The sequence below is a fragment of the Schistocerca piceifrons genome, chromosome 5 (assembly GCF_021461385.2).
Source record: "Schistocerca piceifrons isolate TAMUIC-IGC-003096 chromosome 5, iqSchPice1.1, whole genome shotgun sequence".
NCBI lineage: Eukaryota > Metazoa > Arthropoda > Insecta > Orthoptera > Acrididae > Schistocerca > Schistocerca piceifrons.
This window is the reverse complement of record NC_060142.1, coordinates 432,709,737-432,998,094: the sequence shown is the minus strand read 5'-3', so window position 1 is coordinate 432,998,094 and position 288,358 is coordinate 432,709,737. Positions and strand designations below refer to the sequence as shown.

Genomic DNA, 288,358 nt, shown 5'->3' with positions numbered 1-288,358 from the left:
TCTAGTCGTTCGATGGTGAACGTTTTGTCTGCCTGCCCAACACATCTTCCGTCATACTAGTATTACTGTTAGTGGTATATAACTGCTTTTTACGTAAGTTTTGAGAATTTATTTTTTCTGAGTTGTCAGTTTAATGAAGTGAAATCAAATCTGGCATTTTGAAAATGTTTGTTCTCTTAAGAGAAAAGCAACATATTCGAACAGAAAATGAACTGTAAGATTTACTAAATTTATTAATATGGTTTTGTGAAGTCCAAAATACAGTACAATATTTCAGAATGACCACAGACGTTTTTTAAATAAAAAACTTAAGCACACAAGGGTTCATAATCATTATTGGAGCCACCAACAAAATTTTTATAGTCCGAAATATTGTAAAATGTTTGATAAGTATGGCAAGAATTTCTTGAAAATAAAAACAGAAGCGCACGTGGACTAGCAGTTACCATAAGCGGCATTCAAATGTAAATGACAAATGTAAAGAAAATAGGTAAATTGTTCAGTATTTCAAAAGCAATCGCCGTAATTGTTAACAAATTTACAGTCTGAGACAAGACGGTCATTGCCTTCTTGAAAAGGTGTTTTCGTTTGCCTGTGGGACCATGATTGTGTCCACTTCTTCGTGCGAAACAACAAATGTCTTTTTTCAGTGCTCCAAAGGTATGGAAATCGCACGGTAAAGATCGGATCTGTGTGGAGGATGGTAACGGCTTTCCAGTGGAACCTCTGTAGCGTAGACGAAGGAGCCTCCAAGTGCATGTAAAAAAGTCGACAGTGGTTTGAGATTGTGATATCCTAAGTAATATTAGCTCCCCATAGATGGAATCTTCAGTTAGAAACCAATGGCTGTTGCTGTAAGCTTACGAGGCGACTAAATGTGTCCATAGTAGACCAATAGTGCTAGGTAATAAGAAGCACCTACCCACAAACGTGAAGTACCTCTATTCGCAATTGTTACGGTGACGAAATATTGTGGCAAGTGCTTCACGAGACGGGAATAGTGCAGTGGAGTCATCCCGATCCATGATTTCGCGACGGCCACGTCATTTCACGAATACTGTTTAGAGGTCAGTGGCGTCCCAGATATGCTCAACGGAATTGTCATCTTGTGACATGGGGGAGGAGCGCACATGAACACCCATTTGTTCGTGCAGTGCTACTCAAATCACATTGGAAGCTTGTTTATGTCATTTCAATTTACGTGAGGTTTTGGGTGGTACTTGCAGAATCTTTAACCCGGAGAATTTTCTTTCTTTATAATGGCTACACTATTTAATCCTACCTTGGAGCATGGGTTGTTGCACGATATTTAATGTTTCTTTCATTTTCAAGTGTACACCATAGTGTTGTCACAGTAGCCAAAAAAGTACGTCGATCACTCAATCATACATCAGCTTCTGGGGCACGATGAACAGCTGGAACGATGCACAGTATCTGTCACAGTCGTCGATCTACGAGCAACTTCTGTTAATGACTGTCTGCAATTTTATGCAATTATTATTAAATGCTTCGTCCAATACTATATGGAAGTCAGGTGGTATTGTACGTCAACGTGAATCAATCCGGTAATGGATTCTGATCGTATGTAACTGGATTCTACACCTTAAGTTAACGAGAAACATATATCCACAGAAGGAAGAAAATAACTGTGAAAAACTGTGGAAGTAAGACAACTTCATGTGAACCATCGAACATTGTTCACTTTAAAACTTGTGTGAGTGACGATAGGCAGAAATAAAGAAAACTTGTAGAGGTGGATGTTCACTTCCTTCTTTCCTCTCATCTCTATTTTTACGTGGTCCTCTTAGCAGATGCGGACATTATACACCCTAGTTATGTCATTGTATGTTCGTTGTGAATATAATTGCCGCGCTACGCGTTACTGATCATGAGATATCAGTCCGTTTATCGAGTAAACGTGTTACATTTTAGATTTCTTTTTATTTTTTGTGTATATGACATTTCCGCCACTACTGATTCCTCCGAAACAAGAGTGGAAAAACAAAAGATTCGATTAGTAACTGAAGGTCAGAAGGTGAGGTACAACAGCGCTATTCAATCCTACATTGGACTTTCGAGGTATGTAACCAATACCCTTATGTGTTGGCAACATGTTTTTACCACAACACTTTACCAGTGTAGGTTATTGCTGAAGTGAGTGTGTTTGTTACTTTCTTCACGCTGAACAATCCATACGCAGTTAGATCAAAAGGGAAATATCACCGTACAGATGCTTTTAGAATCTACTAAAAAACTTGATTAACAAGCAATTTTGCCAGTTTACCGCCTCGTACAGTTGTGATCCGTCACAGAACAGATAAAGTCAATTTACAGTTCATTTTCAGGCGTATTTTATGACATTTGCCTTGAATTCGGTTCACACTACCGTCACCAATGGTGGATATGAATCTGTGCATGGCATTCTGTGGTCTAAGGCCAGTCACATACGTTTGTCAACTCCAAGCACCCTTTGATAGTGAAGAGCAGTAAGTGATTTCTGGGAGTTCGTTTTTCAGACTTTGCCTCAGATAAGCGTATGGCACTGTATGTTCGTGGTAACATGTGAAAAACCGAGGAGCTTCCAGTACCAACCATAAGGGACCCAAAAAACTGAGGATGGCTTTTACATAAGCCGAAACCCCTCATAACAAACAAATGTTATTGCGTTCTCGACTGTTGATTGAACCAAAGAGGTGCGACTTCGTGGAGTGAGAAAATATTTCTGGAACACCCCATTGCAGCTATGAAAGTTATTTTAAACGTGAGAAAACATACGTGCTGATTCATAAAATATGAGAGGCTTTCAATAAGTTAGGCCAGAGATTTTTTTTCCTTTAAGTGGGTTGGTTTTATTCAGGATTCCAATACATCAAATTTTTCCCCACTGGTCTGGCTACAGAACCCTATTTTCCGAGATTGTCTCCGTTCTGTTCGATTTCTTATATCACCTTACTGGGAGGGCCTGTATGCCCTCATGGCACCAGTCTACTGGTCGACATCAGACCCAATGTTTTGCTGCAGGAATAACTTGCCCATCATCTAAGGTTAGCTTCTCGTGGAGTGTATCCGTCAGTGGGTCAAACAGAGGAAATTTTTTATCCTACAGATATCTAAAGAGAGATAACGTAAGTCAGTGCAATTGTGGCGAATGAAGTTTCAATTCTAAAATACTGCATCATGTTTAATAGCGAACGAAAGAATATTGATGATGACGAACGAACTGACCAACGTTAAATTGTAAAACGAACTTAAATCAGGTACTCGTTCTCGAAGCAGCATCGGCAACATGTGTGCGGGCTCTGTTTTTACAAGCAAGAGCGCAGTAATTACACAACAGCGAGTGTCCCTGTGCCTAGAGTATTGGTGTTCGAATGCCATCTGCTTCCAGCAATCAGGCGAATTAGATTCGCTCACAAGCCAAGTCTCTTAGATTACTTAATATACTGTTGTTCGAATGTCAACGATCTATCTAATGTAATTGTTCGATATACTGGATAGGAGTTGAGAGGCACTTAGATTAAATCGAAGGTCACATGTAGCAATTTATTATTTAGATGAAATGCAGTAAACCCCTTTTCATTTGGGTTAGGCAGAAGTCTTTCATTTTAGATGTAGCCACTCAGTTTCGACAAATCAATTGACAGAAGATTTGCAGGCTAAATAGATTGAAGGCCACAACTGATCCCTGACATAGGCCATTACTTAGAATTTCCATCTGCTGGTCCATTCGGGAACACCTTAAAGGGCTTGTCAGTACACACGATTTTCAATAGAAACGCTAGCTTTCTACATAGGATGATTTCAGTTAATTTAGACATCTATCCCTCACTCCACAAAGAGTCATATGCTCCCGTAAGATCCACAAAATCTGCATCTGATATGACACATCGATGAAATCGGACCTGTACTGCCACTGTGAATGTTAAGAGCTGATCGCAGCATCTCCGATGCGTCCTAAAGCCACCTTGTTCGACAGGCATGACTTCATCAGTGGTATTTTGAATGCGATTTGGAATAAACTTTTCAAGTAGCTTATAGGTCATGATGAGTAGTGGCATTGGTCAGCATTGAGAAGCATAGGTTTTGTCTTTGACTGGTTTCACCATGGCATTTGACTTAGTTTGTTAGAAAAGTTTTGGCAATTTTCAGTTCTCAGAATCTCATTGGAGATTTCAATGGGCCACAGTTTTGTTTTAGGTCGGCTGGTTTTAAGAAACTCTGGATTTATGTGACCGAACAGATTATATAAATTATTGCAAATGTTCACATCATAACACGCAACCCAATGAACCACTGTTATTGTACACTGTTTGCATTCGAATCTCAACTTTTGTAGTATTTTATGTCATATGTATGTGTGAAACCCTGTTCCGTTGTAAGCGAGGTACTGATGATCCTGATCAAATCAGGTTAAATAAATAAAGTATATTATTTCCATGACCTCTGGTTTAATCTAGCGCTCTTACTGGTTATATACGACGATACCATGTGTACATGTCGAAGGATTTTAATGATTGCCATGTGCTAAAGTACAGTCATCTGCAGTACACCGCTGGATGGATGCTTTATCGCAGAAACCTGGAGTATTATGAAAATAAAACCTTTCTATATTCAATGAAGAGTGTAATCTTCTAAAAAATACCTAAAACTTGAGTCGACGTATAGAAACAGGTAAAATTACGAAGTACTCGCCTTGACCCAGTATGTATATATTTCATTTCTCTTCCTCAGTCTCCTCCTTCCCCCTCTCTGGGTCCAACTCCACCACTCCATCTCCTCCACCTCCTCCACCACGCCACTCTTTGTCCATCTACTCCTCTCTCTGTCTATCTGAACTGTAAGAAATCTATCACTGATCTTCTCAAACAATTAAGTTCCGCTTATTTTCTCTTTGTATAGTTGCAATCTTGGAAAGAAACGAAACATTTTGCATACTTCCACTCAGAAATTCCTTATGGAGTAATTTCTTGGAGTAACTCATCATTTAGAAGCAAAGTATTGATTGCACAGAAGCAGGCACTAGGATTAATATATTGTCTTCACACACGGCCATCATGTAGGCACCTCTTCAAGGAGCTAGGCATTTTCACTACTCTATTATAATACATATGTTTGCTAACGCTATTTGAGATTAATAATCGATTATAATTGATCAATGATGTACACACCTACAACACTAGAAGGAAAAATGACCTTTATTACCAATTGTTAAGTTTCTCAGTGGCTCAGAGAGAAGTTCAATATGCAGTAACAAAGTTTTTGCTCATTTGCCCAATAATATAAAATGTATAATAGTTTGCGAAGCAGCTTTAAAATCTTATCTACAATCACTACCCCTGGACTACTAGTTCTATTCCACTAACAAACTTCTATTTAAAGGCTAGTAAAGAAAATAAATAAGCAAAATAAAGAGTATGTAGTTGCACAGGTAGGACTAAAAATAATATGTTCATTAACGTTAACATAAATCATGTATACGTATCCTGTAAACTGACACGTTCCATATCGTTTTGATAAAAGAATCGTAAAATTTTATATGGAAAATGTAACTAATTAATCAATCCTGCCTCCTCTCTCTGATCCTTCCTCTCTCTCCCCATCCGATCCTTCCTTCTCTCTACGCAACTGGTCTTTCCTTCTCTCTGTCCCACAGCTCCTTCTCCTTCTCCGTCCATCTCTTCCAACCGCCGCCTCCAATTCTCTGTCCACCTCTTTTCAAACCTCTACCTTTCCAAATGGAACTTCCCCCTCTATTGTCTCTCTCTCCCTCATTCTCTCTCTTTCCATCTTCTCTTTCTTTCCTTTCTATTTCCATCCGATCTACCCCCCTCTTCCCGTCCATCTCATCTGGTTCGCTTCCTCTGCCCATTTTCTCCTCCCCCTAAGAAGGCTTTACAGCCTTCTAAAAGTAAGTTCTCTCATTATCCTGAACAAAAGTAGAGAAATAAATGTCCTTTACTAGTAGCAAAATGTATAGAACCTAAATATAGCCTTTGAAGGAGGTCGTAATTACGTGAAAGTCGTTATGTTCACATAAGTCTATTCTAAAGCATCGTGTCTCCTTGCGGTGTCCTTCAACATGTAACGCAAAATATTTTCTCATGGCTGGACGCCGTTCCTCGGCCTTTTCTTAAGTCCGGGCGGAGGCATCCCGGGCCGCTGTCGGCAGCCAGAGCGGCCGGCGCTCACCTTGCCACCTGCTTCCTTGGGCCGCGCTGCATTATTCATGGGGCACGAGCTGCCCGCTCGCCTAATTCTGCCGGCCACTGGGGGCTCTCCATCCGCCAAGAGCCCTCTCTCTGCCCGCCGACCAGCCGCTGCTACGGGGATTCCGCAGCGGGAAATTATGCGGCCCGATGTCCAGTATAGCCTCAGCAACTTCCAGGCTCCTTACAGCTTTGCATTTTCAATTAAAAATTACGGGGGGGAAAAAAGAGTGACTAATCCATAACTCCATTCCGTGGACATTCTAATTCCAGTGGAAGCCAAGAACATACGCTATGCTTTATGCAAAAGATGACGCTGTCTTAAAATTTAGATAACGAATTTGTTCATTATCTTACAAAAGTGGTCGACAACGCGAAGCTAACCAACAGCACGCGGTGAACGAAACCGTTAAGTAGTCCTGACGCGCGGCAGAAGTACTGAAAGACATTGTATATAATTTTCATTCATGCCATTGCATTTCAAAACAACCACACAAAAACAGGTGTCTGTATCACAGTCTAACACATTCAGTCACGACACTTCTATCGCTTCTGTGATGCAGTGCGACAGCAGTGCTCCAAGCCGCCAGAAACCTACAATTTTGAATACGATATCGGATGAGTGCGAATAGTAACATTTGTATTGAATTGTAACACAGATTTTGGACGTAATAAGCAGTCTAGCAGTGGCAAAAAGGGCATTCCTGCTAAAGAGAGGTTTTACTAGCATAAAACATAGATCCTAATTTGAGGAAGAAGTTTCAGAGAATGTACGTTTCGAGAACAGAATTGTACGGTAGTGAAACGTGGGCTATTGGCAAAACGGGAAAAGGGGGCTCGAAGTGTTTGAGACGTGGCGCTGCAGAAGAATGTTAAAAATTAGGTGGACTGATGAGGTAAGGAATGAGGAGGTTCTACGCAGAAACGGCGAGGAGACACTGACAACAGGAGACAGGATGGTAGAACATCAGCTAAGACATCAAGGAATAACTTCGATGGTATTACAAGGAGCTGTAGAGGGTAAAAAAAACTGTAGAGGGAGACAGATAATGGGTTACCGCCAGCAAATAACTGAGGAGTAGGTTGCTAGAACTACTCCAAGGTGAAGAGGTTGTCATAGAGAGGAATTCGTCGCTGATCGCTTCAAACCTATCGGGAGACTGATATTTCAAAAAACTTAGAATTTAGAAAGAGGGCATATATGGTACTATATAAATCGACAACAATTAAATTTTTTTTACATTTTTCTGTCTTCAGTTTTCTGAGGACTCTGGGAGGTATGAAACGGTAAATTATAGGACAGTTTACTTACAACTGACTTATAACGCACAGATGTTTAGAAGGTAATTTTTTCTTCACCATTGACCCGGGCAAATCGGTGAACGTGAAACGCAGGAAACGTACGGAATGCAGGAATAGTCGCTACAGCTGAGCCATCAACCAAAGAATCTTCAATGCATTCGCTTTCGAAGCTTACACTTTCAAATATATTTGTCTATCAGAAAGTAGAGTCAAGTTTAAGAACCTAGGAATACTTCATACAATATTGTTATATGTCAAGGAGTACATAATAACAACGGACAATAACTAAAATATATGAATCTCGTGCGTGAAATATGTGGTCGTAATCTTTTGCTTGTAGCAGAGTAAGCTGCATTTATATGCGTATTCGAAACGTTTTCTTCATGAATGGGTTGTACTTCTTGTCACTGAATCAATGGGATTCGGATATTTTTAAATTTATTTCACGATCATTCACGTCTATTGATGATTCATCAATTTTTGTAATGCAAAAATGTAAGAACTAGTTCGTTAATGAAGTCGAAAATAATTAAGAACAAACATTAATATGATGGCTAGATTTCTCGCGCTAGGAGCGCTAGTGTCGTTTGACCTGCCATACAACAGCAATTTTCGCAGCAATGACTGTTGTAACTGTATAACTTAGGCTGTGGTCCATATTTAGAAGTGAGCGTTTCCAGTGTCACAAATTGAGCGGCGATTACATTACGATCACAGGGTAGTGCGGCGGCATCAGTTTTGTCGAAGCTTACACAACGACACGAGTACAAAATTTAGTGTGTCTCTAACTTTGCTCAGTGTTTGTTTTGTGTACGACTTCAAACACAAAAGTAAAGAGAGGTGGGGTGGGGGGCTGGGGGGTGGGGGAGGAGGGGAGGGGGAAATACAGAGTGGTGAGAGATCCGCCGTTGCAGGAAAGCTGAAGCGCAGCAGAAATAATTAGCGAAAAAGTTAACACATTAAACACAAGTTTTACTTAACTTGTGCGTCTCCAAGTGTATGAAGACTCATTACAAATAATTCAGTAAGAAACAAGAGCTCAGCTGATTTAATAGCAAAAAGGATGACTAGGTGGCGTCTGCTTGGTATTACATAGCAAAGAGGATCGAAGTTTTAGTGGGCTGTCTCGCTGCCATGGCGCCGAATGGCGTCTATAAACACCAGGGTCGCTGGAGGCGTGGCTCAATGGGTGTGCTCCATTGAGTCCACTGGACCATGCACGACCACTATCGGCATCTGACGAAAACTTGCAATTCCGTTGGTAGTATGGGTAAATCATACCACTGTTTGTTTTGCAGTAATGGGTATTATCCTAAATATCAATGTGTACCCCCTCAAATGAGTTTTGAACAGGAGGATTAAATACAAGCAAATAATGTCAGTTTAACGTTACATTTGCCTGCACCCATTTTCTTGAGATGGAGAAAATTTACAGTCTTCCATCCCCACATTTGCTGCTTTTTATTTAGTAAATCCTGAGTCTAAAACAAATAAGTATGGAGTCTTAGATATGCTCATTTTCATTTTCTTGGATATGAGAGGAACTTTCAGCCTGGCATTCCTGACACTGCTGTTTTCTATTCAGTAATTAGTGAATCTGGAACTGTGATAAAGCGGCTGGACAATTCTGGTTCCTCTGAACGCTGTCCAGATGACAAGACCAACATCGATCCTGTCATTCTTCTGCTCAATCGCGATGTTCTTTCAAACCATTTTTAGTGCTTTTTTGCATGTCCAAATCATGTGTGAAAATTCTGTGGGTGCTAAACATGTTCAAATTTACTTCTCATCTCATCACTCGCATCTAGAAAAGGCCATCTGCCTCTATTAGAAGCTTTAGTCTTCTCACATTATTAATCGTTCTTGTGGTTGAAAAGCTTCTCAAACAATCTTCGCCTACCATCTCTCACTGGCCTTCTAAAAACGACTTACCTCTACCATCTCTCACTGGCCTTCTAAAAACTACTTACCTATCTCGAAATTTCTGAAGCGCATAGAGAATGTTCTCCATAAGCCTTCTGTAGCTCTGTAAAAAGCATGGTTGAGGTTCTGCAAAGCTTCACATAAAATATGATGGCCTAGCATTGCTGATCCTTTTTCTGATCCATGTACATGTAAGATGTGACAAACACTGTCTCATTTCAGATGCTGTCAACACTCATGTATCAGCTGCATAAAATTAATACTGCTGTTGATTCAAGGGCATGAGTAAATACACATGCTCATTAATTTCATAATGTAATGAGTATACATACAACGAATAGCAACTTGTTGGATGGGATTGTAATTTTATACATGTTTCTACTAGGTTCAGTACAATGTTTTCAATTGATTTTAAGCCAACTTCCCAATGAAGTAGAGACTTGAAACAATGAACATTGCTCACATCTGGATGAGGTGCCACATTAACTTGCTTTCTTGTTATGATGTTCAGTAGTGGTGGGGGTGGTGATAAAAAAGTTGGGTAGTGCCTGACATCTCAGCTGACCTGCACGATTGACATGTTGTGAACATGATATCGGAATGCCTTGCAGATGTTATACTAGCAGATGGGCAGGGCTTAGCAGAAAGAGGGTGGAAGAGGAGATGCAAAGAGAGCGAAGGAAGAGGAGGAGGAGGAATGTGTTCAGTATTTGTGACATAACTATTCACAGGATAAGCTGTTGATAAGATGCTATTATACGTGAATGTAAAAGTTAAATAAAATATATAGCGTCATAAAATGTTTAAAATTCATTGTGAAATTTGAAACACATAACTAATAATCATTGACCTGCTCTTTGGGAGTGTAATGTATCAAGATTTAGGGACCAATGTCGACTGCAACCTTTTCTTCAGCATTTCATCCATATTTTACAGTGCAGTACTGTCACAATTATATGCCTACAGGACATACATCGCCTGTGTTATATCTGGTTCTTAATGTAGTGTATTTAAGTAGAGACAACGGCAATCTGGAAGCTATTCATCATCCAAGTGTTAGCTTGGTTTTTACTTTCACACAGTGTGCTTGGCCCTAATTGAACAGCTCTGTAAGGAGGGTCAATATGGAGTTACGTAAGCTGCTTCATGCAGCTACGTTCTCAGGCATTGGTCTCCTCCTGTGGATATTATTGGTAACTGAGTCTCCATTAGGCATGGCATGCATTTGACTAGGAAGGGAAAGGGTGGAAAGTGATGTTAGTATATAGCATCAGACTATGGGGGATTCTCTGGGATGATAGCATAATCTTTATAGAGGTGAGGGGGCACTGAAACTCACATAAGTTCCTCATTTTTAGCGTAAGATCCAATGATACAACACTGAATGAAATTAGCTTAATGAGAAGCTCACTATCACAAGATTCTCATAAAAGTACAGTGAAAAGTGATGTTAGAAAATAGCATCAAACTACAGGGAATTAAGGAAAACAAAGTAAATGCATTTCTACGTTGTGTAAAAGATTTAGGAATTGAGGGCAGAATAGTTGTGGTATGCCTGTCTGAACATCATATAGTCACAGATAAGGAAAAGGTAAATGCAAATGAATATAAGCTTCCAGCACATGTAAGTAGAGACACTATGAACAGAGGATAAGTTTCCATATATGTTGAAATCTACCATTGTGTGACAAATTTGGAAACTAAATAATTTTGTGTACAGCAACATGAAAAGAATGTTCCTGTGAGTTTATACTAAGTAATGGTACTTTTATAACAGAAACTGTGTATAGGTCCTCACTGGGAAATTTTCAGCCATTTCTGAAGAAAACTTGGATTCTTTGTTGTACTATCTGTCAGGCAGAGAGAAGTAAATTACTGTTTGTGAAACTTCAATACAGATTTTCTGAAACAGTCTGATAGAAAGAATGGCCATGAAGTATTACTTGGTTCTTTCAATTTAACATCAGTTACTGATTTTAATACTCAAGTGGTAGACAAACCAGCATGCCGACAGATAATGTTTATATCGAGCGAGATAAATTTTATCAAATAAAAAGTTTCCTGTTAATATGGCATTTGAGATAATGACGCTTAGCTAGTCACAGGTTATAACATAGCTCCATACAGTAATGCAAAACAATCCACCAAAATACTGCATTCAATTAATGATTTAACAATTGCAACAGTTAGACTGGGATGCGGTGTACAGGGAATCTGATGCTAATTAAACATTTAGCCTAATTCATGATACCTTTGTAAGCATATCTGGAAACTGTTTCCTTAAGAAAACAGTGAAACGTAACTGTCAGAAATCATCTGAAAGGCTGTGACATACTAAAGGGATAAAAATATCTTGTAAAAAAAAAGGGAAATGTATTGTATAGCTAGAAGCAGCAATGATCCAGAAACAGTCTATCATTATAAAAATTACAGCACTGTTTTAAGAAAAGTTATTAAAATGGCCAGAAGTATGTACATTATGCCTGAGATTATCACCTTTGATAATAAAATTAAAACAGTTTGGAATTTTGTTAAAAGGGAAAGGGAGAAACTCAGAGCACACGAAAATTATGTGTCTACTAGACTCAATGGGATGTTTGTTAACAAAACGTCAGAAGTAGAAAACATTTATATCATCACACTTACATGTGTAATAGAGAAAATGGGACTCAGCTGTTCGATAGAAAAAGCAAGGCTGTACATGGAGGAGGCAATACCTGTAAAAAAACTTAGGAAAATAATAAATTCACTAAAAAGTAAAATTTCACATTGAACTGATGGTATTTCCAGCAGAGTACTTGTTCTGAAGAAGTAGGTAGGGTTCTCATGCATGTATATACTAGCTCACAGAAGTAGGGCATTTCTCTATATAGGCTGAATGTGCAATGTTAAACCACTGTATGAAAAGAAGGATAGGTCTGACAACTACAACCCAATCTCACATCTGACAGCTTTATCCAAAATTCTAGAAAAAGTAATGTATCCAAGAGTAGCTTACACATAACTGTAAAAATTATGTACTAACAAATATCAAATAGATTTTCAGAAAGATTTTTCAACAGAAAATTATGTATTTTCTTTAACTGATCAAATATCAAAAGTTCTGAAAAACCAAACATTGCCCATTGGGATTTTTTGTCCTCTCTCAAACGATTGGAATGTGTGCATCTTCAAATTCATCTGGATAAGCTTAGTACTGTGGTATGAATGGGACAGTGCACAGATTGTTAAATCATCTTTAAACAGAAGAGTGCAGAGGGCTGAAATTAACAGTAGAGATAGTCTGCAAAAATCAGCAGTAATCTAACTGCAGAGGAATCAAGAACTGTGTCCCACAAGGTTCAGTCTTGGGTCCCTTAGTATTAATAATATATATTAACGACTTAACTAATGTATATTAATGACTTAATATATATAAATGACTACTACCAAAAATGACATCTGCTTCTCCTAGTCAACTTTAAGTAAAAGAAAATGAGCTAATTTTGTTAAAATGTAATGCAACTCACTTTGAGTCTGAAGCGATAGAAATGCTCATGGACTGCAAAAATTAAAAAGGAAAACAAGAATAAATTACTACAAAACCACAAGCTCGTCTGCTCACATTGGACAGTTCCTCTGGATAACTAATAAATTTTCCCACCAACAGATCTGGTAATTTAGAGGTAAGATCACATCCATTTATTATTACGTAAATTGGTGCGACAACAAACCGAAAGTTTCTATGTTTAGTAAGCCAGGAAAAATATATCCTGATAAATTTCGAAAAACACTTACACTATAATTTATATTTGTAACATAGTTTCTGGGGCTGAATTTACACATACACGACAATACAAACGCGTCACAGTACAATGATTCTTACCAGTATAGCCTTGAAGTACTATAACCTACAAAAACGATAAATAACATTTGAGAGCAATGCATGAAAGGGTCTTGTACTAATAATGATAATTCAGAGCCAGTCTAGTACACGCAAAGTTACAAACAGATCAAGTTAGTAAAATCACAGATACTCAAAAGTCTTTACAAACTACAGAAATATTCATGTTATAGTAATTATTACGAATCACGTTAATTCTGTTAATTTTAATGGCACTGACTACTCTCAGATTTTAGGACTGGAGGTCTTGAGTAAATTATTTTAATTGCTGAGCTAGTATAATGAGCAATAATTTGTTCGACAGCGTTCTTGGGTTCATGAAGTACTATTGTATGGTGATAGATGGGAACACGTTAAACACCCAGTGACTTGCCGAACATACTCGTTTTGAATGTCCAGATGTTAGGGTGTGCGGAGGCACAACGCTACTTGGATATACTGTCCACAAAATATTTAAATACGGCACTCGCACCGGTAAACGATATTCTGTCATTGCGCTTCATCTACATGTGCGTCTTTTCGGCGGTGATTTCTGTCCTGACTTCATTCTTATGAATGAAAATGCCGACCGCATCGATATGTGGAAGCTGGAGAATCCCTGGGAACGAGAGGAGATTCGCCACAGTGCTGAACCCTTCCCTCCCCACACCCCCACCACCGTCCCCCCTCACAGACTTACAATTAGGTGACAAAAGTAACGGGATAACTCCTCATATGGTGCCAGATATCCTTTACCCCACCATAGTGCTGCAACGTCACATACCATGGAGTCAATAAGTCGCTGGAATTCCTGTAGAGAAATATTAATCCCTGCTGATTCTATAGCCATTCATTAATGTGATGGTGTTGCCAGTGCAGGGACTTGTGCACGAACTGGCATCTCGATTTTGTCCCGTAAATGCTCTGTGGGATTCATTTCGAGCATTGTCCCGAACGTTCTTCTAACCAATCGCGAGCGGTTTTGGCTAGGTGACATGGCGCATTGTCATCCATAAACATTCCATCGTTGTTTCTGAAAATGAAGGCCATAAAGGGTCGAACACAATCATTCCGTCCAACAATAGGTCCAGTGTAATGACCCGACACCCTAAACACCGCACCCTTATGGGGACACCACTGGCTTGCACATGATCTTGTTGGAAACTTGGGTACTGGGTTCGTAGGGTCTCCGCCACACTCGAACCCTATCATCAGTTGTTACCAACTGAAATCGAGACTCACGTGATTGGACCACCGTTTTAGAGTCGTCTAGCATCCAACCGATATGGTTACGAGAGCAGGAGAGTCGCTGCAGTTGATGTCGTGCTTTTAGCAAAGACATTCGCGTCGGTCGTCTGCTGCCATAGTCCATTAACGCAACATTTTGCCGAACTGTCCTAACAGATATGTTCAGCGTACGTCCAGCATTGACTGCTCTCTGTGATTATTTCACGCAGCGTTGTTTGTTAGCAGTGACAAATCTACGCAAACGCCGCTGCTCTCGAACTTTAAGGGAAGGCCATCCGATACTTCGTTGTCCGTGGTGAGAGGTAATGCTTGAAATTTGGTGTTCTCAGCACACTTTTGCCTCTGTAGATCTCGGAATACTGAATTCCCCAAGAAATTGCGAAATTAAATGTCCCATGCGTCTAGCTCCAACAACTACTCAGCATTCAAAGTTGTTGATTACTGTCGCGCAGTCGTAATCAAAAAATGTGTGTGAAGTCTTATGAGACTTAACTGCTAAGGTCATCAGTCCCTAAGCTTACTCACTACTTAACCTAAATTGGACACACACACACCCATGCCCGAGTGAAGACTCGAACCTCCACTGCGGCAGCCGCACAGTCCATGACTGCAGCACCTAAGACCGCTCGGCTGATCCCGCGCGTCGTAGTCGTAATCGTTCGGAAACCTTTTCACATAAATCAGCTGAGTAAAAATGACACCGCTACCGGTGGCACTCCCCTTTTTACACGTTGTGTGCGCGATACTAACGTACTCTGTATATGCGCATATCGCTATTCTATGATCTTTGTCACCTCCGTGTAAATCCCATCGCCCACGTATTGGGTGCGCTGGGAATACACATTGCAGCAGGTCCACGCGTACGCGACAACCATACACCAGTTTTCGACCGCGCTGGTGGAGTAATCTAATGTTGCTGTCTGTGGTGAGCACTCACCATATTAAGAACCGTTTCTCGCCTTTTATAATGTCCAGGGGACCATCATAAATCGCTGTCATTTCTGTGTAATTGTTGTCTTCGCATAGTAGTATCATTTCTATTCGACGTATTGCGTATTTCCTTCAGTTACTTTCTGTATTAAATTGTAGCAGCTCTTTCTGTGTATGATAAAAGTTTCTTCGACTTACATTACTTAGCTGTGACACATCATCCCGAAGCTAATTTCACCCCTTAGTTTTGCGCACCACTGTATAAAGAATTTGACAGCCGATGTAGGATATTTAAAACAGTTATTCATACGACTGCGTGCTAACAAGTAATGCCTCCGATGCCGGCCAGTGTGGCCGAGCGGTTCTAGGCGTTTCAGTCTGGAAACGCGCGACCACTACGGTCGCAGGTTCGAATCCTGCCTCGGGCATGGATATGTGTGATGTCCTTAGGTTAGTTAGGTTTAAGTAGCTCTAAGTTCTAGGGGACTGATGCCCGCAGATGTTAAGTTCCATAGTGCTCAGAGCCATTTGAACCAATGCCTCCGATTTTTTTTATTTTAAAACGCTTAAATCTTTTAAAATAAAACAAACATTTTTAATATTATACACCTTTATTCATTATGTCCACTTATTCATTTCTCAACACTTTCACCCCGGCGAGGAACACGTTTCTCCCAACGAGAGACCAGTTTGTTGATATGGTCTCTGTAGAAAGCTTGACTATGTTGACAGAGCAGCAGCCTCAGCACTGCTTGCACCACATCATCACTATCAAAGTGAAGCCCTCTAAGACGTTCTTTAAGTGTTAGAAACAGATGAAAACTGGAGTGGCTGAAGTCGTGAGCGTACAGTGGATGATCAATGGCAATGAACCAAGAGTGTCGGATTGTTGCAGGTGTGGCGGTGGTTGAGTTTGGTCTGGCATTTACGTGCTGAATAAGAGGGTGCTGGAGTTGTTGACGAGCTTCTCGGATTGAAAAATCGGTTATAGCACGCTTTTCTCACGCACCGACACAGTTACGTCACACGCCGCCGTTTAAAACACATTACAGTTCTGAATATTCTAGTGTCAGAGGGATGGAAATATGTAGACATGAAGAATAATGGTGTAGATTGTTAATAACGCCTGAGTTATGTTATGTTATGTTATGTTATGTTAACCAGGGACCTAGAAACGACAGAGAGGCTCCGTCCCGACCGCTGCCGCAGTGGTCCGCAACCCCACGATGACTATCGCAGTCCACTTCACCCTTCCGCCGCCCCAATAACCCAAGGTTATTGCGCAGTTCGGCCCCCGGTGGACTCCCCAGAGAAAGTCTCACACCAGGCGAGTGTAACCCCTATATTTGCGTGGTGGAGTAATGGTGGTGTAGCTGAGGCGGAATAAGGGGAACCAGCCCGCATTCGCCAAGGCAGAGGGAAAACCGCCTAAAAACCATCCACAGACCGGCCGGCTCACTGGACCTCGACTCAAATCCGCCGGGCGGACTCTGCCGGGGACCGGCGCTCCTTCCCGCCCGGAAAGCCGTGCATTAGACCACACGGCCATGATAACGTTTACTTATGTAAAAAAAGTTTTAGGAATTTTCAAGTAAAAATTTCAGAGACATTACTTTTCAGCACGCCCTCGTAAATTACGCCTATGATACTGTGGCACACTTGAAGAAAGTAACTAAATACATTTTTTTCAACACCCCACTTCATTTTTTCGATCTGTTAATTAAAACTTGTTGACCACGCCTGTGACTTGGTTAGAGATTAAGCTGCCCTAAGCGGAACGAGATCGTGTTTGCGGAACGTAGGAGAGATCGCTGCTGCCACCGACAGCCGAGCGTGACATTTGACTAAGCCGCCGTTCCACCCACGAGCGGCGAGCGGCGTTTGCGGACAGTGGCGCCAGACGTGGGAGCGGAGGGATGAGGAGAGAGCGGGTGTGTGGAGAGGAGAGGAGAGGAGAGGGGCCGTGACGCGCCGCCCACTCGCGCGCGGCGTTGCCGACCTCGGCAGGCGACGCCCGGCGTCGGCTCAGTCGGTCAGTCCGCCGGCGTCTGGCGCCGCAGCAGCGCCGCGCGACGCCACGCGACGCCGCGCAGAGCGACGCCCGCCTGTTGGCCATCGCGGCCGCCCTGCCGCCGTGATGTGTGCGCGGGCGCCCGTGTCTCTGTCTGCCCCGCGGCTCCCCGTTTCGTTTGTGAGGGTGGGGGAGGGCTTCCCCAGGAGCAACTGTTGCGGAGTCTCCCATTCGTCAGCAGCGATTGCAGTGAATCACGACTTTGTTCCTCTGATCTAGTGTAGCGGAATCTGCGGCAGTCTCCAGTCAATGGTAAAGAGCCACTTGTTAATAATGTAATTTTCGCATTTGGTGTCTTAATGCATAAGGGCAGAAATTTTAAAATTAATCTAACTTGAGATGTACAGAATCGACATAAACTGCATGTTAGTTCTTAATTTGTGTGATCGTATTGCCCATAGTTGCTTTACAATTTCTGGGGTACTTTTGTTCTGTACTTACAACTGCAAGTAAAAATGCGTTTTCCTCACCAGAGGCGCTAGTGTTTGTAAATAGCTATTTTTTACGTAAGTAAGAACCAACAATTTGTTTTTCGATATAGAAACTACTTGTTGCTGTTGTTGTGGTCTTCAGTCCTGAGACTGGTTTGATGCAGCTCTCCATCCTACTCTATCCTGTGCAACACTCTTCCTCTTCCTGTACCTACTGCAACCTACATCCTTCTGAATCTGCTTAGTGTATTCATCTCTTGGTCTCCCTCTACGATTTTTATCCTCCACACTGCCCTCCAATGCTAAATATGTGATCCCTTGATGCCTCAGAACATGTCCTACTACCCGGTTCCTTCTTTTTGTCAAGTTGTGCCACAAACTCCTCTTCTCCCCAATTCTATTCAATACCTCCTCATTAGTTATGTGATCTACCCACCTAATCTTCAGCATTCTTCGGTAGCACCACATTTCGAAAGCTTCTATTCTCTTCTTGTCCAAACTATTTATCGTCCAAGTTTCACTTCCATACATGGCCACACTCCATACAAATCCTTTCAGAAACGACTTCCTGACACTTAAATATATACTCGATGTTAACAAATTTCTCTTCTTTAGAAACGCTCTCCTTGCCATTGCCAGTCTACATTTTATATCCTCTCTACTTCGACCATCACCAGTTTTCTTGCTCCCCAAATAGCAAAATTCCTTTACTACTTTAAGTGTCTCATTTCCTAAGCTAATTCCCTCAGCATCACCCGACTTCATTCGACTACATTCCATTATCCTCGTTTTGCTTTTGTTGATGTTCATCTTATATCTTCCTTTCAAGACACTGCCCATTCCGTTCAACTGCTCTTCCAAGTCCTTAGCTGTCTCTGATAGAATTGCAATTTTATCGGCGAATCTCAACGTTTTTATTTCTTCTCCATGGATTTTAATACCCACTCCGAATTTTTCTTTTGTTTCCTGTACTGCTTACTCAATATATAGATTGAATAACATCGGGGAGAGCCTATAACCCTGTCTCACTCCCTTCCCAACCACTGCTTCCATTTCATGCCCCACGACCCTTATAACTGCCATCTGGCTACTGTACAAATTGTAAATAGCCTTTCGCTCCCTGTATTTTACCCGTGCCACCTTTACAATTTGAAAGAGAGTATTCCAGTCAACATCGTCAAAAGCTTTCTCTAAGTCTATAAATTCTAGAAACTTAGGTTTACCTTTCCTTACTCTTTCTTCTAAGATAAGTCGTAAGGTCAGTATTGCCTCACGTGTTCCAATATTTCTATGGAATCCAAACTGATCTTCCTCGAGGTCGGCTTCTACCAGTTTTTCCATTCGTCTGTAAAGAATTCGTGTTAGTATTTTTGAGCTGTGACTTATTAAACTGATAGTTCGGTAATTTTCACATCTGTCAACACCTGCTTTCTTTGTTATTGGAATTATAGAGTGTAGCCGGCCGAAGTGGCCGTGCGGTTCTAGGCGCTGCAGTCTGGAACCGCGAGACCGCTACGGTCGCAGGTTAGAATCCTGCATCGGGCATGGATGTGTGTGATGGTCTTAGGTTAGTTAGGTTTAACTAGTTCTACGTTCTATGGGACTAATGACCTCAGAAGTTGAGTCCCATAGTGCTCAGAGCCATTTGAACCATTTTTTATAGAAACTAATTAAACAGTAAATATCCTTAATTACAGACCACTCATGAAGCGTCCCTTCAATAAAGGGAGACACATCTGGTGAGAAAAGCACTCATTTTCGTGTGTTTGTAATAACAGAACAAAAGTACCCCATGCTGGTTACTCGTTTCTCATTTACACGTGTATTCATACAGGGTTATGATTTTAGCGTTCATTACAGTGGTCACCTGGTTTAAAATGTCTAGTGTGGTGAGGTTTGTGTCACCATATTAGAGTCTTTATTTGGAAATAAAGCAACAACTTTTGTTTCAAATACCGGTGAAAGCGTTATTAAAAAACCTTGGCAACGTACATGACTCACAAAAAGTTTTCATTTTTCCGTAATAGCATTACTTTTCTTTAAGTTCAGAAAACATTTTCCATCCTCATTCATAATGCTCACATGGTCAAATGTAAGAGATATGAGCAGTATCCTCATATTTTCCTAATTTTATTTGTAATTCATAGTTTACTTACATGTAGTACTTGGAGCAAACAGTGTTCATTTAGCGTCTTCTTCATTGTTCTGCGTGTTTGGCACCAATGTTTATTTTTCCTGTGTTTGGATCTAAAGCGTATCAGGCTCAAACTTCGTGATGATTTTTTAGGGGTAGTTCCGGTGGAATTTGTGGCACATTTCCTCTTTGGTCTCAGCTGAAGCTTCAGTTGAAAATTCCTTGCGCCAGAGAAGTTTTATGAGTTGTTAACGATTCAGAATTACTAACTGAGCAAGTGAGCCATAAATAATCAACCCATATACAAAATATAACAGAATTATACTACGATTTCAGCTTATCATGTTTGTGAAAACGGAGAGACTCCATTATCGTGGCGGGATTTAAAAAGCTCTACCGAAGCAACAAGCGTCTGTCTTCCTCCACAAACGAAGATAAACTGATGTTAAGTACATTATCGCCATCTACAGCTATTAAAGTATGTTACTGAAGAGTTCAAGTAAAAACTATGCACCATATCATGACAATGTTGGGTAACACATCAAGTATGGTGTGTGTAACCGCAGCACAGCAGCGAAGGGTTAATGTCTCGTCATCGTAGCATTAGTATAAACAGTACTTTAGCTTGAAGTGCTTTCCTGAAACCGCGGAGATCTTTAGTAGAATGGTCCCGCTGAGACTTAAATTCTGATCCTCTGGCAGGAATTCAATCGCTGTGCCACTTCTTTCAGTTGCTGCTCTTACGAGTAATTTAGTTGATAGACCTGGTATAATGGATCTCAATCGTCTACATTGCTGACGAAATAGTCGAAGGTATAAAAAAAGTCGAAAGTTTAATCACATAACTACATGTTCTCAAATGTGTGTTAATTATCTTAAGAACATGTAATAAGATGTATATATTCCATTGTAATTTAACTCATACCTATCTTCTAAACCACGCTGCTTGGTTATATAAGCTACACACAACCAAAATTTAACCGTCTATACATTGTGGATGATCCAACGAAAACATGAAAAATATGTGTTATTTCACGTAAGTCATCTCTGGGTAGTTTTTCTGTTAGGTAAATCAGAAACAGCAGTTTGAAGTGTTTCCCCCAGCTCCCCCCCTTGCACACCGATCTGGATTTCAAATCTGCCGGTACTTTGCCTCCCTATAAATACCGCAAAATGTCATTTGCAGAAGATAGTCGGCAACCAAAGGAAAGATGGAAAGGTCAGTTACAATTTACGTAACATTGGAATAAGCAAGAATCTCTAAACCAAAACTGAAAATTTTGATGATGGCACTGAATTATAATTTCGGTTACTCGAAACTTTTCCAATGGATGATACAGAATGCGACTTAAAATAAGCTGAAATAAGTTTCTCATCTTAATACTGTCCAAACTAATAACGATGACGCTATATTAACATAGTTGATGATTTCTCGACCCAGTTGTGAAAAAAAGTACGCCAAGTTACGAACCCAGACTTCCACTGCTTCATGCAAAGCGACGATTAAAGTTGTAGTTTACAAAATTTCCTTATGGTGCTTGTTTTAAGAATGAGTAGGTCTTTTGAATAATTATTTCTTTAATTTATGATGGTGAACGTGTGCTTGAGTACAAAATCGAACTCGTACAACGATGACCTGTAAATGCGGTGTTTTCTACGACTGAGTAAGTGCTGATTTTCTCTCTTTTTTCCGGAATAACTGTTACAAAATTTACTTTTGATGAGAGTTTTGACCAATTTCAATATGTTTAAGCATTTGACTTCGATAGTAAGTGATTACTTAGGAACTGCGTCCATAACGTCCATAAAATTATTCAGTGAAGTCTTTTTTCTTTATTCGACAGCATTTGGTGAATTAGATTCATCCACACCCACATCTACATCATACTCCGCAAGCCACCTAATGTACTGCGGCGGAGGGTACTTTCGGTACCACTATCTGATCCCATCAACCCTATTCCACTGGCGAACAGTGTGTGGGAAGAATGGTTGTCGGTAACTCTCTGTATTGGCTCTAATAAATGGGCAAGTAATAAGTGGTCTGACTCTTCGTGAAATGTGCTGCCCCGAAATTTCAGTAGTAAATCTCTCCGTGGCGCACAACGTCTCTCTTGTAACGTCTGCCACTGGAGTTTGTTTAGCATATCCGTAACGCTCTCTCGCCAGTTAAACTATCCCGCGGCGAAATGCGCCGCTCTTCGTTGGATCTTCTCTATCTCCTCTATCAGTCTTACCTGATAGGGATCCCAAATAGATGAACAATACTCAAGCATCGAACGAACAAGCGCCTTATAAGCCACTTCTTTCGTGTATGAGTTACATTTCCTTAACTTTTTTCTGATGAATCTGAGTCTGGTGTCTGCTTTTCCCACTATCTGTTTTATATGGTCATTTCACTTAAGGTCGCTATGTATATTGACGCCTAGATATATTACAGCAGACGCTGTCTCCAGCTGTTTGTCATCAATAGTGTAGCTGTACAGCAGTAGATTTTTTTTCCTATGGATACGCAATATGTTACATTTATTTATGTTGAGACTCAACTGCCAGAATCTGCACCATTCATCAATTCTCTGCAGGTCGTTCTGCAAATTCTATCTTCTGGCGTTGCTACTTTGGTATAAACGACTACATCATCTGCTAATAGCCTTAAAGAGCATCCGACACTTTCTACTACATCATTTATATGTAGTGTGAACAGCAACGGTCCTATCACAAATCCCTGTGGTTCTCCGGATATTACCTTTACCTCTGTCGATTTAGTTCCGTTAAGACGTGTTGAGTTCTGTCTGCAAGAAAGCCTTGAATCCAATCGCAAAGGCTGCTCCGATACTCCGTAAGCTCGTATTTTTTTCATTAAACGGCAATGTACTACTATAGATAAACTGCAATTTTCCTGAGTCGAAATGGGACATGGTAAAATAAAGCCGAAAATCGGTCTAAATAAGTTGCACCACCTGTTGGATACCGCCACATGAGCGCGAAATGTAGATTTAGATAACACTCGAAAATCGTAATTTACTCTAGATCGTGACCAACTTCACCTGGCACAATATATTTTAGGTATTACACGTACACTGAATTGCCAAAGAAAGTGGTATAGGCAAGCGAATTCAAATACTGGTATATGTAAAAGGGCAGAATAAGGCGCTGCGGTCGGCAACGCCTGTATAAGGCAAGTGTTTGGTGCAGTTGTTAGATTGGTTATTGCTGCTACACTAGCACGTTATGAAGATTTACGTGAGTTTCATCGTGGTGTTTACAGTCGGCGCATAAGCGATGGGACACAACATCTCCGAGGTAGCGATGAAGTGGGGATTTTCCCAAACGACCATTTCACGATTTTACCGTGAATGTCAGAAATCCGGAAAATCATCGAATCTCCAACATGGCTACGGCCGGAGAAAGACCCTGCAAAAGTGGACCATCGATGACTGAAGAGAATCGTTCACCGTGACAGAAGTGACAAGTGTCAGGATGCGAACCATTCAACGAAACATCACGGACATGAGCTTTCGGAGGCGAAGGTTCTCTCGTGTAAATTTGATAACTGCACGTAAGAAAGCTGTACGCCTGTGGTGAACACCAGCAGTAGACTGTTGCCTCGTCGGGCGAGTCTCGTTTCAAAATGTGGCGAGCGGATGGGCGTGAACGGGTATGGAGCCAACCTTATGAATCCATGAATGTCAGCAGGAAACTGTTTGAGCTCGAACATGCTCTGTAATGGTGTGGGGCGTGTGCAGTTAAATTGATGTGGGATCCCTGATACATCTAGACACGACTCTGACAGGTGTCACGTACGTAAGCGTCCTGTCTGATTACCCGCATCCATTCATGTCCATTGTACATTACGATAGACTTGGGCAATTCCAGCTGGGCAATGCGAACCCCCACACGTGCAGATTTGCTACAGAGTGCTTCCAGGAAGACTCTTCTGAGTCTAAATACTTCCGCTGGCCACCAAAATCCCCAGACATGAACATTATTGATCATATCTGGGATGTTTTGCAACGTGTCCACCCGCGCACTGCAAAAAAAGTTTGTAATTTTACACGTCCGTATCATAAGGTAATCTGTGTTCTTCATAAATCTTCCCGTACACAATGGTTTTACGTTTTATAGTGATTAATTTACTGTGTATATATACAGTAGCTTTAAATAAAAGCAAAATTTGTGCACGTGTCACATAAAAGACCTTTAACGAGTTCGTGTTATCATGTTATCGTCTGACTCGTGTTGTCATAAATTCGAATCTCCTTGTTTGATTTACTTTCTGCTAGCCACAACAAGCTGTCTGCTCTCCAACCATCATCATCGTCGTCGCTACCGTTATCAGTTTTCGGCTAAGTTCCGCTTCCATTTCTGGCGGTCAGTCATTTCCGCCTTAATGTTGCTATATGTGCTCTGGTCCAGCATGTAATCCTGTCAGCCAGGATCTTATGAAATCTTCCCCCTAAGCCTTTTGTATCCTCCCACATACTCTTTAAACCTGTTTTATAAGCCGTTCTTTGTTTCTAACACACGTCTAATTTAGTTTCTTTCAATTCCTTCCATCAAACTTGGTAGCTGTCTTCTGTTCTCACAGTACTTTTCATCTTGTCCATCCAACTTATTCTTTCCATCCTCCGCCACGTCCATGTATCGAAAGCCTCTATCCTTTTTCTATCTTTCTTTCCCATGTCCAGCCGGCCGGTGTGACCGAGCGGTTCTAGGCGCTTCACTCTGGAACCGCTACGGTCGCAGGTTCGAAACTCGCCTCGGGCATGGATGTGTGTGATGTCCTTAGATTAGTTAGGTTTAAGTAGTTCTAAGTTCTAGGGGACTGATGACCTGAGATGTTAAGACCCATAATGCTCAGAGCCATTTGAACCATTTTTCCCATGTCCACATTTCAGTTCCGTAAAGGACACTCCATACAAATCACTTTTCCAGCCATTTCATCAAATCTTTGCCAATATCCCTCTAGAAAACTCTTATTTTCCTACAAAATCTCTTTCGTTATTTATATCAAAGTTTAAATCTCTTTGTTGGTCTCCCAGTTGCTTTCTATCTTATTTTCTAGATATTTCTTACTGTTCACGCGTCGTATTGTTTCCACATTCTGCACTTCCCTCAGCCTTTTGTTCTTTCTTAGTTCCATTACGTTTCCTTTTTTTGTATTAAGTTTCGTACAGCAGCTCTTTCTTTTAGCTTCAGTGACATCCACAATTTCCTGAAACAGGTTTTCATACATTGCTAGAACAACCACGTCTCTGCAAATCTCCAACACCTTTTTCTTGTTCCTGCAGTTTTTATGCCTTTTTAACCACGGGTCAGTGCTCAATTACGTTCTCGAAGTACGTACCTGAAAAGCTTGGGAGATAGACAGCAGCTTGTCGTACGCCTTCAAGTTAATTCAGTGGAGTTGGTATTTTCTTCTCTCACTATCACTTACGCTCTTTGGTTAAAATATAATCATATAGATTAGTAATATAACACCTTGAGAGGAAAACGTTGAAATACCAAGCACTGCGAAATCTATTAATTGAAATAAGTGTTGGCATATTGCTACTCGTCATTTCTACGTCAACATAGGACTACGAAAGTCTCAACTGTTTTGTAAAGTAAGTGTTATTTTGGATACGGTGAATCGCGAGAAAAATGTGGATTGATTTGGTTCATCTGAGGCTTGGTGATAACCTCCGGATAAGGAGTGGCTATTGCAAAAAGTAATGGACGCACTGGGTCTTAAAAGGATTGGCTTCTTCGTAATTACAATGGTTTCGCTCAAACACCGTTAGGTGTCAGTTTCTGGCCGAAAACAAAATGATAGGAGATTCATATCTAGGCTGTTCATTGTATCGTGCCCTTATGAAATTTCATTGTATCCTACAGTAAATTGCGACATTAAAGAAAGAGTTTTCAGGACGTAGAGTGAGCGAAACATTAATCACTAGAAACAGTGTTCGATATAGATTTTTACCGATTTAAAAACAGTATAGTGTCTCCAATTAAAATTATAATGAAAATATGGTAATTTCGTATATGTCTAAGGAATAAGAAAACAGTAATTCATAATTTTCGTTACTTTCTGACTTTTGCTACTAAGGATGTGCTCATCGTCATCTGAGTATATAACATAAACATTGTCGTTAACGCTTCAACAAAGCAAAGTAGTTTCAGGCAATGAAGATTATGCTTTGTCTTCTACCATTTAAATACTCGCTCATCAAGGAATTTTCCCTTTGAGTGAAATGTGGGCTTATCTTTAATTATGTGTAGGTTCTCCAATATCTGCAAATTGTGAGTTCAGTTTGTCACCAATTTCTCAAAAGCCTTCTTTTTATAAGCGTTTTTGTTCAGCCCATACCTACGTCTCAGCGTTAAGGCAAAAACAATTCATGGTTTATATCCCTCAGATATGTATCTGCAATGGGAAAGGTGGCCGCAGTTTCATTGGCCGGCGAATTGGCTGTTTCTGAAGCAACATCGTCCGGAGGAAAAGATTCCTCTCTTTCGTCTTGGAACAGTTGTGTGTCAGGCAAGACCCATACTTTACTCAGCTCCTGACTTTATTTTTACTACATTAAATGTGTTAACTTCTCAAAAGCACATGATAATCGTACAACTCTATCTGTGCGCAGCCAATGACACAAATAAGTAACACAAACAATTTTTCAAAGTATGAAGACAGTTATACACAAATAAGATTACAAATATACCTTGAATTTATAGAACCCAAATTCCAAGTATTTCAAAACAAGATACAGAGATATTTTTAAGTTAGTTTTGGAATTATTTTCGCATAAGGCGTCTTGTACAAATGGAGAAAACATTTTCTTATATAAGGAAAATGCAAATAAATACAATATTCCGTAGAAACCACATAAATTAAATGATCGGTCTGCGGGCATAAAATTTACATGCAGTTCTTTCACTGTTTGCAGTGCATCAAATACGTTTCTTTACATCCATTAATTCCTTTCGTGGAATTTTGCCGCTTAACTATCTATCAGTCAACTTTCACTTTGCAGAATGCCCGAATGTCCTCTGTCCGCACTGTTATTTGCGTTCCTGATCTGATTCAATCAATTACTTTCGTAGAGAAAATATTACCACATTTATCTCACTATATTACGAATTATTACAAATTACAATGTTCTTTCATTATTAAGTGAAAAGTCTCTCCTGTTCACAAAAAATATCATATTGCTAAGAAATATTTCTTCGTTTTACCCGCGTTTAATTTCGCTACTTATTCCGTGACTTGTAATTATTGTTAACCGTTAGTTACACACTTTTACAAGATATGGACCAATTTACACATCGCGGAACTACCCTGTTTCGTGTGTCCCTTCTTAGATTCATTTTTGGTTTCTATGAACATCATCTGTCACTATGAACTATGTTTCTGCCCATGTCTTGTTCTTTGCACAATCCTGTCAATTTTCCCCAGTCATGTACTACTGAGCTGTTTACAACAATTGAGTGAGGCTTTTACCACCTTTGCTTCGCACTATTAACATCACATTGGCGTCCCCTGATACGGCACGCGAAATTTATGTGATACATCTTTCGACCCCTGTCTATCGTGGCTTTTATGTATTTCACAGCAATGGTACGCTCTTTCGTGTTAGGACTCCTCTTATTACCCACACGGATATGTAGGCTTTCATATCAACCCTTCTTCGGTATATATTCTTGTGTCTGTAACAACACATTATGATTGCTTAAAAGTTTCTCGTAGATTTTCGCTATGACGACTGGAATATCCAAAATATTTACGTCAGAAAATAAGTAACCTTTAATGAGGCTTCCTTCGAGTCGGTTGTTTACTTCAGTATAAAATAAACCTCCAACAACAATGTCATTACTCTTTCAAAGCTACACCCTTATTTATTCTCTCACTCCAATGCTTTTAATGCAACACATCACTCACATTACAATGATACCATCGTTAGCTTTATTACCTTTCTCCCGTATGGACTCAATATGTTAGTATTACGTTTCTAAGTTAAGTCACTGTCTATCAAACAGTATCACTGCCAGGAAGAACACGGCGTCAGTCAAGTACAGCAAATATAGGTACATGTCAGTATATCCGTAGGCGACACACAACTGAATCATTGCGTCTTGTTATAACAATATTCAATCCCATTTTCAAATTCAGGCTCATGCTGATCGAGCTTGATGACACATCAGATAATCAGCTTGCACGTTATGCGTATTAGGTGATGAAAACAAAAATATCATTCGTTTTCATTCTTGGATTGTGACCTTGCAGATGAAACGATTTTAAACACAATTTTACTATCTTAAATTTTCCGTTTACAGCCTCTAATTATTTTTACAGCTGTATTGCGTCATAAGCAGTTGCTTCCTCTTGTAAACGTAAGGTCCAGGATGTTCTGAGTTAATGATTTGTGGCCATTGGTTATTACGGAGAAACAGATGTCAAATTTCGTCTTGAGTGGAACAGTGTAATCGAGTGGCAGGAGACAGTCTCCAATGACAGAAAATAATTAAAGGTAGCACTATGATTCAACTGTCATTTTACGAGTGAAGATTAAGGATGGATGCAAAGGCTTGAAGCCCTCCTCTTCGAGGACCCATTTCCGTAAAACTGGGAGAACCAATTTTCTCACGTACACTGCTGGGAATATGATTAGATCAGGAAGTTATCTATCAAAGACCACTGAACTATATACAAACTTCCTTATTGATTGCAAAGGACGTGATGGGACTCGGATTTTGCTGTAGTGTTCTTGTTTAGAGGTTACTGATGAGGTTACTGATCTGAAGATCGAATGTACCACGTTGTTCATTATTGTCTATAGTACAGTGGAAGAAGATTTGCTGGAATGATACGAGATGCTGCGTGATAGAACATTCATCTGAAAGGCTTTGGATGTAATGGAAACATGATGATACGTCTTAGGCAATGTGTTCTGTAGTGATATTGAGGTTACGTGGGTGTTGTAAGAGTGTAGGAGGATGGTTATTTTCTTATTTCAAGTCGGATCATTTGTTGTGGTCCATTGTGATCTTAACACAGGAACTGAAGGATAAAAATAAAGTTACGACATCATCACGCCTCTCATACCACGGGAAAAGTGTAGAATCTTCCGGCACCAAGTGTGGTCTAGTAGTAATTAGCCACATTTCTCCATCCAACTATTGAGGCATAGCCTTCCCACCCTTTTCGTATATTGCTTATGGCAAATACTGTGTTCGTTCCTATTAAAAGTTCGATTTCTTACAATTTTTCAATTCACTCTTATGCTCAGTCTCTGACGCCCTCGTTCTTACCCTGCCATAGAACCCTAATCTTCTTTCATTCAGTTTTCGTTTACCATGACAATGTAATACTTCAACTGGACGAAATGTGTGTATGTCAATTGTTTATTAACAAATATTCTTTAACACCATAGGAGTATTCATCTGAAAATGGCTAACGGCCGAAATCAGCTCGCAGCGATGTAAATGATAGTGATTATATAACAGCCAGAGTGGAATGGGGAATTGCCTTGCCATAGATATTTGATTTCGGCCTTTTCAGTGATATACTCCAGTTGAAAACGCTTTACGCTTTTGTACTTCATCACAAGTTAGCAAATGATGCCCATCATTTCGAGTGTCTACTTAATTACAAATTAATGCTTCGGCCATGGATACACTGCAATTAAATGTAAGTGCTCGGAAAAGCTACCAGGTCTCATAGTTAGTTGCAGCGTTGCCACTATTTAATTCTGTGATACTCAGAAATAACTTATATTTTGCGTAAAAAGTCCTTACATTCCTTATTTTTAAGGTACTCTGTAACGTATGCTGCATATGGCCTCTCCGAAAATATTAGTTTAAAAGCGTATCAAGACCGCTTTGGCGTTTAGTTTCTTGCATTCAAGTCTCTCTTTTCATTACGTCATCTACCACTTCATTACCATGAACTTTTACGCGTAATTATATCCTTCGCAAGGATTTCATTTAATAAAGCAGCTGCACTAGACACAATTTACACGAAAGCTAACATTTTAAATGTAGAGGATGGCTGGCATTTTTGGATCTTTGTGTGAGCATACAGATTTAAACGCTGATGTATAATCACTCAGTATGTGTACTTCCTGAAACTCGTTTGTCTGATCATTAAGTTGGTGCAGTGCAACATTTATGACATAGTGGTTTATCTCAAACAATAAGGTTCCTTATATACCCCTACATCTGCAATTCCAAGGAATTCCATTAAACTTGCATTTCTATAAATGTCTAATGACTACCAGTTTCTACTTTTATCTATGACGATAATTCCTAAAACATTGAAACTAACATCTTCTCTTCAGAAAATATCCGTTAAATTAAGTGCAGTAACGAGTTCAGTGTGTTAAGTGACGACAGCGGCAGTATTACGTTCCCTTTTTCAGCAGCTGGTCGCTAATTGTATCTTAAAATATTCTTACTTTGGAAAAATATAGTGTGACTTACCAAATGCGACCAACTGCGACCAACATCTAGCGTTGTTTTCTCTGTATAACTGGCATTGTCTTCGGGTCGACTTGTGTACCGTAGTGTCCAGTGTGTCTAATCTCTGTTCGTTGCTGGGCAACGTTCTCTGGCAGTCAACAATCAATAGTTTCCTAACCAACGTTAAGCTCACTTCAGGTTTTTGGCTCCTTTAAACAAATTACTTCAGATCTACAATTTCTCAGAAACTGAATGTCTGATCTTATTCGGCTGAAATGTATATGAGGCAAATCGATAACGTCGAACAGGGCAGAGACTTCTAAACTGCTTGGCAGCTGATGGAAAATGGAGAAAACGATAAACGCCAATCTAAAAATGATTAAAATGTGAAAAAATTTACACTGTTGAGAAAAGTTCTCAAATCTGAACATCTGTGCCTAAAACATTTCATTGTTTTATATTTTCTGCCGTTTCGATGAAATGTCAATAAACAATACCTGTGGCCGAGCGGTTATAGGCGCTTCGGTCTGGAACCGCGCTGCTGCTACGGTCTCAGGTTCGAATCCTGCCTCGGGCATGGATGTGTGTGATGTTATTATGTTAGTTAGGTTTACGTAGTTCTATGTTTAGGAGACTGATGACCTCAGAAGTTAAGTCCGATAGTGTTCAGAGCCATTTGAACCATTTTTAGACTCCACCTTCTTTAGGTAAGTGTCGTGACTCGGCTTGACGCTTTAGCCGAAACGGTGTAAAATCCTGATATTTGTTTTAGGGGAACAGTGTTCCATTTTTGAGAGCTGTTTGTTACGCTATTAGCTTTTCCCCATATTCCTATTTATAATACTGAAGTTGAGCTCATTTTTTTCCAGTTGCAGCAGTTTCCATGCAACGTACGTTCACCATTCACCTAGTCCTTATCGGTGTGTCTAAAGCGCTTTTTACTCGATAAGGAACGGACGTACCGTTTCCGTGAGAAAGTCTCTGTATGATACGTCTCCGTCGCCAGTAATTCGTGATGTCGTCTGATTATTCTTTCGTATTGTAAAATAGATAGTCAGTTGGTATTACGTGGTCCATCACTGGTAACGCGAAAAGAGATCACGCAGCGCATTTCAGTGCTAAGGATGCCCGTCGCAAAGCAGTCCCGTCGAAATACGTAGGAATTTAAGATTCACACTTAACTCAAAGTAAACAGCATAACTCAAATTTATTTTGGCTACACAGTATGTTTAATTACACATAAAAAAGAGTCGTATTCAATGTATATCTGTCTCTTTAACTACTTGACAGTTTTAAATACAAGACTTGTAGCTCATTTGATGTGCTCTAGCAATGTAGATCTATAAAGCAAGGGTACTGAGAAGCTACATGTACGAAATGGGCACACCGCTGCCCTGACTTGAGTAGTTGCGAAAGAGACGAAAAACTACGAGGGTGAGTCAAATGAAAACCTTAAATTTGTAGTAACAAATCGAAATTTCGCGCAATTATCCTGTAAGTTGGTAAGCGTGCTACAAACAGCGTGGAGATTGGCTTTTAGATGGCAGCATATCGCTGATGTACACATACCGTCGCAGTATCAGTATAAAGATGGCCACCCCACTTGAGACTTGCACCAGGGAAGAACAGCGTTCTGTTATTCGGTTTTTGCGTAGTGAAGGTGTGAAACCTATAGAAATTCATCGACGAATAAAGGTTCAGCACGGTGATGCATATTTGTCACAGCAGCGAGTCTACGAATGGAGTAGGAAGTTCGCAAATGGTGTGATTTCAGTGGAAGATGCTCCTCGTCCAGGTCAGGCACAACGAGTTGTGACTCAACAGAACATTACAGCAGTTGAAGCCATAGTGAAGGAAAACAGCCGAGTGACAATGAATGACATTGCAACATGTTTTCAGATTAGTCATGAGTCAGCACACCAAATTGTGCATGATGTGCTCCAGTTTCACAAAATGTCTGCAAGATGGGTGCCACGGCAGCTGACTCCTGAAATGAGAGAACGACGTGTTGATGCTTGTGAAAAACTTCTTCGGTGCTTTGAACGAGAAGGTGATGGCCTTCTTGCAAGATGGCCTTCTTGCAAGATGGCCTTCTGGGGGTGAAACCTGGGTCCACTTCCACCAACCAGAAACGAGTGTTTTCCTCATCCACCATACTCAACCGACCTTGCCCCAAGTGATTTCCATATGTTTGGACCACTCAAAGACGCAAAGGGAGGAAAGAAGTTCCGTTCTGACGAAGAGGTACGCCACACGGTGCATGAGTGGTTGCGTGGACTACCAAAAGAATTTTCTTCTAAAGGAATTTATTCATTTTGTAAGCGCTGGAGGACTTGCATTGAGCGTGGGGAAGGTGTGTTACAGCTTTATACCACTTCTGCACAATAAATAGTATTTAAAAAATATTGAAGGTGTTCATTTGACTCACCATCGTACTGCCCTCCCCCCCCCCCCCCTCTCGAGAGCGGCGGAGAAACATTGTTACCGAAATAACACGTTATGTCATGCTTCACTGGTGGAACTCATCAAGGTTTGATTATAGGCTTCATCACAAACGAAAGGCTATGACAGCGCGTGACAGGAACCCAATTGTATTGGATAGCTGACTATCTGGGGCAAGCAGATGCGTGTTTATGGGCCAGTGTTCCCTGCTGGATAGGGGGATCCGAGATAGACCAAACAATTCTGTACTCTGCACTCTTTCTAAGAACGAACCTCTACGCGTCGTCCGTATCTATCTAATAATAAAACTCTGAAACTGTCATGTCTGTCTGTGGAAGCGAATCTCCAAAATTACTGGACAAATTTTCATCGTCTTATCACAGGTAACTTGAGCAGAGCTTGGGACAACGTATATGCGTCATTTAATCAAAATAGGAAAATAACGATTCCGTGATCTGAATTTTTTTCTAAAGCCATCGTATGAGTCTCTATTTGAGCACGCTAACTTCAAAAACTACCAGAAGAATTTTCACGGGACTTTCACTGGGCAACGTATAGGCTCTATTTCATCAAACGGATCACGAAAGAAATTTAAAGTTTCATCTCTCTTGAAGAATATTACGCGACATAAGGAAACGCATTTATTTTATGAAACAGTTGTGACCTGTCTGGCGTGTTAACTGTACAATATTTATGAAAATGGTTTCATTGGATGATATATTCTGTCTAGTACGACCAAGCGTAATTAATACAAACGTTACACAAACCTCAAGTGCTTAATTCATATTTCCACACTAATATTATTAATTTTGGGAGTACTCTGTCTTTTAGGTTTTCACCAGTTAACTGCTGGACCGATCTCGCTAAAATCTGCTATGGGGTTAGCTTAATCACTGAGTAAGAACATGCCTAGTTTTGAAATTAAAAATAAATAAATCCATAAAAAGTAAATAAAATAAATAAGAAGAATCGACCCCTGAAAGTGTGAGGTAGGAGAAGGGTCACATTTTTTCCATCAGCGAACATAATCTACATTACAAAATTATTAAATGAATTGTATAAGGCCCACGTTTTATGATGTACAGCTGCTTCAGTAGCACAGATGCGCGCTCCTGACCACATAACTCCCCCTGCCCCCCCCCCCCCCCCACCACCACTCTGCATGCGCAGTTTCGTATCGACGCTGTATATGCCACCTGGTCATGCAGTGCATTGGGGCTGCAGAGATGCAAGGAGGGCAGGGTATAGGGTGTGCGAGAGGGCTCGTCACGAGAATAGCTAAGCTTACCGCAACAGGCTCAAGGTGTGAGGGCAGTTGGCATTACGACATTATTGCTAGTACAGCAGCTTATTTACTCAGCATCACTCATCATAACAAAACTACTGGTACTTGGGCATAGCCGTGTGTAAAATCTAGTCTATACTAGCTAGCTGTTGACTGGTGATTGGTAACCTATTTCAGTGAGTACCTAATGTAGTTTACGAAGACGTGCGGGCACTGGCACGTAGAACTAGTGCTGTCGAAGAACAAGCACGTTTCCGACTCTACTGTGAGATCATCAAGCTGTATGTGTAGCGTTATTATACAGGGTGCTACGAAAAGGAACGGCCAAACTTTCAGGAAACATTCCTCACACATAAAGAAAGAAAATATGTTATGTGGACATGTGTCCGAAAACGCTTACTTTCCAAGTTAGAGCTCATTTTACTACTTCTCTTCTAATCACATTAATCATGGAATGGAAACACGCAGGAACAGAACGTACCAGCGTGACTTCAAACACTTTGTTACAGGAAATGTTCAAAATGTCCTCCGTTAGCGAGGATACATGCTTCCACCCTCCGTCGCATGGAATCCCTGATGCGCTAATGCAGCCCTGGAGACTGGTGTATTGTATCACAGCCGTCCACAATACGAGCACGAAGAGTCTCTACATTTAGTACCGGGGTTGCGTAGACAAGAGCTTTCAAATGCCCCCATAAATGAAAGTCAAGAGGGTTGAGGTCAGGAGAGCGTGAGGCCATGGAATTGGTCCGCCTCTACCAATCCATCACTCACCGAATCTGTTGTTGAGAAGCGTACGTACACTTCGACTGAAATGTTCAGGAGCTCCATCGTGCATGAACCACATGTTGTGTCGTACTTGTAAAGGCACATGTTCTAGCAGCACAGGTAGAGTATCCCGTATGAAATCATGATAACGTGCTCCATTGAGCGTAGGTGGAAGAACATGGGGCCCAATCAAGACATCACCAACAATGCCTGCCGAAACGTTCACAGAAAATCTGTGTTGATGACGTGGTTGCACAACTGCGTGCGGATTCTCGTCAGCCCACACATGTTGATTGTGAAAATTTATAATTTGATCACGTTGGAATGAAGCCTCATCCGCAAAGAGAACAATTGCACTGAAATGAGGATTGACACATTGTTGGATGAACCATTCGCAGAAGTGTACCCGTGGAGGCCAATCAGCTGCTGATAGTGCCTGCACATGCTGTACATGGTACAGAAACAACTGGTTCTCCCGTAGCACTCTCCATATAGTGACGTGGTCAACGTTACCTTGTACAGCAGCAACTTCTCCGACGCTGACATTAGGGTTATCGTCAACTGCACGAAGAATTGCCTCGTCCATTGCATGTGTCCTCGTCGTTTTAGGTCTTCCCCAGTCGCGAGTCATAGGCTCGAATGTTCCGTCCTCCCTAAGACGCTGATCAATTGCTTCGAACGTCTTCCTGTCGGGACACCTTCGTTCTGGAAATCTGTCTCGATACAAACGTAGCGCGCCACGGCTATTGCCCCGTGCTAATCTATACATCAAACGGCCATCTGCCAACTCCGCATTTGTAAACATTGCACTGACTGCAAAACCACATTCGTGATGAACACTAACCTGTTGATGCTACGTACTGATGTGCTTGATGCCAGTACTGTAGAGCAATGAGTCGCATGTCAATACAAGCACCGAAGTCAACATTACCTTCCTTTAATTGGGCCAACTGGCGGTGAATCGAGAAAGTACAGTACATACTGACGAAAGTAAAATGGGCTCTAAAATGGAAATTATACGTTTCCGGACACATGTCCACATAACATCTTTTGTTTATTTGTGTGTGGGGGATGTTTCCTGAAAGTTTGGCAGTACCTTTTTGTAACACCCTGTATAAGAAATTTTCCCTAGGATTCCCAGATGCTGATAATCCAAAGAAGTCGACGTTTTTTCGAATACAACAGCAGATTCAATCACCCATTTCTAAAAGCTCCTCTATTTGAGGACATCATCTTCTATTAAGCTATTTCTTCACCACAAGGATGGGTGTGTACACAATTGGACTGAAGATCACTATGGTGATCACTATTCTCTCCCTCAAATCTCAATGGTTGTGCCTAAATAAGTACGACGACAGCATTTCTTGTGTTCGGTGCCCATGTTGCAGCCCTCTGATATTTTGAATGTTACTCCAAACAACATCTCTGAAGACTTTTTTATAAGCAGTTGTGTCAATGGCTTCTCCGTGTGTTTCAAGCACCAGATACTCGGAATAGTAGTCATAATATTGTGACTGAATGTTGTATACCGTATAGGTTTCAGTGTCTAACTGACAGAGTAGTCGATGTAAAAGCTGTAGGAACTTACCTAACTTGCTAGCTATAACTTTACAAATTCGGGAGAGCACAAAATGAAAACCAGAGAGTAATATGGAATTGACTTCTCCGGTATACCACTCCTTCGTGTACACCACGTCTTCCAGTCCCATTTCTGATGTACATATCAAATCACCTAATATTGTAAGACTTTTAGTTTGTGGCTGTTTCTGGGCATCGAAACGGGTTCTTTGGAAACTTATGGTTAAGTCACGGGGGAGGGGGGGGGGAGGCGATCGTTTTGCACCGACCGATAAACTGAGGTATGTATTAGAATAAACGACTCTCCCTTTCATTAATGACATTCGAAAGCTTTTAAAAACACGAGTACAGGGACGCAGAATTTTCTTGTGCTGACGTTGTAACTTTTTGCAAAAATAAGTGAGAAATGTGCTAAAGCTGAAAGACAAGGCGGTTGGAGCCGGCAGCTGAGGACTATACACCAACGACTGTGAAAATATGGCCCGGTTCCACAGTTGTGTGAAGCCTTACCACTATTTATTTCCACGGAGATATTAAATTTAATATGAATATCTACACGCATCTGAAATGATGCATTCCTCACTGAAATTGACGATTACGCTGATTTACTCAACACAGTCACATAAGAAGTAAAATTTTTCCTAGCCCTTCCGTGCCCAGTCAGATTGCATTACTGCCGGAAACAAAAGAATATTTAGCCAAAATGTCCACGAGATACGAAGACGAATGGCCGTTTTCAATAACAAAGCCATCCAGTCCCAATGTGACGACATATTTCCTCGAGTGATCAGCCACGGACAAAGCACTTATAGTGCATTTGAAATCGCTTGAAAAGTGAAGGTGGCCATTACATACTCTTTATACGACGAGAATTGTACCTCACTGACAGGATGAGAATGAAGTCGGCATTTTCTGCAACTCCACACGATCAAGTTCGTATCTGAGTATACTAGGGATAGCGACTACATGTGACGAAAGCGATAAAAGAAATAAGTTGTATCTACATCTGTGGAACTTGGGCCTAGCCGCCGCACACCCGGTGTTAATCTCACACGCAGTAAAAGCACGTGCACAGTTTTACACATGAGTGACTCCATTCACACATAGTGAGAACCACGCACGCCGCCCCAGTGATCAAACTGCAGCTGCAGGATAAAGCCGCCTGTGCGGCCGGCCAGCGGGCAGTGAGTTTGTTTACCATGGCTGGCCATGTGTCCCGTCGATGTGCACCAGCGAGGCTGCAGCATGAACATGCCCTCTAAGGCCGACTCCACACGGCACCACTTCGCACTGCTGCTCAGTGATTGGCAAGTAGCGCTTCCGCCGAGGTTGCTGGCCCTGCTACCGAGCGTAAAGTAGCTCCTTGGCGGCGCTGCAAACGCACGCTAGTGGTTCTGGAATCTCTGATTCCTGTGTAGAGATTGTCAGCTTTCTAGTGGACATGGACACAGTAGCTGATTCGATTTTGTTTAGGCTCCTCGTTCGGAAAAAGAATGAATATCGAAATACAAAAGGAGTCTGGGTCGCCAAATGATTTTAGAAAGACTTAGTAGTTGACTTTTCACCGATTATTTGACACTTTGCAACAAGATCATGTTAATTTTTTTTCTTTCTTTGGTGTGTCGAAGCACTCACTTCAAGAACTTCTTGGAATCTGCAACATGTTTCGAAGAAAAAACAATGCAGTGGGGCAGGCCATTCAACTAGAACAGAGAATGGTTGTGTGACTGGTTTAACTAAAAGAATCAGTATTTAAATTTTGACCTTTTCAATACTCGTTAGAGGCACAAAACACTACACTGACATCCATAAAGAAACTATACTTAAGAAAATAGAACAGTCCAAACATCGTTAGATAAATCATTACACTTCCGGCGGGGTCAGGAATTTTCACCTCCCTCAAGATGACTGGGTGTTTGTGCTGTCTACATCCTTTGATCATCATTCATGTAAGTGGCGAGATTGGACTGAGCAAAGGTTGGGAATTTGTAAGGGCACTTATAACCGCTCAATTGAGCGCCCCACAAACTAAACTTCATCATCATCACCATCATCATCATCTTAAATCATTGCATAGATACATCACTAGCTACTGAGATCAGTGCGCCAGGACCCTGAAGTAAACCGTTACTTGAGTCGTCTTCATGTTGCACGTGAAGTCGATTCCTGTCATTGTCCTGACCCCTTCCTCAGTAGACACATAAATGCTGCAGATGCATGAGTGGTTTCACATGCAGCGACAGCCACTAAACAGTTGTTACTCTCTCAGTCTCTGTGCTCTGCTCCATCACGAATAGTAAACCGAAAAAGTGGCTCCACACATGACTGTGCGAGAAACGTAATGGTCAATTCAGCTTGTGCAACAGCCACATCATTATTTCAAGCGCGTGAGGCGCTCGGCTGCTTTCAGAAGGGTCATTGCTCAGTTAGTTGTTAGTACAGTATTTGCTGTGAAGCGGAAGAGGTTGGTTCTGAAATGTCGTAGGTGATGGCATTGGACACAGGAAAACGTAGACTAAACATCAACCGAGAAGACTATGTTAGTGAAACTGAAAAGTGGTGTGCTATTTGGGACCTGAATCTCTACGATTAAAGCGATAAGGTTCAAATGGCTCCGAGCACTATGGGTCTCAACATCCGAGGTCATCAGTCCCCTAGAACTGAGAACTACTTAAACCTAACCAACATAAGGACATCACACGCATCCATGCCCGAGGCAGGATTCGAACCTGCGACCGTAGCGGTCGCGCGGTTCCAGACTGCAGCGCCTAGAACCGCTCTGCCACTCCAGCCGGCAGAGCAATAAGATCGCAGAGAACATTGCGTGGGAGTCCATGAGATGGAGATTCGAAATTATTTTCATTGGCATGTCCACAGCAGAGAAAAACTCAACACCTTAGTTAAGTAATGTTAAGTTCTACCAAATACCAGCAATGCAAGAAATACTGTAGTGGCTAAAATACTTTAAATTACAATTACCTGCAAAGTTGTGTTTCAAAGAAACATCTCAGCTGGATGTTAATACTGATTTCCGGCCTGATGTACATTTAAATCGCAGAACTGCCCCTTCATTCATGAAGTAATCAGTAAACAAGAACAACATAATGAAAATAATATTTTTTCTTTGTTGTTGCACAGTGGTAGAAGCTCCATAAATGAATCGAAGAATGGAGCCAGCACAGGAAAACGCACAGTGTGTTGTTTGGTTTATTGAAAGGTCGTGAAGACATCCAAGTTCAGGGACACTTCAAACGTGATATGGAAAACCACCACACTCTCTACCATCCATTAGAAAATTGTACGTGAACTTCATGATGAAACGAGAGTGGAATTGAAGTACTATGTAGGCAGGCCTAGTAGCGAAGATACGGAGAGGAATAGACAGATTTTCCACCGTTCACTACAGAGGTTTTTACATGAGTTATCAAAAGACGACAGTGTAGGATACTCTGAAAAATCCTTCATCTGTTTCCATACAAACTGCAGTTGCTAAAACAACTCAAACCTTATCAGCCAACGGTTTGTGATTTGAAAGGAAGAATAATGGCAGCTACTGAGATAGTTGATTTCCTCAGAACAGTTTTGGACTGGTTTGAGTATCGACTAGATACTTACGTGCGTCAAGGGAAGCGCATGTAGAGCTCAATTAGAAAAACCAGAATAAAACTTTTTGAGTTGGTGCGTCAAAGAAACTCGGTTTTTTCTCTGTCAAGTTAAACGACAGTGACGTTGTAACGTACCTTTTTCGACATCAGGTATATGCATCCTGTCTACGCAAAGTAGATGCTACATAATGGGGAGAGTCAGCTTTTTCATCAAATCCTGCAGCACTTTCTTGTAATACTCCTGCAACTAAAACTGAAAAGCACTTTGATTTCCATGTCGATCGCAGAGCTCCATAAAATTCTCGCACGATCCCAGCTATAGTTGATAACCCAGTGTGATAGTTGGTTTATAGGTTGCTCATGGCGCACACTGAGCCATGCTACCTGAAACGAGATTCCCATGGATACACAGCATATTACATACGTTTCTTTGTAGAAAGGTATAATGTGACAGTGGACGGGACATTTTATGTTGTTTTTACCTGAACGACCTACCAACAGAAATGAAAATGGCTCTGTAATTCATAGAAGAGGGAAACAGGCAATCAGAAAGAAGAAGTTGCATGATTCTCTGCACTAACATACCGCATATATTTTATGAATAATAAAGATGTTTGATAGTGCTGCAACACCAAAAGAAGACTGTCCTTCAGTAGGCGACAAGGAGGTGTATATGGAAGGAGGCATGGAAAAAACAACATACAATGAGAAATCACGAAACGGTACGGAAAAGACAAGAAGAAATAAAGCAGATGGAGATGAGGAGCTGCTAAGTATCCTTAAGGCCAAGTATCACCAGGAGGAGAAACATGCCTGTGATGGTGATAATCTATTTTTGCTATCAGTACGTCACATATCAAAGACATTCCCAGACAATATGACGCGGCCTGTAAAGTGCCAGGTACCTGGGCTACTGTCTTCTACCAATTCCAATTGTGCCATCTGTAGCCTCTACCTCCGCAATTTTACAGACATCTCTACCTAGGCCTCAACCAATGACCTGCCTTCAGTGATCACCTTTCCAGTTACACCACCAACAAACGACGCTCAGTGCTTAATCGGAACTTGCGTTGCAGTACCAAGAAAGTGAGTGGAATTGACTTGGTCTACAATATCAAGAGAACTCAATTAACCATCTACTTCAGCTACCTGACTCAATGAACTCAGTAGCTAGTGATATAACTAAAGATTCGACTGTACTATTTTCTTAATCATCATTTCTAAGTCCCTGTCAGTGAAGAACTTTTTTTGCACTTAACAAATACTGAAAAATATCAAGTTTGAAATTGACTCCGAAAACTCTACAGAGTGGCCCACATAAAACCGTCCCGAACCGGAATGCGAACGCGCGTGACTAGCATTACTAGCTTGTCAGTTTCTTTGCCATCTTCCAACAGTAGTAGCATGCGAGTAGTTCATACGAAAAGTGGTCGTTATAAACCGTGTACTTCATTATCATGCCTTACTCCATTGAAGACCATGTGTTCATTGTTGAAGAATATGTGCGGTCTGAATCCATTATAGTTGTTCGTGAAACATTTCGTGACCCTGCAAAATCAAAGATTCACGATCGTGTGAGAAAGTGGCGTTCGACAGGCAGTGTTGTTAATAGAAAGAGGAATAAGACACCGACTGTACATATAACTGAAGTTGTGGCAAACGTGACGGCACACATCGAAATAAGTCCCTACAAGTCAACACGGAGGTTATCACAGCAATGTGGAATATCTCGCAGGTCATGTCAACGCATCCTTCATGGCTTAAAAATGAAACCTTACCGTGTGAGTGTTGTTCAGCAACCAAAAGAAACGGACAAGGATAATGAAGCTTGGTTTAATTTTTTTTTTTTTTAATTCGTGGTAGGATCTTATGGGACCAAACTGATAAACTGATGAGGTCATCGGTCTCTAAGCTTACACACTATTTAATCTAACTTACGCTAAGGACGACACACACACCCATGTCCGAGGGAGGACTCGAACCTCCGACGGGGGCAGCTGCGCGGACCGTGCAAGACGCAATTAGACCGCGACGCTACCCCGCGCGGCGGTTTCATCCGTCGGGTTACGTTAATTCATAAAACACAAGACAATGGGCTACAGAGAATCCCCATGGCATAATTCAAAAACCCGTTACACGATTTAAAAATTTGTGTATGGTGTGCTGTATCTGTAACAGAATTATCGGGCCATTGTTCTTCAACGAAACTGTCAACACTTATATTTACTTGCAACTCTATAATGATTTTTCGGCTCTGTTATCTCCAAACGAAAAATGTTGTGCATATTTCCAGCAAGATGGGGCAACTTCTCACACGTCGGATTTGTCCTTATCTCGTATACATACTGATTTTTCAGAAGAGAGGCCCAATAGTAAGGGCTTGTCGCCACCACGCTCTCCCGACTTGTCGCCATTGTCACCATGTGACTTTTGCCTCTGGGGATTTCTAAAGGCTAGAGTCTACCGCAACAATTCAAGAACAATTCACACATTAATAAACAAAATATGTGAAGAAATTTCAAACAATCCTCTAAGAGTACTAAAAAGTGTTTTTCTTAACGTGCTTCGACGTGCACAAATTTGCTAGGATGTTGGCGGAGAAGATTTTGAACACAGACTTTATATTCCTTTCTAAAATATGCATATTAAACTAATAAAAGTAAATCTGTTACTTAAACAGTTAACAACAAAGTTAATAATGAAACTGTACAATAAAAATGTAAGAAAGCGATTATGTACGTTGATTTTCTTCATTCATATTCCTTTCAGCGCAGGGGCCGGTCTTCTGTGCGCCACTCAGTATTTGTGAATCATTTTAACATAAAAGAGATATTTTACTATCATATGGAAAAGGCCATCACGGATTCGCCGCTTCGTACCTTTATTTTACGAAGCTGACTCATTAATCATCAATAAGAGACCCCTTTTCCATATTATCATATCACAGATACCATTTGTATAAAGCATCGTCAGAGATAATAGCTGTGGCCACTGCGGTAGTCCATTATCTCTGCCAGTCATAAAACTGACTATCGTAAACAAATATACTTTCCGAAGTGACGAACATATTTGTCAGTATCGCCTTGCATTGTGTTTTACCTATTGGTACTACGGCCTAATGTGTTTACAGCAACTCAAAACGTTTGTTGAATTAAAGTTATGAGTTATGTAGCCCTATTGACAGTCTCTGATCTCCGCCCATCGTAGAAGCCCAGACAAACATACTTAATTTTAAGCCGTATTTTTGGACACATAAAAGGACATACCAAAAAATTTCATTGTTTCATGTTGTTCTCCTCTTTCCCATAACTACCCTTATCCCAGTGACTACACGTACTCAAACTACAGTCATTATTAGAATTGTTAAAGTGAGAAAGTCTCGCGTGGGTACCCTAGTCATCATATAACATGTGAATGAGCACACGGTTGCATCTTCCTAAAACGAGTAGACGGACCCAGAACCTTTCGTATTTATTTTCCCCTGAGTAAGAATCATAGCTAGAATGAAACCAGTTTCTCTGTCTGTCTCCAGTGAAATACTGACAGACTCTACACAAGATGAGCAAGAGATTTCAGAGCCACAAATGCGCGTTTACAGCGTCACTAACGCGCCCCTGGAACGCCACTTAGCCCGGTACAAGTGCCATCAACTTTAACGGATGCACTGCTTGCGAACCACTGAGCAGTGCTGCAAAGTGGCACCTTGCGAAACGGGCACGACTGGCTGTCTCTGAGGGGGCCCTACACGCAAGCTGACGACCACCAACGTTACGTGTAAAGCTTATGTTCAGGTCCAAATGGTTCAAATGGCTCTGAGCACTATGGGACTTAACATCTATGGTCATCAGTCCCCTAGAACTTAGAAGTACTTAAACCTAACTAACCTAAGGAGAGCACACAACACCCAGCCATCACCAGGCAGAGAAAATCCCTGACCCCGCCGGGAATCGAACCCGGGAACCCGGGCGTGGGAAGCGAGAACGCTACCGCACGACCACGAGATGCGGGCTTATGTTCAGCAACTTACTATATTGTTAACATTTATAACTAAAAGCTCAATAATGTGAAAGCATACAGGGTGGTCCACTGATCATGCCCGGGCCAAATATCTCACGAAATAAGCGTCAAACGATAGAACTACAAAGGACGAAACTTGTCTAGCTTGAAGGGGGAAACCAGATGGCGCTATGGTTGGCCAGCCGGATGGCACTGCCATAGGTCAAACACATATCAACTGCGTTTTTTAAAATAGGGACCCCCATTTTTTATTACATATTCGTGTAGTACGTAAAGAAATACGAATGCTTTTAAAAAATGGCTCCGAGCACTATGGGACTTAACATCTTAGGTCATCAGTCCCCTAGAACTTAGAACTACTTAAACCTAATTAACCTAAGGACATCACACACATCCATGCCCGAGGCAGGATTCGAACCTACGGCCGTAGCAGTCCCACGGTTCCGTACTGCAGCGCCTAGAACCGTACCGCCACCGCGGCCGGCTATGAATGTTTTAGTTGGACCACTTTATTTCGCTATGTGATAGATGGCACTGTAATAGTCACAAACACATGGCTCACAATTTTAGACAAACAGTTGGTAACAGGAAGGTTTTTAAAATTAAATGGCTCTGAGCATTGTGGGACTTAACTTCTGAGGTCATCAGTCCCCTAGAACTTAGAACTACTTACACCTAACTAACCTAAGGACATCACACACATCCATGGCCGAGGCAGGATTCGAACCTGCGACCGTAGCGGTCATGCGGTTCCAGACTGTAGCGCCTACAACCACTCGGCCACTCCTGCCGGCTTTAAATTAAAATACAGAACGTAAGTACGTTTGAGCATTTTATTTCGGTTGTTCCAATGTGATACATGTAACTTTGTGACCTTATCATTTCTGAGAACGCATGCTGCAACAGTGTAATTACCTGCAGATACCACATTAAAGCCATAAATGCTCAATATGATGTCCGTAAGACTCAATGCATTTGGAAATACGTGTAACGACATTCCTCTCAACAGCGAGTAGTTCGCCTTCCGTAATGTTCGCACATGCTATGACAATGCGTTGACGCATGTTGTCAGCCGTTGTCTGTGGATCACGATATCAAATATCCTTCAACTTTCCGCACAGAAAGAAATTCAGAGACGTCAGATCCGGCGAACGTGCGGGCCATAGTATGGTGCTTCGACGACCAATCCACCTGTCATAAAATATGCTATTCAATACCGTTTCAACCGCACACGAGCTATGTGCTTGACATCCATCATGTTGGAAGTACATCGCCATTCTGTCATGCAGTGAAACATCTTGTAGTAACATCGGTAGAGCATTACGTAGGAAATCAGCATACACTGCACCATTCAGATTGCCATCGATAAAATGGGGGCCAACTATCCCTCCTCCCATAATGCTGCACTATACGTTAGCCCGCCAAGATCGCCGATGTTCCACTGGTCGCAGCCATCGTGGATTTTCCGTTGCCCAATAGTGCATGTTATGCCCGTTTACGTCACCGCTGTTGGTGAGTGACGCTTCGTTGCTAAATAGAACGCGTGAAAAAAATCTGTCATTGTTCCGTAATTTCTCTTGTGCCCAGTAGCAGAACTGTACAGGACGTCAAAGTTGTCGCCATGCAATTCCTGGTGCCTAGAAATATGGTACGGGTGCAATCGATGTTGATGTAGCATTCTCAACACCGACGGTTTTGAGATTCCCAATTCTCGCGCTATTTGTCTGCTACTAATGTGCAGATTAGCTGCGACAGCTTTTAAAATACCTGCTCGGGCATCAACATTTGTTGCAGATCGTGGTTGACATTTCACATGTGGCTGAACACTTCCTGTTTCCTTCAATAACGTAACTATCCGGAGAACGGCCCGGGCACTTGGATGATGTCGTCCAGGATACCGAGCAGCACACATTGCACACGCCCGTTGGGCATTTTGATCACAATAGCCTTACACCAACACGATATCGAACTTTTCCGCAATTGGTAAACGGTCTGTTTTGACATGGGTAATGTATCACGAAGCAAATACCGTCAGCATTGGCGGAATGTTACGTGATACCACGTACTTATACGTTTGTGACTATTACAGCTCGATCTACCACAAAGCGGAAGAAGTGGTCCAACTAAAACATTCATATTTCTTTACGTACTACACGAATATGTAACAAAAATGGGGGTTCCTATCTAAAAAAAAAAAAGCAGTTGATATCAGTTTGACCTATGGCGGCGAGAACTAGAGGGGCCAACCATAGCGCCATATGGTTTCCCCCTTCAAGGTAGACGAGTTTCGTTCTTTGTAGTTTTTCCGTTTGATTCCTATTTCGTGAGATATTTGGCCCAGTACTATCAATGGACCACCCTTTATATATTTTATTTCCCTTAAAAGTGTGTAATCATAATTATGAAAGCAAAATCGTATGGCGCGATTGGCTGGGAGGCGTAGTAAAATGAAGCACGAAACGGGGAGAGCTGGGGACAGACACACAACTGTTGAACATCTGTGCCCGTCCAAGATGGGGAGATTCCTGCACTTATGCGTGGCGGCCCGTACGCACTAAAGGAGGAATGTGTGACTTTGTACAACTGCATTTGTCATCCTGACTCTTCGTGCAACAGTCGTGTGCACCTTGTGCGGAGTTCTAAACGCAAATATTTAGGAACCACCATGGAGGTGAGAGTGATGTCTGCAGTACAGTCGTTTGCAAAGCACAGGCAGATGTCAAAGAGAGTAGAATATTCGTCATAAAAAAAAATCTCAAGTATTGAAAGGAATGCATTCTTAAATACACTCTAAGGAAAAAAAGATTCGGTACGAAGGAGTTACGAAAACTGGTTACAAATGGTTATTCAAACAATTACCGACGGCAAACGGAAAACTGTAAACATCGGCGCCAGTGGATGATTTTTTGACGCTGCAGTCCAATTTCATCGCACAGCTGGCAGAGATAGTAAACAAGCGACGTACCAGGGTATAAGTCTTCGTGAATTTCATTCTATGTACTCAGTTGGACAGCAATTATGCCTAGCTGACAGGTGCGTGAACAATATACACAGATGTGAGCATTTGATAGAGAACGTGAAGTTGGGTTCACAGGAGCCGGTGGGAGTATCCGGTGAATCGCCCTTGAAGATCAGCGATGCCACTATTCGACGATGCTGGATGGAATGGGGTAAGAGTGGCCTAAAACAGCGTCAAAAAAGAAGTGCTGGCCGCCCGTTGTGGCCGAGAGGTTCTATGCGCTTCAGTCTGGAATCGCGTGACCGCTACGGTCGCAGGTTCAAATCCTGCCTCGGGCATGGATGCATGTCATGTCCTTAGGTTAGTTGGGTTTAAGTAGTTCTAAGTTCTAGGGGACTGATGACCTTAGATGTTATGTCCCATAGTGCTTACAGCCACTTAACCCAATTTGAAGTGCTGGACGTAGAGAGACGACAGAACGTGAAGACCGGGTAATCGTTAGTGCCCCGGATTAATCATTAACATCAATCCGACGTACAGGTGGTGCTTCTTTGTCCACAAGGACCATTAACAGGTAGCTCAAAGGAAGGGGGCTCAACTCATCACGTCGTTTGCGCCGACTACCATTGACCGAAGTACACCAGCAGGCTCGTTTGTTCTCGTGCAGGGCACATTTGGCCTGGAATCTCATCGACTGGAATAGAGTTGTCGTCAGTGATGAGTCTCGCTTCGAACTGAGTCCCAATGACTTGCAAGCATGTGTCTGGAAACGCCACAGACAGAGGTAGGATACGTCGACGAAATTTTACGGCCCGTTTCGTTGCCCTTCATGGCAATCCATCGTGGGCTTACATTTCAGCAAGATAATCCCCGCCCGCACTGTGTGAGGGTTTCTACTGCTTGTCTTCTGGACTGAGAAACACTACCTAGACCAGAAAGGTCGGTGGATGCCTCCCCAGCTAAGAACGTTTGCAACATTTTGCGCAGCCCCTCAATCCAGCTCGGGATTTTGACGATCTAACGTACCAATTGGACGGAAATTGGCAACATATCCCACAGAAAGAAATCCAGCATCTCCGTCAATCAATACCAAGCCGAATGGCTGCATAAAGGCCAGAAGTGAACCAACGCGATACTGACTTGCTCATTTTGTGAAGCTGTTTCCAGTTGTTCAGAAATCTTAATCATTTGTTTTCCTACTTGTGTAAATTACAACTACCGATTTTAGTGTCATTCGAATTATTTACTTCTGTTGCGTCTTTTTATTCCCCTTAGAGTATATTGTCGGCTTTGTCAACTACCAGTCTAAGGGTTGGTCTGCATTCAAGCAGAAGCTACAACTAGGAAGAAGAGTTGAAGTAAAACATCTTTGTGTTAGCAATCGTGATTGGTAGCAGAAGAATTTATTTATAAACAAATCTATAGCATTCACAGTCACAGGCTTTCAAAATCATTTATAATGGAACAAATAGAAACCTTTTTGTGTATCGAGTGCACTTCGCAGAAGCCCAGAACGCAATGTTTCGCACGGTACAACAACAGAGCAGCTGTGCAGTCGGTTTGGTTGGTGATACACCCAGATTTTCGTTTGTAGACTCGTTGATTAACAAGACAGGGACACCCCTAAAGACGTGAAATTGACCGTGAGTCACTTTCCTCGTCCCTCAATAGACATTTGGCACTATAATGCCTAATAGAACAACGACGGCAAAACACAAGAACCTGTACAGGTTGTTATACGTGATCTGAATCACACAACGAATTACGTGCTGTGCGTGCATACTAGATTCCTACAGCGGAACTCGGTGCTGTGTCACTATCTGTTGGCCAACACTCTTAATTCCGGCTAGTCAGTGACCTTTGTGAACAGGAATCACTGACTGAAGACTGATTGATTTCCGATGTCGATCAGTTTATGGGGATGGGAATCTTTTCATACAGGAGACACAAGTTGTTCGTCGAACAGACGGTCTGCTGAGAAAAAGACTTAATTAGCTGTATCGATTGCAAGAACTTCATCTATCTTTGTGTTGTCTAATTTTAAAGTAATTACTGCCATTTTTCGATCAGCAGCGATACGAATTAAGAAACAGTGCACTTAATTACACATAATAATCTGTGTACAACTGTTGACAAGCAAGGTCTCCACATACAAAACGATACGTTTAGGAAATACCTTCTATATCTAATTCTCCACCCCCCCCCTCACCCCCCAATGCCTCTTAGCTCAAAGTGTGTATGTTTGTGAGGGTTTCCTATGCCACTGAAACACTAAAATCTAGCAGTGACTACGTGAAGGTATTGCCATGCAGAAAGACAACGTATTACAAAAGCCTACAAAATTGAGTGTCTTAGGCTCTACAAGATCATGCAATTTGCAAAGGACAAAGAGCAAGTTGGAATAGTTTACTAATACACAGTTATGATGAATAACATGTACGATAGTATGTGTCTAATGTGGAGGAGAAGTCAGAGACAGAAGCTGTCTCAGTCTTCCGCCTCTGCTTGGAATGCGGGAATGGCAGGCGGGTGCTGCACTGCTGATGCAACCTGCTGTGCTAGTCGCTCCAGAGCTACCCCTGTCAATCTTGTAGCTGTGCGCATTGTTCATCCTGTTACTACAGCTACAGCTGCCACGGTTTAATGTATTCTGGATCCATGGTGGCACCGAATGGTGTAGGCAGAGTGCAGCTGTCGATTCTCATCTACGCCCTAAGTAAATTCCTCGTCGCCACTAATGCATTCGTCACTGATATCGACGAAGACGCTAGTTTACTCAGCTCAGTCATAACGAGTCAGAGTCGAGTAAATCCCTAAACAAAACAAGATCGATTAAATATAATGTTCGAAGCGTCGCAATAAAAGTCATTATATGAAACAACCAAGTCCCCGTAGATTGTAATCCAGTAAGTATTCAAGTCTGCATGCACAGGTTTGTCCAGTCAGTGAGGTGATTTCACGAGTAGATTGAAGATCCAGAGAGAGTGTGCATAGTCGATGCTGGTCTCTATGTACTGGCTACATGCCATAGTTGGGGACACCACTTGGCCTCTTGTAAGTGCCTCACAGCACCGGTCGCACTGAATGTCAGCGATTATGATGTATTGATAATTATGTTGTACTGACATCGGTGCCAGGGTCGTAGCTGGAGTTGTCGATAGGCCGGCATTAAGGGAAAACGCAAAGATAGCGTCTGTGAGACGCAGCCCACGACCAATCTACTGGCCTCACTGTAGGTGCCATCTTTATTGTCTACAGCAGTATGAGGGGGAGGGTGAGTCATCTGCCCAGCGGTCTTTTATCCCTGAGAAAGATCGGCAATACCCAATTTGACAGCGGACTGAGTAGACCTGGGGCCATCATCCAGGAACTGGAATGAGGATAAATCGCCACCGTTACCAGAGGACTGAATATGATACTTCCAGGACTGGAATGTGGTGTTCTTCCTGCTGGACTAGAAGATAAAATAGTTTACTTAAGCCCTTTATGGTATGCTAGAACTTAGTATCTAATTTACAACAGTCGCAGCTGTTCCTGTACATGTGTCATATAAAACAGGACCAAGAGAAAATTTGCCTTACCGTAGTAAAACTGGCTTATCTCCTTGCTACACACAATGGAGTCTCGGGGGATATTATGCCGCAGAAGCTGACTCAAGCATAATTGTCTTCAATTTCTACTTGTTTGTAGGATAATTTTGCAAAAATTTTCGTCGGCAACATTAACGAGTCTTCTATAACAGTATTCGTCTTTTCGAGAGCTTTCGATGAATGAATATCATTAAATGTAAACAGACGCACTGAGATTAATTGTCGGCTTCTGTAACCGAGTGGTCAGCGAAACTGAGTCATGCGGAGGACCTGGGTTCGATTTCCGTTACTCTCACAGATTTTACCTTAGTGGGAGGATTGGTACGGAGTGCATTCAGCCTAGTGAGGCCACCTGAGGAGCTACTCGACCGCTTAGTAGAAGCTCGGAGGTCAAGAAGAAACTGCGTCTCCATCCGCCTACTACCGTTTGCCAGAAACCTCGGTTAGATATCTTGAAACTTTTAGAAAATAGAAAGGGTACAAGTTTTGTACTCGTATCATTCGCTCTGTCTAAATAAGCTAAGATGTAATATTAATTTTCACAGTCAAACGAAGGGTGGGAAATGGACAAATGGACTATCAAATCAGACAAGTATGAAGTCTAGTTTGCAAAAAAAAAAAAAAAAGATTTAAGTGCTCGAAAGAAATCAGGATAATTAAGAAAGTAACCGAAATATTACACGTACCGTTTCCATCAGCTATGTAAATGAAGTGTCAAAAATGTCAAATCACAGCATAAATTGAAACTTCTCTGCTTCCTCTTCATCTTTAAGATTTTAATAACAACAGAACACAAACATATGCATAAATATATATTTCATTCCACAGTGTCTGGTCAAAAAACCATACAAATTACGAAAATGGTTGTTTTATGTGTTTATGTATGTTCCACGTTTACTCCTAAATCATTGAACCAGTTTCAACCAAACTTGGTACCCATTTCATTCACTGTCTGGAAAGGATCACTAAAATGTAAGAATCACCCACCTATCAAAGGGGTGGATGTGCAGATGAAATATCAATGCAGCCCACTACGCGAGAAAATATAGATTTTACTTAGCCAATATTTGAGAACAAGAGGACTTCGTGAGTTGCATCAAACCTTACACATAATTTCGAATCTATAGGAAAGTGGTGTAATGCAAAAAGTATATCGGTTACTACATTTTCCATGTGCATGCAGTAAAACTGCCAAATGAAGCAAAACGTTCTACTTTATTATTTCTTTTTTATTAACTGTGTTCGTGACACGTTTTGCAGACAATATTCACAGATACCACTGAATGGACCAGAAAAATTTCATCACCTTACGACTCTTAGTTCAGGAGATTTGACGTCATAACTACCGAGGTGCGTCAAATGAAACTGCAGTTCGAAATTCGTTAGACGTACAGTTTGGATATATTTACAAATAAGTGTGAAATATGTTAAATATTTGTTAAATATATCTTACATGTGCGCTTGCGGGCAAACCCATGGGTGGAAAGCTCATCTTAAACGCCTTGAACGATTTTAGTCACAAATGGTTTAAATGGCTCTAAGCACATGTCTTCAGTCCCCCAGAACTTAGAACTACTTAAAACTAATAACCTAAGGACATCACACACATCCATGCGCGAGGCAGGATTCGAACCTGCGACCGTAGCAGTGGCGTGGTTCTGGACTCAAGCGCCTACAACCGCTCGGCCACCGCAGCCGGCGATTTTAGTCATTTTGTACACATACCCGGAAAGAAATACTATTGGCGTAAGAACCACTAGGCCCTACAAGGGTGAGTGTGATAACGCGGAAAGGGTCTCGAGGATGAGGAGATGGACAGAGATCAAGGGGGAAGGAGGAGACAGGTACACACAGAAAGAGGAGAAGATGGATAGAGGTACAGGAGGCAGAAATTGACAGGGAGAGGGGAGAGGAGCAGATGGACAGAGATAGTATAGAAGAGGAGATTGTCAGAGACATGGGGAGGAAGAAGAAAGGTAGAGAGTTAGCAAAAGAGAAGATAAACGGACATAGGGGAGGAGGATATGTACAGAAAAAAGGAAAGAGGGTGGGGGGGCGTGATTGACAGATAGAGGGGAGAAGAAAAGGTAAACAGAGGAAACAAAGGAGAGGAAATGAATAGGGAAGAAGGGTAGGGAGATGGACAGAGAGGCGGTGAGGAGGATGTGGACAGAGAGAGCGGGAGCAAGAGATTGACAAAGAGAGGGGGAGCAGGAGGAGATGGAACTAATGAGGGAGGAGGAGATGGGAAGAGGCATAATACAGTAGATGAACAAGAGGAGCAATATATCAGCAGATAAAGGGAGGAGGAGTAGGACAGACAGAGCGCAGGTGGCGATGGACAAAGAGTGGGGGTCGGAGGAGGTGGATGGCAGGATAGTGGGCATGGACAGATAAACAGGGAAGGAGGAGTGGGCTTTTAGAAGTTAGGAATAAATGCATATCCGGGCAACGATAGGTAGTCAGCTGGTTGAATTTTTAAAAAAATGGAAACAGAACCATCATATGTTTTGTGTGCTAATTTGGCTGAAAGTATGAGGTGATGTAGATTGGAGAAACATTTGATGCACTTTTGAATGATGCTCGAAATCAACGAAAGATGTGCTGTGAAGAATATGAAGTTCACTGTTTAACTTAGACTATCACAGTTCTAGAGAGTACTGGAAGACATCTGTCTGTTTGAATTTTACTCAGTTTAAGTTCTACGAGTCTTGTGTTCGCTCCACTCAAAACATTTGACCCAAAAAATAAACTGTTTAAGAGAATTGGCAAGAGAGTGATGAAGGTGATGATATGTGTAGTCAGCACGCGTTTGAAACTGTTGCGAAACAGAGTGCTGCGCGAGCATGAGGCAGCTGAGAGGCCGCTGTGCTGAGTGTTTTCCGCTGCGCCGTAACGCTGCCGGTCTCGCCCAGATGGGCAGGATGTGCGCTCCGCACCGCGCCGCCTGCTCGCTGTGACACTCATTCTGGCGGCCATGAATAATGCACGCACGCTGCTGCCGCCGCCGCGGGGCGCCTCGCCTGCCGTCTACTCTGCCCCTTCACAAAGCCTCCTGCCCCGGTACCTGCACCCTGCTCGCCAGTATTACCACCGTCGTAGTTAACATACCACTCTCTTGTATTTCTCTTGTTCCGTGTACGACAGTGAGCTGACAGGGTAAGTACCGACGACACGATAGTCGGTGGCGTTTCCCACTACGCTACAGAGCTTTGAACCTCCCCATTCAAAGCTCTTGTGCCACAAAAGTGTGTCGATGACCATTCCGAGGTAGTTTAAATCAGGGTCGGCCACGGTGTGACAACCTGTATCTGTGCGCAATGTGCTGGACGTGTACGGGCCGAAGCTCAGTATGCCTCGGCTTTGCACGGTCCTTCTCCGAAGTACTCGGCACGGCGTGACATTTCATGCGCCGGTCACAGTGGCTGACCGGTTCAGGGGCTACAGTCTGGAATCGCGCGACCGCTACGGTCGCAGGTTCGAATCCTGCCTCGGGCATGAATGTGTGTGATGTCCTTAGGTTAGTTAGGTTTAAGTAGTTCTAAGTTCTAGGGGACTGATGACCTCAGAAGTTAAGTCCCATAGTGCTCAGAGCCATTTGAACATTTCATGCAGTAGTGCGGTGCGGCACTGTTTCTTGTTGTAGTGTTTCGGCTTCGGGAACTTTCACGACAGGTCAGTTGATTACACTCAAAAATCATTTTATTGGCACAATCAATTTATGTTCACAAATATAAGTTCTGCTATCCGTTAGCAGTTCAAAACAAATAAGAAACGTCCTTCTTGAAAACAAAGATCTGACTTCTTTGACAACGTAAAGTTCTTGGAAAACAAGATAGGAAAATCTATCTTCTCAAAAGTTCTCTTGCAAACAGAATAGACTATCTTCTTAGACATCAACAGTAGGCAGAAAATTAAAGTCCTTTCTCTCGAGCAGTACAAGAATTTCCAGTATCAGATTCCACGGTAGGAGCAACGGATCGCGATGCGCGGTTGTCCCTGGTGGTAAGGGGGATACCGAGTCCGGGTGGCGGCGTTATGCTGGCGGAGACGGAACTGGCTACTGCTCGCCGGCCTGCGTGACGGATGACTACCAGAAAGCTGTAGGTCTAGCAATGTGGGCTCGGAATCGCTGAGGAAAACCGTAAGTCCGATGCAGTGAAAGGTCCGCAGATGTGGCACCCTTTAAGGCTCTTGCGCGCGCTCTCTGAACTAGCCTGTTTCCTGTAGGTCAGGCGGAGTTCGGATGACTTCGGCAAGAGCCCCTGCGGTGCTGGAGCGATGACCCGCACAGCAGTCCTACGTTGCGGGTTGACGGAGTTGCGGGTGATCCCCCACCCCCAAAGCATATGATGTATTTTTCGAAGTGCCGCCTCTTTGGTTTAAGGAGAGTGGTTGTTGCAGTCACACACACACACTCCAAACAAGACGATGCAAATATTAGTGGGAATTACATTACTTTTAGAACAGAACGATGAAAATTCACAGTTTCTATTACGCAGTGACATATCACCGGGAACCACAAGTACGCCAAACCATGTTATGTTCAATTTCTTCCACACTATCGACGTTTTGACTCCTCTGCTGTGATTTTCTTCAGAGTCTTCTGGTGTTCAGCTAACGATGAACAACTCATGACCCTTAAGAAGATCCCAGCAGAGATCGTGTAGAAGAACAGACAAATTGGAAATTTGTGGTAAGGACTATGAGAGCAAGCTGCTGAGGTCATCGGTCCCTAGGCTTTCACATAAATTAAACTAACATAAACTAACTTACGCTACGGACAACACGTATACCCATGCCCGACGGAGTCGAACCACCGACGGAGGGGGGGGGGGGGGGGGGGAGGAGGAGCTGCGCGCGAATCATGGAATCATGACAAGTCGCATCAGGCCGCACGCCTACCCCGTGCAGAACAGAAAATCCCAGGTAATTTTACCATATTTCTAAATTTCCCAGTCACAATTATTTGACTGCCTGCCAAAAGCCTGAATAACCATGTTTCGGAGGGAGGAGTGCTGCAAATAGTGCAGGGAGAGAGTTGAGGAAGTTCTGGAGGACACCAACAGGGGTAGGGATCCATTTCGACATCAGTGCGTTGCTACCTATGCTAGATTTCTCAGACGAAGATCCTGGGCACGAATGATGCGGTCGAGGTGCTCACACAGGTTCTCGACTGTGTTTAAGCTAGGAGAGTTTGGTAGTCAGAGGATAACTATAAACTGTTCCTGCTGGTAGATGCCATCGTGGCGAGGAAAAACAAACTAGATGTGGAGATGGAAGTAATCTCCAAATATAGATGCACAATTTGCCATTGCGCCTTCCAGAATGAGTAAATCACCCAGAAAACACCGCAAAACATTCTCCAGACCATCCTCCTGGTTCGAACCTTCCAACGATTGTTTCAAGAAGTTTTCTTCTAGAGTTTCACGCTGTGTGCGACAACGAAGATCTGTTGGATGAAGCAATAAATGTGATCAATCTGAAAAGACCACCTTCCGCCACTCACTGGACGTCCAGCTGTGGTATTGGCGTGCAATTCGAGCAGTCAGTATGGCTGCCTGAACCAGGCCCCTGCTGTGGCGGTCAATATGCGGCCACCTCCACTGAACGGTCGTTGAAGAGACCCTCTTTGTAGCTCTTTGGTTCGCCTGGGTGGTCAGTTGCTCTACAGATGCACGTCTATTTATATGCACACATCTGTGCAGCCATCGTTCATCGCTGCCATCTAGGACCCGTGGTGCACCACAGTTCCCTCGGCACCGGCTTTGGGTAGCACCACTTTGCCGTCCACTGTATACTTTAACCACGACAGCACGGAAACACCTCGCAAAAATATCTGTTTCGGAAATGCTTCCACCCTTGGCCAGAAAGCCGATGATCATGCTGCCCTTTTGGACGTCGGGTAAATCGCTCCATTTACACATTACGAATACGACTACACTGTATTCCGCGTCCCCCACAACACGTTTTAGCCTGCCGTCCGTTAGTGCTTATTGCATGTTGACGTCGAATAAATGGGGTGGTCATTTTAATGGGACTCAGCTGTTTATATGATTTTAAATTTCTGTTTATACAGTTGTTTTATTTTTTCAGGATGTGGTCCCGCTCCTATAGACCCCCCTGTGTCTTGATGGAGAATCACCTGGAAAGCTCCTTGTTCACCATATATGAGCATCTCTTTCTTTCTTTCTTTTATTAATTTCAATTTTGGCAGCCACTTAGCAAGTTCGCTTTCTACATATACATCTACATCTACATGGATATTCTGTCTGCAAATCATATTTAAGTGCCTGGCAAAGGGTTCATCGAACCACCTTCACAGTTCTTCATTATTCCAATCTCGTATAGCGCGCGGAAAGAATGAACACCTATATCTTTCTGTACGAGCTCTGATTTCCCTTATTTTGCCGTAGTGATCGTTCCTCCCTATGGAGGTCGGTGTCAACAAAACATTTTCGCATTCGGAGGAGAAAGTAGGTGATTGGAATTTCGTGAGAAGATTCCGTCGCAACGAAAACGTCTTTCTTTTAATGATGGCCAGCCCAAATCCTGTATCATTTCTGTGACACTTTCTCCCATATTTCGTGGTAATACAAAACATGCTGCCTTTCTTTGAACTTTTTGGACCTACTCCGTCAGTCCTATCTGGTAAGCATCCCACACCGCGCAGCTGTATTCTAATAGAGGACGGACAAGAGTAGTGTAGGCAGTCTCCTTAGTAGGTCTGTTACATTTTCTAAATGTCCTACTAATAAAATGCAATCTTTGGTTAGCCTTTCCCACAACATTTTCAATGTGTTCCTTCCAATTTAAGTTGTTCGTAGTTGAAATACCTAGGTATTTAGTTGAATTTACGGCTTTTAGATTAGACTGATTTATTGTGTAACCGAAGCTTAACGAGTTCCTTTTAGCACTCATGTGGAAGAGCTCACACTTTCCATTATTCAGGGTCAACTGCCACTTTTCGCACCATTCAGATATCTTTTCTAAATCGTTTTGCCTTTTGTATCTGGCTTACATCATACACACATCTAGATCTTTTCTGTCACTATTTTAGCAACCTAGCGAGCACCGACACATAGTAACACCACATTTCAGAAACATACCTACCCCAAGGAGAGTTTCTGACCTTGATTTCAGCTTTACGGGAGGTGCGTTGGCCTACTATTTTTGCTTCATTGTTTGTTCTCTCACAGGGCATTACCCCTTTGCGGGACAATCAGTTGCCATGTCGCTCTCGTAGGATCTAGCGCGGAGCTCACGTGGGCGTGTTGTTGTTTCAGATGGAGTAGCAAGGATGTCGCTGCTGTACCGGTTCGCGAAGCTGCACGACCGCGCCAACACGCACGTGTTCACGTTCGTCGTGACGAGGTCTGTGACGCGCGATCTGGAGCGCGACGTGACGAGCAAGCAGTTCGCGTGCGGCTACCAGCGCTGGGCCATCACCTTCTCGCGCACCGACAAGGTGCTCGGCGTCTACCTGGTGTGGCGCAACCCGGCGGAGGGCATGCGCGTCTACGTCGACTTCACCTTCACGCTGCTCAACCGCGAGCACTTCAGCGTCAACGAGGCCTTCTCCGGAAAACAGGTGAGTTCTCTCTTCAAAGCCGAGTTCACTTTGCCAATCGTAAGTTAAGCCGCGTTCCCACCGGCCACGCGACGCTGCGTCGATCCGCGCAAAGCCAAGGAAGGAGATTCGGCGTAGCGCGGCGCGGCCGGTATGGGTGTCGAACCGTGCCGTTCTGCACAGCTCTGCGCGACAACGAACACGTTAGGCGCTGTAAGGTACATCGAAGGAAATGGCTCCCCCTTGCACGCTCAGTTTGGACGACCTTCCTTACTTTCTATTTTTATTGACGAGTGCGGTCGCACACTGGAACACTGCTGCAAACCTACAAACACACTGCTCCATTCTGCACAGTTCTGTTCTAGTGTGCCCCATTCTGACCTCGCCTGTGACGTTCTCCGCTGCCCTGCACCTCGCGTCTGTGCACGGCATGGCGCTGCGCGTCTCAGGGTGTTTGATGTGGATGCGACTTAATGTAAACAAACGCCTGCTCAGTGACTGATCGACCGGCGAAGTGCATGTACATCCAGTATTGAGGATAAATTGTGGAAGTTCAAGAGTGTTGTAAAATACGAATCAGACTGTTTTGTGCCCAGCGAAGCTGAGAAGATTCGAGTAGACCCAACTTCGGAAGCAAAAGAACTGCAGATTTAAACGCAGCCACAGCCATGTAGACCAAATGAACCAGCCGGTATTATTATACGGAGAGCTATGCGTGAGGTTTGCAATGAATTCGAAAGTAAAATTCGGTCTTTAGATTTTAAGACACTTTCCTTTTTTGTTAAAGCAGTAAACGGATGAAACACATCTGTCCATACATTCTGTGACAGAACAGAGGGTAGCAGACAGAACGTCGATGTATTAAATTAATTTTCCTAAATTGTTTTACTGTGGAAAATCGTGGTTCGTCCTTTAAGTCATCGCAAGAATGTTAAAATGGTAGATATCTAAATGTTACCGTGGGACAGTAAATCAACAGAAATCTCTTAATAGAGGAAACGTTACTGGACGTGATGGCACATATAGTGGGTGGTCAAAAAGTCAGTATAAATTTGAATACTGAATAAATCACAGAATAATGTAGATAGAGAGGTGCAAATTGACACACATGCTTGGAATGACATGGGGTTCTACTAGAACCAAAAACATACAAAAGTTCAAAAAATGTCCGACATTCATCTGATCAGGATAGCAATAATTTACATAACAAAATAGGGCAAAGCAAAGATGATGTTATTTACAGGACATGCTCAATATGTCCACCATCATTCCTCAACAATAGCTGTAGTCGAGGAATAATGTTGTGAACAGCACTGTAAATCATGTCCGGAGTTATGATGTGGCATTGGCGTCGGATGTTGTCTTTCAGCATCCCTAGAGATGTCGATCGATCAAGATACACTCGTGATTTCAGGTAACCCCAAAGCCAATAATCACACGGACTGAGGTCTGGGGACCTGGGAGACCAAGCATGACGAAAGTGGCGGCTAAGCACACGATCATCACCAAAGGACTCGCGCAAGAGATCTTCCACGCGTCTAGCAATATGAGGTGGAGCGCCATCCTGCATTTTGGTTCTAATAAAACCCCATGTCATTCCAAGCACGTGTGTCAATTTTTACCTCTCTATCTACATTATTCCGTGGTTTATTAAGTTTTCAAATTTATACTGAGTTTTTGATCACCCGGTATATGCGATTGTATATAGAATATAGGAAAGAATTTGCTCCTTCAGTAGTAGTAGCAATGTCTTGTAGGTTACTAAAGGATAGAAGCGTTAGCAGTGACTGAAAAAATACTCAGGCCATTCCCATTTACTATAAGGGTCATGGGGCACTAATGTATTGCCCTATATCTCTGTAGTCGGTCTGTCGAGGAATTTTGGAACACGTTTCATGTTCGCGTTTTATGACATTCCTGGAGCTCGAAAATCTTCCGTGTAGGACACAATGGTTGTGTGACACACATCTCGCTACATTTGTCCACGAGACCCAAAATGCAGCAGATACCGGTGTCAAGGTTGATGTCGTGTTCCTTGACCTCCAGAAGGCGTTCGATGCAGTTCTGCATTGTCACATAATGAGGAAATTACGAGACTGCGGAATATGAGACCAGCTGCGTCATTTGGCTGAAAAGTTTCTAGCAAACAGCACACAGTCGTTCTTATCAGAGAAAAATCTTAAGACGAAACGGAAATTCGGGTCAACCGCAACACTCTTATAGGGCTAAATCTGTCCTCATTATACACTCTGGGACACTTAAAATTGCTCACCGAAGGGAAGAAAGGTACAAACGCGAAACTTGGCGAATAGGTACAGTGAGATTCGTTATCCAAGTGATCCTAGTTTGACGCCTAAGCGCACGTTCACAGGTCCTACAGTGAGGCTGCAATAGGGCAGTGGCCCCATTTAAACTGCGCGTAGTGGACCAATCATACTTGTAACGATCACATCACATCACGACTCGAGGAGGACGCTAGGGGGCGCAGAATGGCAGGTAGGCGTGCTAGACAACATTTCTCACCATTGGGCGAGTCTGAGAGAAGCCTAATCACAGGCCTGAAAATCACAGGCTGGTGGACGCGACGTGTGGATCGCCAGGCCGATCGTTTGGAGTATTTAGACGGTATTGGGACCAGTAGACAGGATATAACACCCACATGTGACCTACCGGGTCTGGAGCGACGAGCAAGACGACGAGACAGGATGATCGCATGATCGTGCGACAAGCGGTCAAGGATCCTACAGTCACTCGCTCCAGCCGGCCGCGGTGGTCTAGCGGTTCTGGCGCTGCAGTCCGGAACCGCGGGACTGCTACGTTCGCAGGTTCGAATCCTGCCTCGGGCATGGGTGTGTGTGATGTCCTTAGGTTAGTTAGGTTTAAGTAGTTCTAGGGGACTTATGACCTAAGATGTTGAGTCCCATGGTGCTCAGAGAGAGCCTCACTCGCTCCACAATACAAGCAGCTGGTCTACAAACCATTTCCTGTTGCCTTGCAGATGCGAATTTGCAATCCAGGCGCCCTTGTCGACACTGCCGTTAACACCGGGACATAGGCGACTCCATCTATAGTGGACTGCCACAAATTAGCAAAAATTGGTCTTTCGTGATGAATCCTGATTCGTTTCAGTGATGGATGATATGCACATACCATTGTGGAAACACCTCTGGGAACGGTACAGTTCCAGGACAGCCGGCGCAATAGTCTGATGGGCCATAGCCTACGATAGCCAGTACGTAGAACCTTAACGGGTCATGTGGTACTTTTCCTACATGGTCTACTTGAGGAATTTTTCGGGCAAGATAACTGTCTTCCTCATACAGCTTGAGTTGCTCAAGACTTCCTACGTTCCGTCTCTTCCATTGCCGGCCTACTTCGTGGACTTCTCCACTATAGAGCATTTATGGGACCAGCTGAGACGCCAGATGCCATCGTGTCACCCTGTACATGATCTGGAGGTGTCTGTTCAACATTGGTGGGCCACCCTGCCTCAGAACAGCATCAGACGTCTAATCAGTTCGATTCTGGACCATGTTGGGGTATGTATTACAGCAAGTGGTGGTCCAGCACGTTATTCGTGTTGCACCGTGTTTGTCAACTTGTACTCACTGTGTTTCTTTACATGTCTTGATTTTGACATCAATTTAACCTGTTACCTACATCATTTCGATCCGATGCTCTCCTGCTAGTGCGTTATTTTCACTCTTCCTGAGCGTATAGAAATGACCTAACAGATAACGATGGACAGAATTTGTGATTGCTGTAATGAATGGCAGCTAACTCTAAATATAGAGAAATGTAAATTAATGCAGATGAGTAGGAAAAAGAATCCCGTAATGTTTGAATACTCCATTAGTAGTGTAGCGCTTGATACAGTCACGTCAATTAAATATTTGGGCGTAACATTGCAGAGCGATATGAAGTGGGACAAGCATGTAATGGCAGTTGTGGGGAAGACGGATAGTCGTCTTCGGTTCATTGGTAGAATTTTGGGAAGATGTGGTTCATCTGTAAAGGAGACCGCTTATAAAACACTAATACGACGTATTCTTCAGTACTGCTCGAGCGTTTGGGATCCCTTTCAGGTCGGATTGAGGGTGGACACAGAAGCAATTCAGAGGCGGGCTGCTAGATTTGTTACTGTTAGGTTTGATTATCACGCGAGTGTTACGGAAATGCTTCAGAAACTCGGGTGGGAGTCTCTAGAGGAAAGGAGGCGTTCTTTTCGTGAATCGCTACTGAGGAAATTTAGAGAACCAGCATTTGAGGCTCACTGCAGTGCTATTTTACTGCCACCAACCCATACTTCGCGGAAATACCAAAAAGATAAGAATTAGGGCTCGTACAGAGGCATATAGGCAGTCATTTTTCCCTCGTTCTGTTTGGGAGTGGAACAGGGAGAGAAGATGCTAGTTGTGGTGAGAGGTACCCTCCGCCACGCACCGTATGGTGCATTGCGGAGTATGTATGTAGATGTAGATGAAGTTCCATGAGCCTTTCCGTAGATGAGGCTGTTGTATACGGATAAGTCGCAACACTATAAAATCGTAGTGAAACGCAGGAAGACCTACAGCGAATGACCACTTAGAGAAGTGATTGGCAGTTGATCCTCACCATGAACAGATGTAATGAATTGTGCAGAAATAGGTGGGAAGACTCATTACTCCATGATTACTAAATTACGTGGTAGTATGTGTGTGGAGGGATGAATGTGGAATGACGACATATTAGTTGGAGGTGGTGCAGAATTCAGATTCGTGAAAGAATCTAGAGGGAACGTAGTACACCCACCTAGAACTTAGAACTAATTAAACCTAACTAACCTAAGGACATCACACACATCCATGCCTGAGGCAGGATTCGAACCTGCGACCGTAACAGCAGCGCGGTTCCGGACTAAAGTGCCTAGAACCGCTCGGTCACAGCGGCCGGCAATTGTTAGAAAAGAAAATGAAAGGCTTAGAGTAAGTAGTTCATACGGAAGCATCGGAAATCGTTCCTCCCCGCACCTCTGCGACTGCGACAGGGAAAGGGAAAAGTCACTGTTCTACAAAAAGTACCCTTCACCAGATATAGTAAGGTGCCTTCTGGAAGATGTACATATTGGGACGCCACTGGTAACGGGTGAAACACGTTTATACCATTTTCATTTTTGCTTGTACCGTACAATGAGGCATCCTACAGCATAAAAGGATTTGCTGTTTATGCCATTTGCTCTGTTAAATTTTTTACTCGTGTAATTCGTGTTTGAAATCTCACCGGACAGTCCCTTTCTCTGTCCTGCCAGTGGTTTTCATATGGTCTTGTGGTTCGTAGCGGCTGTGCAAATGATTGAAGCTGCCTCGTCATATGTAGTGAAACATAGGCCCGGAAAACCGTAAAAAGCATCAACAAACAGAATGTATATACGGTTTCCGAAAAGTTCTAGCAGTACGCCAAATTTCAGAAATAACATCTGAGTTTACCGTTGTTTCTGTGTCGAGTGTAACAGGCGCGCGAAAAAAGAAACAGAACACAATAAACTGTCTACTTTTGAAACGTCGAGATTACGCTTTTTATATTAAACGTGCCTCAAGCGAATGAAAAATTCTGTGTTTACCACAAGTTTTCCTGCTGCTCGTTCTCTCTCTCTCCGCTCTCCGCTTGATCCCTTGTGCAACGCATTACGGCGTTTCATCGTGTAACGCTCAGTGCTCGCTGCTTCGCTCACGTGGACTGTATGGTGTGCACATATTTTGTTCTCCTTCTATCGAATTTTTATATTGTCCATAAATTCCAACATATTCTAAACTTCGCATGCTAGTTAATAGGAACATGGTCTTTGCCGAACGTACTTCTGAGCAAAAAGTAATTCTGACAACTAGCGTCTGAGGTGTTTCTTAATACTGCGTTTTGAGCTTTTGTGGTAATACTACCATAGAAACTCTTATCCCCTAACACATATTTCTTTAAAACTAAATATATTTTTCATAAATTTAGTTTCAAAAATGTTTTAATTTAACGAAACATTTTCTTAAAATTTTTCGTCTCCTATTCGACCCTCGCAGGGATCTGAGTTTCCAGGAAACACTGACACTTGTGTTTTTTTTATTTCTAACCGAGAAACAAAATACAAATTCTCAGAGATGTAGCTATTTCGATAAAAGCTTTCATTCCCTACATTATCCCTTAGAGGTTGACTTCCCAGAAACAATGAAACATGTAATTTTTATGTAATTTTTATGATTAGAAGTCAAACACCAGTTCTCTTAGATGTAGCTTTAAAATTGCTTTATTAGTACTTTAATAATCATTTATTTACGACAAAATTTCACCCAGTATTTTACCCACATGGTTACTGAACTTTGAAAGATCTTGAAGCACATATTGTTTTATTTCTGATCGACAAACCAAATACCATTTTTCAGAGTTTTAATTGCAAAATTGCTTTAATAGCGATATATTTTCATAAAACCTTTTATTATCTATTTCACGACTCAGGGGGTTAATTTTGAAAAATACCTTCTTAAACGATACCTACCTAACATCAACACTATCTCCAAATTTCAAGTTTCTGTTCTTAGGCGTTTGGACTGTGCGAGCTAACATCCTACAAACGTTCGGACTCACATCCGGTTCCTCTTCGACGAAATGTTTTGGCCCAAACTCGTCTATTGGTTGAACCGTACTTGTCGCGTTACACGCCTTAAATTTGACACTTGTGACCCTTTGGTTGAATTGCCTGGCTGATGGCAAGTTTGAGAAATACTAACATAACACACTACAACAGTAATAATAATATCGAGAACTAAATTAACAACCCATAAATGATGTAGGCCACACAGTTGCGATTTGGTTAGAACAGTGTTTATTCATAAAGCAAACTAATAGCAAAAGTGGTCGTATTTAGAGTTACTGTTACACTCGGGTGCATATCCATTTGATACAGTTCGATCATTCACAGTCTCATCGTAAATTACAAGTTCGATACTCCACCTCGTTAACTATGCGAAAAGTTAGAGTTCATACCAGGCGCGCAGATGCTCACTGCTCAGGGACTAAGTCCAGAGATACCACACAACGTGAAAGTTTCTAGTAAGTTTCACTTCCTAGCTACCTAAGGCCGACTGTCCGCTTTCGCGTCTCAATCCGAACTGTACCCTTTGGTGTCTCTAGACGAACTGTCCGCTTTCGCGTCTGCACCAGCACACACTCTGTCCGTCCCAGGTCGCGTTTCCTGAGTGTCCAATATCCTCGCTCAGCTGACTACGGCAGTTACTCCATTTCCTGAAGCCGTCCATCTAATTGGCTACAGCTTATTCTACGCTATTTTACATTTTAACATATTTAAATAATCAAAGATTGACTACTTTCACGTTCTAAATAAAGTTACAATAATATACATTGTAAAATAAATGGTTCAAATGGCTGTGAGCACTATGGGATTTAACATCTGAGGTCATCAGTCCCCTAGAACTTAGAACTACTTAAATCTAACTAACCAAACGACATTGCACACATCCATGCCGGAGGCAAACTTTTAATGTCACGGCCAGTAGCATTGCACCACTGTGCTTTCTGATAAATAAATACAGAACAAAAGTGAGTATTATGCACTATACTTTACAACAAATATTCTATTACCTAATGATTCAATGAGGTGTCTTGCTGTCTTCGTTCAATGTGTTTTGTGTGGAGGAAATGATGATCTGTTGCTGAACTGAAAGTAGTGATAATTTAAATTTACTATATATTTTACACAAATAAAGTTACAGAGTTATATTTACAACATTTGTCGTTTTAATGATGTGATTCTGTGTGAAATGTCGATCGTTAAGATCGACCAAAGCGTTCAGATTTTAGGATTCAGGTCTTCGTTACAAAACTTGTCGATTTCACTTTAACAGTAAATCCTAAACAATTAATGATATGATCAATATTCAGGTTTTATTGGGATCGCCGTTAAAATTTATGAAGGATGGTAGTATAAATAACTGCGGCTTAATTCCTTGTACTACTACAGAAGTAAATAGTTTCAATAAGTATTTCCCTTTATGGCCGATTTAGGTCCGCCATATTTAACACTGCTATGTATCCATGTCCACAAAAGCCTTCTACGGGGTTTCCCTATGACGTAGGTGCTCGTCTGTCTCACTCGCACACTGCAGTGCTTAGCCCTCAATAGACAATAGACGCCTGTCAGTTTCCCCATCTCGTGGTGAATCTGCACCCTTCGTTGCATCCGGTCCTGGACGAGAGGGTTCGTTTCACTATTCCTGAAGGCGGACTCTTTCGGCCATATACTTAAATGAGATCGATGTGCTCGTTAGCTCACAACTGGGTGACTATGAGTCCGTCAGTCAGGACACTGCCTTTAATATATAGAGACTGTTTCATTGCCTTCCTTAACTATACTAAATGATATCTGAAGCTGTATTGTTCGTTGGCTGTTCAACGTTTTCGTGTATGGGGCGCTTGACGTTATGTTATTCTGCTGATTGGATACGGGTACGTTAATGTCACAGCTGTAGTGTAGTCCTCGCCTGGCGCAGTTCCAAGCTAGTAGCAGCTGCTCGTAGTAACTGCATCAGCAATTATTTCACTGCACACACACCGGGTTATATCGCAGTGATGTAGTTGACTGGAAGTTAAACGCTACGGACATAGGCAGAAGAAAGCAAACGTTGTTTATTTCGTTTATGAATACACTAATAAAAGAAACTGTTGGTTTTGGAATCACCCTCTTAGAGAAATGAATTTCCATGAAACACTGACACATGTAACTTCCTGGCAGATTAAAACTGTGTTCCGGTCCGAGACTCGAACTCGGGACTTTTGCCTTTCGTGGGCAAGTGCTCTTGGCTGCGAAAGGCAAAGGTCTCGAGTTCGAGTCTCGGTCCAGTACACAGTTTTAATCTGGCAGGAAGTTTCATATCAGATCACACTCCACTGCAGAGTGAAAATCTCATTCAGGACTGACAAATGTATTTTTAATTTTTGGTACTAAAGCAATTCTATAACCGAAACTAGTTCGCGGCTACTGAGAGTAGTGGCTGTGGCCTGTTCATCGATTCAAATGGAGTTCGGAAGGCCTCTGTTGAGAATGTTTAATAAGCCAGGTTTTGTACCTCTGTCTTTAAAACCAATGAAGATAACACTCTAAGTTACAGGTTATTTATGTTAACTGAAGAATAATTATGAAATGAAATGCAAAGGAACGAAAGATACAGGTTTATTAAAAATATACATTTTTACACGAAATATTTGTGTATGCAAACACCTAACTTCAAACCCTTCAGATAATTGCTTTGATTGTACATCTGTAGTTGTAGTACTTTATAATAACGCAAATAAAGCAGATTGTAAAGTTTCATATAGCTATGACGTTTCTCAAATACAGGAACATTAACTGTAGGAAACATCATTCTCAGAAAATCGAGTTTAAAGCAGAAACTATTAAAACTGTGTGTTTTAAATGAAAGCTTAGAAGCACCGAGCTAGACAGTCAAGAATGTCTTTCTTGTCTCCCTCATTCTGTAAAAGCGTCTTACTTAGGCCTGGCCGTTCTTATCTAATGTTGAGATCGGCTGCACACTGTGATCTGGCAAATCTAAATTTAAAAATTGGTCTCTCATTACAGTAAGCCAGCCAGTGTTTATGCTGACGTATAATGGCACTATTATACTTCTCTTGTTTCTATCAGTGAATGATAACACAGCATCACTGATTCTCCATTTCAGAACATTTACCCCACAAATATTTACTTGGGAGTTCGTGATCAAATCGTATTATTGAACGTGTCTCGGGATTCTGAGTGCACACATTTAGACCCATTCGGTTAGGGACGAGGTGAGCTAGTTGCCTTGATGGTTTCCATAATAATTTCGCGAATAGAATACTTGCGTGTTAAACACGATCCTGAAACTTCAGTCTTTCGGAATGTACACCATGACTGAAGCCCGGGTGGGCAAAGTGAATGTATTGGTTTATTGTCATGTTAGAGCTTCCGAAGATACGTGGTCCATGCTGCATTCTTCCTGCATCGTTCTGATATTGCTAATGGCCATTCCATAATACAGCTCACATTCACTTATTGCGTTAGTAGCTAATCGACCCCTCAGTGCCCTGCCGTCTGACGCTTCTTCAGTTTTATGAAAGTGGCAAACATCTTGTAAACAACAGAGTAGCCAACACTGAGCGCAGCTTCTCCTCTACAGAAAGGTGGAAACCACACCCTTCGCTCGTGTAGTTGCGGCAGGGGAGTGAAATATCCATATACAAAGAGACGTATGTTCATAAGTATGAGGGGAGTTCAATAAGTAACGCGATAGTACGTTGGATTTATTCAGGATTCCAGTACACCAAATTATTCCCCACTCTTTTGGTTAAGAATCCCCATTTTTCAATGCGACGGTCTCAGTCCTCCTTACTGGGAGGGCCTGTATACTCACATGGTACCACTCTACTGATCGATGAAGGAATCAACGTCTTGCTGGATCAGTAACTTTCCCATTATCCATGGACTATTTCCGGCGAAGTGCATCCTTCACTGGGCGAGACATGTGGAAGTCGGAATGTACGAAATCCTGGATGTATGGTGGATGAGGTAGAACAGTCCAGTGAAGTTTTCTGAGCTGCTGTCTGCTGTGTAGACTTATATGAGGCCTTGCGTTGTCGTGGAGAAGACGAAGTTCCGTTGCCTGTTTGTGGCAACAAACAAGCTGGAGTCGTTTCTTCAATTTCCTAGGGCAGCAGAATACACTTCAGAGTTTATCACAGAACCACAAGGGAGGACATCAAACAGAATACCCCTTTAGAGTCCCAAAAAACCGTCGCGATGATTTTACCGACAGAAGGACTTTTTCTTTAGAGCACAAGCGTGTGGCGCCACTCCATGAATTGCTGCTTTGGTTTCCATTCGAACTGATACACTCATGTTTCATCGCCTGTGAAGGATGTTTGACAAGAAATAGTCAATGTTAGCCTCGTAACACGCAGGAAATTCCGCACATATGCGTTCTTCGATGCTCTTTATGGTCTTCTGTTAGGCGGCGACAGACCCGGCGGGCATACACCTTTTAGCACTCAAACTGGTGGACGAGTGTATCCTCAGTGCCAAAATAGATGTCCATTTAAGAAGAGAGGTGTTTGACTATTATTCATCGATCACTCTGAATGAGGGTGTCCGCACGTTCCACCACTGTAGGAGTCACAGCTGTGTGCGGCCGGCTGGCAGGTGAGAGATCGGACAGGTTTGTCCGACCTTGTTGCGACGATGACAGACATCGCATCCAACGACTCGCCGAGCTTTTGTTCCATACCAGCTCTCTGTAGACATTCTGCAAGTGCGTATCAACATCTTAGACGCTTAACGTTTCCGTCAAACGAAACTCCCCTACAGCTTTCTCCTAGGAACGTATCTCCGCTACAGAAGCCATTTTGAACTCTACATATAGCGCCGCGCCACTACCTATCCCGACATCATGAAACAGTTGGGACTGAAGCGTGAATATTCCACGAGGTCACTGAACAAATTACGGATTTTTTCAAACTGAATTGGTTGCGAAAAAATATTACGTTACTTATTGAGCGCCACTCGTGTGTATACTCAAGCTTAAAATATTTCTTCACCTGTTCAATAAACAGTTCCACAGCAGGACCGCCTGCATGCCTGGCAGACTGACGACAGCTTTTGATAGAGTTGTGAACACGTCTACACCGTTTGGTTCTCCCGCAACGGCTGCTGCTTCGCAGCGATTGGCGAGATGGCTTCGACGCATCACTTGTTCGCCAGCGCAATTCTGTCGGTGCCTCCTCACAGTGATATCGGAGCTTAACTACCGTAGTGTGCGTGCCTCTGTTGTTTCACGTATGCTGCTAAATCGAACGAGGAAATGATGCTGCGAGCTCACGTCAGTAAATAACTCGTGTGCATTGAACATAAGGCGATTTGCGAGCTGCGAGGTTGTGACGAAAGGTACTGAAATAATAGCAAGCGACTCTACTCCACAGGGTACGATTTACGCTCCACGGTGTGACGGTACAAACCCCCGTTACTAGATGAATAGGTCTAGTATGTAAGGATTGCTTTGTAGAGAGCGAGCACGTGACATGGTGCGCCATTCACGGAGGCGCGTGTCGCGCCCGCGCGAGATTTGCATCGTGTGGGCGGCATGGCTCTGCTGCCGGGCGGCCACGTGGCCCGCAGCTTGGGGCATTGTTTGGTTTTTCGCGTATTACGGGAAAACTATGTAACTTACAGTGAAGAGCGATGCGGCAGTGGGTTGTGGCCAGCAATATGCACCTTCTGGAAGATCGATCTTTATTTTAAGTCACGAGACGCAAAAATTATAGTAACTTGAAAATTGCTTCATATCACGAATACTGAAAAAATTAATAAAAATAGTAAATAACAACTTACAGAGATGAGCGAGCGCTCATTAAAACGTCTCGTCATAGACCATCGAGCGCCGTAGTCATATGTTAAGATTCATAAATTATTAGGCTGTTAAAGAGCAGTAAACGAAGTTTGATGAGAAATTGTTTATAAAATTCAATAGAAAATTCATGATGTAAAGAACGGCACTATTTTAAACAAGTTAAGTTATACTATACATTTAACTTGCAATAGTTTTCATTGTGATACCGTATATTTTCCCGGCGTATCAAATACTGATGATTTTCACGGGTTTGCAGCCGTGTTCCATCGTCCTGACGACAACACGATATTTCGGCGGACCATCTGGCCGCCATCGTCAGGTGAGATTGAGTGCACAATCATGCCGGAACTGAAGAGACATCATTTTTTTTCTTTATTGTTGAAGAGACCTCTGATTCGGCGGCTCCTTTATATCACGGGTACTGGCCGTTGCGCGTGCGCCAGCAACGGAAGAGCTGCCCTCTGTGAGGCGAAGAATTGCAGCAGCGTCAGCGGTGAAAACTGTCAAAAGCGAGGAATCGCAAAATTAAAATGCAGCCGGTCGGAAACCAGACTGTTGTTGTTTTATCTGTGATAAAATAGGATTCCACGTCTTACTTAAAGGAAAACCTTTATCTCAATTAATAATATCATCAGACAGGCGTATTTCAATTGATTCTTTCAATACGAAATCCCAGTAACGGGAAGTCGAGGCAATAATTTGCGTCTCTTTGAAGGACATTTTGTGCCCTTCATTAAGACAGTGTTCAGCAACGGCTGATTTTTCCGGCTGGAGCAAACGTGTATGCCGTTGATGTTCCACACATCGATCTTGAACTGTACGAATGGTCTGTCCAATGTAGGCCTTTCCGCAGTGATAGGGAATGAAGGTTTTCCTTTAAGTAAGACGTGGAATCCTATTTTATCACAGATAAAACAACAACGGTCTGGTTTCCGACCGGCTGCATTTTAGTTTTGCGATTCCTCGCTTTTGACATTTCTCACCGCTGGCGCTGCTGCAATTCTTCGCCTCACAGAGGGCAGCTCTTCCGCTGCTGGCGCACACGCAACGGCCAGTACCCGTGGTATAAAGGAGCCGCCGAATCTGAGGTCTCTTCAGTTTCGACGTGATTGTGCCCTCAATCTCACCTGTAGATGTCGGCCAGATGGTCCGCCGAAATATCGTGTTGTCGTCAGGACGATGGAACCCGGTTGCAAACCCGTGAAAATCATCAATAGTTTTCATTCTTTGCAAATTATTATCAACATTTATCTCCCATAATCAATTAATTATTACATATATGAAGATTTGAGCAGAGCAATGTGTGGATCGCTATAGATTACGTCTAAAAACAGTGCTATATGCAGTTCTATGTTAAAACTTTGTAGCACAGATGTAAACATACAAATTTGCGCTAAGTAACGAAATTTTGCAAAAACTAAAACTTGATTTACTGGCGACAGAATAATACTAGAAATTAATGTAACGTAGTAAATAATAATGTACTTTTTAGCGCGGTTCCGGTGGTGTATTTATTTCTATTGAGAGATTCATGTGACAAAATTTGTAACCTTAATGATGAGATTGGTACTTGCATAACCAAGGGGGATAGGCATCCGAGCCTATATAAGCGAGCGGCCATCTTGGCCAGGGGTCATTAGTTGGCGGAGTTGGCCAATGGGTGGCGAGCGAGCCCCACGTGTGGGTGGCCCATGTGGTCCTTTTAGTTGGAATTTTTCGCGCCAATTGATTTCGACAAAGCGTATTGTTTAATAGTGCAAGTGTGCAAGCACATATTTGGTGAACTGGAAGTGCTACGATTATTTGTGTGAGTACGAATTACGAGGTACACATCGGCGTAAGTAAACATGTGCCGATCTGTGATTTCGCGCCAAAACTGTTAGAACATCGAGGACAATGGGTCTTGTGGTTCTGTTCGAATTGATTGAGTAATTTTCGATTATAGCAGCCTATATCTCTACTATTGGGGGCTCGGAGTCAAATTATTATTAAAGTAAAACTGTAAACATTCTCACCAGTGCTAATTTCATTGTGTGAAAGAAAAGGACGACGCCAATAAATAGTGATTGAACTGTGTAGTGAAAAATGATTTTGCTGTAATAATGGCCTAATTTTTGTTCCCTAGCATAAACTGTATCCATGTCTGTGTGAATATTAAGTCAAAAAATATAACTAATGCGCGGACGTGGAACAGTGTACTAATGCACCAAGTGTGGAAATCATCCCCTGTGACTTAGGTGAAAGCAAAAATTTGCACTAACATTTTTTAATGAACATTTGTATATGCACATTCGTGTGAGCTCTTCAACCGCACTTATTTTCCGCCACGTCGCAACGAGAAGAAGACTCCAATGGTGGAACAACGAGCAGATAATAATATATTGCGTAATGTTGGACACGGAATCAAACTTCACTATGAACAGAGTATAGGCGGTATCCGTCTTTACTGGCACTCTCTTATAGTCTGTAGGATGATGTCACTAGACATACTGAAGGAACACCTGTGTGAAATCTGTATCTATTTGTATAAGTGAGGCACACATACAAAGGTCACACAAAAAAATCCTGAAGCAAAGGGTAAGATAATACTACACTTTTATGGGTATTGCGGGAACGAGGATAACAGCTAAGATTATTAATAACTTAAATAGAGTGTATTTCAGTGACATCGGTGTTTTGCCTGCTGAACAGCAGATTTAGATGTGGTTAATAAATTAATATAACTTTTTTAATGTGACCAGTAAATACAGAGTAAGATTTTATTTAAATCTTGGAGTCTTCTGTCGTTTCTACGATGGACTAATGGCTCGCTCAGTTGAGTCCAAAATCGGAAACAACTGAAAACCGCATTGCCAAGATAAGATATATTCCTCGCTGATGTTGCACGGGTTTGTCTAGATGCAACTCTCAGTTTTCGCTAGTCTTGGAGACGTTGATTTACAGTAAGTGCTTGCTAAAACATTTCCAATGTTGAAACAATAATATTTACCAAGTATTCTTTTGGGTAGATTGAGATTTACAAATAATGAAACGAGTTTGTGACAATTTGGTAAGGATGAGAGTTAGCTAAATTCATTACGTGAAATTTTCGTACGGCCAGTATGGGCAGACTTCGCTGCAAATGACTGCCAATTTGGAGAGGGTGGAACTAGTAAATTCCTTTCTTTCAGCCTTGAAGACATTTCTGAAGTATTCTCCAGGAGAGTTCAATCTCTGACAAAATTGTTTAGCTCAACGTCTGTGAAAAGTCGAGATTTGTCTTGCACACCTCCCAACCAGAATTTTCAGAAGTCTCATCTGATTTACAACTTGATTCGGAACGTATTATCTGAAGGCACTTAGGAGGGATATGTACAGAATCACCAGATCCATGTGGTACAGTTCTTCTGGCAGACTCCATGCCAAGATAAATAATTCCTTTTTTAAATATTTTCACTCTGGCGTCTTTGCAAATGCGGAAGTAATAGTCTTGGATGTTGTGGTATCCTGCACTACTAAAGCTCTGCAGCGAGAAGCGGCGCGCTCCATTACGCGCGGCCGTGAAACGCATCGTTGGCCGCACTTCTCCTTACGCTGCCGCTGCTAGCATCGCTGGGCGCCTTCGAGCGCGCGCGCTTCAAACCACAGCGATTGGCCATCCGCAACAAACAGCGACTGGCCGCCCAGAATATACAGCAACCCCAGCTGCCGACTCCAGTAACCATGCAGCCTTACTTAACGCCGCTGCTGACGTTAACAAGTCAGTTCTCATCGTGCTATGTTCTACGCCACAACTCGGAAGTGATTCGCTGCAGTGGACTGTTTCGTCTCTTGGACTGGTGTAGCGACTGCTCGAGGTTGATGTGGCTGCGATGTGGACTTTTAATATGGTTGCTATACTGGAACTTGGACTTTAACGTTCTCTAGGCTTAGTAAGTCAAGGGACTTACTACTTCCGCCGGAAATCCTCATTTCACTTGCACTTCCTGGACATTGATAAAAGCACGATCAATTTATATAATTTTCATAAAGTATTCATCTACAAACATAACGCTTGGTGACAGAATATTTTTTATTAATTGTTGAGGGCACTAGCCGCCAGGGTGGCCGACCGGTTCTAGGCGCTATAGTCTGCAACCGCGCGACCGCTAATCCTGCCTGGATATGTGTGATGTCCTTAGGTTAGTTAGGTTTAAGTAGTTCTATGTTTTTGTGGACTGATGACCTCAGAAGTTAAGTCCCGTAGTGCTCAGAGCCATTTGAACCGTTGAAGGCCCCACCATTGGAACTTAAAAACCTATGGACTTTAATTTTGCCTTTGACCATTTTCGTATTTTCCCAACGCGAACACTACACACTCTATCAGGGGCCAATGATTTATCTTGATACCCCAGTTTCACTTCAAAATAATCGAAATACACATATTTGACATATGAGGTTATGTTCCGCCTTTGTGCGACAACCATACAAAGTCCACAATTACGACAAACTACATCTGCTTTGTTCAGGTAGTTTCTCCTTTGCATGGTTACAGCTCAACAAATAAACCGAAACAATATAATCCACTGAAACATTTCTCTAGATACTCTTGCTCAGCACTGGTTGAATCACTTGTACCTGCTTCGCGACACTACTGCGATGAAGAGTGGTAACATCTGCTGGTATGTCCTACATAACACTTACCTGTAAAGGCACCAATAACGAAAAATTTGCTTCTAATTGACTGTTTACTTTCAAATGAATATTTGTACTTCTGTTTCACTAGAAATATTGCATATTAATGTTATTTTCGTTACAGATACTAGAATTGTAATAAACTTAATGTGATAAGACAAGAACACTGATATTGTTGAATTCAGCCGAACAAATTTAATATGACACATGTGTCATAACCAAAAAAAGGAAAATCAGTGTTGACCTATGTAACGGAAACAAGACTCAAGAAAAATCAGGACCCTTTCATAAGATTTGTAGACCTAGAAAAAGCGTTCGAAAATGTAAAAGTGCAGTGTGTTCGAAATTCTCAGATATATTCCAGTAGGTTATATAGAAAGATGGATGATATACAATATGTACAAAAATCATAAAGGAACAGTAATAATGGAGACGAAGATGGAAGTGCTCAGATTAAGAAGAGTGTAAGATAAGGAATGTAGTCTTACGTTAACACTTGTTCAGTATAGACAAAGAATAAGCAACGACAGAATTGTCAGGTTGTGGGATTATATTTTAGCGCGATATTGCTGATGACATAGCTGTCCCCAATGAAAATGAAGATAGGTTACAGATTGGGTCGAATGGAATGAGCAGTCTAATGAATACAGAATATGGATTGAGAGTAAACCGAAGAAAGACGATACTAACGAGGAATAGCAGCATTAGAGCTACCATAAAAACTGGGGTCCACGAAGTAAACGAAGTTAAGGACTTCTGCTGGCTTGGAAACAAAATAACACGTGGTGGACAAAGTAAAGAGGACTCCAAGCACTGGCCAAGAAGATCTTCCTGGCCAAGAGAAGACTGCTAGTATCCAACATCGGCTTTATCCTGAGGAAAAAGTTATGTGAATTTACGTTTGGAGCGCAGCATTGTATGGTAGTGAGACGTGGACTGTAGAAAAACTGAAGCTGTAGTCGTACATCGAGAACCAGGGGCTCAAGGATGCAACACTTTTGTCTGTATAACTAATGATTTTGGTAAGAAGGCGTCAGTCTTCGTGCAGCCGTGCGAGCAACAGCATTGGACCGCTCACACAGAAGATGCCACGATATTACAGGAGGACAAGGCGTTCGCGACCAGGACTTCAACCCTGGTTTCTAATTTTAGTCTTAATAACTTAATCTATCCACCTCGTGCACTGCGCATATACCTCTGGACTAATTCCTGCTTGAAAGAGGACTTTTTTCCGTAACCACTCAAGTTTTGTTTCGTTATCGAGTTAACTCATTGGAGTTTACCTGCCTGGTGGAGTTTCTCATGATTCTTTCTTCATTCGTTAACCTGTTGTGTGCTCTGTTGGGGTTGATACTCATTTGTGTAATTATATAGTTTAGCGGTCACCGTTGAAAATTGTAATTTGTGTCCTGCAACTGTCTGGGCACCATTTCGGTCTAATTGTCTAGCATTATCCTTGTGGCGACTTCAGCAAGCAATCATTTTCTTATCATTATTCTATTTTAATTATGTAAATGCATTCTAAATTGTTTTATAATCTCAACGGTGATGTGTCCTGACCAGTTTTACACATTTTTTTAAAAATAAATACTAAGTAGCGTGTTAGCTTCAAGGAGGCAATCCTGGGCGACTCATTTAGCTTCAGTCTAATCTGCAAACCCACAGACCACCTAACAAGCAACAGGTCGTGTTCACAGCACACCCAGCTTCTGGAAAGTACAACTAGTTTAATTTCTTACCCACTATTTTTGCGTCTACTTTGTAGTGAAAATATCTGTACAGCAGTGCAATCTCGAAATGCACAATGTGTCTTATTTTACAAATATATTTGTTATATTCACCCTCAGTACCTGCTGTTCACAGCAGTAATTCCCACATTTCTCTTTGCTCTCAAGCTTGGGTATAGCACTGCTCGATTCTGTTAATAGTGATATACAGAAGTACGGACAGATTAATGCATGTGCACTTTGTAAGTGGGTTCATTAAATGCGAAAGAAGGCTGTTCATCGCAGTGATGACAAACACAACAAAGTACTCTTGTTTCTCTCTGAGGGCTGTGACATAGTTTTTAGAGTTGTATACTTTCATAATTGAATATTGTAGTCTTCATCACTGTAGTCACTTAATTTTACGCAGTGAAAAGTAATCGAGGTAACAAACTGCAACAATCGTAATTACGTTAATATTCTGTAACATGCCATGGGAAACCGCTGATGTCTCATATCAAAATAATCAGAAAATATTCCTGAACAACCACTGAAATTCTTTTAGTTGAGTTAGGGTGCTCACAAGGGATTACAAAGACAAGACGGAAAGGCCCCTCAGCGCGGCATCTATCCGAAAGATGACCTCTGGCTGATTTTTTCAGTTTCGGTTACCCTCGACGTCCTTTCAATCACATATTAGTAAACCCTTTCAGCACTATCCAACTACAGTTTAGTTTTTATGGTTCAGTCCTACGACAAGCGCGATCACCTGATAACACGGTGTTGAACATCTATTGAACATCATCTTTTGTGATCAAACGGAAAGCACAGTTCATGAGACTCCAGTCGACAACAGTATCGACCTGAGTTCTTCGACTGACAAATTTGCTGAAGATGCGCAACTTCATTATCTCTCAAGTTTAAAAGTATCACTGCTATAGTCATCATAAGGGTGTAGACGTTTTTGTGCTGCGTGCTGTTAACAGGAGTTATATATCAAAGCATAGTTTCTCTCTTCGACAGTAGTGAATAATTGTTTCATGGATTTTATACCGCTTGAAATATGTAAACGTAAACTTGAGGTTACATACAGATCTAACGAGACAGGAAGCCCAACGAGACATTTATCCACAGATTACATATCGTTACACGTCCTCTGGCGACAACTAGAATAAATTATCTACGACACATCGCAAAGGAAAACAAGGAACTGTGAGATAGATTACAAATTACTTTGAGACCCAAACCGTCGTTGGAAGCGAAGGTGGTCTGTACATCATATTAATGTAACTGAGAGTAACATATTAATGTAACTGAGTCATACGACAGTATGACGGTCAGCAGTGGAACCTTGATGCAAATACTGCTTCTTCATATGATGATAATCTGATCACAACATACATTGAATGATTGTGTTTTTGTGAATTCCTAAGAGAACAAACTGCTGAGGTCTTCGGTCCCTAGACTTACACACTACTGAAACTAACTTACGCTAAGAACAACACATGCACAAATGCCCGAGGGAGGATTAGAGCCTCCGGCGCGAGAGGCGACGCAATTCCGTGACATGGCCCCTTAAACCGCGCGGCCACTCGGCGAGGCACAACATACACTGAAACAACATCTCTGATGGAGAATGAAAGTTGCATTCTATCACGTCAGAGGGTTCGTGTTTCTTGTTACCCCTCTGTGTAAGCATTGACTCCACGCATATAGTACACAGAGGTTATCGCACTCCTCTCACATGTTCACAGGCAATAAAGCAACACAGTGCAAGTTGCTAGAAATCAACTTGAGCTGATTAATCACTGAGGGTTCGTTGGCAGAGGTTGATCAATGTAGTGCTCGCTACGATAGTCAGATAGAGCGTTCGGACATGTGTGAGATTCAACTGCGGCGGCGATTTCGCGGTGCTCTGTTCGGCCGAGATAACAGTTTTCTTTGGGCTCCGAGCCACCTCGCCACAAGCCACACAGGAGATAACGAGTTGTGAATGGCGAGAGGGGGCGATTTCTCTCCGTCACCGCGGAATTTATCGCCCAGCGCGTAGCCACAAGGGTCCGGCGCGGGGTGCGGCCAGCGGGGGCGCTATCTGCAGAGAGAACAAAGGGTGCAAGGTGTGCGGTACGGTGAAAGTAAGAGGCCGCTCCGGGGCATATGGTCGCCGTGAACCCGTTTTAATTTTAGTTAAACTGATTTTGTTTGACATTCATCGCACGTAGATCATTTTACGAGGGACGTTCAGTAAGTATTGTATACATTTTTTCTTCTCGGCCTGTCTCTGTGGAAAAACTTCAGAATTTCTTGTGGGACACCGTGGAATATCCCCGCTCCAACCCATATCGTTCCATAAAGTGCTAAGTAGCCTTCAAAATGGCGTCAGTGAGTAAGGTGCTTTCCAAGAATAGAGATGTGATTGGGCTGCTTCATGCGGGAAACCAGGTACCGAATATATTCATAAACCTTTACAGAATGTCTGGCAGTGAACGAAAGCAAGACGGGTCGCTGGACGAGACGCCTGTCACCATCGCAATAAGGTTGCGCAAACCTCCCCTGTGTCCCACGTGGCCGGCAACTGTGGCCGAGCGGTTCTAGGCGCATCAGTCTGGAACCGCGCTGCTGCTACGGTCGCAGGTTCGAATCCTGTCTGGGGCATGGATGTGTGTGACGTCCTTAGGTTAGTTAGGTTTAAGTAGTTCTAAGTCTAGGCGACTGATGACCTCAGATGTTAAGTCCCATAGTCCTTAGAGCCATTTGAACCATTTGAATCTCCCACGTGCTGGCTGACCTCACACAGCTGCAATGTTGGAACGTGCGGGCACTCTCGTTCTATGTTATCGACGGATCACCGTCTATTTCCTCACTGCAAAACTGAATATCAGTGTTGGTAGTGCTGACACATTGGTCCTCTAGTCGGAGTGCTCCAAGTTATGTACCTGCTAGGTTCCACGCAGCCTAACGGGACACCATACAGAACAAGGAAGGACCATCTACAACGAATTGCTTGCACGTTAAGACGCTGATTGTGAGCTTACAGATGCAGTGAGGCGTTGGCTCCGACGTCGAGCAGCTGACTGCACTATGTTGGCATGCAGGCCCATCTAGTAACGTGGGGCAAGCCCGTCGCATTGAACAGAGATTGCTGAAAAGTGGGGTGTTGTAGTCAAAAGTATGGGGAATAATATGGTGTATTGAAATCCTGAGTAAAACCAACCTGCTTTCAGAAAAGGTCACGGTAACGTACTACAAACAATTGTTTTGTGGACAAGAAGCACACATGATAAAAAAACTGGTCATTTCCAGGAAACGCCATGCTTATACCGCGTAATACCATCTCTAGCTTTGACAATGAGAGAAATTCGGCCAAAAAATGAGGCCCACAGGTATCTTCACGTGATACTTATCCAGCTAGAGTCACTCATAGCTTTATATAGTTGAGCTAGCAAACTGTTCAATGTTGATTGTTACGTTCCATTCGTTTGGGCAAATGGCTCCAGACGTTTCTTCTGGTACTGAGATACGGCGGTGTAGTTGGCAAATTGGGATGCGACACGGTTTCCAAATGTTCTTAATACCGGGAACATATGTGTGTAAATCTGTAAATACGGTGTCCACAGTACAAGGAATTTCCACAGCATATTAATCACAAAGATGTAAAAAAATGGTCATACTTGTTCACCAAGAATGTTGAAGTAAACATCCTGATATATGTCAACAGTGACATAAATGAGTTGACCTTAGTTATGTTCGGGAAAACGCCCCAAGACATCTGCTGACACCATATAGCCAACTGGCACATACATACCTGTTAATCGCCATGAGTGAAATGCGGTAGGGAGCTGGTGTTGAGTGGAAGGTACTAAGCAATAATGAATTTATTGACGTTTCTAAAAGCAATAATTATTTTATTTTTAAAAAGAAAAATCCAAGAACAATATTAACAAATTGCCTCCAGAACTGAAAAGACTCAGTTTCAATAACACAACTGATAGAAAACACCTCAAAACGGCCAGAGTATAAAATCACTTCCTTTTAGTCAAGAGTATTAAGTGAAGTAAAAATGCATTTACATAATAAACAGCAAAACATATGATCAAATGAACACGTCATAACTATAAACCATCGGCTATCTAAACGCCATTGCCTTCGAAGCAGCCAAAATGACTGACAAATGTGGTTCAAATTTATGATGATTGAGGCGGTGGTAGAGGGAACGCCAGAAAAAATGGTTCAAAGGGCTCTCAGCACTATGAGACAACATCTGAGGTCAACAGTCGCCTAGAACTTAGAACTACTTAAACATAACTAACCTAAGGACATCACACACATCCATGTCCGAGGCAGGACTCGAACCTGCGACCTTAGCGGTCGCGCGGTTCCAGATTGAAGCGGCTAGAGCCGCTCGACCACTGCTGCCGGCCAACTCCAGTAGCAATAATTCCTTCTTCTCTACTAACATAGGACGGTGGTTGCCGCTACCACAGTAATAGAAAACTTCATTAAAAATTTCACTCATCGTTCACAGTCATCTTTAACTAGACCAAGTTAATAAGAGATACAATCACCTAACCTGTAACACAGAGACAACTCGTTAGTTATTTAGTAAAAATTAATCATAATACAAATGCAGCGAAATACGAATGTTATGCAGGGAACTTTGACTTGACTCCTGAGGCAAAAAATTTTCCCCTTTCTTTAAGCAGACAGCTCGAGCTCGTGATACTAGCCAACATGTAACTATAGACATGCCTCAGAAATAAGGTAGATAGATAAACAATATTCACTGACTATAAAGTACAATTTATAAATGAGAAGAATTACATCTGCATTCTATACCCTTAGATTCTGAAATCAGTTTGGAATTGTGACATACACAAGTCCACACACATTAACAGAACTGAACTCAAGTAGTACCAGGCAAAACTTTCATAAATAACACATTTATATACATAACAACGCGCAACCAGTATACGGAGTCAAAATAGCCACCACGCGAGATCAAGTGACGTGCACACTAATCGGATGCCCACTATGTCACCGTGATGTCTCGTAAATTACAGCGCCCATTAACAAACGCTTGCTTAGAAAGCGCCGAGAGAAGGATGTAACGAAGATAACTCGTAGTCGGAAACCAACGAGTATCATCCAGCAGGCGCCACCGCGTCCAGTAATTGCAAAGGTAAGACCGGACTCCAACCCGGTACCACAATGGACACAAACTGCTTGCAACTTCAGTAGCAGAGGATACGCAATGTTCACGGCTGCGACCAACATTCGGCCCCGTCAAAGCCGCAGTGAGCAAGGCACCACTCTTGCTAAAGGGACACGGCAGACGCTTGGCCACTTCAACACGCCGCCTCACTTGCGCTCCTCGCCGCCCGTGCCACAATCCTGTTTACTGCAGGTAGGCGCAGCCCTTAACTACCTTCTCCTCCGACCTGCCCTCTAGTTAAGTCCCTATGCGGCCAAACGACTGTCATATCAACACTCCGAAGCGACCAGCGTGTTACTTTAATGTGGCGACTGATATCTTGTTGCGCAAGATTTACAGTAGTTACAACTAAAATTTAATTTAAGACAGTCATCAGAAGGATGCAATGTGGAAAGAAGTTGGAATACTGAGGAATAATGGGTTGCGTTTCAAGATTAGACTGCGATAATGAATACACAGCTGGCGGTTGTGTAGAAGAAAATTAAACAGCTCTAGGAAGGCAGTCACGGGATATGGTCAATTTTTTAATTTCTATTTATTCTCATAAATAAACAGAAAAATAAAAAAAACGTTTTGTTTTCTGCAGGTGACAAGCTGAATATTGCGTAGTATATTTAAAACTAGCAGCACAAATCACCAATAACTTCATCTGAGGTTCGTAAGCCAATGCATATATCCACTTTATTTCCAAATTTACTACAAAATCGAAACCTTTAGACATACCGTAAAGGAGAACGTGTAATGCCCTCAGTTTATATATACACTTCTGGAAATGGAAAAAAGAACACATTGACACCGGTGTGTCAGACCCACCATACTTGCTCCGGACACTGCGAGAGGGCTGTACAAGCAATGATCACACGCACGGCACAGCGGACACACCAGGAACCGCGGTGTTGGCCGTCGAATGGCGCTAGCTGCGCAGCATTTGTGCACCGCCGCCGTCAGTGTCAGCCAGTTTGCCGTGGCATACGGAGCTCCATCGCAGTCTTTAACACTGGTAGCATGCCGCGACAGCGTGGACGTGAACCGTATGTGCAGTTGACGGACTTTGAGCGAGGGCGTATAGTGGGCATGCGGGAGGCCGGGTGGACGTACCGCCGAATTGCTCAACACGTGGGGCGTGAGGTCTCCACAGTACATCGATGTTGTCGCCAGTGGTCGGCGGAAGGTGCAAGTGCCCGTCGACTTGGGACCGGACCGCAGCGACGCACGGATGCACGCCAAGACCGTAGGATCCTACGCAGTGCCGTAGGGGACCACACCGCCACTTCCCAGCAAATTAGGGACACTGGGGTATAGGCGAGGACCATTCGCAACCGTCTCCATGAAGCTGGGCTACAGTCCCGCACACCGTTAGGCCGTCTTCCGCTCACGCCCAAACATCGTGCAGCCCGCCTCCAGTGGTGTCGCGACAGGCGTGAATGGAGGGACGAATGGAGACGTGTCGTCTTCAGCGATGAGAGTCGCTTCTGCCTTGATGCCAATGATGGTCGTATGCGTGTTTGGCGTCGTGCAGGTGAGCGCCACAATCAGGACTGCATACGACCGAGGCACACAGGGCCAACACCCCGCATCATGGTGTGGGGAGCGATCTCCTGCACTGGCCGTACACCACTGGTGATCGTCGAGGGGTCACTGAATAGTGCACTGTACATCCAAACCGTCATCGAACCCATCGTTCTACCATTCCTAGACCGGCAAGGGAACTTGCTGTTCCAACAGGACAATGCACGTCCGCATATATCCCGTGCCACCCAACGTGCTCTAGAAGGTGTAAGTCAACTACCCTGGCCAGCAAGATCTCCGGATCTGTCCCCCATTGAGCATGTTTGGGACTGGATGAAGCGTCGTCTCACGCGGTCTGCACGTCCAGCACGAACGCTGGTCCAACTGAGGCGCCAGGTTGAAATGGCATGGCAAGCCGTTCCACAGGACTACATCCAGCATCTCTACGATCGTCTCCATGGGAGAATAGCAGCCTGCATTGCTGCGAAAGGTGGATATACACTGTACTAGAGCCGACATTGTGCATGCTCTGTTGCCTGTGTCTATGTGCCTGTGGTTCTGTCAGTGTGATCATGTGATGTATCTGACGCCAGGAATGTGTCAATAAAGTTTCCCCTTCCTGGGACAATGAATTCACGGTGTTCTTATTTCAATTTCCAGGAGTGTATATATATATATATATATATATATATATATATATATATATATATGGGCTCTCTACCGTATGCAATCTAGTGTAATATATTTGACATTTAATAATCGCTCGCTCCCTTTACAAATGTAAATATTTTGTGCCAAAAGTTCATGTAAGCACAACAAGAGAGTAACATGTGACAATAATTTTGCAGAAAAAAATTAATAACTCACTGAAAATAGCGCAAAAAGTGCTGAAACATGTCTCGGTGGAAACAAAACTACGAAATAGTGTTTTGCACAAGAAGGATATCTCTTCAGTTTCTCTATTCACAATGTTCACAGTACAACTACTATAGATAACGAAAAGTGAAAACGAAAGCGAGTAACCTCAAGTGAACGAGCTTGTCAGTTTGCCGTATAACACTGCTCCCCGTCAAATCAGCGAAATTAAGCGCTGACAGGCTTGGCTAGCACTTGGATGGGTGACCATCCGGTCTACAGAGCGCTTTGGCAAGCGTGGTGCACTCAGCCCTTGTGAGGCAAACTGAGGAGCTACTTGACTGAGAAGAAGTGGCTCCGTTCTTGTAAACTGATATCCGACCGGGAGAGCAAAGTCCTGACCACATGCCCCTTCATATCAGCATCCAGTGACGGCTGTGCGCCGAGGATGACGGGGTGGCCGGTGGGCACCGTTACGTCTTCATGGCCTGTTCGGGCAGAGTTTAGTTTTTACTGAATAGCAGGGTCACCCTTGTTCTTAATTTATGGTGTCCTCGTTGCAGTCAGTGAACTGCATTATTATTTATAAATCTGCTTTAAACCCCTAGTTACAGACATGAGAATAAAACTCACTAGCCTATTCATGTAGTATTGTGACCCTAAGCTAAGTCGGTGTTTGCCAGCACAGCATCATTGACGAGCAGGCTGTGCAGCTCAAGAGGGTTTGTCTGTGGAAAATGTTTTTATTCCTGACGATAGTATAAATGGGCCATGACAAGCATGCAGGACATGATAAATAAAAAATGTAAATGTCGTGTGACTAGGGCCTCTCGTTGGGTAGACCGTTCGCCAGGTTTTTCGATTTGACACGACTTCGGCGACTTGCACGTCGATGTGGATGAAATAATTATGTTTGGAACACCACAACATCCAGTCCCTGAACGGAGAAAATCGCCGACCAAGCCGGGAATCGAACCGGGTTAATAGGATTGACGGCCTGCCTCGCTGACCACTGAGCTACCATGGGCGGCCAGAATGATTGTCAATGTAATTGCAGTTGTCTTACTTCCCCAAATGGCTTGGAGTTGACCTATCATATTCGCATGATGTTTTTTGTCATTTACGTAGGAAGGCCATTCCACAACGAAACTACAACTAAGCTCATTTTTCACGTTGAGAATAACCTTACGTGTTTATTATTAGTGGAATGGTAGAGAGGATGAGTGAGATAGTGGGGGGAAGGGGGGACGTAAGAGTTGTGTAGTTCATCGGTAAAGTGGTCACCGTTTAACGAGGAAGCTGTATTTCCTTTTGGTCTGAATGTACCAGAAGACGAGATTCTTACCTCCTCTGTCACCTCATGTTAGTAAGTTTACCCCTTCTCCAGACACATCGGTAATGGGGGTCAGAATTATTATTTCCAGTACTGAAAGCACTCGGTTTCTTTACGGACTGGCGATGGGAAACGTTTGGGATACGTCGCTGCTCAGAATGGAAACAAAAATGCCTCACGAGATCTCTTAAATGGCGTGAATGAAATCACTGCTTTCCTTGGGTCGTTTTCTTTCCACTTTTCGCAGACAAAGAAAGCAGTTTCCAATGTTCCCAGTGCGACTTGTTAAAGGACGATGCTTTTTTTTTACAATCTTTGACACTGCTGACACCCTCCTCCCTCCCCTTAAAATTCAACCTTTCTCAGACATCACAGGATTGCAGCCCCTTGGAACGTTATCTCACCCCCTTTGGAGTGTACGACCGTAATTTCTCCTCTGATGTACCGGATGGAAACACTAGCGACAATATAAAACCATTCGGCGAAATTTGAAAATAAGCAGAGGCAGGAAAGTGTGTTTATGTTTTTTCATCTTTTATGTGCCCTCCTGTAGCGTGTGCACAAGAAGTTGCGCCATTGACACATATGAGAATGAAATGGAAGACAGTCCCTGTTCAACAACACCCTCAAAATCACCCGGGTACCTTTTTGGGCGCTTTAAAAATGTTGCAGTAGAGAGAGACCCATCCATAAATTGCTATGAGCCAGTAGTACAAGCAGTCCTTTCGATATTAAAGCCTACTGGCTGCGTGCGGAACCTGAAGGGTATCGAAAGGATTGGCTGGCCACCCTGCCAGTGGGTATAAATCAGCGGAATCCATAGACACGCCACAGAAAGGGTGAAAGAAAGAGGGATGAAAAAGCATAAACAGCCTGTTGTGCTCTGTAACTCATACACATTTTGTCGAATTGTTTTGATGGACCCACGTGCTTCCATCCTGTATACCAGGTCAAAAATTGCGGTCTCATTACTCTCCAAAGGGATGAGAGCGATTTCAGTATGGTTGCAACCCGTGATGTCCTTAGAGAAGGGTCTAATTGTCCGGGGGATGGCAGCCGAATCAAAGGTTGTCCACAAAGTCATTCTGTTGCGTATCGAACTGGAAATGGTCGTTTTCACTGCGAACTATGTGAAACAGAACGCCCCAAGTGCAGTGCTTCATTCATTCACACCATTTGCGAGACCATCAGACGCCTTTTTGTGTCTGTTCCGAGTTGCGATGTGTCCGAAACGTTTTCCTTGGTCACTTATAATAAAACCACGTTATTTCAACACTGGACGTTACATTTCTGATTTAGATCCCAGAAGTGTCAGGAGAAGGTGTCAGACATGGGCAAGAAGAGGTGTGGCTACCTTCCTATAGAGTAACACGTCCAATGTGGCGTTGTGAAGAATTTTTGTTGAAATGTGGTGTCAGTGTGACATCATTAATACACCTTACATGAACGCTTGAACCCTGGCCTATTTTTTCCACGTGTCGGCACTTGCTGTTTGAAGCGTCACCGAACCCGAGAATGACGTCACAGGGTGCCACGCCTTTGCACCATGACAGAGGAAGAATGTAGGAACCTTCGAGCCAAATTTCCAGCTTCTGCGTCGCAGTGGGAGAAAATGACAGGATTTCAAAAACGTGACGCTTTTCATTTTGTTGTACAGTACAGACAGTCCTAGAAAACTCCACAGATCTAAAGATGAAAAACGTATTGCAATTCAGAATTGCACACAAGCTAATGTACGCACTTTTCTGGTTCTGTTAAAATAATTTTTAGTCTCTGGCAACACTCAATTTTATTGACGGATTTGTGGGACCATAATGTCGCTGAAGTACCGTAACGTTACTCGAGTGTAACACAGGATTGCATGAAGCTACAGACCACCTTTAGGTCAGTATTGTGTAATATCTAACTAATTCGTTACGGTTTGAGTGCACTCACCTTACGAATGCTTTGTCTCATTAAAAGGAACTTCTGTTGTAAGGCTGTTATGAAAACAGATTCACATTGCTCGGATAGCTTTTCAATACCTCGTCCGTACAGGCGTACCAACTCTCATTAAGTATGTCGTTAACCGCCGGCCGAGGTGGCCGAGCGCTTCTAGGCGCTACAGTCTGGAACCGCGCGACCGCTACGGTCGCAGGTTCGAATCCTGCCTCGGGCATGGATGTGTGTGATGTTCTTAGGTTGGTTAGGTTTAAGTAGTTCTCAGTTCTAGGGGACTGATGAACTCAGAAGTCCCACAGTGCTCAGAGCCATATGAACCATTTTCTGTCGTTAACCTAAGTCTGGAGCGCTTTTTCAGTTGGGCAGAGATTTTCTTGGTGGTTTTTCGATAGGGGGCGCAAAAGGTAAATATTTGGCAGTGTATGATCAGAAGAATAAGAGTGCTCCCGCTTCCTAGCCGCATCCTAGACAGCTTCTTTTGTAAAATCAGCTGAGTGCCTGCGGGCATTACCATACAGTATCATCATTTGCTGTAGACGTTTTGGTTATACAGCGAACGCAAAGCGTCTTTGCTATTGAAAGTAAACGTAAGATGTGCTGCGTAGCATCTGGGATGCAGTTTGTAGAGCACAGCACCTTTATTGTGCCACGAGACGAATAACAATATCTACTGAGAAGTTAAACGACTCTTGGCTTAAGATATATTTTTGTTAGCATTCAACTAGAAGGGCATGATAAAAAGTAACGACACCGACCTTTTTATTTTGTTCTCAATATTGGTTGAGATATTACATGTCATGCATATTACACGGCCGACTACCTCACTACGCTGACACAAGGTGCAGCAATGTGCCCCTAGAGGGCAACGAATTCAAGCGTGTCACATGACGGTGGGTGATGTAATTACGTCGTAGCGTGAAAAACAAAGTGCTGTAATAGAATTGCTAATCACAGAAATCGTGCCTGCAAGTGAAATCCATAGAAGAATAGAAACTATGTACAGTGATGATTGTATCGACATCAGTAATGTGCGACTTTTGCTCGTAAAGGAGGAAACGGTAGAGCGAATCTCAGCGTGTTTGACAGAGCGTGAAGTGTTTTCAAAAATCAAAGCACACCTTTTAGGTGACAGCAATGAGGCGGTGCACGCAGAGGAGAAGTTGTGGCTCCGTCAACAAAGTCAAACATTTTGCAGTGAGGGCATCTACAAACTGGTCTCTCCTTCGGAGAAATGTGTTCGTCACCATGGTGACTATGTTGACAAATAAATACGTAGGCATAAAGAATAAAGATGCAACTGTTAATAAAGTTTGTTTCATTTAAACAGCTTTAAGAGTTTTTACACAAAGGATTCAGAGACACTACTTTTAAGCACCCCTTCGTATGAGTTTCTTCGTATGACGTTGATATAAAGGCCCCATATATCGTCACCGTTAAAGATTTTCGATGGTCTACTCGTTGAGATGTTCGAGCAAAAATGCATAAGTGCAGCACCACTGCGCCTGACTCTGAATTCTGGTGTATGGTGGTCAAAATCCTTGTCTGTTAACCTAATTTAGCATTACAGTGATTTCCTTACGTAGCTTACAGCCAGTACTGTGAGGCAAGGTGGAATGGTATCAGCCGAAGGTCTCACCTGTGGCACTGCCAATTGAAGAATAAATTGCTCCACAGTTGTTCGGAATCCTCTTGGAGCCCGATATTATCCACCGATTATTGACTGGGGAGACGTCAGTTTAGATTATAGGCAGACGTCGCAGCATATGAAGAAACACTGTATCGGTTAAATCTTTATTTTGCATTCATATCGTTACTGGAAAATAAGATATATGAAGAATCAATACGAGTTTTTCAGTGGTCGTTTTCAGAAATTCGTTTGGTCTTTCACAGTTTGATGTTGTACATATTTTTTATCGTTCAGACTTTTGCGTGGTTCGTTTTCTTGACTATGACAGAAAGATAGTGAAAGCGTATGGAAATGGAATAAATGGACAGTACCGAGTGCCCTATATTTCCGTTCCGTACCCAGACTTTTCGTTTTATGCATTCGTATGTGTCTACATTAGCCCCCAGTATGCTATTATACGATTATTATTAAATTTTTTATTACAATACAAGTTTTCTATTAATTATATGCCGCTGCAAAAGCTGACACTCCATTGTCAACATCAGTATTTATTGATACTGATGCATGGTAATATACAACAAGAGCAGGCTTGAGTTTCCCACTCTTAGTTTAGAAATTACAAAATTCGTTTCTCTCTTTTGTGCTGACACTACACTCACTATAATCTAAAAAAATAGCCACTGCCACCTGAACAGGAAATTGCACTTTCGTTCGGGTACAGGTGGACCTATTGTTTCAGCACTGGGCGCACTGCCCAGTAGGTGTTATATTAATTGTGTATATATAAGGAAATTGTCATTAATGGCATCCAATCTCGCTCTTATATGTCTTACATTTAAATTAAACAACGGAACAACCAGGATGGAATGTAACAATATTATGAAAAGGAAAGTTGCCACTTCCCATATAGCAGAGATGCTGAGTCGCAGGTAGGCACAACGAAAAGACTCGCAAAGCTTTCAGCCAATAACGCCTTCGTCAGAAATAGACGGCAGACACACACACACACACACACACACACACACACACACACACACACACACACACAAACGCAAGCGCAACACACACACATGACTGCAGTCTCAGGCAACTGAAGCCACTAGCCGCTGGCTTCAGTTGCCTAAGAGATAAAAGAGAGAACGAGTCACGATCCACCATTATTTGCCTACTACATAATATACCGCAATATACTCAGGAAAGTAATTGAAACGTAAATGAGTATTTATGTCCTGATGGGTATGAATAATGCAGATAATAAGAAAAACGTATGGGTTATTGTCAAACAGAAGACGGGACAGCTAGTCAATGAACAAGATACCATAGCAGTTGAACTGAATGACAATGTTGTGTCTCATAATGCATGAGTTGCGAATAGTTTTAACAATCGCTTTCTAAATATAGCAGCAAACATAGCACTATACAAAGATAGTTTCAATAAAAATTTGAGCAGCTAGAAGTAGCACCAACATCCTTCAGTGAAATTAATAGAATTCTAAAAATTAAAAAAAATGTTCGTATTTTGTTGATGGAATTTGAAGTAGAATTCTGAGAAGCAGTTCTAACTTAATATGTCACAACCATATACATCATGTAATGTATCGCTGGCATATGGAATTTTAAAGGTAGATTAAAATAAGCAGTTCTTAAACCTGTTCATGAGAAATCTGACAAGGAAGACTAAAATAATTATCATCCAATTTCCTTAATAACATATTTTTTCAAAGTATTCGAATCACAGTCTCGATTCCAGAAGAATGCCTTGTTGACAATCTCTCATCGAATAATACAAGACATACATAAAAAGGATTTGCAGTTGGTATTCTTCGTGACCTGTTCAAGGCGTTTGATTGTGAAGATCAAGTTACACTCTTAGAAAAAATCGTTGTTTGGAATTAACGGGTTTGCACACAACTCATTTGAATCATGCTTTACAAATAGAATGCAGAAAGTTGTGCTGTACAATTCGAGCATTGCTGGAAGGGTAGATAGTTTTAGTGGCTGAGGTGAGTCCCACATGTTTCAACTTCCATTCACTTCTTTTCTTTAATGACATTCCAATTAACATTCAACAAGCAGAAGTAGTAATTCTTGTAGATGATACTGGTATTATAATAAATACAATTAGATTGAAAATCACAAAGTGAATGTTAATGATGTTTTTCAAAGTATTAGTAAGCGATTCTCTGAAAGTGAACTCTCCCTAAGTTTTGAGAATATTAGCTATATTCAGTTCTGCAAAATAAATATTCATACCAACAATTAATGTGACACATGAACAGAGTTAATAAGTTAGAATGCTTCAAATTCTTGGGTATACATGTTGATGAAAACTCATACTAGGAAAAGCATATTACTGAGATTATCTTAATGCTAGCCTTGAAAACAAAGAATCAGCCCCCTGATATATTTTGCATATTTCCACTCAGCAATGTCTTACGAAATGATTTTATGTTGTCACTCACAACTTAGAAAGAAAGTACTGATTGCACTAAATTGAGCCGTAAGAGTAATATGTAGTGTTCACCTGTGGTCGTCATGCAGGTATCGCTTCGATCAGGTAGCCATTTAAACCGCACCATCACAGTTAATACAAGATGCTACCAAAATATCCAAGAATTTCATTGTACTAGTCAAACCAGAAGTACTACGATATTCCGCCGCTAGAGGTCTCGAGGTACAAAGTTGCGGCACAAAGCTGCATCGTCTTCGTTACATTGGGTTTCGGATTATAGTGGTGAGTGTCAGGACGGATTTCAGTGATTCAGCGAACTGTGAAATGGATAACGTGACAGACAGAGGATTTTCATCAAATTCTATTTCACGTTGAAGAAAACTGCGGGTGAAACCCTCCGCATGCTGACAGAGGCATTTGGTGTGAGTGCACCGAGTCAAGCATGAACATCTGTGTGGTTCAAGCGCTTCAAGGAAGACAGAGGCACTGTGGAAGATGACAAACATTTTGGTCGACCGTCAACATGCACTGACCCGGAAATGATCGTGGAATTGCATGATGTCATGAAGACCGAAGTCAGACCATTTACGGTACTTGCAACAGACTTGGGCTGTCATACGGTACATGTCAACGAATTCTAGCGGTTGAACTGAACACTAGACGAATTGTCCCTCGCTTTCTTAACATCGACCAGCGGAACTTCAGTATTCAGACGTGCACCGAGCTGCAACTAAGAGTTCGAGAGTGTCCAAAACCCTTATCCAGAGACATAATAAGCGATGAATCTTGGTTCTAGGCTTATGACCGTGAAACGGAGAAGTAATTCAAAGAATAGTGCATAAGATGTTTAAATCCATGTGGTCAGACTGACAACAGTCAGTTTCACAGCGAGAGTTCGAGACGACTGAGGAAAATATATATATATATATATATATATATATATATATATATAAGAAGCCGTACCCCACATTCCCTATTCACCAGAACTTGCCCAGTGCGATTTCTACCAGTTCCAGAAAATGAAAATCGCGTTTATAGGGCGACGTTTATACTCGACTGAAGACATCCAACAGGTATCGGAACGGGTCCTGAACATCCTTCACCCTGTGAATATCCAGGAGTGTTTCCAAAAATGAGAATACCGCTAGGATCATTGCATACATGTCCAAGGTGACTACTTGAAAGATGACGGAGAACATTAGGTTGTAAGTACAGTTTACGGACTTTCCAGTGAAATTCTCGGATATTCTGGGTAGCACCCCATACATTCACTAACACAATTCATCATGAGGAAGCCATTACAGTAAAAACAAGACCTTTATTACCCATTATTAAACCTGTTAATGACTCAGAAAGGGGTTTTATATGCAGCAAGTTTTGGTCATTTGCCAATAATGTAAGGTAGCAAAGGGTGTTTTCAATAAAACCTAAAATCATTGCTCCTGGACAACTTCTGTCCCACAGATGCTGTGGAACAGCGCGACCGCTACGGTAGCAGGTTCGAATCCTGCCTATGGATTGGCTCGAAGGCTTCTTAAGTAATAGAACCCAGCACGTTGTCCTCGATGGTGAGTGTTCATCGCCGGCCGAGGTGGCCGTGCGGTTCTAGGCACTTCACACCGGAACAGCGTGACTGCTACGGCCGCAGGTTCGAATCATGCCTCGGGCATGGATGTGTGTGATGTCCTTAGTTTAGTTAGGGTTAAGTAGTTCTAAGATCTAGGGGACTGATGACCTCAGCAGCTAAGTCCCATAGTGGTCAGAGCCATTTGAACCATTTGAAAGAGCCACAATGTAATTTACACCCTCTTTAGCATGAGACAACAGCGATGACGATGGACACTGTTTCCACTGGTTTATTGGTCAAAATCGCATGTAAAGCTATCTTGTTTGACACTGTCATGGGTTTGCCTTTCTGACAAACAACGCAGGTGCTTAGGAACTGATACGCTCATCGATGCATATTTGGAAGGTAACATGCAGAGCAATCAGGTGCATGTACCATACCATATGGTCCTGGTATGCAGTTGAAATACACACACACACCACACTTGTCTGTCTGGCGTATACTGATGGAACAGAACATTATCATGTATTTTATAGGACTGAGCTATTTTATGACTTGGATTTTGTGGTACTAGTTGCTTGACTTCCCACCACTCGGTTCAGCATCTTGCAAAACTCCCACATCCCTGAATATCTCCAGGTAATAACGGTAATGCAAAGGGTCTTTCATTAGTAGTACTTTAAAAATCGGACACCTGATCAATTAAACTGAATACTTGGGCAGTCTTTGCGGAAGCCGGGGTAATACATCTGTGATCACATTATCCTTACCTTTGGTGTGAACTGTTCCATAATTATATACATGCAAAGAGAGAGCCAACCGAGGGAATCTCAGATGAAGTAGTTTAAAACTTAGCAGAAACTTATGGATTGATGGTCACAGAAGACTTTTATATGCTTGCCATGTACATAAAAATTAAACTACAAAGGACCATACAATGGCTGAGGCCTCTAACTCTGTTGTTGAATCTGATCTTTCACTTCCAGTAAGCGCTCTGTTAGGTAAACTACTCACTCTCACATAGGCTTACCCATCTTTTCTATTTTCTGAAGTAGATAGAGACCTAATCCTGAAAAATATTCATCAAATGCAATGTAGAAATCCTGCATGTAAACGTGGTGAAACTTTCCTGAAGTGCCTAAAGCACGTTTCATTTTGTTAAAGTCATCCTTAGCAGCTCAGGACTGTTCAACAACCAGGTAGAGACAAACTGTCTAAAAACTAAGCCAGCTGTAGAAATGTTTTTAATTGTTTTTTCGTTGAAGGAAGAGAGAAATTTTCAATTACTGTCGCCTTCCTCTCAGCAAGATGATGTCTCCTAGAAACGTAACCTCATCCTTTGCAGATTTCTAATCCTCGAAGTTGGAACTGATCTCATTATTTGAGAATTTTTCAAACAATGTAATAAGTTCTTCCCAAGCGGATAATAGAAAGTTGTCCTCATACGTTGTAATTTTGTCCAATATTTCCAAGCCAAAGACGGTGTCTAGAGCTGTAATGAAGGCCCTGGAGATCACATTTAGCCCAAAAGGCCATATCTTAAACTGGTTTTGGCTCCCTCCGAAAATAACGAGGTGTACTGGCGTGAATCCTCCATTAAGCTCACCTGCCAATAGGAATACTGCAGATCGACTGTGGACAGAAGGTCTATCCCATAGAATTCATCAATTTGTTCCTCTAGTACATCTTGTCCAGTCCTCACTGGAGCTATAATTTTATTGATAGATCTTACATCTGGAACAAGTGTGAACCACCTTCGGACTATGATACAGCTAAAGTGGGCTTCTGCATAGTAAGAAGGGTGTCTCTATAACACCCCATTGCCATATCTTTTAGATATCTCTCTTCACAGCCTCCGTACTAGCCCATTGGATGGAATAGGTCATATGGCAATATGTTTAATCGGTACCACCTTCATATGATATGTATAAACATTACTTAGTAAAGGATTTCTGGAGAAAACATGGATGCAATAAGCTAGCTAACTCGAATTTCTGTTGCTGGGATAAGCACTCAGGTTCATCGGTTTCCTCATTCATGTAGGCTGGGTCACACATTGCATCTTCACTATTTGATGGAGCAGGCACAGTACTCGAATAGTCAAGATGATCATGCGTCCACAATACCCACGATTGAAGGATTTTGACTCTAAATACTTGACACAGAGTCTGCTAAGACGTGCCTTGGTTCTAACTAAATTTAAAACAACGTTTCTGCCATATATCACCAAATGGTACTTTTCCCTCAGAAGGTAGATTTTTTTTTCTCCTGCCTTGTAGGAAATACATGCATACATAGCAATAAATCCACACATAAACTCTCCATGACAGGAAATGTGCAAATGACAGCTCTGTCCTCACACAGTACATTACTCTGTGGCTGCTTGTCAACCATCTGACCTCTGCCACCAGTAGTGACACATATCGAACAGTTCTGAACCGGCAGAATGGGTACCTTCAGAGCATCAGTAACACTCTTAAAAAGTTACCTGTAATGACATTTATGATAGCACTTGTACCCAATATGACGGTGTTCGGAGTTACACCGAAAACAGCGCTGAATGCTGCATGTACAATTCCTTTTGGAGATCCTACATATAATTCATGTTCATCACTAGCTCTTTCCTGTGATATCCTCATAGAATCTCTAAATATTACATTTTTCCGGGGAAATGGCATCCTGTGACTGTAGCATCTAGTTTGTCACTTGATTCAGTGATGTGAGGTGTTCCTTCATCACCTCAACCACTAGAACATCGTCATTTTCTGGTGCTGGTCAGTTTGCGGAAGGTCCCGCACTGATTACTCATCTATTACTGTAATAGTTTTGTGGTGGGCAGATTCATGTTACCATAATTCGTGTGCCGTTGGTGGTTATGGTTTGGTCCATTTGGTTCGCATGATACCCTGGGTAGAAACAGTTGCTAGTATTCCTCTGTAGCCTGTAGAAACGCTGCGAGTTCTGTATGTTTAAACGACTGTTTTGATTCACGTAGGCGGCGGTGCCATGTCGTTACCACAACAGTCATTGCGGTGCCCGTGTTTATTGGCATACGACATGGAATTAATAGGCTGCACGCCACCCTTGCTGTTGCTACATTTAACGACATCCTGGACTGAGTCGATCAAATCCACGACTGACAAGAAATACACCAGGTTTTTGTCGGGTATAATAATCAATTTCTCACAAATGTTGAAAGGCAATGTAGCGTCCAAATTTGGCAATATATCTTCAGTGGCAATGGGATCATCCTAATAGCGAATTTTACTAGTATCTCTCTGTAAACACTTCCTTAGGCAAACTTGTTTGCGATTGCATACTTGTCTGTTAAAGCCTCTTTTCTATAACGGCCCTGCACACATCCTGATCAATAGTTGGCCAGGAATGCAATCTCAAACAGATCGTATGTCGCGTTATTCGCTGCAGTTTCAGTTGTCCATAGAACTTCCTTGCCATTTGAATATACAGTGACGAACTGAGTTATCTGCCTTTCATTCCAGAACTCTAGCAGGACACCTTTAAATGCTTTTATAAAAAATTCGACATGTGGAGACTTGTTTTTTCGAGCAAACACCTGGAATTGACGATGCTTCAAAATGCTCTCTCCCAAAAGTAAAACAGTTCTGTAGTATATTCTGTGTGTGGGCTAACTTATCCTCACTCATCACGATACGTTTGGTAATCTACTAAATTTCATGAGTACGGTCAGGAACTTGTGATCCGTCATGTAGCAGTCCTTTTACAGCAGTGACTTCGTGGTGCAGCTGAGTGACTTGAGCAGAAATTCTGTCGTGCCAGTTGGGACTATCAGACTGCAGCACATGCCTTACGTATTCTAATTCACTCCAAAAAGATTCACCTGTCCTATTTCAAACGGCAGAGCGGGGTTTGCGTTGCGCATGCGTCGCCCATGGTTTGCGGGGGCATATTCAACAATTGGCGCCGACCGAGCAGGCACGGATCAAGAAGTCGATGCTGGAGAGAGGGTTGTTTCTTATATTCTCCGCTGCCCCCCCCCCCCCCAAATATAATTTAGGTTTTCCCTCTCACTTACAATATAATGCAGTTGCCGATGATTTAATAGTAGTAACAATAATCTACTTAACACGTTTTAATATAATGATAACTACTGAGGGCTGTTATTTTTTCAAGCTCTGATCGGTCGCGAAATTGAAAAGACAGTGAAAATCGGATTAAGCTTGATGTTGATGTGTTGTGCAGTGTTTCTGGAAGTCCGTCGATCGAGTCACGTCGCACTTTTTAGTTCTGACCACGCCTACAGCAATAGAAACGCCGCCAAGTAAGGTCATTCGGTTTCTTCATGACGGGGGGTTCCGCCTTATTTCATGCAGCCCACATAATGTAACTGGCATGCGTGTTCTTCCAAATGGCAGTATTTGGCAGCACACTGCAGATGGAATAGAGACAACTTGAAGCGTTTTCGCTGGGAATTGTTTGATCACCCACCACAAGGCCTCACAGGTTTCTTTCGGATTTTCGCCTCTTTGCATATATGAACCGCTCGCAACGAGGACAGCACTGTGGCAGAGACAACGAGCAGCAAATCAGCGTAGACAATTGGTGGAAAGCGCAGGCAATGTCCTTCTGTGACGAGAGAATTGTAAAGTGGATACCACGCTACGACAAATGTTTATGACTAAGCTACGACATTGTACTGAAGTAGCTGAAAATATAACTAAACGTTACACATAAAGCTTTTTGTTTTGTCGGTGTGGTTTCCATTTCACACTGATCGGACCTTTAAAAAAATAGCTCTCATACTCATTTTAGCGCTTATTCCATCGCTTCAGCGTGAATTTAATACATAGTTTTAGCCTAACTTCTAAGGATCACATTTTATACATTTAAAATCAAAGTAGGCACTTACCACTGTCAGTATTTCGCATATCTCTGACACTCTGAACACAGATCTGCAGATTACAACTAAGTGAAGGCGTAAATGAGAACAATGCTGTATGTTGTTTGCGCCTATCGTCAAGAAAGTCAGCTTTTCTGTTCTTTTTAAGATCCCGTAATTCCATCGGAAAAATGGAATCCTTGTAGGATCGGTTTGTTGTCTGTCTGTTTTTCCGTCTGTCCGACTTTTAAGACCACGTTTCTTAGGAACGGGTTGACATATCAAGCTGAAATTTATATACGGACTAAGGTCTATGGTTTCTCGGCGGTGCGGAACATTTAAGCTTGTAAGTCAATCCAGTCAAAAGATACTGTCATGTATGTCACATATTTTGATACCCCCAAATTCACTCATCAAAATCGTTAGGGTGATTCTCGTTGACCTAAAATCACAAAATTAAGGTTTAAAAGTGCAAGTAAAGGGCAAAATCAAAAAACTGTTATCACTTTTTTTGTCATTTGTTGTCCCTCTAACTGTCTGCCCGTCCATCATTTAAGACCACTTTTCGTCAGGAGCGGGTAGAAGTAACAAGTCTAAATTTATGTCAAGTGCTAAAGTCTAAGGTCCCTTGGCGGTATAAATAATTTGTGCTTGTAAGCTGATGCAGTGAAAAGATGCTGTCCTATATGTCACATGTTTTCACACTCGCAAACCTATAGATGAAATACTCGTAATTTTACATAGCACGTGCCTGGAAACCGAGAAGCCGCAGGACCGAATCTCGACCGAACTACGGCTTCGTTTCTCTTTGTTTTAACCTAGATTTCACCCGTCGACAATGTGAGGAGTAGCCAGAAGCAACACTGTAGGTCGCCGTTCGCCAGTTGGATAACTGGGATAGATTAGGGATACGCAAGTCACAGAGGTGGCATCCTATAGAATGACTTACCACACGAAATTTATTAATACTATGATCTATACACATGATTAGATTTGAACCGAACGTGAGCCTTCTCGCACTTGACCAGATTTTTATTACCGAAGGGGCAATCGTTTTATGTCTTAGTGAACTTCCTTTGGTTTGCCGATTCTGCATCTAGAATAAAGAATCAAGTTTAATTTGTTGTTGGCATCAAGTATGGCCGGCTTGTGAACGGGCACCTGGCTGGAACGCTCTTTGCCGTCGATTAGTCCACAGGCCCATCGGCGTGCACTAGTGCAGAAACGATAAACTGAAAAGTTACCCATCTTAAACATAGCTTGCATTTATCTAGAAGTTCTTTCCAGTTTTATACTGTTTTAAACTACTTCACTTTCCGAAAGTTATCCAAGTATCTTGGCGGTCAGTGAAATGAAATGGAAAGAAGATAAGGATTTATGGTCAGAGGACTATCGGGTAACATCAACAACAGCGGAAAATTGTACAACAGGAGTAGGATTCGCTTTGAATGGGAAGGTAAGATAGAGAGCGAGTTACTGTGAACGATTCAGTTTATACGACTGTTCTCATGAGAATCGGCAGAATACCGACACCAACAACAATCGTTCTGGTATGGATCCCGATGTCGCAATCCATAAACAAAGAGGAGACTGAACGAGTAGTTCAGTTTGTAAGGGGGATAAAAATCTATAATCAAGCGAAACTGGGATGATGTTATAGGGAAAGGAGTAGAAGAAAGGTTTACAGAAGAATAAGTGCTTGGTAGTGCAAATTAGAAGAAACACTGAGTTCAACAATATATTTCAGCTGTTAATAGCGAATACTCGGTTCAAGAATCACATGAGGAGGAGATATACCTGGAAAAGGCCGGGAGATACGAGAAGATACCAGTTACATTACATAATGGTAAGGTAGAAATCCAGAAACCAGACATTGGATTTTAAGGCGTACTCAATAGCAGATATAGACTCAGATCACACCTTAGTAATGATGAAGAGTAGACTAAAGTTTAAGAAACTGCGAAGGAAGAATCAGCGAGCAAAGAAGTACGATACAGAAGTACTAAGGAATGAGGTTCTATGAGCCTATAGACACTGCAATGAAGATAGCTCACAGTTCAGTTGAAGAGGAACGGACATTTCTAAACAGGACAATCAAAGAAGTTGTAAGTATAAACATTGGTACAAGGAAGGTAACTGCGACGAAATCATGAGTAACAGAAAAAATACTTCATCTGATCGACGACAGTAGGAAGTATAAAAATGTTCAGGAAAATTCTGCTATACAGAAATACAATCCACTTAGGAATGAAATAAATAGGCAGAGCAGAGAAACTGAGGTGAAATGGCTGCATGAAAAGAATGAAGAAATCTAAAAAGAAATGACGGTCGGAGGCAGTCACTCAGCATATAGAAAAATCAAAACAGCCTTCGAAATTAAAAGCAAGGAAGGTAAAACTAGAAAGCAATGGGAATTCCATAGTTAAGCGCAGAGGAGAGAGCGAAAATGTGGAAAGAGTGTATTGAATGCCTCTTTGATAGGACTTGTCTGATAATGTAATGGAAGAAGAAACAGGAGTCGACGGGGAAGTGATAGCGAATCCACTACTAAACCAGAATTTAAAAGAACATTGGACGACTTAAGATAAAATGAGGCAGAAGGGATGGATAACATTCCATCGGAATTTCTAAAAATTGAGGAAATGGCAACAAAACGACCATTAACGTTGTTTTGTAGAATGTATGAGATTGGAATATACCCTCATATTTATGAGACAACATCGTTCACACAATTCCGAACATATCAAGAGCCGACAAGTTGTATAGTTATCAAATGGTTCAAACGGCTCTGAGCACTATGGGACTTAACTGTTGAGGTCATCAGTCCCCTAGAACTTAAAACTACTTAAACCTAACTAACCTAAGGACATCACACACATCCATGCCCGAGGCGGTTCCAGACTGAAGCGCCTAGAACCGCTCGGTCACACTGTCCGGCCGCATAATTACCGCAAAATCTGCTTAAAGACCATTCATCGAAACTGCTGGCAAGAAAAATATACGTAAGAATGCGAAAGGAAATTGAGCATCTGTTAGATGATGATCAGTTTGACGTTAAGAAAGGTAAAGGCTACAGAGAGCTAGTTCTGACACTGCTGTTGGTAATGGAAGCAAGACTGAAAAAAAAAATCAAGGTACGTTCACAGAATTTGTAGACTTGAAAAATGCGTTCGACAACGTGAAATGTGTTAGATGTTCGAAATTCTGAGAACAGTAGGGGTGAGACACGAGTGAAAGACGGGTAATACACAACATGTACAAGAACGAAAAGGAAATAATAAAATTGGAAATCCAAGATCAAAGTGCTCGGACTACAAATGGCGTAAGGCACGGATGTAGTCTTTCACCCCCACTTTTAAATTAGTATGTCGAAGAAGCAATGATGGAAATAAAAAAAAAAGTTCAAGACGGGAATTAAAATTCAAACTGAAAGGATATTAATGATACGTTTTGCTGATGAAATTGCTATCCTCAGTGAAAATAAAGAAGAATTACATTATATTTCCAATGGAGTGAACAGTGTAATGAATACAAAATATAGATTGAGAGTAAATCGAAGAAATACGAAAGTAATGAGAAGTAGGAGAAATGAGAATGGCAAGAAAATTAACATCACATATGGGGATGACTAAGTAGTCAAAGCTAAGAAATTGCGCTACCTGGGCTACAAAATAACCCATGATGTGCTGAGCAAGGAGGACATAAATAGCAAACTAGTACTAACTGAAAAGGGTATTCCTGGCTAAGAGAAGTTTACTAGTATCAATATAGGCCTTAATCTGTGGAAGAACTTTCTTAAAAGGCTGGCATTGTATGGTAATGAAACACGGACCCTGGGAAAACCGGAACAGAAGAGAATGGAAGCATTTCAGATTTGGCACTACAGACGAATGTTGAAAATTACGGGGACAGATGAGGCAAGGAATGAGCAGCTAAATCGACAGCCAATGCGTAATGGAAATATTTTAGATCTGGTAGCCACGAACAGACCAGAGCTCATCGACGGTTTCAGTGATGAGACAGGGATTAGTGATCTTGATGTTGTCATTACGACTATGGTTACGAAAGCCAAAAAGTCGGTGAAGAAGGCTAGGAGAGTATTCTTACTAGAAAGAGCACATAAGCAGTTGTTAGCATCCCACTTAGTAAATTAATCGACTTCATTTACTTCCGGTACGATGGACGTAGAAGAATTATGGGCAAATTTTAAACACATTGTAAATCACGCATTGGACACGTATGTGCCGGAAAAGTGGGTTACGGACGGAAAATACCTACCGTGGTTTAACAGCGCAATTCGGAGAATGCTCAGAAAGCAAAGGCAGTTGCACTCGCAGTGCAAGAAAGATCGCGAGAATGAGGACAGTCAAAAATTAGTAGAGATTCGTGCTGCTGTATAAAGAGCGATGCGCGAAGCATTCAGCCACTACCACCGTCATACCTTAGCAAAAGATCTTGCTGAAAACCAAAGAAATTCTGGTCTTACGTAAAATCGGTAAGCTGGTCGAAGGCTGCCATCCAGTCACTGACTGATCAGTGTGGTCTGACAACGGAAGACAGCAAAACGAAAGCTGAAATTTTAAATTTAGCATTTGAGAAATCTTTCACGCAGGAGGATCATACAAGCATACTGCCGTTTGAGTCTCGTACAGATTCTCGTATGCACGACATAGTGATAGACATCCCTGGGGTTGTTAAGCAGATGAGTGGGTTGAAAATTAATAAATCACCAGGTCCTGATGGGATTCCAATTCGGTTTTACAGAGAGTACTCTACTGCATTCCAATTCGGTTTTACAGAGAGTACTCTACTACATTGGCTTCTTACTTAGCTTGCATTTATCGCGAATCTCTTGCCCAACGTAAAGTCCCGGGCGACTGGAAAGAAGTGCAGGTGACGCCTGTATGTAAGAATGGTAGAAGGACGGATCCTCAAAATTACAGACCAATATCCTTTGTTGCAGGATTCTCGAACATATTCTCAGTTCGAATATAATGAATTTCCTTGAGACAGAGAAGTTGCTGTCCACGCATCAACAGGGCTTTAGAAAGCGTCGCTCCTGCGAAACGCAACTCGCCCTTTTTTTACATGATATGTTGCGAACCATGGATGAAGGGTAACAGACGGATGCCATGTACTTTGACTTCCGGAAAGCGTTTGACTCGGTGACCCACTGCAGACTCCTAACTAAGGTACGAGCATGTGGGATTGGTTCCCAAGTATGTGATTGGCTCGAAGACTTCTTAAGTAATAGAACCCAGTACGTTGTCCTCGATGGTGAGTGTTCATCGCCGGCCGAGATGTCCGTGCAGTTCTAGGCACTTAAGACCGAAACAGCGTGACTGCTACGGTCGCAGGTTCGAATCCTGCCTCGGGCATGGATGTGTGTGATGTCCTTAGGTTAGTTAGGTTTAAGTAGTTGTAAGTTCTAGGGGACTGATGATTTCAGATGTTGAGTCCCATAGTGCTCAGAGCCATTTGAGTGTTCATCGGAGGTGAGGGTATCATCTGGAGTGCTCTGGCGAAGTGTGGTAGGTCCGCTGTTGTTTACTTTCTACATAAATGATCTTTTGGATTGGGTGGATAGCAATGTGCGGCTGTTTGCTGATGATGCTGTGGTGTAGGGGAAGGTGTCGTCGTTGAGTGACTGTAGGAGGATACAATATGATTTGGACAAGATTTGTCAGTGGTGTAAAGAATGGCAGCTAACTCTAAATATAGATAAATGTAAATTAACGCAGATGAATAGGAAAAAGAATCCCGTAATGTTTGAATACTCCATTAGTAGTGTAGCGCTTGACACGGTCACGTCGATTATATATTTGGGCGTAACACTGCAGAGCGATATGAAGTGGGACAAGCATGTAATGGCAGTTGTGAGGAAGGCGGATAGTCGTCTTCGGTTCATTGGTAGAATTTTGGGAAGATGTGGTTCATCTGTAAAGGAGACCGCTTATAAAACACTAATACGACTCATTCTTGAGTACTGCTCGAGCGTTTGTGATCCCTATCAGGTCGGATTGAGGGAGGACATAGAAGCAATTCAGAGGCGGGCTGCTAGATTTGTTACTGGTAGGTTTGATCATCACGCGAGTGTTACGGAAATGCTTCAGGAACTCGGGTGGGAGTCTCTAGAGGAAAGGAGGCGTTCTGTTCGTGAATCGCTACTGAGGAACTTTAGAGAACCAGCATTTCAGGCTGACTGCAGTAAAATTTTCTGTCGCCAACTTACGTTTCGCGGGAAGACCGCAAAGATAAGATAAGAGAGATTAGGACTCGTACAGAGGCATATAGGCAGTCATTTTTCCCTCGCTCCGTTTGGGAGTGGAACAGGGAGAGAAGATGCTAGTTGTGGTAAGAGGTACCCTCCGCCACGCACCGTATGGTGGATTGCGGAATATGTATGTTGATGTAGATGTAGATGTAGAAAGAAGATATAGGAAAAATATTGAAACAGATATACTTTAAAGCATAGACGTTTTTAGCAAAATGTTCTCTGGAGAGAGACGTGGCAGTCACCTCCCTCGCCTCCTTCTCGGATCTACACCTATATGAGTAGTCGACTGGGACAACAGAGTCACTCATGTGAAATGGGCTCAAGTCTAAGAGTGATCTCCTGTGTCGTCGGAATAACAGTTTCAAAAGTCAGCGCAGGGTTCACATTGTTCATGCGCCGCCGATGGCGTGCGGGGGCATAATTTGACGACGGAGCAGGAGCGCCAGAGGGAGCCTTTTTGCGGAGCGGGAACGTGCGCTGCCTCCGGAGGGCGTGTTTAGGAAGTTGTGTCCCGGCCGCCTCGCTGGAGGACGCGACGCTTTTATAATTGGCTCAATTTGCTTGCGCAGGCCTAGCCACGCCTTATGCGTCAAGTGGGCGCCGCCTGGGGCTCGTTTAATGGAGGCCGGGAATGAAAGCGCGAGCATTTCACAGTTTTTAATAGGTCTTAATTGTTAGAGACGCGGGGGAGGTGTTCTTGGAACGCGCGAAGGAGGTAGGATGCGATTTCAGCCAACGAGGACGGGTTAAACGAAGGGAGAAATTAGTATTAAGCGCTGTGGAAAATTTTGTTACGCTGTTTAAAATCACGTTTCTCTGCGGCTGTATGTTGAAACGAACCTTTTTTTTTCCTTGACTAGCCCATGAGACCCAATTTGTCAGTTAATGAAGTATTGAATGATTTTTTTTTTTTTCGATAGTGGCCACTACCTCTCATTGTAAATATTTTTAATATTTACAGTGCATGTGAGTTATTGGAAACTCTTAGCTTTCATATTCTCCACCTTTGACTTTTATCTGTGAAAGCTTGTCTTTTTGTCTGTAAGGAGGGTAGGACGCCAAACGGGGCGTCTTGGAGCAGGAGAGACACCACAGGACATTTAAATTTCCACTGTCTATACTTTTACGAATAAATTCATAAAACTTTGTCAGCATGACCAGGAAGGATTTAGGACTCACAATCATAGCAGTGGAAGGTCAAAAAATAACAAAATATTTTTGTTTACATTTGAAAGTTCATCATTTTTTCACTTCTGTCGACTGCGTTTGTTGCTATGGGTACGTTTCTTCATAAGTAAGAGAGATTCTTCGATGAATTTCGCACAGTATACAAACCATATTTACAGGTGTATGAAACTCTAGAAATTATTTAATTTATGAAAAAATGAATGTGCTGCTCCATTTTAAACTTTATGTTTAGAGAAAAACTCAAACATTATAGTTAATTATCTCAATTTTTAACCACAGATTTTAATATATTTCGAAAACTCTAGAGTTTCACACACCTGTAAGAGTGGTTTGTATGCAGTGCAAAATTAATCGAAGAATCTCCCTTACTTATGAAGAAAATTGTACCTATAGCAACAAATGCAGCCAATGGTAAGTGAAAAAAAGGTGAAATGCGAATGTAAAAAAATATATTATTTTCTTATATTTTTGAACTTCTACCACTATAAGTGTAAATCCTGAATCCTTTCTGGTCATTCTGACAAAGTTTTATGGATTTATTTTTAAAAGTTTAGACAGTGGAAGTTAAAAATTCCTGTGGTGTCTCTCCTGCTCCAAGTCGTCCCGTTCGACGTCCTACCCCCTTAATAGTCATGATGGTAGGAGAACTAACTAGAAGTAAGTCTTCCTGTGACTTACGACTTCGTACACAATTCTAAGGAGAGGTAGGCTACAGAGTGCTGGAGCAACTATTATTGTAGGAAATGTGGACAGGAGTAGAAACGATTAGTGAACTAGATAGCACAACAAATAGAAGATTTACTTGACTTGTATTTCTCCAACGAATGAAGGCTCATTACAACTAACGCAGCGAGAAATAGAGTCGAGCTCTTTATGTGAAAAAGGAAGACAGCGGCGAATAGGCAGCGTCTGCATACCGTCACGTAGGAAAAAGACTTCAAGTGAAGCAGGCTGACTGGCGGCCGCCAGCTCTTATACACTACTGGCCATTAAAATTGCTACGCCACTAAGATGACGTGCTACAGACGCGAAATTTAAGCGACAGGAGAAGATGCTGTGATATGCAAATGATTTGCTTTTCAGAGCATTCAAACAAGGTTGGCGCCGGTGGCGGCACCTACAACGTGCTGACATGAGGAAGTTTCCAACCGATTTCCCATACACAAGCAGCAGCTGATCGGCGTTGCCAGGTGAAACGTTGTCGTGATGCCTCGTGAAAGGAGGAGAAATGCGTACTATCACGTTTCTGACTTTGATAAAGGTCGGATTGTAGCCTATCGCGATTGCCGTTTATCGTATGGCGACATTGCTGCTCGCGTTGGTCGAGATCCAATGACTGTTAGCAGAATTTGGAATCGGTGGGTTCAGGAGAGTAATACGGAACGCCTTGCTGGATCCCAACGGCCTCGTATCACTAGCAGTCGAGACGACAGGCATCTTATCCGCATGGCTGTAACGGTTCGTGATGCCACGTCTTGATCCCTGAGTCAACAGATGGGGACGTTTGCAAGACAACAACCATCTGCATGAAAAGTTCGACGTCGTTTGCAGCAGCATGTACTATCATCTCGGAGACCATGGCTGCGGTTACCCTTGACGCTGCATCACAGACAGGAGCGCCTGCGATGGTGTACTCAACGACGAACCTGGGTGCACGAATGGCAAAACGTCATTTTTTCGGACGAATCCGGGTTCTGTTTACAGCATCATGATGGTCGCATCCGTGTTTGGCGACATCGCGGTGAATGCACATTGGAAGCGTGTATTCGTCAGCCATATTGGGGTATCACCCGGCGTGATGGTATGGGATGCTATTGGTTACACGTCTCTGTCACCTCTTGTTCGCATTGATGGCACTTTGAACAGTGGACATTACATTTCAGATGTGTTACGCCCCGTGGCTCTACTTTTCATTCGATCCCTGCGAAACCCTACATTTCACCAGGATAATGCGCGACCGCATGTTGAAGGTCCTGTATGGGCCTTTCTGGATACAGAAAATGTTCGACTGCTGGCCTGGCCAGCACATTCTCCAGATCTCTCACCAATTGAAAACGTCTAGTCAATGGTGGTCGAGCAACTGGCTGGTCCCAATACGCCAGTCACTACTCTTGATGAACTGTGGTATCGCGTTGAAGCTGCATGGGCGGCTGTACCTGTACACGCCATCCAAGTTGTGTTTGATTCAATGCCCAGGCGTATCAAGTCCGTTATAACGGCCAGAGGTTGTTGTTCTGGGTACTGATTTCACACGATCTATGCATCCAAATTGCGTGAAATTGTAATCGCATGTCAGTTCTTGTATAATACACTCCTGGAAATTGAAATAAGAACACCGTGAATTCATTGTCCCAGGAAGGGGAAACTTTATTGACACATTCCTGGTGTCAGATACATCACATGATCACACTGACAGAACCACAGGCACATAGACACAGGCAACAGAGCATGCACAATGTCGGCATTAGTACAGTGTATATCCACCTTCCGCAGCAATGCAGGCTGCTATTCTCCCATGGAGACGATCTTAGAGATGCTGGATGTAGTCCTGTGGAACGGCTTGCCATGCCATTTCCACCTGGCGCCTCAGTTGGACCAGCGTTCGTGCTGGACGTGCAGACCGCGTGAGACGACGCTTCATCCAGTCCCAAACATGCTCAATGGGGGGCAGATCCGGAGATCTTGCTGGCCAGGGTAGTTGACTTACACCTTCTAGAGCACGTTGGGTGGCACGGGATACATGCGGACGTGCATTGTCCTGTTGGAACAGCAAGTTCCCTTGCCGGTCTAGGAATGGTAGAACGATGGGTTCGATGACGGTTTGGATGTACGGTGCACTATTCAGTGTCCCCTCGACGATCACCAGTGGTGTACGGCCAGTGTAGGAGATCGCTCCCCACACCATGATGCCAGGTGTTGGTCCTGTGTGCCTCGGTCGTATGCAGTCCTGATTGTGGCGCTCACCTGCACGGCACCAAACACGCATACGACCATCATTGGCACCAAGGCAGAAGCGACTCTCATCGCTGAAGACGACACGTCTCCATTCGTCCCTCCATTCACGCCTGTCGCGACACCACTGGAAGCGGGCTGCACGATGTTGGGTCGTGAGCGGAAGACGGCCTAACGGTGTGCGGGACCGTAGCCCAGCTTCATGGAGACGGTTGCGAATGGTCCTCGCCGATACCCTAGGAGCAACAGTGTCCCTAATTTGCTGGGAAGTGGCGGTGCCGTCCCCTACGGCACTGCGTAGGATCCTACGGTCTTGACGTGCATCCGTGCGTCGCTGCGGTCCGGTCCCAGGTCGACGGGCACGTGCACCTTCCGCCGACCACTGGCGACAACATCGATGTACTGTGGAGACCTCACGCCCCACGTGTTGAGCAATTCGGCGGTACGTCCACCCGGCCTCCCGCATGCCCACTATACGCCCTCGCTCAAAGTCCGTCAACTGCACCTACGGTTCACGTCCACGCTGTCGCGGCATGCTGCCAGTGTTAAAGACTGCGATGGAGCTCCGTATGCCACGGCAAACTGGCTGACACTGACGGCGGCGGTGCACAAATGCTGCGCAGCTAGCGCCATTCGACGGCCAACACCGCGGTTCCTGGTGTGTCCGCTGTGCCGTGCGTGTGATCATTGCTTGTACAGCCCTCTCGCAGTGTTCGGAGCAAGTATGGTGGGTCTGACACACCGGTGTCAATGTGTCGTTTTTCCATTTCCAGGAGTGTATATTTGTCCAATGAATACCCGTTATCATCTGCATTTCTTCTCGGTGTAGCAATTTCAATGGCAAGTAGTGTATATGGCGGTAGCAGAGGGCTCTCGTGCTACAGAGCCACTGCAGACGCGGCTCAGTGGTCGCGCACAATTGGGTCCACAAGATCCCACACGACCTCTGTCGGCGTCTGACGGAAACTGGATATTCCATTGGCAACTTTGACACCCATCGGGTGGTATCAATACGAGATACCACACTTACGATTATCTAACTTGTTGAAAATAGAGTGATGTGGCGTAGACTAAATGGAATGTTATGCTAATACACTCCACTACAGCTTCCATGCCTGGCAGTTTAGAAATTAAGAACGGCCAATAAAATGGGGCCTACCTAGTAACGATGGAGCATCGCTTAACAGAAACTAATCCTAGTACGCGGCCGGCCGGAGTGGCCGAGCGGTTCTAGGTGCTAAAGTTTGGAACCGCGCGACCGCTACGATCGCAGGTTCGAATCCTGCCTCGGGCATGGATGTCTATGATGTCCTTAGGTTAGTTAGGTTTAAGTAGTTCTAAGTTCTATGGGACTGATGACCTCAGAAGTTATGTCCCATAGCGCTCAGAGCCAAAAATCTAGCACGCCGGTGCCGGAAGGTGGTTTGGACGAGAGTCGCGGTCCGCTTAGCATCAGTGAGGGGAGATTTTCCTGTGTGACACGTGAGCTTTATTTTGTGAGACATGATTAAGTTGCCGAAGAAACATGAACCACACAGAGACAACGAATTCTTACCAATATTTCACCCACTAAGCTGTAGTCCACATAACACAACACATGAAATGTATTGGCAGTTGCAAATACGAGCAACCGTTAGCCGTGTAAGAGAATGACCACAATGAAAATTTGTGCCGGATCGGGACTCAAATCTGAATTTTCGGATTATGCGAGTGGTCGCTTAACCACTTTAGCTATCCGTGCACTACCCATGATCAGACCCAAACTTCCATATGTGGTCGTTGTTGCGTCACAACTTGTACTTGCACACACACTAGGTAATTCTCGTACTGGGGAGGACATTTTAATTAAAATTCGTTGTGTGTCATCGGTGCATAGATACGATATTGTAGTCCCTGTGTTGTTAAGAAGAAAGACTTAGTGTTCCTTCGGACACGCATGCATACTGATAGTTGCGCGTATTCGCAACCGTGAATACATTTCATGTACTTCATAACAGCCCGGGTCGCTGCAGTGCCTGTTCCTTCGGAGATGCATGCATGCCCAAAGGAACATTACATCGCTCTTCTTAACAGCACAGGCACTGCAGTAGCGTAACACAACTCTGTGAAGACATGGGAAATGTACTTATATGGAAAAATGCGGAAATCATTACGTACACGAAAGTACGAATACTATTTCTCTCACTTCATGCAGCCGCACTTGAACATGCTTCACACCCAACTACCGAACCCTACTGCGAACACGCGTAAAAGAGCTAGGAAGGAATATAGAGTTGCGGTGAAACTAGACTGTATTATACTGTTCTTGAATTCAAAGTCATTGTAAGATGTACGAATAACTCCAAATATTTCCCTTATTTTACTGGATCAAGAGAGCAAACGAAAGCGGCAGGAACGCTGCGTAACATGACCTAAATTCCAACCTCCAAAGAACAGCAGAAGGCTTCGAGAAGCTCTTTCCGCAGTAACCTGACGACTTACCACGCTCATCTCCACTGCCCACCGCTGCCGGAATTCGCTCCCTGCTACGCTTACTTTGCCTCCTGATGCACTAGCGCAAATGAGACCATTCCCTGCCCCTTAGAAGTGGGGGGACGCCAAATGCATTCAGTATGAAAGTGACCAATCCTACTCTCTATCTCCTATCCTAATTTTTCCATCCTCAGCTGAAACTCCACTTTCCTCTGTCATTTGCCATCCTACTCTCTCTAGAGTGCAACTCCCGCATCCACAGGCAGAGGGTAAATTTCGTTAGATTTTAAAATACGCAGTTATCTCAAGGCTTACAGCTCTACATCCGTCTACCTCTCTCGCCCTAAACGCCTCTACAAACACCGTGCACGGTCCCAGGCAGAGGGAGTGGGACGGCCAGTGGATTTAAAATACTCCAGCCATAAGCCAAACATTTTTCTATCCCTTTTCCGTCCTGCACTTTCTTATCATGACCAAAACTGCCTCTGTCTATCGATGATGGGGAGAAGTTTTCGTTTCACTTTAAATATATCAGTAGTTGTCTCGTATGCGTTTCCACATTTTGCCATCTTCCTCACTCAAAGCCCTCTTTCTCACTTACAAAGTAACTTACTCCTTCATGGGGGTCGGGAGGGATTTTCGTTGAAGTTCGCCGTCTTCCTGACGCCAGGCACGTCTTTGTCGGGTTCGAAGTAACGTTCTCTTTCGGTGGGGGGGAGGTTATCGTTAACATCTGAAAGAAACAAATCGACTTTACTGCCTTGGCTGGACGTATCCTGCCCCTGCTACAGTGATGTGTCCGATCTAAGTTACATATGTAATCATCAAACTGCAGTCGAACATGGAATGAGGTATAAAGGAAGTTAAAACAAATAAAATTCATAATTTGTCCCATCTTCCTTCCAGAAGGCTTCAATGCAGTCTCGACAAGACAAAATTAGCATCGTAGATTATATACATTGTCACCGGCATACCACACAGATGACACATTTCAGCAATCTATTTGAAAGGGCCCATCTCTCATTGTAAAAACCGCCTTATGCGACACAGTGGAAAGAAAACACGAAACGTAATCAGAAACGCGATGCATGAAGTCAGTTGAATTTAGTCGAATGGTAGCAAAATTGCCACTCGAGAGAAACGCATAGTGCTTGTAACAAATGACTTTCAAGCAACACAAACATCCGTACTAGAAAACTCGGAACTAATTACCGAGCAAAATCACAGTTTAGTTGCACAGGGCACTGACACATTATACTGAGTGGCATCGCCACTCGTCTACAACTCAGCTCTTCCGCTACCCACTAATTTCCGCCGAAAATCCAGCCTGCCTCGCCTCCAAGCGGAGGCGCCGTAAAACCTAGAGGGGACGAACTGACGAATTAACAAGAACAATTCTTTTGTGGTACGAGGCATCTCCTCCAATTACAAGATATGAGATATGACGCCTGTATATACGTTATAAAATAATTTCCATCGCTTCATCGACTGAAATTTGAACGAGTGCATCCATCACATATTGCTCTAAGAAAGCAATCACACACGCTCATAAAAACCCATTGTAGATGAAGTACCGACACGCATAGTTGGTGACACCACAAGACAGTTTAGAAACTTGAAGTCAGTTTCTGTGTACACGCCCTGCCGCAAAGTTAAACCAAAAATGTCCACCTGAACTCACCCACTTACATGCGTTTGTAATTCCTTCCACATTCATTCAGTCCTGTTTAGGACAGATGGGTACAGATACGTAGTGTAAATTAGTGTTAAGTTCCTACGGGACCAAACTGCTGATGTCATCGGTCCCTAGGCTTACACACTACTTACTAACTTTAACTTAAACTAACTTGCGCTAAGAACAACACACACACGCATGCCCGAGGGAGGACTCGAACCTCCGACGGGGGAAGCCGCGCGAAGGTTCGTAGTGTGCTGAATATAAAATGTAATTGAAAAGAGAATGAAACACACTAAACTTCTGGTTCCTGTGTCATCTTCCTGCTTGGAATGGAAAAATACGAGAAAATACCCAAAAAAAAAAACACTGCCAAACTTAGTAAAACTGCAGAATTACTAAATTACAGAAATGTATTACTTACGAATTAGATGAATGGTCGATTGGCTGCCATCCTTCACCGTTTCTCTACGGGATCCGCATTGTTATACGAGTTGAAGCAATGTTGCCATGTCAGTGACAGATGGTGGTGGCACACCCTTTATGACGCCAACACTAACCCCAGGATTGAATCTACGTATCCCGTGTGCCTTCGTCTACAGTAAATCTCACGCTGGAGTGTGACAACTTTATCGAAATATTTGCATAGCGTCTGTGTGAGAGGAGACTTGGGTACCAGGGCGGTATTCTAACGGGTGCATGTGAGGAACCTCTTAAAAGCCACATCCAGCCCCCGTCGTTAATTCACGAGATGTATCATAACCGGGGCAGGTTCGCCACCCCAAATCCTGGATCCGCCGCACTCACGCGGACGTTTAGCCAGGCGGGTCAGGTGAGTTACTGGGAAATAATATTTGGAAATTAATCTTGTCTCGGACAGCTGCATGATATTAAATAACCTGAAAATATTTTTCAACTGGCTAACGCCAGTATGTAAGTCAAGCTATTCTTAAATTCTCGATATATATAGCACTTGAACTAGGATGTAGGCATTGAAGATCATCTGACCACTAAAATCCTAATTTTTTCTTGTACAGTATTGCCTCCTGCGGTGATGAAAAAGGTAGGCGTTCAGTATAAAATCGTGTGGGGCGTAAGGGGGGGGGGGGGAGGATATGGGCTGCCCCAGGAGGAATGGTCAGTATTCGGCGATGTGACATGATCGATCACGTGAAGTAAAAAAGTCCAGTAAACATGTGCTCTAAAATGCATACGTTCCCTTAGAGCTATGAACACTTCATCACCTAAACATACTGTGAAAAATATCTCTTCTGCTGAGAGCTCTTTGCTTTCCATCATTTGGAAGGCGGTAGTATGGAATAAGACAAGAGAATATTGGCTAGCATATATGGACTCTAAAACATATAGCTTAAGAGACGTGAGCCCTGGTTCAGTAGAAGAGACGTGTTTGGTAATAGCCAAGATGAACGAGTGCTAATAGCTCTCAAGGTATACGCTTTAGAGCCCATGATTACTAATTTTTTTCCTTATTTGGTTCATACTATCACTTATCTAAATATGAAAAGCAAAGAGCTTACAGTGGAAGAGATACGTTTTACAGTAGCCGAAAGGAAGTATTTATGGCTCGTAAAGTATGCATTTTACAGCATGTATACAATACGCAGGGTATAATGGGTATAAATGCAGATATTTTTAGTGGCCATTAATGCTGATTTTCCCCCGGGCAGCAGGTGAGGAGTTAAAATGTGGACACCGGACGCAAAACGGTCAGCCTATACTGATAGGCACAGTCCATTTAATGGTGCAGTTACGATCGGGAAAAAAACAACAGGTAGTAAATTGCGTTACGTGTCTGTGAGTAGGCTGTTAAAAGCAGAGAAAAACCAACATACACATTAAAGTGGGTACATATTAAGATATCAATGATCACAATATCTGCCCTTATACCCTTAACACTGTATATACATTTGGATAAGGAGCCCAGTCAGAAAATGTTCCTGCATTGTTGACGTTTTCAAGTGACAGGTGCTATATTCGCATTCGCATGCTTACCGCTTGAAGGAAACGTATATCCTGCAAATTATGTCTCTCGGTTGTTTATGCAGAATTTATCACTTACCACCAACATCAGTGATGACAACTCGCAACAAATGAAATAGAAATTTGCTAAACAACTCGTTACGGTCACCTTTAATACTTGCATCACCTCTGGCAATCGCAGCAGAGCGCTCAGAACGTTACTGCACGCTCATTGGCTGTCGGAGAATGCGTAACGTAGGTGCGCAGAACAAACCTAAACTCGACCGCCATCTTTCGTGACTCTGACTACAGGAAGGCTGAGTGCCGTGCTTGACGGTCGCGGCGGACTCCCGTCTTAGAAGGGGACATCCCAGGTCACATAGGAGAAACCCGACAACGGGTACACGAAACATTACCAATGTTACGGGGTCCTGTTGACACACTGGTCATGGCTGATTGTCTCCGCTTTCAGCGTACCGCGAAGCGGGAGATTTGAATGAGATCCGTTCTTCAAATTTATCTTACGTTCAGACGGAACATGGATTCTTTGTCAGAACTTTGCCTACTATTTCTCCTCTACAACCGTACAAGTCAGTAACAGGAATTGTGAAAAACTCGGTATCTACGACAGGACTTCGTAACGTCAGTTACCTATTACGGTATTATAACCTACCAAGTAACATTTATTGAACGTTGCATTGCGCTTCAGAGTGACTGAATCATTACAAATTTTTCAGAATAATCACGAAGTGTCTGTAAATAACGGTCGGAAAATTTTACCAATCGTTTAATTCCTCGACGATAGAAATCCACACTCCTTGGTCAAGGAGCCTTTCGACAACCTTTGTGTGAACGTTCCCGTCACTGAACGATCTCTTTTTTCCATATGTTCTATAAGCTTGCCGAAAAGATGGAAATCGCATGGTGCAAGATCTTGATTTCCAGATTAGCAGTCCGCAGCTCGTGGTCGTGCGGTAGCGTTCTCGCTTCCCGCGCCTGGGTTCCCGGGCTCGATTCCCGGCGGGGTCAGGGATTTTCTCTGCCTCTTGATGACTGGGTGTTGTGTGATGTCCTTAGATTAGTTAGGTTTAAGTAGTTCTAAGTTCTAGGGGACTGATGACCATACATGTTAAGTCCCGTAGTGCTCAGAGCCATTTGAACCATTTGAACCCGATTAGCATCATCAACATCTGTGCGGCCATATTCAAATCGTTCACACCATTCCACTACTGGTGGACACAACACTGTGTTAGGTCCGTATAACTCTAGAAATTCATTGTGAATCTGTGTCCAGTTTAAAATTATACTATCCCGCGTACTTCAGCTTTGGAGTACGTCTCCAGTTGCTGCGCCATTTCAGTCGCATGCTTTGATGCACCTGTTATCCGTGCCACAACAGAACTGTCTGTGCAGGAAGTTCTCAACATGTTCGCTAGTGTTGTGCAACAATTTTCGCGTCGGACGACACACGTGATTTACTTTTTTAAGTCCCTACGTATATACAGGGTCGTCAGAAACAATCTGAAAAGTTTGTAAGTGCATTGCAGCGGAGAAATAATTGTTAAGGAAAAAATCGATACGTAGCGCCGTGTCCGGTTTATTTAGCACTGAAGTTAGCCAATGAGGTATTCGCGCGCGCCAATTCAAGTACATGTACTCGTTAAATTGCGGTAATGCACACATTTGTGTGTCTGTGAGTTACCACTTGCTGAAATGTTCATTTCATTTCCAGGTAAAATGTATTTGATTTGGAGCCACGTTTGTTTGGTTTCAGGAAACAAAACCAAGAAGACGTTTGGAGATACCGCCTGCAGCAAGTTAAATTTGAACGCGTGATGACCTGATGGGATAACTTCAGTTTTAAATAACTAAGAAATCACGCAATATATCGATTTTTTTCTTAACAATTATTTCTGAGCACAACCTATCTTGCAACACCTTTACAAGCCATTCACACTGTTTCTGACTACGATGTACATCGTAAAGGTAAAGTCTGTCTCGCAAGGCAGCTACCGGACTATAGGCCTGACTGCCGGTAGAGCGTAGCCCTTCTATCCGCTGCTACACTAAGAGGGGAGGGGAGGGGAGGGGAAAGGGGATAAGTTCCTCCCTCGGGGCGCCCTTTACCACCAGAAAAGGTCCCTGGTAGTCATTTTAACAGCATGCAGAGTAGAACTAGGGCTTTCCTGGAGGGACTGGAACGAGGAAAAACAACGCCTTTACCCATATTTTAACACAGAAACCCCACTGGTGGAGTCTAGTAGCACGATCAACACCAAAAAATATCGAAAAGTAGATCTCGACTGGACTTATTTTCCTTGTGTATAATTTTATGCTTTCGTCGAATAATCTGTTTGCACTATTCTCTGTTGTCCAACAGGTTGCAATCGTCTACTTACCACGATATTTCGAGAGCGTTCGTTGCCATCATCCTCAAGTGATACCTGTCGAATGAGCGTCTTCGCTATACCTCACCTCCTTTACACTGTGAACGCCCTAGGCCCTTTACTCCATCACATGGTCGCGAGACGTATCGGTTGGAGTGGAGGGAGTGTCATCCCCGGATTCTGGACGCGAACCGCAGACCCTCTGTGAATCTGTTGCCTCCATTGGACGAGGATGTGGCTCTCTGCCGACGTTGTCAGTTTAGTCGGCTGAGCGCTTGGTCCCAAGCTTTGCTTATTGTGTAGCCATAGTCTCTGCTGATCAGCCCGTCGTCTATTCGAACTTCAATAGGTTCCCTCACAACTTATTCCCAAAGCGACGACGTCAGTCTTAACACTTCAAACTTCACTGAGTTCCCTGTAGCTACATTATGTGATCAAAAGTATCCGGACACCACAAAAACATACGTTTTTCATATTAGTTGCATTGTGCTGCCATTTACTGCCAGGTACTCCATATCAGCGACTTCAGTAGTCATTAGACATCGTGAGAGAGCAGATTAGGGCGCTCCGCAGAACTCATGGACTTTGAACGTGGTCAAGTGACTGGGTATCACTTGTGTCATACGTCTGTACACGAGATTTCCACACTCCTAAACATCCCTAGGTCCACTGTTTCCGATGTGATAGTGAAATGGAAACGTGAAGGGACACGTACACCACAAAATCGTACAGACGACCTCGTCTGTTGACTGACAGAGACCGCTGACATTAGAAGAGGGTCGTAATGTGTAATATTCAGACATCTATCCAGACAACACAGGAAGTGCACAATGCATCATGATCCACTTCAAGTACTATGACAGTTAGGCGAGAGGAGAGAAAACTTGGATTTCATGGTCCAGCGGCTGCTCATAAGCCACACATCACACCGGTAAATGCTAAACGAAGCCTCGCTTGGTGTAAGGAGAGTAAACATTGGACGATTGAACAGTGGAAAAATGTTGTGTGTAGTGACGAATCACGGTACACAACGTGGCGATCCGATAGCTGGTTGTGGGTAAGTCGAATGCCCGGTGAACGGGTCTGCCAGCTTGTTTAGAGCCAACAGTAAAATTCCAAGGCTGTGAGTTACTTACTCTGTGGTCGTGTTTTTCGTGGAGCGGGCTAGCACTTCATGTTGTTTTGCGTGGCACTATCACAACACAGGCCTACACTGATATTTTAAGCACTTTCTTGCTTCCCACTGTTGAAGAGCAATTCGGGGGTGGCGACTGCATCTTTCAACACGATCGAGCTCCTGTTCACAATGCGCTTCCTGTGGCGGAGTGTTTACACAACAATAACATCCTCGTAATGGACTGGCCAGCACAGAGTCCTGACCTGAATCCTGTAGAACACCTTTGGAATGTTTTGGAGCGCCGACTTCGTGCTAGGCCTCGCCGACCGACATCGATACCCCTCCCCAGTGCAGCACTCAGTGAAGAATGGGCTGGCATTCCCCAATAAACTTTCCAGCACATGATAGAACGTATGCCTCCAAGAGTTGAAGCTGTCATCAAGGATAAGGGTGGGCCAACACCCTATTGAATTCCAGCGTTACTTATGGAGGGTGCCACGAGCTTGTAAGTCATTTTCAACAAGGTGTCCGGATACTTTTGATCACATAGTGTATGTAATGTTCTAAAACCGCAGGAATTGTTGTTGCTCACGTTCAGTGGTCTCCTGTGTTCCTTGTATCTCTTCTGCAAATGTCCGCACGATCTACCCGATGTTTGACTAGCAGCATTTGCAAGGAATACGGTAAACACCTGGTTTACGGAGCCCCAGTCGTCTTTCACCGTACTAGCAGTGCACATGTTTCCCATGGTGGAGAGGAAACCCATTTAACGCTACGTAGAACCAGGATTCTACCAATTTTATTCGATACTTTGCCTGCGAGCGGTAGACAGCCCATTGTCTTATCATCCCCGTCGTGCTCTGTTGCTCCGCCTGCACTTTCTGTCTGAAGGCATATCCGATTTGTCTCCTCTGCGTCTGTTCTTCTTGAATACCGTACGTCCTTAAGGTGGTTGAACTCCCTTGGTAGGCTTTCTTCGACCGGTATCGCACTGGCCCTGTGTACCAGTGACAGTGGCACACCCTCATGTTGTGTAGGATGAAGGCAGCTGGCAGCTGTTAAATTTCACTCATTTCCACTAAGCTCTTAATAAGATACGCTACTTTATCCATTCCGTCCTTACCTCTTGCAGAACAGAAAAAGATGAGGATATTCTAAGGCGACGACATGGAAATGAGAAGTGACCTCCAGCGTTGTTTCTATGTGGCTAGCAAAAGTTCGTCTGAAATTCGGTTAAATAATGTAAGTTCAGTTGCGACGTACTTTTCCTGGAACAGCCATTCTTGATAACGCAATGCTTTACAGCACATGCCGAGGTTCATATCAGACTTTGAGATGTAGAAAAAACGGCCTAAATAGTGAATTACTAAAATGCGCCATTTCCTTACTGTAGTTTGTAGTGTGCGGGCCCACATGTTGGCATGGTTGTTTCAACGATGCTGCAAAAGTTTTGCTGTGATGCCGTTTCACATTCTGCATTAAATCCCCGTCTCTCCCCATGTGCCGTCGATTTGCTACAGACGAAACGGTACACCCCTGGGTAAAATCTTGGTTCCGTTGGCTGCTGCATTGACCATCTTGTCTCACAGTGGGACAAATGGCTATTACTTTTGGAATAATGGAATAATTAATAGTTTACCTAACGGTTCGCTGGCTATGCCCGGGGTCGACTGCCAAAGCACTCAGCTTCGCTTCCCATTTCCCCCTGTGCCATGGCACGCTGTCTGAATGCTAGGAGGCAAAGGAGGGGAAAACTGCGAACTCGCCGCACTTAAATGGCAGTGCAGCAGCACTGCATACTACATGATTTTATATTTCACATTTTGTAACAGCATAGGTAATAAACAATACAAATTTTTAGTATTATTTAATTATTTTTGGCGGACTGAAGACGTAAAATAATTTTTATCTAGCAAAACCTGTCGGCATATTGACAGACTCATACAGTTTCACTGACTTTCGCACTCAGGTTGCTATGCAACCGTGACATATTTAGTTTCATAATGGAAAAACGGACTTCAACACAAATATATAGATCAAAATATCGTAGCACTTTTTCGGTCTCACTATGGAGACTTGGAAAATCTACATGAGGAAAGCAATGTAGACGCCCTGGACACTGTCTTAAAGGAATAGGTTTGCCGTTAAAAATGGAATTACTCTACAGGTCAATCAGTTACACTTGCACATGCACAGGCACTTCCCACTGTAAAGGCAAACGGTCTTGAAATAGCTTGGAAGCAGGTGTAAGATTGACAGTGTCCTCAAAATCTGTATAAAACAAACGTTGAATATTTTTAAGGCAACAATTAATTCTTTAGTACCAGTGAGCTTACGAAATAGGACTGTTTTCTTCAGAATGTGTCCTTTCTACACTGCAATTTTCTGGTTAAATGCATCCCCATCAAACCAGAAAGAAGTTACCTTGCAATGTCTTACTGTTGGCAGTGTGCAGGCAAGTTCATTTAAAATGCGAAGCATGCATTCCATTCCGAATATTCTAATTTTCGTTCCTGCACTCGTTTTCCTTCGTAAATTGAACAATAGCGAGTTTTAAAACGAAAAATCGTTCCGGGCATGCCACTTGACTTAACCAAAGAATCTTTTGCAGTAATGTATGAAGTCACCATATTATTCCTTCACTTACATTGAAAACTGTTGGAGCTGACAATGGAATAATGTGTAGCACTTCAGAAATTGTATCTTTGTATCACCAATGTCGCCACGCGCTCCACGCCTGTAAATTTAGCGCACTGTGGTTTTTGGTGAGTAGAACAATGAATCCCATCTGTCGATCGTTGTAATTTTTTGCTCCTTCAGTGTGAACTAAACCTTTAAAGCCCTTCTGCATGGTACTGTAATGTCATTTCATAGCAAATATGCGGTACCTGTCGCTTATGCGAAATGAGATTTCTCATTCGTCTCTCCTGTCATTCCTATTCTTTTTAAAGGATTGCGACGATCCATTGCTAGCCTCCCTCTTTTTGTGGATCTGTGAACGTCTTCCATACCGAGAACAAATAGCAAAGCTTAAACAGCGCTGACAGCACGATTCCTCCGATCTCGGAGAGTAGTGCCGACTGAAAAGTGCCACACCGCAATGCTGAATGAAATGTCGCCCAGTTACGGGAAATTCCGAGAAGACCCGAGCAAAGCCGAGTGACAGGCTGGGCCTTGTCCCGCTCGCTGCCCGCATTCGCTGAGCTAGCGAAGTTTCGCACACTGTGGCCGGCCCTTCCTTACCGGATCACTTTGTTGATCGCCTGTCTCTCATAATTTTCTGAATATTTTTCTCAGGAACGAATCTGAAACATACGACAGATATTAAGTCCACTGTCCATTGGCGATGTAAGAAAGTGAAGCTTCTAAGTCAATGTAGTCAAAAGATACGTCATTTATATCACATATTTCGACACTTGCAAGCTTCATCATTAAAACATGTAGGGGACTTCCCCTTGACGTAGAATCATGCAGTTTGGCCAGATGAGACGTTTCACTGTACAAGTAAAGCAAAAAAATCAGAAAATCATCAACTTTTAATTACATCACACTGAAAAATATTCTTTTGTTATTAGTTAACCGACTTAAGACTTAGAATTAAGAAATTCTCGAACGTCTTGGAGTCCCTGGAAACGATATCTTGCCAGTAGCAATGTCAATAACAGGCAAAAATTATCGATATTCTGTATTTCCGGAATGAATTAACTGTCTGTACACATAATTAAGTTTGCAAGGAACCCTCAGTGCACGAGTCCTGCTCACACTTGGCCAGTTTTTATTTTTCCGTATGTCTCGTTTTAATTTGGCTGTCCCTCATACACCGATGAGCCAAAACATTATGAACACATGTTTACTAGCGTGTTGCCCACGTTTAAAACACAGTACAACAGAGATTCTGCTTTGCATGGATTCTGCAAGCCATTAATAGGTTTCCAGAAATATGTGGCACCAGTTGCCTAATCACAGATTACTAAATTTCTGCAAATTACTGGCCGGTGCTTTGTGGGCATGCAGGTAGCACCCGATACGTTTTCCAATGGGTAGAGCCCTGGCACATTTGGTGGCCAATACATTAGTGAGAGTTCACTAGAATGCCCCTCAAACCACTGCAGCACGATTCTAGCCTTGTACAGCGGAAAGTTATCCGGCTGGAAGATGTCATCGCCTTCAGAGAAGGCTTCAACCATGAATGGACGCAGGTGAGAACTCTGTGACGCTAAGTCCACTGCAATCGTAACTGACGATGTCGTTGGGTCAACACAGGGACACGTGTGGTCGTGTGACACTGAGTTTCATGTTAAACAATGTCCTTTGAACGGTAACGCTTGCGGCTGCACTAGCATAGTACTCTGTCGTCAGATCTGCCACAGATACTGCGTATCCTTAATTACACAGCGGAGGATCCTCCTATCACTACATCTTCTGCTGACAAGGGAACCTCCCCATCGCACCTCCCTCAGATTTAGTTATAAGTTGGCACAGTGGATAGGCCTTGAAAAACTTAACACAGATCAATCGAGAAAACAGGAAGAAGTTGTGTGGAACTATGAAAAAAATGAGTAAAATATACAAACTGAGTAGTCCATGCAAAAGATAAGCAACATCAAGGTGGATATTAGCCCAGGTGCGTCTTGGTCCTGTGGTTAGCGTGAGTAACTGCGGAACGAGAGGTCCTGGGTTCAAGTCTTCCCTCCACTGAAAATTTTACTTTCTTTATTTTCGCAAAATTATGATCTGTCCGTTCGTTCATTGACGTCTCTGTTCACTGTAATAAGTTTAGTGTCTGTGTTTTGCGACCGCACCGCAAAACCGTGCGATTAGTAAACGAAAGGACGTGCCTCTCCAATGGGAAGCGAAAACAGTTGATCGCAAGGACATAGGACAACCGATTCCTCCACAGGAAAACACGTCTGATATATTCTATACGACACTGGTGACGGCATGTGCGTCACATGACAGGAATATTTTGTCGACCCACCTAACTTGTACACTTTTCCGAATGGGTAAAAAGATCCTTCTAACTTGCCCGATTTAGGTTTTCTTGTTGATGTGATAATCACTCCCAAAAAAGTGACGAAAACATAAAAGTTTGTCACATAAACTGAAAATAAAAAAATAAACTTTTCACTCGAGGGAAGACTTGAAACTAGGACCTCTCGCTCCGTAGCTGCTCTCGCTAACCACGGGACCACGGCGCTCCTTGACTCGCGGTCTCGTTAATGTTGCATATCTTGCGCATGGACTACTCAGTTTGTATATTTTACTCATTTTTTTCATAGTTCCACACAACTTCTTCCTGTTTTCTCGATTGATCTGTGTTCAGTTTTTTAAGGCCTATCCACTGTGCCAACTTATAACTAAATCTGAGGGGGGTGCGATGGGGAGGTTCCCTTGTGAGATGTGGACGTACAGTACCATACAGCGTACGCGGTGTTCCACCATCCTTCAACCACTTTCCATAGGTGCTTATGACAGTAGTAGGCCAACACGTGATTTGCTCCGCCTTTGCAATGATTCTCGTTTCCAGAAACAGTCGCAAAACAATGCGCCTTTTGTCAACAACGCTTATATCAGAGAATTTCCGCATTTATGGCTCATATCTCCGCCTTAATGAATGCCCATTGGTCTCTCTTTCGCTTGCATTCTTTCCTTGCTGCATTACGTGCCCGCAACACTACCAGGAAGCATTCAACCTCGCACGCAATGGACTGTGGTCATAACATCTTGGCTCATTAATGTACATTAAAGCAGTATCTTCATCTTGTATCAAAACTGCGAGAGTGCACCTAATTTTACTGAGGACAGAAAGTGTTCATCAAAACTAATGTTACACCTGGTGTTTTATTTTTACATCAATCAAATACAGAAACCTTCATTGTGTGCAAAATTTAAACTTGGCGACTATGTGAATTCCTCAGTAATATGTTTCTAAGCGTGTGTAAATATAGATTTTCTGAGCAAAATAATAGGAATCAAACTGCAAAAATTACTTTGTCGTCATTATTGTTGATGGTCTACATAGTACAGACGATTTTATATATAGTGAATGCAGTATATCTGTGTATCGTACCCTGATATCAAAAATGGTTCAAATGGCTCTAAGCACTACGGGACATAACATCTGAGGTCATCAGTCCCTAGACGTAGAACTACTTAAACCCAACTAACGTAAGGACATCAGCCCGCCCGGTTGTCCGTGGGGTTTAACGCACGGCTTTCCGGACTGGGAAGGAGCGCCTGGTCACCAGCACGAATCCGCCCGGCGGATTTGTGTCGAGGTCCGGTGAACCGGCCAGTCTGTGGATGGTTCTTAGGCGGTTTTCCATCTGCCTCGGTGAACGCCGTCTGGTTCAGCCTCAGTTACACTATGTCGGCGATTGCTGCGCAAACAAGTTCTCCACGTACGCGTACACCACCATTACTCTACCACGCAAACATAGGGGTTACACTCGTCTTGTGTGAGACATTCCCTGGGGGGTCCACCGGGGCCCGAACCGCACAATAACCCTGGGTTCGGTGTGGGGCGGCGGAGGTGTGAAGTGGACTGCGGTAGTCGTCGTGGGATTGTAGGCCACTGCGGCTGTGGGGGGGACGAAGCCTCTCCGTCGTTTCTAGGTCCCCGGTTAACATACAACACAGTACAGTACAACCTAAGGATATCACACACACCCATGCCCGAGGCAGGATTCGAACTTGCGACCGTAGCAGCAGCGCGGTTCCGGACTGAAGCGCCTAGAACCGCTCGGTCACAGTGGCCGGCTAGCCTGACATCGCTTGAAAACATTTGAGTTGCCCACATACAAAAGCCCCTAATGCATCTCTTATCCATTTTGAGTTGAGCACACTGCGGTATAGACTATTTTCCTCGCCTACACGATGGAATAGGTTCCAGGGTGCAGAACCCGCTGTATATCGTTGAAATTGGCTGTAGGAAATCGTGTTCGATTCCAAAAACCGCTAACTGCACGTTGTCTTCGGGTGCAAAGCCCACTAAATATCTAACTTTTGCAAAACCCACCAATTTCAACAGGCATGGCGGTCACCATACCACGTCCGGATGCAAAACAAGCCATCTTACATCAGACTTAAGAAACTAGACATTCAAAGCTATCTTTCAGTTTGTTGCGATTTCAAGAGATAACTTTCTTATTCAGAGATAGGTTGGCTGCGCTGTAGCGAACGCGTTCGCAAAATGAAGCTCTCACTGCCGAGGTGTTGTCGAAATACGCCTTTACGCACAGTTCAACTGATGAGCAGAGCATTTGTTAGCGTACCTGCACGAGTGTTTGAAGGAAATAAGTGGTTTTGTGGACTCCTTAGAAGCAGAAAATGGTGCAAACGAAGTGGGAGTAATTGAAATACCAGTAACTTTTCAAGACATCGAACCCATCTTTGTAGCTGCAAATGACAAGAACAAGACTGAGGGTAACGGTCCCTCTCGGAAAATGAAGAGGCGTCTTGATCAGTGGAAAAGAGATGATTTCAAACCAGGACGCTAAGAACATGAAAAGTATTGTGAAAGCAATGTTATGCAATGAATAGTGTGTTGACACTAATTGTTATGACGTATGTGGAAAGATTAGTGAAAGTTACTGGTAACTGACAGTTCCAGATTCGTAAAACAAAACAAAAAACTCATGTTCAAGAAAAGCAAAAACAAGAAGATTTGTCCAGTTCATGGAGAGCCCTACTATAACTTTGAAGCTGGAGACGGGAAGAGCATCGCGAAGAGGGGAAAACGTTTCAGCAAAGAAAATGGCCCAACACCAGTCACAGCTCGTCCAAAACTTTCAGAAGCAAATAAGCGTTTGGGGCTGCGTTCTGGTGAAGCATGGGAGACCAGTGATTAATTCAGATTCTACAGCGGGGTGCTGAGCAGGAAGGCGTTCCTACTGTCACTCCTGCCACTGCCAACCATCTGAAGGAGCCACAAGTGACTCAGTTGGGCAGTGTTGAGCTCAGATCGACGCCACTTAAAATCAATTTTCCGCTAATTTCATTTTCTACAATTTTTGTCGCTCTTTTAACTGACATGCAACTTTTCACCAGTTTTTGAATTTTCTAAACTTTTGTCAATGTTTAACAAAGATGCAATTTGGAGCTTATTTTATTTTCTACAGTAACTTCTAACGACAAAAATGCGATGGAGTATTTAAAAAAAGATCTAATATTGAACATTCCTACTGTATGTGTTCTCTTTTTGACGTTAAGCAAGCCAGTTATTCCTAGCAAAATAATGTCACCTTCATATTTTTATATGTCAGTTTTGTATAATTTTCTAACTTCTCTTCGAAATAAAAACGTATTCTGCTTATATTCGCAACAATTAAATTCCATCTTCCTGTCATTCCTAACATATCACTGAATAGCGGATTTTGCAACCGTAAGTTTGTTTTGTATTTGGATCGACACGTTTGCAAAACCCGCTAACTGCATGAATCGGGTGCAAAAACCACTAAGGCAATATTTGGCTTAAGATTTTAATGTATAAAACACAATCAAAAATTTCAGGTATTAATATCTTGTAATTAATTAGTATTTATTTATTTTTAGAAAGCAAATGAAGTCCTCAACGTTAATAGTTCTGATGGGATGAATTTTTCGCGATTTCCTCAGTTTCTCTCATCATGCAGTTAGCGGCTTTTGCATCTGAGCTACTTATTTGACGATGTCTGATGTTAGAGAAATTGCGTCTATACGCACGCTATTACACTGTTTAACAGTTTTTAATCTAAAAAAAATTCTAATGAGAACTATACATTACACTATTGACTTTTCTGGCCTAGTAATGAAATATGTAGATCTCAGTAGCAACCAGTAACTAATAGATAGACAGGAGGAGAAACGAGTTTTCTTGATTACGAAACCAAGCATGTTCAGACAAATTATGTTTTAAGTAGAAAGCCATAAGTACGTGAATTCAGCATATTAGAGTTTGCTGCGTCTTAACTCACTGGGCTAAGTTTCAAACCGTTCCAATGAGGATGAAAGCTCGTGAAGCTAGCATGGTGTCTTTAGTTTGAAAACGGAGACATTAGCCGTCCGTTGTAAGAAATATTACTACTGTTGACGTCTTGCCTCTATCATCATAACTTGTACTGTGGCCTTCTAGATTCACAACATGCACAATGTAAACACGAACCACATAGCTAATCAAGGACTGTAACTGCACGAACACAACAATCCTCCGCAGCAATCAGAAAACTGGACAGTGGGAAAACAAACCACCTACGAGCTTGATTCAAATGAAAAGCATAAAAAGATGAAGACAGCAGCGTCCACAACATGCACCGCGCTTAAGCGGTGACCTGTGATGCGTTCTTTTTTTGTGCGTTGAAGGTGGCAAACCAATCGAAATTCATCGCAGAAATAAGAAATGACACTGATAGAACGGTTTGCACTTGTCTGGACGAATCTAGGCACTGTCACTGACATCAGTGTAATACTCAGACAAAATTATAAACTGGTCAACTTGATGTACATCGTTGTATGTGTGAAGACGGGTAGTAACAGTAACTACCAAACAGAATGAATGGTTCACTCTGCAGCGGAGTGTGCGCTGATATGAAACATTGCAGCAGATTAAAACTATGTGCCAGTCCGAGACTCGAACTCGGGGCCTTTGCCTTTTGCGGGTACGCGCTCCAAAGACTTTTTTTTATCACCTCATGTTGTTCGTGATTATTCGTTCCATTTGTTCGGCGCGGACGTCCAATGACGCTTGCTCAAGTTCATCGTCATTCCATTAATTCAGCTTTTTTTTTTTTTATTACAGAGGGCGGCTAACCGTTGACTGATCACGCTAAGCTACCGTGCTACCGTGTCGGCTGGGCTACCCGAGGATGACTCACGACCACTTCTCATAGCATCAGTTCTGCAGTACCTCGTCTCCCACCTTCCAAACTTCACAGAAGATTCACGGAAGAGCTTCTGTGAAGTTGGTAAGGTAGGAGATGAGGTACTGGCAGAAATGAAGCTGTGAGGACGGGTCCTGAGTCGTGCCCACAAAAGGCAAAGGTCCCGAGTTCGAGTGTCGGTGTGGCACACAGTTTTTATCTGCCAGGAAGTTTCAACCGCTAAACAGTTTACAGTTTCTGACAATTATGATTTTATCTTTCCTGAACCCGTTCACATTCTTCTGTGGAGTGCAGAAGTGCTACTATTAGCCAGTCGAAGTCCGCTAGAGCACCTTAAAAATGCACATCTTCATCGGATGAGATTTGTCCAACCTGAGAAACATGTACATTGTCCTTTAATTATTCCTATATCTATACATTCAAAGCATGCTATAACATTTTTCTCTTCATATATGTATTCAAGCTAAAATTATTTTATAAGTTCACACACAGCATATTGTTATGAAAAGCTAAATGAACCTTGTTCCAAAATATATGAGGTTCAAATTCCGAGGGCATTCATCGTCAACGTTTTGCATTTTAGGTGGTTTAACTTGTGATACAACATCTGCCAGTCTTGTTAAACTAGGCGTAACTTCTCTCTAAGTAGGAGACAAGGCTCTTTTTGCAGATAATACAGATACATGTTCTACGTAGCAGACGGTCATTAAACTGCATCAGAATTTCTTTACATCGGCGAATTAAAAAGTCGCGGGATCTATCCTAAAGCTCCTTTAAAGGATGAGGTATGGCCAAAACACCCTTCGACTTCATTGCTTCCAGAAGGTCTACACCTAAATAAATGCTGTTATGTCCACAAACTTGGTCTCATCTGTAGCCTCTACAGGATCCACAATAATTGTATCCAATGATTCTTTGTGGGCGTAATCCTGTTACAAGTAGATTAGCTAAATGTCTTTAAAAGATTATCCATATGTTTCATTAAGAGTAGCGCTACATCGTTTGAAGATTTTACATAAGCATTCTTGGTATTAACCGTGGGCAAAACTCATTTTATAAATTGGAAATACAGTTTCATAGATGGATCACGGTACACGTTTAGGACCTCTTTGGACTTATTAACTTTTTCTGTTCCCCTCTGATCAATAAAACGTTAAATAAACGCACCCCACTGTCCCAGGATTCGTTCGATAACAGAAAGAAGTGAAAGCCAACGAGTCTGCGCTGGATGTAGTATTTTACATACTTTAAAAAAATGGTTCAAATGGCTCTGAGCACTATGGGACTTAACAGCTGAGGTCATCAGTCCCCTAGAACCTAGAACTACTTAAACCTAAGGACATCACATACATCCATGCCCGACGCAGGATTCGAATCTGCAACCGTAGCAGCAGCGCGGTTCCGGACTGAAGCACCTAGAACCGCTCGGCCACAGCGGCCGGCCTACGCACTTTAAGATGCATATATTTGTGAAACTGAGTTAACTGACCATTCCATTTGCAACTTAGTTTTAAGTAATTATGTACATCTCTTGCAAGTTCCTCACAGCAACTAGGAAGTGTGTTGCAAGGATCATCAGCAACAAGTGAATTGAATGACAAATGTAGTTTACTAATACGATCCCAAAAAGAAACTCTTTTAATCAACTGGATACTGAATTGTGCTTCCCCAGCGTAGCATCACCATCTTAGCCAAAAACAATAAAATTTTCTAATGGAATATTGTTTGTACTAAAGCCTGATTGACTTCCTCATGCAAATTAGCCACAGCTTCCCCATTATTTCAGTCAATTTAAAGAGTTTGGTCTACATTTGGGCTTCCATTCCGTCATAATAGCACACAACAGTGCAAATAGAACTGACTGAAGTAATATAGATACTTTCATGTGTCAAAATAGGAAATTTCACTTTTTGATGTTCGCAAAACCTTTTTATGGGAAGGTGCTATAGCAGTTCTTATAAGAGCCATAGGTTTGTTCCTTTTCATATCAACATTTTGTGCTATTTTAGACTCAGGAAACACACTTTTTAACATTGTCGTCAAATAGACAGTTGCATTAAAAGGAATATCATGAGCTGCTAAGAAAGCAGAAATTTTAAGCTCGGCAACCGTAGTTTGCTTGTCGAGCGTTGTTGTGCGTTTTGACAAAAACTTTTCAAAAGCTGCAAATGATTTTTTAGTGATACCACTAATTTTATTGACGTGTCTTTTTCATTCCATATATTTCTTTAATACAGAGTAGAACTCTAGAATCTTTACAGTGATTACATTTGGCCTTACAGCAATTATTAGGATCCTATGCTATCCTCGATCCTCTTCCCATGCATTGTATGTAACATTGTTGAAATCTATGCTGAGGTTTCTCACTTTTAGGTAATTTAACCGGGCTGTTAAACCCACTAAAAATAACAGGTTACTCAAATAAGTTATTTTCGATTTTTTATTCCTATTATTTCCTGCAATAAACATAGAACTCGAACAAAGATAAAAAATTACGATTCTCTCAGTTTCAAGATACATAGAAACAAAATACTCAATTAAAAAGACAAAAGAAAATATATTTCATCCACCTTTCGCTGCTTTTCTCAGAAAGTGACAAGTGATTGACTACTACAAAAAAATCATCAGTATTCACCTACTGATTCTAATTTTTTAAATGCTCCTCAAAAATCGTTTTGAAATGGGGGATCCTACCATTACTTGGACATTACGAATAGTCATTTCAAAATATTAAAATCTAAGGGTGTAGAACTCTATTTTTCGCGTTAATTTCTACGTTTTCAAGGGCTTCAAGCAGATAAAAGTGTGATAACTATGAATCCTTTTGCAGACTCCGTTTCCTACTATCAGTGGATAAAGTTATCTTCTTGATTAAGGGTTAGTCCTGCTCCTCATCGGATACCCTGTCTTGAATTGACTCAAAAAAAAAAAAAAAAAAAAAAAAAAAGAAACCAGATCTGCCTCGCTGCGGCATCGACGATATGTTCATTCTCATCAGTTCTTTCCTAGATCAGAACGACAGGACCACGTCGTAGGAAAGTACCTGGTTTTCACAACTTCGACTTCTATCTCTTCAAAATTCGTATAAAGCGCTTCCCTCATTACCTTTTCGACAGCCAAGTTAATAGGTGACACCAGACCCTCGTCTCAGCACTGTGATTGTGTTGAAGCTCTCCGTGACTTGGCTCCTGAGCTTCAGTTTGCCTTTCCTTTCAGTTAGACAAACTCTAACTAGGCTCTCGAGTTTCTTGAACATTCCAAACTCAGTCAAGCAGTTCATTGGGTTCTCGCGGTAAATGCTGTGGTATGGTTCATTGAAATCTATCTAGAGAGCATGAAAGACTTCGACATATTTCCACATCTTCTTCGTGAGCTGCCACAGTACATAGTCGCTTTCTACAGCTGAACGACACTTCCTTGAAACAATCTGATATTCACAAGCCATTTGTTTCGCAAATGGCTTGATTCTGTACGTAACAGTTGGACAGGTGATTCCTCTGTAGTTGGTGCAGTACATTTCGTCAAATTTCTAGTGTTAGGGTAGATGACAGTAGCTTGCAATCTTCTTGGTTGTCCTACACGATCCAAATCCTTTTGGTTAGTTGATGAATTCTCTTGTGATGTGTCTTCCTCTAGTCCAGATTCGGCCTTCTCCTGCGCTTTTCTTCTATTCAGCCACATTATTTGATTTCTTAGTTCCTCGAGTGTAGGTCGTGAAGAATCTAACTGCAGTGCCTAAAACTGGAATTCGAGAAGATATGTAGGTTCTTTACAGCTGAGAGGCTCCCTGAACTACCGTTTCCATCTCTCAGTGATGTTGAACTCGTTGGCGAGTATTGTCCCATTATCGTACTTGGCCAACTTGTGGAGGTTCTGGTATCCCTTCTTAGAGAAGTTAGCTTCTCGTTACATATTTCGAGCTTCTTTTGTCAAGAAAGATGTATGAACCTCTTCTCTCATTCCCTTGACATATATTCTCTTTGCTCTCCTCTGGGCTACTTGGCTAGTTAGCCCCACACAATGAATATTTCGTATCTGCTTTTTCTCCTAAAACAAATTCGTCTAAGTAATGTAAAAACAATCAAAGTTATGAAGACAAAGCGTTTCGTAACTTTACATCAAGAGTGTTTCCCATATTTCTCGGAAAAGCTGGCAACGTAGCTTTTCTGATACAACGAAAATAATTGAAGAGTGGGAATGGAAAACGTACGCTGAGGTGACAAAAGTCATGGCATAGCGATCGGAACATATACAGATGGCCGTAGTCTCGTGTACACAAGGTATAAAAGGGCAGTGCATTGGCGCAGCTGTTTTTTGTACTGCGGTGATTCATGTGACGTAGTTTCCGGCGTGATTACATTCGCACGACGGAATTGACAGACTTTGAACGCGGAATGGTTGTTTGGGCTAGACGCAAGCGACATTCCATTTCTGAAATCGTGAGGGAATTCAATACTCTGAGACCCACAGTGTCAAGAGTGTGCCGAGTATATCACATTTCAGGCATGACCTTACACTCTGGACAAAGCACCGGCCGAAAGGCTTCACTTAACAACCGAGGGTAACTTCATTTGTGTAGAATGGTCAATGGTAACAGGCAAGTAATACTGAGTGAAATAACGAACGGATCCGTTAACACAGAGCGTTAAAATCTGGTGTTAACAGTCTGAGGCAGCAGACGACCGACCAACGCGAATACTTTTGCTAAAACACGACATCGCCTACAGCCCCTCTCCTAGGCTCGTGAACATATCGGTTCAACCCTAGACGACTGGAAAACCGTGGCCGATTAGAGTATCCCCCTTTTCAACTGGTAAGAGAGGATGGTAGGTTCGAGTGTGCAGCAGACCCAACAAAGTCATGGAGCCAAGTTGTCAACAAGGCACTGCGCAAGCTGTTGCTGGCGCTATAATGATGTGGGCTGCGTTTATGTGAAATTGACTGGGCCCTCTGGTCTGACTGGGCCCTCTGGTCCAACTGGACCGATCACAGACTGGTAACGGTTATGTCTAGGTACTCGGAGACCATTGGCAGCGCCGGCTGCGGTGGTCTAGCGGTTATAGGCGCTCAGTCCGGAACCGCGCGACTGCTACGGTAGCAGGTTTGAATCCTGCCTAGGGCATGGATGTGTGTGATGTCCTTAGGTTAGTTAGGATTAAGTTGTTCTAAGTTCTAGGGGACTGATGACCACAGATGTTAAGTCCCATAGTGCTCAGAGCCATTTGAACCATTTTTGAACCACTATTGGCAGCCTTTCATAGACTTCACGTTCCCAAGCAGTGATGGAATTTTTATGGATGAAAATGCGTTATATCACCGGGCGACAATTGTTCACGATTGATTTGAAGAACATTCTGGACAATTCGAGCGAAATATTTGACCACCCATATCGCCCGCCATCAATCCCAGCGAACCTTTTTTTGGGACATAATCGAGAGGTCAGGTCGTTCACAAAATCCTCCACCGGCAACACTTCCGCAATTATGCAAGGCTATAGGGGCGTCATGGTTCAATATCACAGCAGGGAACTTCCAGACGACTTTTTTAGTCCATGCTACTTCGAGTTTCGGGTAAACAGAGGTCTGCTCAATATTAGGATGCTTTCCATTATTTTTGTCACCACAGAGTAAGTGGCAATTGTGACTTTCGTCAGGCGAATGGAAATACAACACATCTCTGTACATAGCTTTCTTGTATGGAAAGAGCTGTCGAGGTATTGTCATACCAATCATGCTGCTCACCGTATCACAACAAAAAATAATGAAGTAAATTAGACAGTAAATACTTCATTAAGAACGTTATAAGTAGAGCACCGGGAAACTGACTGGTTGTAAGTGCCAGTAAGAAAATTTTTGCAAGTTGATTCTTGCAAACAAGAAAACAGCCACCAGCCACTGTTAATGATACTATTTATTTACAAATATGCCACGGCCACCAGCTTTCAACCTACATGTTTATCTTCACTCGGCTGTTCGATTCATCTATATTACCTTTCGTTTTTATATTAGTTGCTGGGAGTTTTCTTCCCTACAACTAAAGTAATGTAAATGTGAACATCGTACTTGACTGAAAGTCTCGGTAGAGGTTTCCGACAAATATAATCACAAGAACTTTAAGAGATTTGAAATAGCTAAACGATCACGGTAAAATAGGTACTAGATGTTTTAAACCTGTTTATTTTATTCTTCATTTCTTGTTTCGGGCTCCGCGTATCTTCACCTGATAAAAATACAGTAACAAAAGTAAAGTTATTATTTAAAACACAGGTACGCAATGTAGTAGCAGAATATTTACACAACAGTTATTTCTGATAGACGAATGCATAGACTTCGACAATTATTTAAAAGCTAGTCAGGAAACTATGAAGTTAAACAAAATAGCAGCAATAGATGCGATGACCTGACACGGACAAAAGTTGGCGTGGTATGATAGGAACGGCCTCTTGTACCTGTTAGGTAAGCAATCTATGAACAGATGGTGTGACTATAGCGTCACTGCCTTACATCATCATTTCATCGTTATCATCAGTTACAGATTTGCCCAAAATATGTCCGTAACACTCAAAAAGAAGTTGATATGAACAGCTCTTAAAATAAGCAATTACAGTTTTTATTTCACGCATCATTTTAATATTAACTTTTATTATGGACAAATATCTAACAAATGATAAGGATGAAATGAAGTTGTAAAGCAGCGCCGCTGTAGTGACGCCCTCGGTTGATAGATTGTTTCGTACCAGGTAGAAGGGGCCGTTCCTATCATTCCACTATAAGTTTTGTCCATGTTAGTTCATCGTATCTATTTTGTTTAACTTTATTTTTTAATGACTATATTTGACGTACTTGTCAAAGTTATATGTCACATTTATTTAAAATTGTATGTATTCACCTATCAGAAAGAACTGTTGTGCATGTAGGTTGTAACTACATTGCTCATTTAGGGCACCTGTTTTTATGTATGCTACGTAACTTTTGTTACCGTACTTTTTAGGGGCAGCCCGAAACGCGTAATAATAAAAAAATTAACGGGTCTAAGAAACATGTAGTATCTATTTTTCTCCGTCATCCATATTTTTAAATTCTTTATAGTGTTTGTAAACTGGAGCAGTTTTCTGAAGGTGAACCTATCTTTTCGAAACCGGTTTGTGTAAAGCAATAATATTTTTAACATAGGCTGGTTGATATTTTCTTCTTTGCACGAATCATATTGTGTTTTGTACTCAGTGATGGTCCCAAAAATTACAATTTGTAACAAAATAGCAGGAGGAACTTATTTTTCCAAGTGCCCTTCATACTGAGGCATTGCGTTTTCTTTGTGATAATAAAAGTACAGAAATTTAGCATTACTTTTTTAACCAGTAAAACACTAGTCAACAAGAGACGCCCTTCACATCTTTTAAATTTTGGAACTCCATAGGGAAGAAAAGTTTCTCAGAAAGATCATGCGCCATGTTTTGCAACGTCCCCTTTAGATAAATTTATGAATGATTGTGCTGATAAACCTCTTACGTTATTTGATTTTCAAACAGCTGAGCAGAACTGAACGTACTCAGACATTTCTGTCTTTACTTATTCTGATCAACACTAAACTGACATACAACATTTTTAGCGCAACGCAATCTGACTTTCAATAACCCCTACAAAAGAATGGCCCTGACTGACAATAACCTGTACCTTTCATGAATCACTTAATTCACAAAAATCTTCGTTACTCGAACTACTGCAATACAGCGAGCGCCAATACTGCCAGCTAAATAAAAGATTCTAACTACTGAAGGCACTAACTACTGATAGGCATAGTTAGACAGTTAGCAAATGAAAGATTTTGATAGAGAACAAACAATGTATTTATCTTAATAGTGTTCAAAAGTCATTTTTTTTTCTGGAACAGGGGTTGTTTTATTCAGCATTGAAATACACCAGGTTATTCCCCAATCTTTTAGCTACACAACACTATTTTTCAACGTAATCTCCATTCAATGCTACGGCCTTACGCCACCTTGAAATGAGGGCCTGTATGCCTGCACGGTACCATTCCACAGGTCGATGTCGAAGCCAACGTCGTACTGCATCAATAACTTCTTCATCATCCGCGTAGTGCCTCCCACGGATTGCGTCCTTCATTGGGCCAAACATATGGAACTCCGACGGTGCGAGATCGGGGCTGTAGGGTGCATGAGGAAGAACAGTCCACTGAAGTTTTGTGAGCTCCTCTCGGGTGCGAAGACTTGTGTGAGGTCTTGCGTTGTCATGAAGAAGGAGAAGTTCGTTCAGATTTTTGTGCCTACGAACACGCTGAAGTCGTTTCTTCAATTTCTGAAGAGTAGCACAATACACTTCAGAGTTGATCGTTTGACCATGGGGAAGGACATCGAACAGAATAACCCCTTCAGCGTCCCAGAAGACTGTAACCATGACTTTACCGGCTGAGGGTATGGCTTTAAACTTTTTCTTGGTAGGGGAGTGGGTGTGGCGCCACTCCATTGATTGCCGTTTTGTTTCAGGTTCGAAGTGATGAACCCATCTTTCATAGCCTGTAACAATCTTTGACAAGAAATTGTCACCCTCAGCCACATGACGAGCAAGCAATTCCGCACAGATGGTTCTCCTTTGCTCTTTATGGTGTTCGGTTAGACAACGAGGGACCCAGCGGGAACATACCTATGAATATCCCAACTGGTGAACAATTGTGACAGCACTACCAACAGAGATGTCAAGTTGAGCACTGAGTTGTTTGATGGTGATCCGTCGATCATCTCGAACGAGTGTGTTCGCACGCTCCGCCATTGCAGGAGTCACAGCTGTGCACGGCCGGCCCGTACGCGGGAGATCAGACAGCCTTGCTTGACCTTGCGGCGATGATGACACACGCTTTGCCCAACGACTCACCGTGCTTTTGTCCACTGCCAGATCACCGTAGACATTCTGCAAGCGCCTATGAATATCTGAGATGCCCTGGTTTTCCGCCAAAAGAAACTCGATCACTGCCCGTTGTTTGCAACGCACATCCGTTACAGACGCCATTTTAACAGCTCCGTACAGCACTGCCACCTGTCGGAAGTCAATGAAACTATACGAGACGAAGCGGGAATGTTTGAAAATATTCCACAAGAAATTTCCGGTTTTTTCAACCAAAATTGGCCGAGAAAAAAATGTGTTGCATTACTTATTGAACTGCCCTCGTATATATATATCAGTCCATGACATCCAGCCTTATAAATTTACTCTCTCTGATGGACACACGTCCAGATCATCCGGTCTCAAAACTTCACCATCTCACTCCCCACATCCACCACTGCTGGCGGCTCACCTCTAATTGCGCAACGCTATACGCTGTTCACATCCAACTGCCCAACACTACAATAGCGAATATTACAACAATGCCAACCAGCCACAGACTGCACACAGCACAGCCAGTGATTTTCATACAGGGCGTTAGGTGACGTTACCAACATAAAAACTTAAACAGCTTACTTACAGTTTTAAAGACTTTTTCCATAGCTTTACACCAGGACCAACTGTAGGTTTAGGCAATCGAGTATCGAGAACACAGCAACACTGAAAGCACGCTTTGTAAGAGAAAAGGTTATTATAAAGTTTTAATTTACGCATCTCAGTTATTATAATGATTGAACAATAGAGGCTTTCGAGGTTTCTCGCTGCCTCTGCCACATATCAGCGGACGAAGAAATGAAGAGGAGAAAAACGATTGTTGCTCAGGGCTATTAAAACTACGATGACATTAACAGTCTAGGCAAGGTCACTGAAACTCAGGCGAATTCGCCGTCTATGGAATGTGGTCGCAGAGATGTTCGACCAGCGGAAGGTGCTGTAAAAGTTGACATCAGTCTGCCTGCAATGTTGGCCGTTATGGAAGTGCAGAGCCATACCGCCGCAGGACGGCGTGGAGATGAACGCAGTCGTGCGAAGAGACGAGTGGAGGGTGGCGTGGGAAGAAGCTACGTTGCTGGGAGAAAATGGGGCAGGAGTAGGGGAGGCGGCGACAGAAAGGGTTGCTCGGTGAAGTGGGGGAGTGGGGCGGGAGGCAGGAGTTAGCTGGTCGCTGGGCGACGAAGCGCTCGTTCGTCGCAATGGAGGAGAGCCGCGCCGTAAACGGGATTAGCTGTTTTTATGTACTGGGCGAGTCTGGCGCCGGCTGCCGCCGCCGTCTGCGTGGACGCAGGCCATCACGGCTGCTAAACCCGGCTCCACTCAGCTAGCCAGCGCCCTGATTTAGATCAGTATTCCGTCCGTATACGCTCCCCGCCCACTTTTCGCTGCAAGTCTGATGTACTTCGTTTTTTAAACTTTCACTTGAATTTTCCTGTTGTCGTCGACCGTAACATGGAGACCAAGGAAATTGGATCGGCAATGGATTTTTATTTTTGTTCGATAATAGTTCTTTACCTCTTCTTTATTACCTTAGTTTGTCTGTGTAGCACATTTTATAGGCCCCTGACAGGAATCGTCGATATTTCGAGGCCTTCTTCATAGGACCGAACGCTTGAAAATCGCATTGGGAGATATCAGGAATACTGGTCAGGTGCTCACGTATTGTTGTCCGTAATGGATGAGGCTGGACTTGTAGATCGATTGGCGACTTTTGTCGTATCGCTATCGCCACGGAACTTAGGGCACCATTCCACAATGGTGGTTTTCGACAGACACGCTGTTCCATACATATTCTTCATGTTCCCATGGATGTCTACCGGTGTTTCTCCTTCCCCAGCCAAGAAAAGAGTAATGGCACATTGATCCTCTTTGGACACATTTTCTAACAACATCGCCAGAGTTCATGCTGCCATATTTACGACACACACGGCAGTAAGACATGAATTCCACACTAACCCTTGCCTATTTGGTGGTTCTTACATAACCCAGTGCTTATATACCCGCATATAGGCTGCAAAAACATCCTGAATAGGAAATTTTTTGTTCGCCACTTATACAACGATGAGCCCAAACAATACGAACACCCTTCCAAAATCTCTGCCGGCTGAAATGGCCGAGCGGTTCTAGGCGCTACAGTTTGGAACCGCGCGACCGCTACGGTCGCAGGTACGAATCCTGCCTCTGGCATTGACATGTGTGATGTCCTTAGGTTAGTTAGGTTAAGTAGTTCCAAGTTCTAGGGGACTGATGACCTTAGTAGTTAAGTCCAATAGTGCTCAGAGCCACTTGAACCAGAATCTCTACAACGTATTGAAAGAGGTTATGACAAAGATATTTCAGCTTTATTCAAACATGTTCTGACCTCTACATACTTCTTATTTAACAACGAATTTTTTGAAGAGACGGACGGAGTCGCCATGGGTAGTCCCTTATCCCCTCTGGTGGCCAGTTTATTTATGGAAGACATCGAGGAGGAGGCGCTTGAATCTGGTGATCTGAAACCCATGTTATTCTGGAGGTATGTTGATGATACCTTTGTAGTTTGGCCCCATGGTGAAGATAACTTGCCGACCGTAGTGGCCGAGTGGTTCTAGGCGCTACAGTCTGGAACAGAGCGACCGCTACGGACGCAGGTTCGAATCCTGCGTCGGGCATGGAAATGTGTGATGTCCTTATGTTAGTTACGTTTAAGTAGTTCTAAGATCTAGGGGACTGATGACCTCAGCAGTTAAGTCCCATAGTGCTCAGAGCCATTTGAATCATTTTTTTAAGATAACTTGCAAGACTTCTTAAGACATCTGAACTCTCTCCACGATTAAATAAAGTTCACAATGGAAGTTGAAAAGGAGGGATGCATTCCGTTCTTGGATGCTCTGGTTCGGTGCAGAGAGGATGGTACTTTGTTACATGAAGCGTATCGGAAGCCGACGCAAACGGATTTATACTTACGTGCACATAGCTGCCACCATCCTGCCCTGACTATGAGTGTTCTCCAAACTTTGACCCATAGAGCTCATATTATTTCTGACGCAAGCAGTCTGCGTGATGAATTTTCCCACTTACAAAGAGTGTTTGAAGACGATGGGTACTCCCCACGGCAAATACAGAAGGCACTGAAAATGAAACCGAAAGAGGCCACAAAGAAAGCGAAAGAAGACGAAGAAACCTTTAAATCGATGGCCTTCCTGCCATATGTGGGTAGCCTCTCATCAAAAACAGGACGGATTCTCAGCTGACACAAAGTAAAAGTGATTTTTTGTCCTCCACCCAAGACAGATGCACTCGTGGGTTCCGTCAAAGATGATTTGCTGCTCCGAAAATCTAGTGTTTACAAAATTCCATGTGAATGTGGCCATTCTTACGTTGGACAAACAACTCGTATTGTCCAAGAAAGATGTACAGAACACCGGAGGTACACACGACTTTTACAACGTAACAAGTCGGCAGTGGCAGAGCACTGTATTGACACTGCTCACAGTATGTTGTATGACAATGTCGAAATTTTGGCAAATACATCACCTTTTTGGGACTTGATAGTGAAGGAGGCAGTTGAGATTCGCTTGACGATGAACTTCATTAACAGAGATAGTGGTTTCAACCTTGATAAATCATGGAATCCGGCACTTGGTGTAATAAACTCACAAAGACGTCGTTACAGTGCAGCCCACAAGGATATATCGACATGCCAACACAAATCGACTCCGGAGTCACAGATGTAACTCGCGTATTGTGCACGTCTTTGCCGCCGACCAACGTCTCTGTCGCATTTGCATCTGTGGCGGCATGCGCAGTGGCGCGGTACACGAGTATAAAGGGACGAAGCGAGCACTGGAGCGGCCCCCACCTTCTCCTTTTCCTTGTACACATCCGCACACTATATATTGTCCACCGCCTTGATCCCCCTCACCCCCTGGTGTCTCCCTTCCTCTCCACTCCCAACCAGTTGCCGCGCCTTTACCGTTGTGTCCCTCCCTCTCTCCATCTCCACACCCTCCATCTCCTTTCCCAACACAACTTCCACCGTCTACCACTCCCGGATAATGAGCTTCGCCCTGACATCTACCCTTCCTACCAACTCTAACCCCCTCTTCCTGCCTCCTCCTCAGGGCTCCCTCTCCTCCCCCTCCCTTCTTCTGAGCGGATTTCCCCTCCTACTCCCCTTCCATCACTTGTGCCTTCTTTCAGTGTCTCTGCGCTCCCTCCTGCCCTGTCTTCCCTTTTCCTCTCCCGCCCCATGTGTCTCCTGCCTCTTCGTGAACCCACGGTTGCCCCTCCTCTCTTCATCCCGCCGCTTCCCCAGCTGCCCCATGCTCTCCCCTCCTTTTCCATCCTCTCTGCCCTTTCCCTCGGCAGGTCCCACCTGGTAGTTTTATTATTCGTCGTGTGTGCCCCAAGTGGGTTTTAAGTGTGTTGTTTCGGAGTGTTTTTAATACTGTGGCCAACTTTTAACCTGTGCGTGCGCATCCAGTGTCTTCTCTGTGTTTTAAGAATCGCCAACTGCGTTTTTTAACTTTCTGGTGACTTTTTTAACTGTCCCCAATGAACGTCTACATGTCAGTGTATTTTTACCTCCATTTTCTCCCCTTACTCTGTTTTATGTTCCCCTTTTTTACCTCCTTATGTATGTATTATTTTATTCTTGTTTTAGTTGTCATGTCACTCGGCTGAAGAGCGGCGGATTGTGCTGCTGACAGCCCTCCCCTGCCCATATGGGGCAGGGGAATGAAATCACAATAAAGAAACAAAAGAAAAAAAACTGGAGCGGCAGTCTTGTGGCTCACTCTGAAGATGGCTGAAGCCGAAATATTAGAAGAAGAAGGAAAATTCTTGCGGCTGCACAACCCGAAACTTAATGGAACAATACGAACACCACCTTAATAGTGTCTTAGGAAAGCAATACAGCTACGAACCTGCGTGGTTAGGATTCAGTCAGTCCTCAGTAAGTTTCTGGAAGTGTGTGGCACCTGACGTCTACGCACAAGTCACGCAGTTCCTGTAAATTACGGGCGGACAGTTCGTAGGTGCGTAGCTGGTACTAGATAGCGTTCCACATGTGTTCCACCAAGTACGAATAGGCGACTATTGTTTAACATATCAACGTGAGAACACCATAATCCTTCTAAATCCACTGTAGCACAATTCACACATTGTTACACGATCGATTAACCTATGATGCTGGAAGACCCCATTGCCTTCGGGTAAGAAGGAATGCAGGAGTCCCGCAGTAAAGTTCACACCTTTAAAAAACTACCACTGCCCCAATAGAAGGCCAGATAAATGTTCCCCTTAACACAATACTGCTCAAAGCGACATGAGTCCATGGCGTGAGGCTTGTTTCGAGCAGCCTGGATTACGACGAATCTAGACACGACCATCGACCGAGTGTACCAAGAAATCTGATTCATTCGCCCAGTCGACACGTTTTCAGTGATCCACTATAAAGTCTCGACGATTCAGTGTCCACTCCAATAGTAATTGATAATTTCGTTGGATCAACAGGGGAACGTGGAGAGATCGTTTGCTGCGGAACGGTTCTGTGTTGAGCGATTTGATCGAAAACATTTCTGACCACACCAGTATTGTAATGTGTTGTCGGACACGCCACAGATCACTGACCATTCTGATTTACAGACCAGGCAAACCTCTGAATTCCACATTCAGTGATGAGGTGTGGACGTCCATCACCTAGCAGCCTGTTTACAAATTCACCCATCTTCAACCACTTTTCATTTATGCTCACCACAGTAGTATACGAACAGCCGACCAGCTTTTCAGTTTCAGAGAAGCTCGTACTAAGGTTTCGAGCCTTTGTTAAAGTCGCTTAAATCAGTGGATTTCTTCATTTGCGCTTTGTTGTACTTAAACGCTTTACACGCCTGCAGCTGACTATGCGGCATTCTTTCCGTCGGTGAGCTGTGGTCGCAATGTTTTCTCTCATCAGTCTATAATTGGAGCATTGGAGTCACAACTTTTGCACAGCCATATGGAAAAAAAACTGCAAATAGGTAATTAGCTCATTAAGCCGACTCATCCTACTGTTATCTCCACATTAAAAACCAATTTGTTTCTTCATAACTCCGCAACGTCAACAATTTTAAGTGCCAGCCGGACTAACCCCATGGATCCACATTATTTTATGGTACATGTGGTACCTCTGCTCAAGACAGGTGGTAGAAGTTTGTTTTCATCGATGTCTTTCCACTAGTTTGACTCTCTGCTACATCTCTAACTACTTGCTGTTAGGATCTGATACTGTTACAAAGCTAGAGTATCTACTACAGTCGTTTATTCTGTGTAAAACGTTAGAGGTTAATATTAGAGAATCGCTTGCCTTACGAGAGATTTCACTTACTTGTTGCGACTGCGGAGGCTTTCCTCGTGGTCATGCTGATCTTATGATCTGTTAGAAAAAACCAGGGGTACTACCATCTTACTTGTTATTCATAATTACTGTTCTGTGTCCTCAGCCAAACACCAGTAATCTGTTACATCATTTCTGTACACACTTGGTCACAGTACAGTGAGATGCTTTCAATGTATAGCAACCCTACAGGACTCATTTCATCTGTGGACCTTAAATATTCGTTTAGTGTTCTAGCCGTTTCAATGCAGTTTACATCAACCCACTCTAGTCTTGCGGAACCTCATGTGAGTGAGAGTGAAGTGAACTTATTCACAATAAAGCGTGATACATACAAACCCTTGAGACCCTATGCTGGAGAAGATATACACAATGGATCTATTAACACTACGAAAGATTGTGGCTGGGAATTGTGCATTTTATCTTTGAGAAATATTAAATGTGATATAAAAGACAATATTTTAACGAACTCTTCGGTTTAATACAGAAAAGTATTAGGATGGACAAGTATTTAAATCAATTATGTGAACGTTGAGGTTACAAACACAGAATTACCAGGGATAATTAGAAAATGGAAATATTGGCTGTCAAAGTTATTATATGGCAGTCGGAGCTGGTTGACAAATACGCATCTGACTCTATGAAATTTATCTCTGCCTGCCCCAAATCAATTACAAAGGTTCTTGGTCTGGGCAGAAAACCAAAGAAACCCAAGTAAATGAGAATGCACTGACAAACTTGGGAAAAGAATCCGATGACAAATCCAGATTGCTAGCTCATGATGGTCTTAACATGTCAGAGCTGCTAGTCATGCTTACCATTATCGTCGGTGCGATATGAGTAGGACAGTGACACCGTGGGTGGCTGGCATCAAGTACGACGCTAGGATGGCTCTGACGACGGCTCCAACATTGGATCCCCATCCCTAGTAATGAAGTCTGCTGCTGCAATTCGACGTGCAACCTGCGAAGTACCAACGTGATCAGCCGCAAGTCCAGTTAAAAAGCCCTTTCGCTAGTTGGTAAAGAACTTACCACTCTCGTCCTACTGCCAAGAATCTCGACAATCAATCCGCTCTAAAGTTATACTGATCTGCCAGTGATGTAATTGTTTCCTTGTAAGAAATCTCCCGCCAAGTAAACGTGCAATGTCAAAAAACCAATAACCTCTATTTCCTCAAGTGTTTTCTAAAAACTGTCGCACTATGTGTCAAATCCTCCTAAGGTCTCACCAATTCCATTAATCACTACCCTCTCGAACGATAACTACGGGCCCTAGAGAAAAATAAAGAACTATGCTCGATGCTAGTCGTCAACTATGTACCAGTAGTGTGCCAGAGCTGTTTTACCAATATTTTTTTCTACAGCCAATAGATGTTCATCTGCTGAAAGCATTTTCTTAACATGGCCCAAACGTCTTCCTCCTACTGGCATAGTTCTGTCATCTGGAACGAATGCTTTCAGCTTGGCCGTCCAAAATGGATATGTGCAATAAACTGCACAATTGCCCTGGCACCAGTATTATAACAGTCGAAAGTACTTCCCCATGACAATGCTCCCCCGCCCGCAGTTCTGTGAAAGGCCACATTCCCTCGGCTCGCCAGGGGGCGGATATTCGAGTCCCTCAACTATTCACCTGCCCCATGTTCACAGCGCTCCTCACTTCTAAAGCTCACCCAGAAAAGCAACTGACATACCCAGCACAAGGTTAACTTAAAGAGGAAACAGGAAATGAAGTCAGCACATACAAACACAATCAGATCCAGCTACACTTTTAAATTGTCATAACCTGTCAACGCAGCACCCATCCTGTAGAATTATTGTGTAGAAATGAATGAAAGTAGATGCGCTAAATGGTTTGCTAGAATGGCTTGCCACTTTTCAACTGGATGATAGTAAGTATGACACTTGTCACTGATTCTGGAGGAAAGCTTTGACATACCCATTAGAAAACTAGATTTAGATTTTTAATTGTTTTCATAAATAACTTCAGTCGAATGCCGAAATTCAAGTTGCTTCCTTTCCATGTACCCTAATGTTACCCACGTCAATGAAATGTACGACTTGCGACGGGGCCGAAAAATAAGTGCGGTTGCAGAGTTCAAACGAATGTGCATATACAAATGTTCGTTAAAAAATGTTAGTGCAAATTTTGGCTCTCACGTAAGTCTCAGGGGATGATTTTCACACTTGGTGCATGAGTACACTGTTCCACACCCGCGCATTGATTATAGTTTTTGAATTAATGTCACTCAGACATAAGTACAGTTTATGCCAGGGAACAAAAACTAGGCGATAATTCTAGCGAAATCATTTTTCACGACACAGTTCAATTAAGTTTTTATCATCACTGTTTATTGGCGTCGTCCTTTTCTTTCACACAATGAAATTAGCACTGGTGAGACGATTTACATACTTTAATAATAATTTGACTCCGAGCCACCAATAGCACTAATATAGGCTGCTATAATCGAAAATTACTCAGTCAACTCGAACAGAACCACAAGTTTCAGTGTCTTCTTTGTTCTAGCAGTTTTGGCGCGAAATCATAGATCGCCCCATGTTCACTTACACCGATGTATACCTCGTAATTCGTACTCACACAAATAATCATAGCACTTCCAGTTCACCAAATATATGCTTGCACACTTGCACTATTAAACAAATACTCTTTGTCGAAATAAATCAGCTCGAAAAATGCTTACTCAAACGACCATAGGGGCTACCCACAAGTGGGGCTCGCTCGCCACCCACCCGCCAACCGACTGCCGAACGACTGACCCCGGGCCATTTTTTTTTATAGAGGTGGAGCCCCTCCACGCCCACACCGGCATGTTGGCCAACTCAGTAGGTCTACTGCCATCTCTGCATAGGGGTTAGTTTTCACGAATGTGAGGTGTCGCAGGATGTGGGTACTGCAATGATTGCGTACGTCTGGTTAAGGTTAACCATTAATACGCGCTCATCTGGAGATAGATTGGGTCGAAGTTGAACGAAGGGTAGCGGTTTGAATGGCATAGGAAAAAAAGTTCCAAGGCAAGAGCCAAGGGAAAAAAAACCTCTGCGATAGTTAGGTCGGGTGGTAAGAGCAGTAGCGGATGTCTTGCTGCCTGCGATAGGTCATGCAAAGGTAGGCTTTGTTAGTGGTGGGTATCATGCATGTCGATACCTTTGACGTTGCGCAGTTGTGTTACTCGGAGGCTGGCGCTGGGTGCCGATGTAGAACTCTCGTTCAGCGTCAGCAACCTGCAACAGTTAGGTTTATTAACGTTTTTGTGTCCGATAGGTCATGTATCGGATGTACAGTGTAAGGTAATGTTGGGACTTTGTTTGTGCGTCAGTGGGCGAGCTCGCCTGTGTCCCTGCTGTGGCTTGTTGGTCGGCTATAATAGCAGCTGGTAATTACCAGTCAGTGTTCCTGATATGCAGGGGCTTGCCGACGTTTGTCGCTTGTTAGTGTATGTTAGTTTACCATTGGTGGCTATGCCCTAGCTAGTAGTGTCTTTGGCCGCTTGTGCTTCTATCTATGGTTGCAACCCCCGGCCAAGATGACCGCTTGCTTATATAGGCTCGGATGTCTAACCCCACCCCTGCCTAAGCAAGTACCAATCTCACCAGTTAAGGTTACAAATTTTGACACATACATCCCTCAACAGAAAAAAGTATACCATCGGAACTGCGCTAAAAAGTACATCTTATTTACTATGTTACATTAATTTCTAGGATTATTCTATCGCCTGTAAATCAAGTTTTAGTTTTTGCAAAATTTCTCCACTTAGCGCAAATTGGTTTGTTTACATCTGTGCTGCAAAGTTTTAGCATAGAACCGCATATAGCACCGTTTTTAGACGTAATCTAGAGTGATCTACTCATTGCGCTGCTGAAAATCTTCATATCTATAATAATTAATTAATTATTGGCTATAAATATTAATAATAATTTTCAAACAAAGAAAACTACTGTAAATTAAATGTGTAGTATAACTTAACTAGTTTAAAATACGTGTGATGCCACCCAAAATGTAATATAGTGCCTTTCTTTACGTCATGAATTTTCTATTGAATTTTATAAACAATTTTCCATCGAATTTTGTAAATTGCTCTTTACTAGCTTAATTATTTATGAATCTTAACATATGACTACGGTACTCGATCCACTACGACGAGACGTTTTTAATGAGCCCTAGCTCATCCCTGTAAGTTGTTATTTGCTATTTTTATTAATCTTTCAGTATTCGTGTTATTAAACAATTTTCAGGTGACTATAAGTTTCGCGTATCGTGACTTAAAATGAGGATCGATCTTTCAGATGGTGCATATTGCTGCCCACAATTCACTGCCGCATCTCTCTTCACCGTAAGTTACACAGTTTTCGCGTAATGTGCGAAAAACGAAACAATGCCCCAAGCTCCGGGACACGTGGCCGCCCGGCAGCGGAGGCATCCCACGGAGACGCAAATCTCTCACGGGCGCGCCACGGGCTTCCACGAATGGCGCACCATGTCGCGCGCTCGCTCTCCACAAAGCAATCCTTGCATACTAGACCTATTCACCTAGTAACGGGGGTTTCTACCGTCACAAACTCCAGTTTTTCTTCATTACCTACTTTTCTATAATGTAGTTGATGGAGTCGTTCTTTGTTCTTATGAATGTCAGCAAGACATTTTGCCACTGGTAGGTTTTCTTTGTCAAGTTATGGACTTCTGTGATATAGGGCCAAATATTTGTCTTCATATGTATATCCTCAAGATGACTTGCACATTCTTGCGTATGCTGTTCCTTGCAAGGCATTAGTATTGATAAATCGTCTTTTTCGCGTATAACAGGGAATATATAACGCTTCCTATCGCAGCCAGTAAGTTATCTGTACACTTTGGAAGGTTATCTCCCGTCTGGTGGTATAGGTATTATCAAACCTAAATTTTCAAGCAGATCATCTCTTTCTTTATACATTGTGAATGTACAAAAATTTTGCAAATCATTGATTTCCTTTTCACCATGCAGTCACAGAGAAGACAAGTGAGGGTTAGGGGGTGAAGGTGGGGAGAAGAGACGGCATCAAGACGTGTAAGAGGAGTACCTATCGCTCACTCCTCTTGGAATTATTGTGGTTAGCTTGCGGAAAATGTGCAGAATATTCAGTCAGCACTCACTGTAAATGCTATTTTTTCGCCAAACTACGCTGCAAAATATTATTTTAATCGTCACTGAGTTTTCATTTTTGAGATAGTTTGGAAAGTAAATCTGCTGTGAACATGGAGTAATTAACTTTATCTTTCAGTAACTTTCTTGTGTAAAATTTCTTAACTACTTCACTGCATTGCTATTAACAAAAACCATTTGGAATCTAGTAGGAGCCTCACCGCGGTACAGATATCAGAAATAAATAGCAACTGACATTAATAGAAGGTTACCGATTTTGTCCTGCATTCGCCTAGGGGGTTTGTAGCTACGACGTCCTCTGCTGTGTTAAACACTTCATCTAACAGTATCAGAATAGTTCTTACAGCCAACATCCTCGATATCTTTTCAGTTTCCGGTCTCTGTCTTCCCCGCCGGCCGCGGTGGCGGAGCGGTTCTAGGCGCTTCAGTCTGGAACCGCGCGACTGCTACGGTCGCAGGTTCGAATCCTGCGTCGGGCATGGATGTGTTTGATGTCCGTAGGTTAGTTAGGTTTAAGTAGTTCTAAGTTGTGGGGGACTGATGACCTCAGATGTTAAGTCCCATAGTGCTCAGAGCCATTCTCTGTCTTCCCCAGCAGTTTTTTTTTTTTTTTTTATGTTTACCGCTGCATCCACTACCAAGTAAGTTGTCACCAGATTCCTCCACGTATTTTCTATCATCCGTCTCCTCCTTCTGGACAGCGTTTTTCATTTGTTCCTTTCCTAAGCGATTCTACAGACAGCCTTCTCATTTACGGCCAGCCCACATAATTTTCAAACTGTTAGTGTAACGCTAGACCCCGTATATCTTCATAAACCGGCACACATTTCTTTTTCTATCGCATGAGCAGACAGTTACTTCCCGTAGTCTTTTCACCTAAGTCTTCCCTCATCTGTCTTTATGAGCGACATTCCTCTTGCACTATTAACGTTGATGACACGGCTTTTATTTCCTCCAAAAGTAATTTGACTTCTACAGACAGTCGTTCCTACGACATTCCCTTTTCGATTTCTTCACATATTTCCTGCAGTCAATTCGCTTTAGATGCTGTGCACTTTCTACTTTACTTCTTTGGGTTTGCTTGTCCAACTTCTGAGATTGCCATTTATAGGAATGTGCATACGTCTTCAACGTCTACCTACATTAATATTCATTATTGCTGCATTTACAGTTTCAGTGAACTTAAAAGACACGTGATTATTATTTGATGCTCAGTGTACCACTATTTCCAAAAATGATCCTTCCTGAAGGCTGCTTTCAGTTTCAGTCCACTTTCCATCATCTCTGGATTGTGATACTGTAGCATATGATTTGAGAGTCTCTGTTTCATAAAAATGTAATCCAGCTGGTGGCTTCCAGAGGCTCCGTACCTTTTCCAGGTAAACCTCTTTCTCCTGTGATACCAGAAAAGTGGATTCGCTATTGAGATTGTAATTTATTGGGTAACCCAAGGAGTCTTTCTCCTCATTCCAAATACAGATACCTTATTCTCCGTGAAGCCGCCTTTTAGTCTTTACCCTACTATAAGCGTTCCATCGTTATTAAATTTTCATTTCTCTTTTCATACTTAGTTAAACTTCAAATAATAACAATAGCTTCGTGTGATTCAAAATCCTAGTGGGAGTCTTTCAGGTGGGCGTTCGTTCGGCGATTGCATGTCCCTCACAACAGTTCGGTGCCTTCACACACTATCTTCACTTTTTACTTGTGACGAAGGCATGTATGGCTCAAATGGCTCTGAGTTCATCAGTCCCCTAGAACTTAGAACTACTTAAACCTAACTAACCTAAGGACATCACACACATCCATGCCCGAGGCAGGCTTCGAACCTGCGACCGTAGCGGTCGCGCTGTTCCAGACTGTAGCGCCTAGAACTGCTCGGCCACTCCGGCCGGCGAAGGCATGTATATCAGAACTACTTTTGTTAACTCAACGCAAAAAAGGAGAAATGTTTCGGCGGCTTCATACTTCTCCTTTCCTTCTCCTTCTCCTTTCTTCTTCTTCTTCTTCTTCTTCCAATTCAAGTTGGTGACCAGTAGCATGCTCTTCTGTTTGTCCATAGCTTTCTTGTGCAACAGTTCTGTGTTCAGTCAAAACCAATTACCTAAGTTTTTTAGCCGCCGTAATCTTCTACGTCCAGGACCACATGTACCATCAGTCTTTCCTTGATGGATTAGCTGCAACAAGTGGCATTTGTTGTTGCGCATTATATGACGAAAGAATTGGAGTTTTATCCTCTTGATGATACTGAGAATTTCTAAATCTTCATTCATATACCGCAGTACCAGCCCATTTCTACCTTCATTAGACCATGGTATCTTCAGTATCCTTCGATATCTCACATTTCTCCAGATTCTTATCTAACAGTGCGAAAGTGCCCATGACTCAACTCCAAAGAGTGGGATACTGACCTCCAAGTTTCGAAGAAGTCGATATCGAAGTGCAGCACTTTTGTCACGGCTAATCAGAATACTGTTTATTTCCTAGAAAGAACTTCGGGCCTGTTCAAACCATCGGAGAATCTCTCGAGACAAATTGCAGTTCTCCTTAATTTGACAATCCAAATATTTAAGTATAGAAAACCTTGCTAGTTTATCGTTACAAATTGCAAGAGCACGGAATTTCATTTCGGTTCTTGCAGGCAACTATCGATTTTGTCTTCTTGACTTTAAACGTAACACCATCGCGACATTGATTCGCATTCTGGCTCTATGCATTGATGTCAGCTGTTTGCGAAATATGTAAATTTTTGCCGGACGAGGACTATAACCCGGACTCCGTGCTTATCGGGTGTGGTCACCTTAACCACTTTGTTTATCTGGCCACGTATCCAGGACCAATCCAAACTTCCATACGTAACGTAGTCACAAACCTTATGCTCGTACAATTCGCGATTTCCGCACAGGTAGAGAAGGATATTGCATTATGAACATACAGACACTTAAACGCAAACATTGTAGCCATCAATAATATAACACCACGGTAGTGCTCTCTTGAGTAACGGTGATTAGTTATGCTTGAAGATCTTCATCCTATTTGTTGGTAAGACTGTGTCATCAGCATATCTAATGGTATTAATAGTATGTTAACTACCACTTCTTGATTCTTTCCATCAAGAGCGTCTCGGAAAATATTTTCTGAATAGATGTCGAAACGTAATGGGGAGATTGTACAGCCCTGGTGACCTCCTCTCATAATCGATACTTCTTCTGGAAGCTGACCATAGACACGACGCCAGCGCTTTGGTTCCATTACCGGTTTCCAACCAATCGGATGTCACAACCGTGCTGCCCCAGTTCGGCTGAGACAGTCATTAGTTTCTGATACTGAAGATTGTCAAACGCTTTTTCATTAGCGATGAAAAAAGCGTAAACACTGATATAAACTTTGCGAAAATGTTGGATTAAAACTTGAAGACTTGGTAACGCCATCGGAATCCCAAAAGCATTCCTGAATCCAAGCTGATAGCTTCCGATGTTCTTCTCACTTTTACGGGAAATTTCTCAAATACAGCATTTTAAGGAATAAACTAATCATTCCGTTGTAGAGTTGCACTCCATCAAAACTACGGTTTGGTAATAAATGGTACAGTAAATAGTAGGATTACCATTAGTATTGGTAGCATTTGTAGGGAAAGAAACATAAATCAATTTGTGAGGGAGAGATTGCGAACCGACGAATTCTCTTTGTTTTTTGTTTGTTTGTATGTGCCACATAATTAGTACCACACGTCGTTCAGTGTAAGCCCACTGCGTATTTTACATTCTTACAAAATGGTTAAAGCTTTTGATAAGCAATAAAAACTAGCTGATCACGCGACGTCTGGCTCTTATGTAGCGAAAGCAATTACTTTTGATGGTGGTACAATTTGCATGCACAGACTAAAAAGAAACCTATATAATGATCATTGTTATTTTGTACTCAGTAGAACGTTCTCCATCATGACCAAAGGCGAGAGTTCCGTGTTATTACTGGTGTGCGGGAAACTTGTTTATGAATAAAAGAAACGTGTTTGATGTAAGCTCGATTACGTATTGAAGCGACGTTTTAAGCATTTCTGTTTTGTGTTTTTATTTCATTTTACGTTTTTGTGAGGCAACTGTGTTTTCAGGAGTGCTATATGATAAATATGTACTATTTTTTATTTATACATCAACATCTGTTTGTTCCACGTAACAAATTAACAACTTTCGAATAAATCCTGAATTAAAGACTAAAAATTTCAATTTTGCTGTAAATACCTTTTGTTTTTAAATAACAGACAGGAGGATAACTACGTAGAACAGAAATGTTCCCTAGGCTATGAAGCCCTAAATATATCATCACTCAGTTTGCAGATGATTTATCGCTTCCAATTGCAAGGAGAATTTTGTAAGATACTGACCGCATACGCAAACAATGAGATCGAGATAAGACAACGCTCAATACGTATGCAACACTCCTAACGTAAAGGAAATACGGATAACACACTACTGGCCTTTAAAATTGCTACACCACGCAGATGACGTGCTACACAGGCGAAATTTAAACGACAGGAAGAAGATGCTGTGATATGCAAATGATTAGCTTTTCAGAGCAGTCACGCAAGCTTGGCGCCGGTGGCGACACCTATAACGTACTGACATGAGGAAAGTTACCAACCGATTTCTCATACACAAACAGCAGTTGACCGGCGTTGCCTGGTGTAACGTTGTTGTGATGCCTCGTGTAAGGAGGAGAAATGCGTACCATCACGTTTCCAACTTTGACAAAGGTCGGACTGTAGCCTATCGCTATTGCGGTTTATCGTACCGCGACATTGCTGCCCGTGTTGGTTTAGATCCAATGACTGTTAGCAGAATATGGAATTGGTGGGCTCAGGAGGGTAATACGGAACGCCGTGCTGGATCCCAATGGCCTCGTATCACTAGCAGTCGAGATGGCAGGCATCTTATCCGCATGGAAGTAACGGATCGTGCAGCCATGTATCGATCCATGAGTCAACAGATGGGGACGTTTGCAAGCCAACAACCATCTGCACGAACAGTTCGGCGACGTTTGCAGCAGCAAGGACTATCAGCTCGGAGACAATCGCTGCGGTTACCCTTGCGCTGCATCACAGACAGGGGCGCCTGCGATGGAGTACTCAACGACGAACCTGGGTGCACGAATGGCGAAACGTATTTTTTTCGGATAAATCAAGGTTTTGTTTACAGCATCTTCAAGATCGCATCAATGTTTGGTGACATCGCAGTGAACGCACATTGGGAGCGTGTATCGTCATCGCCATACTGGCGTATCACCGGGCGTGATGGTATGGGGTACCATTGGTTACACGTCTCGGTCACCTTTTGTTCGCATTGACGGCACGTTGGACAGTGGACGTTACATTTCAGATGTGTTACGACCCGTGGCTCTACCATTCATTCGATTCCTGCGAAACCCTACATTTCAGCGGGATAACGCACGACCGCATGTTGCTGGTCTTGTAAGGGCCTTTCTGGATACAGAAAATGTTCGACTGCTGTCCTGGCCAGCACATTCTCAAGATATCGCACCAATTGAAAACGTCTGGTCAATGGTGTCCGGGCAACTGGCTCGTCGCAATACGCCATTCACTACTCTTGATGAATTGTGGTATCGTGTTGAAGCTGCATGGGCAGCTGTACCTGCACACGCCATCCAAGCTCTGTTTGACTAAATGCCCAGGCATATCAAGGCCGTTATTACGGCCAGAGGTGGTTGTTCTGGGTACTGATGTCTCAGGATCTATGCCCCAAATTGCGTGAAACTGTAATCAAATGTCAGTTCTAGTATAATGGATTTGTCCAATGAATACTCGTTTATCATCTGCAATTCTTCATGGTGCAGGAATTTTAAGGGCCAGTAGTGTATATTAACAGACCAATGCTTCTGGGAAACCTGCCGTAGTCTGCGCTTACTTATGATAGTTAATGGTAGCTTGCAGCAGTTTTGCAATTCTCACTCTACGTTGGCCTTTGTGGTAAGTGGTTCAAACTTAGATCTGAATGCCGACAGGTACCGGCGAACAAGCCAACCATGAAGGAAAGAGATCGGTCGTGCCTGAGCAGCTTCACTACTTCAATGTGTATTCCGTCAAGACCTCGCTTTTGACATTATTATGGCATCCTCTGCGTCTGCTCTCGTGATGTACATACCATCACTCTCCCACACTTCTCTCTCCGTTAACTCTTCCGTTGTCCCTGAAGCCAATGTATTGCTTCGATTCACCTACTCAGTGCTAGAGACAATGTTGCCATCTTTGTTTATGAGGAGCTCACTTCCTCTGTTGTTGTTAACCCCTGCTTCAGATTTGGCCCAGTAAATCTCTGCCTATCGCCGTTTACCTCGTTACCATGGCTTTCTAGCACAGCCTCTACTTTGCGCAACGTCAGACCGTGCAGCAGGCGCTTCGACAAGCACTTGCTTTGGTCCGCTTTGCACCCCGGGCCGCGCCCTGCCGCCCGTAATCAGGCTGAGGCCTGCTCGGCGGTAGCCGGTAGGCGGTCGCTTCATTAATCAGGACGGGCCGGGCCGGGATGCGCTGAGCGGCGTGAAGGGCGCACCATATTGCGACGTCACAGCCGCGGGGGGTCACGCGGATGCTCAGCGGAAAACTCTGCGTGACGAAACGCCGCGGCCTGCTCAGCATTCGGCGCCCGTTCCCTGAGCCCCCACCTACATCCTTGCACAGTTACCTACAAAACCAGAAAAAGAATGTCTCCTACTGGTTTATCACCGGATGGTTGTAATTAAAGTGGAGCTACTGACAGAGGTCCAGTGTTGGCTGCAGTTATCATACGGCAGCGAAACCTGGTAGATATGCTAATCCGATTATGTGGAACCGAATACGCTGGAAAAAAGTTTAGTTCTTATTTTGGCCAACAGGTGTGAATCTAGCGCTGTGAATGCAAGAAAGACGTGGGCACCTCAGTCTTATTCACTCAAGCACGAGCAGCCCTTAGTGGCTCTCGCCATCTTATTTACAACTATTCATGACGTCGCCTTTCCGTCTTAGATTTTTTAAAATGTGACTTGTTAGTACTGCATCTCTTTCCAGTCAGTACAAACTTTAATTGTATTAATGTATTATATACCTAATATGTTTTACAACAGTTAGTTTAATTCTGAAGACGACGCTCATAGTAGCGTCGAAACCTGGTCCATTTTGACTTAATATTTGTGACTGAGGGATTATTTGTTCTAATATAACGTATAGAGTCGTTTCGATACGGATTACGAACGGAACGTGTGCAGGAAGGGTTAGACAAGTGAGATAGGTATAACGTTGATTTTATTATTGACCGCAGCTTACACAGTTTATTCAATATGAGCACCGCCGGCCGAAGTGGCCGTGCGGTTAAAGGCGCTGCAGTCTGGAACCGCAAGACCTCTACGGTCGCAGGTTCGAATCCTGCCTCGGGCATGGATGTTTGTGATGTCCTTAGGTTAGTTAAGTTTAACTAGTTTTAAGTTCAAGGGGACTAATGACCTCAGCAGTTGAGTCCCATAGTGCTCAGAGCCATTTGAACCATTTGAACCAATAGGAGCACCGAAGACGTCGACGACGTGCTGCATCCGTGAAATAACGTGATCAACAGTTCCTCGCAGCAGTTGCGGTTGAATCTGAGCTACGTGGACCTTAATACTAGCATTCACATCATGTAGAGATCAGACTTATCCACAGTAAACGCGCTCATTTGGACTTCCCCCGGAGCCAAAAGCCAGATGGATTCCGACAAGATGATCTTGTAGTCCATGAATCTGGAAAACCTCTGGAAATAACACGCTCCTCAAAGGTTAAGCAGATCTTTAACTGGGCAAGCGACGTTAGGTGTTGTCCCATCTTGCATGAAAACAATGCTTTCCACAGAGCTGCGCTCTTCCGAAGCGGGAATCACGTTATGAGCAAAGAGGGCTAAATAATATTCATCTGACACACGTTATGGGTGTATTCTTTCCAAAGAAGTATGGACCGAGAATAAAGGTCCTTGTGAATACAGGGCAGACAGTCACATACAGTGAGTGCAATGGCTCTTCGGGCACAACGCGCTGTTCAACACAACTCCAAATTCGACAGTTCTGCGTATTCACTACACACTATACTGTAAAATGTGCCTTGTCGCTTCATAGATTAGTACCTGGCCACATGTCATCGACTTTCATCCGTGCGAGAAACCAAAGTTGAGATTCACAACTTTGCTGCAGATGATGAGATTTCAGTTTTTGGAGCGTCTGAATCTTGTACGGGTACCAGTGTAAAACAGACCTCAAAACGTTCCATACTGTTAACCATAGGCTGGACAATTCTAGTGACACTGCACGAGCACTAGCACTACGGGTGGTACGTGCTGCAAAGTCACTTACAGCATCAACAATCTCGTCAATAACATCCTCCAGGATAGTTCGCCTTCTTCTTCCAGGTGCCACACCAAGCTCTTCTGCCTTCGAGTTCCATTATTATCTTCTTTAAGCCATTTAATAACGTCGGGCCTCTCCTCAAAGCTTTCAGTCGTTGACTCTCTCAATGCAGCACTGTAAGTGCTGCCATTCACACAAAACAACATCACTAACAGTGCACCGCCTCTCTTCTCCATGCCATACTGTTCACTCACGCTACGTCTTGTCAAATGACAGCGTGGATGTCATGCCATCGTGTAAACAGATTTGCACCTGGTTGTCAAAACTGGAACCAATTGCTTCAAGCGAAATTCAGTTCTTCGTCAACAGATTAGCATATCCACCAAGTTTCGCTGCCATACGATAATTGTATCCCACGCTGGACCTCCGTACGTTGCTACACTTTAATTATAACCACTTAGTAAGTTCAAAAAGGGACAAAGACGACTTCTTCTAAAAACCTTAAAGTAACATTTCTCACTGATAACCACACCAGATCAAAAATTAATCGCTCGTGGGGATGCTAGCACTGCGTAACACAGTGTCTGCCTTTGATAATGGTTTCAATACGGCAAGGAAGAGAGTCAGCAAGATTCTTTAGGTATGTCACATCCAGCTGTAGCCCCTCATCAAATATTAGATCGCGTGCAGATACGAAACTACGGGATATTAACCGCTGCGTTTCACCCAGCAGCGTTTCCCCATTTACAAAATTGTTACATTAAAAAACAGAAGAAGTTCCTGCTAAAATTCGTTACTGCATCACACATGCTAACCGTGCAATTTGCTGTCTGTGGCCGGCCATGGTGGCCAAGCGGTTAAAGGCGCTACAGTCTGGAACCGCGCGGCCGCTACGGTCGCAGGTTCGAATCCTGCCTCGGGCATGGATGTGTGTGATGTCCTTAGGTTAGTTAGGTTTAAGTAGTTCTAAGTTCTAGGGAACTGATGACCTTAGCAGTTAAGTCCCGTTGTGCGTAGAGCCATTTGAACCTTTTTTTTTTTTTTTTATTTTTTTTTGCTGTCTGTGGATAATTGAGGAGTGGTACAATAAGTAAACCGCCAAGGTAAATCCTTAGATGATTCAAACAATTAAAATCTGCATCAGTTACTTGTTTTTCTATGCTTAGCAAAACGCGTTTCAAGAACCTTGAAAGTTTACCGTCTAACCTCCTTGCCTAGGGACGCCAGATGAAAGTTGATGTCGTCAAGCCCTGAATCAAAATTACGCAACGAATAACTGGGGAGGGGAGCTTGAGAGCGCTACCTAGAGAGCGTGCCCTTTCTGTACGATACTAGGCAAGGGGCTGAAGGGCTCACACGCTGATGTGTGGGTCCCTGCATTCTATATCTTTTATTTTAAATGAATTCCTTTAACTTGACTTCCTTGTGATTTTTAAGATATGTTAAAGATTGATGACAATTGATTACGTATTTATTTTGAATATTATCATTCGATTTTACAGCGATTGCAGCAATTGTTCCAGTTTACAGATATTACAATTTTACAACTTATAGCTCGGGTATATTATATACCAATCTGCACGCACTTTTCTACGGGAAAGACGGAATTGCGTTGGCCAAATGTATACCACTAAAGCCTCCCAATATTTTACATAGGACATCCACTACGTGAGGAGGATAACAGGCAAACTGGGGACCAGATACATTAACACAGGGGGTCAAATTTCCGAAATTAAACGAGAACATTCATTTCGTTACACAATCCGAAGCTGGAAATAAAAGAATTAGTACAAATATTCAAATACCTCTCTTCCATGCTTGAACATTGAGACAGACGCACTGAGGGCACGTCTGCTCACTTACCCGTCTTCTGTAACACTCCTAGAATATGGTGGGCACCCGGAGGTCTTCCTGGGCCCCGGTGGAGGGGGTGGTCGAACCACTTGGCTGTGACCAACCTCTCCACCCCAAATCTTGTGACACTGGAAAGTCTTTGACTTTTACCTGCCTGTGCTGTCTCTCTGATCCCCTACCCAGGAGTGAGGTTGGCACTACTATACTACAGAACTACTTCCCAACAAAGATTTGGCCACGCTTTACGGAAAGGTGAGAGGAGGATTAGGAAAGTTCATGTGCAGATCCACATTCACGTACAAGAAATGCATAATACACGACACATATAAATAAGTATTATAAAGCCTGACACATTTCTTCCCACCCGTCCACATGGGTTCTGTTGCACCCGCGGCCGGCCGCGTCGAGTAATAAAATTGGCTACGGAGCCGCCTCTGTTTCTATTTCCCGGTGCGAGCGAGCAGCGAAACCTGCTGCTTATAGAGCGGAAACTACTGTACCGTTTCATCCTGTTCTCATGTTCAGGTGATTTTATTTATATTAATATTTCTTGTGACGATTGAATGTGTGATCTTCTGCCTCTCTTGTACTGTACTTTACTTTTTGAAGTTATACTCCTGTCGAAAAGTCGGACAAAATAATTTCGGAATGTTTGTTATATGCTGATGTTACAGACAGTATTTTTGTTTCTTTTCTTACATGTATTGAACCTCGCCCACTACACAGAATAGCATATATACGCAAATCCTCAAATATACTGTTCCTTTTTGTAATCAAAACATGCTTCAAATATATAGCACGAGTGTACGCTCGCAAAGAGTTTGTATACAGTCAGAAGTGTTACACTTTCTGTGGCTTACATTATAAACACATTCTGAAAACTGTTCATAAGCTGAAATTATTGACTTTATAGAGTTACTAGAAACAATTCTCAATTACAATTAGTTTCACTCAGCGTTAATGTTTATCTACAACCAGATCGGCTTCCCATAGGATCATCCATATCTGGCACAATGGCAGACATTTTCGGAAGCCACAGAGAACATAAAATAATGAGAAGCTAGGAACCCTGCTTGAAAAACACACTGTACTACAAAAGAGCTGTAGACGATACCTCAATTTTAGCCTAAAGTGACGACAATAACATCATAAATTTGTACAATAATTTCACTTCTGAATACTAAAAGCATAACATCATTAATTTTCTAGATTAGTGCGTAGAAAATCAAAACAACAAGCACAATTTCGTGATATCTAGAAAAAAGAGAACCTGAAGCAACACACAATCCCTGCTGCATCTTGCCACCGAGATGTACACAAGATAGCTGCTTCAAAGCGGTGGTACTGAGAACAAACAAAAGCCCATTGAGAAAAGCGGTCAGGGAGAATGAATTAGATATCATTAAGAAACCTTCAGTGGATAATGACTTTCCTAGCTCCATGATAAACCAAATGTAGAAAGAAACAGAAGAGAAAAAATTCTTGACTGTTTACGGGGGCGCCGATAGTACAATAAAATGTATGGTCAGCATAACTTACGTAGATAACATTTTCAAAAAATAGCAAACTTACATGTGTCACGCGAAGAGAAAGAAGCTTTCTCCACAAACAACTAACCACAACAGAAATTAGTCCACACCTTAAACAAAAACAAAGTTAAGTTCTCAGACTCATGAATATGCAGAATAACATATAAAACTTGTTCAAGTTGCTACAAGGGACAAACTAGCAGGAACTTTCAAATTACATACGCCGAGCACATCAAATGCGTCTGTGCGCTGTTTTATGTAACGAAGGCTGCACAATACTTCTACGTAGACAAACAAAAATACTATCTATAATATTAACATATAAAAACATTCCACGATTTATTTTGACAGATTTTCCGGTTCAAAAACAAATAATGAGCTAGAAAGGCAGAAAATCACATACGCAAATATCACGAACATATTCATGTATGCAAAATCACTTGAAAATTAGAATAAATTCTCGAAAAGAGTTGTGTTAAGCATGAAGAAATGAGTAACTGGTGCAGTTTTTCATTGTTTAAATCATGTATGATGCAGCTGCAGTCTTTCCAAAAACATCGATTTGATGAACGAAATTAAATTCTAGCAAGTTACACTTCCCTGGGTGACCAAGTTGGGGCTTGCATACCCCGTCCTCTCAGAATTTCTTCTCTCTAGACAGCACTCTCTAACATCCAATTTGAAACAGTGGAATGGCTGTAGATAATGCTACTACGGCATTACAATAATGTCTCAAAACATGGGATTCTACCTCATTCATTAGTGCAAACCAATATGAGGGGAAAACCTTTATCGCAGTCAGGCCTGCATGATAAGCAGTATAAACTCATTACTCACAGTAGGGACTGCAGAATCTGAGTATAATACATCGAGCAGCATAGTGCTCTCAAAGTAATGCACAGCATCTGTTTCCATGTCTCTTCAGTTCGAACTAACGTTTCATTAGTCGATAACTATATTATAAAAAATAGTTCAAATGGCTCTGAGCACTATGGGATTTAACTTCTGAGGTCATCAGTCCCCTAGTACTTCGAACTACTTAAACCTAACTAGCCTAAGGACATAACACACATCCAAGCCCGAGGCAGGACTCGAACCTGCGACCGTAGCATCGCGCGGTTCCAGACTGTAGCGCCTAGAACTAAGTTATAAATCATTATCTTAAGCCAAATGAAACATTCCGGATTAGAGCGTGTCAGGTCATTCATGGCATAACTAGACTGCCTTAGACTGTGTCTTACTGTTTCCCGCTTACTTTCGTGACAGGCTGGCAGTATCCACTAACGTTCGTAACATCCTATTAGTACTTTTGGTAACTTCTGTGGTCTGTTTTTCACAACTGAAATTGTAACTATATATGCAATAGTCAGCGTGGGTTGTCAGACTGACTAGGCTGACATCTTAATCACCTAAAAAATAAATATTAATTCTAGAGTTTATGTATTTTGGCGAAGAATCATATGCGGGATTTCCTACGATCTATCGTAGCTCAAGGGCAACTTAGCCCACTCGCATCCCCCTCACAAAGACCCAGTCCATATGGAATAATCATCTGTCACTTGCGCAGGGGTAACTTGCCTCCTCTAACGGCGTGCGTTGCTAAAAGAGTTCTGCACCCTATGATAAATGACGTATGGTCAGCCTGGGTCACGCGAAAGAAATTCCTGGGGGAGAGAAAGGCGCTCGTATTGTAGTTATCCTCCCGGGACACGTTTCCGGACGTACCGCCGACGATCGGTTCGCCTCGGGTTTGCAGCCCCTGACACAGACCTGTGGAATTTAATTTGTTTAATGTTACAGAAACAACGCATGGCTAAAAATCGCAGAGTTACTCCTAATTGCAATTTCGACCAGGATTGCCTCTCTCGTTGCCACACTTTGTTTTTCAGTTCTTTCCCGTATTAACGTTAGTAAATAATACCTGTCCATTGTGGACGTATTGGGACTCTACAACTGTTGAAAATTAAGGTAAATTGTAAGAATTACTTGCAACCACTTGCTTTCATAGACGTTTATTTTTCGGTGATGACATTTCAACATGTCTGGCGTCCTGTCTTCAGATATTTACGTTTATTTACGTGTCGTTAATATCGTTTCTTTACTGTTGGCATTACATAATTGTGCAGCGGAAATGTTTAAGACAGCTATTGTTAATTGTCTCAGATATAGAAAGAATGTTCGAAAGGTGTAACTAAATTTCAACATCTGAAGATAGGGTGAACATCATAACACGGAAAAAGTGTGCTTTCATATCGGTGCGTTACGCTGTAAACATTGCCGTCAACGACGCTACAAAAGAATGGTTCAAATGGCTCTGAGCACTATGGGACTCAACTGCTGAGGTCATTAGTCCCTAGAACTTAGAACTAGTTAAACCTAACTAAGCTAAGGACATCACAAACATCCATGCCCGAGGCAGGATTCGAACCTGCGACCGTAGCGGTCTTGCGGTTCCAGACTGCAGCGCCTTTAACCGCACGGCCACTTCGGCCGGCTCAACGACGCTACAGTCTTGACTTCATGCGCTAGTAGAGTGCAACGTGAAGAGGCAGCCTGGCAGCGTAAGCAGGGACGTGAATCAGGCCAAAGGGTCACCTGGATTTGCCCTTGTCTGCGATAAATCATAGTCCGCTAAGTGACATGAAAGCCCGCCCGGTTGGCCGTGCGATCTAACGCACGGCTTTCCGGGCGGGAAGGAGCGGCTGGTCCCCGGCACGAATCCGCCCGGCGGATTTGTGTCCAGGTCCGGCGAACCGGCCAGTCTGTGGATGGCTTTTAGGCGGTTTTCCATGTGCCACGGTGAATGCGGGCTTGTTTCCCTTATTCCGCCTTAGTTACACTATGTCGCGATTGCTGCGCAAACAAGTTCTCCACCTACGCGTACACCACCATTACTCTAACACGCAAACATAGGGGTTACACTCGTCTGATGTGAGACGTTCCCTGGGGGGTACACCGGGGGCCGAACCGCACAATAACCCTGGGTTCGGTGTGCGGCGGCGGAGGGGTGAAGTGAACTGTGGTAGTCGTCGTGGGGTTGTGGACCAATGCGGCTGCGGCGGGGACGGAGCCTCTCCGGTTAACATACAATACAATATAATACAAGTGACATGAATGGCACAAACCGCTCTTCCAAATAGTCCCAGTAATTTCTAAGTGGACAAGACCGACTAATACAGCGGCCACCCCAAGGAGCATCAGGGTGCCTGAGTGTTCGTCAAACCAGAAACATACGAGTACGAGCACAGCCATGGGAACACGGCGGTGGTCATCTTCGAAGACAGAAGTGTTCACAATTAACGCATCATGAGGAATGTTTGTTCACCGATTAGTTTAAAGTTATGGTTCAAATGGCTCTGAGCACTTTGGGATTTAACTTCTGAGGTCATAATTCCACTAGAACTTAGAACTACTTAAACCTAACTAACCTAAGGACATCACACATATCAATGCCCGAGCAGGATTCGAACCTGCGACCGTAGCGGTTGCGCGGTTCCAGACTGTAGCGCCTAGAACCGCTCAGCCACCACGGCCGGCCTAAAGTTATAGTTCACGTTCACGGTAAACTGAATGATCAGTCCTGAGTCATAGTACCAAGAATATCATTCAAAACATGAAAGGGCCGCATCCTGTCTGAACCACACTCTTAGCTCAGTACGGATTAACGACTTCGTTGGACGGTTCGAGGACTCGTCGCATGGCATCATTTGGTAAGGCGTTAATTCGCGACTCGTTGGACATCGTTGCTATCCGGTGTCTGTGATGTTTGGACCATTGAATGCGCGCAGCCTTACGTGTCGCGGTCTTTTGCGTGGTACGTCACTCCAGACGACCGACGCACGTTTTTCCCTTCGCAATGTTTTCTTGAAAGCTGGTTGGGACAGACTTGGGTTCACCGGCAATTGTAGTTCCTGTCATGATTGAAACCGAATGTCATTGACAAGTCATGACACTCATTTCCGGTTCCTGTCCGATAGAATGTTTATAAGGCCGCTATACTTACGCAATGTTACATGGCTGTAAGTACGAGGGCCGTTCAGAAAGAAATCCAACAAGTATTTTTTTCTGAAAGCAACTTGGTATTATTCAGGATTCCGATAAACCACGTTATTCCCCACTGTTTTGGATACAAAGTCCTATTTTTGAACATAATCTCCGTTCAATGCGACGGCCTTACGCCTCCTTATTGTGAGAGCCTATATGCTCGCATAGTACCCCTCTACTGGTCGACGTCGGAGGGAGCGTCTTGCTGCATCTATAACCTCCGTGCATCCACATACTGCTTCCCGCAGAGTGGACCAAAAAGGTAGAAGGGGGAGGGGACGAGATGCGGCCTGTAGAGTAGGTGAGTAAGAGCAGTCCAACGAAGTTTTGTGAATGCTAAGAAATTTTTGCTAGTTTTAGAGCAGCTTGCATGTATTATGCTCATTATTCTAATTTTCACTAAGAAACGTGCGATTAAAGGGCACTTTTATTTAAAGAAAGAAAATTGGAAATAGGGAAATGCAACAAACTCACACATGATGATTTTGTGGTACAGGGTGATGTCTTTTCTATCTTGATACAAAGATATATCTGCCGGCCGTAGTGGCCAAGCGGTTATAGGCGCTACAGTCTGGAACCGCGCGACCGCTACGGTCGCAGGTTCGAATCCTGCCTCGGGCATGGATGTGTGTGATGTCCTTAGGTTAGTTAGGTTTAAGTAGTTCTAAGTTCTAGGGGACTGATGACCTTAGAAGTTAAGTCCCATAGTGCTCAGAGCCATTTGAACCATTTTTTGAAAGATATATCTGAAGGTACACAAAGAATTTAAAAAAGCGCAAAAACACGAATTCAACATATTTAAAAATTCTTTCTTGGTGACATGTTGACTCCCTTGCCTCAAACCTGTGGCGAGGGGGGGGGGGGGGGGGGGGGGGGGGAACATTTGTATGTAAAATTTTTGTCGTTCTGCCATAGATGGCGCTATGATCGACAAATAACACAGGTGAGTTCCAAAACGGTATTACGTCGAGAAAAATGTATTGGGTCACAAACATAATAACAGAAGTGTGAAGAAAATTTCTCTATGTCTTGTAGCTTTCTGCGTATAGCTGTTTTTAAACATACATTGATTAATTATTTGTCATCATCTCAGTACATGCACGCGACTCAGCGTGTCACCAATGCATATCGACAGATTAAACCGGAAACATTTCTCACTTGTTTTGTTAAGGGCGTCATATTTGCCGTTCACTGCAGAAATTAATATTTCGCAATTGCAGTTTCGGCCTATGGGCCATTTGCAAGTGGTACTGCAAAAGGTTTTGCTTCAGTTCACGACAGACTTTAAAATCCTCTGACATGTGTAAATGTCATCGTCAAAAATAGGCCTTTTCACTGTAGAAATACAGTAACATCATAAAAGCTACTGTATTTCTACAGTGAAAATGTATATTTTTGAAGATGACATTTACATGTGTTGGAGGATTTTAAAGTCTGACATGTGCTGAAGCAAAATCTTTTCCAGTAGCACTCGAAAATGTCCCAAAGGACGAAATTACAATTGCATAATAATAATTTCTACAGTCAACAGCGAATATGATCTCGTTTAAAAAATTCTACTTAACTGTGAACCTCGACCACTTCTCAGTTGAGTCGATTTAATCCATGTGCGGATATATAAGTGCATAGAAGTGGTTGGCTATGTATTGCAACCACTTAACTGTGAAATGATTCTTACAAACAAACATGCTGATGAGAGCTGAGAGGACAAACCTCAAATGAGTACCCTATTGAAGAAACGTGGGAGACCACAAGTCATTGAAGTTTTTTTTCGAAATTACTGAACACGTCTGACTTTCTTTTTTGGTCCATTACATTTTTATCGAGATAATGCTGTTTTCAAAACCATTTCAGTCGTTTCTTGATTACAGCGTCATCTAACGCGCAACGACAAAAGGTGTTACACACGAAAGCTACATTTTTTTCCCGCAGAATTCGAATATACAATAAAAATGGGATGTTCCTATGTAATATTTCTAAATTGCCTCTCTCCGCTCCACACCCGGGGGATGGGGCAAGGATGTCAAGATTAGTCTAGCTGAATGGCATTTCTTAAAAATAGTGAAAACGTATTTTTTCCGTATTTTAATATGATACATATATTATGAAATATTTCATTGTCTCAGAATAGAAACCTCACTATGGATTTAGAGCAGGCAAATCCCTTTTGTTTCCTGATTCTTGGTCAAGTCATAAAATTTGACCGCCAATAGAAGCAGCATTTGCGACAGTGGCCTGTGCAGAAATATCTGCTGTGTTGCCATGAAGTAAAACCATCCCCATGGACAGCGTTACATGACGCTTCCTCTTGACAGCCTGCCATAACCTAGACAGGCTGTACGTTGTAGTGACAGTTTGTCCCTGACGAGCGTAATCTGTTAGAATCACATCATGACGTAAGAAACACAGAGCCCCTCCTTGACCAATGGCGAATGGTTCTCTGCGAGGTAGGGGGATTATGAATCAGCATTTTTCATCTGTTTGCTCTGCTCCTTTCTCTTGGCGTAGTAGAGATATTCATAGAGGTTGTCCATGGTGATTAGACACTGAAGAAGTGATCTGCATTGACCTCACACATGCAGCAGGCAGACAACTAAGCGATCACTGATTATCACTTTTTCTCTCATCGCCGCGTTTGTGATACGCTTGTCTCAGAGCACGGCGTCCCCCATCTCTCTTACAATTTCCAGTTTTCCACATTTCTTTCCCCGCCATTCAACTTGTTGACAGCACCTAACTGGTGTGTCACTAATACATGACATACACATCCGCCAAATCATCACGGGTTAACCCCCTCAACAAGGGGGGAGGGAGAATTTATGTCCAGCTACTGAAAATGTAGTAATCTAGTCATGAAGATTTATAGCTTAATATTTTGAAAAATATTTCTAATGTTTTGTATGAAATCTTCTACCAGATTCCATAAACGTTTTAAAATTTTCAGTTAAACTTAACTTCACAATTTCAGCCCTAGTAGAAGATGTGACCGTTCACAGTGCATACCTTACTCATCATTTTAACGTTTTTTATCCTATTTACACAATAGTATCTATTTGGAAAGTATACTGTCAGTAGAACCCAACAATAATTGAAGGAATTAGGATTTTTATAAACATTTTTGGTGGTAGTCTTAAAGTACTGCCCCCCTGCGTTTGATAGTTCACGTTATTGACAGTTGAGTTCAAATGGCTCTGAGCACTATGGGACTTAACTTCTGAGGTCATCAGTCCCCATAGAACTTAGAACTACTTAAACCTAACCAACCTAAGGACATCACACACATCCACGCCCGAGGTAGGATTCGAACCTGCGACCGTAGCGGCGGCGTGTTTCCAGACTGTAGCGCCTAGAACCGCACGACCACTTGACGGTTGAGTCTGTTAATAGTGTTCTAAGAGATATTTTCAGGTTCTGGTCACTATTAAGACATTAGTATACTTTTAAAAACTAAATTGTCTGTAAGAGTTAACTATAATTAACGAATTTTACTCAAAAGTTTGTTAGTGTTGGGAAAAAACGTCTCCATACCCCCTTTTGGAAAATTCGTTGTTACTACGTTTATTCCCTTCAGTAGCAGAAAACGATCTATTGAACGATACTTCACTTTACCAATGGGACAGAGCCGTGCCGAACGATCCTACGACCATGGCGGAAATGTCAAACATGCGCTGTGCCCCCCAGGTTTAAGAACAATGTAACTTTAATAAAAATATTACCTAAATGAGTTGCAGTCATACAGATACTGTAGACAAAAATTAAATATACTATGTAGTTAATAAATTACAAGTCGAACTAACTTTAAAAGTATTGAAAATAAAACAAAATCTGTTATTGCTGCTGTATCTCGGTTCAGCATGATATATAACAAAGAACACATTTGATTTGTCCCTCATAAACTTTTTGTTACAAGTAAATTACCAATTAGAAATAAAATTAAAGGTGCTGTAAATGTTCTTTGATTCCCTTGCTTTGAGCAATCACTATTTAGTTCTTATGTGACTGAAGTCACACTTAACAGCTATATCGTGTTCTGTTGACATGTTAGCTAACCTTAGAAGTCCACTTTCACCCATAGTAAGCCTTGAAGACTTTTCTTTATAATCATGTAATTCTTCGTGACCACAGTGTGCTGCAGTGAATGGCATTCTCTTAAATATTCTCAAAGCTATTCTGATGTATGAGTAAACGCCTCTTAATCGATAAGGTGAAAAACCTACATAGAATACAAGCGGGAAACTGTGTCAATGTTCATCTGCTCTTCCAGCTGGAACGTGAAATCAGCTCCGGTGAATCAGTGGCTGACGTTGGTATATTTGGCAGCAAAATAAGCTGTGCGTTTGCAAAACAAGAAACAGAGCGTTTCCTGACAGATCAAATGCTGTGACGTAAGGTTCTTATTTGACTTATTATACTTCCAAATACTTTGACGCTCTATAGCTCAAACCATGGGGCATTAGACTCGCTCAAGTCTGAAGCATATATGCATCGACGCCCGATCTCCGACCTCGGAGGCATGCGGTACTGTGTCGAAGTAGCTGCAAGTACACCGTTTTTAACGCGAGTGAACTGTGTAGGCGACTGCTGTGTGAACCAAGTACACTGTCGCCGTATAATATTGCAAACAATGTTAGCATCACACGTCTGGTAGTAGTCGTTTCTTTATAACACATGACAGATATGCCGCTGAATGTACCTATGCCTATAGCACATGACACAGTAGAAATGTCACTGTGACAAGGGTCTGCGTTTACAGTCCCGAGCTGGGGGAAGGACTTCTTCTCGTAGGCAGAAAAAACAAACACGAGGGGGAGGAAAACCCACGTACCCCTCCAGGTTAATTCTTAAATCGTCTTCCATTCTTTTTTTGTGGTTAGTTTTGGCGCTAACTTTATGCCTGTGACCTTGGCGGGGACCTTGATAGAGATCCCTCGCTATGGCTCTTCAGTGGGATTCGCCATTTCCCTTGGCTCCTGTAGTGGAGTGCTACAATATTGTAGCGAGGAATTTCATTGCATACCAAGAGAATAGATGTGCACCCATTGCCAAAAACATTACTTACATAACTTCTTTTTTTCGAGGTGTTAATTACAATTTTATGAGTATGCAGCGAACGCAATAGCCTGCTATACCCAATAAGTTAACTTCAAATTTAATCCCTAATGAGCTACCACTAACATCATTCATTAATTAGCTGTTACACCCGTCATTTCCCGGGTATTCATTTTGCCAATTTTCTATTACAAACGAAAACAATAAATATACAGTGTTTGTAGTGAATTATCGAAAAAATTTCATTTACATGCGTCGTTAAAAACATCTTTGAAATTATGAAACAGTTTTAAAGAGAAATATGCAGAAAGGGAAAACGTATACGTATAGTTTCGAAATTAAGAAACATAATCCTGGACAATTTATGTGCACTGGGCGCGCCGCGCGTCGTGGCCGCGCTGTTTGAGGCGCCATGTGTCGGATCGCGCGGCCCCTCCAACCGGAGGTTCGAGTCCTGCATCGGGCATGGTTGAGTGTGTTGTTCTTAGTTTAAGTTAGACTGTTTATTCCGTTCAGCAGATCCTGTGAGTCTTCACTTTCACTAAAGATAACAATGTCATCAGCTAATCTTAACATTGATGTGCTTTCACCTTCCATCATTGCTTCTTAGGTGTAGAGATTAAACAGTGGAAGTAAAAGAATACATCCCTGACTTATACCGTGTTTAATACGAGCACTTCGTTCTTGTTCTTGCATTCTTATTGCTCGGCTCTTGTTCGTGCTGCATCTTACCCGTCTCTCACCGTAGCGTACCCCTGTTTTCCTCAGAATTCCGAAAATCTTGAACCATTTGGCATTGTCGTACGATTTTCTCAGGTCGACAGATCCTATCAACGTATCTTGATTTTTTATTAGTCTTACATCCATTATCAAACGCAATGTCAGAACTGCCTCTTGTACCTTTACCATACCTAAAGCCAAACTCGTACCGGCCGCTGTGACCGAGCGGTTCTAGGCGCTTAAGTCCGGAACCGTGCAACTACTAAGGTCGCATGTTCGAATCCTGCCTCGGGCATGGATGTGTGTGATGCCCTTAGGTTATTTAGGTTTAAGTAGTTCTAAGTTCTATAGGACTGATGACCTCAGATGTTAAGTCCCATAGTGCTCAGAGCCATTTAAAGCCAAACTCATCAGCAACCAAAACATCGTCAATTTTCTTTTCCGTTCTTCTGTTGACGGCAGCTTCGATTTATGAAATGTTAAGCTGACTGTGTGAAATTTGTAGCAATTGTAAACTCTTGCAGTCTTCAGGATTGTGTAAATGTTATTTTTCAGAATGTCAGATGATATGTCGCCAGACGTATACATTCTACACAACAGAATGAATAGTAGTTTTGTTGTCAATTCACTCAATGATTTTACAAATTTCTAATGGAATGTTATCGATCTCTTTTGCCTCATTCGATCTTAGGTCTCCAAGAGCTCTTGTAAACTCTGATTCTTATGCAGAATCGCCTATGTCTTCCCTTTTGACTCCTCTTTCTTCTTCTGTCACATCGGACAAGTTTTCCCCTCAAAGAGGCCTTCAGTGTACTGTTTCCACCTATCCGCTCTCTGCTCTGCTTTTAAGAGTGGAATTCCCGTTGCACTGTTAATGTCACCACCCTCAGTTTAGCTTTGTTATAAAGAGATATAATACAGAAGCCATACTTATACCGAAAGTAAACCTGCTCGCCACTATAGGCCAAGATTAAAAAAAGTGTATACAATGTAGCTAGAAATATCAATCTTCAGATAATATTTTCTCCTTTTGTTCACAACTTTGTTGCTATGTTGTCTTTCAAAAATTTTACACAGCCATAGGCAGGAAATGTAAGAAGCTCCTTTCATCAATTATCTATACAACTTCAGTGAATACGAAAATACCTGTTAACGGACATCTGCAGTGCGTTGGCGGAAAGTTTCTCACGGACCAATCTTGAAGCAGTGTGGTTCATTGTGGTCCGAATTGGTGACATTATATACATGATATACAGCTTCATTTGCGTGGGGGTAAAAACTGAGTTTTCGGTTTTTCCTGTAATTCAAGTTTTTTAATGTCTTCAGTACGGTGGTAGCTGTTTTCAGCTTCTTTTAATGTTTCTCAGTATGTTTATACACCAGCCAAATTTCGTACATTCAGACAATATAAAGTACTTTCAGTTTTTGCTTTGCATTAGTTGAACTGAATTTCTCAAGCTTCTGACAGCAGTCACCACCATCGTCTTCAGTTATTTAACTAATGACAGCTGGAACTGATAAAGCGTGCCCCTGCGTCTTTTACATAAAGAAACCACCGTGCAGTTCCCAGAAGTCAGATGTAGGTGATGGCCGTGAACTCTGCAAAACTACAAAAACTGTTAACTACATTTATATAATTTGAAAACCGAAAGTATATTGTTCTCTAATACTCATTGATACTATTTTTATAGATATGCAAATAGTTAAATCCAGTGTCAACAGTTCGCGAAGTAAACATACAAATAATAATACCTTAAGACTGATCAAGACTAAAAAGACTGTACTAATAGCAGTGCCTGTTTTATAGTGTGTTCCGGAGTGATGTTTAAGACTTTGATCATGTGTGTATTGAGAAATAGGAATAGGTGGAATGAAACATAATGTTTACCCACACAGTGTGTGGAAAAACTTTATGTCGTTACTGGAGACCTAATCGTACACCCTGGTCCAGCGGAACTGCTGGCCTAGTTACAGAAGTAAACCAACATCATGTCCAACTATCTGAAAAATGTACTCGAGGTTCAACGAATCTGTAACTGTTATGAAAACTACGGTATTTTGGCGTCGCGGCACGAGTGACGCAGATTTTACATACGAAACAGGCCATTGTCTTTAGCCGAACTATATTATCCAGGAAGTCTCGACGTTTGAAGCTACCACCAACACTGGTGCACAGGTTGCTACTCGTGGGACTGAAGCTTCATGCCTACAGAGTGGGGTTGCTGCATACGGTTGACCCTGATGACAGGCCAAACGAGAAATCATTTGCAACTGAGATTATTTGTAGCATCGACGATGACCCAGACTATTAGAAAAATGTGATTTTCACGGACGAAGTTTGCCTTCAAGTGTCCAGAAAGGTATACCGAATCAATTTGAAAAGCTGGGGCTACAGTCAAAAGGTAAACATACTGTGTCGTCTGCTTCATGACCGTGTTGTGCGGCTGTTTTTCTATGCATAGCCGTCAATAACCTCAACCGTTGATTTGGACATGTTGGAACCGTTTGCATTTAGAAACGTCGGAGAGCTGCAACCTGACACTACGCTGCCGTAGGATGGTGCCCCTCCCTACTGGGCCTCGATAGTTATGATAGTTCTGGCGACGCATTTCCAGGTCGCTGAACCGGCAAAATAGGGTCCATTTTCTAGCCGCAGTTGTCTCCAGGAATAAGGTAATTAGACTTTTTTCTTAGGGGCTTTGTGTAGGATACTGTGCGCCAGATCTCAGTGTGGGACCTGTAGGAGCTACGAGCTCGCATAAGAGCAGCAATTACACGTGTTAATGGAGACATACTAACCAGGACTGCAGGGCGTGGCAGAAATGAAAGTGGCAAAAGTGGGAGTTCCAGATGGCGAAGTGCTTAGGAAAAAAACCTGACATTCCTGGTGGAGCCGGTTTGGCCAGGGACGTGGCATTTATGTTAACATAGGTTCCAGGCAGCGTTTGGCGCAGCGTAAAACGTTCAGAAGGGCACGCCAAGGATCGAGGTGTCGAATGCAGGAACTTCTTTTCAGATTTTACGTTACTTATACTACCAGTAAACAGAATAATACTCAGCGCATTGTATTTATTACTATTTTCATAAAAAGCATGAACACGAAAGGTGAATAAAATTTCGGAAATTGCAAACAAATTTCCAAGGACAGATTGTAAGGGGTCCACGAGAATTTCGTATATAAAATTACTTTCATTGTTTTACAGTTGACGATTTAATCGTTCTGGTGTGACTCTAATTGTGAAAACCGTTAGAGCAATAATTATGGCTTTTATGGACGCAACGTAAAAATTAAAAATAAGAAAAGTTTCTGCGTAGCGACTCGACCCTGCGGCCCTCGGATTACCGTTATACACTCGATATGCTACGCCAAATGCTGCCTGGAAAGTACGCCAACATAACTGACTTTTCCTCGTCCTACTCGTATCATAAATGTCATTTTTCTCTAATATCTTGGTCAGTTTCGACCTACTGTCATTTCCGGTCAAGCCTTGCATATAGCATCAATTTTGACGAAGTCGGTGATGACGAGTAGGTGTGGTCCCTTTGTCTGATATTCTCCGTGAAACTGATAGTGCACACAATTGAATCTCTTAAACGGCTACTAAAACCTTAGGTGTGAGCAGGTGTGAACATTATGTTGTAAACCGCACCTATTTTTCCTGTCCCCGTCTGTAGATTGTGTGTGATCTGTGTTGTAAAGATAATTGTGGAACTTTTTGCTATGCTTTTGACAGGTACATTTCCAGTACCCATAGCTAAAATTACACTTCACAAGATACTTCTCGCCCTCACATATTGGGCTGACGCATACTAATACGACCGATGCCTCAGGCATCAGCAGTGAGGCATGCTTTGCCTTCATTCTTACTCACAGTGTATAACGGTTCGTTGTAAGCAGCATCTATCTTTCTCATGTCCAACAAGACGATGTCACCTTCCTCTCTGAATCAAGTAATCAGTCATTTCCGTCACGGTGCTCCTTAATGAACCCTGTTCATGTTGTGTACCTTTTCGGAAATGACATTCTTTTCAACAATGCTTTCTTCTTCCTATCACTGTTTAACAACAATTAAATTACAAAGCCTCTTCAAAACAAGAAAAATCAAGTAAATTTTAATTGTTTTTAACACTAGGCATTAGCATCATCTTCCAAAAATCTGGTTGTGAGTCAAATTTAATTTTCTAGTGTCATTATTTTGTAACAGCTTCAAAAAAACGATGAAGCTTATAAGCTGTATGTTGTTCTCTGTTAAAACTGTTTTAAATCTAGATAATAAGCTACTGGTAACCGATGTGATTGGTAGTGAGTCCCGTTTTTCTCTTACTGATCACCTCTTCCAATTCCTTTGGAAGCCGTCGTTCTAAGTATTGATGATTGATAACGCATATGGTGCCCAACCTATCCATGCACTTCCGTAATTTGTTCCTATGGACGAATAAAACCGCAGCAACAACAAGTACAACCACCATCACCACCACCACCACCACCAGTATTACTATTATTACCAGTACGAATATGTATTAATAATGTATTTCTTATGTTTATGATAACCGATTAGTCTGGTTAGTGTCCCTTTCGTCGCTTTGCAGATTTTCAGTGCATGTCTGATTTCGGATTTGTGAACGTATTGCACCATTAGATATTCTCGCTTTCACACTTCAAGCGTATAACGTTGTTTATCATTAACTTCCCTGATATTGTCTCTCCGCCTTGCTTCTATGTAGTTTTACGGATCACTTGTGCCTTATCCTGGGATTCCCTACAACCTGTAGAACAACTTTCGTAACTTTCTTAGCCTTACATTTAATTCTTTTATCTACCACTTACTTTTGCTATAACGTTTCTTCCCAATTTCTGGACAGATTCATGGAGGACTAATTAAATTTCTTCCAGTTGCCGTCTTAAATATTTTCGTGAATGCCATAGATTTAAAATCTTCGTTCGACCTTCACAAGACTTCTTCCAGCAACCGTCAGTAGCGAAACAATGCGCTTACAATCACAAAACGTTAACTATATGGAGTGTATAGTGATATTTATAGTAAATTATAAAATCTTTGTGTGGTATACTCCCTTCCTAGCCGTAAGACGTAAGGAAACAGAGAAGAGCAAAAAAAAAGATACAAGTATTCTCTGTAACTAATTCTGAAGAAGCAGTTGCATATACTTTCAAAGTGTTTAGGGGAATAAGATTAGACAGAAATTTTTTACATTATCAAAGCACGGTTTATAGTTTATTTAAAATAAAAAGAAGCAACTCATAAATGTTTTGCTCTGAGTATTTCTAGAACACTGTAGGTCACTTTCTCTAGGACTCGGTTGATACCTGCACAGTTATTTCATTTTGATCTGGTGTAGCATCAGTGTTGATATACGTTTGAACAAATGTGACAGCTGTTTCATAATTTATGGGCCACGTTGCCTGATGTGTCGGCTGCTGGGCCAACACCATGTAGATCGAGATGGCTGAAAATGCACGCTAGACTAACGCAGACGGGCGTGAAGTACTGGAACAGGCTACGTAATTAATGCTATGAAGAAAAGTACGTAGCTGGATTAATACTTATCTTTAATCAATCATTGTGGTACATCGCTCTTGACGATACACAGGAGACTTTAATTACAATCACTGTAAGGCTAATGGCGCCTTGCTAGTTCGTAGCCATTAACTTAGCTGAAGGCTATTCTGTCTCTCGGCTAATGAGAGAGAAAGGCTTCGTACATCTAGTCGCTAGCTAGGTCGTCCGTACAACTGGGGCGAGTGCTTGTTCGTATCACGAGACCTGCCTTGTGGTGGCGCTAGGTCTGCGATCACACAGTGGCGACACGCGGGTCCGACATGTACTAAATGGACCGCGGCCGATTTAATCTACCACCTAGCAAGTGTGGTGTCCGGCGGTGACACCACATTGCCTGTTAAATGTAGACAGGCAGGGAGTTTGTATGGGCTGTTTGCCGGTGACGTTGGCGCATTACGTCCGACCGCTTATCTCATCAACCCTTCTGATCGTAAAATTACTCTTCTCGATGCAAGTACCCCTTTTATCCTTCGTCTTTTATTTCATATCATTTCCAATGAATTTACTTATTTGGAGTTGATACCATGCTTTTTCTCATTTGTTGTTGCATTTCATGTGAAGTAAGTTGTGTATCGCTTTCACGTTTCTCTGCTGTCTTAAATCCAACTTTCATTGCCACAGACATCTGCATGTGTTGATTAAAGACTTGGCAAGATATGTCTGGTAGTCGACTCTTGTATCTGCATACTGAGATGGAAGGAAGAAAGCTCCGTCGAGACCCATGGAAAATCTCAGTTTTCGGCACTCTGAATTTATTCCAGTCGGCTGATGATTAGTATCAAGTGTTATGGACTGGTTCTGCTATTGCCAATCCCAGGGCTACCGTCTGTGTCTACTGATATCACCTCTGGTTCGTTCAGTGAAAAATGCACTCACTGGGATGGGGTTGGAAGGAATAACACTGAAACACAGAATATCTACTGTAAAATGTTTCTCTCGCAGCAGTGGTGTAATAACGACATAAATAACACGGTCTGCTTACTTCTGTCTACATGGGTTCAATCAGTTTCAAACAGTGAGTCAGTTAATCTGTAAATTATTGTTGTATTATTATTCTGTTTTACTGCACCATTAACTATCTTATAAGGTTTTGTGCAAGCGATTCAGTATTTTTTCGTCTCCGACTTAATGCACTGTTCTTTGCCTTTCATTTGAAGCACTTCTCACTTGCGTGACAAACGCTCTGACCATTTCCTACAAATGGGCCCTCAGAGAGACCACTGACCGTGCAGTTAGAGCTCCCTTAGGAGCCTTAAACCAGTCCACCGCCGGCGATCCACATATTCCGCCGTCGCATTTCAGCGGTGGCCGTCGGGGTGCTGCCTTAATCCTCACCAATAGGCGATAACGAAGTCGGCCGAGCGGAACGCGCCATTAGGCAGTAATGACCGCAGCGCCACCTGTTGCCGACAAGACGGTGTCCGCCGCTCCAGAACCGGTCCTCATGCCTCACAGCGGACTCCAGACCACACACAACACCTTCACTGGCATACAAAATCTATTAACGCTCTAGCAAGATGCGGGAGTGTTACGAGGAAGTTTATGAGATAATGTTAAGTAGATGTAAGCATCGAGTCAACAGCGGCGAAAACCGTACACAGATCCGACAGAACAACCGAGCAAAATTTAGAATCCAAGAATGGTTAACAGCTTACGAACGAAACAATAAAAGCAAACGGAGAGGGATAACCAAGAGAAAGCAAGGAAACGTGTACGAATAGTAATATCGGCGATCTCAAAGCTTTTGATACATCAACACAGCTATTGGACTCACTTCATTCCTAGCTCATGCCGCCGCAAGATCTTGCCAATTGATGCCATGTGCACGCCGCTCTTTGAGCTGCAGTGAAACCAAATGACTCTGGACGACTGCGTTCATCACGATATCTATGTCGCCGTCTGGCGACGACAGTAAACCAAACAAGGCTAAGTTAAAAAATGTTCAAATGTGTGTGAAATCATATGGGACTTAGGTCATCAGTCCCTAAGTTTACACACTATTTGTGGTGTCACCGCCAGACACCACACTTGCTAGGTGGTAGCCTTTAAATCGGCCGCGGTCCATTAGTATACGTCGGATCCGCGTGTCGCCACTGTCAGTGATCGCAGACCGAGCGCCGCCACACGGCAGGTCTAGAGAGACTTACTAGCACTCGCCCCAGTTGTACAGCCGACTTAGCCTGAGATGGATCACTGACAACTACGCTCTCATTTGCCGAGACGATAGTTAGCACAGCCTTCAGCTACGTCATTTGCTACGACCTAGCAAGGCGCCATGGCATTTGATATTGAGATTATAACATGTACCGTCAAGAGCGATGTACACCAATTGTGGATTAAAGTTAAGTATTATATCAACTACGTACTTTATATGCTACTATTAATTCCCTTAACTGTTCCAGACCTCGCGCCAGTGAGCTTGTAATGAAACGCGTGCATTTCGGCCTCCTCTAGCAACACGGTGTTGGCTCTTCTGCCAACACTTCACTGTTTAACCTAAATTATCCTAAGGACAAACACACACATCCAAGCCCGAGGAAGGACTCGAACCTCTGCCGGGACCAGCCGCATAGTCCATGACTGCAGTCCCTTGAGACCGCTCGGCTAATCCCGCGCGGCCAAGGATAAGTATTGTCTAGGGCACACTACATAAGTGAACTTGCTCATGTCATGTTAAATGGCTAATTTTCAGCAAATGTAATTCAATTCCATGTCACTTACTGTGTTAGAAACCAAAAAAAAAAAAAAAAAAGAAAAAAATACGGGAGATGAAACAGCTTTCACGCCAAAAGCAGACTTTGATAAAAACTATATTACAAGTCTTGATTGCTGGTTTCGGAATGGTATTATTATCCTCAGACATTTGTAAACCTCTCCTGGAAATAGCGCGTCACGAATACTAATGCTCATAATGGCACTAAGCACTATGGAACTTAACATCCGAGGTCATCAGTCCCCTAGACTTAGAACTACTTAAACCTATCTACCTAAGGATATCACACACATCCAAGCCCGAGGCAGGATTCCAACCAGCGACCGTAGCACCAGCGCAGTTCCGGACTGAAGCGCCAAAACCGTTCGGCCACAGTGGCTGGCATGCTAATGCAATATACACTTCAGCGCCAAAGTAGCTGGTATAGGCATGCTTATTCATATACAGAGATATTTAACCATGCAGGCCACGGCGATGCGGTCGGCTACGCCTATATGAGACAACAAGTGCCTGGCGCGGTTCTTAGATCGGCTTCTGTTGCTATAATGACAGCTTATCAAGATGTGAGTCTGACCGTGGTGTTATAGCCAGCGCACGAGCCATGGGACGCAGCATCTCCGAGGCAGCGATGAACTGGGGATTTTCCCGCACGATCATTTCCCGAGTGTACCGGGCTACAGCCTGAGCACAGCTTGCATTTCTCAAATGCAATGAGTGGGTACCAGTCAGAACGAGACGAGAGCACTGAATCGAATAAGTACCATATAGAAGTATTCTCTTCTGAACTGCCCATAATATCCAAACTCTAGTTGGCGGGGGGGGGGGGGGGGGGTTGGGGGGGGGGATTATTGAATGCTGCTCTGCCCATAATATCCAAACTCTAGTTGGCGTGGGGGGGGGGGGGTTGGGGGTTGGGGGGGGGGTTATTGAATGCTGCTGACAGTGTGAGGAACGAAAGTGTGCGTTTACCCACGCAAAAGAGGGGAACACGATAGAAACTACCCACTCAAGCTGTACAAAAATGGATATTACGATTCACTAGGTTGGTACTGATACCATACAGTCTCCCTCCATTGCTTAGCATTGCATTGCACACTTTGGAAAGGACAGTCTGCAAATTAGAAAGAAAGCAGTGAAACTTCTCACGCGTCCAGGGTGAAAACAGAAATAATATTTCAAGGTCAAGTACCCACAATGGGAAGCGCTGTGATAGCTGAGGGCACCATCCCTTTTGCGACGGATTAGCGCCAGGAACCGTCCTCATTTCGGGAGCCTCCCAGGTGGCTGCCACTCCCTGCTGTGCAGACATAGTGAAAGCCTTCTACTGACGAAGCGGAACACTGCCTAGCACCCCAGACTCACTCCCTTCCTGCGAGAAGTCGATTAACCTTCAACTCCCAGTGAAGGTACTAACCTCACACAATGAATTATCGAGCATTTGTACTAGAGCTGAAATAAAAACCGTTAAGAGATTTAGGTTAGTCATGTGCTTTTGAGGTGAAGAAAAGCGTGTATGAAATCTTATGGGACTTAACTGCTAAGGTCATCAGTCCCTAAGCTTACACACTACTTAATCTAAATTATCCTAAGGACAAACACACACACCCATTCCCGAGGGAGGACTCGAACCTCCGCCGGGATCAGCCGCACAGTCCATGACTGCAGCGCCTCAGACCGCTAGGCTAATCCCGCGCGGCTTTGGAGGTGGCTTCACCGTTGTATCTTGTTGGCTTCCAGCAGTGAAGCTAAAATGATGATTAATAAAAAAAAAGTCATGAGTCTCATGTGACCTAGTTGCAGTATTTTAATCATAAGAAAATTGTCTGCTTAATTGTGAAACTTCGGGCAGTATCTGGCCTGTGGGAAAGATGGCAGAAGAGAAGCAGAAATTTTGTAACTCTAGCCAGGGACAATTGTAACGTCAGGTATCCATGGCAGGAAACGCATACGTCTTACAGAGACAGACTATAGAGACAGTCTACAGCTGTGAAACAGCGTTATATTATTGCTATAGGTGGGGACAGTGTTTTCTGCAACGTATACCTAGTGCGCTTGTTTCTCGTCGCCCTTACTTTCACACCCATTAATAGTTCATTAATGTAGTTCCACCAAATTATGCTATTTAAACGAGAAGAACAGAAAATCGTCATGGTGTTTCTAGCTCTTTACAGCACACTGACTAGCAAGTGATATCAACTAAGCTGTACCTCTTGAAACATCTTCACTTTTCATTACAGTAGACAGTCAAATTAAATGTCGGACGCCAGTTTCCCTGAAGAGGTGTTCTTTTCTGTCCGTAATGAGATGGTAAACACCAAAGAAAGACTGTCAGACAACATAGGACATAAGATGTTGCAGTGCATTTGTTATTTCGAATTAAGATGCAATGATACTTCGGATATGCATGCATGTCCGAAGGAAAGTGACTATGGCGACTACAGCCGTTGTGAAAAACTAAAATATCTTCGCAGTTGCGAATACGGACAACCATCAGCTCTTTAATTGACTGACGACAGTGGAAATTTGTGTCGGAGCAGGAGCCGACCCCCGGATTTTCCACTTATCGCGATCGGTGTCCTTACCATTTGGTTATCCGAGCACGACTGACGCCCTGATCCTATCCTCCATATGTCGTCTAGGATTTTTATGCATCGGCATCATGTTACTACAGTACAGAGGAAATTACCGTGTGTCATTTGCTACAATATGTTCATACTATGACATCCCAAAGGTTTATTAAGGTGATGTTACTGGTACACACAAATTCTGCGTATATTGTGTTGTTGTTGTTGTTGTGTTCCGATCTCTGGTTTGATACATCTCTCCAAGCTAGTCCATCTTGTGCAAGCTTGTTCATATCTGCAGAAGTACCGCAATGTACATCCGCTGAAACCGCTGATTCCATTCGAATCTTGGCCTCCCTCTAAAACTTTTATCCTCCGCACTTCCCTCCACTACAAAATTAACGATTTCTGGATGCCTCAGATCGTGTCCTACCAATGGCTGTCTTCTTTTCAATTCTGTTCAAACATCTACTCTGGGAACCTTGTTTTAACTTGGATCTTACGGTACTCTGTTAACTTCTTCTCACAGTATCATATCTCCCATTTCATCTTCATTTACTTCCTCTTCCATTTCTACAATATTGGCTTGAAGTTCACTTCCTTTGTATTCCACATATGTATAGTCTTTCCATCTTGCACACTCCCCATCTTTGTCGAGGCAGTTGAAGTCGTCATAGTCATACAGCTGCTACTCTTTTCTCAAAAAATCTCTTGAACTTTGTTGTAGCAGCGTCTTCCACTCGTGTGGTCTTGCATGCCTCTACAGCCTTGTATTCGACCTCTGGCCACACTTGCTTAGCCATTTGTACTCTTTCGATCTCAATTTGTAGACTTCAATATTCCCTTTAGCTCGTTTCATTTGCCGCATTGCTGTACTTCTTCTTCCTTCCGTCACGTAAATTCAGTATCTTGCTTGTTGTCCAAGTTTTTCTACTGGCCCTTGTCTTTCTGCTTACTTTATCCTCCTCTGAAAGCTACCCTTCATCTTCTCTTGTATTCCTTTCATCTGCTGCTGTCAGTCACAGCCCAATGCCCGCTCTGAAACTCTTCATTATGTCTGGTTCCTTCATTTTACCGAAGTTCCGTATCGTTAACTCCCTACTTACCCGCAATTTATTCAGTTTAAATCTGCTGTAGATAACTAATAAATTATGATCTGCCCAAGGAAACATTGTGCAGTATATAATCGCGTTTTGCAGTCTCTGTCTTCCAGGTAATTACACAAGGATAAAGCCTGGCATTCCTAACACTTAGATCAAATAGTGTAGAAATGGAAACAAATAAACCTTCTAGCAGTAAAAGTAGATAAAAACTGAGTGCCTTAAGAATTATCATTCACAGATGATAAGCAAAATAACAGAACAGAGAACTGATTTTATAAAGTGTGTCAAGAAAGTGTCAGAAAGCACAATAAACATGTAGGTATTTGGGTAAGGGTCATTCTAGTGCATTTAGTTTGTATTGCAGATTGCATACATTGAGGGATAAGGCTACATTCAGGGGCAAATTTTCCTCCTCCCCTTTCCCTCAAACTATTGTTATGCCAATTGATTTATGACACTCTGTGGGCTACCCTGTGACCCCTGCAACAAACTGTCCTTCTGTGAAATCCCTCGCTCCTCTCACTCCTCCTTCACCACCCCTCTTGTAGAAAGAACTCTAATCCTGGGACAGTTTTTATGTCACCCCCCCTGACAGTTCACTTCTGAGCCCTGATGCTGTAGTATACAGAGAAGTTGCAGCATTAGAAAATTGCAGCGAAATGCAGCAAGATCTGCAGCGGATAGGCACTTGGTGCAGGGAGTGCCAACTGACCCTTAACATAGACAAATGTAATGTACTGCGAATACATAGAAAAAAGGATCCTTTATTGTATGATTATAGAATTGCGGAACAAACACTGGTAGCAGTTACTTCTGTAAAATATCTGGGAGTATTTCCCTCCTCGCACTCCTCCCTCTTCTCCTCAATGCTCAGTCGAGGCTGAGCTATTGGTGTGGAAGCATCTCACAACAAAAAATTAAAATCATTATCAGTTACTTTGCAAAGGATATACTGATTATTTTTAAAATTCAGTTTGCCTATTCCATATTTAACCAGATTTTTGAAGTGGAATGATCATATAAAATTAATTGTTGGTAAGGCGGTTTCCAGGTTGAGGTTCATTGGGAGAGTCCTTAGAAATGTAGTCCTTCACAAAGGAGGTGGCTTACAAAACACTCGTTCGATCTATACTTGAGTATTGCTCATCAGCGTGGGATCCGTGCCAGATCGGGTTGACGGAGGAGATACAGAAGATCCAAAGAAGAGCGGCGCGTTTCATCACAGAGTTATTTGGCAAGCGTGATAGTGTTACGGAGATGTTTAGCAAACTCAAGTGGCAGACTCTGCAAGAGAGGCGCTCTGCATCGCGGTGTAGCTTGCTGTCCAGGTTTCGAGAGGGTGCGTTTCTGGATGAGGTATCGAATGTACTGTTTCCCCCTACTTATACCTCCCAAGGAGATCATTAATGTAAAATTAGAGAGATTCGAGCCCACACGGAGGCTTTCCGGCTGTCGTTCTTCCCGCGAACCATACGCGACTGGAACAGGAAATGGAGGTAATGACAGTGTAACGTAAAGTGCACTCCGCCACACGCCGTTGGGTTGCTTGCGGAGTGTAAATGTAGATGTAGATGTAGCCCTCCACCCTCCTTCTGAGAAATCCCCAACATTTCCCACCTCACAATCCTCCCTCTTCTCCTCCCTAACCCCCCCCTCCCTCCCACATCTGGACATTTGGATATTGGTGAGCAATGCTCAGTCGGGGTTGAGCTATTGGCGTGGAAGGACCTCACAACAAAAAATTAATATCATTGTCAGTTACACTGCAAAGGACATACTGATAATTTTTAAAATTCAGTTTGCCTATTCCTTATTTAACCAGTTTTTGGGGGTGCAGGAATCCTCCCATCCCATCTCTCACTTGTGAACTGGTGCAAAAAGACTCACTCTGTGCTGAGCTGCTGGAAAGGAAGGATGCAAGGCACTGTCTTTGGAACTGTGTTTGTTTACTTATATGTGCTTTAGTTGGCTGGAACCATTTTCTTAATTTTGGTAGCGGACCCAAACCAAGAATTACACTACAGCATTGCTTCTTGACATGTGAGTAAACATAATGTTTTAAAATTGGTGGGATGACAGAAAAATGCTCTCATGTGGAAACAATCGTCCACACATATAAAAACGCTCAAAAATCGCTAACTGAAGCAAAACAATTATCTTGCCTACATATCGAAAAGCGCTTTGTAACTCACCACACAGTATGAAAAACTTTGAACTACACATAGAAAAATACTCGAAATATGCTAATATTCTAATAACATACTGCTTCCTATGTTATATAAGAACGTCTGTACAGGTAGAAAAACAGAAAACACACACACATATACACGCAACACAAACACACACCAATAGACATCGACTACATGGCCTCTCAACAAAATCAGATATCTTGAGAAAAATCATCAATGAAAATTGTCCTAATTACACAGTGCTAAAAACAATAATGAAACAAAAACATTTACTGCCCTAGATATATAAAGAGCATGTCACGAAAATAAAAGCGTTCCCACTTGTCAACTGTCGTATCGAGAAGAAACAGTAGTTAAATAACGTTGGTCAGATCCCTCTAATGCCATACATGAAAAAAAAATGGACATACAAAACAAAATAAATCACGCACCGCCACTTCCAGTGTCCGCACGGGCCAGCTGCCACTGCGTCTGTCATTCAACTGACAGTGCTGCATCAGCTGGCACACCATCTGTGGCAGGCTCTCACGACCATACCCGAATTGGCGCAGGGCTATTGTATCTGTCTGCTACTGCCTGTATTGTGGTACCTGCTCAAGCCTTTGTCTCACCACCTGCTTGCGGCCTGGATGCCCCGCATTGTACCAGCTCTGGTGTGAGTCTGTTTGCATCCCTCGCTGCCGAAGCCACAGACGACTGCCTGCACAAATTATTCACCAAATGCCTCGTATCTCCTAACGATCTACATGGAGTCTATCTGCTCTCCGTGTTAGAAACAAGCGTATTTCCCAGAACGACTGCACTGCCTTAACAGTACCTGACTCACTAGCGGCGTTCCCATAAATATTTTCAAGTTTACTGGGAAAACTGAGACCCATACCTTTGTCCGAATGTAACAATATATTTCAGTGTCAAAGGCGATAACATTCCCTTCCTTGAAGGTTATGTTTCCTCCCTCACATAGGAGTCTGGACCGCCCCAGGAGAAGAAGTAGGCAGTTACTTCCTCTGTGGTAACTTGTAATGATGCTTGGAACATAGCAGCATCTCTTGCTAGCTCTAAGAAGGAGACAATCTAGCAAAAATCAGCAGGTCTCTGCCTGTCAAAGACAATGGTAACACGTCGGCAGGACAAAGGCTCTTGGCCTAACATGTTGGGATAGGTAGACTAATGGACTTACTCCAACTTGCTGGTCCGAGTTGCTGCACTCCTATTGGCTGCCACCGAAATAGGGGGAGGACCTTGAGATTATATAAACCCTACCTAATTGGCAGTCGTCTTCAATCTCCATCATCCAGAGTTGTCAGGTCACTTGTCTACCCACTTGTGCACTAATGATCGATCTTTATTAGTTAGTTACTGCAAGACGAAGCGTTCAACCAACAGCAGCAGCAGCGGCGCCAGTGGCAAACGCCCTGGGTAATCAGATGAGTGGGAATTAGCAGGTAAGTACATATTTAAATCGATAACTGTAAATTTTCCTCCTTTTCAAAACTGTTTCACCAAGAATTTCGTAGTATTGAATACATGTTGCCCTATTGTTTCAGCATATATGTACCCAATCATCTATCAGCTGGTAGCTGAGAGGCAGCAGCAACGGCAACCGCATCGTAAGTATATAAATTTCTCTTCAAATAGTACTGTGTACACATAATATGATGTTATTTGGTGGTATATAACTCTGAGACATACTCTTTTCGATCAAAAGAAAAATTCATTCTGAAATTTCATCGTAATGCTTTGTATATGCAATGTGTTAACATATCATGGCCAACGAATCTGAGGCATATTTTTTGTTGTTGTAGTTGATTTCAAGGATCAGGAGCAGTGAGAGAGAGAGAGGTTGTGAGGTGATCAACATGACAGCTATTTTGTAAGTGTATATTAAAAAAAATTATTTCTTCGTAGTTTTTTCGTACATGATTTTTTATTAGACATATATGTTGGAGGCAGTGTAGGGAAGCAAGATCAAAAGTTTCATGGTGGTTCGAACGAGAAAGATGAGATGTCACAATGGGTGGAGGAGACGATCATGCATCACTGTGAGGAAATGCCAGAGATGATTTCCAGTGACCTCAGAGATATGTCATTGACCTTGCAAGATATAGGTGATTTATGTACACACTCACTATGCTGACATGTAGTCAGTGTCTTCCCTTGTAACAGCAGCAGGCGCCTTATGGAATATTGTACTTTTATTTCCGTTATTCTTTCAGTACTCATGTCTGTGGAGGAACTACTATCCCCACAGTATCACTGCAGGGGAAGCTGTGCCAACAGCTGCATCTGTACCTGATCTGGCACTGCCGCACCCAAACTAGTTCTGCTCTGGCATCCATGGTTAACCCTCCCCCCGGCAGCTGACTCAGGCAACAAACTTCTCCGCAGCTGCAGCCAAGCTGTTCATACTGGGGCAATGCACCATCTCCTCCCTCAGCTTCTCGCCTTCACTGTAGGGTACGTGCATCTTCCTGCTCTTCATTGCAGCCAGCATAAGCTTCGTCGTCGGGAATGGCGTGATATCGTGGGCCACATCAAGCACCGAGTGGTTTCATTAGTCCATCTTGAGTGGTACACTGGATGTTTTCTGAGAAGAAAGTTAGACAGTCAGCTAAAGCACTCAGCCAAATACTGCACCTTGTCGTCAGTCCATATGTCCATGATACGGTAAACGGAGGGTCAAGCTATATCAAGCTTCTTAAGCATAAAGCTGATAGGAAGGCAAGTATTATTGACTAAAATAAAAGCGATAACAGATCTAGAGTATGAGCATGCTGACTTGGAAGAGAGATATTAAACAGAATCCAGAGCGCACATCTCGATACGGTAGGTACCTTGAAATTCATAAGTGTTATAACTTAGCTGGTGTCGAGTTCCCCATGAAGATCCAGAACATACCTAAATTTGGGGTGCAGTATACTGGAATGTCAGTTCATGTTCATGATCTGGACTAAAGCAAGTCAGATGAGCAGAACAAGTAGGATAAACATATAGTCATTGGACCCCTACATTTCTCAAAATTGACCAGTGAGTGTAATATGCATGTTCACTTCCAGCTATTCTCCATTGGAGACAGAAGTATTTGTGTTTCGATCAGGGACAGTCCCAAGTCTTTTCCCCTCGAAAGAGTAACCACTGGTGTAACAATCATATTTGCTCAAGGTGCCTAATGCTTTTTCTTCAAACAAACTATTAAGGGGACCTCACCCAATCAATCTAACCCATGTTAATTTAGACAAGTATTAGACCAATTTCTGAAAAAATTATTTGATGCAGGATCTTAATATTTTTACTGTATGTTACATGATGCTAATAGAGTCAACTGTACTAAAAGTACTTTATCCATTTTATAGTTTTTAAGAAATACTTTCACAAATTTATTAGCAAAAAATATTAAGTTTTTTCTACAGAATTTTTTTTTTCTGGGCTTCCTAATGGGGGAATATTAATGAATGTAGTGCCACACGTAAATTTTTATGTTATGCAGAGTCTCTGAAAATTTCATTTATTTATCTATGATAGATTCTGATATAATGGGACATATGTACTGAAAAGTTTGGTTTGCAGAAATTGATTTTAAAGAAGAACTTTTAAAATTTGGCACTTACAGTTAATTAAAACTGTCCTGCAGCATATGATGGTCCTTCTTTGGCCTCTAGCAGGTCTTCCACCTTCCTTTTCACCTTTATGGATGTTTGTTTTGCTTTCTTGGCCATATTAGATGCAGATCTGTCTGCATAGGCTATCCTCATTTTATCGCAATGTTGCAGCCCAGCCATCATATTTTCACCAGGATTAATTCCCAGCTTTTTCAGGACCCAACACTTTCCAATATAACCACAATTGAATGTAATAACACCATCATGATCTCCTAGTTTCATTGTAAGCATGCCTACAAATACAGTTTTAGGAAGGCAGTTCCAAATTATGCTGTTGAAACATTCACTTGGGTTCTGTGTCTACTCATGGAGACATTTCCTTAGTAAGTCAAGATGAGCCAAGTCTCTGAAAATAGGTTTAATTGCTGTAATAACAGCAGCAGGAAGAGAATGCTGGTGAGATAAGATTCTCCAGTTGCCTAAGTCCTATCGTATTTGCACCAGGAATTTTCACCAGATGGAAACAATCCATGACATGACTTATCATCAGTAGAGGACTTACGGAAGAATATGTCCCAAACATCTCTCTTCATTGCCTCCAGATTTTCTTTATTTCTCGTAATTGCCTGCCCATAGTATACCTGCAAGTTTTCTGTTTCAGTTTTAGTTAACTGAACGTGTTCGGTCAACAATATTTCACCTTCTAATTTTTTTCCTCTCTTATCAACAGTTAGTTTTCTCAGCCTTGTTCCCAAATGTTTTTGAACATGGCCTACACATTCTATTTTGCTAATAAATGCATCTCCATATGGCTTAGAGTTCACCACATTGTTGTATGCCTTACTGCCACCATCGTGCAAATATTTGGTGTAATGTATGCTTCTTGTTTCTATGGAGCGATGAAATATTTCTTGTACTCCATGAACTTCCATACCACCACTTGTTCCTCTGAAACTAGCAACACAGTTGCGGTATTTATGTCCATTGACTTTACAACAGATGCAATATTTAGACATTATCTCCACATCTAACACTTTACCAGTGTCTACACTCGTGGCAGTCACTACTCCATTCAGAGAAGTATGTCCTCTTTTCTGCTAACTTCCATCAAGTGCAACTGCAATATCCGAACATCGATCATTTTCTTCCATTACTTCCCTAGCAGCCAGTCTCATGCTTTCGTCACTGACCTCACATACAGTTTTCTCTAATATTGCAGTCAGTTTTCCAAATTTATTTGGTAGTTGATGTTAGTTAATCACAGAAAAAAATTTCCTCCCTGCAGCCATGCCTTTGCCAATGGATCATAAAGCGTAAACTATTCTACTATTGATTTCATAAGGATCACTTGCATCTGGTTTCGAAGAACTCATAAATGATATCACAGCTGAGCATTTAGTGCAAATTAAATCCAAAGCAATTGCTATGCCTTTTCTCCCACTGGCACTCTCACAAATTTTCACACTCTGTGACTCACTACATTGTCTACATCGTACAAATTTAGAAATTACATCTCATAACATTCTCAAATTTATAATAATGTTACTGCACCCCTTGTCACTTACAGTAAATTCGTTGTAACTCACTTGTAATGGTGAGAGCTTCTTTGATGATGCACTTGTTGGAGGATTAAAATTAGAAACATCGTTGCCAGGCGACATAACCTCTTGTACAGAAAGCTTTCTAAACTGGTTTCCTCTAAATTGTAGTTTCTTGAAAATGCCTTTACTTTTCGTCATCTTCAATAAACGCAACAAAACACACGTAAACAAGCACTACAAACGTAAGTGTAACAACTACTCGCAATCACACTTGAACAAAACTAATCGCTTGTTTGAAAGAATGTTGTTTCCAAACAGCAGAAACGAAAGAATACAAACTTTTGCATTTCAAGGATAGCCAACACACTCGGGAGCAAAAAAAAATCCCTAGCGAGCAATGTAAGGGATATAAAGATCTAAAATATATGCAGAAAAGTGTGTGACAGAAAAGTGGGTGTGACACATAAACACACGTGGTAGTAAAATGCTCTTGAAATGCTCGAAAAAAATTTTTTTTCAGCAAAATCCTTTTCAGCGTACTTAAATAAAACCTTAATTTATCGAAATATGAAGAAAACCGAAACTATATTTTTTTCGACGCGAACCACAGTGTGGTCCCCTTAATGAAACATAGAGTAGATTGCCTTTCCAAACACCTGGTAACGTCATTAAGCCCACTGACGACAATAAATTCGTAAGGTTTAAGAATGCTCTCCATCAGGAGCGACGCCCCTTTGTGGTGTATTCCGACTCTGAATGTCTACTCATTCCTGTGACCCACTGTGAAGGTGACCCTTCAGTCCCACATACTACCTATTCAGAAAAACACATACCACATGTGGTAGCATACTAAACTGTATCGTCCTATCATTCGAGTCTTAACTTACACATATCTAATGTCAGGGTAATCCCGTGGTTTGGCTTCTCACTGAGGTTGAAAAACATTCCTGAGAGGTCGCTAAGCTTTACAGTGTCAACATTCCTACAACCAAATAAAAGAGAAGTAAAGATTTGTACAGTGCCATATTTGTTGATTGCCTCTAGATAGGAAAGCAGAAACTCCTCATAGGCACCACTATCCTCATATGGGGAAGTCCCATGATGCAGCTCACAACTGTGCAACTTGAAATAGCAGTTACATGACACATACCCTTCCTCATTCATAATTGAAGCAGATGTGATGCTCATTTTCTTGTTCAGTCTGTGGCTGATATCAGTGTGGAGAATTATCACGTCATTGTCCTGCCTGAAAGTGTTGAGAAATATATCTCATTCTCTACACGAATAACGCCATGAATTACACCTCGCTTCCTTGACTCGCTATGTTTTATGCAGGCAGCAGTCCGGAAACTTGTTGAATCTCTGCCTCAGAAGAGTATGTACATCACTCGATTTGCATTTCCCAACAAGGAAAAGATCCAACTTGGGATTGGAAAAAGCGTTTTTCCATACAAGCTCTTGGGTGGTACAGCGAAACACAATGTAATCAGACTACCCAACATAACTGCATTTTCCTGCAATCTTATAGACAATGCCATAACAGATGTAGAGTATGAGCATGCTGTGAACGTCTGGTGGGAATTTAGCATCTGCACTTTAGGAAAGTACACACAGCTTTACAAAGACACAGTTGTGTACCTGCTCATGGATGTTTTCGAGAACCTCCAGAGTGTATACATGACCACATATTCTTTGGATCCTGCATTTATTATACAACATCTGGATTGTCTGGTGATGCTATGCTCAATAAAACGAAGTGCAGCATCGAACTACTGACCAATGCTGACATGCTTCTTTTCTTTGAGAGAGAGATCCGTGGGAGACTTCGTGAAATGTGTCGATAGGCACAGGCAAATAGCTCTTGTGAGGGTGAGAGTTTCAGTGCATCACTTGATTCAAGTTACATCATGTACTTCGATGTCAGTAACCTACACAGACACGCCATGGAACAATCACTTCCAAATAGCGAGATTTGATGTGCATGCAAAGAAGGACGCAAAGCACTGGGTGGAAAAATCGATGGAATGGCATCTGAATCAGATGTAGTATGCGTTGGAGGCATAACTCACATATCCTATTTGTTTGCGTGAGGTGCCCACTGGTTAGCAGCTTATACCGAAACAACTAGTTACACCTGAGAACAGGTGACAACATTGAGGAAGAAGTGGAGATACATTATTCAATATCATAATTTCCAGCAGTTTCTCAGATAGGGGATGAGGCTGGTTAGAATCAAACAGATTATCTCTTTCAAAGCAATATTTCCTGCTAGAAAGAGTGTATTGATTTGAATAGGAAACAGAGATCTTCCATGACACGTGACATTGTGAAAGGTTTTGAAATTAATGAATAATTCAATTTTTGGCAGACCAATGAGAAATTTGAGACAAAATCGTTAAATTTTGACTATAACTGAATGAAATGGGGTGTAAGAAAATGTGTTGGCAGACCAAAATTTAAACAGGTCACAATACTCAGTGAGAACTTCGTTGTTGTGGAGATGGCTAAGTTTGCAGTAGAGTTCATGAAACCTTTGTCTATGGGGACATCCATACTAGACCTATTCAAACTCCATACATAGCGATTCCAATATGAGTATCTGAAAACTCATTTTGCAGAACTGAAGTTACTTTATATGGATAGAGATAGCTTCATCTATTGGGTGAACGGCTGCAGTCTATACAAAGTTATAGGATGCTATGCCAAAGAATTTGACATATCTTCATTCAAGGCCAATAATCCTTATGATATTGTTCCACAGAACAAAAATGTTATCAGCCTAATGAAAGGTGAGGTGAATAATTCACCGACTGCGGAGTTTGTACGACTGTGAGCTAAAATGTATGCATATTGCACAATGGAAGGTGCCACCTGGAGGTGGGCTAACGGGATGAGTTTGTGCGGCATTGAGAGGGCTCTCGATCATAGAGTATTTGCAGTGCCCATGCAGAAGTGCTAGTGATGCTCCACCACAGCCACCAAATATGGTGCAGCAAACTAGTATTAGATACAGAGGACATACTGAACTACTCACTTATCAAGACAGAGAGGATGGCGAACTCTGACTGAATGGGAGGGGGAGAATGAGACTGGGTGTAAATGTGCAGAATAGTATGACCATTTTATCATAGTATAAGTAATTTTCTCTGTGTGTGTGTGTGTGTGTGTATCGCTTTAGACTTTATTAATTTATTTATGTACACTATGTGTGTGAGGAATGTGTACTGTGTACACTTATAAATATTTACCCTGTAAAAAAAAATATCGGTGCCCCATGTTCATCAACAAAAAATGTACTGATGAAGTATATGTGTACCACGTACATCAACAAAAATTGTATATCACAAATATATACACTCGTCTTGCTCATCACATAAATAGAATAATTTCTGCATTCACTTCGTGGTAGCTGTCCATGTCTGATATTTTAAGTATAGATGTATATAAATAATTCATACTCCATAAAAATTGTGGTTGTTGTTATTATTGTTGCTGTATAAGAATCCTGTCACTTGTACCACTGGAAGTGTGGAATTTAGTTGTAAGAATAAATCTCTGCCTTAGTTTTAGACAAATTTGTAAATATTTTAAACAGTACTCCTTTTGTTATTGTATAAACAAAGTATGTCTGCATTGAATATTAGAACCAAACTGTACTTCAAGAATCGAACTGTATCTGTCTAAATTTAATAAAAGAAAAATTTCTATACCATACATCTTTGTTGTTATTTCCAGAAAACCTATCTCAATTACACTATATATATATATATATATATATATATATATATATATATATATATATAAAATGTGTATGTGTGTGTGTGTGTGTGTGTGTGTGTGTGTGTGTGTGTGTAAAGGATGTGCGAAACACAAATCACATCAGTTTTAAAACATGAGTGTGAACTTTAGCAAACATGTCTAAAATTATATCTCCTATACTTGAAGAGAACCACAGATGTGGTAACCGGGTAAAGTTACTTACAAACTAAGTAAGAAAGATAAATATTCAGATTGTGAAGAAAAAAATAATTTAATTTTCATGAAGCTTCTAAGTAATTTTCATAAGCAGACACAACGCTATTCCCACTCATCTTCTTGTTCTTTTTCTTGAGTCGATGGTGGGCAAGACAGCAGTAGAATTCCTGGTCTCGAATAGCTGCAAACACGAAGATTCGATGCATCTATGTGGTCTCCTCCTCACCTTTGACACAGATGATGGTATCTGTGTCGTTGAATAATCGAAGCAACATCACCATATGTTTACAGGTCATACCAGGATTATGCCATTGAATTCTGTGGTAGACATGTCATAATAACTTTGCACTCCTGCGTGTTTTAGCACACATCACATCCCTGAAAGACCCAGGCAATGCAATTTTTGCTGGTAATGTCTCTATTATACCAGCACCTTCTGTGTATGCAGTGAATGCAATATCTTTAAACGTGAACTGTCTACAAACATCATCATAGAAATGCTGATCATCATTGAACAAAACCAGTGAGCAGGCAACAGTTAATCACACCATCACGCAGAACTAGAGCGTACACTGCAGTGCATTCTGTGCAATTTGCTGAAAATTCAGATTCAAATTATACGTCAATAGGTCAAGATTTAATTTTCTCTCTCTGTTTTGAGCAATCTGTTATTGTGATTGGCGCCAGATCTTTGGATTTTTGTCAGCCTTGTAGATATCCTTCCGCTTCATAGTAAGAAGCACAAACTTCACATACATGTCAAATGCTAGACTGTATATATTTCCTTTCCACTATACTTTTGTGAATTATCATATGCGTATATTTCTGAGTTTAGATACACTCTGGCATCATTCTATTGACAATTGTCAAATCTGCTGGAATCATTTGCTATATACCCCTCTTCTTTTGGGCTGAAATGGAAATATGATGAATCTGGGAATCTGCAACTGATTAGAGGTTCTAATAGTCCACGACTGTCTGCTTGGAGTCAGTAGCACTGGGTACACGAAAACACCCATGAATGGAAATTTAGTGTTAGAAACACACCGGCATTCAGGAGTTTAGGGAGACTGGCATCAGTTAACTGACAACTGTCAAATCCGCTGGAATCATTTCCTATGTATCCTCCTCTTTTGGGCTGATGATTCTGAGAGTCTGCAATTCAATAGAGGTTCTAATACCCCATGACTGTGTGCTTGAAGTCAGTAGCATTGGTACTCGAAAATTTCAGTGAATTGAATTTTAATGTTAGAAACACATTGGCATTCAGAATTTTTAAAAGCTTCAAACGCTGCTCATGCAGTACCATGATGTGTGGCATTTTCCACATTATTTTATCAATGGTGATCTCATTCTCCTCTTGAGCTCCATGAATGTATGCGTTGTTATCTGCTGCACTCTATACCACAATGAGTTCCTGTTTAGAATTCATAACAATTCACCCTGAGTCTTCAAAGTATCCCATAAGCAGTTTTAAAAGTATACCTGCAGCAAATCTTTTGTATTTTCCATTGTTCTGTGCATTGGTTTGTCTATCAATCCAGGATTTTCTAAATCTTCAATTCTGAGCAAGAAGCAGAGACAAACGTTTTAAGAGTTGGCGCTACACCTACATTGTGTTTACAGTCGATCTCTACCCCATTAAGTTCTTATCACATCTAATGAAACAGAAATGCTAAAGCATTACGTGTAAGGTTCGATGCTACTGTAACGGTACCATCTATTTTCGTAAATGATCCATCAAGATTTATAAAACTCTTGCTTCAGAGGGTTAAAGCGCCTTGGTGTTAGATGACAATTCTAACTTCGTCTATTATCTTACATGTTGTTGAAGCATAATGTTTATGTGGGATGTATTCCTGATGCAATACTCATCGTGTTCTACCAACGCAAAACATCAAACGACATCATTGTGACGTTTCAGGCCTACTGGTTCAAGAAACTCGTAGTTCACACGTGTTATCACCTTGCTGTTGTGAAGTGTCGTGATATGGCTTCTGTGCGGTGGTTTTAAACCTTACGCCTATCCTGTTTTCGCTAACAATACGTAGCTGCTGCGAGTCCCAGCTGGTTGAAGGGCATCACTGCTTCCAGTCCAGCAAGTTAAAGGTCATCGTCGTCGCTTCTGCCTTTGACAGGTCCCAGCTGATTGAAAGCCATCACCACTTCCGCTCCAGCAATGTCACCATCACTGACAGGTCTCTGCACGTTCGACGTACAGCTGGTTCCATTTTAGACACAGTCTACAATGAATTCCTCTCCATGGAGGTTGACAAGTTGATCACCTTGGTCCATAATACGCAACTACAGCTAGTTCAACGTCTGATCTGTAATTGGCAGGTAAAAGGCGTTGGTAGTGGTCTCAACGATCGCATACCCTGTTCCAGCCGATAAGAAGAATCCATAAATTGTATAAATCGATCTATTGTTGAGATAGAAATTTGTTGCCATGTTACATTCGAAAAGCAGATTACTGACAGGAAGTATATCCACTGATGGTCAGATCTGTAAATTTTGTTATGACCATTCGTCAAAACCTGTCCTTCTGAGAAACCCTGTAACCATCGTACTGGACCTTTCTTGTTAAATTCCGTCACTATATTCGACGTCCGTTTCAGATTTAAGTGTGTTGATATGTGTTTGTAGGACAGTCCCTTTTCCAAACCGTTTTAAAACATCAACGTAAATAGACAATATTGTAAGCACAAGTTTGTATTTCCACGTTTTATTTTCTACAGTTACTTTCTAGATGATGGTTACCGTGAGCCTCTGTGATATTTGGAATACTGTTGTATGTCTCCAGCCCAGTCAGTGAAATCATTGCTTAAATTGCTTAAATCAATCGGTGGGAAGTACTTCGAGCTTAATACTGAAGATCACTCATTTAAAGTCAGAGTATACAGCATTGCATCTGAACCTCAGCTGACTGGTGGATGCTTAATGTACCTCCTTACTTACGCTTCTTCATAAATTTTAGGAGAAACATGATGCACAGACGCCCAAGCAGGTTAGTATTACGGTCCTGCTAGCGATGAAAATTGTATACCATACGTCTTCTGTCAGTGAAGTATCGTTGTAACTCTTCTGGTGGCTGAAAATCTCTAAATGAATCGAAATAGTAAATGTTTTTTTTGTATTTTTCTTGCCATATGCCACCCAATGGGTTCCAGGTTATCCAGCAACATCTAAATTCACAATTCCACAATGTTTGGATTTCCAGAGTCTTCAGCAACGTGTCCCATATACACATACCTGAAGAGTGGAATGCTGATTTTCTTCCTAGTAACCTTGAACAGATCTGTAGTTGTAACCATTCGATCTGGTTGAATAGCTAACTTTTGTTTTTATTTATGAAGAGACCTAATCCATTCTTGTATGGTTTCAGGTTAGTCCTTTTCTGATGGCTGCTACTTCCATCAAGTGATTATGTCTCATTGCCTCCTGCAAGTTCAGTCCGTCCTTGACTGTTCCGGCAATAGTCGCACTGAGAGACCTATGAGGGCAAGAGTGAAGGAGGGGTTAATTCCACCTGATGTCTTGGGTATCTGCAGAATACTTGGTGCCTTAACCAGTGGTTTATGCTTCAGGGCGCTTTTAGTTGTATACATGTCTGTCAGGATACAGTTTTTTAAATGCACCTGCCCAGTTTCTTCTTCTTCATCTGTGCATTATGTGCGGTGTTCATAACTTGCTTGAATTTCACACTGAAGCCTAAACTAATTTTGACATGTGTGGTTTTACCAAATACACTCCTGGAAATTGAAATAAGAACACCGTGAATTCATTGTCCCAGGAAGGGGAAACTTTATTGACACATTCCTGGGGTCAGACACATCACATGATCACACTGACAGAACCACAGGCACATAGACACAGCCAACAGAGCATGCACAATGTCGGCACTAGTACAGTGTATATCCACCTTTCGCAGCAATGCAGGCTGCTATTCTCCCATGGAGACGATCGTAGAGATGCTGGATGTAGTCCTGTGGAACGGCTTGCCATGCCATTTCCACCTGGCGCCTCAGTTGGACCAGCGTTCGTGCTGGACGTGCAGACCGCGTGAGACGACGCTTCATCCAGTCCCAAACATGCTCAATGGGGGACAGATCCGGAGATCTTGCTGGCCAGGATAGTTGACTTACACCTTCTAGAGCACGTTGGGTGGCACGGGATACATGCGGACGTGCATTGTCCTGTTGGAACAGCAAGTTCCCTTGCCGGTCTAGGAATGGTAGAACGATGGGTTCGATGACGGATTGGATGTACGGTGCACTATTCAGTGTCCCCTCGACGATCACCAGTGGTGTACGGCCAGTGTAGGAGATCGCTTCCCACACCATGATGCCGGGTGTTGGCCCTGTGTGCCTCGGTCGTATGCAGTCCTGATTGTGGCGCTCACCTGCACGGCGCCAAACACGCATACGACCATCATTGGCACCAAGGCAGAAGCGACTCTCATCGCTGAAGACGACACATCTCCATTCGTCCCTCCATTCACGCCTGTCGCGACACCACTGGAGGCGGGCTGCACGATGTTGGGGCGTGAGCGGAAGACGTCCTAACGGTGTGCGGGACCGTAGGCCAGCTTCATGGAGACGGTTGTGAATGGTCCTCGCCGATACCCCAGGAGCAACAGTGTCCCTAATTTGCTGGGAAGTGGCGGTGCGATCCCCTACGGCACTTCGTAGGATCCTACGGTCTTGGCGTGCATCCGTGCGTCGCTGCGGTCCGGTCCCAGGTCGACAGGCACGTGCACCTTCCGCCGACCACGGGCGACAACATCGATGTACTGTGGAGACCTCACGCCCCACGTGTTGAGCAATTCGGCAGTACGTCCACCCGGCCTCCCGCATGCCCACTATACGTCCTCGCTCAAAGTCCGTCAACTGCACATACGGTTCACGTCCACGCTGTCGCGGCATGCTACCAGTGTTAAAGACTGCGATGGAGCTCCGTATGCCACGGCAAACTGGCTGACACTGACGGCGGCGGTGCACAAATGCTGCGCAGCTAGAGCCATTCGACGGCCAACACCGCGGTTCCTGGTGTGTCCGCTGTGCCGTGCGTGTGATCATTGCTTGTACAGCCCTCTCGCAGTGTCCGGAGCAAGTATGGTGGGTCTGACACACTGGTGTCAATGTGTTCTTTTCTCCATTTCCAGGAGTGTAGAAATGCTGCATTGCGTTTCCCTATACCAATATCCTTTCTCACACTTATAGTCTTAGCTTTATTTGCTAAAATTCGATCTGCAGCGTCATATTCTGGAAATCATTACGTTTTGTGTGTGCATTGTCGTGTCCCTGACACTCCTCGTGAAGTGGGGTAATCCTCTTATCATTACGAGTCAAGAGTGTATGAAGCCTTGTGCCAGGTCCACAGTAATTATACCCCAAAATATGTAGTTTGCCTGGAAGGTTGTCGAGCATACTACCACCACCTCCTACAATGTGATTCCTATCCTGCATGCTATGATACAGTGCTGGCTGTCCTCTGTACACCCCTTACATAGCAAATCTTCAGCTTCAACGCTGCTGTTTTGTGTTGTAGGAAAACCAAGTCGTAACCACTATCCTATTCCTTCGACGTCTTATGATATACTCCATGAGAAACGCATGTGGTTCTGAGTTCTTCTGCAATTCCTCAGTGAAAATGCGTCGTGAAATATCAGTGCTACTGCTGTCCCTTCAGATGTAAGTTCTGTGATTTTCTCTCTACACTCTGGAACTGTGAATGTCTCACTTGACCAGTTTGGGAGGTATGACTTCTCAAATGCTGTCTTGTGTTTCGAGATATGCAACAAATCACCCACATTAAATCTCTATTTAGGTGGACCCTACATTTTAATACGGTAATATATATTATCCGTGAGTCAATTATAATAAAAATCGATTGGTCTCATTTTTATTGCGCTATGTTTAGTTTGATTATACTGTGAAATTACTTCTGGAAGGATATCCATCCATTTGTTTGAGTCACGAAGATTAAAATGCCTCCATCGTTAAACTCTTATTGTTCCGTTCAGACATTCCACGATACTCGCCTTTAAGTGGATGAACGCTGAGTAGTGATAAATTCCATACTGCTGCATCACTGTCTTGAAATACTTATCGTAAAACTCTCCATCATGAATGGTTGGGACGTTGTCCATGCATCGATTCCTCCCTGTCTGTAGTAAATACTCAAACATGTCTGCAAAATTTCTCCCCATTATTGTTTTAACAGGTAATGCCCAGGCAAATTTGGAGTATCTATCAATAGCAATTAAAATGTATTTGAATCAGTTATTGTCATGTGAATATTCCCTCATATCCACAAGATCAGCCTGCCATATGTCGTCCGAACCTTTGCTCATAAAATGCCTACAAGGCTACATTTCGCGTGGTGCTTTTCGCGTTTCTAAGACTACTGTCTCCCTACTTGTTCTATTATACCTCTATCTCTAAGCTAAATACTATTAAAACAACCTCATCCAAGTCAGCATTCATTAGAACAGTTGTTCTTTGAAATTCCCCATCACCTATCTGTATTGTTTTTCTTTTAAGCTTTTAAGCTGTATGCCGAACATGTATTATTTTTCACCACTGACACTGAATCTTTTATCTATCATAGCGTCGCTGTGACATTTAAAGAAATCAGCAGTGCCATCGTCATTGTGTAATTTCGCTGAAAATCATCATGGGATTCAGTACTGGTTTCCCTGAGTGTGTGCTTTTGACCAAAATGTCCCAACATTAGCAGTCACAACTTCTTTTGAACAGGTTTACATACCTCGATGACCGCATGCGTAGTTAACATCTTCTTATATACTTAATACACATTCTGTTCTGTTCTATCAGCCTTTACAGTTAAGTCAGTTACATTCTATTCATGCTGGGAAACCCTACCAACTAATTCGCTGATCAGTCTTAGAAGGATCTAGACATACATCTCTAGATCTTTAACTTTAGGTTCTATGGACTGAAATTTTCCTACAATGTATACACGAATTCCTTGCCTGTGTATACCCATCCTCTCACGTGGAGTGCACAGGATGCGTACAAACTTATCCTTGGTACAAAGTATACAAACAGACCCACCTCTTTATTAGCTATGTACATCGAAACTCTTGGAAGTTGCATCTGTACCTACCATGATTCAGTTTTATTGTTTTCTCAATAGCAAGGAACCTGTACTGTGTGTTATTCCAGCAATCTCCGCACATATTCACAAGTTTATTGACTGACATGTCATATCCTAGAAAAGCTTGGTAAATGTGCTGTAAATTCAAATTATCTTGTTTGAAGTCTATAATAAGGTGTGCACTAGCCCTCACCAACTATTTCAAGATTCTGGAATATGTTGTTGTTGTTGTGGTCTTCAGTCCTGAGACTGGTTTGATGCAGCTCTCCATGCTACTCTATCCTGTGCAAGCTTCTTCATCTCCCAGTACCTACTGCAACCTACATCCTTCTGAATCTGCTTAGTGTATTCGTCACTTGGTCTCCCTCTACGATTTTTACCCTCCACGCTGCCCTCCAATGCTAAATTTGTGATCCCTTGATGCCTCAAAACATCTCCTACCAATCGATCCCTTCTTCTAGTCAAGTTGTGCCACAAACTTCTCTTCTCACCAATCCTATTCAATACCTCCTCATTAGTTACATGATCTACCCACCTTATCTTCAGCATTCTTCTGTAGCACCACATTTCGAAAGCTTCTATTCTTTTCTTGGCCAAACTAGTTATCGTCCATGTTTCACTTCCATACATCGCTACAGTCCATACAAATACTTTCAGAAACGACTTCCTGACACTTAAATCTATACTCGATGTTAACAAATTTCACATCTTCAGAAACGATTTCCTTGCCATTGCCAGTCTACATTTTATATCCTCTCTACTTCGACCATCATCAGTTATTTTCCTCCCTAAATAGCAAAACTCCTTTACTACTTTAAGTGTCTCATTTCCTAATCTAATTCCCTCAGCATCACCCGATTTAATTTGACTACATTCCATTATCCTTGTTTTGCTTTTGTTGATGTTCATCTTATATCCTCCTTTCAAGACACTGTTCATTCCGTTCAACTGCTCTTCCAAGTCCTTTGCTGTCTCTGACAGAATTACAATGTCATCGGCGAACCTCAAAGTTTTTACTTCTTCTCCATGAATTTTAATACCTACTCCGAATTTTTCTTTTGTTTCCTTTACTGCTTGCTCAATATACAGATTGAATAACATCGGGGAGAGGCTACAACCCTGTCTCATTCCTTTCCCAACCACTGCTTCCCTTTCATGACCCTCGACTCTTATAACTGCCCTCTGGTTTCTGTACAAATTGTAAATAGCCTTTCGCTCCCTGTATTTGACCCCTGCCACCTTCAGAATTTGAAAGAGAGTATTCCAGTCAACGTTGTCAAAAGCTTTCTCTAAGTCTACAAATGCCGGATACGTAGGTTTGCCTTAATCTTTCTTCTAAGATAAGTCGTAAGGTTAGTATTGCCTCACGTGTTCCAACATTTCTACGGAATCCAAACTGATCTTCCCCGAGGTCCGCTTCTACCAGTCTTTCCATTCGTCTGTAAAGAATTCGCGTTAGTATTTTGCAGCTGTGACTTATTAAACTGATGGATCGGTAATTTTCACATCTGTCAACACCTGCTTTCTTTGGGATTGGAATTATTATATTCTTCTTGAAGTCTGAGGGTATTTCGCCTGTCTCATACATCTTGCTCGCCAGATGGTAGAGTTTTGTCATGACTGGCTCTCCCAAGGCCATCAGTAGTTCTAATGGAATGTTGTCTACTCCCGGGGCCTTGTTTCGACTCTGGTCTTTCAGTGCTCTGTCAAACTCTTCACGCAGTATCTTATCTCCCATTTCATCTTCATCTACATCCTCTTCCATTTCCATAATATTGTCCTCAAGTACATCGCCTTTGTATAAACCCTCTATATACTCCTTCCACCTTTCTGCCTTCCCTTCTTTGCTTAGAACTGGGTTGCCATCTGAGCTCTTGATATTTGTACAAGTGGTTCTCTTCTCTCCAACGGTTTCTTTAATTTTCCTGTAGGCAGTATCTATCTTACCCCTAGTGAGACAAGCCTCTACATCCTTACATTTGTCCTCTAGCCAGCCCTGCTTAGCCATTTTGCACTTCCTGTCGATCGCATTTTTGAGATGTTTGTGTTCCTTTTGGCCTGCTTCATTTACTGCATTTTTATATTTTCTCTTTTCATCAATTAAATTCAATATTTCTTCTGTTACCCAAGGATTTCTATTAGCCCTCGTCTTTTTACCTACTTGATCGTCTGCTGCCTTCACTACTTCATCCCTCAGAGCTACCCATTCTTCTTCTGCTGTATTTCTTTTTCCCATTCCTGTCAATTGTTCCCTTATGCTCTCCCTCAAACTCTCTACAACCTCTGGTTTATCCTGGTCCCACCTCTTAAATTCCCACCTTTTTGCAGTTTCTTCAGTTTCAATCTGCAGTTCATAACCAATAGATTGTGGTCAGAATCCACATCTGCCCCTGGAAATGTCTTACAATTTAAAACCTGGTTCCTAAATCTCTGTCTTACCATTATATAATCTATCTGATACCTTTTAGTATCTCCAGGATTCTTCCAGGTATATAACCATCTTCTATGATTCTTGAACCAAGTGTTAGCTGTGATTAAGTTATGCTCTGTGCAAAATTCTACAAGGCGGCTTCCCTTTCATTTCTTCCCCCCAATCCATATTCACCTACTATGTTTCCTTCTCTCCCTTTTCCTACTGACGAATTCCAGTCACCCATGACTATTAAATTTTCGTCTCCCTTCACTTCCTGAATAATTTCTTTTATCTCGTCATACATTTCATCAATTTCTTCATCATCCACAGAGCTAGTTGGCATATAAACTAGTACTACTGTAGTAGGCATGGGCTTTGTGTCTATCTTGGCCACAATAATGCGTTCACTATGCTGTTTGTAGTAGCTTACCCGCATTCCTATTTTTTTATTCATTATTAAACCTACCCCTATTTGATTTTGTATTTATAACCCTGTAATCACCTGACCAAAAGTCTTGTTCCTCCTGCCACCGAACCTCACTAATTCCCACTATTTCTAACTTTAACCTATCCATTTCCCTTTTTAAATTTTCTAATCTACCTGCCCGATTAAGGGATCTGACGTTCCACGCTCCGATCCGTAGTGTCAACACACATATGACGAAGAAAACAGAAATATCACAGTATTTGACCCTGATTTTTCACAGCGACATCATCAAACATGAACGCAGTGTTTTGCTTTAAATTTTTGTGGGGGGATTTCACTACTTTGACAAAATCGTGTATACTACACCTTCGACAGCTTGCAGTATGTTTGGCATCAGCTGGTACAGTGGCTGAAACTGCGTTTTTGTAAATACGCATACATGCTCAAAGTAAACTCCATTTGCTTGTGTTAGCAATGACTCAAGAACATTTGTCTTGCCACAATTTGGTGAATGTACAGTTATCACCCATATATAATTGGGTTGAAGCATCCCAATTTTGTTAGCATCCCATTTTTGTTCTTAATATGGTCTTCTTAAGCACCATCACAGGACCAGTTACTGACAAAAAAGTCTTTATGTTGAGCATGCTCCGCCGACCCTGCCACTATACTGATGACACCAGGTTTTGGTGTGCAATGGGCTCTTTATATAATCACTAACTTAGCTTCAATTCTCACAGGGTGTATAAACCTACATAAAAGTTGATGTCTCATTCAGTTTAGCAGTGACTGAAGGCACTGACTGTTAATGAGGTGGTTCAAACAGCTTCGTGCTTCTGTGATATTCTAGACTTTACATCAAAAATACTGATTGCAGAAAAATTATTGTGAGAGATATCAACAAAATAAAACACAGTTTGCGGTGATGTACATATTTTTATTCAACAGGCATACACTGGGTGAAGTACATCAAAAAAATCCACTGGTTCTTTCATTATTTTCACACCTGTATAGAATTTAGCAAATAAAGCGTTCTACTACGAACAGAATTCAGCATGTATTTCTCTCAGACTGATCGATATTCCTTTAGCTCAGTCTTTTGACATCAGATTGATGCGATGTTCTGAATCATTTGTATACACACTATACATACAGATATAGTTCCCAATATCTTTGTAAACAGTTTCAACACAAGGCAGCCTTCTGTTCAGTCTTTTCAACACAACAGATAGCGCCATCCACAACCCAAACAAGTTCATAATAGTGGAGTGGAGTGTTACATATAAACCGATCGAACTCCAAATCTCACCATGTGTGCCGCACCATAGGACAATGACGTTATACTTAGCATCAGGCCGGTGCAGTAAATGTCCAGGGGTGAACGTGATGTACAATATTCGGAGATCATCTGTTGGTTGATGTATGGCTCTGCACGACACAGTTCAGCCCATTCTAACTCACTAAACAGCACTTTACCAATTCGCTGTGCATTTCCAATCTTTCACAGAGTATGCCAGTCACTGTCCACCGACGCAGTGAAGTGCTAGCTGTTAATTGTAAGTTGAAGTGAGAGACAGTAGAGCACTGGGAGGAGTCGGTAGTTTCTCATCCACCACGTGAACACTCTGCCCTTGCAGTAATACCGGATTATCGCGGGGCGGTGCATATGTTGGAAATCAGTACGGAACTGCACTGTGTGGCGTAGGACCACCAGCACAATTCTTCTGAGAGTCGGGGTAGTGGCTGGGTGTCCCCAGCTCGACGAGTGGGATGGATAATAATAGTAGCTCGTTCTCCTACTACAAGATGCTGGTGAAGTGTGCTGTAGGATCCTACGGTGTTGCTGCCGCTGCCAGACATGACATACCAGAGCTCGCTGCAGGTCCAACGAAATGGTGGTGGCTGCTGTCGGCCTGGACACACCGGAGGTCACCTCAGCTGTTGAACAAAGAAGAAGATAAACTGTTACATGCATTAATAATATTAATAGCAACAATAAAGAAGTGGACCGCGCTACGTACACTAGCAGTAGCACATCTAAAGAAAGACATCTAATAAGTACTTACTCTTCCCCTTCTTGCTGTTCTTCTGGGAGGTGCTGGACGATCTCGACTGCTGCTGTTGCTGGTGCTGCTGGTACTGTCGACGTTGACACGTGATGGTCCTTCCACTGATTGACCGAGACTGGTGAGTTGTTGCGCTTACTTTATATCCCAGACGACATGATCAAATTACCAATTGTTCCCGCTAATTTTTCGCCCAAGATATCGCAATTTCGAGCACCGCCTGGAGGTGGAATTGTCGACTAGAGCACTTAGTCTGGGCTGTGGAAGAGGACAGACCACTACAGACTTGTCTGTTTGGCTGCAGGGAGAAACATTATCAGTTCAGCATATTACTACTGTTGGTGTGCTGCCCACTATAAAAAATGTAGCACATAGGAATAATATTATATACCTGCTGCACTGGTGGCAATCACGCCTTGCGCAGTGGAAGAGGCAGGTTGACAATCCATTTTAAAAGAAGACGTTTGCAGTTCGAGCACAAGCAACAATCTACATGAGCTGTGAAATGCCTCTGGTCTCTATCTAGCTGTATCGTCATTACTTAATGAATAGTGGTCGTTTCACATTCTTCCATCATCTCAACTTTCCCACCATCTAGTAGTACCCTATATTACAATTAGCCAAGTTTCGCAATTTTCAAACCGTATAGACACAGCGAAGTTAACAAAAGATAATGAATTAACTTGTATATTAAAAACAAGTTTGTCAAGCAACTGAAAAGGGAAGTAGATATCAGAGATCATAATTTGATGTCAAAAGAGGCGTTTCTGTAGGTGACAGTGTTGGATACAGCCCCAAATGGTAAGGTCAGAATAAACAGGACATAAATCTGTTTCTTACGTTACGTTGGGGAACACACTGTGAATGAAAATATAGGAAAAACAATAACAAGTTGAAGTAATCGTATGCGATGTAGCCAATGCACTAAGTGACAACAGTATATGCCATAGACTAGCCCATTGAGTACCATATTGCAGTATTAACCCCAATAAACGAGAGATTTATGAAGACCATATTGTTGAAGAACTTTGTGGTCCCAGAAAAATAGCGTGGATGAATAGTGTGTGCATGTAAACATTTTTTATTCGTGTCAGAGTCATCACTTAAAAGGAAGGTAATAAAAAGCTTAACAGTTATAAGCATGTGTGCACGGACCATAGACACTAAAACATTTAAACATGGGCATAGCAGTTAAATCACTTTCAATCACAACTCGGCAACGTCCAAGGCATTAGAGTTGGTCAGCAACAGACCTTCTTCTGTGCATAGTGACGGGAACAGACGACAGTGGTGCATGTGGGACATTGTCTACTCTTCCCCACACTCACAGGTTGGGGGTCCACTAGCTTATCCCCACTTTTCAAGATTCACATATTACACTGCGCTCTGTTTAGGGACTTCCATACACATAAGTTATCACTGTGACCAGGAGTTAGTTCTTCCTTAGGTTTTCAAATGGTTCAAATGGCTCTGAGCACTATGGGACTTAACATCTATGGTCATCAGTCCCCTAGAACTTAGAACTGCTTAAACCTAACTAGCCTAAGGACATCACACAACACCCAGTCATCACGAGGCAGAGAAAATCCCTGACCCCGCCGGGAATCGAACCCGGGAACCTGAGCATGGGAAGCGAGAACGCTACCGCATGACCACGAGCTGCGGACCCTTAGGTTTTCTCCAGCCCACAGGTGTTCGCTTTCTCCACGTGTCTAACCGTTCCGGTGTTTTGATTTTGTGGACTTAGCACTCCGTCTTGAGGCTACGAGTGGCCTACCAGGACCATCCGACCGCCGTGTCATCCTCGGTGGATGATGCAGTTAGGAGGGGTGTAGGGTCAGCATACCACTTCCCCGGTCGTAAGATGGTATTCTTGACCGAAGCCGCCAGTATTCGGTCGAGTAGCTCCTCAATTGGCATCACGAGGCTGATTGCACCCCCAAAAATGACAACAGCGCATGGCGGCGTGGATGGTCACCCATCCAAGTGCCGACCACACCCGACAGTGCTTAACTTCGGTGATCTCACGGGAACCGGTGTATCGTTGTGGACATAGACCATTACAAAACTTTTTCTGGACTTCAGATGCGACGGTGCTTGCGGTAGGCCAGACAAGAGTGAGTATCTGAGGTCAAAGAACTTACGTCCATCTGATTGGGTAGCTGTCTCACGCCTGAAGTCAGGCGGAGCTATGCCTGCTGGTTCATGTAGGTGGTCCACTTTAGTGGTCTCAAGCATCCAGTAATTATCACACATGTCTCATTCGTGGCGGTGTCCATCAGCCTAGCATGGCAAGAATTATACCAGATAGGCACTGCATATTCGCCTGCAGAACAGCACAGCACCAGTAGAGAAGTCCGCATAGTGTATGGCTGTACGCTCCACTTAGATATTAGTCAGATACTTTCATTTGGTTGTTATCTCAATGCTTTTAAAGGTTAAGATGCAGTCTAAGATTACCCAAAGGTATTTTTATGCTGCTTTTATTAAAGGTTAATAACTGGACTCCAAGACAAGTAATTGCCTATTGTGTTGTCTAAATGTTAATGTGCACTTCTTTTGCTTTTATTCTACAAAGCTGTACCCAGAGAAGTTGTTAATGTGAGACGCTCCTCGTCTGTGCGCAGGTGAAGTTCACGTTCGACTCGCCGGCGCAGGGCAACCGCAACTACATCCCAGTGAGCGACCTGTACAGCCGCAACTTCACCGACACGAACGGCGAGTTCCAGCTGGAGCTGACCATGGGCAACCTGCGCACCGCCTTCGACGCCGAGTTCCGCGTGCCGCAGTCGGTGTGGTCTTCGCTACCGCTGCACCCGCACCGCCACCATCGGCACAGCCACAGCTCCGCCGCCTCCGGGGGCGGCTCCTCGTCCACCTCGCACGGCCGCTCGGGACCCGCCTCCTCCGCCCCCGCTTCCACCGCCACGTCACCCACGCCCGTCGTCACCACCGGCACCGCCCACAAGCTCGAGTCCACCTACTTCACGTTCGGTGGCTTCGACTGGAACCTCGCCCTGTACCCGCACGGTGCAAAGGAGATCGGTAAGTCGACTTTCGAGCGCTCCGTCAAATTCAGTGTCTCATATTGGCCCCTGCTCGCGCTGCCGCCTTTCCTTCTATCATTTACTGTACAAATATACTGATTTCCCGCTCAGACAGATGGCCTCTGCTAACCAAACTATTCGAACAGCAGGAAAGGAGTCTGTTATACGTATCACTAATTCCTGTAGCATAGGGATGTACAGGACGAGAAGTACACGTTGGCTACAGTGAAACCTTCGTACTTGAGACAGTGTAGACAGAAAACAACGCTGAAGTGATAAATGTCACGGGGTATGTCATAAATCCCTGTCGGACCTCCTCGTGCCCGGCTTAGCGCAAAACCTCTGCGTTACATGGACTCTACATATCGGTAGGAGACCCCTCCAGAAATATTGAGCCATGGTACATCTATAGCCAATCATACTTACGAAAGTGTTCCTCATCCAAGATGTCGTGCACAGACTGACATATCGATTATGTCCCGTAAACGTTCGATGATATTCATGTAGAGCGATCTTCGTGCCCAAATTTTTGGTGCTCGAATTTTCCAGGATGTCCCTCAAACCAGTGTCGAACAACTGCGGCCTTGTGACGTGACATTGTTGGTGGGGAACATGAGGTCCATGTATAGCTGCAAATCGTCTCCAAATAGCTGAGCAGAACTGTTTCCAGTCAGTGATTGGTTCAGTTGCACCAGAGGATCCAGTACATTCCATGTAAGCATAGGCCACGCCATTAAGGAGACACCACCAGTTTGGGCAGTGCCTCGTTGACAACTTGGGTCCATGGCTTCATAGGGTCAGCGCCATACTCGGACCCTCCATAAACTTTTACTAGCTGAAATCGGGACTCATCTGACCAGGCCACGTTTCTCAGCCGTCCAGGGTTCAATCGATGGTCACGATCATAGGAGATGCGCTGCAGGCGTTGTCGTGCTGTTAGCGAAGGCACTCGCATCGGCTGCCAAATCCAATTAACGCCAAATTCCGCCACACTATCTTAACGGATACTTGGCCGCATGTCCTACATTCATTTCTGCGATTATTTCACGCAGTGTTGTTGTCTGTTAGCACTGACAACTATAAGTAAATACTGCTATTTTCGGTCGTTACGTGAAGGTCATTGGCCACTGCATTGTTCGTGGTGAGAGGTAATGCCTGAAATCTGGTATTCTCGGCACACTTCACATTGTGGATCTTGGACTAATGAATTCCCTAATGATTTCCGGAGTGGATGTCCCATGTGTGTAGCTCCAACTATTGTTCTACTATTCCGAGTTCAGAACTTTTTAATTCCCGTTGTGACGTCAGAATCACTTTGGAAACCTTTCCACGTCGAACACGTGACTTCAAATGAAATCTCCACCACTACAGTGCCCTTATATACCTTATATACGCGATGCTACCTCCTTTTGTAAATGTGCTTATCGCTATTCCATGGCTTTTGTCATCTCATTGTATTTACCATATGGGTTTTAAACTTTATAGGAATTGTGTTAAGACTGTCCGCTAGGGAATTTGCGTTGTTATTAGTGTTAGCGTCATGATTTTCCATAAGGATCTTATGCCGTACGGTGACCTAGGGTAGAAATGAAAGCATCTGTAAATACGAGGGTTGTCCAGAAAGGGAGTTCCGATCGCTCGCGAAATGGAAACCACTGGGAAAATCCTGTAAAGCTTTGCACAGATGTGTCGGGCAGTGTCTCCAGTATGCCCGTCGACCAGGTCGCGTCGCTCTTTTCAGTTTTGAGTGAACAGTGAGCACGTAAAGATGCGTAGGGAATAGCGTCTCCCGCCAAGTATGTGGGCCTGGTTAGAGATTTCGCCTGTGTCATGCAGCCCAGATAACACAACTGTTGGGCAGTTCCTTCTTCATGCCAATTCTCGGCCACACACTGCAGGGGCAATGAAGACGCTCCTGCAGCATTTCCGATGAGAAGTGCTTTATCACTCTGCTCACAAGAACCGCTGGCTATGAAGAAAAAATTTTTCCACAGACAACGAGTTGCAGACTAGTGCAGATAACTGGCCGAAAGCACAGGCGTCTGCTTTCTGTGACAAGGATACTGGAAAGTTGATGCAGCACTACGACAAAATTCGATGTTGGAGCGGCGACTATGTACAAAAGTAGGTGGAAGGTGTACCTAACTGTTGCAAATAAAACGTTTCTGGTTTTCACTGCGGTTTCCATTTCGCGACCGATCGGGACTTACTTTCTGGACAACCCTCGTAGAATAGATGCAGGCAGACATTACGGTTTTGGACAACCTCAGCAGGGCTTTACTCGTAAAGATACTTTATCAAATTAACAGTAGTAGTGCTGCTCTTCTCCGCGGGTAGGGACAAATTAAACGAATAGAGAGAGGTCCCCTTTCAGAACCGGGACTGATGAACATGATTCGGAAGTTCGAATTAAATGGTGATTAGGGAGTTGCTCCTGGGAGAGACGACGCCCAATTCCGCCACAAATTGTTGAAGAAGTTCCTGTTCCCATGACTGAGAATGCTGGACGCAATATGTGATCTTCATACATGCATGAGCTGTGTCACAACAACTGAACATTCCATGGTCCACCGTTCGAAAAGTGCTGCGAACATTTGGTATTCGCACAAATTTCCAGTCTGTCATGAATGAAGATGTCTTTATATTGAGCAACGTTTGTAGCCTGGAACATAAATACGGTACGCAATTTACAAATACTACTTCTCATGTGGAAATGAAAACGTGGTTCTTTCAATGGTTGATTCTTTATATGTTTCCTGCATGCCTTTAAAAATGTTTCCATAATGTTTAATTGTCTTATGATCACTCGGTCCGCACGTCGTCCCTCTCGAGTAATGAAAGTTTAGTTACGCTGTGTTGGCTAACGTAAAAGTCACCCGTGCCACATGTTAATCGAAAAGATTTAGTGACATTGACAAAAGCAGTCAATGCAGGAGCTGACCAATATGTATAGAAACTTTTAACCTCCCAGGACCACTGATGAAGATATTCTAACAATGTGGCGGATGTCCTTGTCAAGCATTCGTCTAGATTTGTATAACTACACCTATAAACTGTATTACATTTATGAACAGATAAAGGCTTTGTGAAACGCCGTGGCCTTACCATGTACTTATACACTACTGGCCATTAAAATTGCTACACTAAGAAGAAATGTAGATGATAAACGGTTATTCATTGGACAAATATATTATACTGGAACTAACATGTGATTACATTTTCACGCAGCTTTGGTGCATAGATCCTGAGAAATCAGTAACCTGAACAACCACGTCTGGTCGTAATAACGGCCTTGATACGCCTGGGCATTGGGTCAAACAGAGCTTGGATGGCGTGTACAGGTACAGCTGACCATGCAGCTTCAACACAATACCACAGTTCATCAAGAGTAGTGACTGGCGTATTGTGACGAGCCAGTTGCTCGGCCACCATTTAAGAGACGTTTTTAATTGGTGAGAGATCTGGAGAATATGCTGGCCAGGGCAGCAATCGAATATTTTCTGTATCCAGAAAGGACCGTACAGGACCTGCACCATGCGGTCGTGTAGGGTTTCGCAAGGATCGAATGAAGGGTAGAGCCACGGGTCGTAACACATCTGAAATGTAACGTCCACTGTTCAAAGTGCCGTCAATGTGAACAAGAGGTGACCGAGACGTGTAACAAATGGCACCCCATACCATCACGCCGGGTGATACGCCAGTATGGTGATGACGAATACACGCTTTCAATGTGCGTTCACTGCGATGTCGCCAAACACGGATGCGACCATCATGATGCTGTAAACAGAACCTGGATTCATCTGAAAAAGTGACGTTTTGCCATTCGTGCACCCAGGTTCGTCGTTGAGTACACCATCGCAGGCGCTCCTGTCTGTGTTGCAGCGTCAAGGGTAACCGCAGCCACGGTCTCCGAGCTGATAGTCCATGCTGCTGCAAACGTCGTCGAATTGTTCGTGCACATGGTTGTTGTCTTGCAAACGTCCCCATCTGTTGACTCAGGGATCGAGACGTGTCTGCACGATCCGCTACAGCCACGCGGACAAGATGCCTGTCATCTCGACTGCTAGTGATATGAGGCCGTTGGGATCCAGCACGGCATTCCGTATTACCCTCCTGAACCGGCCTATCCCATATTCTGCTAACAGTCACTGGATGTCGACCATCGCAAGCAGCAATGTCGTGATAGGATAAACCGCAATCGCGATAGGCTACAATCCGACCTTTATCAAAGTCGGAAACGTGATGGTACGCATTTCTCCTTCTTACATGAGACATCACAACAAAGTTTTGCCAGGCAACGCCGGTCAACTGCTGTTTGTGTATGAGAAATCGGTAGGAAACTTTCCTCGTGTCAGCACGTTGTAGGTGTCGCCACCGGCGCCAACCTTGTGTGAATGCGATGAAAAGCTAATCATTTCCATATCACAGCATCTTCTTCCTGTCGGTTAAATTCAGCGTCTGTAGCACGTCATCTTCGTGGTGTCGCTTTTCCAATGACCAGTAGTGTAGAACTCTCATCTCGACCTCAAGTATTTGTTTTATTTCTTTCATTCTTACGTTTTTCGCTATAACCCCATTATCAAAAGAACAGAATCATGCTTATATCCAGTGCCTAGGGGCGATCAAAACTTTTCGTTCAAAGGAGGTGTAGTACAGTATCGGAGAGCCAATCAGAAAAAATCGCCTTGAGCAATGAGGAAATCATCCCACCGGTGCACCGGGCTGGACATACCATTTTGGTAAGAAACATAGTGCTCTGCTGCAAGAAGAATTCTGGAACTGTCTGTTGCACATGCTCGACCAACAGAAATCGTCGAACCTCCAAAGCTGTTTTTAAGGGACCGTGGACGCGATAACCGCACGGCGAGACATTGGGACTGTAGGCGGGACTCGAGTGTCTCCCACTTGGGTTGGCGCAAATTCTGCTTTGCAACGTTTGCGATATGGAGTCGTCTTCTGTAGAATCGCTACCAGCACTGAACATCAGTCCACAACGGTTGTATGTTGCCCCATACACAGTTTTCATTCTAAGATGGATGTTCATTGGTATGTTTCCTTCGGCAGCCAAGAAAGTAATAAAGGTTCATTGGTTCTGCTTGAACGGATTTTGTAATAACATCATCATAGTTCATGTTTCTTGATTTAAGGCACGCACATGGGAAAAACAAGACTGCCATGCTCATCTCTTGCTTACAAATGGGTATTTATATTCCCGTATAGGAATAGCGCTATGTTGCAGCAACACCTTCAGAGAGAAACGTTTGATTGCATCCTATACACTGGGGTGACAAACGTCATCGGATACCTCCTAATATCGTGTCGGGCCCCTTTTGCCCGGCGTAGTGCAGCAACTCGACGTGCAATGGACTCAACAAGTTGTTGTAAATCCCCAGCAGATATATTGAGCCATGCTGCCCCTGTAGCCGTCCATAATTGCGAAGGTGTTGCCGGTACAGGATTTAGTACACGAACTGAACTCTCGGTTATATAGCATAATTGTTCGATGGGATTCATTTCAGGAGATCTGGATGGCCAAATCATTCACTCGAACTGTCCAGAATGTTATTTAAATCATTTGAGAGCAACTGTGGCCCGGTGACATGGAGCATTGTCATCCACAAGAATTCTATCGTTGTTTTGGAACATCCATGTAGATGAAGTCCATGAATAGCTGAAAGTGGTCTCCAAGGAGCTGAACATAACAACATAACCAGGACACAATACATGACAGGTATTATCGCCTACGCTATCCAGAGAAATCTGCGTTAGCTGAGCATGCGTTAGAAAACGGTCACCACATAAAATTTAACGATACCTCTGTCGTGGCACGCACTAACGGCTTCTGCGACAGTTTAATAAAGGAAGCTATTGAAATAAAAATTACCGCAAACACCCTGAATAGAGACGGTGGCTTGCAGCTCAGCGCTGCGTGGGATCCAGCGATCGCGCGGTTGAAGAGGGCACATCGAACGCCGACTCAAAACATGCCCATACATGGCAATGTCATGGGCACCAGTGACGTCACAGTCGGCAGTTAGCGTATATAAGGGCGCACCAACAGCCCATTGGCAGTAATATCACTTGACAATGGCCAAGGAGTGCTTGACCGAAAACTCGTGTAGTTTTAACAAGTGACGGGTTGGAAACCCGAGAACATTTTGTTCAGGACACAGTCCATTCGACGCAACCACAGCCCACACCATTATGGAACCACCACCAGTTTGCACAGTGCCTTGACGACAACTTGGATCCATGACTTCATAGGGTCTGTGTCACACTCGAACCCTGCCCCAATTGAACTCGTGACTCATCTCACCAGGCCAAGGTTTTCCATTCATCTAGGATCCATCCGATATGGTCAAGAGCCCAGGAGAGGTGCTGCAGGCGACATCGTGCAGTTTGCAAAGACACTCGCGTCTGTCGTCCGCTGCCGTAGCGCACTGACGCCAAATTTCGCCGCAATCTCTTAGCAGATACGATCATCGTACGTCTCACATTGATTTCTGCGATTATTTTGAGCAGTGTTACTTTTGTGTTAACACTGGCAACTCTATGCAAACGCCACTGCTCTCGGTCGTTATGTGAAGGACGTCGGCCAATGAGTTGATCGCAGTGAGGTGTAATGCCTGAAATCTGGTATTCTCGGCTCACTCCTGACACTGTGGATCTCCGAATATTGAATTTCATGACGATTCCCAAATGAAACGTCCCATGCATCTAGCTCTAACTGCTATCCTGCGTTAATACTGTTAATACGCGTCGTGCAGCCATAATCAGTCGGAAACCTTTTCACATGAATCGCCTGAGTACAAATGATAACTCCGCCAATGCAGTGCCCTTTTATACCTTGTGTACAAGGTACTGAAGTCATCTGTGTAAGTGCATATCGCTGTTCCGTGAGTTTCGTCTCCTCAGTGTGTGATACTATGTGCCAACAGGATTTTGTTCTTTTGACAATGGTATAATGTCGAAACGCACAAGGATGAAGCAAATAAAATAAATACTGAAACTTCCTGGCAGATTAAAACTTTATGCAAGGCCGAGATTCGAACTCAGGAGCTTTGCCCTTCGCGGGCAAGTGCTCTACCAACTGAGCTACCCAAGCACGACTCACGACCCCTCTTCAAAGCTTTACTTCCGCCAGTAACTCGTCTCCTACCTTCCAAACTTTACAGAAGCTCTCCTGCGAACTTTGCAGAACTAGCACTCCTGAAAGAAAGGATTTGCCGAGACGTGGCTTAGCCACAGCCTGGGGGATATTTCCAGAATGAGATTTTCACTCTGTAGCGGAGTGTGCGCTGATATGCAACTTCCTGGCAGATTAAAACTGTGTGCCGGACCCCGAATCGAACTCGGGACCTTTACCTTTCGCGGGCAAGTGCTCTACCAACTGAGCTACCCCAGAACGACTCACGCCCCCTCCTCACAGTTTTACAGTTGGTGGAGCACTTGCCGGCGAAAGGTAAATTTCCCGAGTTCGAGTCTCGTTCCGGCACGCAGTTTTAATCTGCCAGGAAGTTTCATATCAGCGCACATTCTGCTGCAGAATGAAAATATCATTCTGGAAATTAAATACTTGTTGTGAAGACGAGATTGTTTTTCTTCTTGCAGTTTATTGATATTTCTGTTAGGTTCTATTTGCGAAAGTAGCACGGGAAAAGATTTTCAGATAGTTAATCATTACATCTGTCTTTGAATGCCTACCATTAATGCTCTATTCAGAAATTATTACCTTGTACACTACTTCGTTGTCAAAAAACAATCTGAACGTACTGTGCATGCTGTCTGACAAGATGTTCTGTACTACGGAGATCAACTATAACATTGACCTGCTTAAGACTCTGCGTTAAGGACAATGTCGTTGGAGCTCATGACGTGCTAAAGTATATATACACAATAACTATCGTTATTACTATACAGCAATGTGCAGCGAAGAGTGCTAAAAACGTATTAATTGAGGCTTTGACTGTATTTGTCCATGATTTGCCGAGCATCTTCTGTAAAACCAAAAAAACACAATTCGTAAGAGTAATGTTTGTTAAACACTCACTGAATATTCGAGAGAACCTTTTCTGTCACTAAGTATGTTACTGTTCAGGAGCTCAAAATAAGTTCAATGATCCTGCAACAGACAAAGGTTAGTGATATTGTTCAATTTTGTTGTAACATAAACAGGACATGTTTCGATTAAGGCTAATTTCACGTGCTCAAGAGTGCTTTCATATCAGTCTGTCGAGATTTTTATCTCAAGGGCACTGAATAAGAAGGCCTGGCATTACAGCTGTTGTAGATAACATCGATGTGATTAGTATAGCTTCCAAATATTTTCAGTTAAATCCCTATCACTCTCTCTAACTCCCGTGGTATCTGTTTCAGCTGTGTGGTAATCCACGCATTCGAATTGCGACCTACTTTAAGAACTAACCAACTACACTCACCAAAGATATTCCTTTACATTAAATGAACTCTGATTTCCTTCCCCCTGCCGCAGTCCAGTTCGAATTTACGTTGTTGTTGTTGTCGTCTTCAGTCCTGAGACTGGTTTGATGCAGCTCTCCATGCTACTCTATCCTGTGCAAGCTTTTTCATCTCCCAGTACCTACTGCAACCTACATCCTTCTGAATCTGCTTAGTGTATTCATCTCTTGGTCTTCCTCTACGATTTTTACACTCCACGCTGCCCTCCAATACTAAATTGGTGATCCCTTGATGCCTCAGAACATGTCTTACCAACCGATCCCTTCTTCTGGTCAAGTTGTGCCACAAACTTCTCTTCTCCCCAATCCTATTCAATACTTCCTCATTAGTTATGTGATCTACCCATCTAATGTTCAGCATTCCTCTGTAGCACCACATTTCGAAAGCTTCTATTCTCTTCTTGTCCAAACTATTTATCGTCCATGTTTCACTTCCATACATGGCTACACTCCATACGAATACTGTCAGAAATGACTTCCTGACACTTAAGTCAATACTGGATGTTAACAAATTTTTCTTCTTCAGAAACGCTTTCCTTGCCATTACCAGCCTACATTTTATATCCTCTCTACTTCGACCATCATCAGTTATTTTGCTCCCCAAATAGCTAAACTCCTTTACTACTTTAAGTGCCTCATTTCCTAATCTAATTCCCTCAGCATCACCCGACGTAATTAGACTACATTCCATTATCCTTGTTTTGCTTTTGTTGATGTTCATCTTATATCCTCCTTTCAAGACACTGTCCATTCCATTCAACTGCTCTTCCAAGTCCTTTGCTGTCTCTGACAGAATTACAATGTCATCGGCGAACCTCAAAGTTTTTATTTCTTCTCCATGAATTTTAATACCTACTCCTAATTTTTCTTTTGTTTCCTTTACTGCTTGCTCAATATACAGATAGATCAACATCGGGGAGAGGCTACAACCCTGTCTTACTCCCTTCCCAACCACCGCTTCCCTTTCATGTCCCTCGACTCTTATAACTGCTATCTGGTTTCTGTACAAATTGTAAATAGCCGTTCGCTCCCTGTATTTTACCCCTGCCACCTTTAGAATTTGAAAGAGAGTATTCCAGTCAACATTGTCAAAAGCTTTCTCTAAGTCTACAAACGCTAGAAACGTAGGTTTGCCTTTCCTTAATCTTTCTTCTAAGATAAGTCGTAAGGTCAGTATTGCCTCACGTGTTCCAGTGTTTCTACGGAATCCAAACTGATCTTCCCCGAGGTTGGCTTCTACTAGTTTTTCCATTCGTCTGTAAAGAATTCGTGTTAGTATTTTGCAGCTGTGACTTATTAAGCTGATAGTTCGGTAATTTTCACATCTGTCAACACCTGCTTTCTTTGGGATTGGAATTATTATATTCTTCTTGAAGTCTGAGGGTATTTCGCCTGTTTCATGCATCTTGCTCACCAGATGGTAGAGTTTTGTCATGACTGGCTCTCCCACGGCCGTCAGTAGTTCCAATGGAATACTGTCTGCTCCGGGGGCCTTGTTTCGACTCAGGTCTTTCAGTGCTCTGTCAAACTCTTCACGCAGTATCGTATCTCCCATTTCATCTTCATCTACATCCTCTTCCATTTCCATAATATTGTCCTCAAGTACATCGCCCTTGTATAGACCCTCTATATACTCCTTCCACCTTTCTGCTTTCCTTTCGTTGCTTAGAACTGGGTTTCCATCTGAGCTCTTGCTATTCATACAAGTCGTTCTCTTATCTCCAAAGGTCTCTTTAATTTTCCTGTAGGCGGTATCTATCTTACCCCTAGTGAGATAGGCCTCTACATCCTTACATTTGTCCTCTAGCCATCCCCGCTTAGCCATTTTGCATTCCTGTCGATCTCATTTTTGAGACTTTGTATTCCTTTTTGCCTGTTTCACTTACTGCATTTTTATATTTTCTCCTTTCATCAATTAAATTCAATATTTCTTCTGTTACCCAAGGATTTCTACTAGCCCTCGTCTTTTTACCTACTTGATCCGCTGCTGCCTTCACTACTTCATCCCTCAAAGCTACCCATTCTTCTTCTACTGTATTTATTTCCCCCATTCCTGTCAATTGCTCCCTTATGCTCTCCCTGAATCTCTGTACAACCTCTGGTTCTTTTAGTTTATCCAGGTCCCTTCTCCTTAAATTCCCACCTTTTTGCAGTTTCTTCAGTTGTAATCTACAGGTCATAACCAACAGATTGTGGTCAGAGTCCACATCTGCCCCTGGAAATGTCTTACAATTTAAAACCTGGTTCCTAAATTTCTGTCTTACCATTATATAATCTATCTGATACCTTCTAGTATCTCTAGGGTTCTTCTATGTAAACAACCTTCTTTCATGATTCTTAAACCAAGTGTTAGTTATGATTATGTTGTGCTCTGTGCAAAATTCTACCAGGCGGCTTTCTCTTTCATTTCTGTCCCCCAATCCATATTCACCTACTATGTTTCCTTCTCTCCCTTTTCCTACACTCGAATTCCAGTCTCCCATGACTATTAAATTTTCGTTTCCCTTCACAATCTGAATAATTTCTTTTATTTCATCATACATTTCTTCAATTTCTTCGTCATCTGCAGAGCTAGTTGGCATATAAACTTGTACTACTGTAGTAGGTGTGGGCTTCGTATATATCTTGGCCACAATAATGCGTTCACTATGCTGTTTGTAGTAGCTTACCCGCATTCCTATTTTCCTATTCATTATTAAACCTACTCCTGCATTACCCCTATTTGATTTTGTGTTTTTAACCCTGTAGTCACCTGACCAGAAGTCTTGTTCCTCCTGCCACCGAACTTCACTAATTCCCACTACATCTAACTTCAACCTATCCATTTCCCTTTTTAAATTTTCTAACCTACCTGCCCGATTAAGGGATCTGACATTCCACGCTCCGATCCGTAGAACGCCAGTTTTCTTTCTCCTGATAACGACATCCTCTTGAATAGTCCCCGCCCGGAGATCCGAATGGGGGATTATTTTACCTCCGGAATATATTACCCAAGAGGACGCCATCATCATGTAATCATACAGTAAAGCTGCATGCCCTCGGGAAAAATTACGGCTGTAGTTTCCCCTTGCTTTCAGCCGTTCGCAGTACCAGCACAGCAAGGCCATTTTGGTTATTGTTACAAGGCCAGATCAGTCAATCATCCAGACTGTTGCCCTTGCAACTACTGAAAAGGCTGCTGTCCCTCTTCAGGAACCACGCGTTTGTCTACACAGTGCTTAGAGCTATTTGAACCATAATTTAAAAAGCCCATTTAATCTAAAAAGAGAGACCAAACATCAATACTTATTCCATTTTCTGCAGCACAGCAGAATGAAACAAGTCAAATTTTAGGCAGTCAGTTGTAGAGAGGACCCGCTGTATGATTATGGAGGGGAATCTAAGTGTAGAGATTATCTTGTTATCGCGTATTAAATGTTTCCATAATTATCTCAGAGTTTGGTGACAAGAACCCTGTGTTAAACTAGAAGGCTACTTCAAAGATAGAAAAACAAAATTATTGGTAGTGTCTGAGATCAGCTATGTAAAGGAGTAGAAAATTATGGTTGACCATTGAAAAAATTTCATCCCTTGCAATTAATAACTAAATTACAATGCACTCTACAGCTACAAAGGACATAAAAGAAAGTACTAATTAGTTTAGACAAAATGGCGTACTATGCAGGACCATGGCAAAGTATTATCGGGTAGTTATGATTAAAGATCAGCTACTCACAGAGGTCCACTGAGGCAGCAAAACTTGGTAGACATTGTAATGCGTAATTACGGAACCTGTTTACGCTGGAAATAAATTTAGTTCTAATTTCAGCCACTAAATGCAAATCTGGCGCCGTGAATGCAAAAAAGACCTACAGAGGTCTTCCCATGTGTTTTGGATCAGGAACGGACGTGGGCTGAAGAGGTCAGACAAGCGAGACAGGCATAATGATTATTTTTTATTAACACCAGCATACACGAAAAGCACCAGAGACATCGAAGCGGTGCTGCATCCGTAAAACGACGTAATCAACAGTTGCTCACAACAGTTTCGGTGCAATATGTATTGTGTTCATGTATACTGGCCTCCAGATCAGAAAGAGCCCGAACATGTCCCTTGTAAATGATTTCTTTTAGATATCACACAAGCGGAAAGTCAAATGGATTCAGTTCAGGTTATCTTGCAGGCCATGCATCTGGACTCCCTTGGAGATAACACGTTCGTGGAAGGTTGCACTAATCAAATTGTTCACTTGGTGAACGACATGACGTGTTTCCCAATCTTGATTAAAGACAGCGATTTTCACTCAACTGCTCTCTTGCAAATCGGGAATAATATGCTCTACAAGGAGGTCTCCATAACGTGAAGATGTCATGGTACACCTGACAGTCCCTCTAGGTGTATCCTCTTCAAAGGAGGAGGGACCGAGAATAAAGGTAGTGAATCCACACCACACAGTTAAATACGGCGAGTGTAAGGTTCTTCAGCCACAACACGTGGTTTAACGGTACCGCAAATACGGCATTATTTTTGTGTATTCACTGCACCCTGTAGTGCAAAAAGTGCCTCGTAATTCCATAGAGTATTGCCCGGCCACATGTCGTCAACTTCTATCCGTGCCAAAAAACCGAAGAACAAATTTAGAACGTTGCTGTGGATCATGTGGCTTCAATTGCTGCACCGCGTTGAACTTGTCAGGATCCCAGAGCAAAATAGATCGCAGGTTGTAACCTCCCCGCAGAAATAAAAGAGATTTATATTTAAATGTTAATGGACATCGTGCTAAACGTAACCTCCCAGCAGAAATGAAAGAAAAGTCTATGATAATGAAAACGAGCCAAATATTTGGTCCCCACAAAAATTATAGAATAATAATGACCCAAATGTAAACTCGACACAAAAATTGAGAAATGAAATTTATTCATTAAACCCACAATACTAGGGCAACAGCGCTGACCTTAGGCCCTGTGCATTAATTAATCTGATAAATTGATTCTGGGAGGAAAAGCATAGGAAATATTGTTTCAATTCGAATTATTCTAATCTAAAAAAAAAAAAAAAAAAAAAAAAAGAGATTGCTTTGAAAACAAAATTATTATTGCGGCATTTATTGAACAAATTAATTACAATTAACATACATTACATTATCAGATGTGCGCAAAGCTGCTTCATTACCTTATTTAACAATATCCCTCGTCCCGCCGACTCCTCACACACAACTCCCACAGAATACAATTCGCAACTAACTCTTGCGCGGTCAAGCGCAGACTAGACACGATAAATAACTCTCTGGTCAGAGATTCTGTCATGCCTCGCCATCGCTGGTAATGAAAACATATGAAACGTACGCGTTTCATAACCCTCCACTGGGGGGGGGGGGTGCAAAAATTTGGCAGCGATGGTGAGTCATTTGGACTTGCCATGAGCAACAAATTTTTTCATAATTAATTAACTTTACAATTACAGAATATACAGATGTAGAACATGAAGTAAATGTGGTGCACATGCACGAAGTACAAAACATATTAGACCATGACAAATTTGTGAGTACAAAACATATTAACAAATGACATAAGTGCACACGCACTGAAAAACTCTTTAGCATTTTCACAACAAATAAACATAATGGCCAAAAATCATGTTGACAAGTGACGTAAGTGCACATGCACTGCAGTTCAGAACATATCAGCAAATCAAAATGTGTATACAGTGAGTAGTAATCATGTTAGAAAATGACAAAAGTGCACTCGCACTGTAGTTCAGAATATATCGAAAAAAATGTATAGGCCATGAATATAAATCATGTTAGCAAAAATGATTTTCACTGTGTTACAAGAATTAGGATAGGAAAGGGAAGGATCGCATCATGGTTGTAGCACTTTAGGTTGCACGCAGCTGCACTGGAAGTCCATATCTTTCCACAGAAGTACAACACCAAGTAAGACAATCTGAAGTTCTTTTCCTAGAAATGTTTATCATCGTAGCCAAGACACTGAAATGTCGTAGTAATATTCCATGTTATCATTTTGGCAGTATATCAGGTGCACCAAACAGTGGAACTATAATAACGTCTCCATCGCTCACGGTGGTGGACAGCATGTCGTGTCAACACCACGCTCTTACAAGGCACACCAACGTAGAATTAGTGCAAAAACCAAATATAGTGCTCCATGATCAAGTGGATATACAGGACAAATGGATATTGCAGTAATTCAGGGTAGTCAGGTCAGAAGTTGAAGGACATTAAGTCACATACTAGTCTTCATTGGGAATTACATTAGTAGTTTGCGGCATTCATAGCCCAGTTATTGAACATTTCTGTACCATGTATGTAGTATTACAGAAAAATGTTCATTAATTGTTTTACAGAGAACATTGGCACTCATTGCCTAATTACAAATCATCAGTAGTCATTCTCTTTACAGGGAACATTGAAATTCGTTGCCTAATTACAAATCATCAGAAGTCATTACTTAAAACAGGAGGTAGTCAATAACATATTATTACAGAATAATGTGGATAATTAATCATTGGTCATCCTAATACAGTAATCAGTAGCATTCATTTCCCAGCTACAAAACATTATTAATTAATCATTGGTCATCTCAATACAGTAATCAGTAGCATTCATTTCCCAGTTACAAAGCATTATTAATTAATCATTGGTCATCTCAATACAGTAATCAGTAGCATTCATTTCCCAGTTACAAAGCATTATTAATTAATCATTGGTCATCCCAATACAGTAATTAGTAGCATTCATTTCCCAGTTACAAAGCATTATTAATTAATCATTGGTCATCCCAATACAGTAATCAGTAGCATTCATTATTCAAGTGACATACTATTCAGAGCTAATCAGAATTACTCAGAACTCTCTTAAACTGGTATCATTATTTGGGACTGGTAATACATTTTTTTTTGTTAGCGATGCATTGCTTTGGGTATTTATAGGGGAAAGGAAGAAGAGAAAAAGAAAAAATTTGCTTCTGGGTTGTTCCTTTAAATGAAAATGTGTAACGTCATTCGTCATGAGTCAGCTGTAGCAAGGTTATGAAACAAGTAGAGTATATGAAATCACATTCATAAATGACATAGATTTAATGAACAACTGCTTATAGCACATTAATTTCATAAATAATTTCTCCTGCAAAAATATATTTAAAAAATGGATTATTAAGCAGAAAGAAGAAACGCATTTTATGCTGAAAAGTAGTGAACTTCGAATTAACAGGTAGTGAAATGTGTATAAAAATGCTTCGGTCATTATACTATGCAATATAACACCTGCTGCCAAAGCGAACTGCAACAAATACTTAAATAACTACATAGCATGAATACATAACTTCCATATTATCCTCGTCTCACTTCATTATCTATATTATCATAACTCCATTATTATCATCACCTGCAAAGAAAAACTTCATTATCCGTAGTAGCATATTCTTCATCATTATTCATCAGCATTCATTATCATCTGCAAAAAATCACTTCATTACTCATTACATAACTATTCCTTATCTCTAGCATATTCCATCACTAAAACTAAGATGTGTAGTTCTGTCTGACAGCCTGCATCAATCGCCTTGTATTCTGAAAGAAAAAATTAGTTAAGACTGCTATTCTTCGATGTGTATAGTATATTCTTGTTAATGCTTGTTAATCCTGATCCATTTACTCTTCCTCACGAGGTTTGCATCTTCTTTCGATCATTCCGAAGGTGAAATTCCCATTTCTGTTTAATTTATTTCTTTCACGCATCATTTCTTTCTGAAATTGATGAACAGAGATTAATGTCTTGCATTTAAATCATATATTCATTAAATAATGACTGGTTTATGGCAACATAATTAAGCATACAGCATAACATGACAGAAAGCGTAATATGGGAAAAACTTATATAGTGTTCAGAGGCAAAAATGTACTCAGTGTATCACAATGTAACAGTACAGTAGTCACGATGTTCAGATATCATAAGGCAAAATGTCAAAGTCAACTGGTGTTTACTATATCTTAACTATTTCAAAGTGCATACAAACAAAACATGAAACAATCGTATATACCTAAGAAAGACAAAAAATGTGACATTCGTTGTGTTCAGCTTGTATGTTGTGTAGTTAATAGAGGCGAGAATTAAAAACTTTAATCGAGAGAAAATTTAATAAAATTAATATGTCACTAGATAACATTGCATAATTATTCATAAGATACGTAAGTTTCTCTGGAAAAAAATGTGCACAGTCTGATATGTAACGACAAGAAGAGCGACCTGCTAACCTTACCTTGCCAGGCACTCGCCAAGAAAAAATACGACAGTCATCAGTAAGTAATCACATAAATATAATTGCATAACTGATCATAAAACTACCAAAATGGCATTACAGCATGTTAAATCATAAAGTGTCTTCATTCAATAAAAGGTTTGATGTTTGACCAATGGTGGTTGCCTTTGGATTTTCTGGTTCTCAAAGTTTCGACGTGTACAACATTGGGGTGAGGAATGCTGCGAATCCGATATGGACCTGCGTATAGAAGTTCAAATTTGCTGCACCTACCTTTTCCTTTGTTAGATAAATAGTGTGTACGTACTAATATTTTCTGTCCAATGTGAAAGTCACGGCGTGTACAAACCTGTTTTTGCTGTCTTCTCCGGCGCTCTGCGGCACGTTTCATGTTGTTCAGCGCAATGTCGATTATTTCGTGGTGTCGTAATCGACGAGATGTAGGAAAGTTTACTAATTCTGTAATTTTGTTAGGCGGTTCAACATTTTTCAGTATAACAGACGGAGATAGCATAGTGGATTCATTTGGAATGGAATTAATTACATCTTGGAATGAGAATATGAGTGTTCGTTCACAAGGGTTCGAAGAAGCATGGTACTTGGATATATAGATCGGAGAAATGTTTCTAGCTCGTAACATGCGTGTCCATATAGCAGAACGAAATTGTGATCCATTGCCGGAAATTACTTTCAACACATGCCCTACATGAAATAGAAAATGCTTTACAAACGCTTTCGAAACTGTTTTAGCAGTAGCTTTGTGTAACGGAGTGAAAGTAACAAATTTTGAAGTGAGTTCAACAGCGACAAAGATGTAGCAAAAACCTCTATTAGTTCTGGGAATCGGACCAAAAATGTCTACAGCGGCCATATGTCTTAATTTAACAGGTACAAGGGGATATAATGGAGGAATATGTGAAGTTGTGTCTGACTTAGCTTTCTGGCAGATTTTGCATGACGTTAAAACTCGTCGTATACGTTTCTCCATGTTGGCAAAATAACAGTTCGGTCTCAGTATAAGAAAACATTTTCAATGTGCGTAACTTAAATGAGTATACCAGATTAATTTGTTAATAAGCTCGTCAGGAATGCATAATAATCAACTGTTGCTGTCAGGATGAGAGCGGCGAAACAGAATGTCATTGCGTACAGTGTAATGGTTTCTAATCGTAACATTATTCCTATCTTTCCAGAGATGTTTAATTTCTTTCCACACGTTATCTTTATTTTGCTCTTTTGCTATGTCCTGTAATGACGACGAAATAAAATTTTCAAATGCAACTTGTTGAATGTACATGACGCTGAAATTTGCTTTGCAGAAGTTGGTTGCGATGTCTTGTTGATTGTTGCTGAGAGAACGAGATAGTGCGTCTGCTACAATATTTTGTGTGCCGGGAATGTGAACAATTGTGAAATTATCTTCCTGTAAATAAAGCTTCCATCTGCTTAATCCGTCGTGTGAAAATTTAGCTGAAAGTAAAAATTGTATCGCTCTGTGATCTGTGTAAACGGTGGTGTGTCTTCCATAAAGAAAATGCCTAAATCTCGTAAAAGCCCATACAACACATAACGTTTCTAGTTCTGTAACAGAATAATTTCGTTCAGCAGGTGACAGAATGCGGCTTGCAAATGCAATGTTTTTAATTATTATAGAGCCATCTTCTTCAATTTCCTGAAAAATATGTACTCCTAAAGCGGTGTTGGAACTGTCGGTGGCAATGGAAAAATTTCTGGTAAGATCTGGGTGCGAAAAAAGTGGTGCATTCAACAAAGCATGTTTCAGGTTCATAAATTCAAAATGTGCTTGCTTATCCCAGGACCAAATAGTGTTTTTACCTGTCAATTGGCATAATCTAGGTGTGTCTAAAGCAGGGTGACGAATAAATTTACGAGAAAAGGTAATTAAACCCAAAAAGCTGCGTAGTTGTTTTTTCGTCGTAGGAACGGTAATGTCACGTAAAGCTTGAAGTTTTTCCGGGTCAGGCGCAATGCCTTCTGCTGAAATTACATGTCCAAGAAATTTTATAGAAGTTTTGCCAAACTGCGATTTACTGAGATTAACTGTTAGTCCTTGAGCATTAAAAGTTTGCAACAGTTGTTCTAGCATCAGATTGTGTTCAGACCAATTAGCTTCTGCAATAAGAATGTCGTCTACGTACGTCTTTAAGTTCTGTCGGAAGTATTGTAGTCAAACCGCGAATAAAGGCTGCTGAAGAAATAGTTAAACCGAATGGTAATTTGCAAAATTGATAACAGTCGCCAAAACAGAGAAATGCTGTGTACTTTCTACAGTTCGGATGGAGCTGAATTTGCCAACATCCCGATTTTAGATCTAATGTAGAATAAATAGCCGTACCATGAAATTTCTGTAGAAGTTCTTCTAGTGTCTGTGGTCGATCTGTTTCATTAATAATAATGTCATTAATGTGACGCGAATCAAGTAGAAGGCGAACTGAGCCATCCTTTTTCTTGACAATATGTAGCGGGTTTATGTACGGACTAACTGCCGGTTCAATAATTCCTTGGTCAAGCATAGCTTGCAACTCTTTTTTAACTTGTTCTCTGTGGATATATGGAATGGGATAATGCTTTGCTTTAAATGTGTCGTGCTGTTTGACTTGAAATTCATACATAAAACCGGACATAGTACCAGGAATGTTGTCAAAAACTGGAGCTTGCTGTAAAAGAATTTTGCGTAGTTGCGTGCGTCCGTCGTCTGTATTTGCACAGCTCTGCTTAACTTTATCAGAAATCATCTGCATTACATCATAGTCAGCTTCGTCTGGAATATTATAGTTATGTACGTACGTATCCGTGAACAATGTGGAATTACAGTCTATGTTACGTGATGCTGAAATGACCTCAGTACAATTAATTGTTTGTTCTTCCGCAGATAAGGAGTGCTGAAATTCTAAAGCTAGTTGTACATTTTCGTCCTTCAACATTAAATAGCAATTTTGGAAATCAATAACTGCGTCGTGTTGTACCAGAAAATTAGTACCTAAAATAACGTCTGTTGTCAATAAAGGAACTATCCAAAAATTTGAGTGAAATGTGTGACCTGCAATACAAAATGATAAATGTGTCTGTAATTTAACATCTACTCCTTCACTCGACACTGCTCCTTTCACTTTCGTTTTGCCTAATGGTAATGTAGGATAGGTATTCTCTTTGTTACACTCGTTAAAAGTTTCTTCATTTATAACTGACATAGGTGATCCGGAGTCGATTACTGCTGAAAATTTCGATGAATCAATTTTAATTTCGATGACAGGATGTAAAATAGTTTTCTGAACAACTGGTCTTTCCTGCAAAAGAGTGTCTCTAATATCGTCAAAAGTAATTACATTTTCGTGAACAACATTCTGTGTGTCAAAGGTTGTGCTTGTGTTACAGGAAGGTGCGACCTGTACAGTATCTAGTCAGATTCTAGCTGACGTGTTATTATTTTCTGGAGGATGTTGTGGCATTTCGACTATTTAAACTGTTCTATTATTTCTTCCAGTACGCTCTGGATGATACCTACTGACCGGTTCATTCATCAGAATATGTTGTTGCTGATCATTTTGCTGCTGGTAGGACCGACTGTTATTAAACGTATGTTGGTAATTATGCTCATTGTTTTTACGTCTGTCGTGATAGTCATTCCTATACGGTGCATTGCGATAGGAATTGAAATAGTCTTTTCTGTACGTAGTTATTTCCTTGCTGCCGTGCGTTACTATTTGTTGTACCTGGGACTATACGTGCACGCGGCGATACATTAAAGCTTGGCGGACCTTGTGCATTACATTGTTGGTTACGTATGCTAACCGGTTGACTTTCATGCTGTTGCGGTGGAACACGTCTATTGTTACCAAAATGTGGTTCTTCTTGCTGATAATTTTCTCGATACTGATAATCAAAATTTTGTCTGCTATTAAAGTTCTGGTGGTTGTCGTTCCTAAAGCGTCTGTTACCTTTGCTATTGAAATTACGTGGTTGACCGTAATTACTGTAAGTTTGTTGGCCTTGGTTGTTATATGAAAAATTTTTGTTTACGAAGGAATAATCTGATTGCTGCACTTCTAAAAGCTGCAGCAGATCCCTGAATGCCGAAATATTTTCTTTTTGCTGACCCGTTAAAAGTGACACTCTTAATGATCGTGGCAATTTAGAAATACATAATTGAATGAGTGCAGATTCACTATATGGCTCACTTAAGGACTGGTTTTGTTGGACCATATGCTCAAAAAATTGCGTGACACTGGGAAAATTTGTGTTCTCATAATTTGGTAAACTAATTAGTTGATCTTTAATTCCACGCTGTGTCGTCTTCGACCAATACGCTGACAGAAAAGCATTCTGAAATTCTTCTACCGAATAACATTGTCTCGCGATCGGTCTCATACGAGTTGCCGGTTCGCCTTCCAAAAAACTGCAAATTAATTGAAGTTTATGTGATACAGGCCAAGTCGGTGGAAAAGCAAAGCTAAATTGTTGTATCCAATCCAGAGGGTGAATCTGTGTTCTGTCATTTTTAAATACTTTAAATTTTCTCACTGATAGAAAATGTTTGTAATCAAAATTATCATCTCTGTATGACGGAACAGGTTCAGGATTGTAAGAGAATCTGTTTGACTGTGACTGTTCTGAATCTAACTCACGTACTCTCTGTAGATTACCTAAATTATACGCGCTGCGTGAGTCTGACAAATGTTCGCAAAGTGGCGTCTGCTGTGATGTGTTATTAACAGAAATATTTTTTATCTCTGTTACCTCTTGCTGTAAACTTGACAATTTTCTACGCAATGTGTAATTAGACGAATCGATCTCATTGATTGTCTGCTGTAAATTTTGGAATTCAGGTGTTTGGTTAAATAAAATTGGCGCAGTATCGTCTGATTTGCTGTCATTATTACTTACAATAATATCGATACGAGTGGCCAATTCATCACATTTTTCAGGCAGTATTTTTACCTGATCATCGGTTTTAGTGTCAGAGGCATTAATCTGTTTTTGCATTTTACGTGTGGTTTGTTCAGTTTTTTAACGTCAGCTTTGACGACATCGGAATCCTGTGTTAGTTCTAATTGTTCGAGTCTGTCGGTCACTGTTTGAAAATCTGTTGTGTATGTGTCTGTTTTCGATTTAAGATCAGAAATTTCGCCACGTAATTCTGTGTTCGACTGTTTGATGGTATTAATTTCATCGGACACTGCAGCAATATTGCTGTCCACGTATGTTTTTGCCTTCGCGAACAATTTACGTTTGTCTTCTTGTCTCTGTGCTGTGATTGTTTCCATTACTTGTCGTTTTACTTTATTTTGACCCTGTATAAATTTGCGGAAACGCGTATCACTGTTTTGTATGTGGTGATTAAAACGTCCGTCAATCTGAGTGTTCTGTTGGTCGAATTTCGCGTCTATCTTTGCATCCATTGTGCGCGAAAGTTCTGCTGTCATTAATTTAAACTCGTCGCGTAATTGTGTTGCCTTTTCTGAGCATTTTTACCGACTGCGCTAATTTCCTCTCTAAGTGTTTCTGTTGTAGCTGTTAGCATATCCCTTAATTCTTGAGCAACAGATCTAATTTCTTCGCTACTTTTTCTTGAACAAGCCTCAATTTCCTCGCGTAACTGTTCCTTAGTATCATGACACTGCGCGGCAACGTCTCTAATTTGTTCACTAAGCTGTCTGGAATTGTTGTCTAATTTTTCATTTAGCTGTCTGGAATTGTTGTCTAATGTTTCATTTAACTGTCTGGAATTGTTGTCTAATTTTTCATTAAGGCTGTCATGATTTTTACCCTGTTGTAGCAATATTGCCATAATTTGTTCCAAGGTAACATTACCTACTCTATTCTCTGTACTGTTTGATGGTGTATCTGCAATTGTCGCGTTTAGTGTGACCATTTGGTCATTCTGTAATTTACAAAAAGGTTTGCCAGTCGAATGTACACTGTCAGTCACTATTTCGGAGTTAAATAAATCCGTCCTACTTTGTGTATCCTGTTCATTTTCATTAGACAAATTTGTCTGTTCTTCACATGAATTTAGCAAACCGGTTGTGTTAAGCTGGGCAGCGCTCATTGCAACAGAACGCCCCGCGTCTTCAATTGTCGTCAAATTAACAGAGGACACAATTGAATTCGTCTGTTCATCACTAAGATCAAAATTAACATTGGTGGTCGGTACATACTGACTGTCAGTAAACGGAGGATTGTCATCAATACACTGTGTGTCACAAGTACTATCGGTGAAGTTATTTAAATCGGTTATTTCACTCATTATACCTCACGATGCACTATTAACAGTCTTTCGCGGCATTTTTACAATAATCACAATTATTCACAAATGAAATAAGCACAATGTAAAATCCAACAAACACAAATACAACAAAGAGCAACGAATTGCCGATGATCTGAGGAAAGAAAGTCACAAAATTAGTAAAAGCGTTGCGCCAAATGCTAAATATGTTTTAGTAAATAAGAGCAGATATCTGGCTACTTTTCAGAAGATTGTCAAAGAAATACGATCCTGGACCGGATGTCGCCAAGTGTAACCTCCCCGCAGTAATAAAAGAGATTTATATTTAAATGTTAATGGACATCGTGCTAAACGTAACCTCCCAGCAGAAATAAAAGTCTATGATAAGGAAAACGAGCCAAATATTTGGTCCCCACAAAAATAATAGAATAATAATGACCCAAATGTAAACTCAACACAAAAATTGAGACATGAAATTTAATCATTAAACCCACAATAATAGGGCAGCAGTGCTGACCTTAGGCCCTGTGCAATAATTAATCTGATAAATTGATTCTGGGAGGAGACGCATAGGATATATTGTTTCAATTCGAATGATTCTTTTCTAAAAAAAAAAAAAAAAAAAAAAAAAAAAAAAAAAAAAAAAAAAACGATTGCGTTGAAAACAAAATTATTATTGCGGCATTTATTGAACAAATTAATTACAATTAATATACATTACATTATCAGATGTGCGCAATGCTGCTTCATTACCTTATTTAACAATATACCTCGTCCCGAACCTTGACCATAGACCCATGTCGACGCCCGCCGACTCCTCACACACAACTCCCACAGAATACAATTCGCAACTAACTCTCGCGCGGTCAGAGATTCTGTCATGCCTCGCCATCGCTGGTAATGAAAACATATGAAACGTACGCGTTTCAAGGTCTTTCCGTACTGTTGAGCACGGGATGGACAATTCTCAAGACAGTGCACTAGCGCCGGCACTACCCGGGGCCCGATATGCATCGTCAGTTAGTGCAACAGCAATTTTTGTCGATAACTTCGACTAGGATATGACGCCTTCCTTTTCCGGGTGCCACACCAAGCCCACTCGTGTTTTCTAATTTCATTATCATCTTGTTTAAGCCGTTTAATGACATCGCGCCTCTCCTCAGATCTTTCAGTCAGTGATATTCTCTCACTGCAGCACTGTAAATGCTGCCGTTAAAGTATTACTATTGCTCAAAACAAGAAATTAATGTTTTATATCTGGTAATATTAAACTCGTTGTTGTTGAACAAGTGTGTGTAGTGTCTGTTTGTATGTCTGTGAAGGACACTGTTTCGATCGGCGTCTAGAACTCCCACAGCATACGTAATTTCGTACACGTGGGCAAGTTATCCTCGTGGTGTAGAAGCAGATGCCGACTCCGACGGTTGCCTGTAAAATTTTTGAAATGTAAGAGGAAGAAAACGTCTATAGGATCTCCTCGAACTGGAACAATGCCATTCACATTTGGCCATTCGATGATTGTCTGAGAGCGGAATGAGTTCCTTTTAGCAGAGCAAAGTGTCTCTATGCTTTTGACCGTGTTATTGAAGCAGGTTCTAGAGGAAACATCGATCACCACATGTTCGAAATCCTGTACAAGCCTGTAGTACATAATAATCACAGAATCCTTTGCTCAAAATTAAATACACGTAGTTACCTTTGGAATGCAACAGACTGTATCATGACCATTACTAAACTCCACATTAACGTTATATATCGCTTTTGAAATTCCAAAAAGGTAAATTATACAATATGGCGGCTAACAATGACTGTTTCATTGCACACACTGCCTACACGTCCTCTTGTTATCGTGTCTCCCAACGAAGTCCCACCACATTCCGATTTTCTTACTCTTCTTCGCTCGCCATGGAGTAACTGTAAGTCACAGAATAAATATTTCGCTCGCGCAAGCGAAACGCGTCGCCTCGCAACATATATTCACTTTAAACCAGCGATAATAGGAAGGTCGTTGCATTGATAAGTACCGCACCGCCCACCCACAGATCTCAGCAAGCCCGCACCTTGTGGCCGCAATTGGCGTTAATCCAGTCCCAACACAAATCTGTTACGCAGTAACATATACACCAAGCCTCGCTGCCACACGGTAATTACAATAATGACAGCGCACATTGGACCTCCGTCAGTATCTGCACCTTAATTATAACACCTGGTACACCCACTCACAGTATACGCTCTAACGCGATCGCTGGCAATGCAACACACTCTCTAGTATCGAAGAAACATTCTAGTAAATTTCGATGTGAATCTTTCGGAACTCATCGAGATATTTTCTAGTAAAACTGTTTCATTAAAAACGATCGCAATCGAGACTACACGATGCGCATGCTCCTGAAAGTTGGGTGAACACATTTCGAAACCGGTTTTTTTAACAGCACAACTGGTAGATATCAAAATATACCACATCACATTATTTTACTAAGCTGAAATCCAAATCACATTTCGTCATTATCAGTTTTCTGTTGATAGTACTTCTCACGAGGCTTTGGGAGATAGTCATCTTCATGGTAACTGCTGTTATTGTGAATGTCTAATTTAGGCGATGAAGCGATTAACGATAGTAATGTCTGAAGATGGCTCAATTAAGCAGAAATGTGTGACCAATGATGAAGAGTTCTTATCTTGACATTTTTAATAGCTGTTAAAGAGTATCAGAGTACCATTTATATCTCCGATTTAAATGTCATCATTACGAACTGGTTTCGGGATGTGTCTGCTCCACCTTCAACTGTACATGCACCATTGCGTTAAATCTTCTCGAAGACACAAAACGATCAGCAAACTTGTATGTGAACGCTTGCTCGGTGGGTAGATTGAAACTATTCGAGCAATTTCTCAACTACTAATTTAAACAACTTTCACTTGTTAAATGATGGCAGTCAGAATATTAATACTCTTCTACTTTTGATTTAAAATTCCTCTCAAGTAAATATGATGAGCAATTACCTATGGAATGAGCGCCCACATATCAAAATATCAAAAATATCGGGACACTCCCAAAAACGAACGTTTTTCATATTAGATGCATTGTGCTGTCACCTAGTGCCAGGTACTCCATATCAGCGACCTCTGTAGTCATTGGACATTGTGAGAGAGCAGAATTGGGTGCTCTGTGGAACTCACGGACTCCGAACGTGGCCAGGTGATTGGGCGTCACTTGTGTCATACGTCTGTACGCGAGATTTTTACACTCCTACACATCGCTAGGTCCACCGTTTGCGGTGTGGTAATGAAGTGGAAACGTGAAGGGAGACGTACAGCACAAAACCGTACAGTCCGACCACGGCCGTTGACTGACAGTGACCGCCGACTGTTGAAGATGGTCGTAATGTGTAATAGGCAGACATCTACCCAGACCATTACACAGGAATTCCAATTTCCAACAGGATCCACTGCAAGTACTATGACAACTAGTCTGGATGTGAGGAAACCATGATTCCATTGTCGAGCGGCTACTCATAAGCCACACATGACGCAGGTAAATGCCAAAGGACGCCTCGCTTTGTGTAAAGTGCGTAAACATTGGACGACTGATTAGTGGAAAAACGTTGTGTGGAGTGATGAATCACAGTACACAATGTGACGATCCGATGGCAGGGTGTGGGTATGAAGAAACCCGGTGAACATCATCTGCCAGCGTGTCTAGTGCCAACAATAACATTCGGTGGCGGTGATGTTATGGTGTGGTCGTGTTTTTTGTGAAGGGGCTTGCACCCCTTGTTGGTCTGCGTGGCACTATCACAGCACAGGGCTACATTGATGTTTTAAGCACCTTCCAGCTTCCCACTGTCGAACAGCAATTCCGGGATGGAGATTGCACCTTTGAACACGATCGAGCACCTGTTCATAGTGTACGGCCAGTGGCGGATTGGTTACACGTCAATAACATCCGTGTAATGGACTGGCCTGCACACAGTCCTGACCTGAATCCCATAGAAGAGCTTTGGGATGTTTTGTAACGCCGATTTCGTGCCAGGCCTCACCGACCGACATCGATACTTCTCCTCAGTGCAGCACTCAGTGAAGAATGGGCTGTCATTCCCCAAGAAACCTTCCAAAACCTGCGAGAGTGGAAGCTGTCATCAAGGCTAAGGGTGGTCCAGCACCATATTGAATTCCAGCATTACCGATGGAGGGTGCTACGAACTTGTAAGTCATTTTCAGCCAGGAGATATGCTAGTAAATATGGAATCACCAAATTTCAGAACCAGTTCCATTACTAAATACGTTTCAACAGTCGAAGAGGCGATGTTTACCACAGCACAATTACCAGCAAATGGTTCAAATGGCTCTGAGCAATATGGGACTCAACTTCTGAGGTCATTAGTCCCCTAGGACTTAGAACTTGTTAAACCTAACTAACCTAAGGACAGCACACACATCCATGCCCGAGGCAGGATTCGAACCTGCGACCGTAGGGGCCTCGCGGTTCCAGACTGCAGCGCCTAGAACCGCACGGCCACTTCGGCCGGCACAATTACCGGAAGAATGCAGTAAACAACGCTGTATCTCGTTTGCGTAGGTCGAACTTCATCATATCCAAATGTAACTGATTTTCCGTGACGTCATGAAGTCGAATACTGCGTAAGGAAAAGATACAATATATGGTTTTTTGCAGTCTGCTACTGACAAAGACGGGCTACGAAAAACTACTATTTATAGTTAAGCATGATAAAGATCAGTATATCATTAGCGCAGCCTCGAATGACATAACCACCGTGACAAGAGCACATAAGTACGTTTTTTAAGCTTCTGAGAATTATATTGCTCACTAATATTTCTGCATAAGGTTGTCTGAAACGAAGAATCTTCATGACTTACACGTCCACATTTCCAGTACTGTAAACTCGCTGCCGTTACAGTAGAGGTCGAAGGTTAAAACTGCAAAAGGTTTTTCTTCACTCTGGGATGACATTACGTTCGCAGTATACGAAGGTAACTTATAGAAGACCAGGTATTCATTTTTGTCCGAAGCAAAGTAGTTCGCCAGCGAACGCTAGTTACTCAAGGCTATGAAAACTGACGTTGCTTAATCCGTCGACTATAATTCCCCATATACTACACGTGGCAGCGACAACTTTCAATTCTTAATTTGCATTTACGATATCGTACCATGCTGACTGTTATAAAACACGGCACAAATGCAATTTAGAACTACCAAGTGCAAACAAACATGAGAAGTAACGGTCGGTACGCAGATTTTGATCACGAATGTTTTTATCGGCTTTTAACGTCTGTTTGTAAAGCTTAGGTGAATATTGAAGGAATGGAATAGCAGGAAAAGTACTTGCCACATAAATCGTTTTACGTCACTAGTCAGTCGATTACTTTTATTCTATGCACCATTTCGTCCTTCTTTGTTCTAATTTTCTCATGTCCTCAGTCAACATACTCAGCTATACGTTCAAGATTATTTGTGCTTCCCTACACCTTCACCTCTGATACTCCTTATAGTAATAAATCAACTGTGTGGATTTTTGTAGTAGATACTCTACTGAGCTTCACTTCTTATGATAAGGGCGTTGCATAGATTTCTTGCTTTTTCTTCCTCTTTAAAGTACTTCTCCATTTTATGTATTATTAACCGCTTTTACTCGAAAGTCCTTTTCTTATTCCACATTTCAAGTTCTGTCGCAAAGACCTCGCCTCACTTTCTAAAACGCTGTCTTCCACATTTATTGTTTCATAAGCGTTTTCATCAGTACCATGCCAATGTTTGACTCCACAAAAAAAAAAAAAAAAAAAAAAAACTTGCTTATCAGTGAAAGCTCTCTATTCTTATGTTATGCTAGTTTTGATACTTTCTGTATTTCTGTCTTTCTCTTCAATCCTTTTTCGAAGACAGCTGAGTTTCTTAGTTTCTTTTGCCGGTCAGTCATTCACAGTCGTGGTGTTACGCAATTCTCTCTTCGCATACTTGCTGCAATTAATCACTTTCACGTTGTAGTTTCTATTAACATACATTACATTTTAAGTATGTTATAAATTAGCGTCAATTCCGTTCAACAGGTTATCTAACTTTCACAACGGCGTGCTGAAAGGCAATACCTCAGAATTTTTCATGTGAAAACTCGTAAAGTTTTTTAAATGATACAGGCTTTCCTAACATTATCTTTGTTCTTCATGTCCGCATATTTATTTCTCAACAAGGTTACGCTTGCGATGAACACATTTCTCCAGTTTGTTGATACCATTATTGTAGAGTGTTTGACTTTTCGTTGACGAAGCCACAATGTCACCTATGCTTGTAGCACCTCACTATCAAAGAGAAGCCCTCGAAGGAGTTCTTAAAGTTTTGGAAACAGATGAAAATCGGATGGTGCCTAGTCGTAACTGAATGAAGGACGATCGATGACAGTGAACCCAAGACATCAGACTGATGCGGATGTCGCAGAGCTCGTGTGTGATAGACATTGTCATACTGAAGAAGAGTGTGCTCCATGTATTGACGAACTCTCTGAATTCGAAACTCTATTACAGCAAGCTGCTTCTCACTCGCTGACATAGTCACGTTACACATTTCCATGTTACATGCTACAATTCGGATACCTGTAGAGGCAGTGGGCTGCAAATATGCAGACATGAAGAATAAACTTGTAGAAACTTCATAACGTTTGTTTTTTTCAAATGGATTAAGAATTTATTGTTTCTTTTCAGAACTGACTCATATTGCAATGGAAATATTTGTTTGACTGCGTTTATGAACAGCGTAAACAAATAATAATAGTTAAGCCCATGCGTAGTAGCGGTGTTTGAATCCCACCTCTCTGCCCCTAGCATTTGCTGTACTGGCGTTTAGCCTCAGCGTTGACACTGAATGTATTTACTTTTCCTCTTGTGCTGACTGTAGGTCTATGGTAAGAGGCGTAAAACCGCAGTTGTCAGTTGTAACGTGCAACAATTGCAAATTAATATGTCTCATTATCTTTTCAGACCTCGTTTTAGATTTTACATTTCATGTAGAATATTCGGTAGCACTGCTTTTCAGCACGCCCTCAAGCAAAAGCTTATGAGCTTCCACAGAATAAAAGGTATTTATTTTTCCTGTTATTTTGCTGTACATCACATTGTACAAATTACATTGTTACAGAACAATTCAATTATACTAGAATAGTCGACACTTTCCTTCTTCGACGTTTGATAAGAGATGGGCTATTTTGCAAATTGGAGGCCCTCTAGTCAAAGACGTTTCATTTCTGATATAACCTTTGGAAAAAAGTAATTTTTGTTGTTACCCAGGTGCATCAGAATTAAAAAGACGCTGAATGTGGCATCTTTTGCTAAATGGTGCACACACAGAACCTTAGTTGTTGCATCACGCCACATGTTTCTTTCGAAAGTTCTGCCACCCATGGCTAGAAGGCACTGGTGTCGTTCTTCTCATCAATGCAAAGTAGTAGGCGTTATTTCAACAAGGCAAAATTATCTATAATTACAATACCGTTTGTGAAAATTAGAACACTCAAAAGTAATTATATGAATCATGCTAAATTTAAAGGGCGTATAGGACAATGGAATCATAATAAGTGACAGAGATCGCAAAGACGTGGCATGCACGCAGGCTAGTCAATGCCCTCTTTTGTGTGTCCGGAAAAATCAGTGTTACGTCTCGTTCAGTCGGTGATGCGTAGTCAGACGAAGTGGAGACGTGCAAGCTAGTGCTGGTGTGCTTCATAGACGTCAAAGGATCCAATATCAACATCTAAGTGAGTTCGAACTGAATGAATACTGTCTGAGAAATGGATTCATCGTACTGCTACAGAGCGGCTCGTAAAAGGCACGGTACTACAACTGTGACATTTTTGCGGAACCTGTGGATGGAAGAGCGTCGTACGCAGTGACAAGCGGTTACTGTACTACACAATGTGACCACAGAGCGGAATGACCGGCATCATTTCCGCATGACCGTAACCGATAGAACAGCTCTTTCAACACTTTTGACTCACTGTTGGAGTACTCAGATATGTGTCCAGATGTCGACAGCTGAATGCAGTTTGCTGAGGACTGGACTGGTGGCAAGAAACGGAAAGCGTCGGTTACCGTTGTCCAGAAACTATCTTCGCCTCAGCCAGTAACGAGCACGTGAATGCCGTTACTGGCATGCTGAGTGGCGTAATGTGTTTTTGGAAGAGTCATTCTTGAAATTGTCCTACAATGATGGCAGTGTACTTGTTACATATTACCGTGTTGAACACTGTGGGATATAGCGCCATAGAGGAAAAACGCCATGTATCATGATTTTGGGGCAGCATTGACGATAACATGCGATCTCACCTATTATATAGTGAGGGCAGTCTGAACAGCAACCATTACATCATGGAATTCTTTGGAGACTGCGCTTCCTCCAGGCAACCTCAAATGCCATATTTCAGCATTACAATGCCTGGCCACGTGTGACAAGGAATGTGCAAGTCATCTTTGAATAATGGCGTATACCACGGCTTCCCTGACTGGCATGTCCGCCTATCAAGACGTCCATCAGACAGGTCTCAGATACGGCAATTCGGAAACTTGTTCGTTTTGGTCCTCCTACAACGACTGTTGATGTTTCACGAACGCGCCTACAAACCACGTGCCTGTGTGTTTCCCTGAAGAGTACCCAGGTCCTCTTCCATTCCTTGTCACGGTATCCCGAGGCTCTGATCACAGCACGTGGTACTTCACACTATATTCCATTCTGACAATGAAAGTGCGTGCACAGTTCTATAAGTCTAATCATTTGTGTAGTGTCGTGTATCTAATCTGAGGAATATATTTCATTGTAGTCAGGTGCATCCTTCTTGGCGTTGCAATTTTCACCAAAAGCAGTGTGTAAAAACTTGGATGTTGAGAGATATCTGCCTATACTGCTATATAGTACTCGCAGATTGGTATCTACTTTGCCAATTCTTCTCCAAAAGGACCAGAAAAAAGAGTTACCTTGCGCAAAATTAACGACTGAATCTATGGAAACGCCGAATGCAAATAATAGGATAGAGATTTGAGCCGCGCTTCTTCCAAATCCGAGCCCATTCATTATCACTGCAAGAACTATCTCGCTCTTCAGTAATGGAACTGTATAATATGCAATAGAATAATGTTACAAACTGTCCTGCTTAAAATATTGAAATTGTTATACTCATAAGTAAGAGACAGCGGCCTACCAGTCCCAGATATTCAAAAGGGTGCGCACTAGATCTCTGTGGCCGACATACTAGCGGGGGAGCGGTACGATGTATAGGTTTATGGCTCCTTGTAAATGACAATAGGGCGATGAACTGCTGGAACTGGTCACGATCCTTTTATCCTGTAGCATGGTGCTGAAGTCACCGAATCGCTCCTATTTTTCTCTAAGAAATACTCCTGGCTACTAGTGATAATCTCAGTTTCATAATCAACTGCATCGACCTGTGCTCATTTGGCAACAGGGTAGGAATCAGACCACCCCCTACGACTAATATTACCAAATCCCGATCAACTTATTGTCCTGCAAGACATGTAATTAATGCTAGCAAAAAGAAGGAGACTGCTGCACCAGAAACAGATATCTTGTCTCTTTTCTCTTCCTGAACATTTGGCGTAAGATAGTTGGTGTCTCATTAATTTCTCCCACGGTATTTGCTTTATGCTCGACTCTTTTCCAGCACCAGCTTTCGATGCTTCTTTCGATTTACCCTACTTGGTTTTTGTCACTTTAGGACTTATTCTTCCGTCTTATTTCCTCGTTCTATTGCTTCATTTCTGAAATCACACCAAGCTGTTACCCTATTGTGTATGTTTAAAAAAAAAGGTTCAAATGGCTCTGAGCACTATGCGACTTAACTTCTGAGGCCATCAGTCTCCTAGAACTTAGAACTAATAAAACCTAACTAACCTAAGGACATCACATACACCCATGACCGAGGCAGGATTCGAACCTGCGACCGTAGCGGTCGCTCGGCTCCAGACTGTAGCGCCTAGAACCGCACGGCCACTCCGGCCGGCGTGTATGTTGCGCACGTCATCTAAGGTACCTTACTAGCACCTAGAGTCGATATGTTCCCTGCAACATCAGCCATTCCCTCGACTATACTCACTACAAGCCTCCAGTCTAGATTTCTACACTTTTTGCTGATAGTATTAACACGCAGACTGCCCAATTAACGATCGATGTCTTCAGAAAACAGTGAAATATCAGCGCAAATCAATATCAGACAACAGTAAATTTCAAATTAAATTTATCATGAGAAACATTTCAAATTTATATGAACGGAACACGCTAAGAAACATGCTGTTCATGCTTCTATACCCTTCACTGCTATAAACAATGACATGTACAGTAAAACAAAATGCATAGATACAACTTACAGGGTGTGGCCTACTAAGATGAGGTTAATAAATTTTTGTGAGATTTAGCAGTCACTGTACAGAAGTGCTATGTACTCTTTCGTCTACTATGAAACATTAAGTAAGTCTGATCAAATACTCTGTCACCTGTATCATCTAGCCACCATTTTACTGTACACACTTAATTCGTTTTCTAAATAAAAGCCACCTTCTTCTTGCGACAATTTAATTCATACAGAGGGTGGTCATCAACAGTGGGGAAAGCTTGTAAGGGTATTATAGGGAAGGTTGTGCTGAGAATTAACTGTTAAGAAAAGAATTCATGCGTTGTGCCGTTTTTGAGTAATTTAGCGCTGAAGTTTGTCTATCTGGTCATTGGGTGCACAAATTCAGGCACCTGCACGCGTTGAAATGCAATAATGCACAGACACCTGTGGGTCCGTGAATTATCACTCGATAAAATGCTCATTACCGGTTATAATGTGCCCTTTTCGGAAAGCTGGTTGAGCAAAAGCTACATTTTTTCGGTTCGAGTAAACTAAACGAACAACACGTTTGGTGACACCTTCTCTGCCAGGCTGCTAGAATTGGTCCGTGTGACGACCTAATTGGTTATCTTCATTGCGAAATATCTCTGAATTGGCGCAACGTATGGATTTTTTCTTAACAATTTTTTTTCAGCACAACTTCACCTTCAACACCGTCACAGGCTTTTCACACTGTTTCTGACCACCCCGTATAATTAAATATAATACATGTCATATTATGTAAACTGTGGTGGGGGGGAGGGGGGGGGGAGGAAGGACAGGAATGGGAAGGAACTAATGATATCAGCTGCATCGAGACTTTATGCGGAATCAGTGGCGATGAGCGTAATGTACGCCAGACCGAGACTCGAACCTGGGATCTCCTCCTTACCAGGCGTTAACCACTTCGCAACCCAGACACAGTGTGTACAGCAAATGCACGGACTACCTTAACATGCTCCACAGCCGACTTACACACCCACCTGTTGCCACCTTTCCACAGTCCGCCACCATGCCATCAATGTTCGCTAATTTTAGATTCCCACTGGAGGTCCAACGTAAATGTGTATCCGCACTGAAGATTGTGGATTCAGCGCCCATCGAGGTGAACCGATTATATAAATGCGTGATATCTGTTCTTACAGATATACCCAAAAGAACGGACACCACGCATTCAAATAATGATATAAAAAATGACAATTACAAATTTTGTGTTTCAGACTGTCGTGTAAAAAATTACAAACCGTCATTCCAAACGTGCCCAGGAAATTGTTAACGGACCAGAAACAAACACTGAGCAAGCAATGGAATGATAGAAAATCAAATTAGTTAAGTAAAAAAGCGTGATAATAATGAAATCAGCTTTGATGAAGCTCCATGTGAGAATCTCTTGCTGCAGGTGGCATTAAGTAGATACAGTTTACATGGCGTTTATACGTTTGTATAAGGAGCACAAGTTCGACACTTCACCGTTGTTTTGGTGTTCGTGTCGGCTGACTCGCCTGTGGTCGCGACCGACCTTGCTGTGTGCAGCAGCAGGCAAATCGCGGCTGACGAAGACACTCTTGGGTATTGCAGCGCGGCGCTCCCTTCCAGCGCTGTCAGGTGACGTCTGCTGTCACCATTAGTGTACGAGACACAGTGACCAAGACTACAGTATTGTACCCGAGTGCATTACAATCTCTCCAGAATACTATTCGTAGGTTTGCAGATGTGTGGTGCGCCGTTTCTGTCCTTTCTCAGAGTGTCTAATGGGCATTTTTCATCCGATCAGAGACGATGGTGGTGGTGGTTAGTGTTTAACGTCCCGTCGACAACGTGGTCATTAGAGACGGAGCGCAAGCTCGGGTTAGGGAAGGATTGGGAAGGAAATCGGCCGTGCCCTTTCAAAGGAACCATCCCGGCATTTGCCTGAAACGATTTAGGGAAATCACGGAAAACCTAAATCAGGATGGCCGGAGACGGGATTGAACCGTCGTCCTCCCGAATGCGAGTCCAGTGTGCTAACCACTGCGCCACCTCGCTCGGTATCAGAGACGAGTATTTGGTTAATTTTCCAATCGAGTCACAGGGAAATTATCTCTTTTATTCGTTTCCCCGCAACCTTCTTGGCCATTTCACTTTATTAACGCCACAAATAATATAGGCAGGAAGTTTTAGAAAATAGACGTGAATAGTTCCTCTTTGCAGAGGAATCTACGGTGGCGCTTCTGAGGGTAACTTTGTTAGTAAGTTTTTCAAGTAATCTTCTCGAGCTGGCAAAGGATAGTTACCGACTTCCTCTCGCCTTTTTTAGTATTCCGTTTCCCAATCGGTAAAAACAGAACCCTTATATTATCACATCTGTCTGTCTATCCGACTGTTAAGACCCCTTCATCTCAGGGACGGGTCGAGGTATCAAGTGGAAATTTTTCTCACATCTACTTCTACAGCTCCTTGGTGATGTGAAGTATTTAACTTGTAAGTCTATGCAGTCAAAAGATACAGCCATTTTTTACACCGCAAGCTCACTCATAAAAACCAGTAGGATGCTTCCCGTTAACATAAAATAATAAAATGTGGCAAAAAGGAAGGTTTCTCAGTACAAGTAAAGGACAAAATCCGAAAATTGTTGCTCTGAAACTATATAACATCATTTTTGATAGCAGTCGTATCTGTCAAAAGTCTCAGGAACAACTGTTGCGATTCTGATTTGGTTTTTAGTAGTAGGTAGAGTGATTTACAAGGCAGGTGTGTGCATATAATTTAGAAATATTTCTTGCTTGTTTGCTGAGCTACGATGACGTGAAATACCCTCCCACTTTGAAAACGATGTCTTCGCTATCTAGCGGTGGTGGGCGTAGGGCCGTCCGACCATCGCGCCGTGTCAGCGCTACCATCGCACGTTCTATCTGAACTGACATTTCCTGACTGTATAAGTCTTCGACACTCCGAGCATATGTAATGTTTCACAGTAAAGTAATTCTGGTGACTGATGGAGCACTGCACTTCCATTGAGATGAGATTTCGATGCTCTATAAATTATCCGTCGAAGCATTTCACGGAACAATTCGACGTTTGCGTAACAACAGAACCTGTGGCCGACTGTACCGAGGTTTTTTCTGGAGAGTTGCATCAAAACTTAATGATAAGCGCAACAGGATCCAGAGCATACGAAGCCAGCGCACCCAGAGCACACGAAGCCAACGCACCTATGTTAATTTAACTTCAAAATTAATGAAATAAATGAATAATTACTATAGCAGATCGGAAATTACGCAAAAGGTGTAAGCTAAAAATTAAAACATTTTCGAACGTTTTGAATTCATGGAACCGATGTCTTGCCAGTTCCAATATCGGCAAAAGACAGAGATATTACCTCAAAACCACCTAACCATGTCAGTCTTCATTTCATATGTATTATTGCGGCCATGAGCAACTAAAGTGAAATCAGGATATAAGTGGAGGTGCATCCAACATTCACCATCTGGCTGACGCCATCTTTCTTGCCGACCATGCGATCAACTTTTACGCCAATATAAAAGTACTGACTCACTCTACCCGCCGAAATTTCTCGCCATAATAGCATAAGCACTCTCATTTCACAAAGGTACATGATTCCGTTTAGTAAGTACATAGACATCTCTGTAAAAACTGAGAAGCAGGAAAATTAAAAATTATGGAATTAATACAGGAACTCATTCTCCTCGAAAAAGGCGTTTTAAAGAAATCGTTCCCTTCGGTGCCAAAATCAATAAAATATCAATAACTCTACAAACGAGATATTCAGACTGTGACAAAACATAAAAACAATGATGGGAAGTCTGTTTTTACATTTCAAGAAACGGATGACAATGATTTGAAATATACATTAATTTTGGAAACGCGGTAAAGTAGCCATTAACTGCGTGCTTTACAAAACGACAGAGCAGTTTTTCAAAATATTAATAACTAGGGCCGGAAATGTAGTTACCAAATCTAAAGATGCTGTCACGCCATACTACACTTAACTAGAAAAACTGAGGCTCAATTTCGGACCTAATTTGTTTAAAGGACTTCTTAATCATCGGGAACAGTGCTGTAGGAATATTAATAGTTACTTCTGCACGAAGAACGAATGGAATTAATGTGATCCGAAGAAAGCAAGCGCCTGTCACACGATATTGCAGGGATTCTTTCGTAGAAACGGTTGCAAAATAAAAAGATTAATGAAACAATTTGTCACTCTACGGGCAATAATGGGAGGCTGTCTCCGCAGAAAAATGACGGTATGACGTATATGAAAGAAAAGGAAACGATTCTTTCTGATGGAGAAAATGCGTTAGCGGAAAACGCCTTGTCCGGTTGAGTGTGCCAGAAGAACAGGGAGACAGATGCGACCAATTTGTCTGGCGTATGTGAAACGCTGTAGCACTTTTCTGTGGCGACGTTGCAACACGCTAGATTGTCTAGAAACACTTCGTGGGGAAGGTTTCGATGAGACTGAACTTAAATAGAAACAAAGCTCCTTGTCCAGGGCAACAGATAAAGGAAAGTAGCGTCATTCTTAACTGTTAATTGCTGATTGACATAATCGGTAATAACCGTGCATCAGAGATATAAATTTTACATTGTCTCTTGTTTGATGGGTTCGCGTAGTCTTCTAAACTGTATCTTTGAATCATTTAGCACGACTTCCGAATTTCTTTTCGATATACAACCTGAGCAAGTGTTTATTCATCACTATTACCTGCTAAACACTAGTTCACTTGTTAAAAAAAATTTCTTAAATGTTTAAAGCATAAGGTAAAAGGCCTTCACACAGGACATAGTGTCACTTGACTTGTGTCTTAATCGTGGCGCCCCAATAATGTTTCATTGTTCAAATGTTGAAATGTGTGTGAATTTCTAAGGGACCAAACTGCTTAGGTGATCGGTCCCTAGACTTACACACTACTCAAACTTACTTAAACTAACTTATGCTAACAACAACACACACCCATGCCAGAGGGATGACTCGAACCTCCGGCGGGAGGGGCCGCGCAGTCTGTGACATGGCGCCTCTAACTGCGCGGCGACTCCGCGCAGCTGTTTTAGTGTTAAGGCACTGTCTATTATTAAACCGCTGTCTGTACAAAGTATTTTAAAAAAAGCTATTGATACATTAACACCTTCTTGTATTTATGCCTTCCAGTTTCGGGTAATATGATTAATGTCTTGTCAGCGCTTATTTCTGTTCAAGTAATCAAATGTTTTTACAAAGACAATGTGGGCTCTCAGATTGAATTGGTGTCATTAATTATTAGTCTCCGTTGTCAATGAGACTCTATAAATAGGTTGACTGTAACTAAATCTTAGAAGAACATATGTACCTAGTAAACAGTTCGTAAACGTGGGCTCCTCCATGGCATACAGCCACTGTAAAGAAACCTCTAAAAATGGATCACAATAGTTCTGTCACTTCAAAAGACCTCCCCCATCATGTGGTTTCAGCAGACTAATTCTACACGTGAGATCTGTGGTTGGAAATGTACAAAATCAGCTACATCTAACAGCGTTTCTTTCTCTCAACTAACGTCTTCTGAGGACGATGATGTCCCCTGTCCTGCAGAGGATACTGCTCCGCTATCGATTCATATATGGATCAGTGCTGTAACTGTTATGATTATAGGAAAATGACGATCTGCTTCTCAGTAAAGGCTCTTCAATAAAATTGTAGAGCCACCATGTGTTCTTTTCCGCACATTAATTCCCGCCATTGCGTTCTACCACCACATGGTCGCATAAAATGATTACGCAGTCTGTCATATGTGTACAATGCGGACACAAAAAAGCAAATAATGGTTCATAACACGTCATCATACCTGCTCTGCGCCGTGAACCAAGTTAGGTGCACTACCACAGGTGCTATTAATGAATCTTTAAATTCGAGGCCATAATTGGCTTCACACATCACATACGCATCCAATCTTGACGATGACCCACGTACAACTCATCTAATACATCCTCTTGATGTAGGAAATAATTAAACATATGTAACCACATTGACAGTGACGTTACTTACACACCTGCACTCGGTTATAGCCTCCACCCGACTCTCTCCAGCAGAAACAATTGAGTTGTCGTCTGAAACCTTTCAAGCTACCAGCGTCAACGAGAATCCTCGCTACATTGTAAGGGTTGGCATCCCTTAGCCAATAGGAAGCGATCAAGCCGTCTCCTGGTGGATTCTGACGCCATAACTCGCCACCATCACGCCTCCACAGATTACGAGGATCGCCTAACTGGAGATTCTTTTCTAGAGGAGCCTGAAAGCACTCTTTATGACACTTACACTGACTACTACTGAAAATAGGCACTTCCTTACGAAATTTTGTGCGTAGCTCGACCAATATTGTTCAATAAACGTCCTTATAAATTGCTTCTGTGTGTTTCATTGTGACCCTACTCTCATCCCATAGATAACGCTTCCCTTTCACTCCTATTAATTACAAAGTCGTATACAAATACACCAGGGGCAAGGTGCAGTCAGTACCCTCACTGTGCGATAACAACGGCGATGTTATTGTGACAGCGGCACTAAATCAGAGTTACTAAACAATGTTTTCCGAAGTTCATTCACGAAAGAAGCCGAAGTAAACATTTCAGAGATATAATTAAGAACAACTGCTAACATGAGTAACTTAGAAGCAGACGTCCTTCATGTAGCGAAGTAGTTTAAACCACTTAAGAAAGACAAGGCCTCCGGTCAAGACTGTATACCAGAGAGGTTCCTTTCAGAGCATGGTGATACGATAGGTCCTAGAAAAATCTGTAGCCAGAGACTGGAAAACTGCGCAGTCACGCCGACTCAAGAAAGGAAATAGGAGTAATTTGCTGAATTACAGACCCATATCACTAACTCCGATTTTCAGTAGAACTTTGGAACATATACTCTGCTCGAATGTTATGAATCACCTCGAAGAAAACGATTTATTGACAAATAGCCATCACGGATTCGGAAAACACCGTACTTGTGAAATGCAACTAGCTCCTTATTCTCACGAAGTAATGAGTGCTATCGACAGGGGACGTTAAATTGAGTCTATATTTTTAGATTTCCAGAAGGTTTTTGACGCCCTTCACAAGCACCTTCTTATTAAACTGCGTACCTATGGAATGTCGCCTCATTAGCAGGACTGGATTCGTGATATCCAGTCACAAAGATCGCAGTTTGTAGCAGTTAACGGAAAGTCATCGAGTAAAACGGAAGCGATTTCTGGCGTTACCCAAGGTGGTGTTATAGGCCCTCTGTTGCGCCTGATGTACATAAACGATGTTCGCCCCCGGTAGCTGAGTGGTCAGCGCGACAGAATGTCAATCCTAAGGGCCCGGGTTCGATTCCCGGCTGGGTCGGAGATTTTCTCCGCTCAGGGACAGGGTGTTGTGTAGTCCTAATCATCATCATTTCATCCCCATCGACACGCAAGTCGCGAAGTGGCGTCAAATCGAAAGACTTGCACCCGGCGAACGGTCTACCCGACGGGAGGCCCTAGTCACACGACATTTACATTTACATAAACAATTTAGGAGGTAATATGAGCAGTGGTGTTAGATTGTTTGCAGATACTGCTATCAACAGACGATCAAAACGAACGCTAAATGATTTAGACAATACGTCTGTATAGTGCAAAAAGTGGCAGTTGACTCTAAATCACTAAAAAGAATCCATTAAATTTCACTTCCGCGATAAAACACACAAATCTAAAGGCTGTATATTCAGCTAAATACTTAGCAAATAAATCAAACCAAAGACTGCGATTTACTGGAAGAACACTTAGGAGATGTAACAGGTTTACTAAAGAGACTGGTTACACTAGGCTTGTCCACTTTCTTTTGGAGTATTGCTGCGCAGTGTGGGATTCGCATCAGGTAGGACTGACGGAGAACAAGGAAAAAGTTCAGAAGAGGGCAGGTCGTTTTGTATTATAGAGAAATAGGCGAGATTGTGTCACGGATATGATGCACGAATTGGCGTGGCAGTCATTAAAACAAAGGCGTTTTTTGCTGTGGCAGGGTTCGCTCCTGGTAGCTGAGTGGCCAGCGAGACCGAATGTCATGCCTAGCGGCTCGGGTTCGATTCCCGGCTGGGTCGGAGATTTTCTTTGCTCAGGGACGGGGTGTTGTGTTGTCCTTATCATCCTCATTTCATCCCCATTGACACGCAAGTCGCCGAAGTGGCGTCATCTCGAAAGAAGCACCAGGCGAGCAGTCTACTCGACGGGAGGCCCTAGCCACACGGCATTTCCATTTTTACTCTGGCAGGAACTTCTCATGAAATTTCAATCAGCAGGTTTCTCCTCAGAGTGTGAACATATACACTCCTGGAAATTGAAATAAGAACACCGTGAATTCATTGTCCCAGGAAGGGGAAACTTTATTGACACATTCCTGGGGTCAGATACATCACATGATCACACTGACAGAACCACAGGCACATAAACACAGGCAACAGAGCATGCACAATGTCGGCACTAGTACAGTGTATATCCACCTTTTGCAGCAATGCAGGCTGCTATTCTCCCATGGAGACGATCGTAGAGATGCTGGATGTAGTCCAGTGGAACGGCTTGCCCTGCCATTTCCACCTGGCGCCTCAGTTGGACCAGCGTTCGTGCTGGACGTGCAGACCGCGTGAGACGACGCTTCATCCAGTCCCAAACATGCTCAATGGGGGACAGATCCGGAGATCTTGCTGGGCAGGGTAGTTGACTTACACCTTCTAGAGCACGTTGGGTGGCACGGGATACATGCGGACGTGCATTGTCCTGTTGGAACAGCAAGTTCCCTTGCCGGTCTAGGAATGGTAGAACGATGGGTTCGATGACGGTTTGGATGTACCGTGCACTATTCAGTGTCCCCTCGACGATCACCAGTGGTGTACGGCCAGTGTAGGAGATCGCTCCCCACACCACGATGCCGGGTGTTGGCCCTGTGTGCCTCGGTCGTATGCAGTCCTGATTGTGGCGCTCACCTGCACGGCGCCAAACACGCATACGACCATCATTGGCACCAAGGCAGAAGCGACTCTCATCGCTGAAGACGACACGTCTCCATTCGTCCCTCCATTCACGCCTGTCGCGACACCACTGGAGGCGGGCTGCACGATGTTGGGGCGTGAGCGGAAGACGGCCTAACGGTGTGCGGGACCGTAGCCCAGCTTCATGGAGACGGTTGCGACTGGTCCTCGCCGATACCCCAGGAGCAACAGTGTCCCTAATTTGCTGGGAAGTGGCGGTGCGATCCCCTACGGCACTGCGTAGGATCCTACGGTCTTGGCGTGCATCCGTGCGTCGCTGCGGTCCGGTCCCAGGTCGACGGGCACGTGCACCTTCCGCCGACCACTGGCGACAACATCGATGTACTGTGGAGACCTCACGCCCCACGTGTTGAGCAATTCGGCGGTACGTCCACCCGGCCTCCCGCATGCCCACTATACGCCCTCGCTCAAAGTCCGTCAACTGCACATACGGTTCACGTCCACGCTGTCGCGGCATGCTACCAGTGTTAAAGACTGCGATGGAGCTCCGTATGCCACGGCAAACTGGCTGACACTGACGGCGGCGGTGCACAAATGCTGCGCAGCTAGCGCCATTCGACGGCCAACACCGCGGTTCCTGGAGTGTCCGCTGTGCCGTGCGTGTGATCATTGCTTGTACAGCCCTCTCGCAGTGTCCGGAGCAAGTATGGTGGGTCTGACACGCCGGTGTCAATGTGTTCTTTTTTCCATTTCCAGGAGTGTATTTTTGGGGCCCACCGACATATGGAGAAATGATCATCGTAATAAAATAAGAGAAATCGGAGCTCACATAGGAAGATTTACGTGTTCATTTTCCCGCGCGCTCTTCGAGAGTGGAACGGTAGGAAGTAGCTTACAAGAGTTTCAATAAACCCCGGGCTAGGCACTTAATTGTGAACTGTAGAGTAATCATGTAGATGTAGCTGAAAATTTGTTGAAAACCGGGATTTCCTACTTATCATGAGCGGTCGCCTTAACCACTTCCGCTATCAGTGCACACTCCCAGGACCCCCCCAAATATCCGGATATCACACTGTCTACATCTTTATATTGCAGTCCAGTAAATTCTTCACCCATTAATACATAACACAAATGAGGTCAAGAAATTCGCAATCCGTGAATTAATTTCTAAGTATTTCGTTCAGCTGTGCATCGTCAGTAGTGTCTGTTCTTTCAGACATGCATCTAACAAGGGAAATCCCCCGTCGCACCCCCCTCAGATTTAGTGGTAAGATGTCCCGATGAATAACCAATCAAAAAATGAACACAGATCAAACATAAACACAGGAAGAAGGTGTACTGAACAGTGAAAGAAAGGAAAATAGGAAAGGTGAACGGTCCGAGCTTAGCAAGTGCAATACTGAGCATAGTTACACCACCAAGTGGTCACGTTGTTGGACTGCCAAGCGGAGGAGCCGTGTTCTAAACTTCCTCGTGCCACTTGTTTTTATTTTATTTTATTTTTTTTTCACAACATTATGAGCTGTCCGTCCGGTCACTGAAATGTTTGTTCTCTTTCTATAGTCTTTGCGGTTGTGATACTATACATTGGTTATAGAATATGAGTCATGTGGTATGAACACGTTAGTGGCCGACCGGTTCGAGGCGCTACAGTCTGGAACCGCGTGACCGCTACGAATAGTGAGAGTAGACAAGGTACCACATAGACGACTCACAGAAATGAAAACAACTAATAAATAGGTATGAACTATGTTACAACAAAGGAATTCAACAGATAAAACTTCTAAAACGGAACGAAACTTCAAAGACGTTAGAAACATATGTTATGTCAGAGCACAGAGAAACTGTGTGATTGTAGAATTGATGCCGGCATTTACTGCAGCTTACATGACAAACTATTTACGTTTTCATCATTTCCTTGGGAGTGATCACATTCACATTCATTCGAACACCTAAATCAGGCGAGGTGGCATATCTCACTGACTCATCAGGAGTACGATTTAGGTGTATCAGTAAGAGATTCATATCATATGACACACGTACTGTCACTAATGCCGTGTATGACACACCAGGCGTGTTTTCTGGTGGAGGACTCGGATGATTTGTCGCCTTGTCAGCAAACGTTTGTGGTTCCCATTCGAAAGCCACTTCCTTTCGGCTGCTAATAGAGTAGTTGTGCAGGATCAACAGTCATTATTGGTCCCTTGCTTACACTTCGCTGTTGGAAACGGACGTTACACCCCGCACAGACACAAATTCGAACACAGTGAGCTGCGAAAGAAATAAAGAAATCAAAATTGACACGCGGTAGGTTTGGACACGGCCCGTCCGTTGCAGAGGACAGTGACTACTTGACCACTACCCCCTTGCATCTCCTGGTTGATTTATGTCGCGCTTCTTGTCCTTGGCCGTTCTTTCACTCTTTTTATTTATTTATTTATTTTTCAGATTTCAGTACACATTCCACCTGTTTTCACGCTTGATCTGTGTTCAGCTTTTGACAGATTATCCACTGGGCCCGCTTACCACTAAATCTGAGGGGGGGAGGCATGTGATAGGGAGTTTCCCTCGTAAGTATTACAAAAGAAGGACAAATGATGATAAATCTCTCGACGCCTCGTTCTCTGATTCTCACTGTTTCTGAAATCTGAGTAATGTTGCGAGGCTTAGGTGACGAATTTAGTGGACCGCAGTACAAGGATGTAGATAGTGTGACATGTGAACGTCTGGACCGGACCGGTCCAGGGAGCGTGCACAGCTAGACGAAGAGGTTAAGGCTACCGGTCGTGATAAGCGGGAAATCCGATTTGCAGTCCCGGTCCGGCACAAACTTATATATATCACTATTGGGTGGTGAATCTACATCCAGTATTGCTAATGTCAAGGTGTTCGTAGTCAGTGAATTAATTTTGAACTAACCGAATAGCCTTGTCAAGAATATTAGTAGAAACTTCAGACTTTTCGTTGATGATGCAGTTATCTATAAAGAAGTACAGTTATAAGTCGTAGCACAAATATTCAGTCAGATATTGATGTTCAAACATTGAGAATTTGCTCTGAGAGTTAAGAAATGTACAATTGTCCACTTTACAATAACTAAAAACATAGTAGCCTATGGTACAATATCAGTGTTTCACAACTGGGATCAGCCAACTAACACAAATATTCAGAAGTAACAGTCTCATAGGATATAACATGGAAACATCTCATAAGTTGACTCTTGGACATACAATACGTTAGACTTCTGTTCAGTGAATACTTAAGAGGAAAAGGCACTCAGCCCAGCCTACAAAGAAGATTATTTACAAAACGTCCACGGGACCATTCCTAGAATGTTACTCACGTGTGTGAACCGTACCACAAAGGACTAACAGTGACTATAAAACGTGTCCAAAGCAGGACACGACGAAAAGTCTCACGTTTCTTCGAATATATGGTAGAGCGACAAAGGGTTCCGAAATGTCTTAAGCTGACAACCACGTGAAGTTAGACACGAGCTATTCTCTGAAAGCCTGTGCACGAAGTTTCAAGAACGAGATTTAATATTCTGCTTTCCAGCCACGTAAACCTTGCCGCTTCTTAGGAAGTTGACCATTTTTATGCTTTTTCAATTTATTTTTCATTACCTCACTTGAAGTTTGACGAAGTTCTTCTTGCAGAAATTCTGAATCTTCACGTAAATCATCGATAACGTTAGCCTCACATTCATTGCCAAGAAAACTTTGCTACAATTCGCGTAATACCTTGCCGCTTCTTAGGAAGTTGGTCATTTTTATGCTTTTTCAGTATATTTTCATTATCTTACTTGAGGTTTGATGACGTTCATCTTGCAGAAATTCAGAATCTTCACCTCAATCATCCATATCGTCATCGGCACATTCATTGCCAATAAAATTTTGATACAATTCACGTAATACTACTCTTTTATGAAAGCCTGAAACTTCTTATTTTGGATTACATATTTCCAGCTTCTCTGAATGTTAAGTTTTATTTCTTTGTGTTAGTTTTGCAAAAAATATGTAAGTTTTCTAAAGTGAAAGTAGTTCTTATTTACGGCTCTACTCCTCTATTTTACTTAAAATGACTGCAAACTTACAACCTAACACCCATAAGAATAAGCTGTTACAGATTTTTATCTCATGGGACAATTTTTGTGTTATATACTTTGAAACAAGGGTCTTTGCCCATGGCGATTTTGTACTTGCTGCACTGTTCTGCAGCGTTTTTCTTGCTGCCTTTCCTGAAGGCCTAACAAACAAAACACGTGCTTCATGGTTCAGAAAATGGAGAAAAGTAAGAAAAGAACGCAACTATTCAACAAAAGGTTTACGAAATCAAAGCGAGTAATACCCACCTGAAGTTTGGCCCTGTTCTTCTAGCAAAAATTCAAGATCTTCATCTTACTCGTCGATATCGTGGTCTTCACTTTCCTTTCCAAGAAAAATTTGCTCCAATTCTCGCAAAATTTCTTCATTCGTGAGTAAACGTGAAACCATGCCTTTTATTTATTTATTGTACTAAACGAAAAGCTACCGCTGTCTAGCAGCTTGACTGCAAAAAAACTAATGGTTCTTTAAGATGCTACATAGCCCTTTCAACACAATGAAGACCAATCAAGCCTCGGCAATACACGTGATTTCTTACATTAGAGTGGGAAAAAACTAGTGCTAAGTGAAGAGTCTAGGACCATATAACAACCATTCTAGGTATGATTTACGTAGGGGCAATGTAGGAAAGATGAGACTAACCACAGCACGCATACCTATAGTTAAGAAATCATTCTTCTGTGCTTCATACTGAACGGTAAGAAGCGCTAGTAAGTGACACAGTGAGATTCCTATGCAGCATGCGCTTCCTGTGGCGTACAGAGAATAGATATAGATGTAGGTGTGATTTATTGTAGTATAATTATAATGCCTGTAATTTGTCTTTGCTTTCTTTGCCTCTTTACTTTTGAGTCAATTGTCTACTGATTGTCGGATGCACCCCGCCACGAATTCCACTCCTGTGTCAATCTTTTCGTTTCGTATTAGTACTTGCACCGATCGCCGTGGTTATTTGCTGGATATATTCCACTCTCTGTCTTTCCCTGCTGTTTTTACTCTCCACAGTTTCTCAAGTACGGTGGAAGTTTTTCTTCTTCCCTTAGCATACGTCTTATCTTGTCGAGCAAATGAGTTCGACATGTTCCTCTCTTCGCCAATACTGCAGGAAACTTCTGATCCTGTTCAATCACTATAATGTTCCTCATAAAATTTTTTTGTAATTATTTTAATCCGGGTGTTAAATATTCACACATACCATTTACGTACTGCTTTGGGAAGACATTCATTATTTTAATCTTTACAATCTCTACAGTTAACTTTCCAGATACTGTTTTTGCTCATTTCTAAACTTCAGACGTATGACTTTTCTGCTAACGTAGGAGATGTGTGACAACCTGTGTAGTCATGCTTCCATTTTTTAATAATTCGACAGTTAGTAATATTTCCTAGTTGTATTTTTGGTTTGAATCATACTGTGTTCTGGATCAGACACAGTCGTACTTTCACATTGTACGTAACGAAACAACAGACTTTTTCACGTGAGGTAACACGCTATAAACACAAGCAGATATGCGGAAATGTATCATCAGACCTCTCAGTTTATGGTTGTCGGTCTGTTAGCCCGGGCAGTCTGACTTTGTTTCTAGTACACCAACACAACACAGCAAACATGTCAGGCAAACGGTAAGATAATATTAGTAGACAGATGATTTGAAGGTCATACACTACCTATGTAAAATATAATGTTGAGTCTTCAGAAGAAAACATCACATCACAAATTCAGCGATGTGCTTTTGATCTGTTAGAAACAGACAATGCAAAAGGAAAGAAAGCTAAAGAAAAAAAATATGTACCATGTACATACATACATACAGATGGCCATTAAAATTGCAACACCATAAACACAGATTGCAACCAACGTCAAACTTGCGTGAAGTGTATGATCGTGAGATACAAATGATTAATATCTCAGAGCAACTGCACGGAAAAGGTACACTCGTTGATCCAAAGCCTGTCCGCAGAGTTGTTTGTATTGATATGAATGTCCGTAGCGCCCACGGATAAGCCCAATTAGGTAGTGTGTAGCGATATTGGTTGCCATGGACGCGTCCTTAGGAAGGTAGCGTCGTCGCAAATGGTATCACAATATCTCTGAACAAAGGGAGATAATCGGATATTGAAGTGTATGCTGTCTGAGAAATTTAGTCGTACAGCAACAATATTCCCGATCTTAAAAAAAGAAAAGAAAAAATTATAAGATCAAGAGCTCGATTATTTCTGTGCGCATCGAAATGTGAACAACATTGTAAGGAAATGAAACTCCTACGTAATTTGCGTGATAATGTGTGTTATGTAAACAGTGCTGCCCAATTTATGTTATTAGTAAAGAAAAGTTCCAGTTATGACACCTAACGTAACGAGCACTAATACTAAGGAAGTGATTTGCAATCTAATGTTAATTGACGTTTTACACTAACTGTTTTTTACGCTATATCATGCAGCGAAAAAATGAGAGACAAACATTAGCGATTGTCAACTGCTACAGGATGGTGTTTCCATTGGACACTGCACAAAACAATAACTGTTGCATCTGCCTGTAGTGCCAGACTTTTTTTTAGGACATTGTAATTCTTTACGTGTAACTCGAACACAGGCTGCAATCATTAATGCTCAGATTATTAGTATACATAGTCAGTTGTTTCCCTACACATTGGCTAATAATTATACATTAATAAAGCTGAAACACTACTCCATTCCATCACTATACCATCTTCCAACATTAATGAAGAATACGTTACACCTAACTATGGCTACCACTACAATTGTCTGGCAATTCGTTTTGCTCCTTTCACCAACACACTCTATAACGAACTGAAATACACACATCAAAACAAGTTTTGCATCACCTATGTTCCGAGAGTTCTTGTACCAGTACAGAAAATCGGAATGGAGATCAACATAAACATCGTTTCCGCCCTTTTTATTGCTCATGAAAACCACACATTGCATGTTGCACCACCATATAGCGAGACCTTCAGAGGTGGTGGTCCAGATGGCTGTACTCACATCTACCTTTAATACCCAGTAGCGCGTCCTCTAGAACTGATGCATGCCCGTATTCGTTTCATCAAAGCACTGTTGGTTCAGATTGTCCCACACGTCAATGGCGATTCCACGTAGATCCTTCAGAGTTGTTGGTGGTTTACGTCGTCCATAAACAGCCCTTTTCAATCTATCCGAGGCAGGTTCGATAGCGTTCATGACTGGCTAACATCCTTCACACACTAGTCGAGCGATGTCGTTATCCTAAAGGAACTCAGTCACAAGATGTGCATGATGGGGGCGCGAATTGTCGTCCATGAAGACGAATGCCTCGCCAATATGCTGCTGATAAGGTTGCATTATCGATCGGAGGATGGCCTTCACGTATCGTACAGCTGTTACGGCACCTTCCATGACAACCAGCGGCTAACGTCGACCCCACATAATGATACCCCAAAACAGCAGGGAGCCTCCACCTTGCTGCACTAGCTGGACAGTGTGTCTAAGGCGTTCAGCCTGACCGAGTTGCCTCCAGACACGTCTCCGACGATTGTCTGGTTGAAGGCATATGCGACATTTATCGGTGAAGAGAACGTGATGCCAATCCTGATTGGTCCATTCGGCATGTTGTTGGGCCCATCTATACCATGCTGCATGGTGTCGTGGTTGCAAAGATGGACCTCGTCACGGAAGTCGAGAGTGAAGTTGCGCAACATGCAGCCTATTGCACACAGTTTGAGTCGTAACACGACGTCATGTGGCTGCACGAAAGCATTATTCAACATCGCGGCGTTGCTGCAGGGTTCCTCTAGCCATAATCCGTAGGTGGCGGTCATCCATTGCAGTAGTAGCCTCTGGGCGGCCTGAGCGAGGCATGTCATTCACATTTCCTGTCTTTCTGTATTTCCTCCATGTCCGAACAACTTCGCTTTGTTTCACTCCGAGACGCCTTGTTGAGAGCCCTTCCTGGCCCAAAGTAACAATGCGGGCGCGATAGAACCGCGGTATTGACGGTCTAGGCATATTTGAACTACAGACAACGCGAGCCATGTACCTCCTTCCGGGTGGAAAGGCTGGAACTGATCGGCCGGTGGACCCCCTCCGTCTAATAGGCGCTGTTCATGCATGGTTGTTTACATCTTTGGGCGGATTTAGTGACATCTCTGAATAGTCAAAGGGACTGTGTCTGTGATACAATACCCACAGTCAACGTCTATATTCAGGAGTTCTTGGACCCAGTGTGATGGAAAACTTTTTTGGTGTGTGTAGATTAGGAACTATAGTAATTTTTTACAGCTGTTAGCTTTTTGTCTCCCACACAATGCATAACATTCTCCATTACTGCTGCTGGAAAAGTTTTCGGGATATGATGTCGTGGTCCACGAAACTCTTCTGATCCTAACGTTTCGTCCAAAACTGCTCTGGACATCTTCAGAGGTGTTGCTCCTCCGTTGAGTCTTGCGGCTGACTGGTCGGACGTCTGAGAGCGACGCTGTAGGAAAAAAGAAACCGATCCATTATTGATAGTTTCGAAGAGACATCTTGCTGATTCCCTCGGCACTGCGAGGGACGTTATGATGAAATATGCTTCTTCCATTGCAAGTGAAGACTGCCCTGTTCCGAGAGAGTCTCTCTGTTGTCGGTGAGGGGCTCAGCCATATATCAGCCTGTGTGCAGCAGGGTGGGTTATGACTTCCCTCATCCTTCCACAACTATTTCAGGTCGCAGTTCGATCTAAAGGCCCCCGTTTGGGGTTTCAGTGCAAAAATTTCTCTCCACCAACTTCGATAGGCTTCTTAAGTCCGTCTCCATCCTTCTGAGTTCAACCGACGAAAAGCAGTGTTGAATAAATGTCGAGTAAATATCTACCAAACAAAGGATGCATAACGCAAGCTTGGAGTCGGGATCTGTAAGTACGAAGAATATATCAGGTGTTCAGGGTTCTGATAACTTATGTGAAAGATTTGAAATTCACGTAATTAGGATTTATCGCCTCTGAAAGGAATTCTTAAACGACTATCAGGTATGTATTCAGTGCTGAACCGTTATCACTGCAAGTTGTCTACTGTTCTACTACAAGACTTATCAACATATGAAGTTTTATTGTAACGTTTAAAATGATGGTTTTTCTTTCATTGCCCTCACGGGCACGTTTAAATTAGCACTGTTAACGGAATATCCGTGGCGCAATATCCCAATCAACAGAGACTAAAATTGATAGAATGCCACGAATAGGGGGTGCGGGCAGAAATTTTCTTACAGTAGTAGCACGGAGTACCATGAACAACATACCAGAAATCTTGACTGTTGGGATGAGAGAGAAAGACGGGGGGGGGGGGGGGGGGGGGGGGCGAGGAGTGTTTGAAGGTAACTTTTATACGTTTTTCTTGAATACCTCGGAAATCGTGACCTTCAGTGAAAACCTATCCCAATATAAAATTTAAGTGCATTAAATTTTCTACAAAAAGGTCCTGTTCAAATTTTTGTGTAGAACTAATAACCGCATGAAATTACATCCGTAGGAACAGCTGAATCCCCTGTGTAGAGAATCGATACAATCACATGTTTGCTTTCTAAATGCGTGCGGACTTGTGGACGTAAGTTTGTCTGTCTCAAGAAAATTAATTACATTCGAACTGAGAATATATACAGAGTTCCAGCACCAAACCGATGTTATGGAAACTGATGTGTAATTTTCAGGTACGTTTCTGTACGCTTTTACATAAAGGAGTCGCCTGCGCTTTTTTTCCAGTCGCTTGTGAGTTTGCCCTGGTGAGAGATTAGCGATAAATGGAAGCTAAGTGAGGCGACAATGTCGTAGAATACTCTTTGCAAAATCGGATTGGAATTCCATTCGAATCTTGTGGCTTATCTATTTACAACTCTTTCAGTTACTTTTATACGCCAGGAACACCTGTTACTACACTCATCTTGAGAAAAAACAGAACTCTTTGAACGACTAGAGATAGGACGCTCATATTCACAGGACATCTACATTAGTAGGTTCTGCAGAAATGATTAGCATCAGTCACCTCGGTTCGGCATGTGTTCTTTTGCCTATTAGGCACAGGGTCCGTGCGATAGGGTATCTACGCGTATATGGAGCGAATGGTTTCCAGAGATATGTCCATCCATGCTGCATTGTCGTTTCCAAAGTTGGTTGACATTGGGTCACAGCACTGCCCCCGTCATTTCACAAAATTCCACACAAGCCTGGAGAGCTGAAGGGCCGTGCCAAAATGTTGACATCCTGTGAGGACAAGAAGATACCAAGGAGGCACGAGTTCGTGCAGCAACATGTGGTCGTGCATTGTCTTGCTGAAAAATGGCGTCTGGGGTATGGCTACGGAACACAGGATGTCATACACATAAGTCACACTAGTCACCGTGTACTGGATGATTTTTTGTGCACCCAATTGCACCCCACACTAAAAGGCCTTGAGTTGGCGCTGTATGTCTTGTGCGAATGCAGTCACTGTGATGCCGCTCCCCTTGTCTGAAGCGAATCAAAATGCAGCCGTCATTTTCAAACAAACAGAAAGTGGATTCGTCCGAAAACTCTGTTTGACGTTGTTCCATACACCATTGCTTCTGCACATTCGTCAAAGCAAGGCGGAGAAGTGGACGACGCGCACGTAACCCATGTCGTAGTAAACGGCGACGGACTGTCACCCCTGATAGTATACGATGTGTTACACTGTTCCACTGTTGCGCCATTGCCGACGAGGATGCAGATCTGTCCTGCAAAGCCATTCGGATGACGTGTCGATCTTCTATAAGGATGGTCTTAATGGCCCGACCTGACCCATCTCGCCGTGTTTTGCGGCCTTTCGTGAACTGTTATGCAGACGAGCAGCAATTTTCCGGGTGGATACATCACGTTTTCTCACGCCGATAATGCAAACTCTTTCAAACTCAGTGATCTGAAGGTACGGTTCGCGCATATGATTGCGAGGCACCTGGACGTTTGTAGTACAATGGCTCACACGGGGTCGTGGTTCAAGTCCTCTGATCCAGACTTCGCTTATAGCAACGAGAGCCGCAGGCTCATTTTACCGGTAAGTGGAGTGCGCAGTGATATCGATGTTGACCTTGAACCCGCGGGCCAACATGGTTCAGATGCTTATCATTTCTGGAGAACATACTAATATACAAGTCCTGTGAACATGACTGTCCTATCTCTAGTCATTCAAGGTCTTCTCTCTTCTTTTTTATTTTATTTTCTTTTTTTCTAACGTGAGTGTTTGTCCTCCTTATGGGAGTCCGAGCGATATTCAAACAACAATACACACTGGTGTCCAAAATTAAAGAAACAAATGGAAATTTAGCAAGGTTGCGTTTATTTTGCCACGAAACCTAAAAAGACATGATAGCAAAATAGTAAAAACAATTAAACAATACAGAATATAAAGAACTGCTACATGCGGAACAGCAGACGAAAATGTTCTTCGTTTTTCCCAACACAACAGATGTGCACACACATTCCGACAACTGGCTAATGTACTCACTATGAGGTCTGATCACCTCTAGCAGCAATACAGTCCTGACAGCGATGGCGCACGCTGTGAATGACGACATCATTGTCATGTTAAGGCAATAACGACTATTCTTCCTGCAGAGCTCCTTACAAGTCTAGGCGAGTGGTTAGTGAATTTTGACGAGCTACAACCCCTCTCCCTAGTGCAACCCAGTCATCCTCAATGGGATTGAAATCGGGAAAGCGAGCAGGCTACGGCATGCGAGCAGTATCTTCCATTTCCAAGCAAATATCATCCACTCTTGGCCTATGAGATCGAGCATTATCGTCCATCAATATGAATTCTGAGCCCACAGCACGTCGCAGCAATCGCGCATGAGATCCCAAGAGCCTGTCACGGTGCCTGTGAGCAGTAAACCTTTCAGATTTATCCCTACAGTTTCATGAATAGGTGTTAGAATGGCCAGAATAATACCTGCCCATATCATTAGCGATCCTCCTCCATATCGGTCTCTTTTCACAATGTTAGGGTCTCGAAATCGTGTTCCACATCCCCTTCAGATGTGAATTCGTCGAGAATCACCCTTCCAGACCAAATCGGGACTCATCTATGAAAAGAACATTGGCGAACTCCTGGATAGTCCAGGTGTCATGTTGACGACTCTACGTTAGCTCTGTGAAGACGTGTCACAGGCACACATACAGCAGGTCTCCTACAATAAAGGCTGCTCTGTCGATGCCTTCACTACATCTACAAACGTCCAGTGGATGCTGCGAGGTCCGATTCCACTTGCTACGCAGTACGAAGACGGTACCGTCGTGTCTTTACAGCCAGATAATGGTCCTTTGTTTTGATATCACACGTCATTAGCCCTGCGTGGCCTCCGTGATACAGTTTCGGTCTATAGAAACCGTTGCCACATCCGAGAAGCAACAGAACGGTGCACGTTATGTCATCGAGCCACATCTGTTTGCAACTGTCCTGCTTACATTCTTCCTATGGCTTTCCACCTCAGAGAGTATGGTAGATATCTGCTCTGTGCCATACTGCACCGTCTGTGACTGTGAACACAGCGATTGTGGATGGGGGGCTGCCCGACAAACACTACTCCGTTTGATATTTTTCCTGACGTCATCGTTAACGTAGTTTTCCGTTGGCCGAAATACCATCTTCCGCGCAGAACACGATCGGACATACATGTGTTGACAGTTTTGGGCAACAAAGTATTTGTACGATACTCCTGCGGGAACGCTTTCTTAAACGCGATATTTAAAACTTCAGTTTTCCTCTTTCTGTCTTCTATTGCCACACCAGACTTATCACCGTGTGACTGGATAGAAGCACTCAACCCGCTTAACGATTTTACGTAAGACCAGAATTTTCTCAGCTTCTCGGAAACATTTTTTGTTAAGGTATGGTGGTGGTAGTTGTCGCACCTTCCGGCATAGATCTTTTTACAGTCGCACGAATGTCTATTAATCATTTCTTCTACATCTGCATCTACATCTACATATATACTCCGCAATCCACCATACGGTGCTTGGCAGAGGGTACTTCGTACCACAACTAGCATCTTCTCTCCCTGTTCCACTCCCAAAGAGAACGAGGGAAAATGACTGCCTATATGCCTCTGTACGAACCGTAATATCTCTTATCTTATCTTTGAGGTCTTTCCGCGAAATGTAAGTTGGCGGCAGTAAAATTGTACTGCAGTCAGCCTCAAATGCTGGTTCTGTAAATATCCTCAGTAGCGATTCACGAATAGAACGCCTCCTTTCCTTTAGAGACTCCCACCCGAGTTCCTGAAGCATTTCCGTAACACACGCGTGATGATCAAACCTACAGGTAACAAATCTAGCAGCCCGCCTCTGAATTGCTTCTATGTCCTCCCTCTATCCGACCTGATAGGGATCCCAAACGCACTAGCAGTACGCAAGAATAGGTCGTATTAGTGTTTTATAAGCGGTCTTCTTTACAGATGAACCACATCTTCCCAAAATTCCACCAATGAACCGAAGACGACTATCCGCCTTCTTCACTAGCGCCATTATATGCTTGTCCCACTTCATATCACTCTGCAGTGTTAAGCCGAAATATTTAATCGACGTGACTGTGTCAAGCGCTACACTACTAATAGAGTATTCAAACATTACAGGATTCTTTTTCCTTTCCTATTCATCTGCATTAATTTACATTTATCTATATTTAGAGATAGCTGCCATTCTTTACACCAGTCACAAATCTTGTCCATGTCATCTTGTATCCTCCTACGTCGCTCAACGACGACACCTTCCGGCACACCACATATATGCTTTCTTTTTTGAACCGAAACCGATTGTGTTACAGTATTTACACATTTTGTTGTTAAACCACAGTGAATCTCTTGCCACACATTTCTCCAGAGTGCTATTAATGACCTGAATATCTCTGCGTCCACTATATTGGAACTCAGTGATTTCATCCACTTTCTAAATGGGATGCCAACAGTTTTGCTTGCTTTAGAGCGACAGCCACGTACAGACGTCTTCCGCACCGCCCACCCCTCCCAGATCGATTGCAGCGTGAACGCGCTTGCTGTGTGGTGTTGCGGCAGGTGGCGGAGGCAGCGGCTCGGAGAACCGCGTGTCGGTGTACCTGAACCGGCTGACGGGCTTCGACCACCGGTGCCGCGTGCGCTACAGCGTCAGCCTGGGCGACGCCGAGCGGCGCCTGGACTCCGGCCTCCTTGACGACGTCTCCGACTCGGACGGCAAGGGCTACGGCTGGCACCCGCGCGCGCGCTTCTCCGACCTCGTCTACAAGGTGAGCGCCCCGGCTGCAGCCGCTGCCACTCCTGCCCTTGTCGCTACGCAGCTCTGCTCCAATACCAACTCTATCAAACTGTACGTATCACCATTCAACAACGTGCGCAACTGCCAGAATAGCTTTCTAACCTTTTACAAATAATAGATCCGGCATCTGCAAGTCCTCTGCTGTTGTAAAAGCTGAACTACTGCCATGAGTAGTGAATAGAAATGCCGTGAACTTCTAAGCTACTCGTTAAGTATGAACCTTATAGCACCAGGCAATGAAACTGGAAACGCGTCTGAACCTTAATGATAAAAGCACACACACATACACCAAGGATGGCAGTTATTGAAGTATATGAAATAAAATCGTCATAACACCTGAACGGTTTGCGTTACCATTTTCAAATTACACGGTTGACCGCAGGGCATGATGGAATATTAGTATGCACATGCGCTTGCTTTAGTCTAGAGACGAAGCCCACTTACATTTGGATGAGTTCTTCAATATACAAAATTCGCGCACCGCGGGGACTCAGTGTGGTGTCACCGCCAGACACCACACTTGCTAGGTGGTAGCTTTAAATCGGCCGCGGTCCATTAATACATGTCGGACCCGCGTGTCGCCACGGTCAGTGATCGCAGACCGAGCGCCACCACACGGCAGGTCTCGAGAGACTTACTAGCACTCGCCCCAGTTGTACGGACGACTTAGCTAGCGATGCAACACTGACGAAGCCTCGTTTATTTGCAGAGAAGATAGTTAGAATAGCCTTCAGCTAGGTCAGTGGCTGCGACCTAGCAAGGCACCATAGCAATTGATAGTTATCGTATGAAGCATGTCTCATCAAGAACGATGTATACAAATGATGGATTAAAGTTAAGTATTCCAGAAGCTACGTACTTTTCTTTATAGCATTCGTTACGTGTCCTGTTTCAGACCTCACGCCATCCTGCGTAAGCTTATAGGGTGCATTTCGGCCTCCTCTAGCAATATAACACTCAGAATGCGCATTTCGCGATCGAGAAGTCACTTCACCCTCGACAGGTGATTATGTAGTGTGCGCCGACCGGTGTGGCCGTCCGGTTTTAGGCGCTTCAGTCTGGAACCGCGCGACCGCTACGATCGCAGGTTCGAATCCTGCCTCGGGCATGGATGTGTGTGGTGTCCTTAGGTTAGTTAGGTTTAAGTAGTTCTAAGTTCTAGGGGACTAATGACCTCAGATGTTAAGTCCCATAGTGCTTAGAGCCATTTGAACCATGCGATATTCTTTGATAGGACGATGACTACTGAACGGTACGTGAAGGTTTTGGAAGATGATTTCATCGCCATTATCCAGATTGACCCTGATTTCGACAAGTTGTGATTTATGCAACACGGAGCTCGGCCCATCGAAGAGGACAGTGTTTATGTCCTGGAGCAGCACTTTCGGGATCGTTTTCCGGCTCTGGAGTATCTACATCTACATCTACATCTACATGGATACTCTGCAAATCACATTTAAGTGCCTGGCAGAGGGTTCATCGAACCCCTACACGATTCTCTGTTATTCCAATCTCGTATAGCGAGCGGGAGTACTGAACACCTATATCTTTCCGTACGAGCTCTGATTTCCTTTATTTTATCTTTGTGATCGTTCCTTCCTATGTAAGTCGGTGTCAACAAAATATTTTCGCATTCGGAGGAGAAAGCTGGTGATGGGAATTTCGTGAGAATATTCCGTCGCAACGAAGCACGCCTTTCTTTTAATGATTTCCAGCCCAAATCCTCTATCATTTCTCTGACACTCTCCCATATTTCTCGATAATACAAAACGGGCTGCCTTTTTTTGAACTTTTTCGATGTATTCAGTCAGTCCCATCTGGTAAGAATCCCACACCGCGCAACAGTATTCTAAAAGAGGACGGACAATCGTAGTGTAGGCAGTCTCCTTAGTAGGTCTGTTACATTTTCTAAGTGTCCTGCCAATGAAATGCAGTCTTTGGTTAGCTTTCCCGACAACATTTTCTATGTGTTCCTTTCAATTTAAATTGTTCGTAATTGTAATACCTAGGTATTTAGTTGAATTTACGTATTTTAGATTACACTGACTTATCGTGTAACGGAAGTTTAACGCGTTCCTTTTAGCACTCATGTGGATGACCTCACACTTTTCGTTATTTAAGGTCAACTGCCACTTTTCGCACCATTCCGCTATTTCTTCTAAATCGGTTTGCAGTTTGTTTTGATCTTCTGATGACTTTATTAGTCGATAAACGATCGCGTCATCTGCAAACAACCGAAGACGGATGCTCACATTGTCTCCCAAATCGTTTATATAGATAAGGAGCAGCAAAGGGAACGCCAGAAATCACTTCTGTTTTACTCGATGACTTTCCGTCAATTACAACGAACTGTGACCTCTCTGACAGGAAATCACAGATACAGTCACATAACTGAGACGATATTCCATAAGTACGCAATTTCACTACGAGCCGCTTCTGTGGTACTGTGTCAAAAGCCTTCCGGAAATCCAGAAATACGGAATCGATCTGAAATCCCTTGTCAATAGCACTCAGCACTTCATATGAATAAAGAGCTAGTTTTGTTTCACAAGAACGATGTTTTCTAAACCCATGTTGACTGTGCATCAATAGACCGTTTTCTTCAAGGTAATTCATTACGTTCGAACACAATATACGTATCCAGAGGCTACTGGCATAAGCTTCGACTGGCCGCCATATTCTCCGGATCTGAACACATCTTTTTGTGGAGCTATGTTAAAGATGAGGCGTACAGCAATAACCCTAAAACCATTGCTGAGTTGAAAACAGCGATTCAGGAGATCATCGGCAGCATCGATGTTCCGACATTTCAACGAGTCGTGCAGAATTTCGCTATTCGTCTGCGCCAAATTACCGCAAATGATGGCAAGCATATCGAACATGTCATTGCCTATATCCGAGTATCTGTAGTGGCGTTTACATGTTGAATAAAGTGTGTGCATGCCGTAGTTTATAACTAATTTACGTTTCTTTTCATATAGTTTAATAACTGTCACCCTATACATACATAATTTAAAAGTTCATACCCCTCAGTCTCTTATAATACAAGCGATTTTTACGATTTTTTAAAGGAGCTAATCAAGAAATTAACGTAAGTCTCTAGGCACATTATTTATTGATTACTGGGCAATATTTTCTGATTTGTTAAAGAAATTCAGTCATCATTAGGCTCCCCTATTGGTGCAGCTAAACTTGCTCTTTCCGAAATGAAGTGCGTCCATGTCGGAAGTCCTGCAGTCTGCATATGTTATCTCAAATCAAAAAACATTTTCAGCCTAAGGGTATACGCATGAAGTAACAGCAAAGTTTTTTGAAATTTTACATAATAATAAAATTTCGGTCGTTGAAACAAAGTTGTAGTTTTGTCGGGTGTTTTTAGTCGTTTTTTGGCATATCTAATGAATAAATCATATAAAAATAGCCTATTAACTCGATTTGGACGTTCTCAAGGAATAATTCAACCAAATATCAGAAATATATCTCTATCAGCGTGCCTGCAATCCATTCCATCTGCGTGGGGTACAGTGTACTTCAAGCCGAAGAAATGGACTGCGGCCTTTTAAGTTTGCTCGGCATATACCTCCCTAAAGTGTATTGTACGATGCTCTTGAACCTCGTCCATTGATGTTCATCATTGTCTGTACTACAGGTGAAATTTTCATATAGAACTCTCAGGCAGTCTGAAATCAGTTTCTGTCATTCTTGCTAAACTTTCCATTTTTCGGGGTGCACTCAGCCTAGTGATGGCAATTGAGCAGCTATTCGACCGAATTGTAGCGGCTATCGTCACAGAAAACCATCACAACGACCAGGAGAGCGGTGTGCTGACCACACGCCCCTCCTATCCGCATCCTCAGTTGAGGATGACACGGCGGTCGTGTGGTCCCGATGGGCCACTTGTGGCCTGAAGATGGAGTGCTGCTGCTTGCTAAACTTTACAGGCGTAATCAGTAATTCTTATGATCACTGATTCCCTATGCTGGGCCGAGTCAAGAAGTTCAGGTCTGTTTGCCACCAGCGAGTCTACGATACTATCTTCACAAGTTAGTTCTCTGATTGACTGCTAAGGGTATTTTCCAGATGAAATATTTACAAAAATTTCATTTGGTTCTCCGTCGCCAATACCCTTCCTGCTCACTTCATTTTCCCAGTCTGCAGTGCAAGTTAAATTCCATCCAAAACTATAACATGACCGGGAAATTTACGCAAAATATTTTCCAAGTTTCGCCTCAGGTATTCCGCCATTACTTCTAATGAGGCAGGGGATCTATAAAAGCATCCAGTGACCATGTTTGATCTACCTTTGACACCTAAATTATTTCACGCTATGAATCAGTACTAGTCTCACTATATACTCCTAGTATCGTATTTGCTGTTGCTACAAACAGTCTTCCACCACCAGCGTTCAACCTGTCTTCGAGATATACATTGTACTCGGAGTTTAGGGTTTCATTGCTACTCACATCTGGCTTCAGCTAGCTTTCTGTCCCACGTACCCTACTATGTTGCCACTGTGACCATTTATAAGCGAAATTAGTTCTGGGACTTATCCATAGACCCTTCTGCACTTCAGTAGTACTATATTAATGTTTTCTTCTTACGTTTTATTACGACGAATGTTACCCGGCCTCAGCTCAGTAAGTGTATTTTAGGTTGTGTGGAGGACTTTCTCTATTCTAGAAGACACACATTCGCACGCCATATATGCTCTTCTACGCTCCTAGCCTGTTCCTGGAAATAGCGCACGCCTGACCTATTGACGAGGGTTATGAAGTTCTCCAACGATAGCAGGGGTCGAAAAATCTGCAGCCGATACCATCACAGATTCGTCTGAGCCTCTGCCTTAGACTTTCCACTCTGCTCCAAACCAAAGGACCACGAAAGGTTCTGGAAGCAATGCCACCTTACATTGCAGCTACAAATGACAAGTGTTCCCACCCTCTACACTTGTCCTGATATCTCAAGGGGATCGGCCACGGTTCCGCCAGGTTACATATTCCATTGTTGGCTCAGATGTAATTTTAGCAATGTGCAGTACCTTAAACCCACTTTTCCCTTCCCACTGTCGCCAGCCACCGTCTGATAACTGTCGATCAGCCGGGAAATGCGAAACGGGAGGCGCAGCGGCATCAAGGATTCCAGGCAGCAGAATGTGCTTCACAGGTACCAAAGCATCCGTCTGAGGTGCCGCAACGCTGTCGCAGCCTAGTGAAGCAGCCTGAAGTCTGTCGACTGTGGCCAATGCAGCGTCCGTCTGTGTAATGACAGTGGCCAAATATCCCCCTGCGTCTGCACACACCAATCGTCTCCTAATCATCTCTAAGTAGTTTTTGTCTATATCAGCAGTATTAAACACTAACAAAAGAAGCCGAAGTTCTGGTGCTACGCTACCTCTCCTCTGTACTACCCGGCCGGCCGCTGTGACCGAGCGGTTCTAGGCGCTTCGGTCTGGAACCGCGCGACCGCTACGGTCGCACGTTCGAATCCTGCCTCGAGCATGAATGTGTGTCATGTCCTTAAGTTAGTTAGGTTTAAGTAGTTCTAAGTGCTATGGGACTGATGGCCTCAGATGTTAAGTCCCATAGTGCTCAGAGCCAATTGAACCAGTTCTGTAATACCCGAGAAGTCGTGACACACAGTAAAATACACTAAAATTTACACAAGAAACTTGAAGTTGGCAAACATAAACCTCCGCAGTAAAACATAAAGGTATTATTATTTTCTTTGAAAAGTAAATGAAAAAAACTTACCGTAAACTAAATCACTGGGATAAGAAAAACTGCTCCAGCTACAGGGGCTTCTTTTTATGCCTCCGAGACAGGCCGGTACACTGACTGCTCGTGCACTGTACCCAGCAGTCACGAGATTCAACTTGAGTCACGTAACATGGCGCTTCTGCGTGCAGAAAACTACACGAGAAGGTCACCTCATTCAACAATATGCACTAAAATTTACCCAAAAAACATAGAGTGAATTAGTCGCCTCCAATAAACCCAGGTAAACGCCCAGGCACAATTCACTTCCTTGCAGCACTGCGAGAGAAAAAAATAAAAAAGAGAAAAGCCCTCCCAGAAACTAAGCTAAATTACTGTGTACCACACAACCTGCTGCAACTACAGGAATATCTTTCGGCTCCGCACAGCTACGTTCTGTGCTCAGTTCAAACCACCTGCTTAAGTGCTGTAGGTAGGATAATGTTCTATGTCCTGAACCACGTCTGGCATCAGGCGTAGCTGGAAGTATTAGGTGCAGCAGTTGGTGTTTGCTATTTCGCATTATATGGACTAAGTATTCCAGTTATCTTCTCTTGATGGGACTGAGAATTTGTAAACATTTGTTCATTCGCTACAGTGGCTTTAGCTGTCCATGTTATCCTTAATATCCTTCGATAACGCACATTTAAAAAGCCTCTAATTTCATACCTAACACTGCAGTATCTAAGATTGAACTTCGTAGAATAAGATACTTAACACATAGCATCGAAGCAGCGGAGTACGAAGATTGCTGGTCAGATATTTCTGCATTTTTTGGAAAAGACTTGTGGCCTGTTGAGAACTCTGCAGCAAATTTCTTGAGAGAAGTGCCAATTATCATAGGTTTGACACCCCAAGTATTTACGAATATATGACCAACCCCCGCCCCCCCACCCCCAATCTTATTACTAACGAGTGCAAGAGCGTCCTGAAATTCATCTCGGTTTCTATCACATTTATTCATTGACATGAAACATATAAATGCCAGGGAAACACTCGAGAATTTTCATTTAGAGCATGCTTTATAAATGGTGCAGTTTCTCAAATTAGACTCATTTTAGTTCGAAGCTTTCTCTTTGTTTCACCACTCAGGAGGACCAGATCGCTGATGACACTTGTAGATTTTAAAAAGAAGCAAACTACATCGATTTTTCTTTCATAGTTCTGTTATTCTCGTCTGGTTTTACATTTACTGATTACTAGGAGAACTGCACTATATTTAAATAATTTCCCTTAGGTAGGGATGCTCATTTACTTCATTTAAGAGGATTAGTTTCTAAATTTCAGTTAAGAGTAAGGCGATTTAATTACCGAACATTATCTTAGAAGACAAGAAAGAAATTGTGAAGAAATATGGACAACAAGATGGAAAAAAGAGAGCGAGGCGTAAGATTAAAAGGAGGCAACGCAGGTTTAACTATTAAAAAAGGTTATTACACACGAAAGACGAGGCTTGGAATATAATAGAGGCTCGCCAAGTAATTTTAGCTGTCCAGAAGCTTTTAGTTACTTCATTCCTAAAACTATAACTGATTTTCGTAGTTACAAAGGAAGAGTCAGCAATGCAGGGGATAATTACATAATTCTACTGCGGAGGAAGATGGTTATTAAGTGGCTTTGTAAGACGAGACTAGCGGAGCGTGCTTGTTCGTCACGCGTCGTTGAATTACGATAGCTGAATTACTTAGTGAAGAGTTGCAGGCTTCCACCAGCAGTTTAGTACCGCTTGACAGTGAATCCGCACAAGGCAGCGGCCACTGCCGCTGTATTCAATAGTCAGAGAAAGGGCTGCCTTGCAGTGGGACACACTGCGTGCGATAGACGGCTACCATTAAAGAAAATGTTTCACTATATTAAACAGTCATTCTTATCTCTCTACTGGGTTGGTTTAAGACGGCTGTTAATTCAGATATAATAAGAAATGTATTCTACACTACATTGCTCAGAAAAAGTGCGTAGTACCTTACTGTGTAATAAGGACACTTCAGATTATGTGAAACTCAAGGAACTTCGAAGCATTAACCACTGTAGAATTGTATTATGGTATGACGTGCTTCCAGGAAAGTGTGTTAACCGTGTTCGTACATACGAGGGTTGTTCGGAAAGTAAGGAACGATCGGTCGTGAAATGGAAACCACCGTGAAAATCAAAACTGTTTTCTTTGCACATTTAGCTACACCTCCCAGGTACTTCTCTGCATAGTCGCCGCTCCGACTTAGACATTTGTCGGAGCGTTATACCAAATTTCCAATGCCATCGTCATATAAGACAACCGCCGGTGCTTTCCGACAATTCTCTACACTCCTCTATAGCGCCAAAGTGTTGTCTTGGTATCCAGCGTTTCATGTGAACATAGATGATATTCAGGACAAACCAATTAGGGCTGTGTTGTGGGTGATTGAACACTTCCCATCGGATTTTCACAGTGGTTTCCATTTCGCGACCGATCGTTTCTCACTTTCCGAAGAGCCCTCGTAGATGCGAAGTAGCATCATGTAACATCGAAACAATTCAGGGGCGGGCTGCTAGCTTTGTTACCGGTGTGTTCGAACGACAGCAGGTATTGTGGAGAAGCTTGGGCAACTAAAATGGAAATCACCGGACTGAAGGCAATTTTCTTTTCGAGGAGCACTGTTGACAAAATTTAGAGAACCGGCATTTAAAGCTGACTGCAGAACGACTCTACTTCCGCCAAAGCAGAGTTCGTGTGAAGATCACGGAGATAAAATACGAGAAATTAGGGCTCGTACGGAGGAATGTAGATGTTTTTCCCTGACTCTGTTTGCGGTTGGAACAGGGAACAAATGAGTAGCACTGGTAGAGGGCACCCTCCGACACACACCATAAGGTGGCTTGCGAAAAATGTATGTGGCTGTAGATGTAGATATTGAACATACAGCGGGTGGACAAAAATATGGAAGCACCAAAACCACAACACATTACTTTCAGGCAACGATGATGAAAGTGGATGTTGATCACGCACCCTTCTCTCCGATGTGGGACGCGAAGGTTCAGTAATAATGAGAATTGGTGGCTGTGATGGCCATAGGAGATGCGACAGTTTATAGTGGTGCTCACAAAACCAATTCTGGACGATGTGAACATGGGCCTTGTCGTTTTGGGACACAGCGTCACCGCTGGGGCAAAAGCATTGTACCATGGGATGGACCTGATCAGATTAAATGGTCATATAATCCGTCACAATAATGCGACCTTGAAGAGTAACCACGGTACCCATGTATTACGACGACATGGCGACATAAATCTTCACCAAACCCCGCCGTGTTTCACTCTATGGACGTAGATTCGTCTGGAAGCTGGATGAGGTATCGAATATCTTGCTTCCCCCTACTTATACCTCCCGAGGAGATCACGAATGTAAAATTAGAGAGATTCGAGCGCGCACGGAGGCTTTCCGGCAGTCGTTCTTACCGCGAACCATACGTGACTGGAACAGGAAAGGGATGTAATGACAGTGGCATGTAAAGTGCCCTCCGCTACACACCGTTGGGTGGCTTGCGGAGTATAAATGTAGATGTAGATGTAGATGTAGAAACTGTGAGACAGGAGTCATTCTACGAAATGACTTCCTTCCATAGCCTAAGTGTTATGGCTTAGACACAACGTTTTCTTGTTGCGGGCTTTCTCATCACTGATAAGTGGTTTTGGAATTCTAGCTCGTCATGTAATTGCCTGCTTACGTAGTATGCTTGTAGCATACTGTCGTCTTCTCACTGTTTCCTCACAATCGTCTTCAATGACCGGCTGCCACGATCACTCAACACACACCTCCATCCGTGTTTCAACTTAGCAAATAATATTTTTGCGCATTCTCTGCATGCCGTATACAGATTTTCGATACAGTACCTCTTGAAACACCTAACACTTCCGCTACCTTCATTACGGAAGTATCCATCATACGAGCACCCACAATTCACCCACGTTCGAATTCAATTAGCTTCGACGTAACGCACTCACAATTATACAGAACACTTGTTTGAACACGACTGACACTTCGAATGTATTAAAGGCAGTGTGCAAGTACCATTTTAGTCAAATACAACAGCGCGGGGCACGTCTGGCTAGCACATGCATTTTTGTTTATGCATGCGTTTTTCGCAGTGTTTTCATACGTATGTACAACCACCGAACAACGATAAAGAAAAATCTTTTGGATGTAATTGTACAAAACTGAAGCCACAAGCAAACGATGTATCTTTCCGCATAAAAAAGTTTCAGGTCATAAATAAAATGTTGTTTCATCAGGAGGAGCGCATGGTATTTGTTGTAGCAATAAAATGAAGCTGAATGATCATTCTGTAATAGAAACTGCACGTGTATCTGTACCAACACGCATGGGAGCATACGCGCAGACTTTTAGTCTGTGAGTTTGTTGAACATAGAACTCTACAACAGATGACACCTATGTATTCACATTTTCACCGAAAGATTCGCCAAATACGATTGCTGTGAGCATGGAAGCGTTAAATCTGAGCAATGACTCAACGAAAACTTGTTGGTTGTTTGGATGAATCACGTTTCTTGTATCAGCAGATCAATGGTTGTGTCCTACTGTTTCCTCGTATGTGTATTTCGCGAAAAGATCATACAGGTCCAAAATATCATGCAGGTACAATTACAGAGAGTTTATCTAACAGAAAAACTTACAAACTATCGTTCAACTTGACGACCATCTAGGAAAGAAACAGAAAATAAAGGAGGTGACGGTTTCAGACGAAATGTGTACACCAAAAGGTAGTTCCAACACTAAAGATATTTTTAAGCTAATAATTATAAATTTAAGACTATCACTCTTATCTACTGCTGATTTTAAATAATTGTTAATAAAAATTATTAACATAATACCATCTTTAAATTTTTTTAGTATGAGGACATGCTGAAAAGTATTGCCCCAAATGTTTTATGTGAGCCTTAAAGTTTTTTGAGTAAAACAAACTTTATTAACACTTTACATATTTATACTTCACGTCTACATATTCATTTTGCAGTGCAGTTACCCTAATGATGGAGGCATTTTTTCCAGCGAGAGATCAGTTTCTTGATACGATCACTGTAGAACAGTTGACTTTGTTGATGGAGCCATAATCTTACCTGCACTTGCACTTCATCAGTATCAAAGTGAAGCCCTCGAAGGTTTTCTTTAACTTTTTGAAACAGTTGGAAGTCGGATGGTTCCAAGTCAGAGCTGTATGGAGGATGATCGATGATAGTAAACCAATGGCATTGGATTGTTGCAGATGTCACAGTGTTTGTGTGTGGTCTGGCATTGTCACACTGAAGGGAAGGGTGCTCTGTATGTGGACGAACTCTTCCTATTCATGCTTGTATTTGTATGAGAGTCTGTTTTTCACACACTGACATTGTTGCGTTACACACCACTATGTTAAACATACAATTTGGAACCCTCTAGCAGCAGAGGGTTGCTACTTACTTCAGTGAAGTGGGAAGGTCGACCTAGTAAAAGGAATGACATATGGTACCTCAATTGATATTGAGAACAGAATAAGAAAAATCACTTTTCAGCATACCCTCATATAAACATGCTGAGCATTGTATGTTTGCCTTTCTGTGCAGCACGCGTTTCACAGTTCATTGCTTTGTATAAGACTCTCTGCACACGCTTGTACAGTTTGCCAGAACGAGCGTCCTGTCAGGGTCGCCAATTTTCCGCAGGGGCTAGTGCGGCTGCACCTGGAGCTGCTGGCGGCGAACACTGTGAGCGAGGTGGCGGTCGCCTCGGCGCCACCCCACCCTACAGCGCCACCGCCAGCAGCTCTGCTGCCCGCCGCCCCCGCGACGCCGGTGCTGCCGCAGCCCGTGGTCGCGCAGTGCTACGACCGCGACAAGCAAGCCTGGACCATCAAGAGCGACTGCCACGCCGAGACCGTCCGTCTGCACATGGTCTACAAGGACATCCACAACGTGCCCCGCAACCACCTCAGGTATGGCCTGCTTTTCTAACGATCCGAAAACGAGCAGCACCAATAGTTAACATCACAGTGCCTGACACTAAATCCTGCACAAAGGAAAGAGACGTGTCTCTCCAAGAACTATGCTGATCTGAAGTTCATCAGGTTTAATTGTATTAGACCTGTATATGTTTCCAATGAGCAACAGTTATAAGAAAATATTATTACAGTTACCAGTGACATCATTAACAGATACAATTCAAGTAATTCAGCGGTAATGAAGATTCTTTTTCTCTTTTTTTTTTTTTTTTTTTTTTTGCACAAAATTCAAACAATGGTGGTACTGTTGAAACTGAAGCTGTGACGGCGGATGTGAGTAGAACTTAAGTAGTTACATCTTGACACGCTGCCTGTTACTGCAGATCCAGCACACGTACTTGCAGCCTCTTGCCACCTGACTTTGCGATTTGTTACTTTCTGCCGATTGGGTGTTTAACCACTACACGATATTCCGCTTTGCTTGACTTCATGTCATTTTTATGCTAAGCCTTAAAGTAGTTTTACGCAGGATTTTTTAGTGAATGAACTACAATTTAAGATTGAATAACTGGATCTTTACCAGTATGTATGAGGAACCCGTGATGCTAATCCTGGTCAGTACAATTTAATAGTATCTTAGCCACCAGATATTTCGCAAGCAGGAAGTCCTTAGTTTGGTTTTTGTCCATTTTAGATGTCACGGAAGTATTATACGTTGTTTTATGCTATTTTACAATTGACGTTCGCTGAAAAGCGAGAAACTGCTTTGTAATGTCTCTGGGTCACCCATTCTCTTTTCTAATCAGAACATGACTTGATTTCTTGAGTACGTTCATCCTGAACATCTCATCATTTTAGTTACATTTTCTTGTCTTACATCATTTCATACATATCGTAGCTGATGATACAGTTAAAATGTTGCGAAACCGATCGCGCTTATAAATAAAGTACTTACAGCTGAAGCGGTTTCATCTTCAGAAAGAGTTTAGATAGTTCAGTGGATAGAGAAATTTAACGCAAAAGACAGTGGTTCCGGGTTCGAGGCTTGCTCCGACACACAGTTTTAATCTGCCGAAGTTGCTGTGCATTAGAAGTTACACCACCTACTTGCTCCTTCTTCACCATAAAGTTTCAACATCAAGTTAGAGTTTAAGATCTGAACTGTTTGCAAGTATTCATTTCTACTCTCGTTATCGGTTGCCAGTGTTCTCCTAATAGCGATGTCCTACTAATGACTAAATTACTCAGTTAAGCCCCAATTTTGATAATAGCAATGAATAAATCAGAGGTCATCAAACTTTTCCCACAGCTGGCTGAATAGGTGACAAATGATGAGCACGAGCCGCATCAACATTCTGTAAAAACTTGCATACCAGAACGAAAACTCTGGCAAAAGAAGACGAAAAGCTAAGTTCAGCAATATGCGGTAATCATGAGTGGCAAATAAGGCACAAAGACAATGTTAACCAACAAATTTACTCACTAAAAAAGGTTATAAAAAAGGCGACATTTGCAAAAACGGAGTTACAGGAGACCTAGTGTGCACATATCCGAATTTCACAAACTAAGCAGCAGAAACGTTAGTGAGAGTTGTGAAATGACGCCTGGATTTCAGGATAGCATCAATGTTAGGTTTGGCACAGAGGCATCGAATCAAGAGAACTGCTTTTAAATTCTTCCGCTTTGCTGACTTAACATACCGAGTTTTGAATACGTTTGCTCACAGACATAAGTTGTTCCAATCGCTAATGCCATAACAGCGGCGATTTCCTACAGTTTCGGAAATTCGACATCAGATAATCAGCAGTAAAACTGTAATACTTTTCCTTCTCCGTGGCTCCCTTCAAGCACGTAATTTGTTTGCAGATCAGTAAGCTCCAACTACAATTCGACTGGCATATCACCAAGGTTACAGTCAAACGGCGTTTGAAAAAGAATAATTTCACTCACGTTTCTGTCAATACCCGTAAACCTCCCCAAAAATTGCTTCTTCAAGTCTCGATTGTAGCACAAAACTCTTTGTAAAGTTGAAATAAGAAAGGAATTTTCTCCTGCAAGCTGTGCTATAAACAGTGACAGCTTTCTCAGAAATCCTTCGATGATTCAGATCTCAGCCGAGGTTATCTCTTCCCTCCAGTTTCAAATTAAATTTCTTAATGTAAGTTGCGATGTCGACCAAAACTGACAACTTTATCAACTCTGACAGTTATGGATCAGCGCTTTCTCTTTTAATGCGGAAAGCTTCTATTTCATTTCGAAGCTGGTAAAAGCGAAACAGAGCTCTACCGCAGCTGATTCACCTCTCTACTGTGTGATAAGGCACGGCACAGAATTCAGAATCATTTTCTTCAAGAAAAGCGTGCGACTGTCAGCGATTGAGTATATACCTCTGAAATAAATTCACGGTAGAAAAGACTGGATACTGTCATGTCCGGCCCACTCATCTAATTTAGGGTGCCTAGGAAGCTGTTTTCTCAGACTTCTAGGCAACTTTTCAAGAAAATCATATTAATGGAATTTATGAGAGTAAATTGAATTGACAGTAATTACGCTACCAGGTTTACAATGAGGTGTCGCAAGCAAATGGCGACAGGCAAATAATCAGTGTCCTTCGATATATACAATTTCCATGCAAGCAAATCACACAAGTTCATAAGTCACAGCTCGTCTTCTAGTGTGGGTCATCTAGTGCGGAGTAGTGCTTATATTCTCTTCGTATAGGGGCCGCTTCTGTCGTGGTGCGGTCCTAGTCAGCGGACTATTGGCTGACGTCGTCTGACAGCCTTCTTGGCTGTTACGTTCCATCCCGACGTGCCGGCGCTTGATGTTACGCCGGAACTGTTACAATACACAAGAATTAAGTAAGAATTTCCAACAAAATGCTTGCTGATGTAGGATGCGGTGTATGAACAGAGCACTCGAAATTTCCAAATCTGAAAACTTAGTCCTGAACATTGACCATAGTAAATTTCAGGCACATAGCAGTTAAGAGGTCTCCGCACTTCTGAAGATCTCGCAGTATTTTAAACATAATATTTTAATTTAAACTACATCACACCGTCTCATGTTCAATACGTTTTATGAGACAAATCCGAGTACAGTCGGCGAGTCGGATGAACTGACGTCGCGGGCCGTAGTTTGGCGACCCTGACATAAATTATTTGTCCATATGGTCAGTACACAGACTTCCTAAGGTGCTCCGCCATCCGAAAATGTCTTAACAAATATTGCAGCAGTGTGCTGGAGTCTACGATTTGAGGAATCGGCGATGTAGAGGCAAAAAATGGTGAGCCTAACGATGAAGATTTGCTTGGACCAGCAACGAGTCTGTAGCATTGCTGCCTTACCTCTGATTGGGGGCGAGCGAGTTCACTCAAATGCTCCGCTTGGAGATATCATTAAGCTGTTAGTTCTGAAAAGGTGAACCACATTTCGTAGGATGGAGCCATTAAAGCTTTCATACTTTTTATTGAGTTTCTCTGGGTGCTCGCGAGGCAGATTCTGCTCCTGACACATTTCGGTTTAGAATGTGTGTCACAGATACAGATACACTAAATCAATTATCCCACTAAGAAAACCAGCTACAAAATTGCCTTGAATCGGGCCTTGTAATGCAAAGATTACATGCAGACATGCTTAATTTTTAAAATGTAATTTCACAGCAAGGTAAATTACTGCAATACATTTGGAAAAGCATATAACATATGTTCTACAACTCAGATTATTTCTGTAATATAGGTGGTTGAAGTAAATTTGATGAGTGTTACTGCTATCACCTTTGCATAGCGGCGTTTATATCAAAATGTAAGACTTTCAGTATATGTTTGCAAAGATGTTCTCGTTGCAGATTTCTCTGTAATTCAAACGGAGAATCCAAAGACGATGAGACCAATACCTTTGTTATGTTACCATTTAAGATAATTTAATCTCATGACGGTGGAGAATAAATTGTCAACCAATAAATCGAGTATGTAAAATGTCACTGCCGATGAGGCTGATGGCAAAAACTGTAGCTCAATGTGAAACACTCTATGAGCTCTACCAGCCTGTTGTGGAACATTGAGGTGCCAGTGGGAGGAAGAGTAGGCGAAAGTCGAAAACCTGCTCCCACTAAAGGCAGTTTTTCGGCTCTAATGTTCCTACTTTCTTGCCCCATGAAACGCTTCTAGCACGCCTGAGAACATAACAGTCTGTTCTCATGAAAATTTCTGCACTGTTGATAGGACACTCCGACATGGACTGCTTATGGTCTACAACTTTTACTATGACGCATGTTAACCAGTGCGCCTGCGTAGCTGAGTGATCGACACGGCTCACTGCCATGTGGGGGACCTGGATTCGATTCCAGATGCCAGAGACTTTTCCTTCGTGGGAGTACTTGTGTGGTGGGGTCGCAAAGCCTCATTAGGCCAACTGAGGAGCTACTCGATCGACTAGTAACGGTTCCAAGGTCAAGAAACTGGACAACTGGGAGAGCAGTATGCTCTACGACATCCAATGAAGCAAATGACAGAGGATGGCATGGCAGCCGGTCGAGCCCGCGTGACCCGCTGATGCCTGAATGTTGAACTCTACCTCACAGTACATATTAACCTACTGTATTTTGTATTTGAACACGAGTAGGTCGGCTAATTTACCACGTAATATGCCCTCTAGTTCAGTAGCCTAAGACACGAAAGTTATCTGAACATAAAAATTGGAGGCAGTATGGAACCATTCAGGCATTCATAGTTACCGTGGGATGAGGTTTCAAGAAAATCATTCATTCTAGAAGATGACAATAGGTAACCCTATACTGGCCTTACAACAGTTGTAGGCATACACCACTAACTAAATGTGGGCCTCAGTGAATAATGCTACTTGAGTCAATGAAACAGTTACTGTTTTCTGAGACAGAGTGGGACAGGTGAATTATTCGTAGTTTTTCAGAGTACGAAAAAATTTTACGAGTCGAATTCATGCATTTATGTGCCTTGTAACTGTTGGAAGATTAGAAGTGAGCATGGGAGGTACTGTGTTGGAAGTTTGTACATAATTTTACAACATTAGAGCAGTAAAATAAATAGTTTACTTTCATCAGTTACAAAATGAAATTTTTTCTTTTGTTAGAAGCATCGTGATTCTCATTGTGTGTGCAGTTCTCATAAGTAAAATTGGAGTTACTTTCGTTTAAAAAAAAAAACATGAGCTAAAACTAGCACCACTTGCCACGTACCGCTTTCATTGAATCGAATTGGTCATTTTGACTGTTACAAATTAAATTTATTATTCAGTTAATGCCATGACTTTTAAATCATTACCTTTAGTTACATGCAGGCGTTTTAAACCAAGTTTTCATAAAACAAATTTCTTGTAGTACTAAAGCAATTATTTCTTTCAGTCTTTCCATCTAGAGAAAACGTTGGTAATGAAAATAACAGAAATAAAATGTACGGATATTCCCGTAGATTACTATTACGCAACAAAGTATGTTTCACCCTTAGAACACTGAAAATGTTCACTTAATAGATGCGTACAGTGGAAATGATGAAATATCGTCTAGTGAATTTGGATTTGCACCGATTTTACGGTGGTAGAGATGTATTAGAACATCGATATTTAATGTTAATGCGAGCGTACTGCATATTTTGCAGTTAGGTTTAATGTGCTGCTGCTGCTGATGACATACTTCTGATTGAGAAACCATCAAAGGAGTGCTCCTCCACGATCACGAAACGTTTTCGTCTGTGAAAGTCTTTCTCAGTAAGCTCTATGCCGTTCTATATTGCCTAGGAAACTACAATTAACAAACATGTTCATTACAATGACGGTGCTTCGTTGTTCTAGAGGGAACATGTGCTGCCAGCGGATCGTCCTTATTGGCTAATGGGTCTCCGCATCAGCTGTTACAAGCTGAGATACAAAGCCAAGCGCCAACGTTGTGACAGCAGTAAAGGGTAGCGAACAGTTTCACAGGGGTTTCTGTGTCTGACGCTTAAGTACCTCATCACCTCTCGCGTTACCAAGCCACTCATGTCGCATATCCATTGACTTCACAGCTAACACTCGGAAAGCTGACACTTCCAGAGGAGGCATTTACGTAAGCATTTCTGAAACCCCAAATAGGGATGGATTACTCCTCGCAGTGTAAACTTGAGTTGACGCTCCATTAGCTCTGGTATTCTAGTTCCATAATGGAAGGTGCTTAAGCGGCACCGATAGTCACTGTATGTGAACAAATATTTAGAACAAAGGCTAAGTTTTTTGACAGCCAACAATAGATACACAGTAAAGTACACAACAGGTTTAGTAATAATTAGTAGATTTTTTAATTCCGAGTATTTTCAGTGAATGTTACTGGAAAGTAACGCACTTCAAAAGCATCACTTTTGTATACTGCTTAATACTATGGATTAAATCTCTCGCTGAACAACTTACGTTATGTCTCAAAACATAAAAGCGAACGGCGTTGTTGTTAAAACACTGTATTTGAATTGCGAGGACGAGGATCAAATATCTCTGCTTATGTTATGTCTCAAAACATAAAAGCGAACGGCGTAGTTGTTAAAACACTGTATTTGCATTGCGAGGACGGGGATCAAATATCTCTGGGCATTCCAATTTTAGAGTTTCGTGGTTTTCCTTAAAGGCTTTATGCGGACGGGACTAAGTCTAATTTCGATATCTAAAATTGCTACATTTGGGTTCGTTTCCCACTGTACAAAAGTCTAATAAATTGTTGTCTGAAAAATTTTGGTGATATCATAAACTTAATTCACCGTACGACAACAATTCCACCCAAGCTTATTCCGTCGACAACGAAACCACTAGAGAGGAAGCAGTCACCCGGACTGTGGGAAGCTAGAGGAAGGGAATTAAATTACTCGTCTCTTTCTCAGAGGAACCATCGCGGCGTTTCCCTTAAGTGATTTAAGTGGACTACAGAAGAGCTAAATGGGTTGGCCCGATGGACAGCTTGATCTATAGTCCTCCAGAATGCGAGTTCATTGCCGCAACCATTGGGCGACCTCACTCTGGCAAATTTCAGAAGAATTTAATTGTATTCATTGATTCGTTTCCACAACTGACGGTTCACTAAGTGGAGATCTACTTGGTGTAATGTAATTAACTATGTTTCACGCTATTATTAATCGTCCTACCACAGTTATTTAAAAAATTACACGTATCTGGCAGTCTCCACTTTCCAGTTTACCAAAATGTCCTTATCATTGGTGAAAATTCGAGAAAATTTCCAGTTCTGGCTTCGCCTGGTGAGAAATTCCTCAACCTTGGTCAGAATCGCGGGTTGATTGCATTTTAATTGACGTAATGCTAAATGTTGTTCACTCTTCCCAACAAAAATTGAAATTTGGTGTATATGTTTCTACTGTGTGTGTGCGTGTGCAAAATGATGCAGTTACTTTTCGGCCTCTATATCTTAGTAGTAATATGACGGTAGAAATTTCTACACACTTAATCTACATTTGTGACATGACTTGTGCAGGTCAGAGCCCTACCCACAATGTCATAAGTCATGCTCATTAGCTATTATGTCATCTTCAGTATATTACAGGCCAAAATATCTTCATATGACATCACATTGGCGGGAATTTCAACCACGAAACAGACTATCAGTAAGTAGAAGTCATGTTCAGAAGTATCTATACGCCTTGTACTGTATACGAAAATAGGTAATCTTCACCTAAATCACATAAATTAGTATCGTGTTCAAAAGTGTCAGACCAATTTGAAGTTTTTACCATGTTGAAAACTGTTGGAATGACCTGTGCCAGTTATCAAAACAAGTAATGCATAAATTAGTATTGTGATCAAAAGTGTCAGACCAATCTGAATATTGTTCTGTGTTGAAAACTGCTGGAATGACCTGTGCCAGTTATCAAAAAAAAAAAAAAAAAGTAAGCGCATCTGGAGGCTTACACACACACACACACACACACACACACACACACACACACACACACACACACACACACACACACACACACAAACAGACACACACAGATGCAAACACATACAACACACACACACACACACACACACACACACACACAATAATAATTTCAAGTGGTACAATGATAATTCCTTACCTAAAATACCCATCAACACTGATGCCTGAAACATGACTGCAGACACTCAAATTAAGTGCCTTTAAGCTATTTCCATGTCTAGATCTTCCTATAAAAGTAAAAAATTAATGTGACTAAAAAAAGGATCTGAAACAGGCAGCTGACACTTCATTCTAGGCATAAAGGAGGCGGTGGACGAAATCCAAACATGACAAAGCTTATGAATAAAGCCACATGTTAACTAAAGTACTATGCTAAACAGGCAAGTAGTGATAGTTGACACAAACAACTTAATTACTCTTATATAGTTGTCAGTCACTGGAAGAATGCAGTTTATGTGTAATTTACACTTGAAATTCAAAGTATGAGCATGGCCTCTTAATGTCAGTCCATAATGTTATTTCCATGTCTAAATTTTCTGTCATATTAATCAAAATACATAATGATACCAACAATTCGATCTTCGACAAACTTGAGGCTATGTTACTGCTAAAACATCTATCAAACTATCGCTATCTATTATTCTTAGAAAATTTTTAGGAATGCTTCACCCCACTAAACACCATTTCCCGACACATTAACTCAACAAAACGTACTAAAAACTACGCATTTTGATGAGATGTTTGATGGGTTGTAACACTAACACTACATATCTTTGTAATATTCAAGGGTAACTTCGTGTTGTTCAAACTACAAAATGTAAACAGAAAACATGGTCAAAACTATGATTGAAACAAACTTCCACACAGACACGATATTCAGTATCTCGAAAACATTATCTGTGCGCCAGCTTAATATCACTTCCCATAAAAATGCATGAATAATTACATATATCTGTATTATTTATCAAAAGATTGTAAGATTTTGAACATAAAACAATGCGAGACACTACTTCATAAGTTAACTTATCCATAACAGTGAAAGAAAATACATTTAGCTTGCATATTGACGCTACTGATATAACTTACAGGTTAAGCAGCACCTTTGAATGAGCTTAGAAACCATAAATTATCAGTAATATTATCAAAATACATAAACAGTTTGTAACGCTGTTGCTTTAATTTGGGATGAAAGTGGTGCTGATAGTCAAACCATAAAAGTTGGTTGAAAGCTGTGAGCTGTCCGGCGCAGTTAACCTTGCATTACTGAGCAACTGTTTCATCAGGTATCCAGTCTAGCTTACCAAATCCCAACCAGATTAACATCAATTATAATCTTTTAATAGTCACACGACAACCGGTGATATGTATATAAAAAAGAGAATTTAAATAAAAAGAAATAAATCAGTTTACATTTGGAAATTTATTTTAACATTGATCATTGAAATTTCAGCATATTAAACTCGATTCATAACTAAGTTGGTGCCTTATTTAGGATTGTGAAAATGTGAGATTGTAATCTTATAGAACACATCAAATATGGAGCCAAGATTGGGAGACTGCATACAACACTGCATTCATAAAATAACACACGAAGAACGTTGAAACATATGCAAGAGGAAATTACCCACAACCAACCGATTCAATTTTCACCCAAAGAAGTTACGTTCATAGCACAGTCCTGTCCGTCATGTAATTACCACACACTGGTATACTAAATTCATACTAACTCTCTGTGAAATCTTCCTGAAAAGAATAACTGAGGGCTACTTTGATGAATACACCACATGCTTCACGTGGTCAACTTGGTTTACACAAAGAGTGTAACTCCACAATAGTTTTGATAATTAAAATAAATTAGATTGAAAATCAATTTACAAAAGAAAAACCTCGAACTGGTTACTATCGTCTTACTATTAACCTGATGGGTCAAACAATTGTATAAGCACGTGGTACTGGTCTCGTAAAGTACACCCCACGTGGGTTGAACATAAAGAAAAGTTGCTCTATTGAAAAATATTGTCAAGACGAGACGTTATAATCCCACGCACATTTGCATTGAAGAGTGATGATGCTAGTTAGAGTTACTGATCAACACGTGGTTCCACTTTACTCATAAAGTAGTGACAAAGCAACTACCAGAATATATTCTGAACTTCACACTCGAATTACACTGCGTTGCAATTTAAGATAACATTAGATATTTTAGAGCTAAACCTGGAATAAAGGTGATTAAATTTTCAGTTTAAGAAATCCATTGTCCTACGGACTTAGCAGAGACATTCTTAGCCAGAGATCTTACCACTTCAGACGCTCGCCACGGACAGACTGACCTGCGCTCCTACCGAGTGTGCTTCCCAAATACAAACGCAAGTGACCAGAGAGGCAGCTTCCTATACCAACATTACAAGGGACGGACAGGACCATACTAAGGATAGAAACCTCTCTGCTTTTAGAAAGCGTAGCTACCTGTTCCGACGTTGATCCTACTGTTCTCTAGCAGACAGGCTTGTCTGCTACCCTCAAGCATGGAACAAGAAATACATTTGCTCATTCATCCTCTCACACAGAAGGGAAGGGGGATGACAGTAGCTTATCATATACAGTATATAAAAGAAAGCGGATGTAGGTTCCGTATGAGACTGTGTGACATGAATTACATAGAAACTGTGTTTTAAAGTGTAGTAGTGTGACAGATCGTTCTTGTTTATGTGTAAAAGTAACATGTTCCACTACTCAGTCTCCTCACAGATAGTCAGAAACGCAACAGTAAATTTGAAAGAGGAATTTATGCCGTAAATGACAACAGATTTAAGAAATCAACATGAAAGGAATCAAACGGAGACCTTTCATAACCCCAACTCTCCAGGAAAAGACTGTGCAGGGAATTTTCTGGCCATGCTAGGACATTCCCAAGCAGGCTTCTCACACCCAACTTAAACCTAAAATGTAAAGAAAGGGCAAAAGGTCACCAGCTACTTGCTAAAACACAATAATTTCAACACATCTTTAGAATCTACCAATTTCTAAGAGAAGAAAACAATCTGTGACACCTATTTAAAAGATAGTGTAGAACTAATTCGGTCAGCAAGTAAAAACAATGGTCCCTGTGTCATTAATATGAAAATAATTTCTGGTTGTTACCCTTATAGAGTTCACCAGTATTTGCTCATTGCAAGAGCCAACTGATCACAGGAAAATTTATGACTGTTTATTAACAAGTAAAATTTATGAAAATAGCAA

The 288,358-nt window shown here is 42.4% G+C and overlaps 1 protein-coding gene across 1 annotated transcript; it reads left to right on the top strand.

Moving 5' to 3' along the window:
* The first annotated feature begins 58,088 nt into the window (after positions 1–58,088).
* LOC124799062 lies at positions 58,089–277,183 on the top strand. The gene is made up of 4 exons (XM_047262600.1): positions 58,089–58,379; positions 208,284–208,701; positions 265,220–265,419; positions 276,896–277,183. Exons 1-4 carry the CDS (start codon positions 58,089–58,091, stop codon positions 277,181–277,183), a joined length of 1,197 nt encoding a protein of 398 aa, XP_047118556.1.
* Positions 277,184–288,358: the final 11,175 nt, after the last annotated feature.

Excerpts from the sequence above, each read along its gene's own strand:
- LOC124799062 (XM_047262600.1), top strand. The coding sequence starts at position 58,089 with ATGTCGCTGCTGTACCGGTTCGCGAAGCTGCACGACCGCGCCAACACG. Across the intron at positions 58,380-208,283 it reads AGGCCTTCTCCGGAAAACAG|GTGAAGTTCACGTTCGACTC; the intron begins GTGAGTTCTCTC and ends GTCTGTGCGCAG. Across the intron at positions 208,702-265,219 it reads GCACGGTGCAAAGGAGATCG|GCAGCGGCTCGGAGAACCGC; the intron begins GTAAGTCGACTT and ends CAGGTGGCGGAG.